This window comes from Ceratotherium simum, chromosome 35 (assembly GCF_057802395.1).
Source record: "Ceratotherium simum simum isolate JZ-2026a chromosome 35, ASM5780239v1, whole genome shotgun sequence".
NCBI lineage: Eukaryota > Metazoa > Chordata > Mammalia > Perissodactyla > Rhinocerotidae > Ceratotherium > Ceratotherium simum.
This window is the reverse complement of record NC_141934.1, coordinates 20555604-20842168: the sequence shown is the minus strand read 5'-3', so window position 1 is coordinate 20842168 and position 286565 is coordinate 20555604. Positions and strand designations below refer to the sequence as shown.

General features: G+C 53.1%; 1 protein-coding gene across 4 annotated transcripts; it reads right to left on the bottom strand.

The window, feature by feature from the left end:
• Positions 1 to 96186: 96186 nt before the first annotated feature.
• Positions 96187 to 243406, bottom strand: RBM19 (RNA binding motif protein 19). 4 transcript variants are annotated; one of them, XM_087424165.1, is made up of 25 exons: positions 243274 to 243406; positions 239866 to 240048; positions 238160 to 238285; positions 237923 to 237961; positions 237400 to 237592; positions 235918 to 236189; positions 234184 to 234264; positions 229249 to 229327; positions 227250 to 227321; positions 225997 to 226200; positions 224469 to 224599; positions 223523 to 223644; positions 222976 to 223072; positions 221239 to 221349; positions 218928 to 219128; positions 217458 to 217587; positions 209208 to 209383; positions 206328 to 206388; positions 202208 to 202287; positions 199482 to 199537; positions 196367 to 196483; positions 145085 to 145190; positions 132661 to 132781; positions 114525 to 114636; positions 96187 to 96571 (listed from the first exon to the last, which is right to left on the bottom strand). In XM_087424165.1, exons 1-24 carry the CDS (start codon positions 243307 to 243309, stop codon positions 114539 to 114541), a joined length of 2892 nt encoding a protein of 963 aa, XP_087280291.1. In that variant the 5' UTR covers positions 243310 to 243406; the 3' UTR covers positions 96187 to 96571; positions 114525 to 114538. The 4 variants fall into 4 exon arrangements, with proteins under 4 accessions (XP_087280291.1, XP_087280293.1, XP_014642572.2 ...); XM_014787086.2 differs by lacking the exon at positions 96187 to 96571 and adding an exon at positions 113665 to 113808; XM_087424166.1 differs by lacking the exon at positions 96187 to 96571 and adding an exon at positions 113829 to 113912.
• Between the last annotated feature and the right edge of the window lie 43159 nt (positions 243407 to 286565).

Below are 286565 nucleotides of genomic sequence, written 5' to 3'. Positions count from 1 at the left end.
TCCTATCTGCACAGACACACACACACACACACCATCTTCATCCTATCTGTACAAACACACACACTCACACAGTCTACCCTGCCCCACAATCCCTCCCCAGTCAATGAAACCTCTGGTTTGGGTGACCCCTTTTGACAATGCCTCCGGGCCTCTCTCACGACCCCCGCAGGGTCTCCCCTCCTCCCTGTGGCCCTCTGCCCTGTCCCCACCCTGGCATTCTCCCCGCGGGTCCTAGTCCTGGAGGGCTTCTTCGGTCAGCCAGCCCCCCCTGCTGTCTCTAAGCTTCCCTGCACCTCCGTGGGCCCTCCTGCCTCCCCGGAGCTGGAGGCCTCCCCCAGACCCCGCTCCCTGACCCCGGGTGAAGTCCCCACCCCACAGGGAGCCCAGGACTGCAGAGATGGGGCCTCCTATCCTCATCCCCGACTTCCTCAGGGTCTCTGCACGGGGCCACGTCGTCCTCTCCCCACCACCAAACTCAGGACCAGGAAGGTTCGTGTGCCAAGGAAGGGGAGAGAAGAGAGAGCGGCAGGATTCTGGGGGGAGAACTGGAGAGAAAAGGGAAGATGGCTGAAGAAATAAAAATACCACTGGAAAAAGCTTCCAGGAGGTTCAGAGAGGCCCGACAGAGAGGGGAGAGGGAAGGAAGAGAGGATGGGAGGGCTCGGGTGGCCTCTTGGGTGTTTGGGGTTGGCCCTTCGCCGTAGACGAGACTCGCCGTCATCCGCGCAGGCGAGGCCATGTGGCTTCCTGGGGCTGGAGTGCGGCTGGCCAGTGGCTCCACAGCCCCTTGCGTTCACCAGAGCACCACTGACCTCATCTGAGAAACGGGCCAAAGACGGGACCTACCTCGGGGGGGTTGCCGTGAGGATGGAGTGAGCGATTAACCAGGGCGAGCGGCTGGTTCAGTGGCGCACTCTGTGAACCGGGAGGCAGGGCTGGCGGATTTGGAACAGAGTACGTGCTCAGAGAAGTCATCCTGACTACAGTGCCTGGCGTCCAGCAGATGCTGAAAAACGGAAGGCACACAGAAAACATGGCGGCTCCTCAAAAAATTAAAAACAGAACCACCATATGATCCCACGATTCCACTTCTGGGTATTTATCCAAAGGAAACAAAATCACTATGTCACAGAGATCTCTGCACCCCTGTGTTCCCTGCAGCATTATTCACAATAGCCAAGACATGGAAAAACCTAGGTGTCCATCAACAGATGAATGGGTAAAGAAGATGTTATATATATACACAATGGAATACTATTCAGCCATAAAAAAGAGGGAAATCCTGTCCATTTGTGACAACTTGGGTGAACCTTGAGGGCATTATGCTAAGTGAAATAATTCAGACAGGGAAAGACAAACACTGTATGATCTCACTTATATGTGGAATCTACCCCCACTCCCCACCCCACCAAAAAACCCAAACCAGAACCAAACTCACAGAAGAAGAGATCAGATTTGTGTTTACCAGAGGCAGGGGGTGGAGGGAGGGAAAAGTGGAGGAAGGTAGTCAAAAGGTACAAACTTCCAGTTATCAGACAAATAAGTCCTGGGGATGTAAAGAACAGCATGGTGAAAATAACTAACGCCGCTGTGTGGTACATTTGAAAGTTACTAAGAGAGTTGTTCCTAAAAGTTCTCATCACAGGAAAAACCATTTTCTTGTATCTATACGAGATGATGGATGTTAACTAAAGTTATTGTGGTAACCATTTCGCAATATATGTAAGTCAAGTCATGATGCTGTAAACCTTAACCTTAAACAGTGCTGCGTGTCAATTATAGCTCCATAAAACTGAAAGAAAAAATTGGGGGTGATTACTATTGTGGCTGTTAATGTCATAATCACTAATACTTCTACAACTATTACTATTTCTGCTACATTACAATGCCTGGAATATACTAGGTCCTTAATAAATGGTATTTAACATCAGACCATTAATCAAATAATCCAGGAAAATGGCCCCAGCACAGGGGGCCCCTAACACAGGGAGAAATGACTCCAAAGGAGGCAGTTTGGCCAGGAAAGCTTCCCAGGGGTGGGCACATATCAGTTGGGCTCTGCAGGATGAGTAGGAGCTGGCCGGCAGAGGGAGGCAGGGAGCCTCACTGATGTATGTTCTCACTCTTATCCAGGAGGACAGGAAAGGGTGAGGCCAGAGGGAGGGTGGGAGGAGCGTCCACTGTGGCTGGACAGGGAAGACTCAGCCCCAGCACCCTAGGGAAGCCCCCAGGCAAAGAGGGCCCCAGCTCTTTGCAGTGGCCGAGAGTTTGGGCTCTGAAGTCAGATGCCTGGTAAGTGACTTTATGTCCCTGAGCCTCTGTTTGCTCACCTGAAGAACGGGGATGATAATGGAAAGAGATTGATGAAGGTGGTGTGGAAAGAATGACGCACAGTCTCTGGAACCAGTAAGTGTGCAAAGAACGGCGGGAATCATAACTTAGATATTGACCAACTACCCCCCACCCCCCAAGAATATCCCATGTGAGCATGTCTGTGCTGACTCAATCATGAAGAGCTGGAACCTCCCTCTCCTCGGCAGGCCTGTTGTCAAGCTGATTTGCAAACCTCGACCACAGCAGAGACCCCATCTCCTTCCGCTCCCCGCCTGGCACCCTCAGCTCCATCCCGTCGCCTCCCCCAGCCTTTGCACATGCTGGTGCCTCTGCCTGGGACACCATCCCCTCTTCTCTCTCTGGTTTGCCCTGTCTCATCCTCTGGGTCCCGGCTTAGATGCCAGCTCCCCTCGGAGGCCTTCTGGGCTCTGCAAGCTAAGAGGGTCCCAGGCCCTCTTGGGAGCCCCTGCAGTTCCCTACACTTTCCATCAGGCACTTGTCACCCTGTGTCATTGCTGTTCCCCTGCTTGACTGTGAGCAATATGTGGCCAGGGAGCACATAGCAGGGGTCGGGCACACAGTAGGTGCTCAATAAAAAAATGTCTGGATGCACAACTGATCCCTGGGGAACAGTTCAAGTTTTCTGGGCCACCTCCTGCAGAGCCCCCATGATGAGCCCAGATTAATGGCCAGAGTGTCTTGGCTCCCTCTTCCCTGAGTCCCGTCCAGCTAAATAAGGTGCTCCAGAGTCCCTGCCTGACTTAGGCATCATCTCCAGGGGGCCCCATTCAGCCCCTCCTCCTCCTCCTCCTCCAGGAAGCCTTCCCTGATACCCCCAGTGGTGTGTGCTTGAGTTCTCCTCTGATCTGCCAGAGCCCCTTGGGATGGCCATTCCGTTTGGGTGGTGCTAACTCTTCACACCCTAATTAGGGGCCTCCCCCTGCTGCGAATTCAGAACGGGCTCTCAGGCAAGGCGATTTTGTGTCTCTCCATTTCTGGAGTCAGAGTGCCAGGGCACAGTCATGGATGGCCTATTTATAGACTTCGGGACATTCCACCAGTTGCTTTACCTCCCGGTGCCTCAGTATTCTCATCTGTAGAATGGGTATAATGACACCTCCCTCTGAGGGTTGCTGGAGGATTCACTGAGCTCATGCAGCTAGCAGTGAGCAGAGCTCTTAACAAAGCCAGCTGCTCTATAAAGCCACCCTTTTGTAGCTCTTACAGCACTTAAGACAAAGCCCGGCATAAGTAGGTGCTCAGTTAACGCCCAAAGAATGCAAAGCAATAATGTATTATTTTGCTAGCTGGATAATCTCAGGCAAGGTTCTGAGCCTCAATTTCTGCATCTGGAAAATGAGAATAATAATTGTACTCACCTTGCCTGGGCTTCTTGTTGAGGTATATGGCATTAAGTAAATAAAATATCGAGCCTCAAGTAGGACCAGAATGAACAGAAATATCTAACACTCGCAAGATACTTCCTAAGTGCCAGGCCCTTTCCTTAGGCATCGAATCCTCCCGGCAATCGCACGAGGGAGGAACTGTCATTATCACAGATGAGGAAACTCAGGCACAGAGAGGTGAAGCTACTTAAACGAAGTCACACAGCTATGCCTCTGCTGTGTTGCGTGACCTTGGGCAAATGACTTCCCATCTCTGAGCCTCAGTTTCACGTTCGTAGAATGGGGTAGAGTAGCCCCTCCCCATAGAGCTGGAGTGTGGAATACATAAGCGAGAGCCATGAGGATCTTTGCATGTCTGAAGAGCAGCAGCCCACGCCCTTCGGCTGGAGAGAGGCCAGGGTCACCTCCTCCGGGCCCGGGCCTGCGCTGGAGGGGCAGGGCGGAGATTCCGAGAGTGGCCCGTTGGGCTTTCCGGCTGGCGCCCGCGCGGTGTCAGGCGGTGGGTGATGGATCGGCTCGGACACACTCCACAATAGCTCGCAGACACTCTATTACCCGGTGATTGTCTGCCCGGCGGCCCCGCTCGGGCCGCGCTGCCACAGATAATGGCCCAGAACAAAGATGGCAGCTGCTTTGTAGGGGAACAGATTTGTGGCAAGTTGAGATAAAATAAAGAGGAAGGAGAAAGGGGAGAGGAGACGGCGGGCGGGGGGCAGAAAACATAAAGGAAAACGGAGGGAGTTGGGGGGAGAGGACGGAGGGACCCAAGCCAAGATGTCGCGGGCAGAGAAGGGTGGTGGGGCTCAGGCTGGTGAAAGGAAACCGGAGGGCTGGCTTTGTCCAATAATAATGACGATAATGATGGCGATAATAATAATGGGGATAATGTGCTGCAAGCTCTTGGGGCTGTCCAGGGAAGGGGCCCCAGTAGCTTCCGCCGAGCTGATCATTTTCATCCCTGTCCTTACTCACAAATAGTGGTGGCTCTGGCCAATGGGGGTCCGGGCCATGAGGTTCCACCCAACTTCGGAGGTCCAGTTTCCAGCCTCCCATCTTTATTCTAGGCTCAAAGAAGGTGGGAGGATGGAGAAGGTAGAGGGGTGCCCACCTGGCTGAGGTAGCTCCTTTTGAAGAGCTCCTAAGACCCCCTCTCAGTGACTTTGGTTGACATGTCATTGCCCAGCCTCGCTGCAAGGAGAGCTGGAAAAGGCGTTCTTTTTGGGCCAAAGCTGCCTGGAATAAAACCCAGATTCTTTAGCAAAGAAGGTGGCGAAAAGGACGCTGGGTAGGCAGTTAGCTCTCCCCACCACGGGTGCTTCACACGAGCCTGTATTGAGTATGGATTATGTACCACAGTAGCCCACGTAACGCCTCACCTGGAAAAGAGGCAGCGTGATGATCCATTTTGCAGACAGGGCAACTGAGGCTCAGAGACTTGGAGTGACTGCCCAGGGCCACACAGCAGAGGCAGCACTCGAACCCAGGACCGTCCAATGCCCAAGTCCATTCCCGTGAACACAACGTGGTCTAGATTTCTGCTGGGTTTCTCCTCCTTCACCCAAAGAGGATCCGAATAAGGTCGTCATCTTAATATTCGGGGCTGGGGTGGGCGGGGCAAGAAAATAGACTTTATGATTTAAGGAGGGAGAGGGGTACGAGCCAGGCTGGAGGAAGCGTGGACTGAGGGCAGAGACAGGGTGACGACGATGACAACAGTGACAATAATGTCCGCCAATGACCTTCACTTTTCAAAGCACTTCCTGGCTGGTATCTCAGGAGAAGTCCCCAGTTGCCTGTCCCTCGGGGCAGCTATCTGCAGCTCCGTTGAACAGGCGGGGAACCAGACACGACACTCTAAAGCTGAAGGGACGGGTCAAGCCCAGACTTGCGTCAGCTCATTGTTTCCTCTGTCTAGAAGGTGCTGCTGTGCAGCACTCTCCTCCTCCTTCAAGGCCTGGTGGGATGTCCCTTCCTCCAGAAAGCCCTCCCAGCTCCCTCTGCTTCCTCCTGGGTTTGTCCCCCCCGGGACAGCGCTGGCCCAGGAGCAGGGCTGTGAGCGCCTGCACGGCAGGAACTGTGTCTCATTTTCCCCTGTGTCCCCAGTGCCCGGCTCAGCCCACACGGCCCTGAGGTGGCAGGGAGTGGAATGGTGCACCTGCACTATTGTGATTTAGGGACATGGGTCCCACTAGCGGGGCGACCACAGGCCAATCACTTCACCTCTCCAGGCCTCGGTTTCCTCATCTGTCAGCTGGGGGTAACCATCGTGCCTACCTTGATGGTGAGGGTGAGCTGAGAGAATGCGTGCATCACGGAGCTGACGTACAGTAAGTGCTCAATAAACGTTACCTCTCGAGCCTTCCTTGTCTCTGCTGCAGCATACAGACAACACCCACCCTACCTCTCGGGGCAGTTGTGTGGCTAAACGATGGAGGCCACCTGAGTAACGTGCTCAGAGCGCAGCCTGGAAACGGAAAGTACTCCTGGCAGTCTGGTCCTCTTAATACATCATCTGTCTAATCCCTGCCCCTCTGACCTTACCCATAAGCCCTCCTCTCTTGTACTGCTGCCTGAGACCTTCCCACCCCGGACCAAGTGACATCCCTGGTGAGGTTGGAGCAGAAGAGAGGCAGTGGCAGGGAGTGGGTGGGGCGGGGAGGGGGAGCATACACTCTCCCTGGTGTTTGAGCTGCAGAATCTGGCTAAGTTCCCCCGGCCACACAGTGAACTGTTCTTCTGAAAGGCCCGGGAGCCTCACCCTGTCTCTTTGGAGCTCTGAAGCCTGGGCTGCTCAAGGATGTGGGTCTGCATTGAAGAGCCACAGAGGAATGTCGCCTCTAGATCCCGGCCTCACCGCATTGGCCTTGCGCTAACAACCTTTGTGCCAAGCCGGCATTAACAGCTGGAACCATTTCCACTGTTTGCCGGACTTGTATCGAAACAGGTGCGTGCATGGGGGTCTAAGCGCCTACCGTGTGCAGGACCCAGGGTCTAAAGCAGCGCCCACCCGATGGAAATAGATCGGGGTCACATACATCACTCCAAATGTCCTTGGATCCTCATCTTAGAAAGTAAAAGGAAACGGGTGAAATTAATTTTAATGATAGGCTTGATTTAACCCCACATATCCAAATATTTTCATCTCAATCTGTAATCAATATAGAAATATCTTTAATGTGCTATTTTACATACCTTTCTTTTTTCTACTAAATCTTCAAAATCCAGTGTGTATTTTGGGAAATGTCCAGCGCTCCAGAGCCACAGCTGGTCAGTGGTTACCATATTAGGCAGTGTGGTTCTAGAAAGAAGTGGGGTTTGCAACGGACCTTAAACCAAATAGTTTTTGGTTTATTTTATTTTATTTTATTTAAAGAAAGCAAGCGTTGCTCCATTCTGTAGCCACTCTCTCTTTTTTCTTTTTCTTCTCTCTCTCTCTATATCTATACCTATATATTTTAAGTTGCTGAAGTAGAACATTCTTTGAACTAACCCTGAATTATTGGGCAATCTCCTTGTCCAGGGGACCGGGCCCTGGGCCACATTCAAGAGAAACTGGGGTGTCCTTGTCACCCTAGAGCCGGAGCGCAGAGCTTGCCTCCTCTCTGGAGAAAAAGATATATAACGCCGAATGCTGTGAAATTTGCCGCTGTGAGAACAGCTAATTTTTCACACCCAGACGAACTGGCTGGGTTTGTTAAAGCCCAAGATAATCAAATAATCATTATAACTCATCTTCGCCCCTCCTGTCTTTCGCTCTTTGTACCATTAATGTCCCAGTGGGGAGCAGCTCTGGAGAGTTCAGACCGAGTCTATTTAGATAACCTTCCGGTTGGTCTTCTGAGAGCAAAATCTCCCTCCTGGAGTATCTTACAACAAATGAACCAATCCTCTCTAATCTTCTTATCGTTGTAGCCTCTGCTCCAGGCCTGGTTATCTCGCAGGCTGGCAAAAGAGAGAAAGAGACAGATTTATACGTATATATTTATGTTTTATAGAAATTTATATAAATATATGTATATGCACGAAATAATAAAGAGGAGACACCAGGCAGGAAGCTGGGCTCTTTTCTCTCTCTCCCTTTTCTCTCTCTCCCTTGTGAGGCAGCCCTGCCACAGCTGGCCCGCCCTCTGCCAGGCCAGGGAGCACGGAGAAGGTTCTAGTGGCTGGCTTGTGCTCTTTTCCCTCCACCGGGTGGTGGGGCTGGCCGGGCTGGGGAGGGGGCTGGACGGGGAGGGTGAGTGAGCGCCTCCCAGACGGGACCTGGGAGGGGTCTGCCCTGGTCAGTGGGGCAGGGGGCGCACCCGAGTGGCCATCTACCCCGGGACCCTGCTCCATCTGGCGTCGAGGTTTCCCACATTTGTCCCACAGTTGGGTCTTTCTCATCTCTATTTTCCCTTATTCACTGCTGTCTGTTTTTCTTCTCATCTTTCTTTCTTTTTTTTGTGTTTTGTTTTTAAAGCTCTCTTTCCTCCAACTTCTCTCCCAAGTTCTCCCTCTGTGTTCTCCTCTCTCCTCTCTCTGTCTCTGTCTGTCTTTGTCTCTCGCCCTCCTGTATTTCTTTCCCTGTGTCTCTGTCAGCCTCCCTCTCTCTGCCTCTGTCTCAGTGTCTCTCTGTTCTCTCTCTTCTCTTTCTCTCTCTCTCTCTTTCTTCCTCTATCTCAGCACCTCTCCCTCTCTCTCATTTGTTCTCTCCCCACTCCTCTCTGCCAGCCCCTCCCTGCAGCTCCCTCCCGGAGTGCTCTCTCTCCCCCCCTTCCCCTCCGTCAGCCCCCACCCTGCCCCTCCCTTCCCCAGCATGGTGGGCCCTCCAGCCTCCCTCGACCACCTGCCCCTCCTCATGCCCGTTCTCTCCCTCGCCTCCTTCCCGCATCCCTTTCTCTCACTCTCCCCCACCAGTCTCACCTCCCTCGGCCTTAATTTCTGATTAATATGTTCTTAACCAAGGAATGAAAAAAAAAAAAAAAAGAGCGAGAGAGAGCGTGAGAGAGAGAGAGGAATCTTCTAAATAAATCATTTCGTCATGTGAAGAGCTAATCTACAAATGACGGTCGCTATTTATCGAGTTTTTAGCGGTGCATGTTAAATAGTGATAGGGATGGAGGCTGCGTTGACAAAACCCCATCGGAGCTGGGGAGGGATTTTTAACTTCATTGCCCAGAAAGAAAAATGGTGAAGGGGAAGATAAGACGCTGCGAAGCTTTGGCTCTGAACGTTCGCGGAGCAATTAAGAGGCGGGAGCCCCTCGCCCTCCACTCCCCAGCCAAATGTCACCCCCACCCCCCACCTGACCCACTCCCTTCCCACCAGCCACGTCTGTCTCATGGCCGAGCCAGAAAGCCCTGGTCTAGAGTCGGACCCGTGGGGTTTGAACACAGCGGCTACCACGAAGTGTGTCTCATTGGCAAGAAATTCCGCCTCCTTGTGCCTCAGTTTCCCCATCCAATTCCTCCATCTGGAGTGCTTAACACCGGAAGGAAAAAAAATATTAGCTCTGCTATCTGAAGAGGAAATTTCAGAATCAAAATTGATAATCATATCCAAAGCCAAATTACAAAATTTCTTCCAAATTATTCTTCACAGAAAATTGTCCTTAGTGTGGGATGTGGGTGCCTATTAATGTGTTGGGTGTGCTGTGGGGTTGGGGGGGGCTTCCCATTCTGAGCGTGCTTAGGGCCCCCAGAGTTCTTAAAATAGCTGCAACCTGCTGCTATTGATACTACTAATAAAAATAATAATGATCATTATATCTGCTTCTGTTTTTCGGCATATGTGCCATGTGCTGAGACTGTGTTCTGTACTTTCCACCTGCTACGTTATGTGATTTCTGCTTATTTCCTCCCTTGTCTCTTCACCCTCCCCCGAGAGGTTAGGTTGAATTTTCATGCCTCACAGGACAGACGAGGACTAAGGCGTGGAATTCACAAGGGAAGAGACCTCAGCGCACAATGACCCCATCTGCGAAGGCCAGCCCGTGCTGGGCTCTGAGGACTCTAAGCTGAGTGGGACCCAGCCACGAAGGTTGGGACCCTCACATGGGAGTCGTGAGAACCCGCTAGAGCCGCCCAGCAGGGGACCAGCATGCTTTGCAAGGTGGGGAGCCTCCCGTCAACTGGAGGCAATCAAGCTCAGATGTTCTAAAAGGAATTCCTACATTGCCGTGAAGGAGGATTCGATTCTGGGGTCACACTGACCAGGATTTGAATCCTGGCTCTGCCACTTGCTTGGGGAAGACGCTTGTACTGCTATGTCAGTCTCCTTGGCTGTAAGATGGGTGACAACTTACAGGGTGGCGGATGCAAGGGCTGGAGGGAGTTTATGCAAATGGCCCTGGCAAATCGTAGTTGCTCAATAAATGGCAGTGGTTATTATTTTCCGGTCTCTTCTGCTTGCTGGCCTCCAAGGGGCTACTGGGGACAGTGGCTGAGACTCTCAGGAAGGCAGCTGACTTGGGTCTCTAACCCCAGCTTCTGGCTCCCACTTGCCCTCTGATCATGCCCCTACTGGGTCTCAACTTCCTCACCTGCAAAATGGGATGATTAGCGTAGATGTTGAGATTGTACTCACGTGACGGGAGGGTCATTGGCAAAAATATTAACAGCTACCACTAAGGGTGCACGAGCCAGGCATTTGCAGATGGGGGTTAAGGATGCGGCCCTGGGTTCAAGTCCCAGCACCGCCACCTACTAGCTGTGCGACCTTGGATATGTCACTTCACCTCTCTGTGCCTCTGTGCAGCTCATCTGTGAAATGTGCCTGACCCGTTGGGCTGTTCTAGGTGTTTCAGTCTGGGCTCCTTAGCTAGAGTTCTGCTCCAGGAGGGCAGGGCTGAGATCTGGGGCTTTTCTGCATCCCTCAGGGCTCAGGACTGAACACACGGTCAGGGTTGGTAAATAGAGTGTTTGTTGACTGACTGTTTTGTAAATATGCGAATAGTAACTACAGCAAGGAGCGGCAGCTGATGCTGTCAGTTGCCACCTCTCACTGGGCCCACCCTGGGCGGTTCAGAGGCCAGTTCTCAAACGCGCTGGCGGCGTTCCACCTCCAGCCCCTGCCTCTCTCTGCCTGAGCGAGGCTTCCCAGGTGTGGGCTGGGTCCCCACGCAGGGTAGGTCAGAAGTGCCAGGAACTTATGGCTCCCGGGAGCAACCCTCCAGCTATGACTGACGGCAGTTGGGGGACAAATGTCCCGGCTTCCTTGCCCCTCAGAGGCGTGATCAGCCCCGTCTCCCAGGCATCCCTGGAGGGACTGAGCCCCGTTGCCCACAGCAGTCACCTGCTCATTCATGCGTCCCCTTCCTTGTCTTGCTGTCTCTCTCCCTCCCTTATGCTTCTGGGGCTCACCTCCTAAAGAAATGACTCACTCCCAATCCCTGTCTCAGGATCTGCTTTGCGGGGAACCCAGCCCAGGACAGTTGTTTACATTTGCATTCCACTGAGGTTCCGAAATTCACCTGTTCACAAAGAATATTTTCTCACATTTTCACATTTACAACTCCGATCGGCACTGTGAATAGATCCAAGGGGTGCTGAGAACGTCTAAAAAGTAGGTCTGTCTTAGTGTCAGGGTGGAGGTGGCTCCCCAAGGAGGAGATGTTGGGAGAGATCTGAAGGAAGAGCAGGAGTTTACTGGTGGGTGAAGGGCGTCCCAGGCAGGAGGAACAGCCTGTGCAAAGGCCCTGTGGTGGAAGGCACGTGGTATATTTTTGTCAGAGAGTGAGAGGGACACGTGTCCCCAACTTACTGTGTCACCTCCAGGAAATCACATCACATCCCTGAACCTCAATTACCCCATCTGTCAAATGGTCCAGAGCCACCTGCTCCCTCCCATCACTTCCACAGAACAGGATGTAGGAACTTAGAGGTTTGAAATGATAAAAGTCACCCAGGAATATGACTTAATAATAACAATTCATGTATTCTTTCAGTGGCTGCTGGTTCACTACCTACCATTGAAGCATTGTAAGGCCCTGTTTTGTGCTCTGCCTCTTCTCCAAAGCCTTTGTCCCCATGAAGAGACATTCCAGTGGAAGAGAGTGTCAAAGAAAACAAATACACAAATAGCTACAAAATATTACATCTGTGGTGTTGAATTCTATGAAGAAAAATAAAGCAGAATATGCAGACAGTGTGGAAGAGGGTACATATTTTAGATATGACACTCGGAGGAGGATCCCACCATGCAAATATTGGGTGGGGGGGGGAGAGCAAGCCAAGGAGAGCGAACAGCAGGTGCAAAGGTCCTGAGGCCATGTGACGTGTTGGAGGTTTAGCCAGGAGGCCGGAGTCGCTGGGACACAGTAAGCAAGGTGGGGTAGGGGGTGATAGGAGTGGAGATCAGAGAGGTTGTGGGGGTTCAGGTCTCGTGGAGCACTGTGTGCTGAAGTGAGGAGTTTTGGCTTTGAACCTGAGTGAACCAGGATCTGGGAGGTGGATGGCATCATCAGATTTATATTTAAGGATCATCCTGGCTGCTGTACGGAGAATGGCGCATCAGGGAGCAAAGATGGAGGCAGGAGGGCAATTGATAAGCCCCTTCCCTCGCCCACTCCCCAGCCTGTCGCAAGGGACCCTGCCTCCCACACACGCGTCCCTCTGATGCCCAATCCCCAGGCCGCGCCGGCCGGGGAGTGATGGGCTGCGAATGAGCGGGCAGGCGAGCGCCTCTAATTTCCACAAGTGCCGTGGGTAAAGGCTGTGGCGGTGTGCAATTAAGCTCTGAGCTTTAAAAACACGGTCATAAGAGGACACGGGCCGAGGAGGCAGCCTGGTAATTTAAATGATATCCAGCTAGAATATGGAGTGTCTAAATGTTCTGTTCCAGAGATTTATATCAGCATAGACCTGCCTCATTCATTTATTTAGTTAACTAGCTGCCTATTGGCACGTCCTCCCAGCCGCTCTCAGGTAGAAGAGACAGAGGCCTTGGTGGCCACTGGGGGTGTCTCCATGCAGGGCTGGCCAGGGGGGAGTAATGACCACAGTGACCCTTGGCCTGTGCTGAAGGCCTACTGTGTGCCTTGTATGAAAAGGATCTGTTGTGAGAATTGGAAATGATGCTCTGTGAGTCTGCGTGATGAACCTGCTTGTGCACACGGGGAAACCGAGGCACAGGGAGGCGAAATGACTTGTTCAAAGTCACGCAGCTAGTGAACGGGGTAGAACGCAGGTCTGTGTACCACAGTGGGGCTTCGCCTGTGACCTAACACTGAACGTCAGGTCTTTGCTTTTGGTCCTGGCACACGTGGCTGTTTTCCATCTACTGGTTGTGCAGCCATCAGAATTTATCTGAGGGTTCTGTACACAAACTCATCACCTCATTCAGACTCTCCGAGCTGGGTGGGACTTTATATATTGTATAGGCTGGGGTTCTCAAACTCAGATGCCTCTGGGGGCTAGTAAGGTGATTGGAGGAATTGAAGATGGCCGTGTGCAAGGAAAATCAGTGGGCCTCTTGGCCTGGCTTTTTTTTTGTTTTTTACTTTTGTTAGAGACACAGATATGAGAAATATGTCACTTTCACTTCACATAAGAAAAACGGTAGTGAAACTGCCCCAGTAAGTGGGACTAATACTCTCCCTCAGTGATGGAGAGGCAATAGGGAGTGGTGGGGACTGCGGCATCTTGGAGGGCATATGGGAACAGCTGCAACTCAGCTCTGGCCAATTGTTGCCCCCTGCAATGTGGACCCACTGCTGCCAGAACTTCAACTTGTTGAAAGATGCTGGGATCATCAAAAATCCCTCTTCTTAATAGTGAGACCAACTTAGAAGATCCTTCAACGAAAATACATCTGCAGTCTAGCTTCAGCTCAGGGAACCCTGTTTGCAGAATCTGGTCCTGCCCAATATCTGCATCTTACAGACGGGATGGCTGAGGGCCAGACGCGGGGTGTGATGTTCCCAAGGTCACACAGGACTTGAGAGGTGGAGCCTGAAAGTAGGACGCAGGGACCTTGCCCCGCATCAAGACCGCCCACTGCCCCTGTACCACTCCCACCAAGGAGCCTTTCCTCCACTGTCCTCTGTATCCCTGGTCCTCACCCATCTCCAGGTCCAGCCTCCGTCCCTCCTCTGCCAGGAGGCCTGCCTGACCACCATGGCTAGTGCCCCCTCCAAGCTCCTACATCAGTGCTCCCAAACCTCATTCATTTGGGTGTCTCCTTCATGAATTTTGCTCTGTCCAAACACTAGTTGTACTATTAATTACTGAAAACTTTCTTTAAACTAATTCCTGTTTTCAAAAACCCAAACACATTATATCAAAAGAAAACCTAGGAACAGTCCTGTACATGGAATGTCACCTCGCCATGAAGAGAAGGTAACAGACGAACCAAATACAGTGAAAACAAACCGATGTTATTATGTTCCAACAAGATACAGTTTGGCCAAGGCTCCAAACCTGAGACCTGCTCTCTCTTTGTTGAAAAAGGAGCTAAGTAAACGTATACCTACCCAATGTCCAGCAATTCCACACTTGGATATACTCAGCTGAAATAAGGTCACCAAATATATGCTCAAGAATATTCATGGAAGCCTTTTTTTTTTTTTTTGTGAGGAAGACCAGCTCTGAGCTAACATCTATTGCCAATCCTCCTCCATTTTTTCCCCCAAAGCCCCAGTAGATAGTTGCATGTCACAGTTGCACATCCTTCTAGTTGCTGTATGTGGGATGCCACCTCAGCATGGTCAGAGAAGCGGTGCATCGGTGCACGCCCGGGATCCAAACCTGGGCCGCCAGTACCAGAGCGCACACGCTTAACTGCTAAGCCACCATGGAAGCTTTATTCATAATTTAGAAACTGGAAACTATCCAAATGCCCAGCAACAGGACAATGGGTAATAAACGGTGCTGTGTTCACTTGATGGAATATTACACAGCAATGAAAAAGAACGAACTGCAAACACACTACAGCATGGATGAATTTCATGGACATACTATTGAGTGAAAGAAGCAGATCCAAGAGAGTGCATACCTGGTCATCCACTGATGAATGATGGGTAAGTGAAATGTGGTCTGTCCATACACTGGAATATTATTCAGCCATAAAAAGGATTGAAGTACTGAGACATACTACAACATGGATGAACTTTGGAAAGATTATGCTTAGCGGAAGAAGCCAGACACTAAAGGTCACGTATTGCATGATTCCATTTATATGAAATGTCCAGAATAGGCAAATCCATTGAGACAGAAAGCAGATTAGTAGTTGCCAGGGCCTGGGTGGAATGGGGGATATTGGGGGTGAAGGCTGAGGGATATGGAGTTTCTTTTTGAGGTGATAATATATTCTAAAATTGATTGTGGTGATGATTTTATAACATTATGAATACAGCCATGCATCGCTTAATGGAGGGGATACATTTTGAGATATGCGTCATTAGGTGATTTCGTCGTTGTGCGAACATCACGGAGTGTACTCACACAAACCTAGATGGTACAGCCTACTACACACCTAGGCTGTATGGTACTAATCTTATGGGACCAGCGTCGTATATGCAGTCCATCGTTGACTGAAACGTCATTATGCGACACATGACTGCATAGTAAACACCATTGAATGGTACACTTTAAATGGGTGAATTGGATGGCATATGAATTATATCTCAAGAAAGCTGTTTTTAAGGGTACATACTATAGGATTCCATTTGACTGAAGTTCAAGAAGGGGCAAAGCTAAACTTTGGGGCATAGAAGTCAAAATAGTGGGTGTGTTTGGGGAGAGGACTGACTGGGATGGCACGTGGGGGCCCTCTGGGGGCTGGCAACATTCTGTAACTTGACCTGGTGGTGGATATGTAGAAAGCTGTTGAGCTATATATTTAAGATTTGTGCACTTTACTGAATTTAAGTTATGCCTCAATTAACAAAAAAGAAAGACGATGAAAACTAGAAGATGTTAAGGGTGGGGGCAGCACCAAACCGAGCCTTTGTCTCTGGCAGCCTCGGAAGACTCAGAGATCTGAAGAGGAATGCACACCTTCCTCACGCTGTTGCTCAGTATTAGTTAAGGCCCCTTCTCTGGACTACTCGAAGTGACCGTGGATACTGGTTCCAGCCCCACACTTTAGAAACAGTCCTGCAGGAGTAACCCTGGGCTCCGGGCTGAGTGTTCTCCACGCTTCGCCTCATTTAATTGGGAACACACACCTTCCAGGCAATTATTGTTATTATCCCCATTTTACAGAAGAGGAAATGGAGGCTCAGAGAGATTGAGGAACTTGCCAAGGTCTCCCGGCCACTGAGTGGCAGAGCTGGGATTTGACCTGCCTGGAGCCCTGAATGCGTTTTTCCCTCCTCCTCCTCTGAAGCTTGGACACCCCACGAGAACCCTGCTGGGGTGTCATCCAGGCTTTGCATACCTCCAGGAGAAGGGAGCTCGCTACCATGCCAGGTGTTCTGTTCCACAGCTGGACACTGAGGATCCCTCGCCCTGGTGCCCTGTGTGGCCGCTCTTGATGATGTGTCAGCCTGGTGGCCTCTGGAGGTCAGCAATCCTTCCAGATGGGCGGAGGGAGATTCCTCCCTCCCCAAACAGACCCCAATGGCCACGCCCCAACCGCCTGCACCCAGGGACTCTCTCCTGCACCCAGGATGCTGCTGTCCCGGGGTCTGGAGTCCTCAGCCTGAGCAAGATCTTATGCTGTGCTGAAACCGATATCTCTGCGGCCTCCGCCCAAGGTCTTTGATCTCCGGGACACCCAGAGGAAGCAGAGCCTCGCCTCCACAGGGCGAGGCTTTACGTGTTCAGACGAGCCTCTGGTTTGCACGTGTCACTGCCCCTTTCCAAGCCTCAGTGCCCTTAACTGGCAAATGAGATTATGGTGGCAGCTTTCTTGGCTGATGGTTAGGGTCAAACGAGAGCTGTGTGGTGAGGCATCATAAACCGTGAAGTCCTACCCAGGTGTGCGCTCTAGCGGTGATGCTGACTTGGCTGTACCAGGAGAAAGTGAGGGTGACTTTAACACCCGGAGATTTGGAGTAAGACAGACCTGGCTCCGCACCCAGGACGGTATCTGGTGTGTAGCTGGTGCTCAGAGAGGATGCGCTGGAGAAAGGCACGGGTCAGGGCTCTGTCTCTCACTAGCTGTGTGACCTTGGGCCAGTTACTCACCTAGCTAAGCCTCAATCCCTCTTCTGTCAAATGAAGACAATAATGGTACCTCCCCATCACCTTGCGTGTGGCTTCAATAGGATAATGCCTTAAAGCCCCACTTCTCAAACTTCAACCACTACGTGAGTCAACTGGAGATTTTTTTTTAAATGCAACCTTTGATTCAATAGATCTGGGGTGGACCCGAGACTGTGCATCTCTAACCAGCTCCCAGGTGACGCTGAGGCTGCAGGTCTGTGGACCACACTTGCAGCAGCAAGGCATCAAAGCGCTTAGTACGTTGCAAGTGCTCCGTAAATGCAAGTGATGTTCAGCAGATAAAGACTGGGCATCTCCACAGCTTTAAACTGTTGTCTTTCCAGAGTCTCATCCAGTCCCGCCCCCCCTCGCCCCACTGCTCCCTAATCTCCTCCTCCCTGAAGGGCAGCTGATCCCCTTCTCTCCCAGTCCCTCAGGCTCGTCCTGCAGAGCCTGTTTTACCCGTCCAGCCACCGGGGCGGGTTCCTCCTGCCTGGAGATGTCTTGGGTAGGTTTTTAGGAACAGCTGCCAGCAGCTGAGCTATAATGACTGCCTGGAGAGTCGTTAGGAGATAATTGATATTTGCAGCACAGAGCTGTGACTGCTAAGCTGCTCCTGCCCACAGAGCTGGGGCCTCCAGCCCTTCTCGGGCCGAGGACCCCAGGCCCTCAGGGCAGCAGCATCCTGGGGGCAGGGGGAGGACCCTGGATGCAGGCACCGGGGCATGGCCAGTGGGGTCTATTTTGGGGGGCTCTCCGTCCACCCAGCTGTTAGGGCTGGTGACTTCCAGAGGCCGCCAGGCTGGGCACATCATCAAGAGTGGTCAGAGGGCACCAGGGCCGGGGCTCAAGGTGGCCACGGCCCCTCCTCACACCTGAGGCCAGCCGGCCTTTGCCGGTTGCCATGGCGATGGTCGTCTCCAGCAGTTGGGCAAGGACGTCGCAGAGCAGCAGCAGCAGCTGTGTGTGAGTGTGCGAGAGAAAGTCTGCATCGGCTCCCCTCCGGCTTTCCATCTGTGAGGGGCAGACATCTCCGCCACCCGAAGCCACCACCCTCAATGCTCGTCTGGAGACAGCCCCAGCCGGAGGTCACAGGGCATTTGGTTTGCACTGTGACTCCACCAGAGCCTGACTGCTCTCCAGCTCAGATGCGTAGCAACTTTGAGCCCCTGGCAGACCATTGAAGTTCTGGAGCCTCAGTTTTCAGGTCTATAAAATGGGGTTAATCACGCTCAGAGGACTGCAGTTAGGATTAAATGAGATAATGGAAGCAAAATGCTTACTTCTCTTTGGGAACAGAACCTCATTCCTCCCAGATGGTGGATCCCAGAGGTTTAAAAGAGAAAAGACTTCTCTTTCTACAGTGAGGACTCACACCACTTATTAAGTGCCTACTGTATACCAGCACTGTGCTCCATTGGTGACATACATTCCATCACCCACTGATTCCTTCTGGAACACCAGGTGTCTCATCTCATTTAATTCTCACACTCTTCATGCAGATTTAGCCGTATCAGCCCCACTATACAGACGAGGAAACTGAGGCTCAGAAGGTCACGCCACTTAGATCCCCAAGGTCATACAATGACAAGATTGCAGAGCTGGAGTTCAGACACCCAGACCCACAGTTTCCCCTCCACTTCGCATTCTAACTGGCCTCCTGTTTCCCAGCAGACCCGCATTCAAAGCTGGGCTCAACCACGTCCTTGCTGTGTGACCTTGACCAAAACACCTTTCAGAGACTGGGTTTCTTCTCCGTAGAATGGGGACCGTAGCGGAACCTGTGTCATAGGGCTCCTGCATGGATTAAATTAGATGTGTGTTCACGTGTGGTATACAGTAAGTGTCCACTAGTGGCAGCTGTGATTTTCATTGTTGTGGTCATTCTCATTTCCCCACCCATGGGGGACTGGCCCCCATCACCACGTGGGGACGGCGTGCCCCTGGTCTCCAACATTCGAGTTCTGTCTGGGTCACACGGCTGGGAGAGGATCCCCTTTGGGGAAGGTGGTGGCCGGAGGGGCTCGTTTCTGGATGCTCTCAGCCTGCTTTCTAATCATCTGCCTGTTCCCGCCACGCAGCATTAGGCCGGGTGTGCGAGCGTGGAGGGGGGCCGGGGAGGAGGGGGCGCCTTTCCCTGGGAGGCTGCCTTCTGTCGCTAGACAAACAAACGCACGCACCCACGCTCGCTTGGAAATGGAGCGAGGCGTTAAATACAAGCGAACAGCGGAGGCCGAGGCGGAAGGCCGGCTTCCTCGGGCATCCTCGGGCCTGGCTGGCCACAGCTGCTGGCTCAGCTCCTCGGGAGGCCACTCGGGTTCCCTGGTGCCTGCTGCCCGCAGCCTGGCCGACCCAGAACCGCCCCAGACGGCACGTGGAGGTTCTTGCGATGTTTGCCTGGCATCCGCCACTGCCCCACCGGCGGGCAGTGAGGGACCACTGAAGGTCATCGTGGGGCTCCCTACTTCCGAGCAGTATTTCCAGGCTGAGGGGTATCTGCTGTGTGCCTCAGGCTGCGTAGCCTCTGGTATGGCTATAGCCCCTCCACTACTTGGCGCACATCATGGGTACAGCCTTGGGAGAAACCCTAGCTGGGGAGACAGACAGGCCTGGGACTACACCCTAGCTCTGCCACTCAGATGCTGTGTGACCCTGGACAAGTCACCTCACCTCTCTGAGCCTCCCAAGGCTTCCTCTTTGTAAAATGGCAGGTGTAACAGTATCTACACATTGGGTAGTTATGGGGATTAAAAGACGAGTATATGGAGTTCCTGACACATACATGGGCTTGATCAGTGATGTGTAAGCATGAGCATTATTTTACTATGTTATTTTGCCTAAGTCCCAAACCTCACTTTCCAAACGTGTCCCATGAGGATAATTACCTACCTACCCCAGAGGAAACGATGAGGCCATGTTACTGAATACATTTTCATTTGATTCCTTCCTTCTCCTTGAAAAAGTAACAGGGTAATAATAATAATAATAAATAACCACAGCTAAGATTTTGGAGCACTTATGTTGATTTAAACCTGTGCTTTCCAATAGGTAGCCATTGTGGCTACTTAAATTAAAATGAAATAAAATGAGCCAGCCCTGATGGCCTAGCAGTTAAAGTTCAGCACTCTCTGCTTTGGCGGCCCAGGTTCGGTTCCCAGGCTTGGAACCACACCACTCGTCTGTCAGTAGCCGTGCTGTGGCAACGGCTCACATAGAAGAACCAGAAGGACTTGCAACTAGAATATACAACTATGTACTGGGGCTTTGGGGAGGGAAAAAAAAGAGGAAGATCGGCAACAGATGTCAGCTCAGGGCGAATCTCACCCAGCAAAAAAAAAAATAAATAAAATGAAAAATTCAGTTCCCCCTTGAACAGCCACATTTCAAGTCCTCAGTAGCCACATGCGGCTGGTGGCTACCACAGTGGACAGCGCAGCTATAGAACATCTCCATCACTGCAGAAAGTTCTTTTGGGCAGTGCTGGTTTAGACCAGCAAGTCTCCAATTTAACATGCACAGAAGTCACCTGGGACCAATAGAGTTAAATGCAGACTCACTTGGGGAGGTCTGTGGTGGGGCCTGAGACTCTGCATTTCTATCTCCCAAAGTCTGCGGACCACACTTTGAGGAACGAGGGTCTAGAACTGGGCTGCCCAGTATGGCCACTAGGCACACGTGGCTATGGAGCACTTGACACATGGTGTGGTCAAATTGAGATGTCCAGTAAGTGTAAAATACACACTGGGTTTCAAAGACTTAGTGCCAAAAAAAAAAAAAAAGTAAAATATCTCATTAATACTTTTTAAAATTGATTATATGTTGAAATAATATCTTAGATATACTGGCTTGAATAAAATATATTTTAAAAATTCATTTCATTTTACTTTTTCTTTCTAACATGGCCAGTAGAAAATCTAGAATTACATATGTGGCGCCCATCTTTCTATTGGACAGCGCTGATCTCAGCCCATCTGAGTGCTATTTATGAACGATCTCATTTCAGATGTATAGTTTTAACCAGTACATCGCCACCTTTGCCCATCTTGGGTTTTTTTTCCCCTGCTGTTGAATTGTTTCCTGGGCATTTTTCACTCCAACCACAGGGTAAAATCCTTGACAGGAGAGGCTGTGTCGGTCTGCCCCTTCTACCCACCACAGCACAGAATGTCACCTCCACTTGTTTCAATATGTCCAGCGACACTGCCTCCTGTTAAAGCAACAGTTTGTTTACCGACCCTTTTGAAACTCTCCCCTCCCCTATGCTCAGGCCACATGGTTTAAATGGAGTTCCTCTCCTGGGGTCTAGGATTGGTCACGTGACCCAGGTGTGCCCAATCAGAGCTTTCCACTCCCCAGATCATTGATTGGTTCAGGGACAACCACATGACCCGAGTCCGGCCAATGAGACGCAGTCCTTGAACTTTGTTGGAATTGCCAGGAGATTTTGAGTGGACCTAAAGGATATAAGAGATATGAACCAGGAAGTCCTGGGCCACCCTGTTGAGTGAGCCTGTCTGAGAAAGAAGTCTACTGAGAAGAGAGCTGAGGCCCTCTGCATGCTAACTGTAACTAGGTATTTGCTGTTTTACTGTGTCTTTTCTAAGAAGGGGGAAGTCTCCCTTGCATGACTTTTGTTTTCACACCTGCTATGCACAATATTTCTTATATTTTAGCTTATTCCATCAGGTTCCTTCACATTTGAGCCACCGGCTGACCCTGTGAGTTGGTGAGGGGTGGGGTTAATCGTCTCCATTTAGCAGATGAGAAAATAGAGGCTCAGAGAACTACAGAGCCTCCCTCAGGGGGATTCAGCTGGGAGGGCTGATGGTGGGTCCAGAAGTCAGATCTCTCCAGCCTCCATCAGGGCTCTGCCCACTGAACCTCATGAACGGGTCTAGAGGGGACAGTGGAGGGCAGGAAATTCTTTTTTTTTTATTGAGGTGAAGTTCACACGAAAGTGAACAATTCAGTGGCAGTCAGTACATTCACAATGTTGTGCTACCACCGCCTCTATTTAGTTCCAAAATATCTTCATCACCCCCAAAAGAGAACTATACCCATTAGCAATCACTCCCCATTCCTCCTTCCTCCCAGCCCCTGGCAACCACTCATCTGCTTTCTGTCTCCATGGCTTTACCTACTCTGGACATTTCATGTAAGTGGACTCACACAATATGCGACCATTTGTGTCTGGCTTCTTTCACTCAGCATCATGTTTTTGAGGTTCACTCGTGTTGTAGCAGGTGTCAGTGCTTTATTCCTTTTTATGGCTGAATAGTATTCCATTGTGTGGATGGACCACATTTTATTTACCTGTCCGTCCACTGATGGACATTTGGGTTGTGTCCACCTTGCAGCTGTTGTGAATAGTGCTGCTGTGAACATGTGCGTACAAGTACTTGAGAACCTGTTTCAGTTCTTTGGGGTATATACCTGAGAGCGGAATTGCTGCCTCCTAAAGTATCTCTATGGTTAACTTTTTGAGGAGCCTCCAAACTGTTTTCTACGAGGCAGGAATCCTCGACCAGCTCCATGAGCACAGCCAGCCCTTGAGCTAAGTTGCTCTGAGTCATGGATCTGTTTGGTCAAAGGGGGAAGAGGAGAAAGGGAGACAGTGTCACGCTCATATCCTCTGACTTCGTTCATTCATTTGACAGATATTTACTGAACTTTATTCAACAGTAGATGCCCAAGACTAAGACAGAGAGTTTGCCGCCCTCGTTGAAATGATGTTCTAGTTGCGGGGAGAGAAAGACAATTTCGGAGTCATAGGCGCCACCAAGAGAATAAAGCAGAATTCCACGAGAGCTGCTGTTTCAGGTGTTGTTACGGGAGGACTCTCTTGGAAGAGGTGACATTTAAACCAAGACCCGAAGGGTAAGATGGAGCTAACTGTGAAGACCTGAGGAAAGAACCTTCTAGACAGAGAGGATGGAGCGAGAGCAAAGGCCATGAGGCTGAGGGTCCTTGACTTTCCTTGGAAGGTTCAAGTTCTGGGTCCATTACTAATTCCCCTTATGAGAGCCTCAGTTTCCTCATCTAGAAAATGGACACAATACCCACAACCTACTTTGGACGGGAATGCTTGTGGTTGACCCAGTCATACCAGGCCTGGGAGGGGCAGGTCGGCTGAGACTGTGGGGGTGGGGGTGGGAGGGGGGGGTGCTCCACTGTTGCTATGGCAACAGCCTCTGGGATGCTCTGCAGTGCGAAGGAAGACATGAGGACTCGTACTGTTCTGTGGGCAGAGGAGGTTGTGAGGCTTGCCAAAGGGCAAGCTCGGGGTGGAACTGAGTTCTCTTGGTTTTAAACAATAACGCCAGCTTAGAGTTACCTGGTTCTTACGAGGCACTTGGTGCTGTTCTGAGCATCTTCTGCATATTTTATCAGGTTGGTTCTAACCGCACGGGAGAGGTACCACAGGTGTCCTCATTTCCCAGAGGAGATGCCTGAGGCTCATGTCCTCCCAGCCCCCACCTCCCCTGACACATTGAACTGGCCCCTTTAGTTGCGGGCTCAGGGCAGGGACCCTCCTGGTTTTCGTCCTCCCGCACGCCTGCACCTGTTTTTCCCGACACAGGCTAAGCCTTAACGCGAGTCAGCAGCTGTTGTTAACAACGTGCACGTATTTGCGTCCTGTGTAGCATTTGTCCGTCTCCCCTGCAAGACTGCCAGCTCCGTGCGGGCAGGGATCTCTGTTTTGTTCATTCCTGTATCCCCAGTGCCTAGCGTGGTGCCGGGCGCATAGAAGATGCTCAGTCAGTACTTACCGAATGAGAGACTGTGTGCCTTTGGTTGAGGCCCGGGGTGAGATCCTTTGGCCTGTCCCTTTAAGAGCCTGTCTTCCCTTCCCCCCTCTTGTCCCCAAAGTTAATTAAGTGCCCTGCCTCTGCAGGGTTAATCCTATTATCAACTGCCTGACATGTGTTTACCTGTTTATGGTCTGGATCCCTCCACCCCTATTAAACTCAGGGACCTGTCCGCCTTATGCCTTACTGTATCCCACAGAGCCCGGCACACAGTAGGCGCTCAATTCATTTGTATCGAATAAATGAGGTGACATGTCCCTTATTACACAGCCATGTGAGGAGGAGAACCGATTCCCTGAAGTCTCCAGACTCGGAAAGAGCATGATGGAAGGAAATGATCTGCCGGTTCAGCGAGCAAGCCGGGGTTGGAGACTTTGTCTGGGGGCCGAGGGGGCGGGGGGCGCGAATGTGAGCAGCGCCCGCTCCCTGACGCCATGTTTGGGGACACAGACCTATTGAGAGGCAGGCACGCACAGGATGTTCTTCAAGTCCAGCACATCTGTGTTCGGGAGATGAGCCCACGCAGGAGAGCCTTTCTCTCTGGATGTGACCTTTAAAGCCGGCAGCCCCGATGGCGTCTGGAGCGTTCTTCATCGCTTGCAGCCGTCCTTGGCTCAGCTGGGCCATCTCAGTGGCAGCTGCTCCGAGCGGGGAGGAGGACAGGTCTCCATGTCCCCTGTTACTGCTGGAATGCCGAGTGCCGCTGGAGTGGAGGGCGAAGCTGGCCCTGTCTGGCTGGCTCGCTTGGCCTCCTGAGACCCGGGCCCGTCAGGAGTGAGGGTGGCGCTGCTCTCCTCTGCCTCCCTGCCCGATGGAACAGTAGCCTTCTCCAGTCCCCCTCTCCCCTTGCCTCGCCCCCTCCAGCTGTCTCTTGTTTCCTGCTTGCCCAGAGGCCTCATCCCAAAGGGCAGGTGGTGTGTCCTCGCTGGAGAAGGGCTTTGTGACCTTGGCTCCCTCCGGCCCCGGGCCTCCCACGTGTCCGCCCGCTCCCCGCGGGGTTCAGCTGCAATGGGCCTCCGCCCAGACCAGCCACGCCAGGGTATGTCCCTGAGACAGACCTGGGCCAAGTCCTGCTGGGTCACGTGTGCCGTGTCTGCCTCTGGGCAAGTGAGCTCCCTTCTAATCTGTCACAGTCGGTACTGTGACAGGGCCGTGGGGTTGTTTTGAAGATCATCCTGGGTTGGGGCCCCTAGAAGGTGAGCATGCACCAGAGATGTGTGGGAAGGGGGACGCAGCAAAGAACAAGGAAGAAGCTGAGCCGGGGCATGGCCCCCGTCCTTGGCCTGACCCCACGGGGACTCTGGGGCATAAACTGCAAGATAAAGTTGTCCCTCCTTGAGGAAGGCGGCCAGGCTTCCATACACCAGGGTCAGACGGCCATCAGATGCCCCTAAGTAGGGCAGGGGCATAACCATCAGCAGTCAGCTCCCGCCAGCTGAGGGCAATTCTCTGAGAAGGGAGGCAGCCCTGGTGGCAGCGGGGGACCGGGTGCACCAACAGCGTGTCTGTTACCAGGAAAAAATGGGACAGTTCTGCAGTGCTGGAAAGCACCCTCGCCACCCCGGGGCACATGGTGGGCGTCATCACTCTGATAACAGTGTACGCTCACAAAGAGGGTTTTGCCTTCTGCCCAGAAAGACACCAGAGCCCCCCGGGGGACTCCTTGCCTCCAACCCCCACCATGTCCTTCACCAGTCCCCTAAGATGTCCAGGTGATCTGAGGTGTCTAGGAGCTCAGCAGATGGCCCCGTCCCCTCAGAGTCATGTTCTGGGGTGGTTGGGCATTCTAGCCAATAGGATGGGGTGGAGGCACCCCATGTCCCTCCACACCCCCCGAGTTCCTCTGTAATGGCCCCTTTGTCTTGCGTGGTGCTCATCACAGCCCCGCTGATAGAGCGTCGCTCTCCCCATGGCCACCTGGACCCTTCAGCTCCCGACTGAGACCGGTGTCTGAGATATAGCTGCCTTTATCTGGTCGTCAATCAAGTGGCAAGTCTGTGGGAAGTTTCCATGGATCGAGAGGTGAGGACTTGGCTGTGAGTTAAGGGATTGAGGCCAATGGGATCACGTGGGAAAATAAAATCCCTGGATTCTTCTATCTCTTTTTCTGGTCTTCCTCACCCCTTCAGGTGGGGCTGCAGGTGTATGGGCACATCGGGTCCTCTTCTCCTAAAGACAAGTCCTGGGGCCTCAGTTTCCTCATCCGTGAAATGGGTACCCTGGCTGCAGCTGAAGAGGGGTTGTGATGACCGTTGGTTTTTCCAAGCACCCTGGTGCACCTGGAGACAAGAAATGTTCAAAACTGAAGAGAACTTGGGGAGAATCTAGTCTGCCCCCTTGACTTCTAGCAGGGGAAACTGAGGCCAGAAGAGACAGGCTTGGCCCAGGGCCACCCGGGAGGGAGGGGCCCCACCTGCTCTAAGGGAAGAACCTGGAAGCGGGAAGTGCCAATCTTAGCTCTGACACAGGCTCTGGGGCATCGGGGATGTTACTTGACTTCTCTGAACTTCAGTTTACTTGTCTGCGAAATGGCCCAAAATGGCGGAGGTGGACTGAGGTCACTGCGGTCTCTACCAGCCTTGAAGGTCTGATTATTTCACGGTCGCATTTACACCCCCTCAAAGTCCTGCAGAAACAGGCACGAGAGCTGTCAGCCCCACTCTGCGGATGAGAAACTGAGGTTCAGAGGCGTCGTGGAGTTTTCCCAAGGTCTGATGGTTATTACTGAGCGCTGGGCTAGGATCCAAGGAATCCTGGGTTTGAATCCTTGCTCTGCCCTTGGCAAATAATTATGAAGTGTTCAACAGGAATCAGGCACCGGCCAAACACATGATTCCCCACAACAGCCCTCTGAGATGGGGATTATCTTCATTTCTCATGAAGCAATTGAAACTCAGAGAGGCAGAGTGACTTTCCCAACATCACACAGCTAGTGCCCACACAGCTAGTGACATCTGAGGGCAATTAGACTTTCCCAACATCACACAGCTAGGACGACTGGATCCGCCTTCCCAGAAGTGCCTTGGAATTACATCTGCCTCCCCAGACACCCCGGGGTGGCCCATAGCCAACGACTGACTCGTTTGGGGGTACAAAAGCCCCGTTCCCTTGCCTCAAGGTGGGACAGACTTGGCGATGCAGTTTATGCTCCGGGGCTCCCGGGGGATCAGGCAGGGACTGGACTTCACAGGCAAACACATCTTAGCTTGACCTCTCCCCCTGCCCTGTCTTTCCTCCCTCCGTCCCTTGTAGGTTTCACCTGAGAGCCTTCTCCATCAGCCACGGGCATGAGAAGCCCCATCACAGGTCTCCTTCTAGGGATGTTGCCTAAGTGTCCCTAAGACAGGGACTCCAGACAGACTCTTGGAAACTAACTGTTTAACCATAAATTGGATCTAATTGCCCTGTTTTTGGCCAAGCCAAAGCAGCTTCTTTCTTCTCAAGAAGCCCCGACAATGGCTTGGAGATCCAGAAGCAGCAGTCAGATGTTACTGACAATTGCTGTTGGGTCTTGGACAGGACCTGGCAAATAGTGGGGTGTTTAATAAATATTGGCTAGCGAAAGACCTGAATGAGTAAACATTTCTAGTGCTGGGAGCTGGGGGTTTCTGGAAGGACAGAGAGTGTGCCTCAGCCTTCCCGGGGCAGATCTCCGCGAGGCACACGGGCTCCGGGACAGGAGGGCCTATTGAGATGCGAGGTCAGGGCTCAGATATTCATAGCTGCAGCAGAGGCTTAGCCCGAGAAGCCACAAGTCCCCAGAGGAGAGCCCGACCGGCAAGGGAGCCATGATCACAGCAAAGATTACAAGAGCTTGTTAAACAGAAATGCCTCCTGGCAGATGGTCGCTGGCTCCCAGGGCCCAGACGTGGGAAGGAAAGCCCTTTCCCACTGGGACTCCCAGAAGCCTTGAAACCAGTGGAGCAAATGGTACCTTCATGAGTTAACAACAACAATAATAATAATGACAAACCATTTATTTGGCAGTTACCATATCGAGGCACTCTGCATGCACGATGTTGCTTAAGCCTCATAATAACCCCGGCAAGGGACACACTGTCATTCCCATTTCACAGATGAGGAAAGTAAGGCTCAGTGAGTGGAAATGATGTGCCCAAGGTCACACAGCCTGCAGGCAGAGGGGCAGGAACTTGAACCCAATGGGACGACATCACAGCCTCTGCACTATTGGCAGGTGCCAAGTTTAAAAGGAGAGTAAGGAGTGGGTTGGGAACCACTGAGGTGTAAAAATTATAAAAATGTTGTAAAATCATAGACTATCTCTGGATGGATAGAGAAGAGACTGAAAACAGTGGTGGCCACGAGTTGGAAGCAGAAGGGAGATTTTACTGCTCCCCTCTTATCTTGTTGAATGCTGAACTATGGTAGGTCCCCCCATTCACAGCGTCCGTCATGTGATTTTGTGGTCCTCAGCCCCTCTGACTCTGGGCTCAGTCACGTGACTTGCTTTGACTAGTGGGACGTTAGTCAATATGACACAAGCAGAGGCCTGAAAATGGCTGGCACGATGGGGCTTACTCTGAGCTTGCCCATTTGCGTAGCCGCGAGGACACGCCCGGGCTAACCTGCTGGGGGTGGGAGCCCCGTGGAGCAGAGCTGAGGCCCCCGTCTCCCCGTCGAGGCTGTCCCGGCTCTACTGACAGCCAGCCAACACCTCAACGAGCCCAGTCAAGGTCAGCAGAGCCGCCTGGCCACTGAGTGCCACCGCGCTTGTGTGGTTGTTACGCAGCGTTACTGTGGCCATTGGTAGCTGATACATGCGGGGATGGTTGCCTCTTCCAAAAGATACACCTGAAAGTTTAAATTTATAAGACAGTTTCAGCTCTATAGGAGACCCCGAAATATAAGGGTTCTCCCCTCCAGTGTGTCTTTTCCCTTCTGACCTTGATGCTTCTCTTGAAGCCATTTCTTCAAAATCAAACTCACTCGATTGTTCTTCCAAATTGTACGTTCTCCAAGAATCCCTCGTTACCTCCTTACCTCCATGGCTGCCAGGCTGATTTTTCTAGAACATAATGTTATTACAGAGAGCAGCCACTCTATGGTTAGCGCTGGCCATGGCCAGGTGCTGCGCTAAGCACTCTACAAATCCCGTCTCACTGGATCTTCATTACACTCTGTAAAGGAGGGGCGCAGATCATTATCCCCAAGCCACAGATTGGAGACTGAGGCCCAGAGAGAGCAAGTCACTTGCTCAAGGTCACACAGCAAACAAATTCCAGAACTAAGACTCAACCACACGGCTGCGTGGCTGTGTTCCTCACACCACCCTCTTGGCTTTCTCATCTCCCAGCCGGAGGAAACCGTCCTTCTTTTATTACAGCTGCTTTGATGGGGGAGCCTGATGCTCTCACTGGATCAGCCTGGGCAGGAATAGCGCCTTTTCCCATCTCATCCTCCGAACAGCCCCAGGAGGCAGGGACAGGGGGAAAACTGAGGACCACGTTTAACAAATGAACTGACTTGTCCAAGGTCACCTGGCTAGTCAGGCACAGAGTGGGGACGAGAGCTTGGAGTCTCTCTCTGGGCCCAGGACGCAGCAATCACACACCCCACAGTGTGGAGCTCCTAACGCGCGTCCACACTTCTGACCTCTGTGCCGGGCTCGGCATCTCCCCTCCTCCCAGTGTGCCCTTTCCTCCAGGGCGGACAAGCAGACAGCTGAGGACAAGCATTCTGGGGGGCCCTGGGGTACGTGCTCTTCCTCCCTCCCTCCCTCCCTCCCTCCCTTCTTCCCTCCCTCCCTCTCTCCCTCCCTCCCTCCCTTCCTTCCTCCCTCCCTTCCTTCCTTCCTCCCTTCCTTCCTTCCTCTCTTCCTTCCTTCCTTCCTCTCTCCACCCTTCCCTCTCTCCCTCCTTCCAAAATGTATTCCACAAACATGCATCATGCACCCACCCTATGCGACTCTACTTGACTCTGGGGACACAATGGGAGTGAAACTTGGCCTTGATCTCGAGAAGCAATGGTGAAGACAGGGACTTAACGAACTGTACAAATAATTAAGTCATCGCAGTTGGGGAACAGGCTAGCGACAGTCAGGAAACGTGGCAGACCCGAGTGGAATCTGAGCTTCGCCCCTTAACCAGCTGGGTTGCCCGGGTCGGTTAGCTGACCCCTCTGTGTCCTGGTTGCCTCGTCTGGGGATTGTGAGAGTTAGAAGAGGATGTTGACAGAAGCGTCTGGTACAGAGCCCGGCACCCGGTGGGCGCTCACGGCAGCCGGTGTCTTCATTACTGTTACTGTCATCGTGATTGTTGCCGCTGGCCCCCGACTGCCCGCTGACCTGCGAGCTCCCGCCTGCGTGGCCATCGTGTCGGGGAGGAGGGCTGGCTTCCCGCGCCCTTCTCTGCCCCTCGGAGTGATAATCCATCTTTAATGCCGCCGGAGGAAGGAGCTTGGAACAGGAACCGGCTCCAGCCGCCCCTGCCGCCCCCCGGCCAATCCTAGCCTTTCACAGGCGCGACAAGGCCACCAAATCCGCCCCAGGGACCTAATGCGATTGTCTCGCTCCTGCACCTCTGCTGGGAAGCCTGAGCCGGGGGCTTCCGGCTGGACTTCAGAGGCCCCCAGGGCCGAGGAGGCACAAGGGGGTGCTTACGGGGGACCAGCAGGCCAGGGATGGAGCCTGGAAGGAGCAGAGCCGGGGGTGGAGGGCAGGAACCAAGCACCTACTGTGTGCTTAGCCAGATTCCACCCACGAAGAGACCCTTCCTTGGTGGTTAATGGGATCATGTAGACATAGTTGCCTGTGATGACGAGAACACGGGGCAGGGAGTCCCAATACTTGAGTTCAATCCTACAGAGTTAGGGCCCTTAGAAATAACACATACTAGGTCTCAGTCTTTCCCATCTCTAAATTGCATATCTCTTTTATAAGAGAGCATAGTTCAGTGTTTAAATGCTGAAACTCTGGATCCAGATTGCCTGGCTTCTGATTTGTTTAATGTCTGTGTGACGTTGGGCCAGTTGCTTAACCTCTCTGTGCCTCAGGCTCCAAGGGGATAAAACATGGATGATAATGATACCTGGCTCTGTTGCCTGCCACCTGGATGACCTCAAGCAAGTTGCTTGACCTCTCCGAGCCTCAGTGTCCTCATTGGTGAATCAGGATGAATGAGAATGCCCACCCCGTAGGGTTGTCGCCGGCACGGACTGAGATGATCCTTGCTGAGTGCTCGAAACTAACTTGGCAGGGAATAATCACCACAGCGTGGGTGAGCACCTGCCATTATCTTTTCCTCCTTTCTTCCCCATTTCTCTCCCTCCCGCCCCCTTCCCTCCCTCCACAGTCATATACCCGACACACGCCATGAGTCAGACATTTTTTTAGGTATTGCCCACCTCCAGAATTATTTTAAGCATCAAATGTACTGAATGGGAAAGAGCCTTGGCAACATCAAGGCTGGTCTGTCACGGGGAAGAAGAGGTGATAAATTCACACTGGGTCTTGTGGTGCCTTCTTTTCCCGCTCGCTCTCATCTAGGGTCATTAATTTAGAGCCTCGACTAGGATTTCTATCTTCTGTGGCTGTAGTGACATTAATTTGATATTCACCGACCTCAGTTACTGGTGGATCGCCATCGCAATTATTATTATTTGCCATGGCCGCATAAAGCTAGGCTTTATTTAAAATTTTGTTTTGAATTACTCATTTTTTAAAAAATTTAAATTTAACCTTAACCTGAACCCAAAAGTTTGATGGACTGGCACACATTAAACTAAACAGCTAGCTATTAAGTGAAATAAAAAAATCTCCCCCCTCCCAAAAAAAAGCATCCTCATTGGTGCCGCACCCTGACAGCGAGCTGCTAGACCGGGCGTTACCCTCTCCCCATTCAGCTAACTGGAAGACCCTTTGATTCATTGCCTCGTATTTATGAAGCGCTCTCTCCTTTTTCCAAGCCCAGGGTTGCTGTCATCTGCGGCTGTAGTGACGTAATTTGGTGGTGCTAACTTCAGTTATTTGAGTATCACCATCATAATAATCATGATTCTTCTTTTTCACTGTAGCCACTTGCCAAATACAGTGATTACTCAACACTTTGTTTTGGGTCGCTCTTTTTTTTAAAAAAAAACTTAAATTTAGCCTCAAGGTAAGCCACGATATCTATGAAATCGTGAGTTCAGTGGGCTGGTTATATATTTCTTTCTAGCATACATTAAAGTGAACACTTAGCTATTAAGTAAAATAAAATATTTGCCCATTGGCCACTCAAAAGCATCTCCTTGTGTGTCATAGTCTAACATATTCTAATAGTGGGCAGCTGTCACAAGCGTTATCCTATTACCTTCAGCTGGTTAGGGAACTCTTGGATTTATGACTCCATACTCACTGAGTGTTACCCCCTTTTCTCAAGTCTTGAGGTCCATAAAGGCATAGAGAGGGCAAAGCTCTTATGTGACACGGGAAACCCAGAACCCGGGATTCCTGGTCGCTGGAGTCTTCCCTGAGGCCACGGGACGCTCAGCCTCCTTCTGACCTGTTTTCTGGCTCATTAAAAGCACCGTAGAGCCCCTCTGCTTTTCCAACCTTCTCTCTCTCCTCCCTGGCACTCGAAGACACACCAAGGGTTAACATCCATCTCCCACTCTTCTTGACACATCCCATCCTGGGTTCCCGTGGATAATCACTAGCTTCCCTTGAGCGATGACCTTGCCCCCCACCATGGGGGCTACCAAGAGACAGATATAAACACCTCAAAGTTCCTAGCGACTTCCCTTAATTGGCACCTTTCTGTTCTGCTTTAAATTAATCAAAGCCAGTCCGATATTAATACTGTAGGGGGAATTAAAATCATGCAACGCATTAAAGATGTAATTTAAAATTAATAACTCATAATTATTTATCATGGCGTATCAGTGGAGCTATGAATTTTCCCTTCTGACCCAGCGCACATTCTCCTGCCTTTGCCTTTAATAGCATCTGGACCATTACTGAGCCCAGCCCCAGTTCCCGCAGACACCCAACCTAAGAGACGTAATTCATTTAATTTAATTTTGGGGGGCTTAATTGTGGTAAATCACTACTTAAGAAAAGACATCTATTTGAAAGGACAAATTGGGATAATTTAATAAAAGCTGGAGTGAAGAAGCCCAAGGATTTAATGATGCGCTGTGGGTTTTGATCAGAGAAGCCCCCTACTCTTCAACTCATTTATCAAGAGATGCGAGGATCAGTTTCAAAGTCTTTAAAACAATGACAGCATCCAAAAGCTTAAACGAACAATGGAAACAACCTGCATGTCCATCAATATGGGATCGAGCACATGAACTATGGTCTATGCACCTAGTGGAATACTATACAGTCATATAAAAGAATGAGGACCAATTTTGTGTATCGATATGGAAGAATTGCCAGGATATATTAAGTTAAAAAAAATGTTAGAACAGTGTATAGCATGCTATTATGACAAAAAGAAAAATATATACATAACTACGTATATAGTATGGAATATTGCTGAAAAAAAATATAAGAAACTGGTACCATTGGTTGCCTCTGGGGACAAGATTGGGTAGCTGGGGGACAGAGAAAAGTGGGAAAGTTTTCATTTTTTATCCACTCATGGAGCTTTTGAATTTTGTGCCACATGCAAGCATTACCAACTCAAACAGATAAAAATTAAAATAGTAATAGTAGGAAAGATTTGCCAGCTCAAGTCTTGAACACCTCGCATACCCCCAACTCTCCTTTCCCGATGCCTCCCCGTGCTCCGTGCACTGTCTCTACTTCTCGTAAGAATTGTTACCATGTCAGTATCCTCTCTGGGCTGGTCACCAGGCAGACTTCATACCGCCTGGGCCTTGCATCAGCCTTGTGAGGGAGGTCTTGTTAACGCCGTTGTCTCCAATATTTCATCACAAAATGTTTCAAACAGGAAGGTGAAAGATTGTTTCAGTGAGCATCCATATATTCGCCACCTAAATTCTACCATTAACATTTTGCTACACTTGCTTTATCACAGACTGCTTTTTTTAATCCATCCCTTTCTCCTTCTCTCAGTCCATCTCGTTTTTTATGCAATTCAAGGAAAATTGCAGACATCCATCCATTTCCCCCTGAATACTTCAGCATGTCTGTAATTCATTAGAATGCAATATTTGGTTAGAGTAGCTTTTTGTGTGTGTGTGTGTGAGGAAGATTGACCCTGAGCTGACATCTGTGCCCATCCTCCTCTATTTTATATGTGGGACGCCACCGCAGCACGGCTTGATGAGTGGTGTATAGGTCCATGCCCGGCATCCGAACCTGCAAACCCCGGGCCACTGAAGTGGAGCATGTGAACTTAACCATTATGCCACCGGGATGGCCCCTGGGGTAGTTTTTTTAAAAATAAAATTTACAAACAATGAAGAACACTAATCTTAAGTATACCATTTTCTGATTTTGACAAATACCTACACTTGAGTAGCCCAAGCCCCTATCATGATATTGAACATTTCCATCTCCCCAGAAAATGCCCTCAATCCCCTTCGCAATTAATCCTTAGCTTCTAGATGCAGCAAATGTTCCATTTTTTCCTACCATAGATGAGTTTGGCTATGGCAAAACTTCATATAAATGGAATGGGACAGTGCGTACCCTTGTGTAGGGCTTCTTTCATTCAGCATAAATGTTGGAGATTCATCCACATTGTTGTGGATATCTATAATTTGTTCCTTTTCACGGCTGCATAGTATTCCATTGTATGGATACATCACAATTTATTTATTTGTTCACCTCTTGATGGACATTTGGGCTATTTCCAGTTTGGGGCTATTACAGATAAAGCTGCTATGAACATTTTATACAAATCTCTTTGTGGACATGTGTTTTTATTTATCTTGCCTTAATACCTAAGAATGGAATTGTTGAATCATATAATAAGAGTAGGTTTAGTTTTGTAAGAAGCTGCCACACATATTTCCCAAGTGGTTGTATCATTTTACATTTCCACCAGCCTTGATGGGTAACTGAGGAGTTACAAATCAGTGCGTCAAATAGTCCACTCACTAAATGGTGACTCGTTTAGGTTGCTCCACATTCTTGCCAACACTTAATACTGTCAGTCTTTAATTTTAGTCATTCTAGTGGGCTCATAATGGGATCTCATGCTAGTTTAATTTGCATTTTCCCTGATGCCTAGTGATATTTTCTAACTCCATTGTAAAGATAAAGAAAATAGAGGCTCAGAGAGATTAAGTAATTTGCTCAAGGCTGTGCAGATTGAGGAGTCAGGGTTCAAACCCACTTCTCTTGACTTTAAAACTACAGCTCCCAACTATGAAGCTGTGCGGGATTAATTTTTCAGCGAAATCCCCACTGAATCTCTAATCACAGGGCACCTTTCCAGTGCCCTTCTCTCTTATTTATGCTTACAGATTTGACTCACTTTCCCACCCTTTCAAAGAAGAGTTTAAGGACATTTCCATCATGATAATAAGGATAATAAAATTAAACAGAATCAGAACCAAGGTGAAAAGACCACACAGGCATCCAGACCCACGGGGTAACTTGCCTGAGTATAAACTTTAGGCTCTGAGCTCCCTGGCAGCCAGAACACCAACCTGCAAAAGACACGTGTTATTGAAAAAAGGAAAGACGCCTGCAAGCCGCAGAAAGCTTGCATTTGATGAAGCCACTGATTATGGCGTTTTTACAGCAGATGTAGAAGGGGGTTCCTCGGTGAAATCTGGGTCAGTGAGGACAACTCCACCTGATGTTTCTGAACCACATGCACCAGGATTGATTCGTGTGATTTGGGGATTGTCTTCAGCCCCGCTTGGAGGCAGGCGGATGGGTCCAATGACCTCTCGAACCCCTCTTGGCAGGGCAGATGCTGTTGGCTTAGCAGGATTCAGAGCATCCTTCCTGCTAAGCATCCCCTCGCTGTTGTTTTTATGTCATTTCCGTGGGTTCAGACCTGGCAGTGCCAGGATGGCCTTGGGGCTGGTGGCTGAGCACGGACGTTGGAAAGCTTTATGTTTATGGTCCCACTTCGTTTGCAAACAACCCCAACTGTGCCGCCCGAGCGTTCCCACCCTGGGCTGTCTTTTGTGAGCTTGTGGGTTTTGACTCAGAAAAATCAGTAATTGCAAAAGCTAAGTGGGGTAATTCAGGCTGTCCTGCAGCCCTCCTCTGGTCAGAGGGGCCTGGAGCCCACCGCTCCCTCTTCTCGCATGGTTCCCTGCCCATCTTCCTTCCTCCCACCTCCTCTCTCAGCTCCCATGGCTCAGTCCTGGCTGCCCCTCTACCCTCAGTTCCAGGGGTGGGCATGAGAACAGTCCCAGCCAATCAGAGCACTTCATACCTCTGCCTGTAATGACTGGTTAAAGCATACGCACGTAACGCAACTGGGCCAAGGAGATTCCATTCTGGTGCTTTTGCTGGTAAAGAGGTGTTCTCTTTACCTTAGGTTGCTAAACTGGAGGGATGACAGCTTGAGGCTTTTGTGGCTTTTCTTGCCACCACGTGAAGAGAGCCTGCCTGAGAATAAGGCCAACACTGAGGGAAGCACAGCTAAAGGATGGAAAGAGACAGATTCCAAATGACAGCAATTGAGCTCCTGGATCCAGCTGTGCCTGAAGCCTGACCTTTTCAATTTTGTCATCCAATCAACTCTTTTCTGTGCTTAAACCAGTCTAATGGGGGTTCCTGTCACTTGCAACTAAAAATATGTTCTGACCTCTCAATCTAGGTGGTGGAAGAGTGGGGGTGGGGAGGAAGGATAAGAAAGTCAGAAAACCTAAGCTCTATCTTTAAAATCTCAGGGTAGGGAGGGAACCTGGAGGTTACATGAGGGTCATCTGGTTCCACAACTTGTCCACTCACAGAGTGTCCTCTACTTCATCCCTGACAGGGCATCAGGCTCTGCTTTTATGCTTCCAGTGGTGGGAACTCTGTCTCTCCCCCGGCAGCCCATTTCATGGCAGGACAAATTCGATGGCTAGAAAGTAGGGCTGAATATCAACCAATAGGGGAGCGGAATAAACAAAATACAGCCTGGCCTCTTCCCCTTCCTTCCTTCAGTCTATTCTCCACACGGCAGCCGGGACACTCCTGTTATAGTTCAAGTCAGATCTTGTTGCTTCCTGCTCAGAAAACTCCGACGGATCCCATCTCATCGAGAGTGAAAGCCGGAGTCCTGACCAGGGCAGGGAAGGCCCTGCGGGATTCCACCGTCCCCTCCCCAGCCTCATCCCCTGCTTCATCCCCCTCTGCTCGCTCCACCCCAGGCACGCTGGCCGCCTGCTCTCCCAGGACTCCGGAACCCAGAGCTGTTGCTCCCGCCACTCCCCCGCGTGGACTGTCTTCTCCAGATCGCCAATGCCCGGCTCCCTCGCCTCCTCCCAGTCTTTGCTCAAATGTCGTCTGTGCTTCAGCTGTGACCCTGACGCTCCACCTCAACGCTCACTGCCTCCCTTACCCACATTATTATTTTCCGTAGCATTTATCACCATCAGATTTATTACATGGTTTTCTTATTTTTCCCTTGTTTCCCACTCTGCAAGGTAGGGGATTTTCATCTCCATTGCCCACAGCTGTATCCCAGTCCCCAGAACAGGGCCTGGCACACAGTAGGTGCTCAATAAATATTAATTGAAGGACTCGCCCAGTGATGGAACCCTAGGAACGGGACCGGGCATACACGAGGCGCCCAGACAATGCTGAGGTATCAATGACGGACCCCGCCTGCCCCCGAGTGGGTGCTGGTTTGTGTCTCTCTGGAGCCCCAGGAGGGCCCATGCCCGACAGCCGGGGTCCCCGCAGTCAGATGTGGCAGCCAGAGGCAGACCCGGCCCCTCCGAGACGGGGGCTCTTAAGCAAAACCGACACACTCAGCCTCTCTGGCCCGCTGGCTGCAGCTGGAGGTGGAGGAATCGATATAAAGATTGGATTTGGAGGAGAGAAAACGAAGAAAAGGCCCTCTCGGCCTCATCGAGGAGGCAGCCGCAGAAAGGGTGGCGGCGGGGCTGACCGCAGCGGCGCGGGCAGTGCACACAGATCTCGGCCTCCCTGCTCCTTGGTCTGCGTCCTGAGCCGTGGGTTAGAGTCCCACTCCCAGGCCTCATTCACAGAGAGGCTCAGGTCTCAATGCCCCGAAAGTTCCTCCCAGACCACGTTTTCTCTGCTCACAAAGGAAAGTGGCATGTCACTCAACAGGTCCGCCAGTGTCTGATGCTGGGGACTAGTGGTGAACAAGATAGACAAAATCCCTGCCTTCGAGGGAGGGAGACAGATAACGGCCAAGATAAATAAGTAAAATGTGTAGTGTGTGTGATGGTTGTAAACGCCAAGGAGAAAAACAACCCAGGGACAGGTTGGAGATGTTGCGTGTGGCATCGCAATATTCTACACTGACATTCGGTGAGGGAGCAGGCCCTGTGGTTATCTGCAGAAGGAGTGCGCAGGAAGACGGCACAGCCAGTGCAAAGGCCCTGCGGTAGGGACAGACTTGGAGAATGTGAAGAACAGCGAGAGGGCCAGCATTGTTGGAGGCAGTGAGCGAGGGGAAATTCTTGGAGACGAGGTCAGAGGGGTAACGGGGGTGTGTGTGGAGGAACCATTATGATTGTTGACACTTCTGACTGAGAGGGGAAGTCACCAGGAGACCCTGAGCAGAGGAATTACACGGTGGCTTCCATGCGGTTGGGTGGAGAGAGTGGCAAGAGCAGACGCCGGGGGCACGTTAGCGAGGAGGCCGTCATGTTGGTGGCCTGGACCGGGGTCGCAGCGGTAGAGGGTGTGGACACTCATTCACTCGCTCATCCGAAACCTCTTTCAGAAATCCTTCAGTTTGCTTAAAACACCTTCTAAAAAGAAAAAAATAGGTTTGTGGCTGGAAGATCCCAGGAGGGCAGACCGCCCGTCCCCCTTTCCCCGCGTCTTCCTTAGAGCTCCCGCTGTGCACGCGGGCCTCCCGCACAGCCCACCACGTCCGCCCCCGAGCGTCCATTCTCTCCTGCTCCTTCACTGCTTCTCAGACTTGCGTCCCACCCTCTAACGCCCGGTGATTCCGCCGAGCGCCTGCAGGCCCCAGCCCTGCTGTGGGGGCATCAGGTTGCCGGATGGGATGGGAGCCTTTCTTGCCGCAGGAAGGCTGCATGTTGTGGTGGCCGAGGGCACAGGTTCAAGTCCCCGCCCCCCTCTGCCAGGCTGTGTGTCCTTGGGCAAGTGAGGAACCTTCTCTGGGCCTTCCCTTAAGCTTCAGAAGCGTCACGGTGAGTCCCCCCGCCCTCCTCTCTCACGTCACCGCCGTAACCCACATTCTGAGGAGTGAACAAGGTGATGGCGTCAATTCTTGGGGCTGTGCTGGGCACATCATTCTCAAGAATTAGGGGAAAATGTTGAGGATGAGAAAATAACCATAGTAGCACTGAGGCCTGCCAGCGTGGGGTCTGCATAACTGTCTGAGCGGCAGACTTCTCACTGCAGACCCTCGGGCTCTGGGTTCAAATCCCGACCCCCCACCAGCACATGCTGGAGGACACAGAGAACTCGCTTGCCCTCTCTGGCCTCTTCTCTTGTTCCGTCTGCAGGGGCAGAACCAGCACAGCAGAGACCCCGGGCCGTCCCCTCCAGCCTCCCCCGTGCCCACTCTAGCCCCTCAGAGGGAGGAGGAGGGGCCGTGTGAGGGCTGAGCTTCAACCCGAGGGGAGGGGCGGGGAGGAGGGAGAGGAGCCTGAGGATCCCTCCCACGGGCCTGGCTGCCGTCTGCCTTCCCCGGGTTGGTGGGAGGACGTGGATTAAGGGCCTGCTGGGAAAAGTTTGTCCGGGTTCACGCGTGCCACTCAGAGGGCCAGGGTCCTCACATGCATGCTGCCGTGTGGGGAGCTGTTGGGGACAGGGATTGGGTCAGGTCGGGGGTGGCGGGAGGAGGAAGGAGCTAGAGGATGGGGGGTGAGAGAGGAGGAAGGGAAGAGGAGGAGGGGAGGAGGAGAGGAGAGGGAGGAGGGGACGAGGGGGATGAGATGGAGGAGGAGGAGGGAGGAGGAGGGGTGGGGAGGAGGAGGGGAGGGGAGGAGGGGAGGGGAGGAGGGGGATGAGATGGAAGAGGGGGTCGGGGAGAGGGGAGGAGGGAGAGGAGAAGGGAGGGGAGGGGGAGGAGGCATCTCCGCGGGTGGAGAACTCTGTCGGCGGCGAATGTTGACCTCAGAGCGCCCCGCGCCCGGGAAGGACGGCCCTGCGCGGTGTGCACACGCAGAGACGATCGTGTTAACATCAAGTAGCATGATTCTCGAGGCCCCCACCCACCGCGTGGTGCAGCGACAGGGAGTCAGAGCCCGGGGACATAAGCCACGACTCCATCTCACGGATGCGGACTGAGGGCAGGCCCAGGAAGTGTTGATGTCCACTTTTCTATGACACAATTCTTGCTCTGGGTCATTGAGCGCTTACTGTATACCAGGCCCTGAGCTCTGCACTGTGTTTCCAAAAGGAACGTGTGTTTATTGACAGCCTTCTGTTTACTCAGGTATCATCCTATCCATCCGTTTGTTCACAGGCCCTCGTGTGTCTCACATCGCTGTCCCAAGGACGTGGGCCTGTCCCTTGATCAGCGGGGAAGCATGTCGGGGGGAGGAGCCCCCAGCCCCTCACACGTATGGCCTCATTTAATCCCCACGACAAACCCACTGTAATAATCCCGTCTGACGTCCATTTCACTCCCGCTGCCAGCTGTCACGTGACTTCATGGAATCCTGGCTAATTCCACGCTGGAGCGGGGGGTTTTGTTGTTCCCATTCTGCAGATGAGAAAACTGAGGTTCAAGGGTGACCTGACCTGCCCGAGGCCACTCAGCCAGCAAGCGGCAAAGCTGGGCTGGAACCCAGTCTGTCTAGTACGATCTCGACTGTCAGTGTCGTGTCCAGATGTGGGGGGACTGTTGTGTAGGTCCCCGTGAGAAGAAGAGGCGGGCTGCAACTGCAGCAAGTGGAGTGGAGGTCAGCTTCAGGAAGGACTTCCCGACAATCTCATGGGCCCCGAGGAGAGTTTCAGAGGTGCCCCTGGAGGCACCAGGCTGTCCTCTCTGGCCCTGCTCGGAGGCAGGGGGATGGCCCCCACGCCCTCCTGAGGTCGCTTCCAGCCTGGACTGAACTTCACAGGCTCACGTTTCTCCCTCTGCCTCTCGGAGCTTCTGTTAGTTTGCCGGGACGCCGTGACCAGGTGCCCCCGACCGGGGGCCTGGAACAGGAGAAAGTACTGTGTCACGGTTCCGGAGGCTGGAAGACCGAGGTCAAGGCGTCGGCAGGGCCGCGCCCTCTGAGGGCTGAGGGCGCATCTGTCCTTGTCTCCCTCCTGGCTTCCGGGGGTGGCTGGCGACCTGGGGCGCTCCCTGGCTTATGGCAGCGTCTCTCTGATCTCCGCTTCACGCTCATGTGGCGTTCTCCCCGTGTGCGTGTCTGTCCCAACTGCCCTTCTTATAGGACGCCAGCCATAGTGGACACACGACCTCATCTTGACTGTTACACCTGCAGCCAGCCCATTTCCAAATCAGGTCACGTGCTGAGGTTCTGGGGGTGAGGACTCCAACACGTGAATGTTGGGGGACACAGATCAGCCCATAAGAGAGCTCCTCGAGGTCCTGCCCCACTGCAGGTTCCAGGCTGGCCTCTCCCCTCGGTACCCTCCCCCGAGGCCACACCTCTCTGTGCCCATCCAGGCTGGCACAGGTCGCTTTCCATCCCCGTCCCCTCTCTCCCTCCTCTCCCAGGACACTGTCCACCCCCACTACCGCCCAGAGCACTCCTGATGCCCAGGCCCACACCAGCTAAGAGAAGGTGCCCAAGAAAAACATTTTTACAGAAACGAATGAAATCGGCTTTGGACGGTCCCTTAGATATTCATTCATTCATTTATTCAACACATCAATATTTACTGAGCACCTACTGTGTGTCAGACACTGATCTGGGGGCTGGGATAGGACAGTGAACACACCAGATGAAATCCCTGCCCCCACGGAGCTCACATTCTCATGGGGGGAAGGTAGAGAGCAAAAGAAAACAATACGCAAATTATGTAGTATATTAGAAAGTAGTGCTTTGGGTCGGGGGTGGAGAGAGCAGCATAAGGGCGCAGGAGAGCCAGAAGGTTGGGGTGCACTTTTGTGTCAGGTGGTCAGGGTGGCCTCAGAGAGAGAAGAGGATTTCAGCAAAGACTTGAAAAAGGGGAGAGAGTTTGCTCTGAGGATATCCAAGGAAAGAATGTTCCAGGCAGAGGGGAACAGCCAGTGCAAAGGCCCTGAGGTAGGATCCAGAAGCAGAAGCATCCAGTGGCTGGAGGGGAGGGAGGGAGGAGGGAGTAGTGGGTAGTAGGGGATAGGGGCAGGCAGAGGGGCTAGTGGCAGATCCACGTCCTTTTGTGGGCCACGGGAGGACTTTGGCTGTTTTTCTGAGTGAGAGGAGAGCAGTGGGAGGGTTTTGAGCAGAGGAGGGGCGTGATCTGACTTATTGGTTTAGCAGGATCCCTCTGGTGGCCATGGGGAGAATGGACTGTAGGGAGGCAGCGTGGAAACAGGGAGACCAGAGAGGAGGCTACTGCACCAGTCCAAGCACGAGATGATGGTAGCTTGGACCAAGGGGTGGCAGTGGAGGGCAGTGGGAAGGATTGGATCTGTTCTGGACGTTTCACTCACACACACATTCATTCATTCGCTCATTCTATTATCCACCCTACCAATCAACATTTATTGAGAATTTCCTCTGTGCCAGGTACCAAGCATGAAGCAAACAGAGCTAGACTCCTGCCCAAACAGAGTGCAAGTGTAGTGGAGAGCCATGTGTCAATCCAGTGAGCATAAAACAAACATATCGTGACCCGCTGCAAGAAGGGGCAGGAAGGAGAGGGGCAGGGGCCACGAGAGAGGCTGTCCTGGCTGCATGTTCCAGCCCAGGCACCTTCTTGTTCAAGCTCCTCGTCACACACGTGGAGAAACTGAGGCACACAGAGGGGCATGACTGGTTCTAGGTCACACAGCAAGTCCCCCGCAGAGCTAGGAAAATAACTCAGCCGGGGCCTCCCCCTCCCCGGGTCCCCCAGAAGGTGGCTGTCAGCCCCCGGCCCCGCAGCCCCCAGCCCGGGCCTCCCTGGCTGCAGCCACCCGTGGTTTATGACCCCCAGAAGCCCCTCCAGAGTGTCTCGTCAGCGAGGCCCTGGGCCACAGGAGATGGGCTCGTCCCCGCTCGGGCCCAGGCAGCGGCAGATCGATTGTGCGTGTGCCGCCCTGATACTCCATCTCATTAGGGCTCTGTTTTCATCTCCCGGCTTCCTGGCAGCCTGCAAATTATCCCATAAAATTTATTTACTATTTCATGAATACATAAGCAGCAGGCAGGCACAAGCTTTTTATATATTTACACTGTATATATTTCACGGGAGACTTATAGCTGTCTCTAAGGCAGAGAGGGGGAGAGGGAGAGCGAGCGAGCAGACGGAGCCGGCAGCTGGTGGCAGAGGGAGGGAGGCGGGAGGGAGGCATGCGGAGGGCGGGCAGAGATGAGGGTCCCACGGTGCCCACGGCCACGCCAGGCCACGCTGGGCTGACCCGAGGCTGCTGGGCAAGGGAGGGAGGGGAAGCTCCACTTTGGGGCACTCATCCTGGGGAAGTGGAGGCAGGGCAGGGATCCTGGGGTCTGATTGTTGGGGCTGAGACTGATGCTCAGGTCAGTAGTTCTGGGGTGTGAGGCTCCAGCCTTGGAACAGTCTGGTAAGTGGTTCCAAGGGTGGGACTTGGAACCACTTACTTACTGATGGGCCACAGGGGAATTCTGACCCTGGTCAAGTGCTGGACCCTGATCCAGGCCCCAGAATAAGCCCTAACTCTTGCTCCAGACTGAGCCTGACCCGGTTGTAGACTAAGCACTGATCCCAGTTATAGACTGAGCCCTGATCACAGCCACAGACTGAGCCCTGATCCTAGTTATAGACTGAGCCCTGATCCCAGTTATAGACTGAGCCCTGATCACAGTCACAGACTGAGACTTGACCTTAATCCCAGACTAAACCCCACCTCTTGTCCCAGACTGAGCCCTGACACTGGTCGCAGACTGAACCCTGATCCCAGCTAGAGGCTGAGACCCAACCCCAGCCTCATGTGACACCTCACTCTGGTTTGCCATCTCACAGTTTCTCTCATGTACACAATCAGCAAATGAAGAGGTCATGCCCCAGCCACAGGCCCCACCTCCTCCCTGTGGGTCCGTGGGTGATCATGGGCTTCACTGAAATCCTGATTCTCTTCCTTGGCTCACACAGTATGACTGCACCCCTCAGACCCTGACGTTAGGCATGGCCACGTGACTTGTCTGGCCAATGACGTGGGAGCAAGAGTGAAGTGTGTCTCTGCCAGGGGCAAGTCTTGAAACACCAGCGGGTGATTCTTTACCTTCCCATCACCCTGCTGGTGACCGGTGACATTCCCTGCGGTTGAGCCTCCATCAGCCGGGGACTCCAAGTAAGGAGGATGTGGAGTACAGCCCTCACCAACCCCCACTGGACGTGCGATGTGAGCGAGACATGAGCCTCTGTTGGGTTGTTTGAAGGCGCTGAGATTTGGGGGCTGCTTGTTCTGGGAGCAGAACCTGACTGATACAGCCAGAAACCTCATTTCCTCCAGAGGCAGCCACTCTGGATTCTGTCCTTTCCTGATCACCAGGATTTTGCCCTACAGAAGGGCCCCAGGGTCCAGAAGCCAGAGGGAAGGTGAACAGAACGTCGGTCAGCATATCAGAACATCCCTCACACAGGGCTAGGCACACAGTAGGCACTCAATAAATGCTCATTAAACTGAAAGATACGGGTTTTTTCCACCACTTCTGCCTCAGTCCTCTAGAAAAGTCTCAGTGTCCCGATATAGTCAGACACCAGTTTAGGACCCTGAAGGACAGAGGCTTTGCCCCGGGGGCTGTCCTGGAATTCAATCCCGTCTCCAGGATCAGCAGTGTGACCTTAGGAGCGTCTCTCCACTCTCGAGCCGCAGATGACCCCATCTGTGGGATGGGAGACAAACCCAGGCCTGTGGGTGTCTCACCTCCTGGCCTCTGGAGAGACCCGGGTCACCCACTGGTCCTCCAAAGGTCACCCACTGGTCCCATTCGCTGTCATTCACGTGCTCGTCCATTTAGCCAGTGTGCCTTCATCCTCGTCACTGTCATCGTCACTGCTCACGTTTCTCGAGCACTTCCTGTGTACAGGCTAGTGCCTGTGCTCATTCTACTCGTCATGTTAACTCCCTGAGGTCCCTCCTCACTCTTTCTTCTCTCCGTGAGTTCATGATGGACTCCTTATCCCCGTCCTGAGCTCACTTAGTCCTCCTCCCTCCCTCCCTCCCTTCTTCCTCCCTCCCTTCCTTCCTTCTTCCCTTCCTTCCCCCTTTCCTCCATTCCTCCCTCCTTCCCTCCCACTCTCTCTCCCTCCCTCCCTCCCTCCCTCCTTCCTTCATTCAAGAGACAGTTCAGTGCAGTGGTTGGGAGCGTGGGCTCTGGACCCAGACAGGCAGGGTTCAAATTCTGGCTCCATCTCTTACCAACTGAACGACACTGGGCAACTTAATTAATCTCTCGGACCTGGTTTCTGCATCTGTAAAATGGAAATAATCATAGTCTTTCCCTTCATGAATTGGTGCAGAGATGATTAATAGATGCATAGAGATGCTTAGACTGGTGCTGGGCAGGAGTGAGCAGTCAGTGAAGGCTGGCTGTGATTCCTCATGGAGCCATTGATTTAACTCACGCACCAAACCCCTTCTCTGTGCCGGACACCAGGCTTCCAGTGTTGAATGAGACACAGGAAAGTAAACAATAACAATGAACATTGGAATGGTTGCTGTGAGCAAGGCACTTACTTACACTCATCATTTTAATCCTCTGAAAAGCCCCATGAGATGGGCACTATTGTTATCACCATTCTACAAATGAGTGAACTGAGACCCAGAGAGGTTAAGTAACTTGTCTGAGAACACACAGCTCACAGGTGATGAAGCCTAGATCGGAACCCAAGTGATCTGGCTGTTGAGCCTGTGTGCCTAACCATTGGCCAACACCACCACCTCGCCATCACATGCATTCAAGGTGAGCAGTGCTCTCCAAGAGGGTGTGCAGAGCACTATGGATGGAGGACTGAGCAATGAGCTCTGCCCAGGCCAGGGTGAGAGTGAGGTCCGCTGAGCTGGACCATCTGACAGAATCTTCTGGAGTTGCCTCATAACCAACCAAGACCCAGGGATCTCTCCTGACCTCTATCCAACCCCAGAAATACCCACTTTCCCTGTGGGTCCCCGACTCTCTTCCACTGTCCCAGGGAAGCTGTGAAGAGGCAGGCCCTGGGGGCAGAGACTGTGAGAACAGCCCCGTCCCAGCCCCCTCTGTGCAGAGATGCACTCTGTAATTGCACACAGCTGAAAGCAAAGGAACGTTCGGCCAGCTCACGACACACGCCAGGCCTGGGCTCCGAGGCAGGCCCACCTCACCACAGCTTCTTTGTCCAGACTGCGTAGCATTTATTATTAATGGTAATAATAATTATAATTGCTTATTGATCTCCCCCAATGCACCCGGCACTCTCCCCGGCACCGAATGCGGGTCACTGCCCAGCAGAATCACAAATCTCTGCCCCATGCAATGCATCGCACGGCGCTGGTGCTCAATAGATATTCAATAATGTGCAGGAGTCCCCGGGTACCGTCCCTGCCGGCCCCGTCCAGGCGCACACACAGATCTGGTGGTGGCTGACCAGAGAGCCGCCACATCAGCCACGCGGAATCAGGCTCCGACCAACAGGCATTTATTACTTGCTTTATTTGTTTTAGCATTTGCAATGGACCAAGAAAGTGCTCTCGTGGAATATAAGACACAAAAGGAAGATTCTTGGAGTCCAGTGTGCGGTCACGTATTAGCTGTGTGACCTTGGCCAAGTGACTTTGCCTCGCTGGGCCTCAGTTGCCTTGTCTTTAAAAAACGTGGATGATGTTACCTATCGCATATACTCCTCGTGATGGTTTTAATGAGATAATGGATGTGAAAACACCACGCATATGAGGCATATTTAATGCTTTTCCTTCCTTCCTTCCTTCCTTCCTTCCTTCCTTCCTTCCTTCCTTCCTTCCTTCCATGCATCCCTCCCTACAGTTTTGTTCAGCACACGTAACCTAAAGCCATCAAAATGGTCCACATCATTGCTGCTCTTTAGAGGGAAGATGGTGAATGTGGGGGTGGGTGGAGGAGACGCGTGGGCTGGAGGCAGTTTTGAAGGACGGGTCCGGTGTGCATTGGCAGGAGGCGTGACCAGGAGGACATCATTAGAGAGAGTGGCAGAGGCAGAGGATGCCCGCACCCCCTTGCTGGCCTCAGAGTCCACCCGCAGCTGCCGTGGACACTCCGTGAGCTGCCAGCCGCCACCGCCCCACCAAGCACCCACAACTCCCTACTTTCCTGCCCGAGGGCTCCCTCCAAGGTGCACAGGGCAGTGGGGAGGTGCGGAGGATCTAATATCTCCAGGGGCAGCCGTGCACCCATGGAGGACGGGAGCTGGTGGAGAAATCTACCAGCTTTGGGGTCCCTCAGTGGGACTCTGAGGCGGGCTCTATGTGGCTCCTCAGAGGGTTCCCCACGGGACCCTCAGTTGCTCACGGTAGCAACCTGCTTTTTTTTTTTTTTTTGTGAGGAGGACCAGCCCTGAGCTGACATCCAATGCCAGTCCTCCCCTTTTTTCTTGAGGAAGACTGGCCCTGGGCTAACATCCGTGCCCGTCTTCCTCCACTTTATATGGGACGCCGCCACAGCATGGCTTAGCAAGCAGTGTGTCGGTGCGCGCCCGGGATCCGAACCTGCGAACCCCGGGCCGCCGCAGTGGAGCGCGCGCACTTAACCGCTGTGCCACCGGGCCAGCCCCGCAACCTGCTTTTTAACACAAACACCATTGTTTTTTCTCCCTTCTCTCTCCCATTTCCCCACTTCCTCCTCCTCCCAAATAGATCACCTGCACCCAAGCCTTTGTCTCAGGTCTGCTTTGGGGGCCCCCAAACTAAGGCAGGTAGCATCCTTCCAGAGGGCAGGGTGCAGAGAGCATCCCCGGGCTTCTCTGGGCCTCGGCTTGGTTTCCTTGGGGCTTAAGAACATGGGGGCTCCCATCTTCTCTCTCTCTGTTGCACACGCCCTCACGTGCTCCTCTGTGCCTTCCCTTTCTGGCGTCAGTTTGGGTTTACAGCTCCTCCACTCGCCTCGCTTCGTCCTCAGAAGGACTGCTGTTGCTGGTATTGCCGCAAAGGCAAGACGGGGATGAGTCTTTCTCCCATTTCACAGACAGGGACACTGAGGCCTGTAGAGGTCTTGCCCATTTAGGAGCCCGTTCAACCAGCATATGCTGGGTGCCTGTTATGTGCCAGAGACTGTGTTAGGAACACCGTGGACAGGGGCTCAGGGGCTCAGGGGCTCACCCAGTGTTTCTTAGCCATCACGGAGCATCGGGATCCCTCAGGGAGCTTGTTAAAATGCAGACTCCTGGGCCCTGCTCGCAGAGATGGTGATTCACCGGGTGTGGTCCAGGGAACCACCAGGACTCCACATATCAGAACACCCTGCAGGGGATTCTGGGAGTAGGGGCCCTCCCTGGAAAGACTTTGAGAAACAGCACTTCAGAGGGAAAGGAAGATTTGGGCCAGGACAGAAGGATGCACAGGATCCAGGGCGGAGGCCAAGGTGCCCCCCAGTGTGAGGGCTGGAGCTCTCCAGCCTATGCTTTCTCCCAAGGGGGCCGGGGACCTTTCCCTGCCCTTCCAAGTGTCTGGTCTCCCACCGCCCAGATCTCCACTTCTCTGCACCCCGCAGGCCTCAGAGCCATCCACGGCACCCCGACGGGAGACTTTTCAGGTGACTCGGGTCAGGCAGGGACGGGGGCTGACAGGTGTTAATTTCACAATGTACTTTTCCATTTGTAATGCACTCTACAGTTTATAAAGCGCTTGCCCACATTTTGAATCACTTCCCAGTTTGTAAAGGCCTCTACAGAGCGCTCTTGCCCTCAGGGCCTTTCTTCCTCACGGCTGTTCTTTAAGGAGACGCCTCATCACCGTTTGGCAGTTGAGGAGATTGAGTCTGAAGAAACCAGCCAAGGGCCCCTGTGAGTTTGCTGAGACTAAACCCACAGAACTCTGAGCTCTTCAGACCAGGGGACTGTGGAGGACAAGACGTTGCTCAAAGGCACTTTCAACCTCAGATGACCACGCCTGCCGCCCGCTGATGGGAGAATGCCCAGCCCCAGGTGGGCCTGTCTACATATCTCGCCTTACCCCCTCACCCCGCGCACCCCCCCCCCCACATTCTCTGGCTCCCGGCACTTGTGGCAACACGTCCTTGCTACCAGGTGAGGCCAACTCTTTGCACCCCCCACTAGCCCTTCCCTCCACTTTTCCAAAAACTCCCATCAGAATAGCAGCCGGGCCCTTTACATCTAATCCTCACAGCCCTGCAACGTGGGCATCTTTATACCTGTTTCACAGAAGAAGAAACAGAGGTTCCAGGAGGTCAAGTCGCTGGCCTGAACTTGCATCTACTAAGCGAACATGGCAGATCTGAATCCAGTTCTTTCTGATTCCTATGTTTTTCCTCCTCACTGCTGGGTTGCAGTCTCTGCCCTGTCCTGCAAGGCCTGTGCTGGCCACAGTCCTCAGAACCACCCTCAGGCGGGCCGGGACGCCGGCCGGCCCTCCATCCACACCTGTCCTCAGAGCAGAGGGAAGGGGGCTGCATCTCATCATTCAGACTGCCCCCTGGTGGAGCCCACGTCACTGGGAGTTTGGGGGCGTTATTGCTGAAGAATATAGCAATTAATTGCAGAGGAGAACAGGGGAGAGAGGAGGGAAGAGAGAGGAGGGAGGCAAAGAGAGAACTGTGAGGGCTGAGAGAGCCCGTTGCAAGGTTCCCGTGTTGGCAGTGTGGGGGGCTAAGAACAGACTGCCCCCAGTCTGCTGGGCTTCTGCTCCGGAAATGACCGCAGGATAACCTAAGGGGGTCAGGTCGGGACTCATGAGATGTGGCAAGGCCAGCAGCAGCTCAGAGCCTCTGGGACTTAAACAAATCCGTCCTGGGGGTCAGACAAGGTCACCGTGTAGAGCTGGGCAGATTGGTCCCTGCACAAAGGTTCCAGGGCAAGGAGATGCCTGGGGGTTCGCTCACCAAATCATTTCCCATGGCCCAGGGCCACGTCCCCCTGGAAGAAGAGGAGCCTTTCTCTAGTTTTCACAAGGTTGTGATATGGGCTAGTGATGGTCGTGGTTCAGAGAGAGTGAGAATCTGGTGACTGACAGCCAGGACCTGCCCCAAAGCTATCAAGTCTAGAAGGAGAAGGCTCGAGTTCAGCCCCACTATTATAGGGGAGAGAAACAAAGCAATAAAAAGGTGGGGGGATGATTATCATTTTGTTTTGACTTTCTGAATATCCTCATCTGCTTGAGGATGAGAGCCATTGTTGCCAGGTAAATGCTTCTTTTTTAAAAAAATTTTTCTTCTTTTACAATGAAACACCTTCTTTCAGTTCTGGTGGGAATGATGTCTTAAAGTGGTTTTCACTGGAGACTTTCCTTTGGTGGTTCAAAGTGTAGAATAGGAAAGTGAATGCTTCCCAAACCCTCTGGCTGTCTAAAACCCATCTATCCATCCACCCACCCATCCATCCATCCATCCACCCACCCACCCATCCATCCATCCATCCACCCACCCACCCATCCATTCATCCACCATCCATCCATCCACCCACCCTCCATCCACCCCCCATCCACTCATCCATCCATCCATCCACCTACCCATCCATCCATTCATCCACCCACCCATCCATTCATCCACCATCCATCCATCCACCCACCCTCCATCCACCCCCATCCACTCATCCATCCATCCATCCATCCACCCACCCATCCATCCATCCAACCATCCACCCACCCACCCATCCATCCACCCACCCACCCATCCATTCATCCACCATCCGTCCATCCACCCACCCTCCATCCACCCCCCACCCACTCATCCATCCATCCATCCACCCACCCATCCATTCATCCACCATCTGTCCATCCACCCACCCTCCATCCACCCCCCATCCACTCATCCATCCATCCATCTACCCACCCATCCATTTATCCACCGTCCATCCATCCATCCATCCTTCCATCCACCCACCCTCTATCTGCCCATCTATTCATCCATCCATTGCATCCATTCATCCATCTATCCATCCACCCACCCTCCATCCACTCACCCATCCACCCATCCACCCATCCATCCATCCACCCATCCATCCATCCATCCATCCACCTACCCATCCGTTCATCCATCCATCCCATCCATCCATCCGTCCATCCATCCATCTATCCATCCATCCATCCATCCATCCATCCATCTACCCACCCATCCATTCATCCACCATCCATCCTTCCATCCACCCACCCTCCATCCGCCCATCTATTCATCCATCCATTACATCCATTCATCCATCTATCCATCCACCCACCCATCCACCCCCACCCATCCATCCATCCACCCATCCATCCATCTATCCACCCACTCACCCATCTAACAAAGGCATGCATCCATCCATCCATCTATTCATCTACCCACTCATCTATCCATCCACCCACCCACCCATCCATCCACCCACCCATCTGTCTAACAAATGCATCCATCCATCCACGCCCCATCCATCCTCCACCCACTCATCTAACAAATGCATCCATTCATCCATCCTTGCACCCATCTATCCATCCATTCATTCATTGACTTAACAAATATCTATTGAGCACCTACCATGAGTCAGGCCCTCTCTAGGCAATGGGGATCCAGTGGTGAACTATGTGGGTGGGGCCCTTATGGGGCTGCTATTCCAGCAGGGAAAAGACAGATTATAAACAAGTAAACAAATAAGCGAGATCATTTCAACCAATGACAAGCGCCACACTTAGAATTAAGACACATCAATGTGCCAGAAAGGGGTGGAGGCCTAACTAAGACCACATGGTCAGGGACGGCCTCTCTGAGGGGGTGACATATCTGTGAGACCTGGGGGGCAAGCAGAAAGCTCTTCCATGGAGATAATCACCCAACATTTGATCATTACAATATAGCACATCAACATCCTCAACATTGCATCCTGCAGAACTTTTTTTAAACCTGGAAATTTTCACAGCCGGGCCCATGGGTTGACAAGGTCAGTCTCTCAAAGTGACGGGAAAAACACACCTTATCTTTGGTGACCATCTTGAGTTGACATCAAAAACCAAGTATTGGGTATCACTGAAGACAATGACATCCTCCATTTCAGGGGTGGAGTAGAGTGCAGTGAGGTGGGAAGATCACGGGGCTGGATCCCCCCATCTCTTCCTCTGATGCTGTCACTTCCAATCCTTTTGTTTCCAGCTGCTGAGAGCATGGCCCTTAGAGATCTGAGCCATGGTTCTGGCTTTGTCATCTACAAGCTGTGTGACCTTGGACAAGTAATTTTGCCTCTCTGAGCCTCAGTTTCCTCATCTGAAATGAAAACCTCCCTGTGTCCTTGATTCTAAAACATGTCTTTTCCCCCATAGTTTAATAATTCTGAAATCAAGATAGGTTTTGTAATGCACACACATCGTTAAAGTGCAGCTTCTGATCCAGTAGGTCTGGGGTAGGGTTGAGATGGGCATTTCTACCAAGTTCTCAGGTGACAGTGATGCTGCTAGCCCGTGGACCACCTTCTGAGCAGCCAGGAAGCCATCGACTTATACTTTTAATATGGTTGTCATTAAATCGAGGGGGCAAAGCTACAGTCGATGGAATTCTCGATTTCAGGAAAGGCATTAACCCCGTGCTTCATTTTATCCCCCCAGTCACCCCATCAACATGTTTGTGAAGTACCCAGCACCCAGCCCGGCACGTCGAAAGCGTTAATAGATGTCAGCTCATTGCTTTGAAAACCTCGAGCGCTGGTGCGGGACGTGAAGGCGGACACTGGACTTGGAGGTCCCTCTATAATTGGATGCAATCCCCACGGGGCTCAAACGCAAGAGGCGGCGGGACGCCGGCCGGTTCTGCGGAGAGAAAAATGTTAATTCCCCTCGCCATCCCCACACCCCCCAGCTCGGGACGTGTTTGATCAGGCCTGCATCAAACGACACATTTGCCACAAGACGGAACCGCGCTCAGGGGACTGGAGCCTGTTTGAAGCGGTCCCACTCACCCCCTAGCCACCCCGCAGCCCGCCCGCCTTCAGACAGACTTGTTTCAAGCCACAGAAACTGACAAGCACCTGGGTGATTCCGCCTGCTATTAGGAACTCAGACAGGAGGGGCGGGGAGAAGTGGGGAGGGAGAGCTGGGTTTCATTTAGGGACCAGGAACTTAGAAGCCAAGCAGTAAAGAGGAAGAGGGTGAGCTGGGGAGGAGTGGGGAAGTGGTGCTGTTTTATAATCCCCTTGCCGCTCACCATAGGAACGATGCCACCTTGCAAAAGCATATTCAAGTTTGCAGCTTCCAGTCCATTCTCTCTCCTGATACGGGCAACGGCAGTAGGAGGAGGCCGTGAAGGACTTGATTACCTTTTATTTCTCAGCTGAGGAAACTGGGACTTGGAGAGTTGGGTGAAATTACCCACGAGCGAGTGGCGACCTGGATTCAGTGGACGCAGGAGGTCTGAGGTGGGGCCTGTGACCCTACATTTCTAACAAGCCCTCGGGTGATGCAAACGGGGCTGGTCCGTGGACCACACTTGGAGTATCTAAGATGTATTGACTTATGCATTTAAGAGACACAGACCAGGAAATTGATCTGCCGCCGCCCCAGAACCGTGTCATTTATTCATTCTGCCCGTATGCATTGGGCGTTCTCATCTCCCGGGCATTGCGTTGAGACACAATGGAGGACAATTCAGGACTGCTCCCTGGCCTGGTGGAATTTCGACCAAAAACAAATAAATTAAGATCTTACAAATTGTAAAAAATACGGTTGTGCTTACAGCACACAGAGGTATGTTATATTTAGGAGAAGAATGTAATGTGCAAAGAAGCCACTGCAAAGAGATCCTCATCAGTGTATCAGAGCCAGGACATTTGCAGTCCGGCTCAGGTACCAGACTCCACTCCTCCTGGGTGTCCTGAGCGTGTGGTGCCTTGAGGCACCCATAAAAGTGGTGAGAAAATCAACCCAACCCGCAGTATGGACAGTGAAGCCCCAGCCCTTGATTTATCGTGAGAGGTAGATCTTCAGATTTTTCCAGTTGGAAAGAATGTCATCTACCTTAGTGCTTCCCTATCTCGCTGGTTGTCAGAATCCTCTGGGCATATGGCTGCCAGATTTAGCAAATAAAATCACAAGACGACAAGTTAAACTGGAATTTCAGATAGACAACAAATGATTTTTCTTTTTTGGTATAAGTATGTCCCATGCTAAATTTGGGACACAGTTATACTAAAAAAATTATTTGCTGTCTATCTGAAATTCAAACTTAACTGGGTGTCCTGTATTTTATCTGCCACTTCTATCTTGGCAGCTTTAGAAAATACCAGTTCCTAGGCCCCACCCCCAGAGATTCAGGTTCAACTGGCATTAGCAGGTTTCAAAGATCCCAGGTGGTTTTAATTAGCAGCTAAGAGTTGAGATCCACTGATTTGAAGGAACAGAAGACTCTAAGCTGGTGGGAACAGCCGATTCCATGTTGTGATCATCACCAGACCTTACCGCTGTGACCCTGGAAGAGTCTGGAATCTCCTGGGTGCAATTTTAAAAGTGGGCCCTCGCTTCACCTGCTGAGTCATCCTTCCTTTTTTATGAAGGCTAGCACGTGTTTTCAACTGAGTAGTTCCATCAGCCTATTTCCTGCCTGTAGAATTTTGAGGGTCTGACAACCTTATTTCGTTTTGTCCTCTCTGTCCTTCTCAGTCCAAGCTGGCAGTGTTTCTGCTGATATAACATTCTCAAAAACCTTGTGGGTTTCCCATGTATGTCACAGGACTCACTCCATTAGACCAGAAGCTCTTCCGTAGATCTTTCCTGGATAATCTCATCTCTATTATTGGCTTCTGCTGAGATGGCTGAAGGGATCAACAAATCACACGCCTGATCCCTTCAAAGGACTGACTTCTGTGACCTTTTGTTCCTTCTAAGGAACTAGCAAAATGTTGTCCAGATGCACTCTTGGTTTTCTCTCCAGAGCATGCTTTCCTGACACTAAATCTTCTAATTTTAGCATTGTTTGCAATCTGGATAGGCTAAGAATTTCCCAAATTCATCAAGTCTTGGTTCCTTTTTGCTTAACAGTTCTTCCCTAAATTGATCTCTTTCCTCTCAGTTTTTACTATAAGCAGCAAAAGGAAATCATGTTGCATTTTCGACACTTTGCTTAGAAGTCTTCTCAGCTTAATATCCAGGTTCATCACTTACAAGTCTGCTTTCCATATAACTGTAGGACACAATTCAGCTAGGTTTTCTCCACTACACAACAAGGATCCCCTTTCCCCTAGTTTCCCAAAACATGTTCCTCATTTCCTTCTGAGCTCTCACCAGCAGCACCTTTAATGCATATTTCTACCAACAGTCTGCCAATGCAACATGCTTGAATTGCAGAATTCCTACACATAGGCATCCTGGATCTAGATGCAAACAAGGCCCCTCGGAGAGAGTGACCAGAATCCACAGGGGATCTCTGTCTCCCAGGGCCGTGTGAGGATGGGGCAATGTAATGTACGCAGATCCAGCTATAGATTAGAACAGTGTGCTGAATATAACACATACTTAATAAATGCCAGCTAATAGTGGACACCTATATAGGGAGAGAGAGAGAGGAAGGGGAGGGGGAAGAGGAGGGAAGGGAAGAGAGAGACAGAATTAAGTAGAAACAGAGAGTAGAGACAGAGAAAAGAGGCAGAGGGATAAGGAGGCAGAAATGGAGACGAGGAGAGACAGAGAGAGTGAGAAGGAGACTGCGTGTGCCCAGGGGTCTCTGGTCCTCGCCCCCATCGGTGTCCAAGCTGTCCCACTGAGGCTTTGTCCACCTTCCCCAACCCTTCTCCAAGAACCTCCACCTTCCACCGTCTACCCAGGCTGCCAGTCCCCTACCAACAGGCCCGGCCCCTCGGTGGTGGGGGCTGTCTGTGTGGGGTCCTCTGTCTTGGACCCTTCTAGATCCTATCGGCCATAAGTACCATCAACTACACAGACGTGTCTCCTGCCCCCACCTGCCTCCTCCCTGGCTCACTATCGGCCCATCAGAACCATAAATGTGCTGCTGTCACTCTCTGTCTGTCCACCTCCCCTCCAGCTTGGGTCCAGGACATCAGGGGCCACAGGAGGGGCCTTAAACAATCAGGCCCTATCCCTAAGCAAGAGCCATCCACCAGCCATCTGCCAAGGGGGTCATTAGGGGCAGGGGTCCTGCTGGAGCACCGTGAGGGGCCCCACCATGGCCTCGCCCCAGGGCGGCAGCACTGATGGACGAGCAGTCCCGCTGCACTCGCGCCTTCTGCCTCACTCCGCTCGATACTCCTCAGAGTGGATCCATTTATAGCGGGTGATATATGGGTCCATCAAGGTGGCACTGGAGTGGATCCTGCCGCCGCCTCCTCCTCCTCACTGGCTCCTCAGGAGGGAGGATGGGAGGGCATAAATTCAGCCAAATAGCTTCACTAGCCTTCTGCCCTCTGGCGCCTGGGGCCTGGGGCGGTGAACTTGGCTGCAGCAGTCGCGAGAGGAGGGCGTCTTCCAGGACTCGGGCTCCTCTGGGCCACTGGGACATGCCAGATGCAGGAGGGCATGTCGGCGATGGGCAGCTCAGGAAATGTGTGCCTACCATGTTCCAGGTACTGTGCTACGTATGGGAAACCCAAGGATCAAGTAGACACGTTCCACGCCCTCTGGGAGGCTAGTGGAGAAGAGAGGGGACGTGTGCAAAAACGACTCAGGGCTCAAGGCAGCACAAAGTACCCGTCCTTGTGCATGCTGCTATCACTTTCTTATCGAAATATTCAGTAGGAAACACTCATGACCGTTTCTGCACTCGCCCCTGGATGGGTGGGGGGATTAAACACGTGGACGGCCCAGCACACTGTTGGCACATCGCGGGCCTTCAGTAAACGAGAAGCAGTTCAGCTGGAGTGGTGCCGCCCGGTGCAAACTCCAGCTCTGCCTCGAGCAAGCGCCGAACGTCTTCCTGCTTCCGTTTCCTCGTCTGTGAAATGGGGAGAATCACAGGGAGTCCCTCATCGGGGTACCGTCAGGTGAAATGAGTTGGCACATATGCTCTTAGACCGCTATGGGGCTCATCTGAGTGTGGTGGAAGCACGAGTTGTTTTAATTACATGGGAGCTATTGGTTTTATTTTCTGTGATGCAGCAATTCCTTGGGAGCTTGAGTTTTAACGTGCAAAATGTGGATAATATTAGTACCTACTCAGAGGTGAGGATTAAAAGGGAGAACGTGTATAAATTGCTTAGCCAGGCTTGGTGCTTAGCGGGCACGCAATATACTACAGCCGTGTACCACATAACAATGTTTCAGTCAGTAATGGACTGTATGTATGATGGTGGTCCCATAAGATTAGTACCACATAGCTGAGGTGTATAGTAGGCTCCACCATCTAGGTTTGTGTAAGTACACTCTATGATGTTCGCATGATGATGAAATCATCTAACGACGCATTTCTCAGAATGAATCCCAGTCATTAAGTGACGTATGGCTATATTAGTAACTAACATAGGTTTCACTCGTTTCTGGCAACCTAAAGCTTGCATTGGAATAATAAAGGTATCTGACTTCTCTGTCCTCCAGTTCACAGTCTAGTATTGTGACACATTAGGAAACAAATACGTGTCACAGGTGCTGTAACCATATAAAACAAAAGCATGTGGTCTGGGCAGCTCTGAGGGACACCTCCAGCCTCGTCTAAGGCAGGCGTCCTGGAGCCTCCAAGACTTTGTCCTGGCTGGTCCCCTGCCCGGCACGCCTCTCCTCCCGGTGTTAGTCTCTTGGGGCTGCCACAGTGAATCACAACAAACTGGGTGGCTTAAAACAACAGAAATCTATCCTCTCACAGCTCTGGAGGCCAGAAATCTACAATCAAGGTGTCAGCAGGGCTGCTTCCTTCTTGAGGCTCTGAGGGAGATCTGTTCCATGCCCTTTGCTAGCTTCCAGCGGCCGCTGGCAGTCCTCGGCGTTCCTTGGTTTGTAGACCCATCACCCCAATCTCTGCCTCTGTCTTCACGTGGCACTCCCTCTGTGTGTCTGTCTCACCCTAAATCCAGGGTGATCTCATCTAGAGATCCTTAACGAGTCACATCAGCAAAGGCCCTTTCCCAGGTAAGGTCACATTCTGAGGTTCCGGGTGGATGTGTCTTCTGGGGGCACAATTCCACCCACTACGTTTCTTTCTCCTCTTGGCAAACTCTCTGCCTCTCTTTCTTTTTCTTTTTCTCTCTCCTCCTTCTCGCTTCCCCTTTTCTTCCTCCTCCCCTCTCCCGCTCCTCTCCCAGCCCTTGCCCCTCCCGGGATGTCTCTGCCCCTTGACTAGCCTGGAGCTCCTCGGAGGCACTGGGTCCTGCTCGCTGCCGGAGCTCCTCCAACGCCCAGGCGGGTCTGGCTCAGAAGAGGGCAGCCGGCCGCTCACATTCGCGGGCCCAGCGTCAAGAAGGATGGAGGCCCAATACCATATGTCTAAATATTCAAAAGTTATAAATCAAGAGAACAAACTCTTTTTTTTTTTTGATTCTTTCTAAATCATGTTTATTTATTTATTTATTTTTATTGTAATTTTTGTTTATTGCAGTAAACAAACACACAGAGACAGAGAACAAACTCTTAAAGAAAATACGTTCCATCCTCCTGCCTGGACAAATACGCCATCATAACAAGCTGGAAGGCCAGCCTTGAGTTTTGCATTCTTAGACTGTAGAGAGTTCTGTGCCCACCCGCGGCGGCCCACGGAGAGCCAGCTCCCGGCCCACAGCCTAGTCCCAGACGGGTCAGGATCACGGTGAGGCAAGTTCATGGTCTTTATTTAAAATTCTGTTATTTTCTGTGTCATGGGTTCTTTTGCATTACTTTTATTTTTTGACATATTGCATTAAAATCCTTATTTTGATGACCGATTTTTTTTTTTTGCAGCCTCTAATTTTGCACCTGAGGTGAATGTCTTACTCTCCTCACCCTAGTTCTGGCCCTGGCCGGTCCCTCCCTTCTCTTGCTCCCCCAGCTTCCTTCTGCACCCCAAGAGGCCCTGTCTGCACTTGCGTGGGCTCCCCGCCCACACATCCAAGCTTTGTGCACGCTGCAGGGTCATGTGGCTGAGCCGTGGGAGCGGTTGGGGATCACAAAGTCTCCATCTGCTTTGCTCGGGGAGCTGATGGGCGGCCCCTCCGGTCCCAGCTCGGTCTCCCTGGAGGGGCACTTGCTGCATATGGTCCTGTGTCTCAGCATCCTGGGCTCACTTGCCTTCTCTGCTGGTGGAGGAGGAGCGAGTGGGAGAAGAAGCTGGAGGTGACAGGCTTTGTGGCTTGGACCAGTCCCTTATCTTAAGCTTCTTTTCATCTCCTAAGTGAGCCAGGCCAGGCTTTCCCCTGCTGGGGACCTCCAGTGGCTTCCCATCTAGGTCAGAGTAACAGCCAATGTTCTCACTGAAGACCCTCATCTCCCACCCGCTCCGCCTGCTCCAGCCACACCGACCCCGGGGGAGGCCCCCCCACCACGCCCAGCTACTTCCCCTCCCACTTTAGGTCTTTGCATTTTCTGTCCCCTCTGCCTGGAATGCTTTTCCCCCAGCTCCTCCAATGGCTGACTTCTCATCCCTGAGGTCTCAGGTTAAATGTCGGTGTCCCCCATCACCCTAGTACTGCCCCCCTGTGCTCACCCCTGTTCCTGGCACTATCTCATCACCCATTTGCTATCTTCCTAGAACTCACCCCATCTGAAATCATTTATTCATTGTCTATTATCCATGCCCATCTCCCTCTTCTAGAATGTACACTCTGGTCACTTGTCTTGCCTTCCTTGTCTTCTTCCCAGCTCTGTCCCCAGTCCCGAGAACAGTGGCTGGCACAGCAAGCACTCAATGTTTGTCAGTGACTGACCACTTCATTTGGCAGATGGGGAAACTGAGGCTCAGTGAGGGTACGTGATCTGCTCAGAGTCCGCAGCAAACTAGATCCACCAGCTCCAAACATCTTGTTCTCTCTGTAGGCTACACCTTTTCCCTCGTCTGTAGAGTAGAGACAGCGGTGGCTCCTGGCTCTTTCAAATGAAGAAGTTACGGGACCTGGAGATGCCTTTCACGCTACGTGGGGACCCGATTGGGAACTACAGGAGCCAGAGGTCCTTTTCCCTCTTCAAGTGGGAGCCTTTAAACCCGCTGTCCGCAGTGCCCAGGGAAGGAGATGGTACAGCCCGTGACAGCACGGTCTACTGCACCCGTTCAGACATGCCCTAGCCAAATCTGTTTTCTCCCAAATCATAAGACCTAGGATGTCAGAGCTGCTAGGAGATGGGAGGTGGGTTAGCCCGGAGTGTCCCAGCCCTGGCTGAGCAACGGACTGACTTGGGGAACAAGGTCAAAACTAGGGTTTTGGGGTCCACCCTGACCACCTGTGCTGGCTGGGTCTCCCTGGAAGGAGAGGCCAAGAGAGTCAGGAGTGCACAAGGCTTATTGGAGAGGAGCACCCAGGAAAGGGAAGGGGGAAAGCAGGACTGGGCAGGGGGTGGTGTCAGATCACCAAGTCCCAGTTTGGGCAGTAATGACTGTTCCCCAGTACTGCTTCCTTGCTCACTGGTCAGGGCGCCCCTGAGAAGAACACTCCTTCAGCTCCCACGGCCTCGCTCAGCCACTGCCGGGGGTGGCCTGAGAAGGGCCCGACCCTGGAGGAAGCGGACGGCTGGAGGTCTCCACTAGCCACAGCCCTTGCAGCCTGGCAACGAGGCTTTGATCGAAGGGACACAGCACATCACCGTGCCCATTGCTCTGCCCGATTTGGTGCCCCCTGGAGGGAACCGGGACTCTATTTTAGTAAGTTCTCTGAGTGCGTCAGCAAGACAGCCAAGACTCTGCCTGACTCCCCTTCCCAGCTCTTTTCCTCCAGACCAGCATGCACAGGTGAGCATCCACCCAGTGTTGGGGGCCACATTCAGCAGGGACAGGAAGAGGCAGGTGGCCCAGGCTGCACTGTCATGTGGTATCAAGAGATGGTTTAGGGCCTCGGTTCTCAACCGAGGGCAATTATGCCCCCAGGAGACATTTGGCAACAGGCAGAGACATTTTGGTCGTGACACCTGGGGCAGGAGATGCTACTGGCATCAAGTGGGTGGAGGCCAGGGACGCTGCCATACCCCCTCCAATGCACGGGACAACCCCCACCACAAAGAATGATCTGGCCCAAAACATCACTAGGGCCACAGTTGAGAAACCCTGGTTCACGACTCTCCTGCAACTGGGGATGAAATTTGGTGGGTATGTGCATTTTTCTGATTATGGGTGCATCAGCCCAACTTGGGTTGTGACCCAGGCTGGGTTCAGACCCCCTCTTCTCTGGGCTCTGCTGCCCAAACATGCCACTCTCCTCTTCCCTTGGGGCCTCTGCACTTGCTGTCCCCCCTGTCCAGAATGCTTTTCCCTACCCATTCCCATCCTTCCCCATCACCTTCTGCCTTTATTCATTGCTTCCTCTGTGCCAGCACTGTGCATGGAGAGCTCCCGGTTTTTCTCATCTCATCCTCATCCGCACCACCCCTGAAGGAGGTGCGATTACGGTCCCCAACTTAGAGATGAGGGAACAGAGGCACAGAAGGGCTGAGTAACTTGCCCAAGGTCACACAGCTAGGGAGCCACTGCACCACCCTGCCTCTTCAACAGCTGTCCTGTGATGGTCGGTTTGCTGGTCTGGGCTTTACTGGGGCGGGGGCTCCTGCCTCACACGGCTCCTGGCACAGAGGTGGTGCTCTGGAACTATCCAGTGAGTGGATAAATCCCTGGCATTCTGGCCTCAATTCTCGAAGCTCTGTTGCTGTGATCACTTCGGTGTCAGAAGGCAAAGAGCCAGGCTAGTGACACTGCCATCAAGTTACAACTGAGCATTTGGGCTCCAGCTCCTCATTGGAGGGTGATGAGAGATGTGCCATCTGAGGAAGCCTTCTCCAGGTTCTCTGGAAGCCACAGATGCCCATGTACATTATGTGATTCAATGATCTTTCCATGAATGGTCTCGGGACAGGGCGCAGCCAAGGAGAGAGCTTGCTTTTAGGGACAGCACATCTGCAGGGCTTTTCTCCTTCAAGTCTGGAGAAACCGTTTTGAGAGATGATTCAAGAGACAGAGTAGATCCTGTTTAAGAGTGGGCAGCCCAGTGGGAGAATAAACATCTAGGAGATGGGGGGAGGGGAAGTGGTGTAGACGCAGACTGGCTCTGCAGAGCTGGAAGCCCTATGTGGAATCCAGATAAGACCCACTTGATCCACGTGGACCCTCAGTCCTCAACCCCATCAGGCCTCTCTACTCACAACCCCCCCAGAGAGAGGGAGGGTCCAGAGGCTACTGCCATTCATTCACCCATTTGCTCACTCATTCATTTATTCATTCACCAAAATGAAGCGTATTTATTGAGGAGCTACTATGAGCCAATGCCAGGCGCTGTCCTAGGTGCTGAAAACTCAGCAGCAAATGAGCGGGACGACGACTTCCTGCCCTGGTGGAGCTGATGTCCTGTTGGAGGCAGCAGACAGCAAATAGAGAAATAGGCTGACACACAGTAGAATGTCAGCTAGTGTGAGGTGCTTGGAGGAAATGTCAGATGGATTAAGGGGCGAGATTGATAAGAGGTGCTCTTCTAAACCTAGTGGCCAAAGAAAGGCCTCCTTGCAGAGGGACGTTTGAGAAACAACCAGAGTGGACAGAAGGGGTGAGCCCTGTGGACATCTGGAGGTGGGATGTTCCAGGCGGGAGACAGGAGGGACAAAGGCCCTGAGTGGAGGGTAGCTTAGGGTGATCAGGGCACAGTGGGGAGGCCAGTGTGGTGGGAGGGGGAGTGTGAGGGTGGGAGGTCAGGGAGGTCGCAGGGCAGGACCTGGTAGGGACTTTGGCTTTAAGCCAGAGAGGGGACCCGTGGATGGAGTGATGGGTTCTGACTTGGATCCTGGCTGCTGTGTGGGAAATGGACTGCAGGGGCAGGGGGACCACTGAGGAGGCTGCTGCACCATCCAGGCCAGAGCAATGGGGCTTGGACCGGGGGGTGGCAGGGGCCATGGGGAGAAGGGGTCAGACTCTCAAAGGAGGGAAGCGACAGACTTGGGCACCTCCACCCCACAGCTCTCCCTCCTCCCTTTTACTCTGAGGTGGGAAAGCAGAGGTAAGCGATGGGCCCATTTCCCAGATTCCTGGAGGGGTGAGGAAAGGGCTCTTGATCCCTCACAGAAGATGCCCTGCCAGGAACCCACTCAGCTCCGGGGAGACGGGCCCTGGGGGCCGGGTCAGGGTTAGCAGCAGAGATGGTGAGTTCAGGGTTTGGGCAACGGTATTGACCGAGACCAAGGCTGTGGAGGCCAGTCCCCCTGTGTGCAAGCATATGTTCCTCTGGACAGGAGCCTCGGCCATCATATCTAGTGCTGCCCAGCCATCTGGCAATGCATGGCCTGTGCTAGAAGTGTCTGCATGAACCCAGGGGTGTAGGTGGCTCATGACATAGGAGCTGAGTCCCAGCTCTTCCACTCACAAGCTGTGTGACCTTGGGCAAGTGACTATACCTCTCTGAGCTTCAGTATTTTCATCTCTAAGTTTGGGACACAAATGGTCCTTTTCTCAAAGGGTTATTACATGAGGATGAAATGAGATGAGGTCTTTGAGGACCTAGCACAGTGCCTGGAACACAGCAGGTTTCAATAAATGTGGGCTCACCCACTGGCCCTGTGGTGGACTAGAGAAATGGCCACAATATTTAGCAGCTCCGCCCATCAAGAGGTGGAGTGTATTTCCCCCCACACCTGAAGCTGGCCTGGCCGTGGCTTGCTTTGTCTCATAGAATGCAGAGGAAGCAATGTGGTATCAGTTCTGAGCCTGTGCCCTCAGCGGCCTGGCAACTTCTGCTGTTAGAAGGCTGATGCCTGCAAGCGAAGACACCTGAGCCAGCCTGTTGGATGATGAGAGACCCACAGCCCTGCCGTCCGATAGCCCCGCCGAGAGACAGCCAACCACCAGACCCGTGAACAAGGCTGTCCAGCCACCATCCGACTCCCTAGCTGCCTGCAGACACGTGAGCAAGCCCAGTCGGGATCAGCAGAGCCGGCCCAAACCGCGAGACTTGCCCAGCCAGCTCACAGAGTCACGGACAAAATCAATGGTGGTTGTTTTGAGCCTTAAATTTTGGGGTGGTTTGTTGTGCAGTAAAAGCTAACTGTCCCCCACCCACTAGGCTGTGCATCTTCCTGTTGTCCAGGCTTAGCATATGTGGGAGGCTTAATAACAGCCCCCCCAATTGTCCACATCCTAATCCCCGCAGCTTGTGAATATGTGACCTTAAATGGCAAAAGGGACTTTGCAGCTATGACTCAGTTGAGGATCTTGAGATGGGGACACTGTCCTGGATTATCCCGGTGGTGGGCCCAATGTCATCACCAGGGTCCCTGTAAGACGGAGGCTGGAGGGTCAGCATCATAGAGAAGGAGATGCGACGATGGAAGCAGAGAGAGCGATTAGAAGATGCTACACGGCTGGCCTTGAGGATGGAGGAAGGGACCACGAGCCAAGGAATGCAGGTGGCCTCTAGAAGCTGGAGAAGGCAGGGAAATACCTTCTCCTCTAGAGCCTCCAGAGGAATGTAGCCCTGCCAACACCTTATTTTAGGACTTCTGACCTCCAGAGCTGTACAAGAACAAATGTGTTATTTTAAGTCCCCAAGTTTGTGGTAATTTGTTACAGTAGCAAGAGTTTGTGGTAATTTGCTACAGTAGCAAGAGGAAGCGAATGCAGCATACCAGCCTCCGTGCCTGCTGCCTTTCCCACCCGCTGGTTAAAAACAAGCTAGGAATCCGTGTTCCTTGTGACAGAGGACCGTGACAGTTGACAAGTAATAATAGCACTCCTAAAATAATAGCTCATATTTCTTCAGTCCTTATAAGGTGTCAATCACATCAAGCTCATGGCTTCATATATATCGTTTCGTTTACTATTCACAAAAGGCATAGAAGGAGGTACTATTGTTATCATCCCATTTCGAAAATGGGAAAACTGAGGCTCAGAGAGGTTAGAAAATATGCCCAAGGCCACCGCACTGGGACGTGGCAGGGCTGGGATTCACATCCAGGTCTGTGTGATCCCCAATAAGCAGTGACACTCAGACTTTCCCTGCCTCCACTTTGCAGAAAGAACCCCTCCTCCCCACCACCCTTGTTTGCCCCTGCCCCCTCTTTGTTCTCCCCAGGTCTCCACAAAAGGTGCTTTCTCTCTTCAGACGCCATTTCACACGGCACAGACAGACTGGCCTTTCTGAAAGGAACCGTATTTCCTTTTGGCTTTCCCTCGGCTTTGTAGTGAAGAAAATAGAAATTGCAAAAATATAGACACGTTCTCAGACTGCAGATTTCTGATCCTGAGAATTCCCTCCAGCCAGGACGGGTTGGCACTGCTAGCTGGCACCACGCCTGGCCTCCCTTCCTCCAGGGTCCAGGCTTCCCCTGGCTGGGCAGCATCTTGTCCCCCGTCCTTGGCAGAGGTTTACCTAAAATTAACAGTTTGTGATGATTTTACTTGTAGAGGACCTCTGTGCTTTTCCCTTTACCCCTTCTATGTTTAAAGCACCTCAATTTCCTTATGGGGACCCCAGCTTACTCCCTCTCGGGCCAGGTGGCCTTGATGGGGCTGAACTACCCCCCCAGGTCCTGGGATAGACAAGTGACCCCAGGCAGGCCACTCAGAGTACCACATCCCCTCTCCCCATAGTGATTGGTTCAAGCACAGGCACATGACCCAAGATGAGCCAATCAGAGCCAAGGAACAAGGATACCTGATGTTTGCTGGTGCTTTTGGGTAAAAGCTGCTCTCACTTTTGCTGTGGTTGATGCCTAGACGTGGTTTGCCAATGTGTAGGAGAGGCTGCCTGGAGATGAAGCCAACATAGAGGACAGCACAACTTTCAAACTGAACGAGACAAATTCTTGCTGACATTGTTTGGGGAGCTAGATCCAGCTGTGCCTGAAGTCCTACATATAACTATAAACTTTTAAGTCAATGAGAAAATAGCGTTTTTGCTTAAGCCGCTTGGAACTGGGTGTTTATTATATCCTGCTCCAACAAGACAACAGCTAGCATTTGTTGAGCACTGTCTTAGTTTGAGTTCCCCTGAAAGCAGAGCTTGAGATGAGTACTCGGTGCAAACCGTTTATTTGGCAGGTGATCTCCGGAAGCAGGAGTGAGGGACAAGGTAAGGATTCAGGGAAGGAGGACAGTCAACATAAAGGTGCATTACTGAGGTTGCTACTGCATACAACAGGGATCCAATTTCTCCAGGGCCTCCTGAGGAGTGTAGAGAATGCCTTCCAGAATTATCTACTGAAGACTGGGAAGCTGCAACGTTGTCCACTGGCTGCTGTCCTCCACTGCTGGAAGGGCTGACCCTGGGGGCGATGTGGTAGGCAGAATAATAGCCCCCGTATAGCTGTCCATGTCCTAATCCCCAGAATCTGTGAAACGCTGGATAACACAGCAAGGGGAATGAAGGCTGCAGGGGGAATTAAGGTTGCTAACAAGCTGACCTTCAACAGGGGGATTAGCCTGGATTATCCAGGTGGGTCCAATGTAATCACAAGAGTCTTTGTAAGAGGAAGAGGGAGACAATAGAGAAACAACCAGAGAGATGGCAGTGGGAAGACTTGGCCCAATGTTACTGACTCTACAGATGGAGGAAGGGGCCACGAGCCAAGGAATGCAGGCAGCTTCTAGAAGATGTAAAAGACAAAGAAGTGATTTTCCCCTAGAGCCTCCAGAGTGGAATGTGGCCCTTGATTTTAGCTCAGGAAGACCCAGGCTGGACTTCTGGCATCCAGAACTGTCAGAAAATAAGCATCTATTGTTTCAAGCCACTAACTTTGTGGCATTTGATACAGCAGCCACGGGAAAGGAAGGCAAGCCGTAACCCTAAATGTCCAGGCTGCACGTGCACAGTCGAGTGGTTCCCACAGCATCGACAGGGCCTGGGACAGAAGGAGGAAAGACGCACGGGTTATGCTGGAGGCAGGATGCTGTCAGCACAGACGTGACCCAGCTTGCTTGCCCAGAACGTGCACTTAATCGGAAGTGGCCAAGGGGACGTGAGACGAGGAACCAGAGGCAGCACCACAAGCAGTCCCCACGTGCCAGGTAAGTGTGCCACATGCAACATCCTATTCATGCCTCTGTTCAAGTCAAAAGGGCTTCTCTCCTTTCCTTACACAAATCCCTGACCCCCAGGGCCTCTCTCCTGATGGGGGTTCCAGTCCGAGGGACCCCTCTGTGTGCAGCTCATTGGCACTGCAATGTTGAATGACCTTCGATTCACACAAATGACCAAAGGGCCCCTCCTCGCCTCCAGGCTGTCAGCTCTGCCTGCCTCCATGGTGCTTCCAGGGTCACCCTTCAGGTGCCCCACGTCCAGCCACAGTCTAACCTCCCAGGAATAAAAATATCCAGTAACAGTAACACACGGAAACGGGAGAGGATCACTCTTTCCTCTGAACCTGGAAACATCCCACCCCGGACAGCAAATGAGTGAATGCGCCCCTGCCTGTGGCAGACATCACTAATCGATCACCGCACTCTTGCTCACTAAGTCCAGACGTGCTTGTAGCATCTTTCTCAACACAGCGCTCTAGACGGCACCACCAACATAATGGGAGTTGGAGGGGTGGAGAGGTTCCACGGCCACTATTGGTTACTTCTCACATATGAATCCTCCATCCCCTCCAACAACAAAGCTTCAAACTCCTCCTAAAACTGAGGGGGAAAATGCTTTTGGACAAGCAACTTTGTCTTAAGAGAAATGTTGCTTAAGGGATTCCAAATTATTTCCTATCTCCCCATCACCCCAAGATTTGCTTCTTCCCTTGGGTCTTCTTATGGCTAATAGTATCCACAACAGAAAGAATTGCTTCCGTTTATTGAGTACCTTCCATGTGCCAGGCATGGGTGTGGAATGTTTCTGAACATTCCATGACGAAAGTATTAGCCTTACCTCGTAGGAGAAGAAATCGACGCTCAGAGACATGAAGTGCCTCTTACTTGCCCAGGGTCACAGATCGTTGCCACCTTTTTATAAAACAAGACCAAACCAAGACCAAACTCCCTCCATTTATGAGGACTGAGCTCATGCAGCCTCAAGATACCCAGAGCAAAATGGGAGAGGCAAGGAGCATGTGAAGAGGGGGCTCATTCCCTAATTTATTTGAGAATTTTCTGAGCACCTACTACGTGTGAGTGCTGGGACTACTCCACTCATGGTACCAGATGTGGTCTCTGTCCTCACAGAATCCGCAGTCTTCTGGGGGAGGAGAGACCAAACACATATACAAATAAACAAACAACAGACTGACCTGCTGCAGTCAGTGCCCTGAGGGGCATGAGGAAGGGGCTGAGCAGAGAACTGCAGTGGCGCCTTGACTCAAATACCTGCTTCAGGCTTCACAAATCTCCCCCCATCCAACCCCTGGGATTATCCTCAATGCCCAGTGGTGCTAGGTCCATTTTCTCAAATAGCTAGCTGTGTCTACCACCCCATTATCATACCCAATTCAATCTCCCTAATCATTAGCTGCATTTCAGCTCTTCTCCTGTCTTGATTAAACATCTATTGAGCACCCACTGTGTGTTATGAGGATGGCTGTGGACATTGCTCTAATCCTGGGGTTGCCCATGAGCTCTGTTATCCTGGGTTCCCAAAAGTTGGGTGACTGAGGGATGGGGTCTACAAACCATATGTTAGTACACCCCTAGAGCCATAAGGATCCTCGAGGTTATTTGCAGAATTTGAAAGTTCAAATGCCCACAGTGGTCAGGCAGGAGCCACGAACGAGTGAAATGTGGCTGAGCATAAGACAAAAGGGAGTGGTGGGGACTGTGGCAAACTGGAGACTCACACTGTGCCTAAAAGGGGCGATCGCTACTCACCTCCAGCAGGTGGCTGCCAGGCAGAAGCGCAGCCCCAGCGTGGATAGATTTTCCTATTTTTTTAAGAACCCAGAAATCCCAGTGTTTATATGACGTCTTACAATTTTTAAATGTTGGCAATAAACACAACTAAAAATAAAAACTGAGTGGGGCAGAAAGAACTCATTGTCCACGTGCTGATCTGACTCAGACTTCTCATTTGATAGATGGGGGGACTGAGGCTCGGAGTGGGGAGGTAGTTTGCCTGAAATTTCTCAGGGAGGGTCAGCTTGGCCCATTTTCCTTAGACCCAGAAACACGTGGTGCATCTTCTGCGGGTCGCTAACCCTGCCCAGGAATTCCAGGTCCAGGGAATTTCGTGGGGGGAAACCAGAGCGGGAGGTGAAGGCTGATCTCTTTCTGAGCGTGGGACTCATCCGGGCCCCCCACTGCTGAGGCGTTTTCAGAGACTGGAAAGTGATTCTGAGTGTGTGGATCCCGGACGTGCTCTTTCTCACTGTGGTCTCTGTCTCTCTGTCTCTCAGCGTTTCTTCTGTCTCTCTGTCTGTCTTAGCAACAAATGCTCTGGCTCTGACTCCTTCTGTCTCGCTCTGTGTGTCTTTTTCTCCATCTCTTGGTCTCTCTGTCTCTCTTTGTTTCCCTTCTCACAATCTCTTTTCCTCTCCCTCTGTCCCTTCTCTCTGCGTCTCTCAGTGTATTTCTCAGTCTCTATTCTTTCTGTCTCGCGTAATCTCTGCCCCTCTGTGTCTCTCTCCCTCTGCCTCTTCCTGCCTCTCTCCCCATCCATCTCTCTGTTCTCTTTCAGGATCTCTCTCTGTCTCTCTCATCTCTGCCGCTCTCACTCCCTCACACACCCCTGTCCCCCGGGCCTCTCCCCTCCTGCCCTCCGAGTCCCTCTGGCCACCATGGAAAGGTTACTGTAAACGGGAATGAAGCCGAGGGCAAAAGTAATCAACCCCCTGGCTGACCTCCGATCCCGCTCCCCACGCCCAGGCTGGCGGCGCCCCAGCCCGCGGTCCCTGGCTGCGCCCCCTCCCCCGCCACCACCCCCGGCCCCCTCCCTCCCCATCCCCAGGTCCCCTTGCTGACAAAAGGCCTATCTTCTCTCTGCCTAAATGATTTAAATTCTAATCAAACATCATTTATAGTACATCTCGGAGCCGTCTCCTGGGAGCTGCTCCCACATGAGACGTTACCATGGCAACCGGGGGGTCTTGTTTCAGAAATGTCAGATTGTATTATTGTCTTCACACTTCTTTGATAACCTAGTGTCTCTCTCTCTCTCCCGCTCCCTGACTCACACCACCAGCCCAGGATTTTATTCCTTCTTTCTCTCTCCCTCTCTCTCTCTTCCGTTCAACCCCCCAGGCTCTTCCCAGGACCCCAGCCTTCCTCCCCCCCAGGAGAAAATGGCCTGATCGATTTCTCACCAGGCCCCACGCCCCCTCCCGTGTTTCCGGCCCCGGGGCCTCCCCACTTTGGGAAAGGTGTCTCCCCCCCACCCCCTTCTGCAGCAGACACGCTTCCTCCTCTAGGGGTTTGCTGGAGTGTTCTGGTGTCATTTTATTTTGCTAGATATGAAAATGAGACATAGATTTTTCCCGGCGATGCGTGTGTGAAGTTCTAATCTGGCTTTTCAGAATTTTTTTTCTTTGGGGGGAGGGGGCCGTGGTGGAAGAAACCAAGCTCCTAACAGGATCCAGCCGGAGGGGTAGAACAGGGGCAAAAGGTGTGGCGTGTGTGCATGCGTGATGCATGTGCCTGCGTGTGTGGAGACAGGCGTGTGCTCATGTGCACTCTGTGTGTGCAGGGGTGCCCGTGTGCGTGCAGGAGCGCGTGTTTGCATGCGTGTGTTTGTGATGTAGAAGATGCCTTCCCCAGCCTGGCTTTGGTACCTAACAGACAGCTCCGAGGGCCTGGGCACCTGCCTCTGTCCCCACACGGTCCTTCTGGAACATAATGGGCACATTTTGCCAAGATTCCCACATTCAGGTCAGATGCTTCACCCTGTCTGCTGCCAAGATGCATTAGCCCTGCCAATGGCCCAGAGAGATTTTCTAAACCCACAATCCCCTCATTCCACAGATGGGTAAACTGAGGCCCAGTAGGAGCGGTGGTGTGCTCAAGGACTGAGGTCACCGCAGAGCCAGGGGTGGCACTGGAGCCCAGGTCTCCCCTGCCAGGCCGTCGGGAGACTGGAGGTCCACCCACCTCGGAGAGACGGCACTTTGGAGGGGCCACGGCTGGCGACATGTGCGGCGGCCCCACCGGGTCCTGCAGGGCTGGCAAGGATGCTCGCTCTCTGGTGCCAGGCACTGCGAAGTCCTTTACAAGAACTATGTCATTTAATGCTTGCAAAAGCTGTGAGGAGAGTCTATCATTATGCCCATTTTGCAGATGGGGAAACAGGCTCAGAGAGGTGATGTGAGGCAGCCCGTGTGCGGAGCCAGTAAATGGCAGAGGCGGGATTGGAACCCAGGACTCTGTGGCCCTAATGTGCACTTTTCCATTCACATGCTGCTTCCCGTGGGGGCGGCAGAGAAAGCTCTGCTCCCTCGAGCACTGAACAGATGGGATGGGGCCATCTGGCTTTGCCCGTGTCGTCCAGAGGGTCAGGGGCAGAATGGGAGCTGGTGAGACAGGGGCCACCGTGGAGCCTGAGGCACCAGGTGGACGCGCGGGCCCAGGCAGAGCTCAGAAGAGGTGGAGGGAGGGCAGTGAGTTCTTGGTCACAGCTGAGCGTGTCTGCCAGCTTCAGTGGCCAGGGGCAGCAGTGTGGGGTGGAGGACCCAGGGGAAGGGGGAGGCCACCGAAAACTAGATTCAAAATGGCCCCGAGAATCTTCCTCCCCCATTTCCCAGATGGGGCAACTGAGGCCCAGGAACTTGCGTGAGGTCACGCAGCTTGTAAAGGGCAGAGTGGCCCCTCAGCCCCATCTCCGTGACTGGCGATTTCTACCGCTTGGCTAGGAGCCAGAGGACCCTGTCAAATCCCAGCCCTGTGCCTCCATAGCTGTGGGACCCTGGGCTCGGTACCTAGCCTTCCAGAGCCTTGGCTTCCCCATCTGTAAAATGGATCACAATGGCGCCTACCGTGTAGGACGGAAGAGAGGATCACAGGAGTCAATACTCGGACAGCACTTAGAAGCCTGGGGAAGGTTCTGCTGTGTGATTATAATTCCGCAGGCGCGAGCACCCTGCTCAGATCCAGACGTCTTCCTTACCCGAAGTTTCCTTTCTTTTTAACAGCTGCGTTTGGCCAGGGACCATCACCCCTAAAGAGTTCCAGAAACTAGGACCCCCTGCCCCCAAGCTTTTGGGGATCAAACACTTAGGAGATGCCAGCCTTTCTCCTTTTCGCCAGTCTCCCTCGTGAGTGGGGTCTTCCCCACACCCCATGCCTGGCACCTCTGCCATCCTGGACCCAGCACCACGTCGAGAGAGAGATGTTGACAGAGACCAGGGCCATCTTGAAATTCTTAATTTCTGAACAAGGGGACCCACATTTTTATTTTTCTTTGGGCCCCACAAAGTATGTACCTGGTCCTGACCGAGACACAGCCAGACATGGAAAAAGACAATACATTGTCTCACTGGGTCTCTCACTGTCTCTGTGTCTCGATATCTCTGTCTCTCTGGGTCTCTCACTGTCTCTCTGGGTGTCTCTCTGGGTCTCTCACTATCTCTTTGGGTCTCTGTCTCTCTGGGTCTCTTTCTCTCCGGGTCTCTCTGGGTCTCTCGCTGTCTCCCTGTCTCTCTGACTGTCTCTCTGTCTCTGTCTCTGGGCAGAGACAGCACGTGGACGTGAGAGACAGAGAGCGGGGAGACGGAGGCGGGAGCGGGAGGCTGCGGCCGTGTTTGTCCAGGGCGGGGTCATCGATCCTCGCCCGCCGCCATCGGATAACTCCGGCCGCGGTAATGAACCTCCCCGCACGGCGCTCTCAAAGCACACAGCAGCCCTGGCCCCAGCGGTTAATATTTAACTGAATCAGGGCCATAAATATGGAAAATGGGACTTTTAATTAAATAAGCAGCTTTTAAAAGGGCCCTTGGGCGGGAGCGGCTTTTGTTTAAATATGATTGATTTGACATGTCCTTTCGCTCCGCACTCTCCCGCTCTCTCCCCACGTTAACTCCTGGCCCAGCCCGGGGAGCAGGTCGGCCGAGGCCAGACCCCGTCCTGCTGGAGGGGGGCTCCCAGCCGGAGGAAACCGAGTCCAGGGGGAAGGACGTGCCCGCAGGGGCTGCGATTAGAACTCCGGCTGCTGCGGCCTCCCACATCGGAGGCTGCCTGCCTCTGGGGAATGTGTAGTTCTTTTTCCAGAAGGAATGGGCTAGAAGGGTGCCTCCAGATCCTGGGGTCGGGGGTCCCAGAGACCTGGGTTTAAGCCACCACCCAGCTGTGTGCCCTTTGGTGGTCCAGCTGGTGGTCAGTCCCTCTGTGCCTCAGTTTCCTCATCTGTAACATGGGGTAACAATATTACCTATTTCACAAGGCCGTGTTCAGATTAAGTGCGTTCCAGCCCACGGTGGGCCCACAAAATGTTAGTTTCCTTTCCTAGCCTGTGTCAGGATTCTAGCTGGAGGCTGGGCGACCACTGAGAGCCCAAAGAGGCAGCTTGGGGGGCATGTTCCTGTGCCCAGGGCCGGCCTCACGGGTGTGCAGCCTGTGCAGTGGCACAGAGCCCCGTGCTTAGAAGGGTCCAGTGCTTGGTTTAATGCTCTGTTGTCACCATCTTGAAATTCTTCATCATTTTTGAACAAAGGACCCGCATTTTCATTTTGCACAGGCCTGCAAAGCGTGTAGCCGGTTCTGCCTCGACCCATCGATAGGTCCACAATCTTAGTGGCTTGAGAGGTAGTAACTCATCTGAGGAGCTTGGAATTCTGCCGTTCCAGGGCTGGAAGGAGACCCCAACAGTCAGGGAGGTCTGTCTCCTGCCTCCAAGCTGGTGGCCTTCAACTGTCAAAACTTTTCCAAAAAAGAATCTATATCCTATTTATTCTGAACTTAATATTAATGAAGCACTTTCTACAGGCCAGACTCCGTGCACACCTGACCTCAGGGCCCTGTTGGTCTCCCCACTTCCTGGGTGAGGGACCCGACGCTCAGAGAGCCACGTAAGCAGGCTGGGGTTGCCCAGCGAAGGAGCAAGCAGAGCCAGGATTTGAACCCAGGGCTCCTGTCTCCGGTGCCCGTATCTTAAGTCGCACACACTCTCAGGGTGCAGGGCCGTGTCCTGGGACTCGTGTCTGGTTTGGTCCTGACTCCTCTGAGCTAACGAGGAAGTCAGCTCCCTGGATAATTCTACCATCTTCCATTGCCTAAGGGGGGAGGAGAGCAAAGCGGGTGGGGGGGTGGTCTCCTGGTTTCCTAATTTATCAAGACCTCCCTCCCCCTAACAGCTCCCAAACCGTTTCTTCCTCTTCCTAAATCAGATAAGTCCTTGCTTCTTCCCACTCACGGTCCACTTCTTCCAGGAAGCCTTCCCAGACGTGCTTTCTTGTGTTGGTGCATCTGTTCCCTAAATCTTCCTGTGTCGGGGGTGCGTAGTATTTGACTGTACTCCTTTGTGTTGTTTCTGCAGCCATCCATCCATTCACTCATTCTTTCATTCATTCACATAGTCAATTACCACTTATGGATGACCTATTATTTTATTTCCTCAGTTTTAAGATTCTTTTCTTTTTTTCTTTTTAACATTTTGAAACTGGGATATATGACATATGTAATGCCCAAGTCTATTTTCTGGAAAGGCTATAATTAAAAGGATGGTGTCTCTTACATTGAAGGCATCGTCAGACTCTGGAGATAGGAGTTTGTCCCCAGCCCTGTGCTGGGTGTTGGGGAGATTGGTGCAAATCAGACAGACCTGCTGCCTGCCTCCTGGAAGCGTACAGTCTCATGCAGATTATATTTAAAAAGCACCCTTCTTTCTAATTCCTGAAACACCCAATTCTGACTTGTTCACTCTTTTATAATTTTACTTAACCCTCTGAATGTTCGTGGCTCTGTGGCCAGAAATGTCTTCCCCTCTTCCCGGGAATGAGTGGTTCCAGTGATGGGCAGAGTGAGGAGAACTAGCGCTCACGCCGTGCCAGGCTCTGTTCTAAGAATCTCATGTATTATCTCATTTAATCCTTGCCGCGATCCAATAAAGTGAGTGCTGGTGTGATCACTCTCAGTTTGCAGACAAGAAAACGAGGCCCAGAGACGTTAAGTAACTGGCCCAACGTCACACGACTAGTGGTGACAGAGCCAGAGTCAAACCCAGGCAGTCTGGCTCCAGAGGCCACACCCTTAACCTTAATTCTTTTGAGCCTTCCTCCATCCTCCCCACCCCCATCTGTAGGCACCAGGCCATCACAGAAAGGAGCTTCAGCCTGGGGTCAATCCAGGGCTGGGGGTCTCATCTCCCATCAGCACAGGAGAGGGGAGCCCCAAAGAGAACATGGAAGCAGACTTTTCCAGAAGGGATGGTAATCAAAGGCATCATGGAAAGAGCTGGAAGGAGCCAGAGAGCTCCATCAGGAGGCTGGCCTGGTGCTCTGCATCCCTTCCGTCAGTAGTCACGTCCATGGGCAAATCTCTCCTCTGGTGAGAAGTCCAGAGCCAACCCCACCGCTCCAAGGATGGTTGATGGTTCACGCACACTTTCTACGGGGGCAGCCGGTGGGCTGGGCCTGGGTCAGCAAAACTCCCATCTTGCCGTGCCAGCACACCTGTTGCCATGGCAACTCCTCGGGCGTCCCCAGGTTCTGGATCTGTTTCCCGGGCTCAGCGTTGGGGGCAGGCGGGGCTGGGCCTGGTGACGGTTTTGGGTGGAGACAGCGGGGCAGAGGCACAAGGCCACTTCTTTTTTTTTTTTAATTTTATTTATTTATTTTTTTCCTCCAAAGCCCCAGTAGATAGTTGTATGTCATAGCTGCACATCCTTCTAGTTGCTGTATGTGGGACGCGGCCTCAGCATGGCCGGAGAAGCGGTGCATCGGTGCACGCCTGGGATCCGAACCCGGGCCACCAGCAGCAGGGCGCGCGCACTTAACTGCTAAGCCACGGGGCCGGCCCCACAAGGCCACTTCTAATGCAGATGACCAAGTTGCGGTCACCAAGGCAGGGACAAGGGCAATGGAGGAGGCCCCTGGACGCCCCCTTGTGAGCCCAGAGCAACATGGGACAAAACCCTGTGTGTGGGAAGGGACCACCCTGCTCGAGAAACCTCTCCCTATAGCCCTCAGATCCCTTTCCTAGTTTCTCCCCTGTGCGTGCTCCATTTCCCCCACCCACATTCAGACGCCATCAGCACCCCCTCCTGGGCGACTGCAAAGGGGTCCCCTGCTGGAAATCTGCCCCCACCCATTCGTGTTCTGCCCAGAAGCCAGGTGCGCTTTCTTGAGCCGAAGGTTCTCTGTTCTCCAAGCGGCACACACCAGCCCGTGCAGGACCCTCCACCAGTCCCGGCCGCGTCTGTGCTCTGGGCAGTGGGACTCCCATCCGGCCGGTGAACCGGGAGTCAGCTAGCCCGGAGCAAAGGTCGGGGTGAGGCCAACTCCTTCTGGTGTCAAAGCAGATTAGGAGGGCTGCTCTCAGAGTTGAGGCCGGGGCCCAAATCAGCCTGTGATCCCAAGTGAGATGAGGTCGGAGGTCACCAGCTGGCTCCTTTGTGTGTCAATATTAACACGAGAGTCACCTAATTGGGGCGGGTCAGCCAGTGGACACAGCCAGGACGCACATCAGGAGAAGGGAGAAGGCCCGATAGTCCCCCAGGCACTGTGTTGGGTGTTTGACACAAGCCGGCTTGTTCATTATATTAATATTCCTCCTAATAATCCTAACATAGGGGTAACAGGAAAATAGCAGTAGCCACATATATTGAGTGCCTATTAAATTCCGGCTTGGTTCCTGGCACTTAATTAATTAAACTATCTCATCCTTTTCACCTCCTCATGAATTAGGTTCCATGTCTACCTCATCCTACAGCCAAGGAAACTGAGGCACAAAATGTCAGAGGTCCAGGGTCAAACAGTTTGAGTGGAAGACGGGGGCTTGGATCCAGCCAGTCTGCTCCTCCCAGCACCAGGAGGCAGGATGACCATCTCCGTTATACTGACGGGGAAAGTGAGGCTCAGAGAGGGATCAAGTTTGTCTGAAGGTTACGAACCCTCTAGAGGCACGTCTGCTCCGGAGCCCACAGTAGCACGGCATCTCCTTATTTTTAAGGTCAAACCTCCGCAGATTCTTTCAAGGCCCCTTCTCCTGATGGCCCCTGTTCCTATTCCTAAGGGAACAGTGGACTTGAACCAGCCAATGGACGCAGATCTGCCATCCATGTGGCTCAGACTGACCACACAGAGACCAACATGCATCTCCCTTGGTTTCAGGTCAAACGAACCCACATGGACACTCGCTGGAATCATGGCCTCCGGTTCCTGTCTGACACTCACCTTGTGTAGGCAGAGTTCACAGAAATACCACCTGCCTCGAATGTTCTGACTGGAAACTGGGTTCACCAGCAATTAACACAGCCAACATTTCTCTAGGGGCTGAGACGTGCCAGGCCTGGGCACGTGGTGGGGGGCACGTTATCCCACACTTCCCTGCCCTCCTGCAACTCACATCCTCGTGGGGAGGTGGACATTAGTCACATAATCGTGCCTGTAATGACACATTGTGACAGGAGCTATGGAGGGTAGGACAATTTCATGGAGCAACCGGCCTCGGCCTGTGAGGTTAGGGGAGGAAGTCCTGACGAAAAGACCCCTGAGCTGAGAATCTGAAAGACGAGTAGATGCTAAGTTGGCGAGGAGGGCAAGGACAACCATTCTGGGTGAAAGGAACAGCATACGCAAAGGTTTCACACACATTTTCCCTTTGAATCTGAATTGTGAGGGGTGTGTTAATACCCCCATTTTATAGATGAGGCAACTGAGGCTCAGAATAATGGGAGCCTTGCCTAAGTGCAGGGCCCTGATCTTAATCCAGGTGTGTCTGATGCCAAATGTGATGCTCTCTCTGCCCTTCCATACTGTTGCTTAGAGATGACATATGTGATGGTGGGAGGAAAGCTTCCCCTGGGAAAAATAATGCAAATGGGCCTGATGTTTGCATGAGACAGGGCTTTTTAGGTTGCTGTGGAAACCTAACTGAAAGTGCCTTAGGCAAAAAAGAAAGTTTATTGTCTCATATGGCAAAAATCCAGGAATAGATGGCTTCAGGCTCAGCTGGATCCAGAGGCTCAAACAATGTCATCAGGGCTTGGTGTGTGTCTCTCTCCTTCCCTGATCCGGCTTCCTGGGTGTTGTTTTCATTCTCAGGCTCCACCTGATAGCTCCTGGAGGCCCCTGCTCTCCCCTTCCTCTGTTAGCAGTCCTGCAACAATGAGAGACTCCTCTTTCCCAGCCATTCCAGAAAAACATCCCTGGATTAGCTCCAATTGGACCAGCTTGGTCATGCGCCCATCTCTGAACTGATGAGTGTAGCTAGGGGACTGAAATGTTCTGATTGGTCAAATCTGGGTCACATGCCCATCCTGGACCAATCAGTGAGGCAGGGGGATGAAATACTCTGGCCAGTCCTGAGTCACGTGATCACCCCTGGATCTGGGGGTGGATCAGCCTCACCAAGCTCCACGGACCCAGAGTTGAGGAAAATGGTGATGCATTTACAGAAGAAGAGAGAGTGCCTGAAAGGCAAAAAAAATCCATGGCTGGAGCTCCCCAACACCAAAATGGAAAAGGCCTTAATCACCCCCTAAAAGCAAGCTGGGTTTTACTTTACACAGGGGACACTCAGAAAGATCATTTAATTTGCCCCTCGTGACGGCTCTGTGCGGCCAGCATCATGTCATCTCCCAGGCTTTTGGGGTCTAATCTTCCATCCTTCCCTGCACCCCAGGTTCATCCCAGCTTCTGCTGGAGTTGAAGACGCCCACCACCTCTGGAAGCTGCATTCTCCCCCTGGACGGCTCATCCATCTCATCTGGAAACTGGAGATCATTAGAATACCAACTTTATAGACTTTGGAGGTCACGTAAATAAATTCCTTTAGCCTGGTGCATGGGCCTGGTCGCTTTCTGTCACTGTCAGCTAATATTAGGAGCTTTCTCATGCCCATTTTACAGACACATAAACTGAGGCTGAGAAAGGAGACACAGCTTGCTTTAGGCGACACGGCGAGAGGTGGAACCAGACACGGCCAGATGTGGGTCTTCAAAGCCTGTGCTTTGTCCTATCACCTCTGGAGGGTGACTCTATGTCACTTGTTGGGATCTTCCTTTTAGCTGCTTGGGCCGATCATAGGACGGGGCGCTTATGCACACCCCATTTCCTCATAATTTTGGTCAAAAGATCCCTTAGGCACGATTCAGCCGCCAGTTGGTAAGCAGAGGTAATGTATACATCTTCAAAAAGTAATAACTTTTTTTACTACGCAGGACATGAGATCAGAATCAACAGGTGTAACAGATATCTGAGATGGGACCACGGAGCCGAGGTGGGGAGGTGACATCCACCTTCCGGCACCTTCAGGAAACTGCTCTAAGTGCTTTCAAGTCCATCCCAATGGCTACTCTTTCTTGAGGTCGTACTACGTGCAAAGTCCACTAGCATAACCGCATGAGATCCTCCAACAGCCCTAGAAGGCAGGTATCATCATGTGCGTTTCAGAGATGAGGAAACTGAGGCTCAGAGAGACCACGTGACTAGCCCAAAGTCACAGCTGTGATGTGGCAGAGCCGGGATTTGAACTGAGGTCTAGCTCCGTCTGACTCAAGAATCACTGTCATAACCAGAACCTTCCACCCCTCTCAGGACGTCCCACGAGTTACAGGGCTGGTTCTTGACTGATCCGTGTCTATTTGGTCTCCAGTGTTTCAGCAGCCCCGGGCATTAGCACGACTCTAAGAGTGAGTGCTTCCTTCGGTTTTACACCCTGGGCACCTCACTTCCTCGCCCCAGCCCCAGTTGTTCAGATAACAGACGATAAATGGACTCAACGAGGCTTTACTGGCCACCTGTGATCTTAAGTGACTCCCTTTCTGGGCAGAGCTGGGACGGGGATTCACGGGAAGTGTTTTACTGAAGGAGCGTTTGCAGGAGGCCCCTGTGAGAGGGGAGGGCGCAGAGGAACGGCCATTATTGCCGTGATGGAGCAGAGGAAGACGCTGGGCAGAGGCGTGGTTTTAACCGGAGCCTCGTCTTGGCCTGAGCCCATGCGGAGCTCCGGGGTGCAGAGGACACCGCAGAGCCGCCCCCACTCCTGAAGCCCGGGGCTGACCCCTGTGCCCCGTATCAACTGAGCATTGGCTGCGGGCTGCCCCGGGGGCTGGGGGGCAAGCCCCCTACTCAGTGGCAGCTCCCGGTGGCAGAGGGCACGTCTCTGGAGAGGGCAGGAGACGAGAGCCTTCAGCAGCCAGCCCATGGGGGGGACGGGTGCAGTGGGTAAAAGGATGGGGGCAGGGTACCGGCAGCATCGTCTCCACCTCCTGTGTGTTGGGCACTATCTGCCCTTCTGGTCCTTTCCTACTTCCCAGAGTGGCTATAATGTGCCGAACATTCTAGATCCGTGACGGTATCCAATTCTGCATATGACCCCATGAGGCAGATACAACCCATTTAACAGATGAGGAAGATGAGGCTCCAGGAGGTGTTGGTACGAGAGCCGAGCAATGCGAAGTCGGGTCCCCAGGCCTGGGCAGCTCCCTGCTGTGCTGGCCGCAGCCTTCGAGAAGGTCAGCGGCGAGGTGGCGCCCCGCCCGCGGCGGCGGGAGGTGGCAGACAGGCCGGCGTTAATGGCCCCGCATTGTCTGGCATTTGGTTTTACTCTCTGTGGGAAGTGCGCTAATTACTCCCGGTCACTCAGAAGTCCGACTTAACTGCCACTTGGATTTTATGGAGTTCTTTGGGGTTGCTGTTTCTGCGTGACTTCTGGAGGCCACGGTGGCAGAAGGCTGTCGCGCCCCGTCCCCATCTCCGGCCGGCGACTCCCGTGGACTCAGGCCCGCTCGGCAGCCACGTGCTGGGGGAGCTCGCTCCTCTGCTCTCTCTGTGCCAGACACACACAGCTCTGCCGGCCCCCAACCACCCAGAGAGGTCGGTACAATGACTCATGCCCATTTTGCAGGTGAGAAAACAGAGGTTCCAAGTGGGTAAATGGCTGCCCCTGGTCCCCCAGCCGGGAAGTCTGATGTCAGGGCCCGAGCCTGACCATCTTTCATCACGGCTCAGCCCCCCAAGAGCCCTCGGTGCCCACAGGAAGGACTCTGGAGCCCCACACTCCTCTGAACCCCTTGTTAGGTCTGCAGGGAAAGTACTGAGAGACCCACCTGATAGGCAGGGAAACTGAGGCAAGAAGCCACACAGCAAGGGGTTAAAAGCACAGGCCATTCTGGACTCTCTGGGCTGGTAGGCCAGCTCCCCAGGAACCAGCTGTGTGCCTTTGGGCACCTCTCTGGGCCTCCGTTTCCTCATCTGTAAGATGGGGGTACAATAGTGCCTGCCTCCTGGGCTTGTCAGGAGGGTGAAATTTAATCCTTAGGATGCACATGGCCAGCGGGAAGCTCTGGGCACCAGCTGGTGGTTGTTATGATGATGACTCCGGGGACAGGGTGGGGCACCCGTGTGTGTCCTCACCTCCAGCCTCCACTTGCTCCTCCCCACCCACAGCCCGGGGACTTTGCTTCTCTCTCCTAAACAGCAACGGCTCTTAAGAACCTCTCTCACCTCAGCCGGGGTCCTAAGTCCTCATTCTGGGGGCTGCCAGGATTTCTGCCTTGGCGGGGGGTATCAGGCATCAGAGAAAGGAATCACTTTCAGGGAAAAGTGGGAGAGGGGTTCTCAGTCTCCCCCAAACCACCGCATGTGAGAGCAAAAAGAACTGTCTTGTCCAGCGGCCCTGCCCCACCCCGTGCCCCGTTGTATAGACGGGGAAACTGAAATGTTTGCTGCTGAATGAATGAATGAATGAATGAGTCACGTGTGCAAGCTGAGGCAACACCTGCCGAGCCCTGGGCTGGGGGCTGGGATTCGGCGATGAGCAGAGCCGCCTGGTGAGGTCACTTGGCTGGGCTCTGCACAACTTCAGGGGGCGCTGGTCACAGGCCACGAGGTGAGAGGGGCCCTGGAGCGTGCGGGGTGGTGGCCCTACATCTAAGACAGTCTTTACTCCCAAGGAGTCCGTGGATGGGTTGTACAGATGAGGCAATGGAGGCTCAGAGAGGTGAAGTAACCTGCCCAGAGCCACACAGGAAATGGTTGACACAGAATCCGTATCCCAGCTCCTCTGGTCCAGACGGCGTGTGTGTTTGGGATGAGAGAGTGTCCACCTCTTCAGAAGAGGAGGGAGTGTGAGGGTGGAGGGGTCCTCTCTGGAATGTGGCCCCGGGATGGGCAGTGGCCAAGCAAAGCCCATCAAGCCAGAAGCTTCTCAGCAGACCCCTCCCCATCCTCACCTCCGCCCGGGACGAGATTGACACCGAGCATAGCCCTTTTGTGTGCCATCTGGAAAGTGGATGTCCTGCCCTGTGGGGGCTCTGCTTCCGCTCCACCCCCTGCCTGTCCCCTAATTCCAGGGGCTTTCAGGGCCCCACCAGTCCCTCAGATGGCTGCTGTCTCATACCTCCCCTGCGGCCAGCTCTGAGCAGTGACAACAGGATTAGCCCCGTGGGGGCAGATCACTTAATTAAACTCTGGGAGGAGGAATGCTGTCCTCTCTTCTTGTTGCAGCTCCTGGGAGGGACGCAGGGGCTCCTGACCGGCCAGGCTGAGGGATTTTACCCCAGTCATCCATTCTGGCTCAGCCAAAGGCCAAGAACATCCATCCATCGTCCCTCCACATGTCCGTCCCCCAAATACGAACTGAGACCCTCACCTGAGCCCGGCACTGTGATTGTGGGGACAGACAAAGGGTGGACCAAACTGGCCTCCGAACTCGGTGTGGCCGTCGGACGCTGCAGAAGTTACGCTGTGCCCCCTCTGAGCCTGGGCCTCAAGAGACCTCGCAGCCTCCGCTCTCTCTCCTGGAGCCCTGTCTCCACCTCGAGAACGAGCCTGGGCTCGCCTGCTGGAGGAGGGACCACGTGGAAGGAGCCACGTCCTCTCAATGGAGGCCATTCCAGACCAGCTGCCGGCCAGCTGACCCTCAAACAGGTGAGAGAGGCCGGCCTCGACCAGCAGAGCCATGCGCCTGACCCACGGCTGACCAAGATGCACGAGACAGCCCAGACAATGACCCACAGACCCACGACGCCTACTTAATGCTCACTGTTTTAAGACACTGAGTGTTGGGGTGGTTTGTTTCACAGCATTATTGTGCTCCTAGCTGACAGCTACAGCCTCCCCGGCCCTTTGTGTTACATCCAATCTCCCTGCACCTCGTCCCTTCCCACCTTCCCCTCCCTCCCTCACTCTGCTCCACCCACGTTTGCCTTCCTGCTTATTTCCTGGTAAGAATCTTGCTTTTTCCTGCTCCCTGGTCCTCCCGACCATTCAGTCTGGCACATGGTGGGTCCTCGGTCAATATCTGCAGAGTGAATCAAGGAATCAATGAGCGGACGCGGACCCTCCTTGTTCACACTGGGCTTCCATCCAGTGGAGGAGGGGACGTCACCCAGTCCCAAACTCTCCGTGCTGTGAGGGAGAATATCAGGGTGTCAGGCTGTCAGGACAGACTTCCCTGAGGAGGTGACGTCTGAGCTGAGATCTGAAGGATGAGTAGGCTTTGACTAGTGAAGAGGGCATGGAAGGGCATTTCAGGCAGAGGGAACGGCAGGTGCCAAGACTCCGAGACAGGAGGGAGCACAATTAGCTTGACGAAACGAAAAGAAGGCAGAGCAGAGGATTTTGATTTTTCTTTTTAAACCAAAAGAAGGCCTTTGAAGCACCATGGGAGGGTCACTCCTTCATCCTTCTGTGTAGACCCTCACTCTTCCTCCTTGGACAGCTAGGGGACCTGAATTTTGGGCAGAAAGAAGATCCTAGCTTTTAGCTAAACATCCCCAAACCTTCTCCCAGGATTTGCAAGACCCAACCTCTTCCATCTGGGCTCACGTCTTCCACACGAGGCCACCAGAGGCCCAAGTTGGAGCTGGTAACCACAGGAGCTCCCATTTATGGGCTCTTTGTAAGGGCCTGGCACCATGCTGAGAGCTTTACAAACACTTTCATCTCAGGCCTCAGGACTTCCCAGCCTGTAAAAGAAACTAGCACTAAACACCTATTCTTCTCATAGGGCCTGGATGGCAATTAGCTTTTATCTCAAAAGCAGTTCTATTTGACTTAATGGCTGCCTAAGGCAGGAAAAAGTCTCTTGATTGATTAGTAATGTCTGCCCTGGTCTAGGAAGGGAACTTGCATAATGCGTGCTACACATTCGCCATCTTGCTTCAGAGAGAGCTGCGGCAGTTCTTCAAAGATCCCAACTCAATATTTGAGCCGACTCTTGAAGGTCAAGTCCAAACTGACCAGCCAGAGGAAGAGTAACAGCATTCCTACCAGGGAAAACTTTGAAGAACAAAGTTCTGGAGGGAGAGGGGGCCAGCAAGGAGGTGGGGTGTTGGGGGAGCAGGGAGTCATAGCAGTTGGAGCTTGGAGGAGCAGGTCCAGGACAGGTCATGGAGGTCACCCAGTGCTGGCCTGAGGGATGGGCGGGGAACCAATGCAGCTTTAGGACGGCCCCTCGCCCAGTCCTGATGCTCGAACACATAACTGGGTCTTTCCAGCTCGACAGAGCGCTGATCTGGGGGGGCATCTCATGCTGTGATTTTTTTCCATTAGACCTGGACGGTGGAACAAACTGCAGACACACTGGCCCGTGGGCCAGATCTGGCCTGCAGCCTGTTTTTGTAAATAAGTCTTATTGGGAGCCAGTGACACCAGTGTTTTTTACATATGATTTACATATGGCATCCAAAACTGAAAATATTCACCACGTTGCCCTTTCTAGAAAGAGTCGTCCTGCCCCGGATTAGACACGCGGAGGAATGTGACGCACCTTCCAGGCGGGAACAAGGCACAGTGTTAGCAAGTGGAGAGACTCACGCCCAGCTGTCCAGAGAGGAGGCTGGCCCTTCCCACCATCTTCCTCCCGCGCTGTGGCTCAGGAGGCAGAGAATGCAGATGGGGAGTGGCTGTGAGGAGGAGGGTGGGGAGGAGGAGGAGGAGGAAGAAAAGACATCACGGAGAGCTAGCACGTCCACACAGTATTTCTGATCCTCCCAGAAACCCTGTGAGGTCGCACAGCCCGCTCTTTGCACATGGGGAAACTGAGGCCCGTGGCAGGAAAGTGACTTGCCCAGGGTGACACAGTGGGTGGCAGAGCTGGGACTCAAACCAGTTTGTCAGACGATAGAGTCTGTGTTTCTCTACAAGCTGCCTCTTTACCAGCTTCTGAGATGTTTATTTACGCGTGAGAATTTGAGACTCGAGGCATCGCCCACTGTTCCTATGGGGGACTGTCAGCAGTTCCCTCGTAATTTTCTCGTTTCTATTATTATTACAATTCAGTGATTCCAATGTGCCGGACACATTCTATATGCTTCTCACTTGTCCTGACAATAATCCTAGGAGATAGGTGGTGTCGTTATCCCCAGTTTACAGATGGGGAAACTGAGGCCCAGACAGGGGTTGTGATTTGCCTCAGCCCTTCTAGGGATGGCCCCCCCAGCCTGCAGGCTTCATCTGCCTTTGGTGAACATCAATGCTGTCACCTCCCACACCTTGTGCTGTCATGGTCCAGATTCTCCAGAATGCTCCCATCTGTTATCTCCTGTGTGGGGAGGGGTGCAGGTGGCGAGTGGAGGAGGAGGAGTTATTATTCCTGTTTTCTCAAGGGGGAAACTGAGGCCCGAGGGGGGCAGAGGGCGTGTCCAGCTGGGACAACGGGGTTGCCCTCCCTCCGGCCGTCTGCCGCTCTCCCCGTTTTTCTGGCCCCTTGATTGGAGCCCAAGGCCCCGTCCCTCCCTCCCGTGTTCCCCCCGGATCCCTCCCCCAGGGAGAGCCAGGAAGACAGTGATGGATTTGGGCCGGCCTTCATTTTCAGTCTCCAGTCTCGCATCCAGGTCGCCCCCTCCCTCTCCACTTCTCCTCCCGCAGACGGATGACAAGTGAGAACGCCTGTGACCCAGAGAAATTATCTTCCCTTCTCTTTCACCGCATAATTTTCTGCCCTCTCGTCTGGACAAGCCTGGGTGATTTTTAGCTACAAAAATAAGGAGGAAATTATCATTCAGAAAAAAAAAGTAGAAGGAGGCTCCTAGCTCTCCAACAGACAGGCTGTCTCCCGGGTGAAAATGAGACTGTCCCGTCTTGTGGACGCTGGGGACGTCGTGGGGTTGGGGGGCGGCATTCACACTCGCAGGAGGACCGCAGGCACCTGGAGGGCGAGGCCCCCGGCCCCACACGTTCCAGTGGCTTGAGGCCCTGCGGAGTTTAGTGGGGGCAGCCCACTGCCCACCCACCTTGAGGACTTTGGGGGAGACAGCACGGTCGGGGGTCACCTGTGCGCACTCCAGCATCACCCAGACATCCAGCCCCACGGTGCCACCTGGGCAACTTTCCCCCCAGCTTGTGGCTTTCTGGAAGTTTCTCTCCCAGCCCCAGCATGCGCACACAGCCACATACTCAGGGCCCGCTCCCCAGGTCAGAAAGGAAAGTATTATTGACTTTCTTTTTAAAAATCTCTATTTTATTTTTCTGATTTAAAACTCCAAATATTACATGTAAAGGTCCATCTGTTTTCTCAGTCCTGTAAGTAACCACTGCTAATGGTTTGATGTCCATTTTTCTGGACTTTTCCATGCAAACACCATCATTATAAAAACGTACACACACACATACACACACACACACACACACACACAGAGGACTCCCTGAGTTTCTCACCCGGCACAGCCACTTATTACCCGTGTGGCCTTAGGCAAGTTACCTCACCTCTCTGTTTCCTCATCTGTAAAATGGGTACAGTCATGGATTGTACGTTGTAGGGAAAACTAAACGAATTAATAAATGTAATACGCTGACAACAGTGCATGCACACAGGAAGTGTTTAACAAACATTAGCTCTTATTTTAGAGTTTCAAATTATGTGCTGCAGAGCCCTGTGATGCTCTCGGGGTGTCTCAGGCGGAGGAGGTTGGAATACACACTCCCCCACCCCAGCACTTTAATCAGACTCGTCTCCCTCTTGTTTGACATATTGTGTGTGTGTTTGGGAAAATAATTCTCCTGCTTAAAACAAAATACACACACACCCCCCTCAGTTGTAGAGCCACTGCTTTGGGGTCTGAATAAGGGTGTTACTGCCACATCGAGCGGGTCTAACCCTGGCTCTGCTGTGTGACCTGGGTGAGTGACTTTGCCTCTCTGGGTTCCATTCTCACCATCTATAAAATGGAGATAATACCAGCATCGAGGGGTCTTGTGAGGAGTAACTTAACATGTCTGGTGTGACACACAGACTCCCCCAGAGAGCAGCTGCTGGTGGTGTGTTATTACCATCTCTGGATGTGACCCTCACTGAATGGATTGGGCGGCCATGTTCTTGCTCGGGGCCTAGAAGCAACCATGGGATGTTTCGGCACAGCAGCTGTCCTGTGCCCTCGCCTCTTGCAGACCTCCCGTGCCCCCAGCACGTGGCTATTACTAGCGGTCAGAGGTGGGCCTCGTGGGGTTGGCGAAGCCCTGAAGTTATGCACACGCACACCCCTTTTGCATCCACTGAAAATGGCTTTCTTCCCTGGCAAAGGTCCCGAGCTTTCGTCAGACACTCAAAGTGGGCTTTAACCCAAGAGCGTTGCGAACTTCTGAGCTTAGCACGAGCTCTCTGCTTCCTGCACAGACCTGCTCCTCTCCTAGGGGGGCCAGGGTCTGAACCCTCGAAGGTGGTGTTCTGAGGACTCTGGGGGTCCCAGAGACACTTTCGGGGGTCCGAGCATCCTCCCTTTTCCACCCCGTCTCTTTGTGTGACCACATTTTCTTCATATACCTCAACAAAAACAACAGGTCGCATCAGACTGAGGGCAGAAGTTTGAGAGTCTGGGTGTTTTTGATTAAGCCAGGCCTTACAGAGACTTGCAAAACTGTAAAACATTGCCCCTCTTCTCACGAAATTCATTATGTGTTTTGGAAAATGAGCTTTCCATAAAATATGTTAATATGTAATTGAGTTTATTACTATTTGTAAATGAATTAGATATTTTTAAGTCTCTCAGTTTTAAACTAAACAGTCAATGTCAATAATGATCACCCTCATAAATGACAGCTTGTTGAGGTCCTCACTATTTTAAGAGGGTCAAGGGGTCCTGATATTCAAAAGTTGAGAACTGCTGCCCTACGGAAACTTCCCTGGTGGTGACAGGAAGGGCTGACAAGCATCGACTCCACCCCAGGGAATGGTGGGCACTTTGGCTATGGAGCATCCTGGGAGACGAGGCAGGAGCAAGGGCTGAATTAAGGATCTGGGCAGCTGGGTAGCAGCTGGGGACAGTCACCCCTAAGGGTCATAACATCAGCAATGGACGTGTAATAACACAGAGAAAATAGTGTTTTCTAGAACTCCTCTTGGGGGAGCCTTGTATGGGTCTGGACACTGATAAGGCACGTGCAGTAGGAAGTGAGACCCCTTAGGGAGTTTTCTCAAGTAACAGAGCTGTTCGCTGAACTGCCCTCTGAGGACTGTGTCTCTAGTAACTACCCCCACGGCCACTGCCTCGCTGAGGAGGACATGCACATCTGGGGCCGGAGCGGAATTGCTGCGGTTCATGGAGAGGCTGAGTTTTCCCACCAGGGGTCGCTGCTTCTTACCATCTCCCCAAGAAGCTCTCTGCTCTCCCTAAACCAACGCTGAGCAGACACTTCTAGCAGGTTTTGGTTTGAAGGGGCACCAAATTATCAGCTACACTGGGCAGAAAACCAGGACTGACTGCAAAGAGAGGACCAACGGAGAAGCAGGTAGGGTCAGGAAAGAGGCAAATAATGACTCCCGGGCAGAAAACAACTCCCTTGCCCACCAGGCAGAGCTTGGGGCATTGCAAGATCAGGTCCAGAGAGACAACACTGGGTTTCCCCTTAGGAAGAGGCCACGGGGAAGGTGAAAACCCAGGTTGGCCCTTGGAGGAAGATGGTGGCAGGAAAGGAAGTTTCCTGGCCGACCAGCCTGGATCATTTGATACACGAAATCTTTTTCCTAAAGGAAGAAATTCAAAGGATTCGAGGTTGACTCGCGGGAGACACTGCTGGAGGCTGTAGGCTGGAGGTTGACAATCAGGGCATCCGTCTGCCTTGCAAAGAAGCTAAAATTCCTCCTCTTCCCCTCTCTTCCTAGTTTCCTCTGAGAGGAGGGAGCACCTGCCCCACTGAGGAAATGCTGAACGCGCTTGGAAAATGAGGTTGCGACACAGCTGGGAGGCCTGAGCTGTTTCCTTCACTTATAAGCTCCAGGTTCTGGGGAAGTTAGCCATGAGAGGGACAAGCCAGGCCAGGCTCTAAGGGGAAAAGGTGGAGGTTTGGGGATGAGGGGGATCTGTAGGTGACACTCAACTCTCAGACCTTGCTTCCAGAACATTCCAGAACATTCTTGGCGTGTGGTTTGGGCTCAGTCACTGAATCTCCATCAGTCAGGGTGCTGGCAGGAAAGAAATGGTAATTGAGGCGGCTTCAAAAGGACACAGGTGTGAGTGAGATTAAGAAATATGAGAAAGGAGGGAGAAGCGCCTTGGGACCAGCAAGAGTGGGGAGCCCTCACAGCTTCTGCTGGAGAAGGCGAGGTACCCAGACAGCTCATGCATTCTCAGGGGGTCGAGATCACCCACAAAAGGGCAAAAATTGGTTCTTGGGAGGTAAAACAAATCTTAACTCTTTTTACGTATGAAGCACAAATATACATAAACAGATGTCCAGTATATCTGTGATGTTATGATTTCATGGGGGAGGGAGTGATTAGGAAAAAAAATGTCTAGAAAGTCTCCTTAGGGGGATGATAATGAAAAAAAGGTTGAGACACACAGCCGTAGCCCATGAAGAGCACAGCTGGCTGGGAGCTGTGACCCCTGGTAGGGAAACGGCCAGTCTGTGGTCACTCCACAGCGGGGGTCTGACGAGTTAATACCCTGGCCTCTTTCTCCTCCCGCCTCGCATCTTCTGCCAGGGCCCCCCATGGGCCAACTGGGAGCTGAAGGGAGCCCACTGACGCGGTCCACCTGGGCCGGCTGGGCACGGAGCCGGGCGGAGGACAGCAGAGGGCAGATCTGGGGGGCACACGGGCAATGCCCAGCACCTGAGCCTGAGTTAATTTCCACCAGTTATGAGTGACTTTGGGTAAGATCTACTTGACACCATTTTCAGCCTGACCTCCCAGCCCTCCATTGGAAACTACACCCTTCTCTCCCTCTCTATCTGAGAAACCGGGTTAGAAGTTGGTGGTTCAAAAGTGAATATGTCAATCACGGCATCTGGGGAGCTTATGGTTTGTTAGGGAGACAGACGTGCAATAGGGGCAATTACCCTGCAGGGAGGTAAGTTGAGGAACGTGTAAAGGTCATGTGAGGTGAGGGGGCAGTGGAGAGTCCAGGGAGGGGACTCCAGGGGGGCTGGACCCAGAGAGAGAGGTAGTGCACTTCACACAGGCTCTGCCTCTGTGCCTCCATTCACGCCATTCCACCCTGGAAGGCTTATCCTTCCCCTCCCCACCCGCTTAGGTGTGACCCATCCAACTTGAGATCCATCTTCTCCACAAAGCCTTTTCCTCCCTGACACGAGGTCTATGCCAACTTCTCTCCTGAGATTTCTTGGAACTGGAGACAATGCCAACTTTTAATTATTCCTTCTCTCTTGTCTTCCTGAATAGACAGCAAACACTCGGAGGGACGGGGAAGGGCTGCTCTTGAGACGGAAGTCCCGGGGCCAGGTAGGAAGCTCTGGGGGAGACTTGTATGGGTCAGAGCAGCAGTTCTCACCCCTGACGACCACTGAAATTCCCTGGGGAGCTTTGAAACATCACCAATGGCCCAGATGAGTTATTCCAGAATCCCTGGGGGTGGGGTCCAGGCATGTGTCTTAAGAAACTCCCCAGGTAACCCTAGTGTGCAGCCAGCTGCAGGATGAACCACGGAACAGGCTTCATAAGCGGATTACGATACATGGGGATATCCACAGTCTTCCTATTTTTATTGAGGGGTAACTTAAAGGGGACATTTCAGTGAATTTTTACCTACGTAAACACCCACATAACCACCCCCCAGGTCAAGCTATGGGGCATCTCCAGCCCGTCAGTGGGCTCCCTCAAGTCCCTCCGTCACGGTCCCGCTCCCCGGGGTAACCACTGTTCTGAAGTCCACCATCAGCCATTGGTGCTGCCTCTTCTGGAACTCTGGACCAATGGAATCACAGCACGATTCCGCGTCCGGCTCCTTCCACTTGCTGAACGCTACCTATGAGGTTTACTCACGCTGTTGCGTATTTCACCGCTGACCAGTATTGCGCTGTGTGGACCCCCTACAGTGCATCTCCCCAATCCACCACGGCTGGACATCTGGGTTGACGCCAGTCTCCAGCTCTTGCAAGTGAAGCTGCTATGAACATCCTTATACAGGTCTGGTGGTGTCTAGCCTTATTTTAATTATATGTTATTCCTTTCACCTGACACCCCAAATCCAATTTTTATGGTAAACGTGTCAATACACACACTACACTTGGAAAAGGAAGTCAGAATACTCCGGGGCTGCAGCCTAGCAACCGGAGACAGGCCCGACCTGCTTAGACCAGGGCCGAAAACAGAACCGAGTCCAAGTTACGTGGGGTTTCCGCCCGTCTCCGAGCTTCTCCCCTGCAGGCCCCTGTATTTTCAATAACACCAAGGCCTGGGGGCCTCTGTCCTGGAGTGTTCCAGACGACGCTGACACTGGCAGTAGACTGATCTTGAGCAGTTATGCTCCGTCTGGAGTTCTCCAGGCAGAGAAGGATCACGTCCCCGCTAGAGGCGGCTGACGGCACACTTCCTCGCGGAGAACGGGGCAGTTAGGATGTCCTCGATTCTTACTTCTGGCAGCTCTCTCGACATCCGTCTTTTATGCTGACAATCCTGTGGTCTTAGATGATTCCAGCACCCAGGATGGTATGTACATAGTAGGTCTTCAACACGTTTGTTGATTGAACATCCATATGCCCGCAAACTTAGGCAGAGAGCTGGGAATTCAGCATCTAAGCTACAGCCCTGGCCCCTCCCCCTGGGGCGCGATGGTTTCTCTCGGCCCAACTGGACCTCGACCTCAGCTGGGACTAGATTAAAGGGCAGGATTGGGCCTGGAACCAGGGCCCGCACGTTCGTCCCACATCATTTGTGCTCACATTTCTGAGGCCTCCACTCCAGGAAATCTGGATTTGTGGCCATCGTGTGATTTCTATTTCAATGCATACCTTCGCTTAACAGGAATTTATGTGGGCCTCTTGAGAGAACACAGAACACCAAATAAGTGTTCTTTTTTCCTTCTGCTAACATTGTGTAAAGAGTTTGCACATTCTCATAATTTTTCTTTCCCATTGCACAAACAATTTATTGTCACCATGTGTCTCAAACCCTAGAAACCCAGGGGAGAGCAAGAGGGCCTCTTCAGGGCTTGTGCAGAAAAACTCTCTCCTTCGCTCTCGTTTACTCCCCATCACCTGTCGCCCTTTCCCCATGAAGGTTCAATGAACACGTGAATTCAACCTCAGAAAGCAATGTTCCTCAAAAGGTGACGTCTGACCACCAACTTGCTTTTGTGTGAAATAAGGATCCATGTCTGTCTTCATTTCCCCTTAGCCCTTCCCAATAAATACGGAACTTGAAGTAGAGATATTTGACTAAACAGCAGGTTCATTTCACTGTCAAAGACGGCCCTTCCATACTTGGTGCTCCATTTTAGCATCTCAAGGCTGCTGCTTTTGAACTCAGACTCACCCATATTGTTATTCAACTCTCCCCAGCCCCAATTCCATAATCCATGTACCAGCCCAGGAATGGTTTGACAACAAATAATTGAAAACCCGACTAACTGTATCTTAAACAAACGGGGGCCATTCTTCTCATATAATGAAAAGTCTGGAGGAGGTGGGTGGTGTGGATTAAATGGCTCATCTGTGTTTGTGACTCTCTTGGCCTTTCCTTCAAGGTTGCAAAATGGCTGCTGCAGCTCCAGGCATCACATCCTAGTAAAAGCCAAAAAAGAAAGGAGGAAGGGAAAGGGACTGCAGTTGTGCTGTCTTTTTATCAGGAAAACAAAAACTTTCCTGGAAAGTTTCTGGCAGATTTCTTCTGAGGTTTGATTGGTGAGAACTGTGTCTCAGAGACCTGTAGCTGCTGGAAGGCAGCATAGACTAGGGGGATTGGAAACAACCAGTTACCCCACAGCGTCTGCCACATTCTGTTTTCCCCCCACCTCCCACACCTCACTGTTGCACCATTTGTCTTTCCTGTCTGAATGAACACGAGCCGTCTACAGCCGCCTCTAAATATCTGTCAAGTCCATTCTTTTTTTTTTTTTTTTTGTGAGGAAGATCAGCCCTGAGCTAACATTTGTGCTAATCCTCCTCTTTTTGCTGAGAAAGACTGGCCCTGAGCTAACATCTATTGCCAATCCTCCTCCTTTTTTTCCCCAAAGCCCCAGTAGATAGTTGTATGTCATAGCTGCACATCCTTCTAGTTGCTGTATGTGGGACGCGGCCTCAGCATGGCCTGATAAGCGGTGCGTCGGTGCGCGCCCGGGATCCGAACCCGGGCCACCAGCAGCGGAGCGCGCGCACTTAACCGCTAAGCCACAGGGCCGGCCCCTGTCAAGTCCATTCTTTACGTCACGGCTGTGTCCCAGGAACCCGGGCCAACTTTAAGTCCCCACACAACGAGCCCCTGCTCCTGGACCTTGAACCTGCTCCTCTCTCTGCCTGACACACTGCTCACCCCGCCTCCATTTCCGGCCTGCATGGGCAGCTTCTTTCAGTCTTCAAATCTTGGCTTAAATGTCACTTCCTCCGAGTGGACTTCCCGGACCACCCCACCAGTCGGCCCTTTCTCTAGGCTTCCTCCCTACCTGAAATTATATGTTTATTTGTTCCCGGTTTAGCGTGTTTTCCCAGGAGACCTAAGGAGGTAAGAACTTTCTGTCCTAACAGTATGTCCAATGCAAAGTGCAGCGCCAGGCCCTCAAGAAATATTTGTTGAATGAATAAGTGAAAGAGAGGAGGAAAAAGGGTCAACAGTCTCAGACCGTTGGCAGATACTGTCCAGTGGGGACCACGGCTCAGATACAACCAGATCTTAAATAACAGCACTCGTTAGGAGCAAAATGTGTGCGCGCACACACACACTCCAGCATAAAACAGAACAAGAGGAGGGCCGGCTCCGTGGCTTGGCGGTTGGGTGTGCGCGCTCTGATGCTGGCGGCCCGGGTTCAGATCCCGGGAGCGCCCCGAGGCACCACTTCTCCGTCCAGCGCGAGGCCGGGTCCCACATGCAGCAACTAGAAGGATGTGAACCTATGACATACAGCTATCTACTGGGGCTTTGGGGGGAAAAAACTGAATAAATAAAATCTAAAAAAAAAAAAAAAAAAAAAAAAAAAAAAAACAGAACAAGAGGAAACAACCAGAGGAAATTGGAGGCATAATAAAAACAAAGACTCGCGTATTTCCCACCGGCCTTCCTGCCTCACTCCGTCTGGAGGACCCCGAGGTGCAGACAGCAGCCGCAGAGGACAGCTCACAGGAGGAACCACTGGAGCGGCTCTCTGATTGTCAGGCCCCGATGCGTTTCTTTCCACGGGGCCCGCGTTGCTGGCCTGCGCTCATCGGCCGCGGCCGGGAGGGCCCGGGCTGTAGTTCACACATAATGCACACGTATCTCTTTGTCTGGACAAGACTTGCCTGAAGACCACCCAGCCCCGGGGTCTCAGCCCACGAAGGCGGCTGTGGCTGCCCCGTCTTCACCCAGACAACCTCCCCCCTTGATGCCCTCTTCTCAGAGGTCATCTCCACACAAAGGTCATTGCTGCTCAACGTTAACCCTCCAAGGCCAGGGGTCATGCCTCTCGTCTGTGCCACCCCGGTGCCCTGCCCCCAGTGGGTGCTTTTACAATGCTCGGGGCATCCTGTCTGAGCCCCACCTTCTTCCGACCTTCCAGAAGACTCTGGCCTCCCGTGTGATGCTCACTCAATCCGCTCCTGTCTCGTTAACCCCACCCCCTCTGAAGCACTCCTGAGCGCAGGGTCTGCCGCGCGGCCCCTCGGTGCCCAGCCCCACCCCCGGCCCATCACGGGGCTCAGCAGGACTGGACGCTGCAGGCGCTGCTTTCAGAATGTGGGTGCAAAGGCCCCGCTCCCGGGAGATCAGGGCGAGGGGAGCTGTCGCTTTCTGTAAAGGAGGTTAGAAAGAAGGTGGGGACGTCTCCCTCGGCCCTGCTTTTGCCTCTGGAAGATTCTGGATTTGAGCACATCAGTTACAGGTGAGGGAGACATGAGAGAAGCGAGCGGGTGGAGAGGGAGGCAGGAGTCAGTGTCTTCAGAGGCACTGTCGGATGGCTCCCAGGCCCTCTGGGTAGACCCCCAGAACTTCCTCGTCTCCTCCCTTCCTGGACAGCCTCAAGCAGCCGCGACGTCCTCCTCTCTGTGCCCTCCTCCGTCTGCTGGCTTCTATCCACCCAGCCAAGTTGGCTTCTTCGGGACCTCCCTCCACCCAAATTCTGCTCCAGCCCCAACTTCCAAGGGCATCCGGGGAGGATGGGCTCACGCACCGAGCGTCCAGCCGGGCCACCTCCGCGTGGCCCTGTGCGCCTGCTGTGCAGAGCGCAGACACTGCCTACCTTCGGGGGGCAGAGCCGACTCTGCGTGCCTGGGTGGCCCCGGGTGAAGGACACGGGGGGTGGGTGTTGCTAGGCAGCAAACAGTGGGCACCTTGGTAGCATCTTGCGTCTCAAGGACGGGAGGGCCACCATCTGGGCCTCAACCAGAGCCCACAGAGGAGGCCCAGGCCTCTTGTCTGCGGCGACGCCGCTATCAGAACCAGAAGGGGGAATGGGAACAGAGGAGCCAGAGAGAGAGAGCCGCCCCCACCGCCGTTTCCAGGCGACGCGCGGGCTGTCGCGGTCGCTGTCATACAAACCCTTTCCCCGTAAGACGGCGGGTCCCACGGGGAGAAGGGGTGAAGTGGAATATTTTATCAGCCGTGTACATATGTAACCGGGAATGGGGCTGAAAAGCGAAATCTCGTTTCCCTGAATAGGGGGAAGGAGGTGGGTGGAGAGGGCTGGCGGAGGGCGCTGGAAGGGACTTATCTCTGCCAGGTCAACATGAGAACACGGTGGGGACTGCAGTTTCCACCCTTGTGTTGTCACCAAGGAAAATGTCCGTACAGACGGCTGTTCTGGGGACAAAGTTTCAAAGGCATCTTGTTTTTGTATTTAGGAATAAAAATCTGATATACATATAAATGGTGAAAAAAAAAAAGAATAAGAAGTATTTAAAAACCACCCAGGAACGGGAGCCAGGTTTCTCGTGCACAGGCGACTTGTGGTGTGAAGATGGTTTTGCTCCCGGGGGGCACGAGCCCTAAGCCTCCTGTGAAGCTCCAGGTTCATTCTGCAGCACGGGCGGGGAGTGTGGTACGTGGACAGAGAAAGCCTGGCTTCACCTCGGGGTCTGCAGAGGCGGGAGGTTGTCCAGGTACACAGAGTGGAAGGTACAGTCTCTCCTCCTCTCCACAAATGGCAGCCGTCTCTCCCGTCTCTCTCACCGTGCCCTGGTGAGCACCATCATCCAAAGATCTAAGGAACGAGGTAAAAAAAAAAAAAAAAAAAAAGAACTAGGGTGAAACACCTGCTTTGCTCAAGATTTAGCATGAAAGTAACCAACCTTGCAAACAGTCACCAGCCCACTTGCCAGGGGAAAGCGAGGCATGTCATGAAGGAGGCTGGTTGATTTGTGTCGCTTAGTTTATTTGGGGAAGTCTGGGGGGAAGAGGCAGACCCAACGCTGCCCGGGAGGCAGGAGCGAGGCGATTCTCCTGGCGCCTGGTCTGTACGCCCATTTCCAAAGAACAGAGCACACAGACCATCAGGTGCGAAGACAGCACATCCTCCATCAGCTCCGCCCGGACTCTCCGAGTGCCGCTCCTGCCACGAGCTCATCCAAAAGTTTGTGAGATGATTAAAGTTCAGCAGAGAGCGATGGAGAGGGAAAGAGAGAGAAGAGGGGAGAGAGAGAGAGAGAGAGGTGAGAAACCAAGAACCCATCTGGGCCATGCAGCACATTGAAATTGCCCCGCATTAAAAATTCACCAGCCAGTGAATTTTCAAGGGATTTGTAGTAATTAGATGACAAAATGCTGGCAAATCTCAGGCTTGCCAAAGATGTTACTCAGGGGTCAAAGACTCGACACTTTCGGCTGGGTAATTTGTAAGTGTCAATCACCGGCAGCCATCAGAGAGAAGGGCGCTCTAACAGCTGCATTCTAACTAAGTCGGGGCGCGAGCCGGCGGCGGCCGTCTGCCAGCAAACCCCAGGACCCCGCGCCGCGCGCTCGGGCGCAGACGGCACCCGGCCCGCCGGGTGGGAGCCACGCAGGCCAACCCGGCTTCCCGACTTGTCTGCGTCTGTCCCCCTTTATTCTCTGCGGAAAGCAGCGGCCGGCCAAGGGTCGCACGTCCCTCCTGCGTGGAGGAGAAAGTTTCCTGCGGCCGGCCACCACTGCAGGGCGAAAGGGGGCTCTCTGTGTCTGTGACACCAGCCCTGGGGCCTCAGTCTTCCCCTCTGTGGAGTCGGCGTAAGAAGACTCACCTCACAGGACTGATCTGACTGAAGAGGGAGAACGCAGCTCTCTCCCTGCCTAACGGGTTCACTCCCTCAGCAGCTACGAGGCCCCCCGGGGCGCTGTTCTGGGCTCTGAGGACTCAGCAGGGACCAAGACAACACACCCACCCTCATGGGACATTCTACTTGGGGGGGAGGAGGAACAGATAATAAATAAATAAATGGGAGGTATGCCAGAGGGTGGTAAGTGCTGGGAAGATAATGAAACAGAGTCGGGGGACAGAGCACGTCGGGGACACTACTCTGTACATGGCGGAAGGGAAGACCTCTCGGAGGAGGTCACATCTGAGCAGAGGCCTGGAGAAGACAAGGGGCAGAGAATGCTCAACAGAGGGACCCGGGAGGCCAAGTGCCGAGGCCCAGGGGCTGGCTCGGACAATTCTAACTGCTGTGAGTTATGAGGCTGGAGACTGCTGGACAGAGGCAGGCAGGGATACGGGGGCGCTCGGCCTTTGACGCTTTGAGACCCCGTGAAGTTGAACTTGGTGCAGCCCAGCCCGGACAGCCCCTGGTCAAATCGGATCCCGGGTCCTCACGGGGAGAGAGCGCACCTGGAGATGCCCGTACGTGGCGTCTGGCCCTGCCTGTGGGCCTGGGTGACACCGCGAGAGGACCTCACTCCAGCTGCTCGCACTGATTGAAAGGAGCCGCAAAGGGGACCAGTGAGCCGGAAGGTAAAATGACGCCGTCAGGACTGCGGCAGGCCTGGGACGCCTGGAGCCCAGACGGAGATGGTTTTCAAGATGATGGGCATAGAGGAGCCTTTCTCTCCCTCCCTGCTCCCACTCATCTGGCTATTTTCTGGAAAGAGCACTGGCTTTTCACACCCAGGGTCTGAAGCCTGACTCTGCTATTTCTGAGCTGTATGGCCCTGGGCAAGCCGCTACACCTCTCTGAGCCTCAGTTTCTGCATCTGAAAAACGGGCACAAGATCCCCACTCACACAGTTATGGACAGGCATTATCAATAAGAGTCTGGCTCAGGGCGGTTCTCAACAGGAGCACTTCCCGCTCTAGCACAGCCCCAGTAAACGAAAGACGACCGGACTCCGCCGGCCACTTCAGTGATCCCAGTGAGCAAGAGATTTCTGCGGCTGAACCACACTGTAGGGAGACGAACCAGGGGCAAACCTCTGCTGTAAAAGATAAGGATCTGGAACAGGCTCTCTTCGTACAGTTCGCTGCCCCGGAAACCCAGTGTCCAAAGTGCCTTCCACGTGCTGTGCTATTTGTGGTTGTGGCAAAGGCTTGCACTGGGTCCAGGGAGGACCTTCCCGGTTATCTCACATTTGAGGCTGGTGCGGGCAGAGCACACCACGGGCGCATTTATCCCCTCACCCGCCTCCTTCCCCGGGCCTGGGGCTCCATCCCAGCGAGCCTTCGCCGCAGGTCTAACTGGGCTGTGAAACTGCTCAAGGGGAAAATGAGAAACTACCCAGTGTTTCCCGGAGCCAGCGGGCTGGGGGCCCCCGCCCCGATGGCCACCCTCACACCCCGCGGGTGCAGAGTCCTGGAAGCCCCCGGCACCCACGGAACCCTCGCTGTGCTCTCCTACAGCTTGGAGGCCCGCGGCGACTTGAGATGCAAATAAAAATTAGCAGCCATGGCAGGCTGGCTCATCCACTCCGCACGGCCCCTCGAGAAGATCGCCGTCTCCGCAGTTTCCACCGGGGAACCTGGAGCTGACCCGCATCTGGTGAGAACCGATGGGACCAAGAAGAGCAATGCAAATAACGATGGTCACCATCACGGGGGCTCCCTTGACGGGGCACGTTCTGCGTGCCAGGCCCTGTGCTGAGGCCCCTGGCATGCTTCATCTCAGTTCGTCCTCACAAGAACGCAGGGACATCGGTGGCATGACTGTCACCCTGTCAGCAGCTGTCCCCGAGCCCGTGTCCTCACCTTGCAGTCACGTCCAGCCCTTCTGTCTGCCTGACATCACATTACGTCACAGTCGGACACAGGCTGGTCTGTGACGAAGGCGGACGACCTCCTCACCTCCCTGGTCACAGAGGCTGAGGCTTTTAAACCATCTGTTTGCTGTTCCGAATCAGAAAACAAGCCCGTGTGGTGGGGAGGGTGCCCGGAGGGCAGTGAATATGCGCCCTGGCTGGTGTCGGGACCAGCAGAGGTGGCAGCTCGTGCCGGGCACACAGCCTCCTGAGGGCTAGGGCTAAGCTCCGGATGACCACACAGCCTGTGTCCACGGCGTCCCTGTCTCCCTGCACACACGACCACACAGACACACACTCAGGCCCCACCAGGGCTGGAGCCTCCTGTGTGCTCCCGGGGTGTACCCCCATGTCAGCATTCTCCGTCGGCCATAATCGCCTGACTCATCTGCTCCTGCCCACCTGTGGGCTCCGAGGGGCAGGGGCTGTGTCTGCCCCCTTCCCTACGGACCCCAGGGCCTGGCCGGGAGAAGGTGCTGGAACTGTTCTGCTGAATGAACAAACGCACCTTCTCTCTCAGGCCTCTGGTCCCGGGCTTGGGGTTGAAAGTCAGAAGGAGGCTGGCAGGAACACCAGCCTCTTCCAAGCCCGAGGACTCTGGGGAAGGCTCAGCCAAGCCCTGAGCCTCAGTTTCCTCACCTGCAGAACGGGGGGACGCAGCAGTGCCCGTGGGTCACAGGGCTGTGGGGAGGACTCAGTCACTGGTCATTCACCTTCATCTCATCCTTGAATCCCCAGGGTCTAGAACTTAGCTCTCGACGAAAGATGCTGAGTCGTTAGGACTCAGACCCCAGCCTGAGAATCTGCCAGATTTGTGCCTGGAGGGCTTCGGGGTCTTTAATTGAGCCCCGATTTCTCAAGTCCCTGCTCTAGGCTGACCACTGTCCCCGAGGGAACTGACTTTTCCTTTGGAGTCAGAATATCTGTCCTCGGTGCTTGGGTGCTGATGCTGGTCCCACGCCCACCGTGAGGATGGGGTGCGAGGGCGGATGCTGCCTATGGGAACGGATCTCGTCCTAAGAATCAGGGAAAGTCAAGGATGAGGCAGGATGTGTTCGCTGCAGATCCCCCACAACTCCTGTTAAAGACCCAGACGCTCCACCTGGTGCGGGAGAAGGGACGGTCTCTGGGGGCCTGGAGGGAAGTTTCCAGCTCACGGGAATGGGCATGAAGGAGGGCCCCGAGCCTGGCCGTCGCTTTCTCCACGGGGCCCAGCTGCATTTCCACATTTGACAGACAACAGGCGGAGGCAGACCGGCAGGCCGAGGGGTGCAGCCCAGTGAAGAGCACAGGCCTGAGCCTGCCGCCTGGTTCCAACCATGGCTCGACCCTGGAGCTGTGTGGTCTTGGGCAAGGCACCTAACCTCTCTGGGTTTCTGCATCCTCACTGGAGATGGGGACGGCAAAATGGCGCCCGTTTTGTGGAGTGGTGAAGGATTACATGAGTTAATCCGTGTTAGGGCAGCGACGGCGATGGTCACTTATCAGGATGGTGGATGAACCAAGACTAGAAGGAGGGAGGCTGAGGGAGGGAGGGGACTGACTCTCACCCCACGCCCACTGTGTGCCAGGGGCTTTGCATGTCTTCCAGCCTACGACCCACCCTACAGACGGGGCCCCGGGCAGGGAGGCGCAGCGCCTAGCCCGAATCACACGGCTGGGCGACCGCCCACCCCGGCCTGCTCAGTGAATCCCGAGGTGGGTGCTCCCGTCTTCCCACTTTACAGAAGAGGAGACAGATGCACAGAAAGGCTGGGCAGGTCAGTCCCGAGGTCACGGAGCTCGTAAGCAGTAGAGCTGGGACATCACCCTAGTGGCCTGGCCTATTCCCAGCCCCAGATGTTCATAATTCAGATTCCCTGACCTCAGGCTGTGGGCGGATGAGTGAGCTCCTCACCCACAGGGAGTGCTCAGCACAGGCCTGGGCTCCACCCTCGACTCTCGGGGCGCCCTCTCTCCAGGACCACATCATCCTCACTTGCTGATGGGGGTTGTGGTCCTTCCGGAACGGTCTGTCCCCACAGCCGTAGTCAGGGGATCCCAGAGCGGGAAGTCACTCAGCTCTCAGCCAGGATGGAGAGGCACTGCAGGGGTCCTGCACCCTCAACGCCAGCCAGACGCCAGGGTGGGCAGTAGCATCCTTGCAAGGCCATATTCTCTGTCCCCAGGCCTCTCTACCCCTCCTCACGCTGCAGACTGGGCCCAGAGTCCACCCCCAGGTCCCCAAGGGCGCTGGCTGCTGCCTGTGACGGACTTCCTCTCCCCAAGCTATCTGGCGGCCCCCCAGAAGAGCGAGCGGCCGCGGGCCACCTGCCCGTCTGCGGGCCTGCTGTCAGGTTTTCCAATTCTGGTCACATCGTGCCCACACCTGCCCGCCGCCACATGCTGCTGCCACTCTCCTTCTCCAGACCCAGTTTGGGGTGAAAGCCTTGCTTATTAGTCAATCTGGATCCCACTTACTGTGCATTACCAGGCCTGATTGATATTCATGAGTGGATACATCTGAAACCTCAGTCAGCGCCACGTGACTCTCTGCCCTGGGGAGGAGGCTGTTCTGAGGACTCGCAGTGCCGGCCCCCAGCTGGGGACAGCACAGCGTCCCGGGAGCGGCCCCTGGCTGCCAGCGGTCCATCCCCAGTGGTGGCCGGGACCTGGAGGTGCCAGCACGGTTTCCAGTCTGGACGGTGACAGAAGGGGCGCCGGGGGCTGGGGGGAGGGGGGCCGGCAGCCAACCAGCAGTTCCCACCACCCCACCTTTGCACAGAGTGTTCCTCCCGCCTGAACCTCCTCGTCCCCCCTGCTCAGCTGCGTCCTGCAGCTGGGACCTCACTTCTTACAGACGCCTTCCCAGCAGTCCCATCGGAGTCAGCCCCCACAGTCATCCTCTCCCGGTGCCCTGTCTGTCCCTGCACACACCACAAAGGCAGCACAGTCTGCATCTTGTTCCTGGGGTTGGGAGCTGAGCTCCAGGGGCCTTGCACCCTCGGCTCACCATCCGGCGCCCGGCACGGGGCGGCGGTCAGTAAAACTTGGTGGGATGAAGGGGAAACTGCTTCCTGCAGGCCAGGCCCTGGGCTGTGGCTCGGAACACATCTCTGGGGGCCTGTAACCCCTGGAGGGAAGGTCCATCCTCCCTGTTTTCAGAGGAAACAGATGCTGAGATTCGGGACCCCGGCAGCGGCATTCAGGCTGCGGTGACACTCAAGCCTGTGCTTCTGGGCTAAAAGGAGGGTGTAACCTTGCACCCCCAAGGGCTCGGGTTTCTGGGAAAGCTGCTCGTCCCGAGGGCCCTGTGGCTTTCGCTCTAGAAGCTGAGAACCCCAGGCAAGATGCAGAAGAGTAAATCCGTGACGGTGAACTCAGGGCAAATACAATCGCTCACGGCACCCCCTCCCCGGTCCCCACCCAATTCATCCCCAAAACTGCTTTGCCGCGTGTGTGTGTGGGGGGGCCGGAAGGAGAGACGTGTAAGTCGATCCCCCACCTGGCTGAACAGAGCAGATGCAGGAAGTGGGACTGCTTCTCAGACACTGGGGAGTTCAAGCCTGGGCTTCTCCGAGCAGGAGCTGGAGGAGCTGCCTCCCGCGTCCCCCTGGAACGAGGCCACACCATTGGGGTGGCACGGCACGGTGGTGCCCGTCCCTGATCCAGGGCTCCAAAGCCGGGCAAGGAGGCGGAGGGCTCGGAGAGGAGCCAATGTGCAGAGAAATGAGGCTAAAACCCAGATGTCTAAATGCAAACGTTTCCCAGGGAAAACGGGGTTTGGACAGACTGGGTCTTGGGAGCCGGAATGCACTGGATCTGGCTACTGAAGAACCCGGGGCACCTTGTGAATGGGGCATGAGGACCATTTCTAGTCCTCAGCCGACCTGAGCAGGCTGGGCCAGGACGCGGCAGGAGTGCTAGGGCACTCGGGGAGGGGCCGGCTGCCTTCCTCGAGGAGGACTGGGGCTGAGGCAGCCCAGCTAGAGGGAGTCTGCCAGTGACCCCAGGGCAGTGATGATCAAGCGGAACAGACCAGCGTTTGGAGGGAAGACAAAGAGCACAGAACCTTCCGGCAGGAGGGAATTAACCCGACAGTCCACGCACACCCGGGGGCTTGATGAGCGCCATCTGGGTCCCTTGGCAGCGTGAAGGCTCCTGGAGCGAGAAGACAAGGCATTGGGGAGGCTGGACTCACCCGCCTGGCTAGAATTTTCCTGGTGCTGGCAACGACGAGCCTCTGAATGTCCTGTTTCTCAAGGGGTCAGATGGGGGCAACCTGGGTTCCAGAAAATACTTAGTGGGTGCCTCCCACTTGTAGACACGATTGTGAACAACACCCGGTCCCTGCCCTCAAAGGGCTTCCAGGTGGGTGACAGAACAGGGAAGTGAGGGAAGGACCGTGGCAGTGACAGACCCAGGGGCACAGCACCGGAGTCCTAGGTGGCCAGCAGGGACTGCTCAGAGGCAGCGGTGTCTACACCTGAAGGTGAGCAGGGGTAGCAGGGGGAAGGGTGGGGGAAGGGCAAGGGAGGTGCCGCAATAATCGAGGCTAAGACGGATCCGAGGAGCGGATGGACGCGAGGTCTGCTGAAGAGCGTGGGACAGTGGCTGCATTCAGGGCCCCAATTTTTCACCCCCTCCCACCCCCACACCCACGCCTTTTGGTGTCCCTCCCTCGCCGACCTGGGCTCTGCCAAGCGACTTGCTTTGGGCGATGGGGCAGTAGCCAACACGTCTTCAGTGTGAGCAAGACCTGCACGTTTCTTGGGGGCTTTTCACCGACAACTCGTGCTTGGGTCTAAGACAGTGGACCTCAAACATCTCCTGGGTTAAGAATCCATGGAAGCGTCATATTTTTGGACCTTCGAAAGGTGCTCATGTGGGGTTAAGTTCGAAAGTCAGCTCAAAAGGTGGAAATCAGGGACAGTCAAATTAATCCTTGAAAATGCCCCAGGAAGACCCCAGCACAGCCGGACTCCATCCGCGGCGAGGATGCTCGCTGTTCCCACTCTCCCTCGCCTGCTTCCTGCAGCACGAGGAGCTCCATGTTTTAGGGGGGCAGACGGGCTCCCAGGAGAAAGACTCTACTTCCCAGCATCTCTCGAAACTGGGTTCGACCATGTGACTCTGTTCTGGCCAGACGGATGCGGGCGGAAGCAAAATGAGATCATCCAGGCTGTGTCTTTGAAGGTTGGGTAGGCGCTCTCCTTGTCCTTCCCGCTCCTGCCGGCAGGGTCCTGGCACAGTGGGGAGCTGTCCTGGGACGTATGATGAGATGACCGTGAAGGGGTGACGGAGCAACAGTCCAGAGGGAGCTGGGTCCCTGCCACTGTGTAGCCTATGAGATGGGGCCTGCTCACCTTCTGACTGTCACGTGACAGAAGTCAGCCTCCACCTTATTTCAACCACTGATACCTGGGTCTGTCACAGCAGAGGAAACATACTGAACCAATACACCGTCTCTCTGGAAGGCCAACACAGCCAGCTGTCCCCTAGCTTTAGGGCAGACTGATGTTCTTCGGCTGAGCACCAGATGAAGCAGCTGGTTTGCATTTCAGGTCCACAAAATATCTTGCTTATAATATGAGGGCAGGGCAACCGAACCCAAAAAACACTGGAAGGATGGTTAAGGGCTCTGGACCCACCCTGCTCAGCCCCACATTCCAGCTCCCCTGGAGAATGCAGTTGGAGAACCATTAACGGACCAGTGTTTCCAGCTATGTTGTACATGGCCCGACACTTATCAAGCTCCCTTCCTTCTTCCACAAAGCCAAGGGGGAAGGAGAAGACGCCGTGGCCAGTATGGATGCCTGAGAGAAAGATGTCTGTGTGCTTCCGGCACCTTCCTGGACCATTAGCCACGGGCGGCTCATTCCCCTCCTCGGGCCTCAGTTTCCTCACCTGGGCAACGGGAGTGACAGTCTCTGCCTTGTGACTCAGCCAAGACTCAACTGAGCTCGTGACTGTGAGAGAGCTTTGTGAACCACAGGGTGACAGGCAGATATCCGAGGCGGCAGTGATATTATCGCCTGCAATCTTTTGGGGACCAGGAGAAGGGAGGGCTCCTGACAGCGCCCAGGGAAGGAAGGAGCAGCTGCCGTCCGGAAATCTGCACGACCACAGGAAAATGTCTGCTGTTGGCCTGAGCCCAAGGATGGGCCATGGTGGCCCCAGTGGATCGTTTTCATGAAAGCCGCAATTAAGGGGAAGTGGGGTTTACTAAGGAAGCTGGAGGGGACGCGGCCCTGGCTTCTGGCGATGCTCTAATGAGATTGCAGGGCCCCTGTTATTTTGCCACTGAGCCAGCAGGTCCCGGGCTCGGGGCTCGTGCTGGAGCACTCCCGGCCTCCTGGGTGGCGGGTGATGACGAGGGCCTGCAGGGGCGCGGGTTCCTCCCTCACGCTGGGGGACGGGGTCACAACAGCCGTCACTCATACAGTGCTCAGCGCGAGGCGGGCAGCATCCTCAGCCCTGGGCCTGTCTGCACTCATCTGATCCTTACAGCCCCGGTGGGTCGGCACTGCTGTGTTCTCAGTTCACAGACGAGGACACCGAGGCACGGGGAGGTCGAGAGCCGGCTCAAGGTCAAGCGGCGGGGCGAGCGGGGTTTCAAGCCCAGGAGCCTGGTCTGCCCAGAGGCCGCGCGGCAGATGGGGACGAGCACAGAACGGGAGTTCTGCCCCGCTGGGACCTCTCCGGCCCTCTCTGGCTCTGGCTTTCTGGGGCTTGCTTTAAATCAGAACTTGGCAAAGGACGTGAAGGGCCAGACGGTAAATTTTAGGCTTTGCAGGCCATACAGCCTCTGCTGCAACCACTCAACTCTGCTGCTGCAGCAGGTGCCGCCGTGGACATTGTGTAAACCAGTGGTTGTGCTGTGTGCCAACAAAACTTTGTTAACACTAACAGGCAGCACCTGGATCCGGCTCAGGGCAGTCTGCTAACCTCGGGTTTAGTTCATGTCCCTTCTTTACCACTTCTGTTTTATCACGTTCACCTTCTTAATAAATTTTTTTTTTTTTTTTTTTGCTGAGGAAGACCGGCTCTGAGCCAACATCTATTGCCAATCCTCCTCCTTCCCCCCCACCCCCAAAGCCCCAGTAGATAGTTGTATGTCACAGTTGCACATCCTTCTAGTTGCTGTATGTGGGACGCAGCCTCAGCATGGCCGGAGAAGCGGTGCGTCGGTGCGCGCCCAGGATCCGAACCCGGGCCGCCGGTAGCAGAGCGCGCGCACTTAACCGCTAAGCCACGGGGCCGGCCCTTAATAAATTTCTTTATGCCACCAACTGACTACTATTTTTCACCTTCTCCTTAGAGCTTGGTGAAATCACAGGTTTGATGAACTAGCTATATATTTATATTGGTGGCATACACATGAAAATAAACTCATAGATTAAAAATTAAAAGAAAAGTTTGTCTGTGGGCCGCCTAAAATCATCTCGTGTACCATGGAAGCCTGCGTTCCATGCTTCTCGAGACATGTTTAGATCAGCGGTTTTTAAACCACTTAGGTGCTGAGGGGAGGATGAATATGTGGGGGCCAGGCCTTGCACCCCAACTTTGAACAGAGCACATCTGTTTTATCTGTTTTCTGTTAGGTTCTGCATAAGACTTTTATTTGGAAAAAGAGGTCCTGTGGCCAATATAGTTTGGAACCATCTAGAAGTGGCTTCAAAATGAACTTGACACTTGTGAGCTGTGAGTTAGGATCCCGCAGGCTCTGCCTGCACGGGGCTGTCAGTTCCCCACGTTGCTTCTTAGGTTTCTTAAGGAAAAACAGACCATTTCCCCTTATGCCTTTGGTCCAGCCCTCTCTCCTGAACTTGAGACACATCCACCAGAAGCTCTTCATCTCCACCTGACAGCTAATGGTCACCTCCAACTTAACGCGTTTATAACCCAACTCCTGGTTTCCCTCCTAGCCAGCGTGTCCTGTGGTGGGCCTGTCTCAGTGCACGCTAACTTCTTTCTTCCTGTGGCTTAGGCCCCACACCTTGGCATCAACCCTGGCCTTGCACGTCCCACCGCCAAACCTTTAGTACATCCCACAGGTCTCACCTTCAATAGGTCTAGGACTGGCCGCCTGTCACCTCCTCTGCTGGCCTAAGTCACCACCATCTCCCTGCATTACTGCAAGGGCCTCCTCACTCGAGTCCTGGCCCTCTGCAGTCGATTCCCAACACAGCAGTGGCAGGAGCCCACCCTGCTCCCCTCCCCAGGCCCCCAGCCCCACGGCCAAGTTGAGGCTGCGCCGTGTGCCCCACTCACTCTTCCCTGAGCACACGGAATGCACTCCCACCCCAGGGGCCTCACACATTAGGGGTTCATGGCAAGTAGGTGCTGAACAGGAGAAGCCTCACCAGGTAAAAAAACCAGGACACCTTTCATTCAAGTCGCCTGGAGTTACAGTTGGAGTCCGGCATACTCCGGGCCTTTCCTCCTGAGCCTCAAGCTCCTCATCTGTAAAATGGGGCCAGCAGAACAGCCCACCGCGCAAGGGCGAGGAGAGGAGGGCATGCATTAAGGGCCCCTCTCAGGGCCAGGCTCTCCTGCACACTGAGCTGGGCCAAGTCCCGGTGCCAGCCCTCTGCGCGGTGTCATCCGGGCAATGTCGCCTGCCTCTCTGCGGCTCCATTTCTATACATCCCACACACCCACCTCCCACAGCTGCTGGGAGGGGAAGAGGGGGAGCGTTCATTCCTCCATCAAGTATTTACCAAGCCTTCCTACGCACCAGGCACAGGGGACGCACTGTGTACAACGCAGGCAGGGACCCCGCCCTCCCAGGGCTTACACTCCAGAGAGCGGGGACAGACATGAAACCGCAACACAGACAGCCACGCACAGCTGTGATGGGACCAAGCTCAGGCGTTCCCAGGGCATCTGACGGGGGCCTGGGCTGGTCCAGCACAGGGCTTGGAAAAGGCATCCACGGGAGGGTGCCCATTTCAATGGCGGGGGCAATATGGGAGGATGGGTTATTATTAAGCAAGTATTCCATTAATTTTTTATTCATACTGCAGAAAAAAAATTATGAGACATTATTAGTGAAGCTCAGCAAAAGAGACGCGGGGGAAGAAAGACCCCAAGAGGTTTTTTCACAGGACGGGAGAACGTGTTCCATTTCTGCGAGGGGCACCAAAGGGTTAAAGTCATTTTCATTAAAATTTAAATTTCAGCAGGCGCTCACTCTCCCCGCGCCGTTCAGTCCTTTGAACGTTTGACTGGCAACCATTTCATATTTCAATCTCAGCAGAACAAATTGAATTAGATGTTGAAACCAAACTCAGCTCTGTTCACCAAAGCCTGCCTGCCCAGCTCGCGCTAATCCCTTCCTAGACGCCGCGGAGCACAGACGGGCGTGGGAGGCCGGCCGGCCGCAAGACAAAAAAGCCGGAGGAGGCAGCAAAAGGGGGAAGACAGGCGGGCAGAGGCCGCTGGAAATTGTCTTCCGCCTGGGGCGAGGGTCTCCAAGGCTGGGGACAGACCCTCGTGTGGACGCAGTGTGTCCGTCCTGAGGTCCCTGGTGCCCAGCACAGCGCCTTGCACACAGGGCACCTTCTGAGTGTTTGATGAATGAATGAAGGGGGTGAGGATGAGTGGCTGGCTTGAGGACTCGGTCTGCCAGCCTCTGCCTCTGGCCTGTGCCCCCTCCTCCTCCCCTTTCTGAGAAGCCACAAGCTGCCTCGTGCCCTCCCAGAGTTGAGACGCTTCCGCTGGAACCTGGGCTCCCCTGGTCTCACGATCCTCCACGCCAGCCCCTGCCCAGCGTGCAAACCGGCCGGAGGGTGCCAGCTCGTTTCCCAGAGGGAGGCAGCCCTCCAGGCCTGGCCCGGGCCTCCACTACACACCCAGGGATCACCCCACGGCGAGGGCCTTTCTCTAAACTGCTCAAGTCTGTGGCCTGACCGAGAAGTGCTGACCCAGGGGCCCGAGTCTGGCTCTCAGAAAAAATTCTACGGTGGCAATGGCGTCCCTGCCCACGGGTGACACCCAGGATGGCAAGGGCTAGGAACAAAGAGCAACGCCAGGGCATCGCTCCAGCAGAAGGGGCTCGCCTGTTTCCCAACTGCACCTCGGCCACCATTGCTCCTGGGCCTGGCTTTGTGCAACAATAACTGGGTAAATGACGTGCCTGCTCTGGGCAGGCCCCCCCAGGCCACCTTCCTGGATACAGGGACTCCTTTCTGCCAGACCCACCTCCTGGTGACTCCCAGTCTTGCCTGTGCCTCCAGCAGGCCTGTCACACACACGTGGGGGTCTGACTTCCTTGGGCATTCGCTGGGTTTAGCCCCATAACCTTTCTTCTTTGTTACATAATAGTAATAACAATGAAGATGACTACCATCTATATTCGGCGTCACTAGGCACGAAACAGCCTGCCAAGTGCTTTCCATCCATGACCTTCTATTTAATCTTCAGAAAAACCCTATGAGGCGGGAAGTCTCCTGCCCATTTTAAAGATGGAAATCAAGGCAGAGATGCTGAGACCCTTGTGGGAGGTCACAGAGGCGGTGGGCACTGTCTGTGGGTGCAATCGGGCCTGTGCGTTCTGCCTTCCCCCTGCGGCGCCCTCACTGTCACTCAGCTCTGCCCCTCCTGTCTGACCGCGTCCCCTCCCGCAGGCTGACTGTGCGTCCTCCTCACCCGTCCACGGGGCTCTGCACAGCACTCTCCTCACCTGGCCCAGGGGCCTCGGCTGCCTCTCCTCCTCAGGCCGGGCCCCACATTCGGAACACTCCGTCCTACCCTTCAGGGCTCTGCGGGGGCCTCACGCCCTCGGCTCACCCCCCCGACCACCAAGCTTCTGCAGTTCCTGGGTCCCCATCTGCTCGGCCTTCTGGAGCCCCATGCGCACAAATGGCCAAACTCTCGCCCTCCCAGCTCTGCTTCTCGGCCCCTGCACCCGGCCAGCACCGCCTCCTTCCTGCCATCCCCAGAAGATGCCCCGTATCCTCGCCGTGCCTGTCCCGCAGTTCCACAGAGCGACTTCAGGAGGAGAACTAGTTACAAGGGAGCTGGAAGACCTGAGAGCCGGAGGCCCGTGGGTGACCACACCCCCGAGGAGGAGGCCCTCAGGGAGGCGGTGGTGTTAGCAGGGCCCAGGGCTGGAGCCTCGCCCAGGACGGAGGGAGGAGGGGAAGGCCCGGGCACCTCTCCTCCACCAGCACCCAGGCGCCCGCTGGTGCCCACCTCTGCAACTGGAAGCCTGTCGGCAGGGGAGCCTGGAAAAGTCGACCCGTGGGGGTCAGGGCAGGCGGGCACACAGCGGGGTCCAGCCCCGACTCTGCAACAGCCTGGCCCGGTCTCCCCCGCCACCCGAGCCCCGCTCCTGAACACCCCGGGCCCCCAGGCCTCATCCAGGGGCAGGGTCCCGCTGACCCCTGTGGTCCCCGGGCCTCTCCGCATCACCTCTCCCGTCCCGGGCACCTGCTCTAGTCCACCTGCCACCACGTTCCCTTCCCAGCTGTCTCCCGGCCATCTGGGGGCCACAGGCCCTGAGGAATGGAGGAGCCTGTATCCTGCCCCAACCAGTCCACACGCGGACCCCGGGGGGCTCTCCTGCCTCAGCCACCACCTCCGTAGTTTATTCTGGAATTGCTCTCCTAGATCTTCCGGTGGTTTGGACCGCTGATGTCCCGACATCACTTCAGACTCCACCGAAGCCCCCACCCCACCCCGTGGGGCCGACAGTGACTACCTGTCTCCCCGCGGCCCCGGCTCAAGGCCGGAGCCCCCCCAATTCACCCCGAACACCGGGTGGACGGATTTCTCCTAGATGCGGCGGCCCCGCCCTGAAAGGGGACAGATGGGGCCTCTGCTCCGGGCCAGGCTAGTACTCTCCCTAGCTTTACCTGGTTATGACCTCCCTACGCTTTACTTCCTTCCAGAATAACGATGGTGACGATGATGACGACAGTAATAAAAACTACGACAGCTTCAGAAGCTCGTGACTGTCTAAAGCAGCTGTTATTTTCAAAGGGGAAGGGACAGGGATGTCTGAGACAGGGCCGTGGGGCGGGTCTGGGCGTGCGAGGGGAGCTGAGTCTGGCTACTTCCGATGAAGGGGTCAGGGACTGTCCCTCTGAGGAGGGGAATTTAAACTCAGATCTCAAAGGGGAATAAAAAAGGAGATAGTCAGGAAACATGTGGGGAAGAGTGCCCCAGACAGAGGCAAGGGCAAGTGCAAAGGCCCTGAGGTCGGAGGGAGCTGGAGAGGCCCGAGTGTGTAAGTGAGGGGTGAGGGGCAGGGTCAGACGAGGCAGGCCTTCCTGTCGGGTGAGAAGTGGACTTGATTGTGTGTGTGGAGGGCCCTGAGGATTTAAACCACAACTGTCAGGATCCAGTTCATGGACTCAGCTGGATCCCTCCGGCTGCGTGTGCAGAAGGCAGTGTGTGCAGAAGGCAGTGCTCCTGGGGGAGGAGGGAGGGAGGAGACGAGGGTGGCGTCTACAGTGGGCGTCCACGAAAGCCAGGTGTGGCATGAAGGTGGGGTGATGGGGCACCCCGAGATCTCTACGGGAGTCGAATCGACTACTCCTATTTGCTTATGGCTCCCCCTCCCCCGTGTCTACACAGGGAGCCCCCGGGGTGGGGGCACAGAGGCCAGGCGGGGGCAGGAAGAAGGGAAGGGGACGTGGTCTCCCGGCTTCCTTTGTCCCCAGGCCTGGTCCCCAGGAGTGGCTGGTAGCCCCCTCCTCAGCCATCAGCTTGATGGGCAGGCCATCAACTCCGTCACCCCTGCTGTTGCTGAGCCTCCTCTGAGAAGGCAGGAGAGCACGAAGGGTAAAGACCAGAGTCTCTGGGGTCAGATCCACGTCCTGCAGGCGCCCGAAGCTCTCCGGGCCTCACAACGCCCTGGGACGATGGACACACTATTAGCATCTGCCCATTTTAAAGACAGGAGACTGAGGATTCGGAAGGTTAGGCCCCTGGCCCAGGCTCACGAGGCTGGTGCGTGGTGGACCACTATCTGGAACCCAGGCTGGTCTGAACGCAGAGCCCGAGCTCGGCACGCCGACACCAGGAGGTGGCGAATCCCGCTCTGGGCATGTTCTGGTACTGTCATCTGGTCAGGGAAGTTGGTGCCAACGATGCCTCCTTCTGTGCCAGGCCCATGGGTCTGACGATCCCGTATTTGGTGACCAGGGACCATCCTCCAGCTCCAGTGGTGTAGAAATGTGAGCACGAACTGTGTGTTCATGCAGAAGGACCCACGTGCCCCTAAACAGGACGAGCAGTGGAGAGGAACGGGGTGGACCCAGCGCTGTTATGCCTGAGACCCATGGCAACGTGGGAGCCTGCTCACCGGAGGGTCTGCCCTGGGTGAGATTTAACATCGACCCCACCATCCAGCCCCTGCCAGAGGCTGCGGTCACCTGAGGCCGTGGGTCACCCCTCTGTTACTTCTCAGGGACGAGCCAGGAGGGACTAGGATGCAACGCCCCACAGGAATTGGGGGTTCACTTAGCCTCTCAGGGCTGCCAGAGCCGAGGAGCCTTGCTTGGGGTCCAGGGCACTCCGAAAACTGGATGGAGACTGGAACCGCCTTCCAGAAACCCCTGGCACAGACCAAGCCTTACTCACATAGTCAAAGCTTCCTGGATTTGCACCTGGAGCCCCACCCAGCCTCCCAAATGGTGGAGGAAACCACAGGGCCGATGGCGTTTCCTCTGGGCTTTACTTGGATTGGCTGACTCAGTCCAAGCACCGTCTCTGAGGAGGCACAACCTCACCCCCATCTTACAGAAAGAGAAGCTGAGGGTCAGAGGGAACCTCACTGGTCCAAGGACACAGCTGGGAAGGCTAGGCCAGGATTCAGATCCAGGGCAGACGGCTGTAGCTCCTTCCTCTCCACCATCCTGCCTCCCGGCGTCTGCTGGGCACAGGCCCTCCCCATGGGGGAGACTCATCTCCAGGCTGGAGGAGGTGCGCGCACGCAGGTGCCCCAAGACTGGGAGAAGCCTTGGGACATCGTTTGCCAGGGCTGGGGACCTCGATGCATTTCACAGGGCCCCCAGCCTGTGAGCAGAGCGCGTCCACCATTAGCGACACAGCTGAGCTCAACGCATGTCTGGGCTCAGAGCTCAGGGTGTCATGAGCAGCCCTGTGGCCGGCGGGGACGGAGGAGGATGCCCTGGTGACTAGACCAGGGCTCACAGTCCCAAGTGACGAGGATGGGGCAGCAGAGAGGCCAAGGCCCCAGCTGTGAGCAGTCCTCAGTCAGATGCAGGTGTGAACTCCAGCTCAGCAGCCCTGGAGGGGAGAGCAGGAAGGGAAGCTTCTGGAGCCTGTCTTGCACTCTCAGCACCGTGCCCAGTGGTTTTCATGGGTTACACATTTTCCTTCTCACTAAAGCCCTACGAGGTGGGAACCAGTTAGAGAGGAGGAGATGGGCCCAGGGAGGTCAGGTGACTGGGCCGGGGTCCCCAGCCTGCTCCGGGTGGAGTGGGGCTGCGAGCCCAGACAGCCTAACTCCAGGGGGCTGCTGTCTCCCCTGGTGCTATCGTGCTCCTGGGATGCGGGCCATGGGGTGCGAGGGTCCTCGCCCCCATGCAACTGCGCACCCTGGAGTGGGTCCTGGAGTCCCTCTGTACCCCGACACTCCCACCAGCAGGATGGGGCCCAGTCTGCTGGGAGGAGGAGGATGGGGGAACTTATGGGGGAGCAGCAATCGGCCGGCCGGGCGTGAGGTGGGGTGGTTTGTTCTTGCTGCTTCCAGGTCCTCGAGCTGCATGAGGGACATCCTGACATGGTGGCTGTGCCCTGCCCTGGCCCTCACCGCCGGGCACAGAGCGAGGCATCCGAGGCCCAGGATGCCGGGCGTGGGGCAGTGGACGGAGGCCATCGTCCCCTCCGACCTTGGACCCTAGGAGGGTGGGGCCCCGCGCAGTGGCTCTGTCCCCCCAGCCCACACGGTAGGGAGCGCGGGAGCCAGAGCGGCTGTCCCGTGGGGCCTTGGAGCCACGTACCGCTGGGCGCCAGCTCACAGCTGAAGGGCCTGCTCCTCGCCGCCGTCCTCGCCGTCCTCCAGCTGCTCCAGGATCTCGTCCAACACCGCAGACCGCTTTTTCTTCGGGGGCTCTGCGGGGGCCCAGATGGCAGGAGAGGAGGGAAGAACAGCGGGGGGAGGGGGTGGGCAGGAAGAGAGAGACGGGGAGAGGGAGGGAGGGAGGGATGAGCGACATGGAGCGGGGAGACGGGAGGGAGGGAAGTGGTGGGAGAGGAGAGGAGAGACAGAGGAACCAGAAAAGGTGAGAAATGGAGGAGAGACTCAGAGGAGGGGCGGGAGGAGGCAGGGGAGGAGGAGAGAGAGGAGAAACACCGCCCGTCAGTCTCCAGCCTCGCTGGGGGCTGCCTCTCCCGTCCAGACACTCTGCTGCTCTGCTCGGTGGCCGCCCCTCCCATCTTCACCCAGAGGGAAGGATTCCGCTCCACAAGGGAGGGAGGAAGCCCCTCCCAGCAGCTCAGAGGGAAAGGAATCTCTGCCCGGCTGGGGCAGCTGAAAACCTTCAGAGGAGCTGAGTCAAGCGAGGGCAGCGGGCAGCGGGTGAGGGAACAAGCAGAAGTTGTTCTGGTTGTCTTGGAGGTCACAGACTCCTAATGGTATAGTGGGTGGCTGGCATACAGTAGGTGCTCACTAAATGTTGGGTGAATAGAAGCTCAAGGATTCCAGGGGAGGCATGAGAGAGTAACAATTAGAGGCACCTTTAGAGAGGAGGGGCTATTTGACTCAGGCTTTGAAGAATGCAGAGGAGTTCTCTGTGAGGAGAGGGGGAAGGGGATGCAGACGCACAGCATGGCTGTATGAAAGGGCATGGTGGGCTCACCAAAATACATGCCTTCTGGGGCCCAAACAGTACTGACTGAGTACCCACTATGCTACGCCTCTACTCCTCTCAGCTCTCCCACAGGTAGGTGGTGTTATCACCTCCCACAGGTGCGGGAACTGAGCCACAGACAGCGAGTCTAAGGTCGTGCAGCTAGGAAGTGGCGAAGCCAGATGGGAACCCAAGCCACACCACGGCCCACAGTCTTCCCACTTTGCACGGAAGTCTCGGGTGCTGATCAGACACTGCCAGGGAGACAAAGGAGGCAGCAGAGGGTGCGCTGGTCCCCTCCAGGAAGGGAATAGGGTGGGGGAGCCTGGGATCGGGGTGGGCCTGCCCTGTCAGTCCCTCTGCTAGTCTAACCACTCATCAAAGGTCAGCCTCACTGGCAGATAACGCGTGATCTGTACAGAGGCAGCTGTAGAGAGACTGTCCTCATTCCCTCTCCTTGCTGGCTCAAATGACGCCTCCTCTGTGAAGCCCTCCAGGTGGAACAGATGGCCTGAGACCCTTTGCCTCCATCTCCCCACTGGGCTGGGAGCTCCCCGGGGGCAGCGGGCACGTCTTTCTCACTTGGGTGTCCCCAGAGCCCAGCCCAGTGCCTGGCCCAGAGACGAAGAATTTCGGGTCTCTTCTAGGTGGTCTTGGGCAAGTGACCTGGCCTCTTTGAGCTGATTTCTCCATCTCCTGCCTCCAAAACCGACCGGACACTGACCCCTTCTCATCTTCCCCGTGGCTACCCACCCCATCCAGGCACTTCTCACAGACTCCCCACTCCTGCCCTCACCCTCAGGGCCCAGGGCTACACAGCAGCCTGAGGGATCCTTCTAGAACAGGTACTACTGCTCAGGGATCTCCACGGCTTTGCGACACATGGACTCCGCATCCCTTGGGCTGGCCCTCCCTCCAGGCCCGTGAAGCACGTGCCCACCCGAGACCTCAGCACCCGCAGGGCCCCGACCCCTCATCCAAGCCCCAGCTCCCGCGTCCCCTCGTCGGAGAGGACTCGCCTGACCCCCGTCCCCACAGTACCCCAGCCTCCAACCCCTGTGCTTCGCTACCCTTCTCCCATGGCCACCACAGCAGGTGTGTCTTTATTTGGGACGCTGCCCCGTTCTCTCTGTCCCCCACCCAGCGCACTGCCTGGGGTGCTCACTGATATCTGCCCAACGAGGGGAGGGGCGGAGGGAGTGGTCCGGGGTGGGGACCAGGAAGGTGTGGGAGGCTGTCCCGCCCGCCCGGGGAGCCTGGCAGCTGTACCCGTCATTGTTAACCACGGAAAGGGAGAGGGGACAGGAGGGCTGGGGGTGGGGTGGCTGCCTCCCCTCCCGTCCCCTCTCCCCTCCCGTCCGCTCTCCTCCCCCCTTGCAGCTCTCGGCTTCCTTACAGCCGCCAGGTCCAGAGCTACAATGGGCTCTGGAAAGTGACTTCGTGCGCAGGTAACAGGAGCCGGGACACAGAAGGGTGGCAAAGCAGGGCGTGCGCGCCGTCACTGGCGGCCCCTCCCCGCTCCTGGGACGGCGCGGGGCTGCTCTCCCGGGCCAGGGCTGGCCCGGGGTCCGAGGGGCGGCCGGTGGCGGCAACTGTTAAGTTCTCACTTTTGCAGCATCTCCTCTGAGCACAGCTCTGAGACTGGCGGGGGGGCGGGGGCGGGCGGGGGGGTGTTACGCTTCCATTACGTGGCTCAACCTCAGAGACCGTTCTGGACCCCGAGCCCTTCTCCCCTCCTCCGCCAGGGCCCCCTCTGCTCAAGTCGCCGTCATCTCTGGCCTGTAGGACGGCCACAGCCTCCTCTGCCCTCCCTCCCAGGGTCTGGTCTCGAATGGCAGCCAGAGGAATCCTATTAAAACCCTCATGAGAGCCTGTCGCTCCTTTGCCTAGACCCTCCACTGGCGCCATCTCACTGGGGAAGAGCTAAAGCTGTGAGGCCGGCCACCAGGGCCACACGAGCCAGCTCCATCCCCTCTCTGAACTTTCAGTTACCACCCTCCCCTCACTTACTCTGCTGCAGCCACCCTGAGCCACTGCCTGGTTCCTGGCACCCACTTCTCCCACCGCAGGGCCTTTGCACCTGCTGTTCCCTCTGTCTGGAATGCTCTTCCCCAGGAAGCCACTCAGGACCCTCACCTTTTCGGTGAGGTCTCTGTGACCTCCTCCCTCCAATGCCCCCTTCCCTGTTCGTTTCCCTCCACAGCACTGGTCCCTCTGCGAGTACGTTCGCTTCCGTGGTTCACTGTCTGTCTCCCTCCTAGGACGTCAGCTCCAGCGGGGGGTGGGGGGGTGTTGTCCACTTCGCTCACTGCTCTATCCCCAGGGCCTAGAACAGAGCCTGGCACAGAGCAGACGCTCAATAAATATTTGCTGAGTGACTGACTGAATGAACGACAGGGAAAGACGAGGCTGCTAAAGAACACACAGAAGCAGAGACGAGGCCAGAGCAGCCTTCAACAACCTTCGTGCACATTTCCTTTACTTTATCTGATGGAGACGGTGGACCGCCTGCTCTGGGCTGCGCAGGATAGTGAAGGAGGCGGGCCTGGCCCCATCTAGGGTATTCCTGGGCCAGCGTGGGGGGATGGAGAAGGAACCAGACACCTGCAACTCAGGGCAGAATTAGCACCGTGATGGGGGGAGGCTAGGCTCCTGCTCCAGTGTTGGGCCACCAGGGCGGCTTCCTGGAGGAGGTGACAACGTAAACATGGCCGGAACCCAGCTGCCTCCCAGCTCAGGCCCTCTCCACACCTCCTTGCTGGTCTAACCACTGGCAGGCGGCTATGCAGATGGCCTCATGGCATCGACCATCCTCTGAGACAGTGGGCACCTCCAGACCTCAGGCCCGGCCCCACAGGCACCAACCATGCTTGTCTCTGCCCGAGAGCTGGGCCTCGCTGCTTTAGAGACTGGTGAGCCAGCTCTTCTCCTGTGCTCGCCTGGAATGCCAGCCCTCTTCTCTGTCACCTTCCTCTGAGTCACCCCAGCTCCAAAGACTCTCTCCTCCCCTTTGGTCACTTAACAACCATTTAAAGAGCCAACACCTCGTGAGGCAGTGTGGGGGCTACAAGCTCCTGCCCGCGGGAAGCTCATGCTCTGAGCACCTGCACAGGCGCCCTAGTAGAGTGAAAAGATCCCGCACCACCCAGAGCCGGGTTCCCATCCCGGCCCTCCCCTCCCCCGGTGGGACCTCGGGTGGTGACTTCACCTCTGGAGCCTCTGCCCCGTCTTCTGGGACAGGCGGCTCTGCCAATCCCGCAGGAGGCCCAGGAGAGACGGACACGAGACGGGTGACCGCTGTCCTCTGCGCCTCGCGCTCAGCTGGCACTAACCGCATTTGGGATTACTTGTGTACGTGTCCCTTTTACATTCTCATTTTTTTTTTTCTTTATGGTGAGGAAGATTGTCCCTGAGCTAACGTCCATGCCCATCTTCCTCCATTTTGTACGTAGGACGCTGCCACCGCATGGCTTGATGAGCGGTGTGTAGGTCCACGCCTGGGATCCGAACCTGCGAACCCCGGGCCGCCCAAGTGGAACGTGCAAACTTATCCACTATGTCACCAGGCCAGCCCCTACATTCTCATTTTTCAGTAGGTGGTGCGGGCACAGGGATGTTCCAGAGGAACGAGGGTATATCGTGAAAGGCAGACCTGCCCTCCGCGGCTGCGCCAGGCCCATGGTGATTCCTACGGCAGCAGCCAGCCCAGGAGCGCCTGCAGGTGCTAACCGTGGCTCACCCTCCAGTGCCCCCAGTATCCAGCACGGGGCACCCGGGCAGCTGCTATCCGCAGAGCCTTCTAGAGAAGTGCAGCCCAGGATAACTCAGGCCCTGCTTGGCTCCTTGAGAGCCCCTTTGCCATCTGAACGCCCCGGGGACTGCACTGGCCTGGCCCCATCAGACTCCGAGCTCCGTGAGGGGGCTGGGTCTGTCTGTCTGTCTGCTGTGTCCCAGGGCCCAGCGCACAGTAGGTGCCCTGTAATCATCTGTTGAATGAACGAATGAATGAATGAATGAGGCCTAGGGCATCAAGGTGGGTAACTTCTAAAAAAATAAAACTGCTGTTGTCGGGATAGCAATAAAACAAATAGCGTGGCAGAGCTGGGAGGCACCTGCGACATCATCTGGCTGGGGAAACTGAGGCCCAGAGGCAGGGGGAGGCCGCCAGAAGAGGAAGCACGCAGGACGCGCACTTCACAAGCAGCGTCTCATCTGAGCCCCACAGCGCCTGCAGAAGGCGGGCGGCACCGCCCCATGGCGCGGGCGGGAAGGGGGAGGCGCAGAGAGGCGCACCCGGGGCCCCACAGCCAACCCGCGGCAGCCCATGACTCTGCCTCGGTGGGTCCAAGTTGCAGCCCACGCAGGCTCTGTGTTGTGCCCCGTGGTGCTGCTGGGGGGCCCTGCCTGGGGCGGGGGGCACGGCCAAGGTCACACAGGAGCCTGCGACACGGCATGCGGCTACAAGTCTGGCTTTAGGATCGGACACACTCGGCTCTGGTTCCCAAGCTGTGTGAGCCTGGGCAGGGCATGTACCCCGTGTGAGATTTGATCCCTCGCGTATAAGATGGGGGACAGGCTGTTCCTCCACCCCTTCCCCTCTCTGTGCTGCCTTCTCTGACCCCGGGCCCAAATGTAAAGGAAGCCTTCCCTGACTGTCCGGAGCAGGTGAGGGGTCTCCCTTCCGGCAAAAGCCTATCGGAACACCCCCATTTCTCAGCACGGATCATGACTGCACTCAGGCACGTGAGCACTGACTGCACAGCCCAGCGCTGACTAGCTATGTGGCGGAGGCAGATTAGCTCCTCTGTGGCTCAGTTTCCTGATCTGTACAATGGGGACACGATGACCCTCACGGGGTGGTGGTGGGGACTGGAGTGAAGAGAGCAGCGCCCGGCTCCTGGTGAGGGCTCCATCAGGGTGCTGAGAGCAACACCTCTGTCACTATTGCTCACAGCAGAGGGGTTGGTTTAACACGTCTCTCTTTGCCACTAGGCCAGTGAGCGCCAGCAGGGCGGGGCTGTCAGAGGAAGGCCAGTACACAGTCGGCGATGTATAAATGGCTGTTAGGTAAATGAAGGAAATGATCCGGTTTGTCCAGGCCAAAGGAGGCATGATCCCCCACCCCCCAGGTTGGGAGACGGAAGCCCAGGGGTATCCACTGACCGCTGTGGGGCGAGGGGCGTGGAAGGCAGGTTAGCGACCGGCCACCTCCACGGCCTTGGAAGTCAGACAGTGGAGGTCCCAGCTCTGCCACTTAACGGCTCCGTGACCTTGGGCAAGTCACTTCAGCTCTCTGGGCCTCGTGTGAACACTGGGGATGAAAACAGGGCCATCTCGCAGGGCAGCCGCGAAGATTAGCGGGTTTGCGCATGGAGCCTGGCCCCCTGAGGGCTCGGAACCCATGAGCCAATGCTGCTCTGGGGGGGCTGGCGGGTCAGGCTCAGGTTGGGCCCCCAATTGCCCCCCGCCGAGGACGCGTCAGGCCCCGAGTTCCCACCCGACGACACCCGGCACCCCCCATGGGCCCTGCCCGCACGCGGAGCACCCAGTTTGCAGGAACAGCTGCTGAAATCCCACTTTCCCGACATCAAAAGCCTCAGTGCGTTTTCACCAAACAAACATAATGCAGAACCGGAGGAAGGTGTAAAATAAATAAACGAAACAAGCTGTGCATTTTCTTTCAGTCTTACAGCTGCACCCGAAGATAAACAGCGAGTGAATGTCACCCAACATCAATACCCGGGAAATTAACTTGACAAAAAGCTGAGCTGGCCCCCAACAACCCCCCAGACCTGCCCCCGCCCCCGGCCCCCTCCAACCACCACTTTGCATTTCTGGAGTTCCCATCTAATGATTTTATTTTTCAATTAATTTCTTGACAGAATGCCAGCCCGCGCCTCTCTCCCGTCCCTGGCTGGCGCTGTCGCCCCGCGTGGAAGGCACAGGCGGGCGGGGGGAAAGGCGCCGTGGGCGGGCGGGGGGCTGTCGGGGGGACAACAGCAAGCGCTGCAGGGGGTCTGGTTCTGGAGGCAGCACCTTGAGGAAAGGCGAGTGGGGAGAGGGCATCCTGAGAACAGGCAGGGGGACCAGCCAGGGAGGCTGGGTTCCGAGTGCCAGGTGGCTGCGCCTGGCTGGGCGACCTGGGGCAAGGGCCTGGCCTCTCTGTGCTCAGTCTCTGCGGTTACTGAATAGAACCCAGCTTCTTAAGAGCGTTAGAGGAGTACACAGACTTAAGGCCTTTACCACAGCGCCCTGCACACAGCAAGCACTCAATAAAAGGTTGGCATTCTCACTGTCATCAATGGAAGCTGTCACTGAGAGGCTGTGGGCAGGTCACTTCCCTCTCTACAAAATAAGGACAGCAAACCAGCTCTGGACACATGCAGCGGCCACCCTGGGTGCTCCACCCTGGCGGTCACCCACAGCACGGGCAGCCCTGGGACACGTTAATGGCTCCCCCGCCGCCCCGGGGGCCAAGCCTCAGGAGCACGTGTGGCCCTGGCACGGGGCAGGCTGGAAGTGTCGGGGATTGAGCCCCTGGAGAAACTCTCCACCAACAGGGAGTTGGCGGACACATGTCCCAGGCCCCTCAGCTCCCGGGGGACAGTTCTAAGGTGTGGGCTGCTCATGGCGGCCCCTGGACTGGCCCCGCCTCCCATTGCCGCGTGCCTTCCTGGGCTCACCTCTGAGGTGACGTGCTTGGTGCCCGAATCCACGTCTCGGGGTCTGCTCCGGAGGATCCACACCAAGACCCTGGTGTCTACAGGTGACCCATGGGACGAAGCGGAGCCACACCCCACAGGCCCACCAAAGAGCGTCTGAACTTGCTGACATCGCTCAACTAAAACAACAAGTTACTAATGTGTGAAAGCGGGGAGCTGCTGCACGACAACCTCCGATTCTACTTTCTCTTGAGACTGGCTGACCTGGCCCGTGTCCCCACCTGAGGGGACCGACGGGCTGACTGCTGGCTGGCCCTGGAGACGGGAGGCTCACCACCCTGTGCCTTTGGCCTGTTCCTGGAGGCCCCGGGTTTGCTGCTCCCGGAGACAGAGGACAGGCGAGGCCTTGCCAACTGTGAAGTGCAGGCCCGCGTGGCAGGTTTACACCCCCAGGCGGGGCAGGGGGCCGGTGCAGCTCTGTCTCCACCTTTCCCTCCAGGGGAGGAAGGAGGCTGGGGTGGAGTGCGGAGGGCGGGACCCCAGGATGGAACAGGGCACCCACAACCCTCAGACTCAGTGGCCTGCTGTCCTGGGCCCTTGGGGGGACACACGAACCAGCGATGCCCACCCTGTGGAGCAGCAGGGCACCTGGGACGCACGGTGGGGGTACTGCGGGGGCTGGCCCCCGAGGGCTGGCCTGCTGTGTGAGGCTGCCCGCCCCCAAGGGCTGGCTGAGCCAGACCCCACCTCAGCTGCTGGCGCCCGGGGGGCCCCTGCCTCCTGGCTCCGGATCTTGCAGCCCCCACGGGCGGAGCCCTCGGAGAGCCAGATGTGCCTGCATCCCACGGCCCTGTTAACAGCAGGCACACACTAATTGCTCACAGAATAAAGGGCACCCCTCAGGGAGAGGACCAGCCTGGCTCACAAGACCAAGTTAGTGGCTCTTGATCGGTGCAAGGAGGCTGTTTTAAGGAGGTGCCTCTTCAAGGCTGGTCCTGCTAAGAAGCAGGCGTGATCTGAGGGAGCCCTGCTCAGAGCTGGCGGGCAAAAGACTGGGCCTCAGCCCTCCTCTCCACCGCAGGGACTTACAGGAGTTGCTGAACTCCATACCTCAGTGTTCCTGTCTGTGAAATGGGGAGGGGGCCTGCCCTCCTGACCTCAGGTCTGACAGGCGCCGGCCTTCAGTCATCACAGCAAGTATGCACTGAGTGTATGCTATGTGCCAGGCCTGCTGCGAGGACACAGCCACAAAGGAAACCTACAGGATGTCCTGGACCACCAGCCACAGAGGCCACGCTGGGGCCCCAGGGCGGGGTCTCAGCTCTGCCACTCACTGGTCCCTGGCCTCTGAATGACTCGAGAGAGTTACCCTCTGTAGAGCGGGAACAGAAGAGCGCCCACTGCAGAGGAGCCAATGAGATAAGGCGGGGAAGCACTCAGCCCAGGGCCGGGCACACAGAGGTGTCAGGTCAACGTGAAAAGGGACAACGAGGTGTCGTCTGAGGACACGCAGAGGGCAGCACGGCCCCGTCAACCGAGAACCCAGCAGGCTGAGTCAGTGCTGAGGGCTAAAGAGGAGGAGCTGATGGTCAGGCAGGGACCCCTGCATCCCTGGGCCTCGAGTCCGAGCTCTTCAGGGCAGAAGCAGGGGTGACTCCCTAGGCACCTTCTGGTCCTGGGCCGCAGGCTGGGAGTGGACTTCCGGAAACCCCAGGAGCTGGGTGGTATCACTGTCCCATTTTTCAGATGCAGAAGCAGTCACTCTAGAGCTTTGGGGAGCTCACATGCCCACAGACTCCCCAAACGGGGCCTTGAGCTCAGACGGGGCCGGTTCCAGGGCCTTCCTGTCACCCCGGTGACGCCTATGGTCCCGCGGCTCAGTGGCCCACCCTGCAGTGGGGACAGCGGCCCCGCCCTCCTCAGAAGCAGCTCCTCCACAGGAAGGGGTGGAACAGCACCCACTGCCTGCAGAAGTTCTCTCAAGAGGCTAGTGTTCTCAACCAACTGCAGATAGAACCATCTAGAAAACCACTGCTGCCTGGACCCTGCCTCCAGAGGTTCACTGCCAATGGCCTGGGGTGGGCACTGGCTATTGAGACTGCTGTGACCACTGCTGTGATTAATCGGGATGCTGAGGACCCCGGCTCCCTGTGAAGCAGGGGACCGCAGTGCAGCCGGCGGGTCGGCCTCGCCCGGGGCTCTGGGTGTCCCCAGCACGCACGAGTTTCAAGGCAGCTAGACTGGTGGCTCCCCTCCCCAGGGATTGGGGAAGGCGCTCTGGCCTGGATTATGGTGGCTTTAGCCCACGGTAGAGCTTGCGCTGGGCTAAGCCTGTGGCTTTCGGGCTCGCTCCTGCATGTGTCTGCATTAGTTACAGACACTGGAGAAGCCTGTGCAGGCTGGGGAGGAAGGGGCGTGTCTGACGGAAGGTGACTCCCTGCAGAGGAAAGAAGAAAAAGGAAGCAGAAAAGGTTGGAAGGCACCCCCAGGCCCCTGCCTTGGGCCTGGAGGGATCTTTCAACTCCTAGGGGCTTGGTCGACGTTAGCTGCCTGCCCCCTTCCTCTTGGCACAGGCCCTGGGTTGGGAGTACTTGCTAAAAAGGCGGAATCAGTAACATCGCCTCAGGGTGCCAAGGAGGAATGAGGTCTGCCCCAGGATCTGTAAGTGCAAAGGCCTGGAGGGGCCAGGCGGGAATGTGAAGGAGTCAAATGGTCTGGGTGGGTGACTGCACGGAGGGCTGTGGACTGTGGCAAACGGAAAACCCATGCACTCAGCCCCAGCTGGCCTCTGGGAGTGCAGGACCTGGGTGGGCAGACTGGGTTTCTCAAGAGAGAACGGAAACTCGATTTTCAGGTCATATCTTCTGGTAGCAAAATACTGGTGATGAATTAAAAAAAAAAACTTTTTTCATCTCTTGTAGGCAAAATAAAGATGTGTGGCTGATCTCAGCTGATGGCTCACCAGTGTGGCCTCTGATTTATTAAACCCCACTAGTTTCACTTGTGGTCGCGCAGCAGTAATAAAAACCTCCTCATCTGTGTGCTTTCCTTGGGTTTCTCCGGCCTGGGCCAGCCTGCAGCTCAGAAACAAAACCGGCCACCCCCTGCCACCAGCCACAACCCTGGAGGGAAGTCCACCCTCCTCCTGCCCCTATTTCCAAGACTCTGTCCCCAGGTCCCCGAACCCTCATCCAATCCGGGCCCAGCCCCTTCCCCTCCCAAGTCGCTCTGAAATTCTCCTTCTGTCAGTTTAATTCCGTGATCGATGAGGAAGAGCAGGAAAAATGGCCCGGCACAGCTGGTTTCCCCGTTAGCCCTAGCAGGGATTCCCGGCCTCGCTGGCGACGGCTGAGTGAAATGTTTGCAGAACGCAGAGAACACAAGTCAATAACAATTTAGCTGGATTGGGAGCAAGTACCTTCCCCGCACGGACAGCCACTCCCGGGGGAAGGGGAAGACAGTGTGCAGGATATTGCTGAAGCGCCTGGAAATATTTCCAAAACACCACTCAGAGGCAGGGGCGTGGGGGGTGGGAACAACGAAGGGGTGGGGTGACCCGGAGGACAGCTGCTCCAGCTTGCTCCCGGCCCCTCCAGCCCCCCCAGCACCTCGGCAGCGGGAAACATTCGGCTCTGTGAACGTGGCTCCCACCCCACGGCCAGCCATTTGCATTCCTGCGAGCAGCTGCCACCCAGGAGCCTCCTCGACCAAAACAGTCCTGCTGCTTGATCTTTCTTCTCTCAACTCTGCCTCCACCAGCGGGGGTGGCTGGGGGCGTGTGAGGAAGAGGGGTCTCCCGGGCCAATTTCAACCGCTCTCCCGGCGCCACCCACCAAGGCGCTGAGAGCAGGTGAAAGAACAAAACACAGCACCCTGGGCAGGGAAGGCAATCCATCCCCAAGAGGGCAGCGACAAGACACCTCCTGCATCCCGCCGGACCCCACGGTGGCCTTTCTGCCATCAGGACCCTTTGTGGCAATCTGGGATAGTCCCCCGTCACCTGCCTCCTGCTGGGGACTTCGACACCTCTGGAGGAAGGGCTGCCACAGCGAAGTCTTAAGGAAGGAGTGAGAGGCACCCAAATTGAGGAATAAAATCGAGGCGGGGGAGCTTACAGGAACCTTCTGTCTCCAGAGAGCTGGGAAGATGCACGGCAGAGGATGTTTTAAATAATAAATTCTGTGACTTCACATACTTGCGTGAACTTTCCTGTGGTTTTTAAAGCCTGATGATTATGTTTTCATGGCCAAGATCAAGGAGGCGTATTTCCCAGGGCCAGTGTGGGGATAACGGGCTCTCCTGGTCCCGATCTTTTGAAAATGTGCCGTCCTGTGAATGATTAAGTTATGGTGGTGGTGGTGGGGGGTGAACTGTGGCAGGCTTTAAATATCATCTGTATGCTGATGACTTCCAAATTTATACCCCAGCCCAGACTTTGCCCCTGAGCTCCGAACTCATAGATCTATCCGCCTGACAGCCCCCAGGGAGTCCTAATAGGTGTCTCACATGGAACTTGTCCCCATCACCCCCCACCTGCGCTTCCTGGCTTCCCCGGCCTCGTTCATCACAAGGCACCACCGTCCTCTGAGCGACTCCAGCAAAACCTCCGCACCGGCCTTGATTTCTCCTGTCCTCCAGAAGCAAGTCCAGCTGGCTCTACATAAGCTCAATCCACTTGCTTCTCTCACTCCTCGTTTCTGCCCCGCCTGGGCCTCTGAGGTCCCTTGCTGGGACGACTACAAGGAGACGCTGACCTCCATTCCTGACCCTCTACAGTGCATGCCCCAGAGAGCAGAGGGTGAGGTCTGGTAGTATAACTGAGGCCACGGCACCTCCCTCTTTAAATCTTCCAGGGACTTCCCACTGCATCTTGAGTAAAAGTCAGCCTCCCTGCCATGCCCCACAAGGCCCCACAGGGAGCCCTGCTGGCCTCTCCAGCTCTGCTTCCCACCACTCTCCCCCCTGCACTGTTCTCTAGCCACAGGGACCTGCTATGAACATGCTTCTGCCCCAGGGCCTTTGCACCTGCGATTCCCTCTGCCTGAATGCTTTCCCCCAGATCTTTGGCTGGCTGGCTCCTCCACATCTCACAGAAATGCTGACTCCTCAGAAAGACTCTCTCCAACCCCCAGATGGAAATCTCTCCGCACCTCCCCACCCTTGAGGAGTATGTTATGTTTTCTCATTTCCCCCGTAGGGCTTGCTATCGTCAGGACATCGATGTTATTAAATTTCTCTTTTGCATTATCTGTCTTTCCCACTCAATCATCAGCTCCACGAGGCCGAGGACCCTCTCTCTTCTTCACTACTGTCCTCTGTGCTGAGGAAGGCTGGATAACCAGCTGATCAGTGACGAATGGAAGTGGACCAGAGTGAGAAGCAAAGCAACGGGCCTCCTTTGCAGGGAAAGCTGGAGTCCTTGAGCAGAGGACTCTAGCGGCGGGGGGCGGGGGTGGGGTCCTGATGCCTCTAGAATTGTAAACTCTCTGAGAAAAGGGGGCCATGGTGGGAGGCTTTTGGATAAGATGAGGGCAGCCGTTTCACAAGGCCTGGGGGCTGCAAGCTTTTCCTGTAAATGGTGAGACCGTAAATATTAGGCTTTGCGGGCCACAGGGTCTCTGTCCCAACTACTCAACCCTGCCCTTGCAGCGCGAGACAGAGCCACAGACACACGTGAACAAATGGGCATGGCTGTGTGCCAAGAAAACCTGATTTATAAAAACGGGCTGCAGGCTGGATTTGGTTGTGGGCTGTAGTTTGCAACCAGTGCCCTACCTGGATTGGGAGCCCAGATCCAATAAAGGGGGACAATCCGGGATTTAGGAACTGCTGGGGCTATAGGGAGTGGTGAAATAGGGTTGTCTGTTCTGCAGTGTGCAGAGCTGTGTGCCCTCAGGCAAGCCACCAGACCTCTCTGGGTCTCAGTTTGCACCTCAGGAAAATGGGAACAGCACCTCTCTCCAGGGAGTTGTGAGGCTAAAATGAAACCCCTGGGCATTGCTCTCTGCACACAGTAGGTCCTCAAGAAAGCTCTCTCCTTATCTTTCTTTCTCTTTCATCTGACTCAACCTTCAGTAAGAAGTCACATGACTGCCTCTTTTCAGACCAGTGGTGTTCCGGCTCAGGGTTGGGAATATCTGGCTTCAGAGCAACAGGGCTCCAGTGCCGGCTGCCCGCCTAACTAACCGTGGGCCTGGGGCCCGGGTTCCCTCCTTGCGGGTGACAGTGAGGAGGAACTGACACGCACACAGTGCCCAGCACATGCTAGGTGCTCCGTCAGAGTGGGCCACGTGACGGTTAGGGTCTCAGCTATGTCTCTGTAACCACCCTGCACACAGTGTGCACCCACCCTGTGCTAGATGCAGGGCCTGGGCAGGGGATGTGGAGAGGGCCTTGTCCCCTGGAGGGTACAGCCTCGCAGGGAGAAGAGAAATTCACCCATCGCCTACGTGACACAGACTGGCAGGAAGACGGGGCGTGGGGACCACAGGTGAGGGAGCTGGGGACAAGGGGGGCGGGGACAGTTGACCTCTGAGACTGTGGCTGAGACCCGGAGGCAAAGGGCTGGGGATCCGGCTGATGGGACGCAGGCCCGGCCCTGGCCCCTGCCCGGCCGGAGGGCGGCTGTGTGCTGGAGGCCAGCGAGGACGGGACAGGCGCCCGTCTGTGCTGGAGAGAGATCTCCCGTCCCGGCCGGCCTGGCTCGGGTGGGGACGGCGCGGCTGCGTCACTTGCCATGCCAGTCATGTCTGCGCTCCCAGCTCCGGAGGTGAGAGGTGCAGCCGCTAACCACAGCCCATCAGTCCTCGCAGCTGGAATAAGACAACGCCGGGAAGCGGAGCCGCGCTCCCGGCCAAATAAAAGCCTGTTTGCCCGGGCCTCCCCGGCTGTGCGCACTCGAAAACAGAGGCTTCTGCGGCCAGAGTGCTGCCGGCCCATTATATTCTCGCGCAGGAACCACAGCCTGCAGAGCCCTGAAAGCTTCTCGGTGCCGCGACCCCGCTGCTGTGTAACACGCTCGGGAAGAAAGGGACACAGCCAGAGGCCGCCGTTCCTCCCTCTCCCCTCCTTGCTCTCTCCACCCTCCCACAAGCCAGGCACTGAAGAATAGCCCTTCTCGTACCAGGGGCCCGGAGCTGGAGATGAGAACGGATTGTGGGCGGGCGGGGCGGCAGGAAGACGGGAGGGGAGGGCGGCTCTGCGGAGACGGCCCGCCGGCCTGCATTCCTTTTCGAAAGCACCTCCGCCTGGTGTCAAGGTCTCTGTCTACTCGGCAACTTTTCAAATGACTTTCAAAGACCTGCTCTATGCTGTTCAATTTGATGGGTATTTCATAAGCATCAACTGGTAAGGGAAAATATAATACCCTGCCATCGCACAGGGGCAGGGGATGAGACGCTTCCACTGGGGCGGGGAGGGCTGGGGGGTTAAAACAGGCTTCTTTTGGCTCCAGGAAGGGAGCCTGGATAAGCAGCGAGCACCAGACCGGCTCTGAGCACGTTCAGTCCCCACAACTGTGTCGGAGGCAGGACGACGTTACCCATGCAGTCTCACCAGTGAGGAGTCCTCCTCCTCCTCCCTCTCCTCCTCCCCATCGCCACTGCGTACTAACAAGCAACCACCACGTGCCAGGCACGGGCACACACTCGAGACACGCGAGATCAGGTGGTGTCTAAAGTCAGATGCAAACACACTATCTTGAGTACTGCCCATGTGTTGGGCATATTCATTCTCATTCTCTCTCCCTCTCCCTTTCCCTCTCTCTCACACACACACACACACACTCGTTACTGTCCAGGCTTATAAAAACCAGGGCTCTTCCTTACGTCTCATTCCTCTGCCCCGAGAGCATCCTCCCTTCACCTGGCTTGACTGGAATGTAAGGAAAACAGGGAGCGTTCTTGGCAGCCCAGAGAAAGAAGAATTCGAGCCCCGACGGGAAGGGGGGATAAAGAATCATATCTGCTGCATGCTCACTATCCCCCAGAAGTGTTACAGGCACCATCTCCTTTAAGCCCCACGTTCCCCTCACGAGGCAGGCACCCCAGTCCACTGCACACATGACAAGGCTGCAGCTGAGCGACTTGCCCAAGGTCACAGAATGGGCATGGGGACACACAGTGGCGCACACCGGCCCATATGAAGGCCCGGGGCAGCAGGATGCTAAAAGCCTAGGTCTGACTCCTGACTCGCCCCCGCGTGGCTGGGTGCCGTTGCGCAAGTTATCTGCCCTCTCTGTGCCCGTTTTCTCATCTGTGAAACCGAGGATAACGACAGTATTGACCTCCTAGGATTCTGCAGGACTAATACCTGTGAAAGCCCATTGACAGTACCTGGCACGGAGTAAGGCTTAGCAGATGAAGGTTGTTACAGTAATAATAATCGTAATTAGTATTATCTTGCCTGAACTGCACATCGAGCTGTCCCCCTTGACCTAGGCTCGTCAGGGACCCTCGGGCGGGGAGAGAGGCTGGTCACAGGGGCTGGTCACTCTCGGCCCACCAGCATCCTGTCTTCGCGGTCGCCTGCAGCCTAGCGGCTGGTCTGCTGGAGGAGCTGAGCCCCAGGGCAGGGGCACACTCGGGGGGACTGCTGCTGATTGCAGCGCTCACAGCGAGGGCTCTGGTTGGGGCCACAGCTCTGCTCTATCTGCTCCGGCCACCTCCCACTGTCCCCAAGGGCAGCTCAGAGGCCACGGCGTCACCAGCAAGCTTCCTGCTGGGCCCTGCCGAATGGCTGGGAAGCCTGCCTTTCATTCCGAGGCCCACGTTCCACAGGGAGCCCTGTGTCGTGGCCTTGGCGCTCAGACAAATGGGGCTCGGGGCCCCCACCTGAGATCTGAGTGCCTTCCTGGCAGAGATCAGGGCAGGGCGAGGGGACTGGGCACGGATCCCACCTGCCCTCGGAGTCTGCCAGGGCCCTGGAAGCTCTGAACAATGCGGATTTCAACACAAATGAGCTGGGTATTTTTCGCCACAGGGAAGGGGCAGAGCAGGGCAAAGGGTCCAGCCAGGAGAGCCGGAGGCCAGCAGCCCTGTGCTGAACATTTGAGGCCACCGTGGGCACCTCCTGCTCCCGAAGAGATCAACCAGACAATGGGGTGGGGGGAGAGGAGGACTTGCATTTCCAGAGCAGCCGTTCTGTGCTGACTCGTCCATCCCCTCCCTCACCTCTGCGCCTCAGTCTCCTCATCTGTGAATGGGAACAACAGAACATGCACGCCACAGGGCCTTCTATGAGGACATGCTGCATCAACTCTAAAGGGCCATGTGGTATTTTTCGCTATGACTTATTATCCACTCCCTCCATTTCTGGAAGGGACCTCGTGGATTCTAGGTTCAGGGTCTAGAGGAGTCAGGACGAAGGAAGCCTTGCAGTAAACACTCACACACACACCCCAGATCTAATGGAGCCCCAGACTTTGTCACAACGGCCTTTGCTCGTTTAACCCAGTCAGTGCACGGGGGTGGGGGGAGGCTGTCGAGTCTCAGCTCGGCCCCTTTCGAAAGCTGAGTGACCCTGGGCACACACACCGCTTAACCTCTCCAGGCCTCAGTTTCTTTGTCTGTAAGATGGGGGCAGCAGTGCCCACAGCTGCTGGGCTGCCGTGAGGATCAACGAGACATGCGTGTCCCATCCTGAGGACAGCCCTGGCACACAGGAAGTCGTGAAGAAACAGCAGTTGTCACGGGGCACCTCAGTGCCTGGTTGGTCTCAATTCTCTCACCTGCAATATGGGGCTAATCCTGCCCACCTCACAGGGCCGTGGGGGAATTAATGGGAAGACATACGCAAATAACCCATTCACTACTGGCTTATTTATCTACCAAATAACCCATTTACTATTATTATTCTACCGGCCCCTGGCTGGGCCTCGGCCTGCAGCTGATGGCGGAGACAGCCGGTCCCACAGAAATGCTCTGGCTGAGCCTTCGCTGGAGTGGGGCAATACTTCTGTCTCTGGAACTCAATTTATTGAAGGGCTTCTCTCCCTCGCAGACAGAACTGCCGAGCCGGCATCCTCCGCTGGCCCCGGGGGGGTGGGGGTCCGGGAGAGGCCCTTACATAAACATTTGCCGACAGGTGCATCTGGGCCTGTCAATGGCTGTCGATAAGGACAGGTTCTCTTTCTGCACGTCAGGATTTGGCGACTTACTGAGTTGTGAGCTTGTGACTGTGTACTGGGCCCTGGTTTCTCCGATTTCTCACTCGCCTCGGCTCGTCTATTCCCCAGCCTTGGACTGAGGGCCCGGCCTGTGCCAGACACGGGGGCCCAGGGATGAACTGACCAGTGACAGAGATGAGCACAATGACACAGTCTCCATGCTGGGAGAGCCACCAGGGAGGGAGGCGGGGGCTAAACACCCCGACCCCACTCTCCTCCTCCCCGACTTCCTGCCAGGTCTCCCAATGACCTGCCTTGACCGGAGGCCGAGAGGGCATGGAAGCCACCGATGCCGTCCATGCAGGTCAGCCTCCCAGCACGGAGCAGGGGGAGCAGGATGGAGAGTAGATCTGGAGGGGCAGACTGGGGGCGCTCAGCACAGGCAGGGAGGGGGGCCTAGTGCCCTGGGCCCCTGCGGCCCGTCTAGGCAGGACAGTTCTGGAAGCCCCAGCACTCTTACCGTGGAAGTGCTCTGCCGTCTTCCGCCGCAGGGCCTGCAGGCTCACCTCCGAGTCGGCCCACTCCAGGACCAGCCTCCGGCCGTACAAGTGGGTGCTGTGACACAGGGCGTTGAAGGCTCTCTGGGGAGAGGGCACAGGAGACGAAATAGCGCATTAGCCAGGACCTCACCGCAGACTCTCCCTTCTGCCCTCCCCCTGCCTGCCGGCCTCGCAAAGCTGGAGGCCAGGTCGTGGCCCTGGTGACACCCGATCTCTGGCGAGGGCGTGGGAGCCGTTGGGCACATCTATTCAATTAGTGGGTTACGTTCCCAGGGACAGAGCTGCAAGTGACGGTGCGGTCAATATATCCGCCGTCGGGGCCAGTAATTGGGGCCTGGGCCAGGCGGCCGTCTTCTGGCCCACATTCCATCCTGTCTGCGGGGGGCGACCCCATTAGCCAGCTCGCCTCCCACCCGGCTGTCAGGGGCAGCGCCACGTCAGAAGGCCGAGCCCTGTCTAGCCACTCGATGACACCCACGCAGGCCCCTCATTCTCACTTGGTGGCACTGTCCTTCGCTGGCCCTGGGGATCTGTCCTCCACCTCTCCCTGCCGCCCTCGGCCAGATCACCCTCTGCCTCCTCACCAGCCCCTGCCCTTTCGGCCACCGGCTTCCACCCCGGCCCAGCGGCCTGGGTCCTGCCATGTGCTCTCCCCTCTGGCTCTTCGCTGTCCCCGACCTCGGCACTCTGCCTACTTCCCTCTTTTTGATTTTTGCTCTCCAACAGCTCGATTGAGATACAATTCACGTACCATACACGCCATCTATACGATGCGCACAATCCAGTGGGTTTTAGGATATTCAGACTGGTGTAACCATCACCATATCAATTTTAGAACATTTTCACCATCACCACCCCAAAAGAAACTCTGTTCTCATTAGCAGTCACTCCCTACCCCCCAGCCCCCAGCCAGCACTGATCTGCCTCCTGTCTCTGTGGATGTGCCTGTTCTGGACGCTTCGTATAACTGGAATCCTGCTGTATGGGCGAGCTCCCTCTTCAACATCGCTAGGTCTCAAGCTAGACAGCACTGCGCGGGGGCCCCTCCTGCAACACTCTGTGCCGCAGAGGCCACGGCCAGGAGCTGGACTGCGGACTCACCCTGCCTGGGCAGGGCGGGCTCTGAACTTCCCAGCTCCAAGACCTTGGGCCAGCGAAACGCATCTCCCCGGCCTCAGTTTCCTCACCTATCAAACAGGAATGTTATTGGTACTCCAATCCAATGGTTCTCGAGAAGATGAGAAAGAGTTAACAGGGAAAGGGCCTAGAACAGTGTAGGGGCACACAGTGGGCACTCAGTAGATGCGGGTTCTCGTTGTTGCTGTTGTTGTGTTGGTACCACGGACTTATCACATTTCAATTCCTTTCTCTCAGCAGGGAGGCCTCATGTCAGCACTACGTGTGAGGAGGGCTGGCTCCCGATGCCCGTCAGCACCAGAGAGCTTCTGGGCTCTGGCACGAGAAGGGGAGCTTTGGGGTTTGTTCCTCCTGATTCTTTGATGCCCCAAGGAGGCAGCGGATAACCAGGAGGGTTTCGGACTGCAAGCAACCCAACCCTGGCCCTCAACTGCAGGTGAGTGTCAGAGGTTGGACTGTGTCCCCCAAAAGAAGACATGCTGAGATCCTAACCCCTGGTACCTCAGGACGTGGCCTTATTTGGAAACAGCGTCTTTGCAGATGTGCTCAGTTAAATTCAGGCGAGGACACACTGGAGGGGAGTGGGCCCTAATCCAGTGTGGCTGTGTCCTTACGAGAGATGGCCACGTGAAGACACAGAGACAAGGCGAATGCCGCGTGAGGATGGAGGCAGAGACTGTAGTGACGTCTACAAGCCAAGGAATGCCTAGGAATGCCTGCTGTCACCAGAGGCGAGGAGGAGGCAGGGAACAGATTTTCCCTCAGAAGGAACCAACACTGCTGACACCTTGATCTTGAACTTCCGTGGGTAAGCCACCTGCCCCACTATGAGCCTCGGTTTCCTCATCTGTAAAATGGGGCTAATTGTGGGACTTACACGTGAGCCCCGTGGGTGGCCCAAAGTAGATATTCCATAAACAACTGCATCTGAAGAACACCGATGGGAGGTGGGCGGGACACGCATCTTTTAAGAACTAGACAGGTGGCCAAATTAAAGAAACGCTTTGCTCTCTTCTGTGCTTTTCTGAGAAGGGCCAGGTGCAGGAAACTTTTTCTCTCCCTTTTTTTTAACTTTAATTTAAAAAACTCTTTCTGACTGCCAGCAGAGCCTCTGCATTTTTTTCCGTGTGGATATAAAAATGCATCTGGACTCAGAGCTGAAATGGCCCATTCAGAGCTTTAAAACACACGCGTTCTCAGCTGGTGAGGCAGAGAAACAGCCTGACTGGGGGAGCCGGGGTTTGAAGATGGGGGAGAGGAACTGGTGGGGAGTCTGGTGTGGCGGGTTTCCATCCTGGTGCCAGGGTCCCCGAGGAGCTGCGGTCCCGGGGGGGCGGCCAAGGGGCTGCACGTGGTGGAAGCTAAGCCGACGTCAGAAGAGGGGCTAACAGAGCCCGGGAGGGGGCCAGGCGAGACGCCCCAACCCCAGCCTTGCTCTCCGACTCCAGCTGTCAGATCTGTTTCTTTCTTACCCCTGGAAACCCGTCCTTCATTCCTGTGCCACCCAAGCCTGACTAGGTCTCCATTCATCGCAGGAGTCGCTGAAAATTCCCTCTCTTGGCCTCCCTCTGACATCGACCCTTGCAAATTCTCATCTCCTCCTCTTTGGAAGGGCTCTTTACGTCATGAGGAGAGGTGGCACAGCAGTTAAGACCGGGTGCTCTGGACCTGAGCTACTTTGGTTCAAATCCCTGCTCCACCACTTACAAGCTGTGTGATCTTGGGCAAGCTGCTTAACCTCTCTGAGCCTCAGTTTCCTCATGTGTAAAAGAGAGGCGGCAGCAGAGAATGGATGGGAGGATTCAATGAACTATTAAGTCTAACACTCACCACGCTGCCTGGCACATAAGAAGTCTCACTCAATGCTGGCTGTTAGTATGTGTGCCCGCGACTCCCCATTATCACGCTAAAGAGTAGGAACAATGGTAGGCAGGATACAAGAGCTCGTTTGTATGTGCAGTGAGAGCACAGTATGTGGTTCTCCAAAAATAGTTCTAACCCCGAAGGTTAATAAGCAATCAGGGTGCGTTCCAGAGCGCCCACTGCCCGGTGGTTGGGATGTGGTGGCCTCAAACTGTCGCAGGTGTGAGGACAGAGATTCGAGGCTAAACCTGGCCCTGGATAAGCCGGAGGAACTGCATTTCATGAACAGGGCCTAACGAGATCCTGCCACACTGAGGCATCCCAGGAGGTGGGGGTGGGTGAGGAGGAGGACAGAGCCCGGGCCTCGAGGGGCTCTAGGACTGGTGTAGGGGAAGACGCTGAGGTGCGTGGAAGGTTCCAGGCACAGCAGAGGGGAACCTGCAGCCCTGGCCCCTCTGGCCTGCGGTTCGCCAGCAGCATCTCCCTGGTCTCGGAGCTACACTTGACTCCACTGAAGCCTGCGCCACCTCCTCCCCAGAGAAGCATCCTCTGCCCAAGAGCCCTTGGGCCCTGTTCATCTCGGGTGCTGGGGCTCAGCGCAGGGCTGGTGTCTTGACTGAGGGAGTGGACAGTTAGACGTTCCTGGCCCTCAGCTTCTCTCCAAGTCCCGCTTCTGCTGCCTGTTTGCCCCCTGGAATCAAAGGCCTTCTCCTTCACGGATTATGGGTTGCCTGGATCCCACAGGACCCCAAGCACGCGACCTCTCCCTAACTCATGAGAACAGACACTATTCTCCCGGTTCAACCAAGGGAAAACTGAGGCACTGGCCAAGGTTTGTGGGCAGGCCGCCTCCTTTTCCTTGCAGGCTCTATACGTCCCATCTCTGGGCCTTCATAACACATGCCCCAGCTGGGAAGGGCTCCCTCGTCACAGCCGCCTTGCTGGTGTCCAGGACAGGCCGTGCCCTCCTCGCACGGGCTGCAGCCAGGGGGCTGCCCTGTGCCCGGTATACTGGCCCCCATCCCAGCACCTGCCCCTAATGCCTGCCTGAGTGCCGGCCTCCCCGGCTCGACCTTTACCCTCGGAGGGAAGGCCGCTGTCCCTGCTACTGTTAGCACAGTGCTCGGGCCAGTGTGCTCAGTGAATATTCTAGAGCAAACTGCAGAGTCTCCTTCACTGGGTCTCGAAAACACATCTCCAGCCTGGGAGGGACAGTTCGGCTGGTCCTGGCTGGAGATGGACAGCTGGCTTAGATGTCCTGCTACGGTTCCCTCACACCCTGCCAGTCAGACCACGGAGACAGTGGGGCGAGGAGCACGTCTCGTCCTCGACTGTGCACATGAGTGGGATGCTCTGCCTTTGGGCAGGACAAGACACGATACACACAGCCTTGGGTCTAGCTGACGGAGAGAGAGGAGAGACCCTGCTCCCAACATGTGTGACTCTGGGACCCTCGCAGGATGGGAATGGGCACCCGTGCCACCAGGACCCGGTAGGCCACCCAGTCGCCTAGTCGTGTCGCTGCAGAAGCCTGAAGATCCAGAATAGACGGCCAAGGGTGCATTTGTTTGGCCAAGAGGGGAATGCGCAGAGGAGACCCCTGCTCTCTGGCGCCACTTCCCGCCATGGCCTGATGGGCGGGGCTGGTTACTCCTGCTCCTCTCCCTGCCCCATTCTCTGTGCTGCCCGCCATGGCCCAGATAATGGAGGCGCCCTCGCCCTCCTTACTATTTAGGTTAAGCAAATGGGGGGCGCCCGGTGGGGTCTGGAGGGGAGGTGGTTTCTTCCCCTGCTCCCTCCCCCCAGGACCACAGCTTCTGCCAGCAGCCCCTCCTGGACAGCACGACTCTCACCTTTCCCTCCAAGTGTCCCTTTCGCCTAAGGGTGGGAAGAGCTCCCACTGTCCCTGGTCTCTGGGGGCTTCACCATCCCTGGCGAGTCCCTGAGCCCTACCTACCCCTCCATAGATATCTCCTCATTTGAACCATCTGGGGGTGGATTCTGTTTCCTGACCCAGATGGCTGCCTGATGTCCCCGTGCCTTGACCCGGGACAGATGGACTTCCCGCTTCAGAGAGCAGGTCTCAGGCCCTGGCTCTGCTCAGAGAACGTGAGGCCCGACCAGAACTACTCTGAGTCCAGCTACCCCCCACGATCTGGTGCTCTGGCTCCGCTGTCCTGGAATCCCACCTCTTTGATCTCCTCTGACCTCAGCCACCGACCGCGGGCACCGAGGGCCCTGGCCCCCAGCAGCCTCTGAGCACTCCCCTGGAAGGAACTCTGTGAAGGCAGAGGGGGAATGACGGTCGCGGGCCAGGCCTGGTGGCCATCTTTCTGGAGCAGGGAAGCATTGGAAGGCAGCCAGCACGGCGCTGGGCCTGACCTGTCCGCGGCTCTCCCTGGAGACAGACTTCCTCCTCTCGGCAACAAAAGCCCACTCGGTGCCCTTGGCAGGACTCCCGGCCCCAGGGCCAGGCTCCGGGAGAGACGAGGACGGGGCTCCTGCCTTCGGAAGTCCAGGCCACTCTCTAGCTCCTTCTGCTCTGTGTCTTGCAGAGGGGGAGGGCTGCATCTCTCAACAGACGCCCAATCCACCTGAGCACGGACAATGCCAACCTGTCCCAAGCCATCTGCGCCCCCCACGCCTGGAGTAAGCGTGACCCAAGCCGGCCAAGAGTGACCACGTGTGCCCAGGAGCACAGCGACTGAGCCAAGGGAACAGGAGCACGGGCCCCTGCTGGGACCCGTGGGGGCTTGGGTCCTCTCCGCTGAGGTGGCAGAGAAACGGGCCGGTCACTTCCAGGAGGAGGGCCTGCCGCCTGGGGATGTTTTGCATCATCTCCCCACGGGCACCGTCCTGCGCTCTGAGGGGCAGAGCCTTTTCGTCCCTGTCCCAACGCTCCCAGCGTCCTGTAGGCAAGCTCTGGGCAAACCTGCCAGCTGCTCACGGCCTCCACAGGGGAGCAGTGGGGCAGCAGCTGGTCCCTGGAATTAGTGGGTCTCTTTGCACAATACCAGGTGACTCCGACCACGGGCCTCACTCAGCACCTGGGTCCATTCCAAGGTACGATACCAGGGAGCTGAGGGTGAGTTTCTAAGAGAAATGCCCAGGGCCCCATTTTCAGGCTGTCGTGTCTAAAATCTTTCAGACAAATAGATGCCTCTTCCATTCATTCATTCATCCATTCATTCATTTGTTCACTCAGCTCAATCCAATTCAACTCAACGGCCCTGGAGGACCTACTCTAAGCCAAACACTAAATTACGGGACACGAAGGTGACACACCACCTCTGACCTCTGGAGAGATAAGAGACACCAGCAAAAGAGGGCCGACTCCAGGTGGCCACGGGTCAGAATGAAGAGGGAACAGGCAGCGTGGCCTGGTAATGCTCTCGGGCTCCAGAGCGGGCAGGAGCTGTGGCCCTGCTGCCTTCTGGCTTTGTGACCCAGTGAGAAACTTCTGAGTCTTCACTTTCTCAGCTGCAAAGTGGGGGCACTTCCACCTCCCGGGGCTGCTGGGAAGAACAAATGAGACAGCAACCACAGTCACGCGTCGCTTAACGATGGGGATACGTGCTGAGAAATGGGTCGTTAGGCGATTTCGCCATTGTGTGAACACCACAGAGTGCACTTCCACAAACCTAGACGGGACAGCCTGCTACACACCAGGCTCTATGGTACTGACCTCATAGGACCACCGTCACATATGCGGTCCATGCTGCGCCCACGGATTCCTCATTTCCAGGGGCCACACCCCCTCCAGACCCCAGCTGCACTCCCACAGGGCCCCCGCGGAGACCGCCCTCTACTCCCTCCTTGCACTCAACGAAGCAAAGGTGCTGAACGCGCATCATTGATAACCTGACGGCGATCACTGTTTGCTGTACATACAACCCGGCCCAGCACTGCACTGGGGCCCCGGGCACCAGCAAGGAGGTGGCTGTCCCTGCCTGGAGAAGCTTGCCTGGCTTGCCCACCTCCCCTCTTTCCCCCACAGGTCCTGTTTTGGCGGACTCTGCAAGGTGAAGGCCAGGGGTGTGGAGAGGCCTAGTGGGAGCCACTATAAAACACCCAGCATCACCCCAACTGGGCGGGCCTGGGCCATGTGTCCTCACCACCTCTGCCCCTTCCCCCCACATCGCACAAAAGTGAGAAACGAGAGAGGAGACGGTAACTGGTGCGACCCCCGCAATTAGAGCTGCGGCTGTTTACCACAGCGAGAACGGCTCTGCCTGCCAACCCAGCCGCCATCGTGTCTCCCTACTGCCGGCTCCCCCCAAGTGTTTATTTAAGCCAACACATTGCTCTGCTAATTGGATAACATTCCATGTGAAAATAGACCTTTTAAAACAACAGCAGCGGCGGCAAATAAAAACAGCTGCACTGCAAAAGTACAAAGGCGCGGCAGGCGCGGGGAGAAGGATGCTAGGCGTGTGCACGAGAGAAATTAATATTCTGGTTTCCAGCTGCAAGTCTCTTCTCTGCATTCTTTCCCTTCCGTGTCGTCCTTCCTTCCTTCTTCCATGACCACCTGGGTCTGGGTGAAGAGAGAGGACGTGGGGCGGCTTCTAAACAGAATCCCAATGGCCGCTGGTGGCCTCTTGGCCCATGGGGATGGGCACACCTGACTGGGAATCCAGTTCACCTGTCCAGGTAGACTCTGCTGCCTCTGAGGGAGGCTGCCCCTTGGGCTTGGGAGGGTTGGAAAGAGAGCCGGTGTGTGCCGGTGGGGGCCCCTAAAGCAACGCCCACTCCTCCTCTGGGGTCTGCAAGGAGCTGAGTTCATCCTGGGCTTGTTCCCAAGACATGTTTTAAGGGCCAACCTCTTAGCCTTCCTCCAAAATGTCTCTACTTGGCAAGTCCTTCTTTGGTGAGGTGTTGGGCTGGGTGAGAGGTGATGGGTATGGCGGAAAGAGAAGGGGGCTGGCACAGAGCTTGGCACGGAGCTGGCACTCAATTTAAGTGACTAAATGAATGAAGGGAGGGAGGAAGTCCTGAATATGTGGGTTTTGGAATCAGATTGACATGTGCAGTTTTGCAGCTCTGCCCAGTACTGGCTGTCTGACCCTGGGCAAGTGACTTCACCCCTTTGAGCCTCAGTTTCCCCATCTGTCAAATGGCCCCCTACCACCTATCTCCTCGAGTCCCAGGAAGATTAAAAATTACATATGCAAATGCCCAGCACCGTCCCTGCTGAAGACGGGCTTGTAGAGGTTGATGGTTTTTATCAAAAGCCAAGTTGCTGCCCTTCCAGAAACATCATCAGGGCCCAGAGAATCATGTGGCGCCCGAGACACTACAGACAGCTGTGCACATAAGCGCAGACCCAGGCCCCCCGGGGAAGACCCGTGCATATGGGACGCATTCGCATCCTTGCCTTCTCGGCTGTCCTCATCAACCTTTGTCCCCTGCTTTCCTCCGCCACGTTGGAGGAAGGCTCTTTGAGAAACGCTGGATCGTCACACCTGGAGGTTTAGATGACACGGGCACTTTCAGTGGGACTGACATTCACTGCCAGGGACATCGGGGGATGATACAACATCCCAGGCCGGGAGAACACGCCAGCTCATGGAGCCTGTGACGAGGGCAGAGGCCAGGTCCCACCTCTGGTTCAGCATCTCAGCAGCAGAGCCGGGTCTTGGCACCATTGCCTCCCAGGGCTCTGTAGCGGCTGCACGGCCAGAGCTCAGCAAATGGTCGGGGAGACTGAGGAGGGAGTTATGCAAATCTCCCGCCATTCCCGGGCAGCTGCAGGTTGGGACGAGACAATGTGCGTGCGGTGTACATGTCACACACAAAGCCGGCGCTGCGGCCGTGGGAGCCTCTGGCTGTTGTCATCAGTTGCCTGGTTACTCTGAGCTCTGCCACATCAGCCTTTGCGGAGCCTCACGCTAGGATTCTTTCCAGTTTGGGGTGCGTGCTTGACCCAGGGGGCTTGAGGGACAACAGAGTGCCTGGTGATGTGCGGGGTGGAACATGGTGTCATGGAGAAAGGTTGGAAGCCTCGGAATCCCTGGGCGCAGGGAGGCACGTGCTTGGGGCCCAGGCAAAGACAATGGTGCTGAGGGGATGGCTCTAGGAATAACTGGGGCCCAATTCTTCTCTCTTCCACCAGCTGGCGAAGCAGACTGGTTGATGCCAGGGAAGGAGCACTGTACAGGGAGTCCTTTTCATATTTTCCTCCCTGTCTCCTCTTCTCCCATTGGAGGACTGCTCGGGGCCCCCACAGGAGGCTCACATCTCCAGGTCCCAGCTGTTGCTGATGCCGAAAGAGCGACCGACTATTTACCTGGACGGAGGGCATCACGACAGGAAATGGGAGCAAAGCCCTTGGAGAGGGGTTCCAGTGGGTCAGGGCTCAGGCAAGGCCTGGGAAGGGTTCTAAAGGAGGTCTCCTTCCCCAGAGCGCTTCAGAAGGAGGAGAACTGCGCCGGGGGAGCTGGCCCCAAGAAACTGGGGATCATGGAGGCTCCCCTGCCAGCCCTGGGATTCCCATGAATTCCTTCTACTGAGTAAAAAAAGATCCGCGGGATTTTTCACTCAGTATCTCCTTGCAGCATCGTGCTCCTCTTCAAACTCACGCCCACCCTTGAGCTAACTAGGTATTTACAATATTCAGAATTCTATTCACCGATATGCAGTGCACACGGCTCTGTGGGTCAGTGGAGAGCGCTAAATGCTCCACTCGGAAGACAATCAGGTTCTTCAGACAGACAGGGAGGAGAGGGAGAAGCAACGGCAGCTTCTCCGGGAAGTGAAAAGAGCAAAGGGATCTTTGCAGGAGAGATGTGCTCGGGGTGGGTTCACACTTGGTGGCAGACCAGCTTCGAGGTAGCAGCACAAAGGGCCCTCGTGCGCCGCGTCACCTGAGGCGGTGAGAGGGAACAGCGGGGCCAGAAACAGCTCCGGAGCCAGGCCGCCGCCTGCCGGAGGCAAGGGGCAGTGATAGCCAGTCCTGGAGGGGCTGTGGGCTGAGTCTTCACTGTCCTCGGCTGCCCTTTCTCCTCCAGGAGCCCGGAATGGAAGGCAGGGAAGGGAGGGGCCCCCTCCGTGAGTCACCAGACGGCTGTGCTGGGCTTTGGAATTAACATCTGCAGCCTGGTGTCCGGTGCCGAGCCCTGGCTAATTGGGCACTAGCACTGTCCACCTGAGAAGCCCCCTTCTGCTCTAACGATCCCAGAGAACAGAACTGCACTGACTGCGTCCTGGCAATGGGGTGTGGGGAATCTCAAGGCTGAGAGCCTGTGCCTGGTCTAACCCTCTAGGCCCCGAGAGCCGTGTCAGTTCTGACATCAACCTCTGCTCTGGAGAGAGGCCGCCGTGTGGAAGGGTGGCTTCCAGCTGAGGCGGCTCTGATGTCTCTCCTCTGCTCCTTCCTCATCGCTTCCTTGTACATCATCGCCACCATCACCACCATCACCATCCTCCTCCTCGTTGCAGCTGACAGACAGGGCGCACAGGGGCCAGGCCCTGTTCTCGGAACATCTTCTCACCAAACCTCACAACAACCCCATGAGGAAAATCCCATTACCGTTTTATAAGGGGGGAAACTGAGGCATACAGTCAGGAAGTCATCTGCCCATGGCCACACAGCAGGTATGGGGCAGTGCTAGGATTCAAACTCAGGCTGTCAGGCTTCACTGTTTGGGCTCTCACCGCTGGCCCTTACCCTGCCCTTCAAGAGAGACACTGCTTAGGCGCATGGGGTGACCCCCCATCTCTCTCCCCCACTCACAATCTCGTGCAGGAACCCTGACATGAAACAGATGGCAGTGGTTCTACAGGCGCCTGCCCAATCCCCCAGGAGGCCCAGAACTTGATGGAACATGGTGGAACAAACACCACCTGTACTCCCCTTCTCTCTCCGAAGATGAAGGGCCGGCCGGCTCTGAAGGGACCTGGGCTCGTGGAAACAGCTCACTTGTCTTAAGCACTCTGTGCCAGGACCAGAGTCAGGGTTTCATGTGCGCCATCTGCCTTCACCCTGAGGTGGGATCTGTTGTTATTCCTGTTTTACAGATGAGGAGACTGAGGCACGGGGCAGGGTAAGGAAGCCCAGCCACCAGCAGTAAGAGCCTGTGCTCTGGATGGCTGCCCTCCACGGCTTCCCTCCGAGCCAATGTGGGGATCCCAAAGGCGCCTGCCCTGCTGATGGGAACAAGGGCGGGGGCCTGCTGAGTGCAGGGGGCGCTGCCCCTGCTGTCACGACGGGAGACGAGGGAAAGGCTGCCAGCCAAGAAGAAAGAGGAGCAGATGTCCAGACAAATGTGGCCACGTGTCAACAAAACAGGCACTTGAGCTCAAGACACCGAGACAAAGGTGGCTGGCAAGGCTCCTCGGGGTCCTGGGGGTGCCCTCGCTGCCTGTGCGTGTTCCCAGGGCCCACAAAGGCCGCAGCTGTGTCCCTGCGATGTCACCTCTGGCTCCACCCATGGGCTCTGCAACGCCAAGTTGCTGAGGGCCAGTGGGTGTGATTCCAACAACACCCCTGCTTTCCCACAGGACGCCTCGGCAGTGGTGGGGGGGATGCCAGCCGCGGTGAGACTGCCCACTGCTTCATCGTACCCTCAGGGAAAGAGGAGGCCGAGAGGGGAACGGCCTCCCGCAGGGACCGAGTTCACAGAGGGAGCCCATAATGACAGCGTGCTGTCACCTCCTTTGGGGATTCTGACCTGGTGCTACGAGGGCAGCGACTGTGGACACAGCCGGAACCCAATCACACAAGCTCTGCCCACATCTGCCGCTGGGCCGGGTGAGGACCCAGTCCCCACGGCAAGGACGAAGCCCTGCCGTGCTGCATGGAGCCCAAACCCGGAGAGGCTGCCTGGTTTCAAAAGTAAAAGGTATTCTACGTCTCCAAGGCGCCTGCAGGAATTCTGTACACGGGTGTATACACAGCAGCACCCGTCTGGGCCGACCTCACCTGTAACCAGCACACAACAGAAGTCCTGGCCACCAGTGGGAAGGGCAAGGGGAAGGAGGTGTCCCCTGGGCTCCCACTTGGGTGCCTTGTGGCCTCCCTTCCCAGCACTGTCTCCTGGATCCCCTGTACTCTGCACAGCCTCTCCCACCTCTGGGGGCTCAGACGGAGGGGCTTTGTCTGACCTGGAGAGGCCTGGGAAATCACGTGCTTCCCCACTTTGCATCCCAGGTTCCTGCACATGTGACGTGGGGGAGGGAGAGGGGCACAGAACTGCCCCTTCCTTCAAACACAAAGCCCAGGGTCTTTTCTTCCAAGGATGCTGTGTAAATGAGCGGGGTCAGGGGAGAAAAGAGAAAAACCATATGGGGCGGCCACACACCCATGTTTGCTAAGAGGCCTTGCTGCTTCTCCTGCAAAGAGTCCAGAAAGGACAGGTCAGGCTGGAGGGGCCGTTGTCTCACCTTCGCGTCCTGCTTAGTGAGGAAGTCGACAAAGCCGAACCCTCTGTGCGAGCCTGTCCCGGTCATCTTCTTTGGCAGGCGGACGGTCTTCAGCTCCCCGAAGGTGCTGGAACAAAATGCAAAATGGGAGGTTCAGAACGGAGGCCTTCAAAGGGGGAGCGGGGCAGGACCCATTCCCACATGCTGATCCCTTCCAGTCAGAGAAGGGAAGTGCTTGCAGGTGTACATATACACACCCATACACGCACACGCACATACATACACATGCACACACACACGCACACACATGCGTCAGCTCCCACTGCTAGCATAAGCTCCGGGGCGTGAGTGGCTTTCTCCTTCTAGACTCCGGTCACCACGCTGGGCAGGGAGGGAATGATGAGGTTGGAGACGCTGACGGAGAATGTTCGGTCTCTCTCTGACAAGCTGGCACACTCGTCCTCCCCTTGCCTGCGCAGGTGAACATTCGGCAGGGGGATCCAGCCTTGTACACGCATGGCCAGGCTGGGGAGGCACCAGCCAGGGCCAGGGGCTGCTCGTGTGTGTGAGCTGAGGCCCTGGCCTCAGGGTCAGCGGGGTCTCCTGACCTGAATCCGCCTCCACGGCTGAGCTGGGCGCACGGCGAGCCTGCACTGAGCAAACAGGACGAGCCCCTTCGCCCAGCCGGGGACCTGGGATGCTCCTTCAGCGCTCGGCGCTCCAATGACAGGCAGCTACTCCCTCTAAAGCCCACTTCCCCTGCCTCTGGGCTTCCGTTTTGATATCTGCTAAGCCAAAGTCAGGCAAAGCTCTGGAGAAGAAGATGGCTTGGCTCCCCCCGACAGGGATCAAATAGGTAAACACGGCCTCGGACCATCCCCCGGGCCCCCCTCCTTTCCTCTCAGATAAACCTTTGAGAGATTCCCGGACAAAAGGATTGGGTCTCCCTGCTTTCCCATCTCACTCCCCCACGCCGACCCCACCCTAATGTCCATTTATCAAATATATACGCACAAATTGCTGCCGATAAATATTTAATGTGAAGCATCTGAAGAGACGTATTATTTTATTTGAAAACCTACATACACTTGCGGTGTCTGGGAGCACAGACATCCACACGCCGGTCTAGGAGGCTTCAGGGCCAGAGACCGATTGGGTAAGAAACACAGTAAAGGCTGTAAGCTCTCATGAAATGATATAAGCTAAATCCAAGGTGTTAACCCACAGCCCCGCCAGCATGACCAGGCATCTGCCAGCCCAATTTCTGCAGGCAGGACGGTGTGTAAATGCAGCATTATGAAGCCTCAAAATGAATCTGCACGTCTCCTCGGAGCTCTCCCCGGCAGCCCGCTCCCCCCTCCTGCTGCCTCTCGGAGCAGGAGACAGAAACTGGGCTGCTGGCGACAAGGCCAGCCTCCCGGGGAAGGGGAGGGCTGGAGAGACGGCAGTGGAGGCCTGTCAGTCTTCCTGGCTGCCGGCTGAGGCTCGGATTTGGAGGGGGGCCTTTTGGGGCTCAGAGGCCGGGCAGGTGGGGACAAGCAAGAAGGTGAGGTGGGAGAGCTGAGGGGAGCCAAGCCTGCAAACCCTGCTTTCTTCTGCCACCTACAGGCCGACGCGTCCCATGACACACAGGCTGCCTCTCCTCCACAGAGGCCCCGTGCCTCCGCCAGGGCTGGGAGGGCAGAGGAGGGACGAGTTCTCTTGCAGCCTCCTTCAGATAAAAGGTCCTTTGGCTCTAAGTTCTTCAGAGAGCCATGGGGACCACAGGATCTGACGGCCATGAGGACCGGGTCTGAGCGCATTCAGAGCCGGTGTGGGAAGGCTGACGGGCACAGGGCGGCCTCCGCGAGCGCCTCCTACGTTCCCCAGCCACGCTCACAGACAGCCCACGGGTGTGCTGGTCTCTCCGCCCGCTCTCCACCCCTACCCCAGCCTCTTTCAGGCCTCGGTTTCACTGCTGCTTGCTCCAGCAGCCTGTGCCGATCTCCCCTAGGCCAGGTGGACGCCCCGCCAGCAGTCAGGGTTCACTGTGCTCCTCGACAAGCGCACGGTGGTGTGGACGCCTGAGCAGCTCTCTGCCGTCCCCTGGCGCTGAAACTCAGCTCCAAGAGCAGAAACCACAACTGTCTTGCTCATCACGGGATCTGCAGCAAGGAGCCCAGTGCTTGGCTCAGTGGATGCTGGAAGTTATTTCTGGAGTGAACACACGGGCAAATGGTAGCCCTGGAAGGTGGATGTGACCCCTGGCAGGTACAAGACACCTACAGAGAGGGGTGTGTAGGATTACATGAAATGGGCCATGGAGTACATACGAACAGCACAAATGCTAATTATTAGTCTTACCGCCCCCCATTTCACAGATGCAGAAACTGAGGCCCAGGGAGGCGGCAGCTCTTGCTAGGAAGGGGCAGGGCTAGACTGAATTCAGGTGAGTCTGACGTTAGCTGGAGCTCTCTCTTTCCACTGTACCATGTTCCACCCCCTCCAATTATCTGGAGGGAACTGGCTCCTTTCAGGAGCTGGGTTTCCTTCTTTCTGAGGCGTGGCCCCGTCTGGCATGAAGCAGGAAGGCTGCGTGTGGGGGCGGCTATGAATGCCCTATGTGGACTCTGAGGGGTCCAGTGACTTGCCCAAGACCCCAGGGCAAGGGAGGCCGACTGAGTCCAGTGCCTTCCACCCACATCATGTGCAAACCTCCTGTCCTTGCCCACGGGGGCTCTAACCCTGTCCCTTGATGGTCTCAATGGCCTCTGCCCAAATTTCTTCTTAGCCATGTCTAATTTCTGGTGAGCCAGCCTATGGGTGTGTGTGCATGTGAAAGACAGACAGACAGAGAGAGAGAGAGAGAGAGAAAGAGAGAGAGAGAGAGACTGTTGAGGTTAATGCCTCCCTCTCTGCAGCACACTGCAAGCTGTGGATGCTCTGTGCATGGTAAGCAGCTAAGGGTCTGGAGAAAGGTGAGGAAAATAATTAAAAGGTGGAGAAAAAAGCTGATGAGGAGAGGCTGAAGGAGCCGGGTTTACATGGCCTGGAGAAGTGACATCTGAGGGCTCGGCAGGGGGAGCTGTGACAGAGGGGTACCCTGGATCCATGAAGGATCTTGGGCAGGGATCAGGGAGCTGGGATCCCGTCCCAGGCAGCTGGGGGCGGTGAGGAGGTCACAGCCCTGTCTGGTGTTTCCAGACAGACATCTGCACAGCAAATGAGAAGCTGTGTCCAAAGACCCTAGTAGCTTAAAAAACCCCATTATTCTTCAGGGGCTCAGGGAAATGGCTCTGGTGAGCATGTTTCCCTTCCCTTCTGAGAACAGGACAAGACAGAGCTGGGCCTTATGGAGCAGCTGGAAGATTATAGTTAGATCTTAGAAGGAACTTATGATGTCTACAAAGCCTGGAAATGAACAGCTGAGGTTTCAAGACACCATCATTGCTGACAAACGTCCCAGTGCCTGCGATGTGCTAGGCCTTTTAAAAATATGCTTTCCAGGTGCAGGAACTGGGAGCCAATAGCGTTACTGCCTCCATTTTTACAGATCAGAGAACCAAGGGCCACAGAGGCAAATTGACCTGCCCACGTCCCAAAGCACAGGACTCAACACCCAGGCGAGCTCTTCCCCATGCCACCTCTCCCAGCTCAAGAACAACGCTGGGAAATGGACAGCTTTGGTTGTGGGTATAACTGAGTAGGATAATATAAGGCCGATGCTAATGATCTCAAACAGATATTGAAAGAGAATTAAAAAGAAAAAAAAAGGTTGGGGGGAAAAAATCGATGAAGTACCTTTAGCTCCTTGGAGATAAGCGATATATATAAATACCAGCCATTATTAAGGCTCTTATCTGACAGCAAAGTCCAGGGAGCCATTGTTAAGAGTGGCTTCAGAAGGAAGTTCTGCGTGGACCCTGTCTCCTGGGGGCAGAGGCCGCCGCCTGGGCAAGGCTGGGCAGGGCCCCCAGGGACCAGAGACGGAGCAAAATCACGGGGCGCCCAGCAACGCCCACCCAGCCCAGACTCCGCGCTCGGGGAAGGAGAGGAGTATGCTCCCCACTGTGTAGATAATAGAAACCACAAAATAGCAATTACTGTATCAGAAACTGTGAATAAAGAGGACACACCGGGCTTTAAACACGGCCCTCCTTCCCTCCCCCACCTCGCTCACACTTCAGTAACAAACTCACACCTCACTTTTCCAATTATTTCATTCACCTCGGGTTCACCAATTACTCCCCACGCCGCAGCCCCACCCCCTCCCACGCCAGGAGCGCACGACTGGGGGCGGATTGGTGGGTCTTCCACCACTGGCATCTGCTGTCACGTTTCTCATTTCTTTGGAGGGTGTGGGGGTGGGGTGGAGGTGGGAGGGGGCGCCGAGGTGTTGAGCGAGGCAAGCCAATTATGCCCGGCCCTCATAAACAAGTCTGGGCATGCAAATCGTGTTTGCACACAGGCCCGAGAGCAGACGCAGTGTGTGTGCGCCCCGAGTGCGATCAGGGATTTCCACCCCCGAGCACACGGTGCGCCCCCTGACCCGACCTGCCACAGCCCTGGCCAGCGACTGCTCGGGGGTTTTGGCTCCGCTATGGAAAAGGGATGAATCATCCAATCTCTCCTCCTTGACTGAAGTGACGGGATCAGGGGGAAGGAGTGAGAGGCAAGGTGAGGGGGAGACAAGAGAACCCTCCAGAGATGCTGAACTTGACAATTTTGCAGCTGCTCTGGTGCCTGGGTTGTGGGGCTTAATGGGTAGGCTAGGAGGCTGGTCTAACCCTCAAGCCTGCATGCTGACACCAAGTGGGGGTCCAAGACACCCTAGGCTCCTCTGCTCCCACGACACAAGTCCTTATCACTCTCCTATTTGGATCTGCAGAAGGAACCAGAACCCCAGCAGAAGAGGCAAGTCACATGGGGAAGTTTGTTGGCATGTCTACTCCCCACCTGCGCTCAAGGTATCGCTGAGCAAGAAAAAAATCTGCTGCCACCCCCAGAGTCAGAACAACAGTGCATCTCAACAAGATGAAGGGGTGGTTTTGTGATGGGAGCAGACCACAGGCTTCTTTCTGTGCCTTCCAGAGGTTAGCAAAAGGGCTAAATCTAAAAGGCATTAAAAAGCCTTTCAGATATACCACCAATTTCCCAACACACAGTGTAGCCAGCCATTCCCCGGGGTACCTCTTCAGTGCTACGTGTCCGTGGCGTGCTCAGCATCTGCTGTACATGATCTCACAAGAGCCTTATGAGCAGGGCACTGCCATCCCCATTTTACAGATGGAGAAACCGAGGCTCAAAGAAGTCACGTGATTGCTCCAAGGTCACTCGGTGAGTCATCACCTACCCCAGGGGTGAAGTGATGGCCCACGGTCCCCTAGCTGGGCTCCACGCGGGAGGTCTGTCCCTGAGCCTGCACTCTTGCTCACTGGAGCTTACATGGACCGTCCTGTCTGGCAGCTGTCGACCGGGGCCTCCTGTGTGCGAGGTGCCGGGAGGGAGTCAACGGTGGGCCAGACATCCACCTGGTTCTCAGGGGACCCTCGCCTGGTAGGGAAGAGCCGGCAGGCAGGCAGTGAGCCCCACTCTGTCCCACAGACACAAGAGGACTGGGGGATAAAACCCCTTATCTCAGCTGCCTAGGGGCTACGGCTCAGGGCTTCGGATCTTCTCACTGCTCTCCCCTCGGTGCCCACCGTCCTGAAGAAGGGTCTGCCTGGGAAGTCAGAGCCCAGGGAGCAGCTCCTGCCGGGTGAAGGAACGTGCCAGGCTGGCAGCTGCTCTGCCCGGTGTCCCATCTCATGTTCCCCCTTTGCTTACAGTTGCCGTGTGGCTACGGGCCCCAGATGAGGCAGGGTGGAGAGACAGACAGGCCGACCCCTCCACCCACGACAGGTGATGCCGGCAGCAGAGGGAGGCTCGGGAACAGGACGCAGCATCCACACCTCCCACCTCTGCGATGAGTACAAACCAAAGCCTTTGTAAGGCACCCTTGTCCAACCCTCCAACCCCACAAATGGGAAACGGAGGCCAACCCAACACTGGCTTTCCTCCTGTTCTGGAAGCCACCAAACTACGCCTGCCCCAGGACCTTTGACCTTGCTCTTCCCATAACCTGGAACTCCCCTTCCCTAGATATTCCCACAATCCACTCCCTGTCACTCAATCTCAGGTCACATGCCACCTTCTCAAAGAGGCCTCTGCGGCCACCCTGTTTAACGACGCTTCTCCACCCCACCAGCCACTCTCTGTCACGTCTGAGCACTGTCTGAAATGGCTTGTTTATTTGTCTTTCCCTCCCTGTTCTAGAAACAGAAAGAACATTCCAAGACGGCAGGGTTCTTCGTCTCTGTCGTGTCTGCAGAACCGAGGACTGTGCTGAGAACACTGTAAACGTGCATTCAGTCATGAATTCAACATTATCCGAGTCTGCCCTCAGAGCCAGGCCCCTACCCTTCCCAGGAATCGTCTCATACAGTGCATATGCTCTTGTGGCGGCAGTCAAGTTTAGGGGCAGAACACTTGGTCCTTCCATCCTTAGGATGCTCTTGCAAAGACTACAACCACAAGTTATTACAAGGAGGGTTTGGGCCCCAGGGGTCAATGCTCCTTCCAAAGGACCCCATCTACTCCTTCAATTGCCGTGAATAAATAACAGCAAAGAAAAATGGGCCGACTGGGCTATTTATGAAGTGACTAGTGCCAAGACAAGAAGGTTCAGAATGGTGCCCGCTGGGTAGGAGAGAAAAGACACTGTTCCCTCCCCAGATAGCCCTGGCCGAGGGGCAGATGCGCAGGGAGTCTCGGCGTGGTGGGACCTGCAGTGGGCTGTTCCACCCCCAGAAGGCTATGCTGGGGAGCGGGTATCAACTCCGGAGTGGGGCAGTACTGGGGGGGCCGTATAAGGGAGGCCTATTTAGGCCGGAGTTCCCTCCTCTTCTGTTTTCTCCTTTTAAAGACTGCCTTTTAGACTGAACTTCTCCAATCACTCACCCCTCACCGTGGTGAGAGCCGGATGGAGAAAGGCCACCTCATCACCGTCAGCGCAATACTCCCTTTCATTTTTGCCTCTTGGAGGCTGAGAAATGGCCTGGTTTCCAAGAAAGAGAGAAAGGGGGTGTGGAGGACAGCGTTGAGCTTTCCTCAACAGGGGTCCTTTCCAGGCCAGCGTGACCCTCTCTCCTCTAGATGAGGAACTGCGGGAAACAGCAATTCAACGGCATCTCTGAACCAGAGGCGGGGCCCGCGTTCCAGGTGGAACCCACAGACCCTGACAGGCTCTGGCAGAGGGGACCTGGCCTTGGAAGACGGAGGCTCCCGGCCCGGCTCAGCCGGGTGACCCTGGCGGAGTCGTTTCCAGGCTGGAGTGATAAGAGAGAGAAAGCAAGGTGTATGAAGGCGTCTTGAGACGTGCTGGAGGCGGGTCAATGGAATGGACAGGATGCTGACCCCCAAGTCAAAGACCTCCGGGGGCCAGACAGATGGCAGTAGGGAGCCAAGAGAGGTGGGGCAAACGGTCCAGCTCCGTGTCGTCCCTGGACCAGCAGCATCAGTGTCATCCGGGAGCTCATCAGAAATCAAAAGTCCCACCCCTGTCTCTGGATCACAAGCTCTGGGTGGACCTGGCAATCCAGGCTGTAACAAGCCCTCCAGAGAAGTGTGAGTCTGCTCCAGGTTGAGCACCACTGCTCCACCAGAGAGGGCAGGGACCACTCAGTCCCAGTCTTCTCTGCCGCAGACCTTGTCAGAGCCTTTAAGATATTAGGTACATGGAGGATCTATCTGGAAGAGCGAGAGAGAAGACACAGTGTTTCTCAGACTCATTTGGCCACTGGACCCCTCTTCTCCCTAAAGAAGAAAATCTGTTAGCATCTCCCAGGACACTGGTGTTCCACGGCACACAGTTGGGAAATACAATTTGGGAGATGAAAAAGAAGTATGGCAGTCACCACGAGGGCCTGGGCAAACACATGAAGGAGAAGGCCTTTGCCTGTAACACTCAGGTGATGCCTCTCATTCTCCGGACCAGTCACAGTGGGGAGCTACTGCAGAAGGAGCCTAGCTCTGACAGCGAGGGGTCAGGTCATAGCATCACTGAAGTGTGGAGTCAGACGTGGGTTCTGATCCAGCCCTGCACCCGATGTCACCCTTCTGAGGCTCAGGTTTGTCACCTGTAAAATGGGAACAATCACCCAACTGTACAAGGCTGTTGAATCCACGGCTCCTGCCACGGCTCAGGAAGGAAGGAATGGAAGCTGTTGTCAGTAACGACCTTGTCCCTCAGAAGGATCTGTACTGGTGTCCAGCAAGTGACACCTCCCACGCCCTTACGGGGTTTCAGACTGAAGCTGAGAAGAGGAGGCTGGCCACGCCAGGCCCTTCCTGGGGGGTCCCAAGGGTTTCTAGGAAACAGTGGAGATAAAAGGGCCAGATGTGATTTTGTGATTCTTGGAGCCCTGAAAAAATTAGTTCTCTATCTTACCGGCATGTCTTACTAGTTTTACAAGATAATTGGAAGAAACTGTCCCCAAGGAGGCTGTCCCCAAGGAGGCATCCCTCAGCCAGACGCAGGCACCTGTCTGTCCTCCTTTGGGCGGAGCAAGCCCAAGAAACAGCTTGTGCTCCCTCCCCCTTTAGGAAGGGGAGGATCAAGACGTGCCCTCCGGCCTGGGGGGCACATTCTGGTCAGTTGCGCGCCTCTGCCGGAGTGAGTTAATGAAATACGCAGCGGACGCTCTCCCCCACCTTCTCCCCCTCTGGTCTTCAGCCGCCTCAAGTACAGCTAATCCCATTACCAGAAAATAAAGTGGATAATTCAGGCTAATGAAATCGTTACAAGAATGTGGCCAGCCAGAGGTGGACATTCAGAACCAATTTAACACCCGTTGGTGTCGTTACCTCAGTACAGGAAATGTTTGAGAGGAGGAAGGAAAAAAAAGAAAAAGAAGACAAAACTCAGCCTCTTTGTTAGCTTAAATCTGGTTCAAGAATTAATCTGCCCCATCTCTTGCTTATTGCTGTTACCTCCGTCATGTCCGGCATCTCCACGGTAACTCCAGAAATAAGAAAAGAGGCGGAGAAGTCCAGGAAGTCACCAGCCGTGCTTCAACTCGTGCATCACTCGATACCTTTTGCTCTGCCCACCTCTGCCGCCATTCTGAGAAGGGCCACTAAGAGGTGAACTCCCGGGCCCCCGTCACCACCAAACTCAGAAACCTCTGAAACTGGGTTGAACTGTCTGTCCCTCGGGTCTCTATGGGGCAGGGGAAGGTGGGGTGAGCTCCCGTACAAAACAAAGCACGCAGCCGGAGCCCTCGTCTCCCGGTGGGCCTGGGGTGTTGAGCAGGGGACACTCCTTGCCGCTGACCCACACGCCCTCATGCTGCCTGCTGCCAGGTCACAGCCAGGCCTCCTGAGACGGCTGAATGGTGGCCACTCAACGTCTCAGCACCTGCCACCTCCACTCAGGGCCCAGTCCCTCCCCTGCCACATCTCCTCCACGCACAGAAAGGGCCCTGTCAATTTCAGTTCTCTGGATCCATTTCAGCCCTCAGAACCTTAATGAGGACTGCCTACCCCGAATCCAGGTTCTCTCGAGTTGATTCGCATCAGCTGTACACTGCTCTCCCAAACGAGGCACGGCCTGTTCTAACTCCTCAGGTTAAGGGCACGAATCTTGCACGATCTGGGTCCTCCTGACTGGGAAACGTGCAGGGCAGGTGGACGAGAATGAGGAGGACAGAAGGGAAAAGAAGAGAGGCAAGATCTTACAGGGAGAACTTCAGCTGAGCTTGTAGGGTTTTGTAGGGACGTAAGGTGCACACGTGCGTAGGCAGTAAGTTCCAGTCACTGGGGGATTAGAAAGCTCTCCATTGATGGTCCCCCCAGTAAGAGTGCCAAGCAGGAGCCCACGACCACCAACACCGCCTTCCACTTACTGATCAAGTGGAATGCATCCTGGGAGATTCCAGTGACAACATACAGCTTGTGGCCGTTAGGGTGCGCCAACACGCACGTCCGTATCACGGCCGCTGGGCCCCATCTCTTCTGACCCCTCTGGAGAAGCACAAGGTGGCACCTCAACACCCCGACAGGTCTATGGGGTGTCCCAACAGCATCTCTAGAAGGGGTGAGATGGTGGCAGGAACCCCCTGCAGGGCTTCAGTGAACCACAGCCCTCTTGGGAGCACGAATGGGATGTGAGCCAATGCTACCACATAGGGGCCGAGGACAGAGACTCAGGCCACAAGGGGCTCAGGGCAAAGCAAGCCACACACTGTCGACACCACACGGCTCCTGCGGCCTGCACAGGATGTTGCTGCTCACTCATCTAGAATCCAGAGAATCCAGAAGGTAGAAGAGTCCCCTGGTGACCAGAATGATGCCATGAAGCCCTGCACTGAGCTTCTGCCTGTCACCTATGGGCAAACCCTTGACCCTGTCCCCTGCCCTCTGAAAGCCTATTCACTTTCACACTTCACACACTTGTTTATCTAATTTCTCGTTCCAGAGCAGAAGGGCAAAGGGTCCTGAAAGGCCTCAAGAAGTGTTAACTGACAGCCTCGGATCAGACCAGGGGCATGCACACTGTTCCTGTAAAGGGTCAGACAGTAAATATTTTTGGCTTTGTGACTACTCAACTCTGTCCTTCCAGTCTGAAAGCAGCCACAGACAATATGTAAATGAACGGGCGTGGCTATGTGCCAATAAAACTTTATTTACAAAAGCAGGGAGCCGCCGTGGGAGCCTTAGTTTGCCAACCGCTAGATTAGACCCAAAAACCAAAACATGGTATTTCAGTAACTGGAACAGCACAGCAGCCGGGGGCTACCAGGTTCAGGGCAGACGGCAGACACCAGGATGGCTCTGATCGGTGCCCCCGTAGTACAGCCTGGCCTCAGCGCCCTGTGCCCAGGTAGGAGGAGGCATTGTGTATCTTAGAAAGTCTTCCACTGCATGGTCAACATTTTCAGAAAGGACTGATGCTTCAAGGCATTGGGTGGCAAAGCCGCTTCCCAGGAAACCCCTCGTTCCCCAGGGTGGGAGAGATGAGGGCACGGTGTGGCTGACAGGCTGAGTTATGGCCTGTTTGCACCGAGTGGTGAGTGCCGGGCTCCACAGAGCCAAAAGCCATACATCTCACCACCAGCCTAGAGACCTAAGCAGCATGGAGGCAAATGTACGGACCCATAAACCCAGTTGTCACCCTACTAGATGGCGAGAGAGGAAAAGAATGCCAGGGCGGAGGATGCCACCTCGAAGGCCTTGCTGCCCAGCCTGCCGACCCACAAAGGCCTTGCATCCACTGTCGCCTGCCTCATTCCTCTTCCTCGATGTCGTCCGACTTTACACCCAATTGTGCGTTTTGTTCTCTATTTGTTTAGGGTCCGTCTCCCCTGCTGGACTACTGAGTGGCCAGTGCCCAGGGCAGGGTCAAGGGTGCCTGGTATGCAGCAGTGCTCAGAACAAACTGTCTGCTGACCGCTGACTGACCGAGTTATGAATGGACGCTTGCCTCTTCCTGGCTTCTCTCTTTCTGGTCCCTCTCACGACTCACGTCCTCCACACCAGAAACAAGAAACAGTGGGAAGGGGACTGGTGTCTGCTGAGCACCCGCCACGTGTCGATGCTGCCCCGGATGCTCTATGTTCATGGCGCAGAGCAGCTCCCGGGGTGGCAGCGCTCCCAGGGTGCCTGTGACACCGAGGGGAGGGCTATCTAGGCTCACAGGGCTGGCATCGAGGGCTGTCTGACTGTGGAGGGCGCCGACTTCCTGCCTTGCCTTGTTGTGCCCCACTCTGGGCAGAGTACCTACTTCTGCCCTTGAACCCACTCCTCAGGTTCTAGCTGGAGCCCACCAGCCACTGGGAAGCCGTTAGGCAAATGATGGAGGAAGTGGAAAAAGACGCTGAGGAGATGATGATAGATATGGAAGGCAGCCTCTGAAGCACTTGGCATTCTAGAAGCTTCTGACACTTGTCATTAAGAGGAACACTCCAGACCCACCACAAGCATTAGAAAGCCCCACATGGATCCTCTCCACCCCCTTGTCGAGAGTCCCAAGCACCCATCTGAGGTGGGAAAAGGCAGAGAGCATGGTCACTGTGTCTCCCCAGGAGGCCCCAGGATTATAAGTCACAGCTGGGAGGTGACCGCTTTTCCAATCCAATGGGGTTCAGATAACTAATTAGCCTCAAAACCTGAGCTTCCAAAGAAAGCCAGGCCTGTCCTCACCAGGGGCTGACAGCCGAGACATTTCCCCAGAAGACTCGAGAGGCAAATCCACAGTGTGGGCCATTGCATGGAAGGCCCAGGAGGCCCTCCCAGGGGCCTGGCAGGATACAGGGAGCAGAGGACAGGTGACCCATGCTGCTGAGCCCGCCAGCGCACACGGGGTGGGGAGACCCTCGCCCCACTGGGACAAATACTATTTTTAAAAGTCTGGGAAAAATGGGGCCGGCCCCGTGGCTTAGCAGTTAAGTGTGCGCGCCCCGCTGCTGGCGGCCTGGGTTCGGATCCCGGGGGCGCACCGACGCACCGCTTCTCCGGCCATGCTGAGGCCACGTCCCACATACAGCAACTAGAAGGATGTGCAGCTATGACATACAACTATCTACTGGGGCTTTGCGGGAGGAAATAAATAAATAAATAAAATTATTGAAAGTCTGGGAAAGAAAACAGCAATAAAATAACGAGCTCAGGATGGCTGGCGAGTTTTAAGAGGCAGGGAGAGGTGGAAATGGATTGTGAGGGGGACCATTCGTTTGGGGCCAAATAAACCAACGGAGAACTCGATTCAATTACAGAAGGGAAGAGGATTTAGAATCAGATGGTCCATCAGAAACCAAGACCCAAAAGGGTCTAACTCGGGCCGTGCGTGGTCTGGAGCCCGGGCCGGAGAGAAATGGGCTCCGGGGGCGGGGTTTCAGCTACAGGAAACGGGGAGGGAGGGAGTCTGAGGTGCGTGAATGTAAGAGCTAGGGTGGGTCCCGCCTTGGGGTGTCTTGGTGAGCATAGGTGGGGAGGGCTCTTTCTGTGATAAGAACCCCAATTAGGGTCAGAGAGGATTTGGGGTGTGGGAAAACCAAGGAGCCCCAGGCAGAGGTGAAGAGAAAAGGAGAGAAATCAGCAGTCAGAAGGGAAGGAGGCTCCCTCTGCAGCAACCACTGTTTATCTCACCAGCGAGTTAAAGAGCATCATTTGCAAAGTTCGCGAGGAGGGAAAAGTAAATTATCGTGTCTCTGGCGATGCACAAAGCCGCGGACGTGCTTTATCTCCCCGCTCCCTCCTGGTGCACAGGAGAGGGGCTGTCTGTGTGAATCTCGGCACCTCCCCGTCCTCCCCGCCTCCCCTCCGTTCCATTTGGAAGATGAAGAAGTGTGGCCACAGCTCTTTCTGAGGCAGCAGGCCTGTGGAGATGCGCGCCTTGGGGTGGGCGTGGGGGTGGGGTGGGGTGGGGAATTATCATCAGAGAAAAATAATCAGAGGTTTCACATCCTTGTGGGGCAGGGTGGGAGATGATTAAAACCACGCTTGGTTTCTCCGGTTGGATTCAAGCCCCAGTGAAATAGATGTGGTGCTTCCCAGCCCCAGTGGAGAACGGCTCCACCAACAGCAGGGATGAGGTCACACCCCATGTTCGGCATGGCCCCCACTCAAACGGGGAGAGACAGGAAGTCTGGAGGCATAGACGGTGGCAGGGTTACGAGCACAAGCTTGGGGGTCAAGCTGCCTCCTCTCCGCCTCAGCTTGCTCATCTGTAAAATGGGGTAACGGTCCCGCACCCCACAAAGCTGTGGTAAGGATTAAATGAGATCGTATGTCTGAAGCCTCTCACATAGGGCTGGGCCCACAGTGAGGATTGCTAAGAAGCAAAAATGAACAGGTGAGGGAGTGGATGACAGAATGAATGGGGGAGATCATGCGAGGCAGGTCAGGACAACCTCTCTGCTCAGTGCTCTGCCATCTGGGCTCTCTCCTGCCCTCAGAGCCTGAGTGAGGGGTCCCGCGCGGGGACGGGGTCCCGGGTGGGGACGGCATCCCACTTTATAGATGAGGAAAGGGGAAGGCGCCTGCCCCCGCCTGCCTTCAAAATGCCAAGTGGCAGACGAGGGACTGGACGCCCGCAGACAGAGGCCCCACTCCCCCAGGGGCTGGCCCTCTGGCCACAGGATGCTCGGTCTGTCTCACCCTCTAACTCAAAACAGGGAAGCTCCGCTTGGGGGTGTTCGTATGCTGGGGTTCTGGGGGGCGATGTCACCTGAAACAAGGCTTCCTGTGGGGAGAAACCCCTCTGCTACCCCAGTGACCACTGGTGTGTTCCAGGAGCATCTGTTGGAGGTGTGCTGGGGTGGGGTTGGTCACTGTGGCAGAGCCACCACCTGCTCCCTAAAGGTACGACTCCCACATCTCCCGGTGCCCGTGGGCAGGCGGAGTTAGGAGCCGTGAGACCAGGTCTGGCCTATGAGTGTGAGCAGAAGCCCGAGCACGGCTGTCCGGCTCTCTCCTCCCCTGCCAAGGGGAGACCTGAAATTATGTGCTGAGAAGGTAGAGACTCCCTCCGCCTGGGGCCCTGAGAGAGTCTGTGGAGCAGAGCCCCCGCCGACCCCCGCTGGACGTGCACACGAGCTGTGGCTCTGTTAGGCTACTGAGCTTCTGGGGCTATGTTGTTACTGCGGCACGTCAAGCAGATCCTGACTAATACAGGGACTAAAGAGGCAGGGGTTGGGGAGGACGGAGATGGCTACGAGCGGGCAGCACGGAAGCACTGAAATGCACAAGGACGGAAGCGTGAGGACAGTAGCCCTGGGACGAGAGCTCATGGAGACTGGCCTTCAGCATCCAAGTTTGGTCTGGTTCTCCCTGCGGCCATGCGGCACCTCCCGTGTGCCAGGCACGCTGCCAGGCGTCTGGAAGGCACAGCCGAGTGAGGCCTCGCGCCTGCCTGTTCTCTCGTGTCATGTGCTTTGGCACCAGGGTGGCTATTCTCATTTTAGATGATAATGAAGACAAAGGGACTGGTTCTCTTAGACCAGGGGTGGGCAAGCCACAAACCACGGCCAGATCTGGCCTACTACCTGCTTGGGTAAATTAAGTTTTACTGGAAGGTATCTTGTCTATGGCTGCTTTTGAGCCATAGCAGCAGAGTTGAGTATCTGTGACAGAGACCATACAGCCCACAAAGCTGAAAATATTGACTCTCTGGCCCTGTATTAGGGTTCTCCAGAGAAACAGCCAATAGGATATATACACACGTACAGAAAGAGATTTCCTGTGAAGGACTGGCTCACAGGATCACGGAGGCTGAGAAGTTCCCCAGTCTGCCGTCTGCAAGCTGCAGCCCAGGAAAGCTAGAGGTGTAGTTCAGTCCCAGGCCAAGGGCCTGAGAACCAGAGGAGCCAGAGGTGTGAGGCCCAGGCCGAAGGCCCAGGAGCCGGGGTCTATGGTATGAGTCCTGGTCTGAGTCCGAAGGCCGGAGAACTAGTAGCACCGATGTCCGAAGGCAGAGGATGGATGCCCCGGCTCAAGCAGAGAGCAAATTCATCCTTCCTCCAACTACTTGTTCTATTCAGACCCTCAACTTATCGATGATGCCCACCCACACTGGGGAGGGCCAATAGCTGACTCAGTCCACCAATTCAAATGCTAATCTCCTCCAGAAACGCCCTCACACACACACCCAGAAATGTTTTACCAGCTCTCTGGGCACTCAGTGGCCCTGTCAAGTTGACACGTAAAAGTAACCATCACAGGCTCTTTACAGAAGTTTGACAACCCAGGTTCTAGGCCAATCTCACCCTCGGCCCAAGCCCACTCCACTCTGAGGCATCACGCCACCACCGTCCCCCAGCTCAGGGTCTGCTCTCTGCACTGCAACGTCCTGATCATGTCACCCTGAAAACCAGGTGGCCTACCTCCTCGCTCCTGCGTTGTCTGTTTTCCATAATCAGGTACTTATTAGATCCGGGGCACTTACTCGAGGCTGTGAGAAATCCGAGTCGACTGTAATGAGGGAGTTTGCAGCAGGCGTCATTAAGGCCTCCCCACCTCGCCCTCCCAATGTGTCATCCACCTGAGGGGCCCTAATGAGGGACTGTCTCTGGGAGCCTGCCACCGCAGATGGCTGTACCAGGCGTCACCGCTTCTCTCTGCAGTGACCAGGAGAAGGAAAACCCACCTGATAACTCCGCCACAGGAGTGATGAGGCACGCTGTCCCCTTCTCCCCACCCCACACACCCCCTCACCCAGCAAACACACCATGGCTCAGGGATGGAGGAAGGCAGTCCAAGGTTGCCTACGGGGGAGGGGCAACGTTAGGAAACTGCCCCCAAACTACATCCTCACCAAGATGTGTAACTAAGCAGAAAGATAAAAAAAGCCAGAAGCCAAAGAGTTAAAAAAACAATCTGGTGGGGAGGATATGTACATAGGCATGTGCGTGTGCAAGGAGTATTATTTCTGGAGGGAAACACAAGAAACTGGCTGCAGAATGAGGAGCCAGGCCTTGTGTCCCCCCGCCCGGCCTATGGCAGCTGCAGCCATGGAGGCCAGTCTTCGTGAGAGCTCAGACTCCCTCCCCCAGCCAGCGCCCCACCCCTGGTGGCCACCCGCCCTGCCCCAGGAGCTTGCTCAGTCCAATGGAGGGCAGCCGCAGCCTGGGGGGCAGTCCTCAGCAGCAGGACATGGGAGCTCAGGTGGACAATTCTAGAAGGAATTCTGTACATTTCTCAGGAGTCTCCGTGGGATCAGGCCCTGCTGCTCGTAGCTGTGGCCACAGGAGCACACCTGTGCATGACTTCTCCTTCCCTGTCCTGCCCAACCTGCTCCCTCCCTGCTCACCATGTCACCTGCCAACACATCGTCTGTACCTAGTCCTCCTCTTAGCTTCTGGTTTGGGGAGAACCAAATTAAGATACATACTTGCCATTTATTCTATACCTTTTTATAGTTTCTATACTATGTGCATGTTTTCTATAAAAATAATCATACATATGTACAAATATAACATATAAATATGTTTATATATATTATATACATATATACAATATATGTGTATATATACTTATTTTAAGGAGAGAAAGAAGACCCATTGACACCTCAAGTACTGGCTCCTTCCACCACTGTTGGGCTGCTAGTTTATTCCTTCCTCCTAAGAGCTAAGAAAATAATGTTCTTTTGATCCATGTATCCATGGTGCCCAGTGGAACCACCTGTTTCCTTTATTCCCTAGGCTGCCAGGGAGCTCAGGCTACATCCAGTATTCCATCACACTACTTCCTCTGCCCCTCTCCCAGATCTATTTCTCCAGATTCCCTACGGAGGGCATCACCCTGACTCACTGGTAGGCAGGTTTGAGGCTTCGCAGAGATAGGGGTTGGTGTATTTCTTCCCAATGTCCTCTTACATTGGAGCCCCCTCTCTGGCAGCAGTTCCGCCCTCTACAACGACAGCTCCCCTAGGCAGCCCCTCATCCATGCTCAATGGCAGTCTAGCTCCCCACCTGTCACTCTGCCCCAGGGGTAGCACTGAGGGCTGCCAGATAAAACACAGGATGCCCTGTCAAACAAGAATTTCAGATAAAGAACGAATAATTGTTTAGGATAAGTATGTTCTGAATACTGCACAGGACATACTTATACTAAAAAAAAAAAAACAACAACCTGGGGCCTGCCCGGTGGCACAAGCGGTTAAGTGCGTGCGCTCCGCTGCAGCGGCCCAGGGTTCGCCAGTTCGGATCCCAGGCGTGCACTGACGCACCGCTTGTCAGGCCATGCTGTGGTGGCATCCCATATAAAGTAGAGGGAGATGGGCACGGATGTTAGCCCAGGGCCAGTCTTCCTCAGCAAAAAGAGGAGGATTGGCATGGATGTTAGCTCAGGGCCGATCTTCCTCACACACAAAAAAAAAACAAACAAAAAAACCCCTACTGAAAAAAAATTTTTAATTGAAATTCACATTACACTGGCCATCCTGTCTTTTTATTTGCTGGATCTGACACCCCTTTGGTGACGGATTTCTGCTGCTGTCGGTCTCTGGCTGCCTCCTCCCCTACCCGACCAGTTCCTTGTAGGTACCATAATCCTGCCCACATCTAGAACCCATCCACTCAGGTATTTAAAGCAGCTTCACGATCTCTGTTTCCAGCTGGGCCCCCGACAGACACGAAGGTTCTTGTTCTGTCGGCCTTGTCCCGAGCATTTTGCTGCATGAGGGTCATCTTTCAAGTGGCTTTAAATTCTTTGGGCAAGCAGGACGACACGGCTGCCACGTGTTTGGACTCTGGCTGGGAGCCACACGGACTCAGGGCTGGGGACCTGGTGCTCCCCCTGCCTTGGTCTCTGCAGGGTGAGGTCTTCTCATCATTTGGTCTCAGGTCACAGTCACCTCTTCAAGGAAGCCGTCCCCGAGCACCTGAGCTACACTTCCAGGTGCCACAGAGCCCGTCACCCCCTAACAAGCCAGCAGGACGCGTAACTCTGACGTCACCTGTTACTGTCCATTTCCCCACCTGCACGTCGGCGCCCCCAGGGCAGGGACCTCAGCGGTCTTGGCCGCCAGGGTACCCTCATGCCCTACCATGCACTCAGTAATTCAAGAGGCGAATGAATGAGGGTAAACATCAGGACTGCAGAAAGAAAGGGGCCCTCTCTGTCCCCCTTCCTGAAGACACTGCTGTCATCAAATTTCACTTAGTCTGCAAACGCCCTTGAGTCTTGGCCTGTCAACAGAAGCACCCACCTCACATACTGGACATCCCCGTCCCCCCAGTTTGCTTCGTTACATGCACAAGGCTTGCCCCAACCGGGGTGCTGCTCTGTTGGGTTTGTGGAGACAGGAGGGAGCTCCAGAACACTTAATGTCTTGGATTCCCCACCCGGCCCCGATAATGACTTTTCTCCACCAAGTTTCTCGGCGGCTGTGGCTGCAGAAGAAAGTGACAGAAGCAGAGATGGGTACAGTTGCCATGATACGGCCGTTGCGGTAATTTGCCCTCAGAGCTCCGGCTCCCTTGGAATAATGTAACGATCTGTCATGGGAAGGGAAGAGGGACGACGAGTGCCGTAGGGCCTGAAGTCCCACCTCCAAAAATAATCTAAGTTCCCACAGCCAGAGGACGCCCCGGCTGGAGAGACGGAAGAGTGAGAACCTTTCACCAGGACCCAGAAGGGGATGCCTTACCCATCCACCTTTGTGGGACGGAGGCAAGTGAATCAGAAAAACCGCAGGGACGTCTGCTCCAAACCGTGTCTTCCTCTGGCTGCCAGTTACGTTTCTTTTAGAGCCAGAGCCTGGAGTGTCTTTCTTTAAAGCAACCACTTGTCAAAGCGGTGGACTGGCTTCCTCCCTCCTTCAGTGTGGACGGTGGGTGTGGACAAGGAACAGAGCCACAGTTCTGGCCCTCTGCCCCCCAGCCCCCCATCTCCCGGACTCGAGGGGAGGCTGCTTTACAGGCGGGAGAAAACCCTTCGCTCTACAAACCACGTGTTGCTTCCCTGCACCGCCGACTCCTGAAATAACTGGGACGGGGAACGTCTCTTTAGGAGGCCTGATTACTCTGCGGGATGGAAGGAAGCAAACCCTGCACACACAGGTGGTGGGCGTACACCCTCTGCCCCTTGGGGTTGCGTCCACGGACTGCATGTTACCAACCGAGCACCTGGCCCGGGCTGCCGAAGCCGGACCCTCTCGTGCCAGAATTTCCATTCCGGAACCTTCCAGGCCCCCACCAGCAGAGCAGAGTCCTGGTGGCCCCTGTTCTCCGGGACGTACGGCTCGGATTTGTCTGCAGACATGCTCTCCCTCTCAGGGGAGAAAGTGCTCTGGAAGCTGGGGTGATGAGCCAGTGCGTGGCAAGTACATAGGGGGAGACAGTGCTGGGGCCTCCTGGCTCAGGGTGAAAAGAAGAAAACCACATTCCTCTTGGATTGGACAGATTAACAGGCTGCCCGTGGCGTGGTTCTCTGTTTTAACCAGTTGTTTAGAGATGTTGGAAACCTGGCCCATGGGGCCCTGTGACCTCGACTAAGTCCCCGACCCCATGAGTGAACTGGCTGGAACAGCCTGGTCACCTGCTCAGGGGTTCACAGAAGGGCTCTGCAAACTCTAAGGCATTACCCCAATTCGCCATAATTCTGTGTTCTGGCAACACTCTTCCTCCTCGGAGGTAAAGAACCAGCATATTTTATTTTAAAGGACCTCTATCTGAAGTCTTACTAAAGAGTCACAGGCAAAGGACTGGTGTAGCCTGCTTCGTACCAGGAGGAGAGGAGGCCCTGGAGCTGGGGTGAACGGTACGTGAGAGCTCGAGGCAGAGGGAGAGGCGAGGACTCAGAGAGTCACGGGAGGGGAGCTGGAGCAAGGCCAGGCATGGCCCTGAGGAGCGTCGTGGGGCTCCTTAGCCCCCAGGTCTTCCATCAGGCCCCGAGCCACCCCCACAATCTTAGTAAAGCACGTGCTTCGTTACTGTGCGCATGCAGACCTCCCCCCGCCCCTTCCCCACCTCCAACCTTCCCACGCTGAAATTCTAGAGCCCGCACTAAGATTCCAGAGACCTGGGGTCAGGACTCAGCTCCTACTCTGGGCCTGCATCCTTGAGTGTCACGGGGTGATACTAAAGCCGCCCTCTTCTTCCTGGGAGAGGGAGTTCGGGGCAATGAGAAGTCCTTGGGATGCCTTGAAAAAAACGATAAGCCTACACATTTTTTTGGAAAAGGCAAAAGAAAAGAAGAGAGAGACAGAGACAGAGCAATATGATTTTGAGGAACAGGAAATGCAAAAGGTGGGCCATCGGCCCTAAGAATACTCTTGCCCAGAGTTTCCAAGAAGGTGCCAGTGGCCACCAAAGTGACCGTGAGAGCTGCAGACTGGTGACCAGAGTGCAGCTGGAGCTCCGGACGGTGCAGGCCTAGCTGGGGGTGGCCGGTCCTGGCAGGAAATCAGGAGAGCGGTCAGCGTCCTGTGCAGACTCAGCCCCCTTTGATGGTGAGCCGGGCACAGGTGGGCGTCCTGGGATTAACCAGCTGAGCCATCAGTAGAAGCGAGGGAAATAAAAAAGGAGCTTATCAAACACTGAGAAAGCAACAGTCCCTCTCGTAGTTCATCTTCTCTTCTCCTCTGGAAAGTTCCAATGGAACACTGCACACTAATGGGCCAGGGTGACTGATGGGCCCACACAGCCGGCCAAAGACAGAGAGAGACAAGGCCTGAGGCCACAAAAAGGAAAACTGAGTTCCCCGCCTGGTCTTTCCCAAGGAAGCTCTAGGACTGAGGGGTTAACGTATCCACAGGTTTGCATGACCATTTATGAGCTGTCCGGCCCTGGGCAAGTTATACGACGGTGCTGAGCCCATGTCCCCATCTGTAACACGGGGATGTGGACAGAACCTCCCCGGAGGGACGGAGGAAACAGTTCATGGAGACGACAGGTCAACAGGGCCCCGCGCGGGCCGTGAGCTCCGTCATCGCACTCTTCTTGAGGGCTGACCACGCGCTTAGCTCTGCTCAAAGCCATAGCTGGGTTTTACCATTCAACTTTCACAGCAACCACGCCAGGTAGCTACTATTGATTATCACCCCCGTTTTACAACTGAGGAAACTGAGGCACCAAGAGGTTGAGTAACGTGCTCAGGGGCAAAACTCTGGACAGCGGCAGAGCTGGCGTTCAACAGACTCTCTGATCCTGACTCCAAATCCTCAATCACAGAGATGTCTATTATCTTAAATAACCGGTGATTTCTTAATGCTGCTCAGAGATATTATTTTCCCATTTTACAGATGAGGAAACAAGGCACGTCCACTTAGATTACTTGGCCAAAGTCACACGACCGATAAGCGTGGAACTGGGGTTTGCCCAGGTCTGTCTGTGTGCAGAGCCCCGCCCTTCCCATCACACTGTCCTGCTGAGTACAGGTCAGACGTGGGAACCTGCCCGCCTGCTGGCCCTGGGTGGGTACGGTGAAGGCTGCATCAGAACACGCTGGGCCAGAGCTCACTGGAGAGCTGCTTCTACAGAACCTGCTCGTCCCCTTCCACCAGGGAAAATAAACCGAAGTCGAGCCTGCGTCCTAAACGCTGCCTTCTGGAGAGTTTCTCCTTTTTTGAAGACAAAATGTTATGCAGCTATTAAAATGAGGTTTATGAAGTTGTTAATGACATGCACAAGTGTCTCTGATATGATGTGAAATGAGTAAAAAGCAATTGTAACTGCAGTGTGAACACAACTAAAGTTGGGAAAGAACTTCCAAAAACGACCGAGGAGCTAATGCTATATTAACTATGGATGCCTCTGGGTGTGACTGTTTTCTGGTTCTGTCATTTACTCCCTGACTCATTTGTCACCGAGCACTTGCTATGTCCCAGGCCTGATGTTGGGTACCAGAGGATATGACGGGGAAAAAGACAGAGGCATTGCTGCTTTCAGGGGGACCTAGGGCCTAGTTTCTTTATATGTTTTAATACTTCAGAAGTATATGTTTTTCACAAGGAATACACGTAGTAAGGAAAAAAATTTCAAATGAAAGGAAAAATAGATAAAAATGAGCTTTAAAAGTTTACCACCAATGGGCCAGCAGTTCTGAAACTGCGATGTGACTGCCAGGCTTGAGCCAATAAGTAAACGTGGGATGGATAATGGGAGCAGGCAGCTCGCTGCCTGAGAAGGGAGCTACAACTACGACAGGTATGGAGGGGAAGGAGAGAACGGACCCTGTCATGCAACCCTGCACTGCAACTGGAGGGCTCGGTGAGCACTCATGGTTTTTACATAGATACAGATATAGAGTGTGTATGCTCACGTGTGTGTGTATACGTGTGTGTGTTTATTTCCCTAGTATTGTCTGCTAAGAGGCTTAGTTCTCAGGGGACAGGGCAGTTTTGCCCCTGTCCCCACTTCCATCTCCCCAAGACATCTGGCGATGTCTGGAGACATTTTGCTTGTCACAGCTGGGAAGATGCTTCTGGCATCTAGTGAGCAGTGGCCAGGGATGCTGCTAAATATCCTACAACGCAAAGCACACCCTCCCCCGCCCAGCGCAAAGTATCATCCAGCCTGAAATGTGCTAAAGGCACACGGCCTAGAGGCAATGAGACCCGTGCAGCACTGAGCACTCCTGGCACCCAGATCGTGGTTTCTAAATACCATCACCCACCGAAAAGAACTCCTTGGAGAAATGGCTGTTTCCAGGGTTGGAGCTGAGAAAGCACAAGATGAGCTTGGAATATCTTGTTAGCCGGAAAATAACACAGTGCTCAAAAAAATGATGGGGGCTTATCAAAAGGACACGACCCAGCTTGAAGGGGTTCCCACTGGCCAAACTGGGGACAATTTCAACAACAAAATAAATAATGGTATTCATGGTTTATAACTCATTGAATAAAATAACCCGAGTCCACACTGATAAAAATAAGAAAATAAATGAATAGATATGGGAGAGGAGGAGAAAATCCCTTCCCAGGAGGAGAATACCAACCAATACACGTGAAGAATGATTGAATTACAAAATCACCATTTGGTGACGGGGTCAGTAATGAATAATTCAGGCAATAACCATCAGTGGATGCTAAAAACGGTACAGTGAGCTCAAACACAGGATATTTTCAGAGTCTCAAAGTATCACCCAAGGTATTTATTAATTACAAAGGGAACAATAATAACTTAGTGGAGAAACCTGGCAGAAACTACTTTAACTAAGTGATCCAAGACAGCATCACCAGCAACAGGACAAATCACACGTGCCTCCTGATACCACGTACTGTGGAGGACGTCACTTCCACGGTATTGCCACTAAAGAGTCATAACCCACTCTAATCATGGGAAAGCAACCCACAAACTGAACTGGGGGACATCCACAAAACAACTGACCAGCACTCTTCAAAACTGTCAGGTCACGAAAGACAAAGAAATGCTAGGTAGTGTTCCCAAAATTAAAGGAAACTAAAGAAACATGAAAACTAATTGCAGCATGTGATCCTGGATTGGATCTTGAATCAGATTGTTTTTTCTATAAAAGACATTATTAGGACAACTGGCCAAATTTGAATGAGGTCTGTAGATTAGATAAGAATAAGGTATCTATGTTACTTTTCTGATTGTGATAATTGTACTGCAGTTATAAAAAGAATATTGTCTTTGAGGAAATACACTCTTAAATATTTAGGCATAAAGAAGCATCAGGTATGTAACCTATTCTCAAATGGGTCAGAAAAAACTAATGTGTGTGTGTGTGTGTGTGTGTGTGTAGGAACATATAGAGAATAATAATAAACATGAATTTGGGGGACTCTGACTAAAGGGTGTATGGAATTCATTACAATATTCTTGCAACTTTTCTATATGTCTGAATTTACGTTTTTTTAAAGTTAAAAAAAAAAAGTTTACCATCACAATTCATGCTCATATCCTCTCTCCTAGCTTTCCCATTTTAACCAGTGACAAATCCAGGTATTAGATAGGGACAGATTCCTTAAAGGTTTTTTTGAATAAAGAATCAAATAAAGTGACCCATTAGTGGCTGCGATCGAGTCTGTCTCTTGTTCCAGATAAAACACGACAGGCTCTGTATCAGCCCACATGGGCTTCTGCCACGGTGGCCTTTCTTAGTACTGCGACACTAACAGGCACTTTTCGCGATGTTTTTGCTGAAGATCTGCCCTGTGTTCTGTCCAGAGCAAACAGCCACTTTCTTCTGATGGGGATCCTGAGGGCGCACCTCTAAGAGCTCCGTTAGTCCCAACTGTGACACGAGCTCCTCCAACAGTAAAGATAAACAGCTGAGCCATAGAGGGAACCCCAGTGTGTTCATCTGTTTCCTCATTGATTTACTTGTTCATTCACTGAGCAAATCGCTCCCGAGCGCCTACCATGTGCCCAGCACTGTTCCAGGCTCTGAGGGACCCATGGTGGGAGACAAGCTCCTCATCTCGAGGAGCCCGCATTCTACTGGGGGGACAGAGGCGGGACACACAGCTAGGCCAGCAGGTATTTCACACAGGATCGGTTGCAGGTAATTGCACTGAGGACTTCAGGCAGAGGGAGGGGGTGACAGTGCTGTTTTCTGTGGGGTGGCCACAGAAGGCTTCTCTCAGGAGGTGACATATGAGTAGATCGGGAATGCCATGAAGGAGCAGGGCATGTGCTTCTCTGAGACAGACGGTTCCAGACGCAGGAAAGAGCCAATTCAAAGGCACTGAGGGTGCCAGGAGGTCAGTGTGGCTGGGAGTGACGTTAACGATACAGGCAGGGAGGGCCTGCCATCATGCAGGGCCACACAGCCCAACGACAGACGTGTCTGGCCAGGAGAACGCATGGGATTGAGAGAAGAAAGCCTGTTTTCTCAGAGAATTCTAGAAAGTCTGCCCTGGAAGAGAACTCAGTGTTCCTCTAGACCATGGGTTGGGAAACTATAGCCAAACCCAGTCTATCGCCTGTTTTGGTACAGCCCATGAGCTAAGAATGATTTTTACATTTTTAAATGGTTGGGAAGAAAAATATCAAAAGAATAATATTTTGTTACACAACAAAATTATGTGAAATTCCAACTTCAGTGTCATAATAAAGATGTATTGGTCCAGCCACGCCCACTTATTTACTTATTGTCACAGCTGCTTCCCAACTACAAGGGCAGAGGGGAGAAGCGAGATTGAGACCATCTGACCCAGAAGCTGAAAATACTTACTATCTGGCCCTTTCCAGGAAAAGTGTGCCAGCCTCCGATGTAGAGGAGTCACTGTCACTCCTGGCTGCAGATCTGAATCACTGGGCGGGGAGGAGGGTGTGTGTTTAAAAAAATGCCAGCACCCAGAGGTTCTGGTTTAATTGGTCTGGAGTGGGGCTCAGGCTTCTCTACTTTTGAAAAGCCCCCAAGGCAACCTGGACGTGTAGCCAGATTTGCAGTGGGTCCCATGGACTTGCTGCCCACCTGTCATCCATCCAGGCCGGGGAAACGGATGGGCACAGAACGGGGCTCTGCTGAGATTCTGAGTCGGGGCTTTGCTGCTACGCCAGTGCTGTTTCTTGTAAAATTCAATGCTTTAAAAACATGCCCTCTGAAATGCCATTATACAACCAATTACGTTAAATGACATAATGCATACCAATCCTGAAGACGCCAACATCACCTCTCTCCGAGGGTATTTGACACTGTTTTGCAACCACTTTGTACCTTTCAGCCCAAACCTCATCTGGCTTTAAATCTGAGATTCAAAATCCACATTCCATCGGTCACTGAGTCAGCTGATGGCTCTGGTTCATGGAGAACGTGTCTCACCATTCACATGGTTTTGGATTCTTGGCAGGTACAATAATTGCTGCAATCTCCTTACATTTGTACTCTGTATTTTTTTCAAAGCCCCTTTACGTGCATTCTCTCTTAAGACTCTCAAGAAAAACATACGAGGTGGGAGGATGGGTATCATTTCTCCCCATTTAACAGATGAGGAAACTGAGGGTCTGAGAGGATCAGTGATGAGCAGAGTGATTAAGACTCTGGCCTCTGAGGTCTGGGTTTTAATCCTGTCTTCCCTGCTTCTGGGCTGCAGGCAAGGGACGTCACCTCTCTAAGCTTCATTTCCCTTCCTTACCTCTAAAATGGCGGTAAAAACAAAGACCTCTTGGGACTGTTGTGAACACTAAATAGAAAAAGGGATGGGCGAGAACTTAGCTTGGCATTGAGCACATGGTCATCACTAAAAACACAATTAAAGGCAGTGGTTCTTAAGGGGAACTGCCCCCCAGAGGGCCTCTGGGAATCTGCGGGGGCTGTTTTTGGTTGTCACAGCAATGGAGAGTGCTACTGGCATTTACTGGGTGGTAGCCACACATGTGAAACCCCCCAGAGACGTGGGACAGCCCCCATGCCAAAAGCTCCTCTATCTAGAAACACTGGGGCATCCACAGCTCCTCTGCTGTTTCTTCTACAAATAAGGTCTCTTTCCCTATGGTGCAGGCTCCCTCAACCTCCGCACTACCGACATCTCGGGTGGGGAAGTTCTTGTTGTGGGGCCGTCCTGTGCAGTCGAGGATGTTTAGCAGCATCCCTGCTCCTACCGACTAGATGCCAGGAGTACCCTCCACGTTGTGACAACCAAGAATGACTCCAGACATCGCCAAATGTCCCCGATGGGCAGAAGTGCCCCCGGTTGAACACGACTGCTAGAGACAAACAGATGCATCCTGGGAATGTAGCTCCTTCTGGCTCCCTGGTACCAGCAGGCAAGGAGAACCAGCAGGAATGCAGTGGGTGCATGTCTGTAACACCCAAGTCATCGTGGCCCCAGGTCTTATGGCAGCAGCTGAAACCCTAAGTGCTCTAGAGACCCCGGTATGGAAGTCTGAGTTGATCTGGGAATTTTTTGGGCAGGAAACAAGAATGACACACGGTCTCCCCTCTCTGGAACACAAAGATTATATTCTCCTGCAGTCGCTAAGCATTTGAGACTACCCCCACGGGTCCTCAATTTAAGGCAGAGTGTGCTCGCTTCCCGATCACGAAACATCTGCTTTCTGGTGTCGCTGACATTTTTTTTTATACTAAAAAAAAAAAAAGGGAAGTAAAGAGAAGAATGAATTTTCAACTGCTTAGGTAAAAGGCAGTGAATACAAAGCCTTATTTATCCCCCTGCCTGGATGCGCAGGGCTTGGAAAGAAGCACGTGGGACGATTTATATTATGGGGAGAGAAGACTCTTCAAGGAACAAGGGAGAACACGCATTCCTCTGCACTTCAGTCTAGCAGAGGGAAAAAGAGAAACTGTCATTGATCAGAGCAGCTCCTTCTGATGGGCGCCGCCCTCCCCGCCAGGAGGCTGCATCCACCCTGGCTCTGTGGGCTGGCAGCTGGGAGCTCGGGACTGGTTACCTCGCTAATTCAATAAATGAACTCTGACAAGCCTAAATGGTTGTTTGGAAGGATCCTCTCTCATTCCCCCTCCCTCGCTACCCAAAACCTCAAATAAAATAAATTAAATAAAACACGAGATGCAATCTGAGTCTTTTCTGGCCGCCTTCTCGAGCAGGAGTGGGAAAAATGCTAATGATGCCGGCAGCTGCGGGGCTGAGTCAGGCTGGCTCTGGGCCTGGAGTGGCCGGGCCGTCCTCCCTTCCTCTGCTCTTCTGTTCCCTTTCCCTCCCTCGGCTCCCTGGTCCTCCCTGGTCCCCCTTCTGGTGGGGGGCGGGGTGGGCTTGAATATTATTCAGCACACTGCCATAGGTGTCTTCAGCCAATCGGAGGCGATGGCAGCCACTTGCACCTTGCTGACAGCTGCTGTCAAAATACTCTCACAACTGGCGGCTCGATAATAACTCGAAAATGAGATACAAATGAGTGACTCTTTGTGAGTGGGAACGTGCTGCCATTCCCTCCCACCCCGCCGGCTTCTGAGCGTGGCAGGGAACGCTCGGGGATGCTGAAGATGAGCTCTGGCCACCGTGGAGAGATGGGTTAAAAAAATAAACCAAACCCGTGAGAAATGGAAGATGTGCCCACTCCATTCCTCTTAAAGGGGTCCCATAGGACTTCAGAGCAGGTCCAAAATCCCCCCCGAAGGGATGCTACACACTCTGAGACGCAACTGGATGTGCTGACAGAATCTTTGAGAGGCAACAGCCCACGGGGGTATTCTCTGTCCACAATCCACAGAGGCTGCTTCAGGAACCCCAGAGACAGAGCGAACCGTGGGCTCCTTCCCAGGAAACATCACACGGATCCCCTGCCCCTCCCGTCGTCCACAGCCGGGCTGCTGGGCTGTGTTTTTATTCATCGAGCCAACTCTTCTCCTAAAACTTGGGCTGTTTCTCCCATGGGGAAGTCAAGATTAGCACAACTAGTTTTAGAAAAGCAGAGGTAAGCCCCAGGGAACACAAAGTGTGTTGTCAGCACTCCGTGTTTCCCAGGACGGAGGGGCTCAGAGCAGCAGAGAGGCAGGCCGACCAGACACTTCCTTCTCATTCGCCAGGGCCGGCCCTTGCCTGGGATCTCTCTCTGCTTGGCCAGGCAGGGGCTGAGAACACCGGGCAGGGCGGGGCCGGGATCCTCCGGGTGGAACATTCATTTACCTGAGGACACAGAATGCCTCTGAAAATTCCAGAGCACGTACCACGCTCACCCAGGAGGATTAGAGGCCCTTAAAAACCCACTGGATTTTTTCTTTTTTAACTGTTTCGGGTTGGGCTCTGCTATATTAAGAGAAGCCGAGGTGAGGGCTCAGGCTGGGGTGAGAAAGAGCTTTTGCGAACAAGCCGTTCAAGGGATTTTATTTAAATTCGAGGTGGGCAGAGTATTAATTGTCCCAGGGAAGTGCAATCACGCTGTCTGGATTAAAACCTCTCCCACATGACTCTCTTTCTTTCCACTCATTTCCCTGCAGAAAGCCTTTATTCCTGCATCCATGTGTCGGGAAAACATTTAGCTTATTCCTCTTGCGAGTGACAATGCGCATGCTGAATAACCCATCTGTGTCACCCAGGCCTACTTTAAATAGTAAACTCCTGTACAGAAAGGATCAGCCGGTGTAACTTACTCTTCGAGCTGAGCTATTATAGAAGGCTTTTAAGCACTACACTGGGAAGGACAAGAGGCTCTCAGCATCCTCAATAGGCGAGACGCCTATTTGGAGGTTCCGTCAAACCCCACCTACAGAGCCAGGAAAGGACGCGGACTAGAACTCAGGCTTGGGCCTCGGTTCTGCCACTTAACCAGCTCCAAGACCTCAGGCGAGGCACTTAACCTCTCTGACCCGCTGTCTCGTCGTCTGTGAAACGGTGACATTAATACCTGCCCCGCTGGGCCGGCCCCGTGGCTTAGCGGTTAAATGTGCGCGCTCCACTGCTGGCGGCCTGGGTTCGGATCCCGGGTGCGCATCGACACACCGCTTCTCCAGCCATGCTGAGGCCGTGTCCCATATACAGCAACTGGAAGGATGTGCAGCTATGATATACATACAACTATCTACTGGGGCTTTGGGGGAAAAATAAATAAATAAATAAAATTATAAAAAAAAAAAAAAACCTGCCCCGCTGACAGAGGCATAGGAAAAGAGGATACGGAAGGCGCGCGTAAAAGGGAGGGCCGTATCTCGCAGTGGGACACGGGTGGTTTGATTTTGCTCAATTTCCCAGTATCTCTGGAATGAGGTTACTCTTCTAACCTGAAGAAAGAATTTTAAAAGAGTAAAACTATGACTTGCCAATAACAGAGAAGGATTGAAAAGAGTTTTGTATATGAAAGAGTTTTGAAATTATATAAAGTGCTGGGCACAAACCCACTGAAGCAATATTGTCCCGGCTTCTGTTAAATGCAGTAGATTTTTAAAAGGGTTGCCTTTGCAGTTAAGAGAGCAATACGGAACAGAGGCGGGGACAACGGAATGCAAAGAGCCGCTCAGAAGGTTTAGTACAAGAGAACTGGGTCTTAAGTCGGAACCAGATTATTTCACAAACCCCTGCACGCCCTCCCGGGAACTCGGATGGAGCAATGGAGAACTGTCTTATGTTGAAGAACTGTTTTTCCTTCTGAATCTTAAGCTATCTCCACACTCAATGTAGGCAGTCTGCCAGATGCACAGGCATACAGAGAAGGAAATAAAAAGTGCCTATAAACTCACCAACAATGACTGTTATTTTGGTGCATTTCCTTCCAGTCTTTTTCCTATGTGTGTCTGTTGGGAGATCACACTCTGTCCTATTTTGATTCTTGCTTCCTTCACTTAATTGCTGGATCAAAAGCATTTCCCCTCTCAGCAACGTTCTTTGTAAAGACTGTTGATGTCTTTCTGGCATTTCATCCATAATTTATCCAAACCATCCTCTCTCACTGTTGAATATTAACAGTGTTTCAATTTTTCACTGTCATAAACAACCTTTCGTGGAAGATCCCCACATACAAAATATCTGTCAAAATTTCCAATTATTTCTTTAGGATAAAACTCTAAAAACAGAACTACATAGATCAAAAGGTACGAGCATTTTCATACTGTGCTGTCCAATATGGCAGCCATGGCCACATGTGACTATTTAAAATTAAAAGGAAAAACGTTTGTTTTGCTATTTAAGGTTAAATTAAATAAAATTGGAATTTGGTTCCTCAGTTGCACAAGCCACGTTTCAAGAGCCCAATGGCCACGTGGGGTTGATGGCCAATACACTGGACATATTTCCATTGTCGCAGAAAGTTCCAGGGGCCGGCCCGGTGGCACAAGCGGTTAGGTGCTCGCGCTCCACTGCGGCGGCCCGGGGTTCACCAGCTCGGATCCTGGGCGCACACCGACGCACCGCCTGTCAGGCCATGCTGTGACGGCATCCCATATAAAGTAGAGGAAGATGGGCACGGATGTTAGCCCAGGGCCAGTCTTCCTCAGCAAAAAGAGGAGGATTGGCAGATGTTAGCTCAGGGCCGATCTTCCTCAGAAAAAAAATAAATAAATAAAGTCTCTGAAAATTGCCAAAGGACATACAGCAAATAAATAAATATTTATTTAAAAAAAGAAAGAAAGAAAGAAAGTTCCGTAGGACGGCGCTGCTCTCGGCACACACTACAAACTCCCAGTGTGGGCCAGCACGGTAGGAAAAGCTTGGCACCGACGACTGGCACTGGGCCGTCTACCTTCTCCCGACCTGGCACCATCTTCTTTCCCCCATCCCCTGTGACTTAAGTCAAGACTTCTCAAAACTTCCCAGCAGTGCACCATATCCCAAATGGCAGATGAGAATAAATACCCACTTCCAAAGACTCAGGGAGTGTAACAAAGTTGTCTAGTGCTTATTTTAACATTTCACGTAAACTTCTCATTTTATTCCACAACTGGGCCGTATTTGTGCAAAAACAAAAAAATATATAATTTTTGTCTATATTACTGAGTAAAACATGCTGCAGGACGATGACCTCTGTTAATCTTGTGGTTTTAGGTGCTAGAAAGCAGACAGACTACGCTCTCTCTAGCTTGAGAACTGCAGGTTTAACTCAGCCTGCCAGGTCCCTGGGAACCCTCCACGGGAGCAGTATCTCTGTAGAGGGATGGGTGGCAGATTAAGAATTAGCAGGCACTGGTGCTTTTCCCCCTTCTTGCTTTGGTTGCTAGGGAGCTCAGACTTAAGTTGAATGCCCCTTTACTAAGGTACTCCTCAGTCTGGGAGTTGTAATACCATTTTCTTCCAACTGACATTTTTCCTAAATTTTGGCACTAATTGAATTGAGGTCTTTATCCTCCTGGAAGTATGTGAGGAAACTACTTGCAAATAAAGAAAGAAATACAGAGAACCCTTACAGGTTCCTAGGCAAGCTGCTGGCACCTTTAAGTTCCTTCAGCTCTCAGAGCTTCATTTTCCTGGAAAGGGAAGAAATACCTACTCCTTCCACGAGGGCAGGTCTGGGCCAGGACACGGAGCCAGTGCTGTCAGACTGCAACGCAGGCTCGGGCGGGCCACACCTGGTGGGACGAGGTTAAAGCCGCAGCTGGGACAGCCACCCCCACAGATGTCCCCGAGCTTTCCGCTACTGGACAAGGGCTGTCCCTTCTCCAAGCCTGCTCTTCTGGCCAGAGGACCAGGCCCTCAGCAGGGCACGAGGCACATGGTGAGAGCTGCTTAGGCCAGCAGCCAGCAAGGCCATTAACAAGGCCCCCACCCAGCACGCAGTGAGAACTAACACTCATATGGTGACCCGGGCCCTGCAGGCCCTGAATCGGCTTCCGGATCGTCCAAGGTTCCCTTACACTCCACTCGAGTTCCAGTGTTAAGTATGTTGTATTCCATTCTAATTCCTTGGAAACTGGTCGTCCATGGTATCGATGGTACCTGTCCGTTAACCCGAATGGCGGGTCTGCCAGGGAGCTCCAGCCTCGACTTGGCTGGGTTCGAGGGAGTTCTACACCAGTCTGTGAAGGACGACGGGCAGGCTGCTGGAGCCTCGGGAACGGGAAGGCCGGCTGCGGGGAGAAAACTCAGCCTGGATGGGAGTCAGAAGCAGCTCTGCCAGCTCCCAGCTGTGACTGTCCCCACCCTGAACTCCATCTTCCTCATCTGCAAAATGGGCCAAGACTCCCTCAGAGTGAAGAGATATCGTAGGGCATTAAGAAGAGCCAGGTAGAGCTATACGGACTAAAGCAGAAAGATCCCCAAGACACATTTCAGAGGAGGGCAAAAAGCCTGATAATACATAAAACACGGCACCTGTTTGTCTAAATGGACCCAAGACAATCACATATGTTGCCTACAGGTTTACAAACGCACAAAATGCACAGTGAAAACATCTAGAAGGAAAGTTACCAAATGGACACCATGAGTTTCTCTGAGGAGGAGGGTGGCACCGACTCGGGGTGGCCATCGACGAAACGGGATTTTGGACTTCAAGCTTTCCTTCCACAAGGAAAACATATTCTTGTTTGAGTTGTGCGATTAATTTTTTTTAAAAAGAGGAAGAAACAGATATACATATATACATAGAGAGAGAGAGCACAAGAGCCCTGGAGAGCACGCGTGCGCGAGCTCTGGTTGGACGGGAGAGGGGTGCAATAAAGGGTGAACAATTACTACTCGGGTGAACTGAGTGAAAGCGCTGTTTTTGCCAGTCAAAGATGACCACGTATCGGCATTCTTACCTAGTTTAATCTACCACGTGCAGGCTAACGAGTACCCCATCCACCAGATGGCCAGAGTGGCTGGAAGGAGGAGGGAAATCAAAACAAACCGAATCAAAGCAAACTGAGAACCCCTGGGCCCTGCTGCGCACATCTTCCCTGGAACATGCTCTGTTTGCTTGCCCCAGTGCAGGGAGCAGGGAGAACCCGGCGCCTCCTCCCGGTGCAGCAGCCCCATCACATATGATGCTCCCAAGAGCCCGGAGGGACCTCTTGGCTGGGGGCCGCGTACACTTCCAAGGCTTAGGGCGGACAAGGCCATCCTCGGCAGAAATCAGGCCGAGCCACCAGCGTCTGCCCCTTGACGTGGAGAAGCCAGAGCCCCGACACCGGGTCCAGACCGCGGGCGCTGGCCCTTGCCAGGAACACTGCGAGGCATGGACAGTCAAGTGAATTAATTTTCTTCTAGGACTTTTATGTTTTGGAAGCTTGGTGACACCCCTATGAGATGTCTGCAGGTGGCCTGGGGGTTTTCCAAAATCTGAGCCGTGAAATCCATCTCTGAAATGTATTTTACAAGTGAACAGAGGTGAAGCCAGGGAGGCAGGAGGAACAGCGTGGTAACCCTGATCCCAACCCCAGGCCCCAGAGTGAAATGTATGCAGAGTGGAAACAAATGGGACCTTGAGGCTGGCACAGCCTTCCCGGTTATTTTATTATAAAACAACCTCTACTATTTATCGAGCGCTGATCTGCACCAAACACCAGGCCACAGCTTCCAGACTTTGCTGGTTCATGCATGGTGCCCTTGGTGTCTCTGTAGTTTTATCATGGCATTTCTAGGCCAAAAGAAATACCTAACCGTTCGGCTATAACAACTTAATAGACTAAGCTGTTAATAGGTGTAAACAACAATGGTAGTTGGCACCATCTCTGATAGACATTGCTGTGTTCTGCTTTTTTTTTTTTTTTTTTGCTGAGGAAGATTGGCCCTGAGCTAACATCTGTGCCCGTCTTCCTCTGTTTTGTATGTGGGACGTCTGCCACAGCATGGCTTGATGAGCGGTGCACATGTCCATGTCTGGGATCCGAACCTGTGAACCCCGGGCCGCCGAGGCAGAGTGCGTGAACTTAACCACTATGCCACTGAGCCAGCCCCTGTGTTTTCCTTGAAAATCTAAAATATCCACGGTGCACCTGTGGGTTCACTGAGGCACCCCAAGATGCCTCAGTGTACAATTTGGGAACCACGGCACTGGGCTAACCACTTTACTTTCACTATCTCATTGAATCCTTCCAATAACCCTGACCAATATGCACCATGGTCCCCACTGTACAGATGTAGAAACTGAGATCCAGGGCATTTAAACGACCTGTCCATGTCTGATAGATGGCAATGGAGGAGCAACATTTGAACACTGATCTGATGGACTCCCAGGGCTGCCTAGTTCAGTTGTACAGGTTGAACACTGCACAATTCTAGAGGGTGCCACTTCTGCGGACTACAACGCTGACGCTTTGAATCGTTAAGCTAACAGTTGGTGCCATATTCAGCACAAGGCCTCTAGCTGTAACAGCCCCTTCACTGAGCAGCCTCTTGCTTTGACTTCTATGATCACCTTAATGGGGCCTCTGCCCACATCCTCTCCCCAGCAAATTCAGACTGGCAGGACATGCTAAAGAGCTTCAAAAGCTTCATTTAACCTTGGTGACCAACTGGCAAAATGATCGACTCCAATAGTGTAAACTGCATAAAAACTGGCGGCATTTCAACCACAAGTGGGCTTGGCAGGGAAAAAGATCTATCGGTCCAAGCAGACCCAACAAGTATCTCAGACCTGAAATTTGTACTTTGGTAAGAGCCTACTTAATAGGACCGAGTTTCTCAAAATAAGGTCTGCTGCCTCCCAGACAGATCTGGGTATATGTGTGTGCGCATGTATGTGAGGGCAGGGCAGAGAGAGGTGTGGAGAGTATTAGCTATCTTTGTAGGATAATTTTAAACAATGAAACACTTTTCTGTTCTCAGTTCTAAAACTAACTGGTTATCCATTGAATGATAATTTCAGTAATACGAGGACGCTAACTTTTACTTTTAAGTGATCAAGATGGCTTTGCAGATCCACTAAGCGATGCTGCATTGAAAGGGGCATTTGATGACGGGCTGAGGTGCAGACAGGCAAGAGGTCTGATCATGCTGAACCGGTGAACGAAGGCTTCGAGTCGGTACTCCCCTCTGCACGCACTCACTCGCTTATGCAAACAGGCCTCTGCGTTAGCAATGCTGATGTCGAAGGACTGAAACTGATTACAGATCTGGACCCCAGGCTACATCTCTCTAGTATTAGAACCCACATTCTGAATTTAGCTTCTGCAAAACAACACCATCCGTCACACTAAAATAATGTTGTTAATTTGAATTTTATTGATTTTAAATTTTGTTTGTATTTAATTTGAAAATGTGTTTTGGTTTTATAGTCCTGAGAGAATCATAAGCATAAGTTGTCAGCTTATTCTGAGTTTTACATTTGTACATAGTTAAGCAACACAATAATAAAAATATTTACATCCTCACGGTGGGGGAAGGGCCAGGAGATGTTTCTTCTTCTTTAAAAGGGTTCTTTATACATTACTCAAGTTTGAGAGACACTGTCATGGCCATGATTTTATGACACGTTCCTTTAGAATATAAAACCCTTTTGGGGGCTGGCCCGGTGGCGCAAGCAGTTAAGTGCGCGCACTTTGCTTTGGCGGCCCGGGGTTCGCAGGTTCAGATCCCGGGCGCGCACCGACGCACCGTTCATCAAGCCCTGCTGTGGCGGCGTCCCATATAAAGTAGAGGAAGATGGGCAGGATGTTAGCTCAGGGCCAATCTTCCTTAGCAAAAAAGAGGAGGAGGATTGGCATCAGATGTTAGCTCAGGGCTGATCTTCCTGACAAAAAAAAAACCCTTTTGGAGGCCATCATGTAGCTGGGCTCCTGAACTTTAGAGCATCCTGGCGGAGGACCCGAAGGATAAGGCAGGTCTCCTAAGAGCAGGCAGCTGGATAGTAGTGGGCTGGAATTAAGAGCCCATCAGCTGGCTCTCAGCGCTGTCCTGTGTATTCTAGGAGCTCCAGACACAACGGCCACCCCGGGGCCAGAGAAAAGTCCAGCGCTTACCAATATCGTCGACCTTGTCCTTACAAGCAACCCAGACACAGCTGTTCCCCCTGCCATTCTACAGAGACGGACGCTGAGTCCTAGAGAAGCTGTCACTGACCAACCACATGTAAGACCTGGCCTCAACCGTAAGGGTTTTAATGGAGTGAACTCCGTATCCACTTCCCCCGGAACCGAGACAGTCCCTTCCCTTCCTGGAGTTCACGTTTGTTTCCGTAACCCAGCCCCTGGCACAGTCCCCGCCTCATGAGAGATGCTTGGTAAATATTTGCTAAACCAACGAGCTATTTCTTAACTAAAAAGCAGCGTGTGGAGACCTCCCTTTTCCATGGAAGGCTCCGAGACCCGTGAGGAGACAGAGCTGCTCCTGCCCAGAAGCCCCCCGAGACGTCCTGGGCTCCCCGCCGCCTTTCAGCACCCAGGACGCCGGAGACAGAGCACGATTATCAGCTGTGACAATGAGCCGACCGGCGCCCTCCCGACAGGCCCAGACAAAGCGCAGGGACCCTGTAACTGAAGGGCCCTGAATGGGGAGAGAGGAGGTGTGGAGGCAAGGTGAGCACGGCTTCCGTCTGTAGGGGGGGAATCAGGGCGCACGATGCCACCCTACCCCCGGGGACCTGCACGTTCTCCCCAGGCGACCCGTCCTACTGTCTCGGCCTCTGTCACCCTCTCTGGAATCAGTCCAGGAACGGAGCGAAAGAAAACGTCGGCTGCAATGCAAGACCAAACCTACAGAATCACAAAGGAAGCAAGCACCAACAAAAAACCCTCCTCGACTCGCAGAGTTGTTTATCACTTCTTTAAAAAGGAAAACTGAGTGGGTTTCCACGTGGGCCCTGCTTTGAGCCTTCTTTACCAGTCAGTCTGGCAGATGGAAACGGAAAAGCTCAGACGATACGGGATAAACACCATGCTCTTAGGCGAATGCCGGCAGCTGCTCCTTCCCGCACATGCTGCCCCCACAACCGTGGCAGACATCACTAATCAATTACTACACCATTGCCCCGGGAGCCCAGGCAGCCTCACGGTCCTCCAACACAGGATTCCAGGCAGCATGACCAACCGGTTTGTGTTGGCTTCCAAGCAGGAAGCTATCCGCCCAGGCCTCGCCCAACCCTGTCACTGATTCATTTAACACACGGAGGCTGGGAGAGGGCACGCGTCTGCCCAAGGTCACAGAAAGGGTGCAAGGCAGGGCTGGGCCAGGATTCAGGGCTCCTGACTCCCTGGCTGGTGTTCTTCTCACTCGGAAAATCACACTGGCTTCCTTCCAGGCTGCCGGCCAACTCCTGACGACAGAGGAACAAGGACAGCAGGAGGAAGGAGAACTCGGGTAGCCCGAGGATCTCACCTGAGCAAGCACGGCCTCGTCCGGGTTTGAGCGGCAGTAACTTACACAGCCTCTGACCTTCCCCTGGTGGACGTGTTTGTAGGCAGAGAGCAGGATGATTAAAAGGGTCCGGAACAGACTTTCTGCAAAGCGGGCCTCTCGAATGAGGAAAGCGTCACGTGTGCACGTCCCCACCCAAGCCCTCGGGGCTGTGTCCCCGGGACCTTCCACGGGGAAAGGCACGCTCTGAGAAGCGTGGCTCCGGGCCCGGCCTGCAGGACTGAGCGTCTGGGGGGACACGAGTCGACAAGAGGCCGAGGAAGTTCCTAGCTCTCTGAAAAGGGTGTGGGGACACTGAACCACGGTCTCCTCACAAGGCGCAGAACTGAAGCTTAGTATTTCTCTACAGCACCAGGTTCATGCAGGAGCCCACTAAATAAAAACAGACCCTAGGAGATAAAATATACTTTCTAGGCCAGTCTTTTCACTTCCCTGGGTTTAATTAGCCTAGATTTAAGTAACAAAGAGTATACACTCTTTACATAGCTTATAGAAGTCGGGATAATTTCTCTCCCACCCCACCCCTGCTATTAATGTGTGGCTACTGAGTGTTCACTTCCTTCTGACCACAGAATCGGACCACCTGCGGCTGACCCCAAAGCCCAGAAGATTCTTTCTTGGACGCCACAGACTCTACTGCTGACACACCTCTGGGTGGCAGAGTCTTGAGGGGAGTGAGCCTGGCCTCTGACTCCATCAGAAGCCCCTCTTACAGCATCCTCAACAAACAGTCACCTTGGCCTTCACTTGCTTACCCCCATAATGGGCAACTCACCACCGCAGGGAGAGGCCCTATCTAATCCTTTATGGATTGGGATGGTCCTTTTTTTTTTTGTGAGGAAGATCAGCCCTGAGCTAACATATGATGCCAATCCTCCTCTTATTTGCTGAGGAAGACTGGCCCTGGGCTAACATCCGTGCCCACTTTCCTCTACTTTATATGGGACGCCGCCACAGCATGGCTTGATAAGCGGTGTGTTGGTGCGCACCCGGGATCCGAACCTGCAAACCCTCAGGCCGCCGCAGCAGAGCCCACGCACTTAACTGCTGCGCCACCGGGCTGGCGCTGGGATATTCCTTTTTAAAAAACTTTTTATTTTGAGATAATTTTGAGACTCACATGCAGTTGTAAATAATAATCAGAGAAATCCCATATACCCTTCACCCAGTTGCCCCATGGTAACATCTTGCAAAACTACAGTACACTATCACAACCAGGAAATGGACATTGATACAACCACTCCCCTTATTCAGATTTCACCCGTTTTCCATGCACTCGTTTGTACAACTGTGTGTGTTTAGTCCTATGCGATTTTATCACGTGTAGATTTGTGTGACCACCACAGTCAACCACTGACGGAACAGAAGGGCTACATCACAAGGATCCCCCAGGGCTAAGCTTTTCGTTTTGCTGAGGAAGACTGGCCCTGGGCTAACATCCATGCCCATCTTCCTCTATTTTGAATGTGGGACGTCGCCACAGCATGGCGGCACCGTGCATAGGTCCGCTCCAGGGATCCGAATCTGTCAACCCAGGGCCGCCGAAATGGAGCATGCGAACTTAACCACTTATGCCACTGGGCTGGCCCCCAGGCTACTCTTATAGCCACACCTCCCTCCCTCCTCGCCTCCCTGATCCCCAGCAACCACTCCTCTGCTCTCCATCTCTATAACTGTGTCATTTTAAGAATGTTATACAAATGGACTCACGCGGTAGGTAACCTTTTAGGATTAGCTTTTTCCACTCAGCATAATTCTCTAAAGATTCACCCAGGTTGTTGTCTGTATCAATAGTTCATTCCTTTCTATTGCCGAGGAGTATTCCGTGGTATGGATGTACCAGGGTTCATTTAACCATTCGCCCACTAAAGGTCACCAGAGTTGTTTCCAGTCCTTGGCTATTAAGAATAAAGCTGCTGTGAACGTCTGTGTACAGGTTTCCTTCTTTCCCTTTCTTTCTTTCTTTCTTTGGTAACAGCTTTAGTGACTGTAATTCGCATACTATATAATTCACTTATTTAAAGTGTACAAGTCAGGGGCCGGCACAGTGGCGCAAGCGGTTAAGTGCGCACGTTCTGCTGCGGGGGCCCGGGGTTCGCCGGTTCGGATCCCGGGCGCGCACCGACGCACCGCTTGTCAAGCCATGCTGTGGCGGCGTCCCATATAAAGTGGAGGAAGATGGGCATGGGTGTTAGCCCAGGGCCAGTCTTCCTCAGCAAAAAGAGGAGGATTGGCAGATGTTAGCTCAGGGCCGATCTGCCTCACACACACAAAAAATAAATAAATAAATAAAGTGTACAAGTCAATGGTTTTTAGTGTATTCACCGAGTTGTGTAACCAACACCACAGTCAATTTTAGAAACTTTTCATCAGCTTAAAAAGTAACACTGCATCCTTCAGCTATCACCTCCAACCCCCTTCCCCAGCCCTAGGCAACTACTAATCTACTTTCATTCTCCCTACATTTGCCTATTCTGGACATTTCATACAAATGAAATCACATAGCATGTGGCCTTGTGTGACTGTCTTCTTCCACTCAGCATCATGTTTCCGAGGGTCATCCACGGCGTAGCGTGTGTCAGTGCTTCATTCCTGTCTATGGCAGAATAACATCCCATTGTAGGATGGACCACATCTTGCTTATCCACTCATTAGCTGACGGCAGTGTGTACAGGTTGTCGTATGAACATAAGTTTCCGTTTCTCTGGTGTAGAAGCCCAAGATGCAGTGCTGGCTCATACGGTAAGTGCATGTTTCGTATGTAAGAAACTGCCCATACTCTTTTCCAGAGTGGCTGTACCGTTTCACACTCCTACCAGCAATGTGTGAGTGATCCAGTTTCTCTGCATCCTCACCAGCATTGTGTTACTCCTACTTTTTTTATTTTAGCCATTCTGACAGGTGTGTGTCTTCACTTGTTTTCACTCAGAGCAGAAATCTGATTCTCGGTAACACCTGCTATGAGTCTTAGCCTTGCAGTCCGCCTTGGGCATTCCTCTTATAGGCTGGCAGCCCTCGGCCCTCTCATCTGATAGATCTGGTCAGTTTGTGGCTCTCCCTCCTCACCAAGGGGCCTCAAACTAAAAGCTGGATTCAAGATGCGGTCATGCCATAGAGGGGGTGGGACATCTGGGATATGGATCATGCAAGTCTGCTGAGCTGCATTCCAGAGCTGGCTAATGGGAACCCTGGAGTCCATTCAGAACCCCAGATCTTTTTTCCAAATAAAAAGATGTGAGGCAAGGACTCCTACCTTCTGTCTTTGGGGCATTCCCTTAATGGAAGAATTGATTCCTTAGCATTTTTTAGTTACGGCCTTGTAAGTGTAATCATCTTTCCAGGTGGGCCCATCTTTTCCTTAGAGTGCAGCGATCCCGGGGGCAGGAGTGGGCTCTCTGTCACTGGCACAGTGTTTAGCTCACAGTGAGCACGTGTTACGTATTTGTAGACTGTCCTTGATAAACACTGCGGACACGTAAAATCTCCAAGGGGATTATTGCTGAAGACGGGCATATCCTAAGGGCTTAACAGATACATGCAGGACGGATACACAGAAGGGTTAAAAAGGCATGAATCTACCCCTGAATTTGTACTGAGAGAGGTAGCACAGAAAGAGAGTGACTGAGTGCATGATTCTGACTTTGCCACTTACTCAAGGTTTTATGGCTGGGTGGCCATCTGCCTCATGAGCTTCAGTTCCCCGGGCTCGTCAAGGAGGAAAGGGTGAAATCACGAGCACGGAAGCTCTCTGGGCCCCGGCAGGGCCCTCTGGTAAGGGCTGTGCGACATCCAGAGGTCAGGTGCACAGTGCCTCCATCCCCCGGCGGAGAATGCACCAACAAGGAATATCGATGCAGCAATGCTGATGCTATAGAGGACACCGCGGAGCTAACGGGCGGCCCTGAACCAGAGCTGCTCCCGACAGGAACGCTCACCGGAACCCCCAACACACGCACGCGTACAGACAGATCAATTGAGAAGCGCAACTCTGGCACTGCCGCTGTGGCCCGTGGTTACGTGTGATGCATCACGGGCGAGGAAAGGCCGGGCGTGTGGAGTGGGACGGACGCCTCCCTCGGGCTGCCCCACCCCCACATGTGGCACATCACCCAGCTGGCTGCTGGGACCTAAATACAGGAGTCGTCCTGGGTTCCTATCTGCATCCCAGTCCTCACTGAAGCCACCAGCAGGACTCCGCAAGTGCATCCCCACACCGACCGGGCACCCCACTTCCACCACTGACACTTGGTCCAGGCCACAGTCACCGCTGGCCTGGGGACTCCTCGCCTCCCGCTGACCCCTCTCCTCACAAGATCCTTTACAAATCAGTCAAAGCCCACCACTCCCTCTGCTCAGAACCTCCAGCGGCCGTAGAGTGAAACCTGAAGACCTGAAGTGCAGAGGGCCGAGAACAGCCCAGGCAATCCTGAAAAACAGACTCCAGACATCAAGCGATTACGAAGCGCTGTAATTAAGACAGTGCCTATTGGCACGGGTAGACGAATAGACCTGCTGAACAGATTAAAGTCCAGAAGCGGACCCTCACACCCAGTCCCCTGATTTATGATAAAATCAATATTGCAGAGCAGAGGGGAAAGAACGGTCTTTGCAATAAATGATGTGGGACCAACTGAACACCCAAGTGGAGAAAAATGTCCCTTAATCTCTACCTCACACCACACATAAAAATCAATCCCAGATGGACTCCATCCCTAAATGTGAAAGGTCAAGGCTTTTAAAGGAAAACAGGAGACCAGCTTCATGAGCTCGGAGGAGGCAAAGATCTCCTAAACAGGACACAAAAAGTTCTAACCATGAAGGAAAAAAATGACAAATGAACAATATTAAAATTAAGAGCCTCTGTTCATCAAAAGACACCAGTAAGCTACTCACAAAATAGGAGAGGGAGGGACTGCAATCAAATATCCACCAAAGGACTTAAACCCAGAATATATAAAACTATACACAAAGTAAAGGCACAAGACTTGAATAGGCATTCCACAAGAGTATATCCAAACGCTCATAAACATATGAAAAAATCATTTGGTTTCCTTAGCCATCAGGGAAGCACAAATTAAAGCCACAATGTGACGATGCCGTTATATACCCACCAGAATGGCTAAAGAGAAAGACAGACAATACCAAGTGTTGGCAAGGATGAGGGGCACCCAGAACACTCAAACTGATGGTGGAAGTGCCAATGGGTACGGCTACTCTGGAAGCCTGTTTGGCAATATTTACCAAAGCTGAAACAGGCACCCCCATGACCCAGCAATTCTACCCCCACAGGTACACCCTACAGAAACGCACGCACACGGGCACCAAGACATGCACAAGAACCTTCACAGGAGCGTTCATTATTCGAAACAGCCAAAGAGCTGCCAACTACCCAAACGCTCATCAGTAAAATGGTTAAGCGTATCGCCACATAGTTACACGATGGAACACCAGATGGCAATGAGAATGAACAAGTTATAATTACAACATAACAATACAGATGAATCTCACAAAAAAATTACTGAGCAAACAGGCCAGACACCCAAGGTATATACGTTAATTCCATTTACATAACGTACAAAAACAGGCAGCGCAAACACATGCTTTGGGGAGTCAGGAGACTGGTGGGCAGGGAGTGGGGGCAGTGACTAAGGGGCGCTGGGCAGGAGCAGTGCTGCTGCTCGAGCCGGGCGCTGGTTACACAGGCCTGCCGGATTCCTGACCACTTGAGCTCTACACTTAAGATCTGTGTGCTTTTCTGTAATTAACTTACACGTCAACAAAAGGTTTAAACAACATCCAAAGCCCTCATCACGGCCCACAAGATCGGGTCCCTGTCCACCCGTCTCATCTGAGCACCATCCCTCTGTGCCCGCCCCCCTGCCCCAGCCACACTGCCCGTTCCCCTGCAGGCCAAGCTCATTTCCACCTGGGGCCTGGCACCTGCCGTCCCCAGATCCGCAAGCGGCTCACTCCTTCACCCCCTCAGGGCCCCACTCGGACGTCCCTTCCTCAGGGGAGCCTTCCCTGACCTGTACTGAGACCCCTGTACTGGGCAAACAGTGTCCCCAAATTCATGTCTGCCGGAACCTACATCTTACTTGGAAATAGGGTCTTTGCAGATGTGATCAAGGAAAGGTGAGGTCATACGGCACCAGGGTGGGCCCTACATACAAGGACTGGTGCTCAAGCTGTGTATAATGAATGAATGAATGAATGAACGCATTCATTCCATCCCTTAAAACCTCAGCAAAGGGGAAGGGAGGGATGTGGGGCAGCACAGACGATCTTCAGGGCAGTGAATATACTCTGTATTTCACTGCAATGATGGACACATGTCATCACACACTCGTCCAAACCCACAGAAGGTCCAACGCCAAGAGTGAACCTGATGTCAGCTCTGGACTCTGGTGATAACGGCGTGTCCGTGGAGGCTCATCGATTGTAGCACATGTCCCCTCTGGTGCAGGACGCTGATAGGGAGGAATCCGTGCGTGTGTAGGGGCAGGGGGTTGTGGGAAATCTCTGCACTTCCTCTCAATTTTGTTGTCAACCTAAAACTGCTCTCAAAAAATTGTCTCAAAACAAACAAAAAAACCTCAGAAAAGTTGAAGCAGCAGAGATACCCCTGACGAGAAAACGGGTCAGAGTGGGGAAGTGGCTGCAGAGTGAACATAACTCTCTGCGCTGGGGCCTCGCATGTTGTCCTCAACGGGGTCAAGGAGGCAGAGCGTTACCTGTAACATTTGCATGCTTTATCAGGGGGAAGAAAAATGCCTCAGCTGTGTAATTAAAGCTAGAAGACAACACCAAACACCCTTTGGGTGCGTCTCATCTGCACGTAGGCCCTGTGTTCAGTTCAGTCCAGGGTGGGCTAACCTTCCCCATTTAGGGCCAGAGTCAACATTTTACACGTGCTGGCATGAGAGCAGCACAGACGACACGAAGATGAATGAGCGTGACGGGATGCGGACGAGATGCCCTCCACCCGGGGTCTCCCTGTCGGGGTGCGAGCAGCCCCTGAGCACAGCCTCGCCCTCCTCACCCCAGCCCTTGCAGCACGCGGCTGCAGGTGCTTGCTCCCCACACACCCCTTCTCCAATGGTCCCGGCTGGCTCTCGGGAGCTGCCCAAGGCTGTTTTTCGCAGAGCTTCTTCCCCAAGAAGCCTGGGGAACACAAAGTGGCCCCGTCGGCCTGCGCCTCTGCGACAGATTACAGGGCTCGCAGCTTTTGGAAAAGTACTGCTGACAACGGGGTTAATCGGGCAGTGACCCCACACCCGGGCGAGGGGGACGAGAGGAACTCGGCAGGCAAGCTGTCCTCAGCCCTCCCTCCACGGTCACGGTCACGGTCACCGCGAGAGGAAATGGGGAGAGGAGGCCAGGGGTGGACGGACGCTGTCCACGAGGCGGGCACAACAGGTGCGCCGGGGACAGGAGACGCAAGCTGTGTAATTAAGGCCTCCAGACCCCTGTGGGGAGCTCACCCATTCACACTCCAGCAGGCGGTTCACACCTCTGAGGAAAAACTAACAGAAGAAAGAAAGAAGCTCAGACGAAAGGAGAACAGCTCTCCATCTGCAGCGTGCAGCCTCTGGTCCAGCCTGCCTAAGGCTGCGCTTCTGCCAGCAGCTCTCAACTGACACCCTGACCCTCGGGGACAGTTCCAGGGGGGCGGGGCTCTAGAGTGAGAGAGACCTGGCTGTGCCGCTGCAGAGCTGTGCGACCCTGGGCAAACTCCCTAACCTCTCTGTGCCTCACATGGCCCGTCTTTATCAGGATTCCACGCAGGAAGGCTTTGCACAGTGGATCTACGTGCTTAGCAAACATTTACCGAGCACCCACTCTGGACCAGGGGCCTGTGGACACAGCGAACCAGACGGAGTGTCCCAGACCGTAGTCTGGGGGTGGGGGTGAGGTGCTCTAAACAACCACACAGACGGTCCTCCAAGGTGGCTGTGAGGCGGGCTGGGTGGGACAGTAACGAGGCTGTGGGCGCACAGGACACGCTAAGCTGCCCCAGATGGGGTTGAGAGTGAGCTGAGGCCTCACTTTACACAGCAGTAATTCAGGCTCTCGAGGAAGCCGACCACCTAAAGGTACGCTCGCTGGGCCTCCGTGGGCTGGGCACCGTGCTGGGGGTCTCACACACACTGACTCCTCGTCATCGCCCAGCTGTGAGGCAGGTTCTTATTATCCCCATTTTACAGATGAGGAAAACCGAGGCTCAGAGAAGTGAAGCGACACAGCCGAGGAAAGAAGGGAACCGTCTGGAACCCATGCAGTCCACTGCCAGCGCCCACTCTTCACCATCCCTCTGCCTCGCCCAGACTCGAGGACTGTCTGAGGCTGTGACATCGTCCTCAGAGGGGCGGGTATGTCTGAAATGTCCTCCTCGGCAATGACCCACAGAGGTCCTCAGGGATGAGCATGGTGACAACAGACAGGCTTCTGTAGAACGCGCCCCCTCCCGTCGGTATGTGCATCCGTTCTGGTACTGAGCCTCTCCCTGCCGCAGGTGAGGGAACCGAGGCTGGCCGACTGCCAGGTTACACTCTGGCTCCAAGCCGCCATTGCTCTGCAGGCAGGACCGGCTATGTAATTTGCAAGGCCTGGTATAAGATGAAAAATTTTTAGAGCCCCTTGTTCAAAAAGTAAGAATTTTAATGTGGTGACAGGAGAGCATTGACCCAAGCACGGGGCCTCGTGTCACTTCACAGACACACGCTCACGAGGCCAGCCCTGTGCGCAAAACCCCTTCCAGGAAGATCACTGCCTTCCAGAAGCCAGGCAGCTCAGACCAAGGCTGCCCACCGAGCACAAGAGACACGGGCGAGCTGCGGGTCCTCCTACAATCAGCCCCTTTGCCTCTCTGCGCCCCGGTTTCCTCATCCAGAAAATGGGCACTCAGCAGTTCCACCAGGCTGGGCGGCTGTGAAGACGCACCCATACCACGATCGCTGGGGGTGTGGTCAGCCCAGTGCCGGACACTGCCTAAGTGCCCGGGAGCATTAGCTATCTCGTTCCCAAGGGTTCTTGGCTATCTCAGGGCCATCACTTGAAATGCAGGTGGGAACGAGACCCGTCCATCAAATGCTTTGGCTCTGCACACACGTGCTTGTGCATCAGGATGGGAGGCCCTGAATGCAGAAGCTTCAGTGGAGGGTACAGATGGAGGCCCTCTCGAGGGATCTGTGGGGCTGTTCTCTGAACCACCCCCTGCGCTGGGGACTTTCAAATCCAGGTTTTCTGATGGAGGGGGGGAAAGAATAAAAAAATCATAGCAAAACATGCACACACGTGCACACACACCTACCGCAGAGCAAACCCAGACGGGAGGGGGACGCCTGGTCTTCGCCTTTCTTCCTCTGGAGTGGATGCTGACTTAAGACCGTGGTCCCCGCTGGGCGAGCCGAGGGCCGCTTCCACCCTTGCTCTGGTTGTGGGGTGAGGCGTGTGCTCCTTGCACGCATGCACACACGTGCACGGTCTGTCCCCCCCGTTTGCCCTCCATGTTTCCTTTCAGGGGTGGGGGGGGCCAGCTCAGCCTGTGTCTCCCATTCCTTATGACTCTCTGCCCCAGAACCTATCTGGAGGGGAGAGGGTTACAGTGCGGGAGGGCGGGGAGGGAGGGAGATACTTCGGGAAAGGAGGAAAAAAAATAAGAAAATGCCGCAGAGAACTTGCAAGACTCAGCACTGCTGTTAAAGACAGAGGCTCTGTCTAGAGTCAGGCCTGCCCTGGGTTCAAAGCCTGACGCACTGGTTTTGTGCTGATTAATAATAACCACAGCTCACCTTTATTAACTACCTACTCGATACAGGCCTTGTACTAAGGACTTCACAGGCAGAATCTCATTTAATCCTTTTAACAGCCCTGGAAGCAGCCACGGGTAAGGGAGCTGGGTGCCAGCCCCAGCCCTCTGAGGACCTGGTGGGAGGAATGTGGGCTCCGGAGCTGGTGTGTTCACTGGAAAATGGAGACGATGGTAACTCCTCCACAGGGGTGTTTCGATAAACAGATCTCTAATAACGAAAAGCCCTTCAGCTACAGTGCCCGGCACAGAGGTTGGGCTTGAAAACTATACTTAACTGTAAACGGTAACATTCATTACTACATCACCATCTAGATCACAGCATATGTATCGTTAGAATGACTCTGTTACTTTATGCGAGGGGAAACTGAGGCCCAGAAGCGGGTGCAGAGAGGAGAAGCGCTGGCTCCTAACCCACGGCTGTGTCTACTCTCTGACTTTCCCAAAGGATGAGCCCCAGATTGTCCCAGGTGACGATCCTGCAGAAAGGTGCAGGCTGGGATGGAGGGGCTGGAGTGTGGTGCAGTGAGGCCCTACTGGAAGGCTGGTGGCCTCCAGGGGAGACCCAGGAGATGCTGCCTTGGCTGGGATGCTGCTGCCCCAGTTCACACGCAGGGCCCCCCGGGGGCTGGAGAGGGTGGGCAGGCTGCTGCCCCCCAGCAGGCAGTCTTGAGAACCTGGCAGTGCTCTCCCACAGCCCTGCACTCACACCTGCACAGGCTGGGCGTGTCACTGTGCGACTGTCACTGTCGCTTTCCTCCCTGGCCCTCCACCCACAGTGAACTCCTCGAGAGAGGAGCCTGTGTCTCTCCTGGAACGGCTACACGCCTGGCGCCCAGCACAGAGTCTGGAAGCAACGACACACTCCATGCTCTCATGGGACAGCGGTTCCACTGAAACGATCTGGGGCACGACAGCTCCTTCTAGACCCTGGAGAAGGACAGCAGGCTGCAGAGAGGAGTGGTTCCCAGCCCATGGCTCCGTCAGACCACTGAAGCCCCAATCCTGGCTCAGCTGTGTGGTCCTGGGCAGGATGCTTCATCTCCCCAGGTCTCCAGTTTCCCTCCGGGTGCTAAAAGGGACAACAGCATCTCTCCTCCGCGGGGCTGCTGTGTGGCTTAAAGGGGAAGATGCCGCCTGGGGAGGTGTGCAGTGCCGAGCCCCATAAGAGGGAGCTGTGGTTCTGATTACACCTGGTAGGACAAGCCTGCAAAACCTGCCTGGCAAAATGGACCAGACTGTTTCCCCTAAACCCTGAAATCTTCCCCTGGCTCTGACTTTTGCCGGCCACTGGCTTTGTCTGAAATCGGGTCTCCGCTTTCCCGGACAAGCGCCGTCTCCCTGAGAAGGCTCACAGCGACCCCTGCTGCCCGCCTCTCGGAACTGCCTCGACCCCCAGCCGAGGAGCACAAAGCCAGGTGAGCCCAAGGAGAAGGCTTTCCGTCCCCAGGGGTGATGAGAACGCCCATCAGAACAACAACAGGGAGAAGAGACACCGCACGTAACTATGTTCAGGGGACACTAATTCCCCGTCTTCTCGAAAGAAATATAAAACGCAGATCAAACGACGCGCTTTCCCCTTCCTGCTGAGGTCTTTTGTTTCCCTGGCTGTCACCCTACACAGACTGCGGAAGCAAGTGAAACTGTCGTCCGGCGGGATGCTATTTCCTGATCAACACGCTGTTTGCAGCAATCCCGTTTTGATCTGGCAGTTCCTAAATTGGACTCTTTTTAAAAAGCAGAAGCATGTTAAAACCAGCAGACGGGCGAGGCTAAGGATCCATACCTTCTTGTAAGGACAACCTCACTCATGCACTCCTCTTGACTGTCTCCCGGGGGAAGGGGAATGGAAAACATCCCGCCAGGATGCTCCTGCCACGCAGGGGACCAGGGATCATAGTTAAGACCCCTGTACTCAGAAACCGACAGGGTCTGCGTCTTTGCATCAGCAGCCGGCTAACCACATCCGTTAATGAACTGCGGCACTGTATGATTAGGACAGAGGGGAGACGGACAGCGACTTCTGAAGCAAATTCCCCAGATGGCTCTCCATTCTTGAAACCACCGAGTGAGTGCAAAGAGGGTAGATTTCACACAAAGATACATTTCTCCAGTCTCCAAAATAGAGGACATATATTTTGCATCCACAGTTGACCTTGCAAGATGCTAGTTGGTAATTCTAATCGGGACTTAGCTCTCCCGATCTTCAGACCAGAAGCGGACAAACACAGGTTGAATGAACGAGGCCTAGTCTGTAGAATCCTGAATGTTTACCCATGTGCAGGCCAGGAAGCTGGAGGTTCCCAGGGCACTCTTAGATCGCAGCCAAGCCCCCACGATCCGCGTGGTTGGGGCTAATGTCACCTTCTGTTACATTCTGAGGGCTAGACGGCCTTTCTCTGCCCGACCCAGCACACCCTGGGGAGTGGTCAGCATCAACCATCTTCCCTGTACGCCCTCTCATAAGGACGTTCCTTCCAGGGCCTGGTGCTGGGAGATACCTAATTAACCCGAGAAACCAAACTCCACGCACTGGTGGCCCTTGGGCCATCTTTGGCTCACAGGCAGACTTTGTCCCATACAGTGTTTTTATTCAGAAAGTGAATTAGTTGCTAACTTACTCCCTCTAAGAGTCCAGACTGCCAGTGTCTCTTTCAAAACGTGGGAGAACTGGTCCTCTTACACCTGCGTTCCTGCAGTGTCACGGTGGGCCCTCCAGCTCAGCAGGCCCCACCCAGCCCACTCTTCCAGGCCCCATTACCTGCCTGGCCCGAGACATCTCTGAGTTTTTGACCCCTGTGCTAGCAGCTGCTGATGGACTGCATTATTTGATTCACCCTCATTTCAAAAAGGGCTCTCCAGAGACAGCAATGTAGACAGTGGTCCCCAAACCTGGCTGGACATAAGACTCCCCTGGGGAGCTCTGATCAAAATACCAATGTCTGGGCCCCACCTCTGACCAACAGAATCCAATTCTTGGGGGGCGGAGCCTGAGCAAAGGTATGTTTATCAAAGTCGTCAGGTGATTCGAATGCGTGGCCAAGGTAGAGAATCACTGACTTAAACCAAAGGAGTGACTTGAGGGGTAGAAATTTCAGACAGATCATGGGTAGAGTGGGCTTCAGCCACCTGGGCTACTGCCCTCCCACAGGTTACCGATGGGGACAGAGAAGACTGACTGCCCTTTCTTGTCCTGCCTCCGGAGGAAGAGGCCTGGCTGTTCCAACTTGTTTGTGCACAGCGCTCTGGAGAGCAGTGTCTGAGATTAGGGGAGATAAATCAAAGGCAGCAACGATGACCCTTGGAAGACCACCGTGCTGGCCTTCCCCAAGGCTCCGGCAGGCTCCCCAGCCACAGTCCCTTGGACTGAACCGGCGCTTCTTACCTGAAGAGCTCTCGGATCTCCCGGCTGTCAGCCTGGAAGGGGATGTTCCGCACCAGAATCTTGGAGGTTGTCTGCTTCCTGGGAACTTGTTTCTTCCGGGCGGAGGTCAGGGCTGGCCTGGAGGGTTGGGGAAAGGGTTTGGGTTATTTGGGGCATCAGCAGCTGCTGCCCTACACTGACTGCACTCTCCCCCAGAACCGGTGCTCGTCTTCTGTTCGGGGGACGGACTCCAGGAGTCTGCGTGGAGGAGGCTGAGATGAAAGGGGAGGAAGGCAGGCTCCCCTGGGTGGTGTGGAGCATAACTACCACCTCCCCGAAACAGCTCTGGACGGCCGGTTGACACAGCTGCCCTTGGGTGCCTGTTGTCTTCAACTGAGAGACTCAGGGACTTAAGAAAGGAACTCTGATGAGAGTGGGGCCGGTTTCTCCCCAAAGCTGATCTCCTCCGTCTCCCCTGGCTGGTCCAGAGGTCTTGTTTGAGATATTTCATCACTAACCCAAGGAGCATCATCCAGGGGCCTGGAGTGGATTCTGACCATGGAGACGGACCAGGGGTGAGACAGGAAACTCTCAGCCTGAGGTTTAAGGCCGTCCTGATGATGCCCTACCTTACCTGTCCTCTTGCTCTCTCAGGAACCCCCCTCTCCATCGAAGCAGGAGAGGGGCCACGAGCACAGCTGTGAGTTAACAACCTGGGTGGGAAAGCCAAGTCGGCCACTTAGCATCTGTGTGATCCCAGGCAAGTAACTTGGCCTCTCTGGGCCTCAGTTTCCTCAACTGCAGAACAGGCCTAATAATCGGGACAACCTCATTGGACTGTTTGAGGATTTAATGAGAGAGGATGACATCAAACACTCTGCATGGTGCCCACCTCGTGGGGAACGTTCAGTAAGTGGCAGCTGTTATTATAATGACTATTGAGATGACTCACTTCCTTTAAGTCTGCCCCATGTCACCTCCTCACAGCCCTCCCCTGACTCTCTCCACTGAAACAGCAACTCACCCCCACCCCCTGGCTTTATTCTTCTTCCTGGCACTCAGTGCCAGCGTGTTACGTGTTCAGTCATGTTTCTCTTTATTGCCTGTGCTCTAGGGCTGTGCTGTCCAATACAGTAGCCACTAGCCACATGTGGCTAGTTAAATCTAAACAAAACCGAACCAAAATTCAAAATTAAGTTCCTCAGTTGTTGGAGTAGTCAGCCCCCAAGATGGGCCCCAGTGAGCCCTGCCTCTTGGTATTCATGCCCTTTTATCAGGACATGCTGTATCAGGACAGGCCTGTGTGACCAACAGAAGACAGCAGAAGTGATGGTGTGTGACTTCTGAGACTAGGTCACAAAAGACATTATTGCCTGCTCCTTGGTCTCTCTTGGACCACTTGCTCTGGAGGGAACCAGCCGCCACGTGGTAAGGACACGCAAGCAGTCCCAGGGAGAGGCTGACGTGGTGAGGAACTAGGCCTCCTGCCAACAGCCATGCAAGTGCACCATCTTGGAAGTGGATCCATCAGCCCCAGCTGAGCCTTCAGATGAGCCCTGGGCAGCATTCTGATTGCAGCCTCACAAGAGACCCCTAGACAGAACGACCCAGCTAGGCTGTTCCTGAGTTCCTGACCCACAGAAACTGGGAGAGAATCAACGCTTGCTGTTGGAACCTGTTAAGTTTTGAGATACCTCGTTACGCAGCGATTGATAACTAACACAGTCAGACTCGCCACATTTCAAGTGCTCAAAAGCCAAGTGTAGCAAGTGGCTACCAGATTAGCACAGATGTATAACCTTACAGAACATTTCCATCACTGCAGAAAGTTCTCTCAAATAGCACTGCCCTAGAATGTAAACTCCACCAGGAAAATCCATCCCCAGCACCTGGGAAGAGTGCCTGGTGCACAGCAGGCTTTCTATACTTTTTTGTTGAATAAAAGAATGACTACACGAACACTGGCTAGGAATTGAGAGCTTGCAAGGTGACTTCAGCCTGACTCCCTGGAGATAGGGGACTAAAAAGAAAGATCGCCACCACTGGCTGAGTGCTCTGTGCATGGCACGTGCTAGACACTTCACACACAACCTCCAGTTATCACAATTTACTATACAGGCAAAGTCCCTGCCCAAGGTCCCACGGCTCCTGGATTAGAACCCAAAGCTGTGGGCTCAAAGCCTGGACTCCCACCTTTACACCACAGCTCAGGAACCCACGTTAGACTTCCAAGGGCTCCCGTAGCAACCCTTCTTGCAAAGGATGCTCAGCCTGGCACAGCCCGGGATGGGTGAACAACACTCGAGGTGGCCTAGGCCGGATTCACAAGTACCATGAGAAAACAGAGAAGGAAAAAGGCAGCAGCTCCAGGTCAGCTCACGGGCAGCTCATTTGCTCAACGACCACAACAAATGACCAATTTGCTGAAAAGTAGCAAATAAATATCATAAACCAGCCCAAGGACTGTTAGAAGCAGTCATTTCATCACCTGCGGCAGGCAGATGATAATGACAATGACAACAATAATAATGGCTTACACTGGACACGTGTTATGTGCCGGGCACTGTTCGAAGCACCTCAGGTGTATTAGTTCATTTAGACACACAAGCAGGTAGAGATGTAGGAGCAAAACTAAACCCCTAAAAAAAAAACCCCTACTTCAGGAAACCGGTCATCGGGCCGACTGGTCCATCTCCATCTCTAACACCTAGCGAATCTCTTTCCAGTTAACTGGAGGCCGTCTCTGGGCACTGTTGGCCAGCTCCAAGAAACAAACCTCCATAAAGAGACACACCTAGGTTTTATCTCTTCTTCGTTCATCCAAAGCACCAGCAACCTGCGACTCTCCCTTGGTTTGACTGCTAAGAGGAGTAGAATTTGCTGGTTTCTCCTGCACGCGTTCCTTTTATTAAATAAATGCGTGTTAAGCATTTACTCTAAGGACAGGTCCAGTCCCAGTGCATCAGGAAAATGGTGTTGGAGCTGGCAAATGTGACACCACCTTAATCAGGATGAGTCCCAAATGGGGCGGGTGGAAAGGACACACAATGGCCGTGAAACACCCCCCGAGGCGCCAGCAGCAGAGCGGGGAGGACCGACTCAGACCAAAGGAGAGAGGGGGGCACTGCAGACTCACTTGGTGGCTCGTTCCGAGATCCTCACTTCCAGCTTGTGGCCGTCCACAACACGACCCTACGACATAAGACAACACAGCTCGTCCCTGCGTCCTTTTAGAAATACTCACCTGTAGTTCTGCCCGTCACCGGAGTGGGCTTCAGCTGAGTGAAGAACAGGAACCTTGGGTGGGGGGACTGACTGCACCCAGGCAGAGGGGCCGGCTGGAACCCAAAACAGAGACGGCTTCCCCCAGAAATGGCTCATGCCGAGCCCAGGCAGCCGCTGGTGGTCACAGAGACCCAGCCCTTCAACGTCCTCTGGAGCTGTGAGTGGACCGTGACCTTTACGCCACTTGAGGGGCACAGAATTTTCCACTGTTTCTAAGCATTATCAGCCAAAGTAAGCCCCTTCAGTGGCTTGTGGAGACAGTTTGGTTTAGACTGTGTGGTCTTTAAAAAAAATTCTAAATCAGTGGAGTTGCACGGAAAGCTAGGCTCGAACATGGGTCTCTTAAGGCAAAACTGGCATATTAGCAAAATTACCCTTGAAAATCCCTTAGATGTCCCATAAAATACAGCACACATAGCTTTGTATAAACAACTCTTTGTGGCAATATGCACGTATGTATGCACACATCAAGGTACAGAACATAACACTACACATGTGCGAGGTGGGATTTTACAGGATCTTGAATTACACAGAAGAGAAAGCTGGGGCCTGAATGTGCAGAGCTGAATTCCAGCTAAAAGAGGACACGCTATCTAACGACAAAGCTGGATTTCCAGTGTCTCTAGAAAACAACCAAGAAACCAAAAAAACAGAGAAGATCTGGTATCGCTGGGCCCACCTTCCCACGAGGCAAAAACTGGCTGAAGCCGAGAAGTGGCTGCCCCTTTGGACAGGGCACGAGTGTCCAGGTTTTGTTCTGGGTAACGCTGCCCCTTCACTCATTTACACTGCCTCCTGGCCCCTGTGGGCATCTGAGTCGGTGAGGCCTCGTGGAGAGCAGAGAGACTTTCAAAGTGACAGCAGATGCCCCAGAGGCTGTCACCTCCCCATCATCCTACCAAACCCACTCAGCCCTTGGTGAAGTTGCCTTGAGCCACAGGGAAGGTCATCAAAATTCCATAAAAACAACTGTATTGGCCAACTGCCCAGTCAGGAAATGTAACATTTCCTATAACCCCCATGGCCTTTGCCTTGACTAGGAAACTCTACGGGGACAGAGTCAGTCGCCTGGAAGGTCCCTACAAGTAAGCGAAGCTCCCCAGGGTGGTGGCCCTGTATGGGCGCCCTTTCCCCTCTGTGTCCAGCCCAGCTGTCCTGGCCCGAGTGCACCTCTCAGAGAGAGAACGAAGGCCGGGGATGGTGTGCAGCCTGCTATGCCCTGGCTTGTGAACTTGGCCCGATTCAGCACCACTTTACCTTTACGCTGCCTGGCCTCATGCTGGGCAGGCCCAGGTCCTCCTCTGAATGACGCACCCAGACACAGGATGTTCTGACTACAGTTTAAAGGATCCCTGGACCCCCTAGGCCCTTCCACAGACCCTGGGTTTAGAAGCCTGTTCTAGGGGCTTCTACAATCAGGAGCACCCCACCTGTCCACTGTGGCTCCCCTCCTGCAGGATGAGGGACAGGCAAGCGACAGCAGGGAGCAAGTCGGTCTGCAGAAAGAGGCGTGTGGGAAGGCACTGTTCCTTGTCCCCAGTGACCGAAGGGGACGTGGGGCGTCAGGTAAGGGTGCTGAGGACACCTTCTCAACCCGAGGCCTGGCTCCCTGTGGGATGGTGCAAATCCTTGCCTGTCCTGCTCCCTGCGGCCCCAGCTCCTCTGCTATCGAGGGCCCCGATCTGACCCCGCACTTCGGGCCTCGCAGGTGGGCACTGCTCCTCTGTCTGTCTGTAGAGGACACCTCTGAGTTCACCCCTCCTGCCACCTGCACTGCCTCCACCCTGGCCAGGCCACCACCTCTCCTGCCTGATGATAATGGTCTCCCACCTGCCCCACTACGATCCACTCCCCACACAGCAGCTGGAGAGACTGTTCTGAAGCAGCAACCAGTTCCTTCCCCAACGTGCTCCAAGCCTCTGGTGGCATCTCACTGCCTTTATGCTGAATTGCACAGTCCTTAACACGGCCTTCAGGATCCACGCACCTCCCACCCCACGCCCTGCCCCTGCCACACTGGCCTCTATCTGCTTCTCAAACATACTAAGCTCACTCCTGCCTTAGGGTCCCTGACTCAGACCCTTTGCACATGCTGTTCCCTCCTCCTAGACCACTTTCCCCCAGATCTTTGCATAGCTGATTCCTTCCTGTAAATTAGGTGTCAGCTCCGCTGTCACCTCCTCAGAGAGGCCTCCCCTGACCACACAATCTAAAGCAGCTCCCTTCATCACGGTGCCGGCTTTATTTCCATCCAAGCACCTCCATGACCTGGTCTGTGTATTTATTCAGAGGTCTGCCTTGCCAGTCTCCCCCAGGCCTAGCACGGCGCCTGGCGCAAACCAGACCCTCGATATAAAGAGCTGTGGATTGAGGGAATGCACTACAGTGACTACGCAGTGCTGAGGAAGATTCCCCATTTTTCCTGGGTCCCAGGCCCCTAGAGAACTGGAGGAAGAGACGGGCCTCGGAAAATGTGGACCTACCCACTTGCCCGCTCACTTCCAGAGGGTTGACGGGACCCCCCACCCCACCGCCTGCCAAGTGCCTCCGTGGACCTCGGCTGAACTCCCACTTTACCTGGAGCTGCCTGAGCGCTTTCTGGGCCTGTTCTGGCTTCCTGTATTCCACGAACCCAAAGCCCATGGAGAGCAGTGCGCCTGAAGGAGAGAGAGGTGACATCACTCCAGTGTGGTGGGTGGGGAGGAAAGGAGCAATGAGCCCGAGACCAAGGGCAAGGGCTCCACTGGGCCCCCGGACGTCTGCTTTATGTGCTCATTTCTTCACACCCTCTTCATTCCCAAAAAGGTTTCAGCTCCTGGCTCGCCATTTATTACTAGTCATCTTGAAGAATCGGCCAACGAGGCTATATAGCCGCCACCTGAGGCCCGGCTGACTATTAATTAACAGATGATTGACATGATAATTAACTTCATAATGGAATTCCGCCTTTGGGAGGGAGAAGGAACTAACAGGGATGACCATCGCTGTGACAAGCGGCAAATCCTCTACCTGGGCAGGCCCCTGCTCCCGCACACAACGCATAAAGTGAATGTGTGTGTGCAAGTCAGACGCACCCAGGGCTTACTCTTCACAGGTATTTCCAACCATACAATTATAATTGGTTCCTGGGTGTCAGATACGAAGGGATGGGGTAAGCTGGGGGCAGGGAGGGCGACTGTATTATTTGAACCTATCTGGTTCCCCACTTCTAGGTGGTGAACAGCAAGAGTTCAGATAGCAATATCTCAAAAGTTTATGGGAAGTTTTTGCTTCCCGACTTCAGATATATACGTTATGTATGTATATACACATAAGTGGGGGGAGGAGTTTTTACAGGGCTCAAATATATAAGATACCTTAGACACAAAACGTGATGCATGCCTTCTCCCCCCAGCATTTCATACAGATACATTATATTTTATTCTTTAGTTTTTTCTTTTTTTTTTGTGAGGAAGATCAGCCCTGTGCTAACATCTGCCAATTCTCCTCTTTTTTTGCTGAGGAAGACTGGCCCTGGGCTAACATCCATGCATATCTTCCTTCACTTTATATGGGACACTGCCACAGCATGGCTTGCCAAGCAGCACGTCGGTGTGTGCCCGGGATCTGAACCGGCGAACCCTGGGCCGCCGCAGCAGAGCGCGCGCACTTAACCGCTTGAGCCACTGGGCTGGCCCTAGTTTTTTCTTTTTAACACAGTAATTTTTTTTTTTTTTTTTTGATGAAGATCAGCCCTAAGGTAACATCCAATGCCAATCCTCCTCTTCTCTTTGTTGAGGAAGGCTGGCCCTGAGCTAACATCCATGCCCATCTTCCTCTACTTTATATGGGACACCGCCACAGCATGGCCTGACAAGCAGTGCTTCGGTGGGCGCCCGGAATCTGAACCCACGAACCCCGGGCCACTGAAGCAGAGCGCACTCACTCAACCGCAGCACCGCCGGGCAGACCCCTATTCTTTAGTTTTTTCACAGCTGAACTCAAAGAGAATTGGCTCCACTCTGATGGGTCTGAACGAGGCTCAAGATTTGCCACCTACGACTCCCTGAGTGGTCCCCATCTTGACATCTACTGTACTGCGAGACCTCTGCACCCCCCATGGGGACCTGCCTGCTTGCATTTTCGTTTGCAACCACGTGTTATAAAACGAGGGCCCAGTGCAGTAAGGAATTCCATGAATTGCCCAAACATGGCTCTGTGGGCGCGAGAAGGAAGGCTCAGACAGAACTGTGGCTGACAGGCAGTGCCACCCCGTGGTGACTTTAAATAGTTGTTCTTCAGCGTTCTCTCTCCTTGGGAGACTCAAGGCTGTGGGTGATGGGTTGGTGGTGTCTGTGTGTGAAGGATATTTAAAAAGTGCATTAAGACTGTGTGAAGGCACCTACAGGAAGTCAAGTTCATCGCCCAGTCACGGACGCTGTGCAGATCCACTCTCTGCCCTTTTCCCGCCCTGGAGGCTGCCTGGGCTTCCCGACCTGGTTTCCTGTTGGGTTTGGCCAATTTTGAGCCTCCCTGATCTGAGACTGGCGGGTGGAGGAGAGAGTTGGGCCCCTGGTTCCTTCCACACGCCCCACCAGCTCCCCGCTGTGGTGTGGTTCTGGCAGTGCCAGTGTCCAAGCCACACCCTCAGCTCCCGCTGGTGGCCCTTCTTCTGTGGCTCTGGTCACACCATTCCCTCCCCATGGCCCTATGGGCTCAGCAGGGGAAGCGTGTTCTCCTGCATGACCCTCTGCCTGGACATCTCCTGAGGGTCCCCTCAGCCCAGCCCCCACCTCGGCACTTGGCTCCTTTATCACAAACGTCTCTTCAACCAGCTCCACTGAGCATGCTTTCCATTTCCTGCTGCGACCCTCACGGATGCATACACTGTGCCCCCAAACTGTGACGGACGAGCCCCAGAGAGCAGGGCTCTCAAACAGAGGCTCTTGAACAACACAGTGCATTTCAAGAGCTGCTCACGACACTGAGAGAGCAGATAACTACTTCTAAGGATGCAGAGGAGTGCCCGGAGGGTGAAGGGCAGGCTCCACGGAGCGTCTGATTGCAGAGACAGGCACGGTGACCCTAAGACCTGCAGGGACAGCCCGGGATGGGGGTGGTGACACCTCTGCCAGCCTGATCCATCCTCCGGACTTTGGGGGTCACCTCCTTTCCTGAAGCCCCTGCAATGATCCTTCACACCATTAACTTGGTACCTAGCTGCTTTTCCTTGTTTCCCAACTAGATCTGAAGTTCCTGTAGAACAGGGATGTTACGGCTTGAACTGTGTCCCCCCCTCCTAAATTTATATGTTGAAGTCCTAACCCCCAGGACCTCAGAATGCAAACTTATTTGGAGACAGGGTCTTTACAGAGGTAACCAAGTTAAAATGAGGTCATTAGGGTGGGCCCTAATCCAATATGACAGGTGTCCTTATAGAAGTGGGGGAGAGACTTGAACACAGGACAGGCGCATACAAGAAGAACACAGGTGAACATGAAGACGGTCAGCTACAAGCCAAGGAGAGAGGCCTGGAACAGATCCTTCCCTCACAGCCTCAGAAGGAACCAACCTGCCAACACCTTGATCTTGGACTTCTGCCTTCCAGACTTGGGGATAATAAATTTCTATTGTTGAAGCCACCTAGTGTGTGATGCTTTGTTACAGCAGCCCTAGCAAATGAATATAAGGAACTCCCTAACTTCTATGCCGTGTATCTGCTTAAAACCTTCAGAGGCTCCCCAGTACCTGTGGGAAAAAGCCCACACTCCTCCATATGGCACAAAAGCCACTCTGTGATTTAGCGTGGCCCACCTTTCTAGGTGCATCTCCTACCTCCTCAACACACTCCCAATCAGCGCTCAGCTGCTGCAGCACCCCCATTCCTCCGCACACCCCATTCCCGCCAGCTGCCTGCTCTGCCTCCCCACCCTCCAAGCCTCGGTTTGACGTGGGGACCCCTGTGCTGGGCTCCTGCCCCAGCAGGGCCCCCTCGACCACGTCCCTCACTGCAGGGTGCTGTGCCCACCAGCTCATCTGTCTCTCAGGACACAGCTATGGGCTGACTCATGTGGCATCCCTACAAATCCTGCCAAACTGAGAGATGGGGACCGTGTGGCTGAGAAAAAGCAAGGACTTATGGCCTGTCCATCATCTGTAGCAGGCCAGGGCTGGAGAAGAGACAAAGCAGAGGTCAGGGGACTCGTGACAACACCCGAGGCCAAATGGAGAGATGAGGGTGCTGTCTGCATGGCCAAGGCACCCACGGGCCAGGGAGGTGTGTGGTAAATGGCTCAGTGGAATGTTCCAGATGTTCTACGCCTGGGTTATTTCTCCTGGAAGGGAAGAGTCTGGAAAGGCCAAGGCTGGTCATTTCCTGCTATTCTCTAGGAAACTGACACAGCACTGAGGTGCTGGGAGGAGGAGAGGCTCCCGCCACTGGACAGTGTCAGTGCTGCCAGCCCACTAGGTGCACCGCCCGCACATCTCTGACAGTCTCAGGAGGCAACGGGTCTGGACTCAGAAGAACCTGACGTGCACGGCTGCTTCCAATAAAAGGCAGGGCCTCCAGGGACACTGACAGGACCATTCCAGACAAGCCAAACGAGAGTCTGAGGGCGACAACGCTTCAGAACACAAGAGGACCTTCAGAACAAGCACGTGGAGCGCCACCACCCCTGCCCAAAGCTACAGTGTCCTGAGATTTCACACGGAATACCTGCTTTGTTCTTCTTCTTGGAAATAGAGCAGCTCTTCACCATTCCCACTTTGGAAAACACCTGGAAAAGAACGTCAACACGTATCGTCAGTATTTCCAGGCTAATCCTGCAGGCACGTCTTCAAAGACGGGGCTATATATGACCAGAGGCACCGGGGGGCCAGAAGAAAAGCCGAGCGCCCACCCGGCAGTGCTGACCGCGGCCGGGCCCCGTCCCGAGTCCTGCGCTGCCTAAACTCATCCAGTCCTTGCAGAGACCTTAGGAGGTAGGTGTTGTTATTACCCCCATTTTTCAGACAACAAAGCCAAGGCTCAGAAGGGTTAGAGAAGGCCCATCTGTGACCCAGGGTCACAGAGCTGGGAAACGCTGGAGCTCAGATTTGGACCCCAGCATCCGGGCTCCAGGGCCCGGGCTGCAAACCACTAAGCAGGTGGGGGCCCTGGGCAGACACTAGGCTCCCCAAATTTGCCACAACACCATCTCAGGGCACCAAAAACACTTCCAGGCACTGCATCACGGCCTACTTGAAGTAACATGTACACGCCCCCGGAGCTCCCCACAAGGGCGGCGGGGCTGTTCTGGCTCCAGGCATCCAGGAAAGGCCTGGGCCACAGACAGTCCAGAGTCTCCGAGGGTCAGGCGATGGGGAAGCCGGGCCTAAGTCTGGAAGCACAGAGTCTACTGACCCCAGTCCTGACACATTTCACCGCCCCTGCACCTACTGCCAATTAATTTTTTGTTTTTTTGCAGACGAAGACTGGCCCTGAGCTAAGTAACATCTGTGCCAATCCTCCTCTATTTTGTATGTGGGCTGCTGCCGCAGCACGGCTCACAATGAACGGCGCAGGTCTGTGCCCGGGAACTGAACCCGGGCCGCCGAAGTGGAGCGTGCTGGACTTAACCACTAGGCCGTGGGGCTGGCTCCTGCCAATTAATTTTTAAAAATTAAAAGAATCACTTTCTACTCTACTTTTCCCTTTCCTTTTCCTGTCTCCCTTGCTAGAATTTGAACCCGACCAGGGCAAATTCCTGTCCTTCTGGTTCACTGCTGGGTCTTCAACACCACACATGGGGCCCAGGGAAAGGCGGGTACAGTAACTGTGCACTGACTGAGTGAAGGGGAGCAGAGAGGAGGGGAGAATCCTGACCCTCAAACAAACACTGCAGGCGGAGCCCCTGCTGCCTCTCTCATTCCACGTGTCAAACGCTTTCCCTGGATCCTCTCATTCGTCTTAATCAGATCTTCAAAACAGCTCCATGAGAAGATTCTATCAACATCCCCATTTTACAGATGGGGAAACCGAGGCACAGAGAAGATAAAGGACTTGCCCAGGGTCGCACCATTAGCAAGGAGAGAGGCTGGGACCCGAGTCCAGGCAGTCTGACCCTCGGCACGGCTCTACATCAGACACGGCGCCAAGACGGGAGCCCTGCGAGCGGGGCGCTGCTCCCCCAGCACCTCTAATGGGCTGTGTGACCTCAGGTCAGTGAACTGACCTCTCTGAACCTCAGTCTCCACATCTGTGATATGAAGGAACTGGACTAGATCATCTTGGCTGCACCTTCTAGCTCCAAAATTCTTTCATTCTGAGGATGCTCTTAGGGTGAAGCTTGGGCACATCTTCCAGGAAAGAATGATTCTGGATCATGGCATTCCCATCCCAGGCCCAGGAGAGCGGGCACTCCAGAAATAACAACAAACTACAAGCCGGTTTGACCTCTTCAAAGCTATTCACCCTTTGGAGCCCAGGAGCGTGTGCCTGTTTATAAAAGCAAGCCCACACCAAACCAAAACTGACTCAGGAAGTCGCCAAGGAAAAGTGCAAGGGAGGGTTTCCCACTGGTCAGTAGCGTGAGCCTTGGCTAGAACGCTGCCGCGGGGGGCAGGGTGTCTCCGCTGCTGGGGCAGCTCTTCTAAATGGCAAGTGGACAGTCACAGCACAGGGACTCAGCCAGACCGTCTCAGAGTGGAGGCTCTGACCTCGTCTCCCCGGCCCCAGTCCTTCCTGCAGACGCAGGCTGGCCTCCTCCACCCGCCCACCACTCCTGCCTCTGGGACCCAGGGGATACCGGCTCCCCTCTGGAGTCCGTCTATGGAATTTCAGAACTCAGAAGAGTTTTTAGAAACAATCAGTTCAATCCTTATGGCCATCTTCCTTTCCAGAACCAGCTCACAGCTGTCAGCCTGCCCATCACTGATTCATTCATTGAAAAAAAAACATCGAGTGTTTACTCTGTGCCAAGCCCAGTTTTCAGAAACGAAGAGGCTCCCCATAGGCAGTTCTCAGGCCAGGGTGGGGAGCTGACAGACCCCAGTCCTTTGGTGCCGGAGGCCCTATTTCCTGCCCTCTGGCCTGATTCCTTCTAGAAGCCCCGCAATCCCGCAGTACAGGACTCACGTGGCATTTCCCAAACCCCTACTTGGAGTTCCCATCCCTTTACCCTCTGCTCCCTTCCCATGAATGCAAAACCCTCCCCCCATCAGGGACTCCAGGCAGGGAGGCCTCTCCCGCAGGGTCACACCAGGCTGGGAGTGTGTGCTGACATTTGTTTTTGGGTAATTTACATCACAGGAACAATGTGGGGGGCTTTGTTTTCTGAATATACAATGCTAACACTGACTACAGCTTCTCATTACATACGCCTCCCGAGACACCCTGACGTGTCCCCTCATGTGTATGTGGGTGCCCCTGCCAGCCCCCAGGCTCAAGTGTCCAGGTGAGCTGTCCATTGGACAGCCCAGCAGAGACGTCAAGAGGGCGGCTGTTAAACTACTTAGCAACACGGTCACATTTACAGGCAGAATAACACCGTGACTCCACCAGCAGACCGGGGTTCCCATCCCACGCCCCCTCCTCCCGTTCTGAGAAATCACTTACTGCCTTCAGCGTCTCCTCAGTGGTGTCGAAGTTGAGATTTTTAATAAACAGAGTACACCCAGGAAGGCTCTCTTCCTCCTCCTCCTCTTCCTCCTCCTCTTCTCCCACCTTGGCTGAAGAGTCATCAGCTCCTCCCTCTGTTGGCTTCACACCTTCTGGGGTCTTGCTGTCTGGCACTGGGCCCCCCAAAAAACAAATCCATTAAATGGTGTCTAGTCTGCCCAAGTCTCAGGGTCTAAAATACAGAACCGGCTGGATCAAGGGGGTTCTGCCTGTGCAGGCAGCGGCAGGAAGGGACACTGATTCCTGGCTTGTGCCAGATTTTGGGTCTTAGCCACTCTTGAGAGAGGGGAAGGGGAGAAGGAGGGCGGGGGGACAGACACAGACACAGCCTCTGTTTTAAAGAGAAAGGAATATGAGACACAGACCAAAAACCATGAGCCCTCAAGTGGACTACTCCACACTAATCTGAACCTCAAAATAAATTAGTGGGTGAACTGTTTTATTGAACCACAAACCTAAGTAACATGTTCTTTTCCCTCAAAAAACAGCACTTAGTGAACCCTCAAACTAAAAGGCAACTTAACACTTTTCATGGAACAGATACACAGAAGTGTGATTTTTATCCATACATGACATCTTAAATTCAGTTATGCATAATAGTGAACAAATGAAAAAAAGCTATATATTCACAAACAAGAGATAAGGAAAGTTACAGGGCCACCAAAGGCTGGAATAATACGTAGTCAGTAAAAATGATGCTTCCGAAGAATGTTTAACAACATGGAATGATGCTCATAATATAAAAATTAAGAGAAAAATTAGGATATAAGACAATATACAATGTAACCCCAATCACATTCTGTACAGTTTCTGAGAAACACACAAGAAGGGAAAACCGGATGGCAACACGTAACGTGCTCCCAGTTAGTTCTGGAGAACAGGATCACAGAGGGTTGTTCCATCCTGCCACCTCCACCCCTCTGTTCCACTCCCACTGTGAAGGAACAGCATTTCAGGGAAGAAGGAAGAGCAAAGGTACAGATACAAGTTAGCAGGTGTGTGTGAGTGTGTGTGAGTGTGTGTGTTGCGGGGAACTAGGGGAGCCGTCAGCCGTGGTGATGAGTGCAGATTTCACCCAAGGGTGATGGAAGCCTCACAAGGTTGGTAACAGTATCACAACCTCTTGAGAAGTTCTGCTGCCAGGAAATGTGTTTGGTTTGGTTCAACCTCCCCCATTTTTCCCCAAGTCACAAGATTGGGAACAGGGGACAAACTCCCCCTCCACATAGAAGCTTTTGAACTCAATGCCATCTCAGCAAGTCCTCAAGGCCATCATCAGACTGTGCCCTCACACCCCTCGCCCTCACGGTTCTGAGCAGGGGGCCCCTCCCTCCCCAAAGATCTAAATCCTGCACAGCCTGGCTGGCACGGGCCCAGCGAGGCGGCTCCATGTGCCGGCCCAGAGCTGATGGAGACAACCCTCCTCTCCCGCACACACCTGCACTCAAATAGTTCAAAGTTCTGCGTGACCCAAGGGGGCTTCTTGGGGTTCAAATCCATCCCCCACACTCTCAGGCCAAGCACCAAAGGCCCTCCGTCTCCCCTGCCCTTTCTGCCGCAAGCCTAATGCTTGCAAGTCCTAATTAAGCTTCAAGCGCTTTGTCATGAAACAACACTTTCAAGCTCTAATGGAACCGGCCACAGTGATAATGCTGTCTCTTTAACATCAGGCAGCCTTCGCCCCTCACGCTCCCTTGGAGGTGAACCCAGAACCCAGACTCTCCCTCCAGGACAAAAAGAAGACATCTACATAAAGGCTCCTCCCCCACCCAGGAAACTAACACAATTTACCCAACAGGGGACTCCATGGTGTTGCCATTTGTACTCAAAACTCAACTTTCAAAGCAAAGCAGGAGGAACAAGTATTACTAATGATGGGGAAGCAATGCTATGCAAAGTAGCTAAGAGGAGGTTCTGAAGGAGAACTTCAATGGAAAGGAAAAGCATGCCCTTCAGCTGGAATGACACTCCCCCGCTGGCTCTCCTTGCATGGGCATCTGGGGGATGAAAGGAGGAAGGACGGACGCTGATTAGATCCCACTGTGTGCCAGGCACCTGGCTAGACGCTGTCAGTGTGCTGTCTCACCAATGACCACAGGAGACACATCACAAGGGTGGGGCCCAGGGAACATTCTGGAGGCTGCTGCATCCGAACCCTAAGATGTCTCAGGCATCTTCATGTTGGTGGAAGAGGCTCATGGAAGACTAAAAAAATATTTTTATAGAGAAAAGAATGGTGGGGATGATGGTGACTGGGGGGGCTCATGGCCAGGTTAAGGGGGAGTCCCTTCGTGGCACCGGCCAATTGCTGCCACGTGGGAAGGTCAACCCCGTGCAGTCAGACGTTCAGATCTTTCACATGAAGCTGAAAATCCAGCTATTTATGGGAAAACTCATGGTGTTTACATCTTGGCCACTAACTCAAGGGCATGTGGCTTCTGTACTCGACAGTGGTCAACAGATAAACCAGCTCACTGGGCCTCTGTGGTCTGCTCCCCACACCCGGCCTGCACACAGACCACGGACAAAGATGGAAGACCCTTCCCTCTGCCTCTCCCAAGGGCCTGTTCCCAGCGTGGCATTCCAGGGGTGTGAAACCTCACGAGGACAACAGCTCGGGGGAGCCCAGCGGCTGAGCATGGCCCGAGTCCACTCCGTCCTGCCTCCCTGCCCCACAAGCAGTGGCTGGTCTGCTTCAAAGTGCTTGTTTAAAGAGCACAGGCCCCTGCCTAGGAAGGTGTGCTGTTTGGGTTTAGTGACAGAGCTGGGCTGAGCTGACAGCCAGGGCTGGCAGCCCAGGAACAGATGGATCCTTCCCGGCAGGTGAGCTACTCTCAGCCCCAGCCCACTTAGAGGGAGGCCGGGACCTATCACCTACCTGGGTGTGTGGATGGCCTGGCTTACCTGGCTCCTCCCCCTTCTAATAAGTCAACCAACAGCCCTGACTGCCAGCATCCAGGACGAACACCTAGCTTGAAATACAGATGCCTTAAATGTGGCCTGGCCTTCCCCAGCAGCACAGAGCTGTCCGCTGTTTCCCTAAACCTTTGTGTCTGCAGCAATGACCTCCATGCACCTGTAACCCCGCCCAGGGCGCTGGAAGAACCAACAAGACTAACTAACGAGGGCATCCCAGTCTTGAGCTCTGCTGAACAAAGGGGGCCTGGAAAACATGCGCACAGAGCCTGAGGCTGAGTCAGGAGGCAGCGCAGAGCTGGGAGGAGCACACGGCCTTCGAGACGAGAGTGATCCCAGTCAGAGTGGTGGCGACGCCACCGGCTAGCTGTGGGGCCCTGGGCAAAGGGCTCAACCACCCCGCCGCAGCGTCCCATCTAGAAGACGCAGTTCAACACACACGTGTGCACGCACACCTGCACTCTGCTGGGCGGTTGGGAAACATGTGTTCATCCACACGCCAGGTCCCCGGTCCAAGGCCTCTCGTGTGGATGACTGAGGAGCCTCCTCTCCGCTCTGCCCTCAGCACCCGTCCCCGGCCTGCCAGCTTCTCCCACTTGCCCCCTCTCCCTCCATTCCAGCTGCACTGGTCTCTGCTCTGCTCGCCAAGCCTGCCACCCGTCCCTACCACAGGGCCTGTGCACTCACTGTCCCCCCGCCCGCTCCCCTCATCTCCCGTCTCCCCAGGCCTGGCTTCTTCTCGCCAGGTCTCAGCTTAAAGGTCCTCCCTGCAGAGCCCTTCCTGCCCACTCCTGCTCCAGGGGTCCCCACACGAGGCCCAGCCCCGGCCACCACATTCTGCTGGGTGCTCTCTTCAAGGCCCTTGTTGTTCTGAAATCACCGTATCGGTTCACTTCTCTGTCTGTGTCCCCAACGAGAAGGGGGGCTCCTTGAGGACAGGACCACTTCTGCCTCAGACACCACTGCATCCCTAGCTCGGGGCCCAGGGCACGTGCTCCAAAAACATATGTGGACAATGCTATGTCCAGCTCTCGGTATGTGCCTGGACCACAGTCAGCGCTCGGCAAATGGCACTTAGTGGGACTGAGAGGAGCTGTGGGGTCACGGCTAAGAGCACAGACCTGGGAGCTGGTGGCTTTGGGTCACACACCCACTCTCTCCAGAGGTGTGACCTTGCATAAGTCACTCAACCTCTGTGTGCTTCCTTCCTTCTATCTAGAAAGGGAACGACAGTAACAGTGCCCACTTGCAGGACGATTATGAGAATTAATGCACAGAAGCCCGTTAGAACAGTGCCCGGGCCTGTAGCCATCAATAATAGTCTCATCAGTCTTAACATCACCTACGGGTGCCCACACTGCCCAGCCAGGCCTTGACGAGAAATCCAGGGGAAAACATCATAAATCCCTAACCCTGCAGGCCCAAAGCCATGAGGGTAGGACAGCGACTACAGGGAGCCCACGGCTCTCCTGCCTCCCTGCCTGCAGGGTGGGCTGCCTGCTCTGAGAAGCACAGCCAGCAACACACCTGAGTCCGGAGACCAGGTCCCTGCTGTCCACATGCCCTGGAGAAGCTTCTGTTCCCCGAGTGGCCAGGCCTGGCCCTGCTGGGGCCCATGCCCGCGTCCAGAGAGGCGCGGAGACAGCCAAGAACCATGGCGACAAAGCCAAAGGTCATTTTTAAAAGCACTTCTGCTCCTGCCCCCAGTAGGGAGACAAAAGACTAAAAAGAAAAAATGAGGTATTGTGAAACTCAAACACATGTTTGCCAACAAAATCACCAGGAACTAGAAAAAGAGGGAAGAAGAAAGAGAGCAGGGCCGGTGGGTGTGTGGGGAGGAAGGATTTAAAGCAAGGTGGGCTGGCGGGGCCGGGAGAGGCAGGAAGAATGTGCCTCCATCTGTAGTTAGCACAATAAAATCCAGTCACGCGGCGTCACATGGGGCTTTATTATAATCAGGCCGCAGAATTCGCCGAGGCTCCCTCCCCTTTCCAGCTCTCGGCGAGGAAGGCTGACAGCACAGACTGTTATCAGTTGTGAGCAGCTTTTCAGGACTTCCCCCCACTCGGAGCCCTTTATCTGGAGGTGAGGGTCTTGGTTGTGGGGAGATAAAACACACCATCCCCCTCCCTCTAGACTGGTACAGAGAATGGAAGGCTTTGGAGAAGGGAAGCGGGGGGAACCTCTGTCCACTCCTCTCCTGCTCGCCTGCCTCGGAGCCTCTAAATCCAGGGCTGGGGGCTGGCTGAGTCCCTGAGCAATGGGGATGGGGTCCGGGGAAGCTTCAGGAACAATGTGGATAGGGCGGGCGTGGGGGAGGAGCGGGTGGAAAGGGACAGCACAGGGGACAGGGAGGGACTGTCTATGTGGTACGTGTAAAAAAGGAACAGAAGGGGCAGACAGAGGCTGGGAGAGCAGCTCTGGGGGCGTCCACCCACCAGCGTGTGACTCAGTGAGGCTTGAAATCAGCTCAGACGGACAATTTCCTTGTCCACGATCAGCTGGGCCCTGGCTCCCGCCCCAGGGCCTCCTCTGTGAGTCAGGGTCAGACCCTGGAAACCTACACCGAGAGGAGAGGTAGGGCCTATGGGACAGCCTGTCTGGGATGCTCTCAACCCTGGAGCCAGGCTCGGAAACCAGGGAACCCCAGGGGCAGGTGGGGCGGGACTCTAACTTCAGAGCCGGTACACTATCTCTGTGAAGCCTCCCTCATGGTCTAGAACATTTCTGTACCCAGGGCCACTTCTCTTCCTAGTGTGACATCTCAGCTGTCCCCACCAGCCTAGAGGTTCTGGGGAAGAAGGGCTGTGTGGCGCCCATCTTGTCACTCCAGCTCCACGGCTGACAGCTGAGGGCTGGGCTCACAGATGAACTAAAGGCCGTCCACTCCGGCTCACGCTGCTGTATTGACAACAGGGGCGGAGTAGTGACCTCACTACACTCTCACTGAAGTGTTGAGAGGTCGGTCCAGTGATCACGCTCATTTTACAGACGCAGATGCTGAGCCCAGAGAAGGACAACGGCTTGCCCAGTCACAGGGCTGGGAGAGGACACGGAAGACAGTGATCCCCTGGGGGCTGTAAGCCTCACATTCTGAGGAACTAAAGGGCTTCGCGCAGGGCCCAGCAGGGAGGACATGCTGCCTGTGCCCCGGGGTTCACTCAGCACACACTTGCTGCTCTCCTACCAGGCACTGGGTCCTCTCTCGGGTGCCAGGGTACAGCGGGGAGCACGCAGACAAGGTACCCGCCTTGTGGAACCGACATTCCAGTGGGAAATTCACAGACAAACACCAAGGAAATGAACCCGCCCCAGTGCAGTTCCGGGAAGTGAAAAGCGTTTGAAACAAAGTAAAGCCTAAGTTGAGGGGGGGTATAAACAGGTACCCACAACGGGAGCCGTGACTGTCACTGTGATTGCGATGTCACCATCCCCATTCCCGCTCTGATGCTGGGGTAACTTCCCACATGGCCAAGCTCCTCCCGTGTGCAGAGGCCTGGGACACGAGGAAAAGTGTGGCCCACGCCTCCCCTCACGGGCACAGAGAGAGGCACAGGACATTCACCCCCTCATCACAGCATCATCGAGCTACTCCTGCCTGGGGCCTCCCGGGGCGCCAGGCACCCAGCAGCGGGTGAGACGGCCGCTCTGCCCTCACGGCTCGCCGTCTGGTGGAGACGGATATAAACAAGTAAAACGAACGCGTAAATAGAATAAACACACCTTGTGACAAGAGTTCCAGAAGAACAGAAGAGAGGGAAGGGAGGGCAGCACCAGGACACGCGGCAGCCGTCCACTGGGGTGGCGCCATGCTCAGCGGTCCTGCCGAAGCAGGCAGGACAGGCCTCTGCCGGACTCGATTCCAGGGCCCGCACTTCCGCACAGCTTTGTGCTTTAAAGGAGGACTTGCTTTTGGCCACAAAATATGAGTCAGGTTCAAGTTGAGTAAGTGAAGTGAAGGCCAAGGTAGCTGATGATTTTGGGGTGACGGCTAGTTAGGAACAATCCATGACAACACAGAGAGAACTCTTTGGTGGAAGCAAAGCAGGTTGGGAAGGGACTCTAATCAAATCTGTGGACGAACTAACTCATCCCCAGGGGCTAGTGAGGGGCTCTAAGAGGTTCACACCCCAAGGACCGGGATGCTTTCAGAGCCTCCAAGAGCAGAGACGGAAGCATTCTCCTTCCTGCCTGGAACAAGGCTTCCAGACCAGTGGTTCCCAAATGCCTTGTACCGACTGGCCCAGTCCTGAGGAAGGTTTTACCCACACACAATGAGACGAGACATGCAGACGCCTGGGGAGGTTTACGGACAGTGAGGTCTATTTGATTAAAGGATTGTTCTTCAATCTGAGAATTCTGCTCCCCCCACATTTCTTTTTCCTGTAAAATACACCCATTCTTTTATGAGCACAATGGAGATGATACATGGGAGACTTACTTTTTTAATCCTTATTTTAATAAACCGGTAACCCCATGGTGGGGTGGGAGTGGGGGATATTAGTGATGGGCAACATCTTAATATCTGGGTAAAGGACTGCCAGGGTCCTTTTCAGAACTTCTCTGAAGATCTTTGATTCTAAGATGCGGTCATGGTCCCCAGGAGTGGTTCTCAACTGGGGGCTACACCGCCCTCTAGAGGGCATCTGGGAATGGGGGGATGTTTCCGGTTGTCACAACCACTGGGGGCGCTCCTGACATTCAGCGGGCGGGGTCGAGGGATGCAGAATGTCTTACAATTTGCAAAACAGTCCCGATAGGGAAGAATCGTGCTGCCCTAAGTACCAGTGGTACCCCCTCCCCTCCAAGTGTGAAGCATTAGCTCCGGGCTGGGGCCACTGTCCCTTCCCCTTCCTGCCCTTGCAGGTGCTGGACACCAGAGGGCGCCATACAATTCCAAGGACCCTGAAGAATAAACATCGTCACCAGCCATCCCCACCGGCAAGGCATCCCAGTGGATGCAGGAAATGAGAAGGTTGTTTTCACTTGCTCTGTTCTGAATCCCCATTGACAGAGTCTAGTTTTTTTAAAACCTTTAATCGACAAGCTAAAAAGTCGACTACCTTATGTTGCACCCATATTGTTTATGCTCTATTTTTTTAAGAACACTTTACGTGCCTATAAAATCCAAGAGTGTGAGATGCACAGTTCTCCAGGATGAATAAAGAACTTTAAACCGAATACCTGATAAACAATCAGTGCTGTCCCTCGCCCTCCTTCCTCCCCTCGCCCACCGTCTCAGGACACCCTGACCTCAGACTCCACTCTTACCCGTCTCTGGCTCCATCCTGTCCTTTTCCGCGGGATCCGCTGGTGCGTCTTGGGGTTCTTTCTTCTGCGGGGCTGAGCTGGAGAAGACGCCCACTGGAGCCCACTCCAGATACAGGGGGACGTGGTGAAACTACAGAGACAGAGGAGGGGGTAGGGCCTCAGTCCCTCACGCAGAGGAAGAGCCCGGGGCTCAGAGTGTAGGGGTGAGTCACCGGGAAAGGGGAGCCGGGAGGAGGAGCACAGCCTAGAACTTTGTGCTGCCTGATCCCTGAGAACACCACGGGGGCCCTGCTGCAGCTCGGGTAGAGGCCTGACCACGTGTTGTCACCGGACACACTTGTGTCCCGTGTTTCCTCTCACCAGAGCATGACTGGGGAGCGGGAGGGACGGCGGAGCAGAACCACCATCAACAGGCAGCATTCCTGGAGGAAGAACATGCCTTCTCTCCCACCACATACACACACTCATGGGCAGGGCACGTGCACATGTGTGCTGGCAGAAATAAATTTTCTTCCAAAAAACGATAAACAAGACACTGACAAATAGTCTGCAGAGCGTTAAAGTGCCTGATAAACAGAAGCTACCTTTAGTGGGTTGAATGGTGGCCCCCCAAAAGATGTGTCCACGTCCTAACCCCCAGAATCTGCTAATGTGACCATGTTTAAAAAAACGGGTCTTTGCTAACGTCATTAAGTGAAGGATCTTGAGATGAGATCATCCTGGATTATTTGGGTGGGCCCTAAATCCGAGGACAAGTGTCTTTATCGGAGAAAGGCAGAGGGAGATTTGAGATGGAGGAAAGGAGAGGCCACGTGAGATGGAGGCAGAGACTGGAGTAATGCGGCCACAAGCCAGGGGACACCTGGCGCCACCAGAAGCTGGAAGAGGCAGGAAGGACTCTCCCCTGGAGCCTTCAGAGGGACCACGGCCCTGCCGACACCTGGATTTCAGACTTCCGACCTCCAGAACCATGAAGGATTAAATTTCTGTTGTTTTAAGCCACTAAGTTTGTGGTAACTTGTTACAGCACCCACAAGAAACTAATATACTAATAATATTAACACGTGTGTGTGTGTGTGTGTATACATATATATATATATATATATATATATATTTTTTTTTTTTTTTCTTTTTACTAAGGCATAGGAGACAGCCTACCCACAGAATTGACTTTTAACTTACCACAGGTCCAAGATAACAAAAGAACCAAGAATGACAGTTCAAATCACGTGGGAATAGAAAGTCGGGGAAAGCCAGAGTTGGGCGAGGAGCCGAGGCGGGCTTTCCGGAGGGTGGTTAGCGCATCCCCCTCACCTGCTCCCATGCTGTGGAGTCCTCAGGGGCGGGATGACATTTACAACCAGGAGAGAGACAAGAAGTCTTCAGCTGAGCCCCCACGTGCGGGGTCTCTGCTGAGACTGGACACTGAACCCCCGCTCCTCCCCCTGAAGCAGGTCTCGGGGCCCTTACCTTGGAATAGGCCAGATGTCTGAAGGCCTGGCGGGCCTCCAGCGGTTCCAGGAACTCCACGATGGCGGTGATGCCGCCCTCGGGCAGCAGCACGCGGCCCAGGCTGCCGAATCGGCCGAAGGTCTCCTGCAGCTCGGCCGCCAGGGTGCCCGCCGGGAGGTTCTTCACCAGGATCACGGTCTTGCTTCGCTCCGCTGCGGCCTGCAGGGAGATGAACACACGTGGGCCCACAGGAGGGCAGGTCCCGGGCCCCTGACACAGCACTGATGTGTGGTCGACTCCAGACCAGGCGCCCCTTGGGAACAGTTAGTGGGCACCTAGGAAGCGGGCCCAGGAGACCCACCCTCTCGGGCACGGCGCTCCGTGGGTGAGAGGCAGCCCACGGAGTGGATGAGGGTGAGGGCTCCAAAGCTTGACCCCGCGTCAAATCCCGGCCCCTCCACTCCTGAGCCACAGTGGATTTTGACAGTGCCCAACCACAGCCCTCGCTGGACCTTCCAGAGCATTCCCGCCCCGAATGCCAATGGCAGGATCTGCATCTCCGTGCCGAGCGCCCTTCTCGGGAACTGCACGTGCCAGGCGGGAAGTGCCGAGGAGCTCACACCCCTGGGAGCAGCCCTGGCTCTGAGGACTCGGTGCAGCCCTTGTCCTCCGGGCGGGACAGTTCTGAGACAGGAGTTCCGCAGTGTCCCCCCGATAAAGCTCCAGCCCGCCGCTACACCAGCGGTGCGTAATAAGCGCGCCCTGTACTGTCTCCTTTCCCCTCTTGGCCTTTCTCACCAGTGTTTTCGGCCCTGCCCAGTAAACCACTTGCACTTGAGTCTTTGTCTCAAAGTCTGCTCTTGGAAGAACCCAAACTAAGATGCTCGATATAGGACCCTGAGCAACGTACCTAACTGTGCCTCAGCCCCTCCCCTCACACAAGGACACAGCACCTGTTTCACAGGGTCACTCCAGGAAAGGATTTCATCAAATGGCTTAATACGAGCAAAGTGCATATAGTATAAGCACTCTGTAAACATCAGCAAGTATTTTATTAAAAAACAATGTTGGAAGGGTATAAAAGAGCCAAAAAAAATATCACGGAAAAACTCCAGGCACATGGAGTATCTGGGTACGAGCTCAGCTCAGCTACTAATCTAACCCGAAACCTTGAGTCAACTGCTTTCCCCGTGAGCCTTGCTTTCTCATCCGCAAAATGGGCTAATGCTAACACCCATTCTGTCGGCCTCGCGGGGTTGTTGTGACAAGCAATTGAGATGAGGGGGTGGAAGCCGTCTGCAGGTGGGGAGGGCCGGGGACCAGTGGGCTTGTTAGGCGCAACCCAGGCTGCGGGGTGTAATGGTTAGGGGCACGGACTCTGGGGCTCGCGTGCAAACCCAGCTCCACCAGTGACCAGCTGTGTGACCAGAGCCAGTGACTCCACCTCTGTGACCGTGGTCCCTCTGTACAATGGGAGCACACAAGTGCTGCTTCCCCAGGGTTATTATGAGAGCTAGATGAGGTAATAAAACACATGAACTTATAAAGAGTGCTTCGGTAAGTCCTAATAAATGTTACCTATGCGTACATGTATTTAATTTATCCATCCATCCATCATCCATCCACCCATCCACCCCACTTTCCATCCGCCCATCCACCCACCCTTCCATCTACTTGCTTACCTCCCCCCCACCCTCCCAGCCCTCCCTCCCGCCCATCAGGTTAAGGTAACACTGAGGCCTGGTCAGGCTGAGGAAAGAGCTGTTTGGGGTCAGAAGCCCTGAGACTTAGTCCAGGCTCCTGCCACAGACTCACTGTTTGACCTCTAAGCCACCTCTGCCCTCTGTGGGCCTCAGTTTCCCAGTGTGTAACACGAAGGGGAGGATGCCAGGTGGCCTCACGGTCCCCTCTAAACTTAATCATTCGAAACCTAAGAGTCCCTTCCTGGTGGAGAACAAGCACACAGAGGCGCTGAACTCTCTCCTACGGGGTTCCAGAAGGGTCTAAAGCCCTATACAGGCGCTCCTAGGAGGGGAACAGGATGTTTGGCGCCCCTCTGATCTGTGTGGAGAAACCGTGGGTTTCAAGGTGGCCCTCTTGTATACGGCCCCCCAGAGACACCATCAGGGTCAGATGGGCCCCTTGTCTGAGCCCATATGATGCTTCTTACTTTCTTTAGGGACAATTTAAAAGTTAATGATAATCATCCTTGAAAGGCCAGATCCTCAAACCCATCAGCATCTCACTGATCTGGAGCTCCACTCCCAGCTCTCCACGGCTGGTGGCTGAGCACCCGGTCGGCTCGCTAAGCCTGGGAGTGAGTACCCACCTGGCTGAAGGAATCCAGACTGACTCCGTTGTCGATGAGGAAGCGTCGCACTTCTTGGACGAGCTGGGTCTCCCCCAGGGCCACGCGCACGGCCACGCTGCCCTTGGTCTCCTGTGGGAGCAAGGAGAGGAAGAGGCCCTGTCGGCTGTCGGGCAGGTGACAGCCCTCCCACCTCCCAACAGCCCGAGAAGGAGGGTCGGATGGAGATGGGCCAGCCAATGCCCCTCGCCTACCCACTGACTCGACGGCTCCGGCCTCTGCGTCTCTCACAGTAAATCAAGGACCCCACGCCCGCCTCTCCAGCCTCTCCCTCCCTCCACTGCAGTTGTTCGGGTCTCTTTGCTGCTCCTCCCACACTCCAGGCTCACCCCCACCCTAGGAGCAAGCCTGCCTGCCTGCACGGCTCTCAGCCCACACTCCTCATCCCATTCAACTTCTCCTCCAATGTCACTCCGCTGACCAGCCCCTCCTCTCACACCCTAGACCCCTACTCAGCTTAACTGTTCTCCGTAGCCATCACCCCAACATGCTGCACTTTGTTGACTTCTTAGTGTCTTCCTCCACTAGGAGGCATCAGAAGAGCAGGACCGTTTCTCTTTAGTGCTCTGTGGCACTCCCGGTGCTGAGAGAGTGCTGTGGGATCTGAGCTGGCTGCAGCCCTCCCAACTGGCTGAGGTCTAGAGCTCTGCTGCCCCATATATGGCCACGAGCCCTTGAAACGTGGCACATCCGAACTGAGAAGTGTGTGAGGGTAAAACACACACTGGATTCTGAACACTTAATGAGAAAAAGGAACGCAAAATATCTTGTCATTTTTTACACTGCATATATGTTGGAATGATAATATCTTGGCTATACTAAATTAAATAAAACAGATTAAATTTAATTGTGCCTGTTTCTTTTTGCCTTTTAAAATGTGGCCACTAGGACGTTTACAATTACATCCAGAGCTCACATTTTATTTCTAATGGATAGCGCTGACCTGGAGCGTCAGGCAGAAGGAGTAAACGAGAGAGGGTTGACGAGTTTATGGGCCAAATCCCTGGATATCCTTTGCTGATTGGCTGAAAAACCAGTTTCGCCTAAGATGCACCTAGCCGTGGTCTAACTGAAGACATACGGGTTTAAAGGACAGAATGTGATCTGGAGGAGCCAGAGAGGTGGACCTGGAAAAATCAGGAGGAATAAGGTTAGACCCGGGAGAGGAGGAGGGACAGAGACCAACTACTCCCCTCTCTTAGTCTCAAAGACCCGGGCCGGCCAGGCTGAGGAAGTGGGGGGACAACCCTTGGAGAGGTGTGCGCTGCAGCTCAGAGCGAGGGCGCCCGAGTCAGGCAGACCTGATATGATCCCACCTCCTCCTCTCTCCAGGTATGTGACCCTGGGCATGTTACTTTGCGTGCCTGGGCCTCGGTTTGGTCCTCTGGAAAGTGAGGTTGGTAGGGGCACCCAGCCCCTGGGGCTGTGGTAAGAAGTAGCCCACAGCCAAGCGCTCCAGGAGGCGGCCTGAAGACCTCATCATCAGCCACACTCTCTGGCCTGCCCTATACAAGCCCACGAGGAGCCGGGGCTGGAGGGTGGACGGGCTGTTTCCAGAGGGGCGGCACCAGAGGATGCCCATGACGTCAGCCTCCGAGGCCCAAGCTCACAGATGCCTGAGCACGACGCCCCTGCCCTGCCCTTCTCCTCTTGTGTGTGGCCCCGAGCCGGGATGCATCGGATGGGCCCCTCACGCACGTGGTCAAACACTTGGCTCTTGGTGGCGCTGTACTTCTGTGCGATGGCGTCGGCCACTGCGTTGGGGCCCATGAACAGTGTGTTCCAGTTGTGAGAGCTGAAAGGAGAGGCAGAACAGGGAGGTCAGATCTCGGATGAAGGAGTGGAACACTGTTTCAGTGCAAAACCTCTAAGAAATGAGCCCGTCGGCCTGCCTCTCTAAGCCCCTAAGCCTCCTCCTTCCCCCAGTTACCCAGTGTGGGCCCAGCACCCGGAGCCTGAAGACAAGGAGAGTGACGAAGACACCAACAGTCCCTCTCACTTGTCAAGCGCTTACTCTCTGCCAGGGTCTGAGCACTTTGAACTCACTGAATCCTCACAACACCACAAAAGTAAGGCACCACTGTGACTCTCCCCATTCAGCAGATGAGGAAACTGAGGCTCAGCAAGGTTATGGACGAGAGGCTGAACCCATCGCAAGGAGCCAGGGCACCCAGGGGCTGGGAGAGGGCAGGGCGAGGGCAGCAGTGCCGGGGTCGGGGCCCCGAGGCTGGGAGCGGGTAAGGACCTGGAGCTGCTGGCTTTGTCTTTAGACTCCTTCTTCTTCTTGTAAGACAACGATCCCAGGGCGTTGGCCTCCTCGCTGGCTTCCTTCTTGATGGTAGATGGTAACAGGTGGAGCATCCTGCCCTGGAGGGGGCCAGGGGAAGGGGGTAAGAGAGGAAGGGGGAGGCGCTTCCACACCCTGCCACAGGATGTCGGCCACCCCGCGAGCAGGCTGGACCCAGGGCTGAAACCCTGATGGGAAGATGGGGCCTCGGGCAGAACGACCACACGGCCCTGTGACAACAGGGACCTGACAGTGTGATGGGGCCATCTGACACAGCCTCACAGGGAAATGGACCAGTTCATAAGGGACACCTGCAGCACCCCCCTCCAAGCCGGGCCATCTTTCCCTGCACCCGGAAGTCCCCGCATGCGAGCTCCACGCGGGCAGGAGCCAGGCCTGGCGTGGTGACCACAAGATCAATAAATCATGAACGAACGCATGAGGAAAAGGGAAAGGGAGGCGAGGCAGCCTGGGGCTTGAGCACGTGCACTAAGCACGTTACGTGGCGACACTGGGAAAAAAGAGAAGAGTTTCTGACATTCTACTGTGGCCATTTAATATGACCGTGTCAGAACTCCTTCCTTCCTTACCCCTTTTCCACGTACTTCTGGAGATGGAGAGCATACTTATTTACGTCACAAACACTTTCTGAGAGCCTACTATGTGCCAGGGGCTAGGTGCTAATGACAGATCAGTGAACAGAACAGACCAGGGCCCTGCCCCAGGGCACCACCCTCTAGGAGCTCGTGTGAGGAGGTGGTTGGTGTGTCTTCGGGTGTGTTTTCTTAGGCCCAAAATGTGGGTACACGTGCCTACACTTGCACACGCATGCACACACACCTCCCCCCCCAGCCTCTCTCAATCCCCTGAGCCCAGCAGCCCCCCGCCAGCCACGTGCAGTCACCTGGAACACCTGCCCATCCACCTCCGCGTAGGCCTTCACGGCGTGCTCGGGGAACATGAAGGTGACGAAGGCGAAGCCCTTGGGTTTCTTGGTCAGGCCATCGATGGGGTAATGGAGCTCAGACAGGGGACCTGAGAACAGGAGAGGTGTCAGTGTCCTGCACGCTGGGCCCGAGTGCTGGGGGAGAAAAGTGCTGGGCACTCGTCAGGCGATGGGTTTTAACTGGTGAGAGCATCAGGCTGCCACTCTGGGTCGGCTGCAGCCACTCACTCGGCCCAAGGAAGACGTGGCAAGGGGCTGCCGTGAGACCGCCTCAGAGGTCAAGCGTGTCCTTTCACAATCCTTTATGTGTCTATTCTAAAAAGCAGAGGTGCCTGGACTGGATCCTGCCTCCCCCACCTACTACCTGTGTGGCCTTGGGTGAGCCACTAGCCCCCACGTGCCTCAGCCTTCTCATCTGTAAAATGGCCTAACAGAGGACCTAGCTCACAGGGCAGCTGGAGGGTAACTGCATTGATACCTGCTACAACGTTAGTGCCATCTAAGTATTTGCTCTGAGATGATTACTACACTCAAAGGACACCCTTTCTGAATCGGTTTCCGCTCTCAACACCAGGGTGTGTGCCCCCCTCGGTCTTTGTCTTCCCAAATCGGTACTTGCAGTCTATTGTTGATCCCCTCTCCTGTGCGGCCCAGCCCGTTATGTAAACCAGGGCACCGGCATGGGTGGAAGGATCCAGAGAGCAGTGGACACAGGCTGGGAGGTTACAGCAATTTGCCTGATGGCAGAGTCCTACTTGGGGCCTCCGTGTCCCCACAACAGGCACTCAACCAAGCTCTGATCCTCCATGACCCAGAGCTGGCCTCCAAAGAGAAGTGGGGAGACGCTCCAGGGATAAAAGCATCAGTATCTCACCCCCATTCTGAACCCAACTTCCTTCCCTTCAACAACCATGACCTTACAAACAAATACAGCGCTGTGTGCCAAGTTGAACTATGGGCCTTCAAGTTCACGTCCTGCGAAATTATAGCAACAATGACAACAGTAAAAATAACCTGCGCTATCAAATCTATGTGGATGCTCGGTCTGCACGGCAAGGCTATTTAGACAGCAGAGGCTCAGACGGAGGAGCATTATTACACTCACACCTCTACAGTCACTGGACTTCCAATACTGAGTAGCAAGAGTTCGGACTGCAAGGGGTATCTCAGAAAAGTGGATCCAGATCTCGTCAGTTCCGAGTTCAGAGAGCAAGAGCTAAGAGGTTCGGGTTCAGACAGCACGAGACGCCTGTACTGTGGCCTTTTACTACGAGCTCTGCGGTACACACCCTGTTTGAATCCTTGAGCAGCTCAGGGATCGTTAGCCCCATTTTACTGATGAGAAAACTGAGACAAGGGGGTGAGGTCATTAGCCCGAGGTCAAGAGCTGATGGGAGGCAGACGGGACTTGAACGCAGGCTGCCTGCTCTCCCCCACTGCTCTGTGGTGTGTGCCCCGAGCCAGGGGCCGCGCCCCCACCCCCTACCGTATCTGGAGAAGAGCTTCTCCAGGTCCTCCTCGGAGCTGGTGTAGGGCAGGTTTCGCACGAAGAGCCTCCCGGAGTCAGCCAGGCCCTCCTCCTCTTCGTTCTCCCCGAGTGTGCGGCCTTGCCAGGGCTTGGCGCTATTCTTCAGGGGCTCCTTGGCCGTGGGGACGTTCTTTTCCCTGAACACCTCGATGTAGCGTCCACCTGCAGGAGAGCAGTCAGGGCTCTGAAGGGAGGCCTGGAACCTGCCCGGGACTCCCGGCTGGCAATTCCAAACTCTTCTTTGCTGCCTTCCAGAGGCCACGGCAAAGGCAGCTGATTACAGCCCCCGACACCAGGCTCTAACTGAGCTGACAGCCTGAGCCAATGCCGGAACCGGAAGACCCTTTCACTGAATCCCACTCTTCTGCAAGTTCAGTTCAACCCTGAGAGGAGCCTGCCTGGGCCATCCCAATCCACAGTGCTGCCTCCTCTAAATCCCAGGGCACGTTCCTTGGCACTGCTCACTGCTGGGCTCTAGGAAAGGCATCATGTGACGACCCAACACTGCAGAGTCACCTTGTACCGTCAACGAACTGTTTACATGCACTGCCAGGTGTGTCTACTAGAACATGACTATCACTGTCTCCACACGCACACAGTAGGTGCTCAATAAATACCTACTGCCTGACATGCTAACAGTAGGTGCTCAATAAATACCTACGGCCTGACTTGCTAACAAGACTCCTTAGGTTTCCCACCTTCCCTGACAGAACTCGTGTCTTCACTAGGTATCAGTGGCTGGATCTGAATCACTTGTCCACGCCAGGGAAAGATCAAAGATCGCCCCCTCAGATGTCGTTCAGGCGGCCTCCTGACTCCAGGAACTCGTACTTGCTGTTCCCTGGACTGGAACAGCCTGCCCCACAAAGCCTGAGCTTGCTCCCTCTACTCTTCGGGTTTCGCTCCAATGTCACCTTCTCAGTGAGGCCCAAGTGGACACAATCCTGTTCAGAAGCACACCTCCTCCAGCCCCGGCCCTCTCTGCTCTGCATTTTCCCACAGCGCGGCTCATTCGATCACAGCCCATCTCTCCTGCTCTGTGTTGGCTCCAGGACAGCAGGGATCTTGGGCTCTTCTGCTCACTGCTGTATCCCCAGTGCCTAGAATGGTGCCCCGCACATAGCAGACCCTCAAGAACTATCTGTGGAGTCAGTGAAGGCATGCACGAAGCCCTCCACCACGCAGAGACGGCACTGGCCCGGCGTCCTCACCCATGTATTCTCTGTTGCATTTCAGGGCTTTCTTCACTTCCGCCTCGCTGCTGAAATCCACAAAGACGTACCCTGAGAGAAGACAACGACAGGTGAAATCTGCAGGCCCTGCAGACACTCGTGGTGGTCACCAAGGAATACCCACACTGTGCTGGCTGTTTCGGGGGATTTGAGCAAAAATAAGGAAAAACCTCTATTTTTGCCAAATCTCTAAAAGACAAACACACTCCCTCCCACAACCCTGGCCAAATTTCCCTTCGCGGGGAGCGTTTAGACCCGGTAGCGTGGTTGTATGAAGATGCTGGACTACAGGAGTCAGAGACACAGGGGGCCTTCACCTCCCAGCCTCACTCCACCCTGACCAGGGCCTGCTCCGTGGCCTTCTCTGGAGGAGACGTGCCCGTGGTGGCCGTGTTGTGACCCAGCTCAGCACGAGGGGGGCCATCTCCACAGCAACTCTGCCTAGGAGGGCCTGAGGGCCTGAGGGCCTGGCTTACTTAGAAACAAACATGGGGGGTCTTTCCCAGGGCACAGCAGGCCTCACATCCTCGACCTCACCAGGCCTCAACCCCGTGAGGCAGTAGAGCAGGCATCATGGCTGTAACCTGGTCCAAAGCCCACAGGGTTTTGGCCTCTATTACAAGGCTATTTAGATTCTGCCCCGGGATCTGTCCCTCAGCAGCCAGGGGACAGCTCTGAATCACATCACGCCTCCCCTTGCTCTAAGCGCCCAGTGGGCCCCTGCACCCAGGCTGAAGGCCAGTTATTACTGAGCCCCCAGGCCAGGGGGCCGGGCCCTGCCTCCTCTCCAGCTCTTCTGTGGGGACATCCTGCTGCTCCTCAAAAGCGTCATGCTCAGACACCAGCACTCTCCAGCTCCAGGGCCTCCAACACGGTTTTCTCTCAGCCCCGAGAGCTCCAACACGCTCCTTCCTGGTCCCCCTGGCCAACCCCTGCTCACCCTTCTGGTCTCTGAAGTGCCGTGAAGGCAGGGGTGCCACCACCGCCACCACCAATATGAACAACAGTCTCACAGCATGTGCAATAGGTGTTTAGCATTGTTCTGATGCCACACATGTAGTAACTCATGGAATCCTCACAACTTAAGGAGATGGACTGCCCTATTGCACAGATGAAGAAACGAGGCTAGGTCCCTGGTCCAAGGTCACAGGGCTCATAAGTGGCCAAGTGGGGATCTGAACCCAGGCAGGGGCTCTTTGCTCCTCCCTATACTGCACTCGCAGAGGTTTGCAAGGAATGAGATGGTTGGCTGAATGGATCTGCCTGGTCAGCAGGGTTTTAGTGCTCGGAGGAGAGTACAGACCCTCGAAGGTGACGACACCACCCTAACACAGGGACATTTCCTACCTAGACTCTATCCCCGGCAGATCCCAACTGCTCTGCCCATGCCAGCGTCTTCCTGCCAAGGAAGCCTGCACGCCCAGTACTGCCAGGCCGCCCCGTGGCCAGAGGGCCTTCGTGTGGTTCTCTGAAGAGCGCCAACCCAGCCTGGCCAGCAAGTAGGCACAGGCAGGCTCCCACCTCTCCAAGCTCACACTCCTCCTTCCAGAATGTTCCCCACCTCAGGGCAGCCAGAACCTAGGGTTCCGAAGCCCAGGGAGTGGGCTGGCTGCCTAGAGGGGAAACCAAGGAGAGGGTGGCATGGGGACAACACCACACACCCTCAGCAACTCAGAGCACTGCCCGTCAGCAGAGCTGTGTGTGGACTTTGCACAGCAAACCCCAGCCCCGGGTACAACTGTGTAAATGGAACAAGTGTAGACTGAGGCAGGGGAGGGGAGAGAAGAGAAATGTGAAAACTACACACCAGGCTGCCAGAGGCAGGGGACAAGAGGCAGACCCTTGTCCTGAGCAGTTTAACCACATCCACAGAACTGGGGACCACAAATAGGAAAAAGAACAGCCGCCCTTAAAGCCTCTCCCCAGTCCAGCTGCCCCCACCTTCCACCTTTACCACCTGCCACATCCCAGACCTCACCTGTCTTGTTCCCGTGAGCATTTCTCACTATTCGAATGGCCACTGGCTTCAGGGGGGCCAGGAATTCCACAACGTTTTTCTGTAAGCAGAACAAAAGTTTTCTTGCCCATTATCAGTCCAATAATAAAAGTGTAACCCAAGAGAGAAACATGGGCTGAATTTCTGAATTCAGAAGGTCACCAAAGTGTTTCCTCCTTCCTGTAATTATACACAACTTTTCTCCATCATAAGATAAAATTACACTGGAAAAAAACTTTTAAAAATTGGAGAAGAAATGAAGAATATAAATATAAAGTAGTAATGTTACCATCAGCATTTTAAGGCATTGTTTCTGATCTTTTTCTCCTAAGTACCTTTTTATATAATTGGGGTTAAATCTGGCTTTGTTCCACTGTTCATGAAAGCATGAATATGTGTCCATGTTACTTCATGGTGATGACACACATCAACTCAAAGAGATGCTGACGATGGTCCCCGATTTTCTTAATTATTTCTCTATTTTGTACATAAGGCTGATTTAAACACATTTTAAAAAATGTACAAACACACAGAGTATGAAACTCTAGCAAATAGCAAAAAGCACAAACAAGAAAACAAAAATGGCCCATAATTCCAAGGCCCAGATCACCCGTGTTGGCTTTCTATAAAAAAATAAAAGCAGTGAAACTATCTTCATTCGTGTACTGGGTTAAACCCTTTAGAGAATTAGCCGTGAGAAGCTTGCAATGTCCAGGCAACTGTACAAATCAAAGCACTACAAGATAAATGAAAAGGCCACCAAAGTTGTGAATTTTTCTATTACTTCAATTTTTTAAAGAAATGTCAAATTACCAAATTTCTCCAAAAAAACCTTTTTTTCCTCATTTTTAGGTGCCTATTGGGAAGTCCAGCATACTACATAACATGTGTGGGTATGTATGTGTGTCTCCTGGAAAAAAAAAAAACAAAAAACAATCTATCCACACTGTTCCATGCTTTGCACTTTTCACTGGTAAGACATCTTGGGAATCTTCCCTATCAGTATCTCCTTTTTAGTGACACATCATATTCTACCGTTTTGATGTGCCACAGTTTAGTTAACCTCAAGTTAAGTAAACCTCAAGTTTTTCAACCTCGGCACTACTGAAATTTTGGACCTGATAATTCTTTCTTGTGTGAGGCTTTATTGTGTGTAGGATGTTTGGCAACATCTCTGGTCTCTACCCACCAGATGCCAGTAGCAACCACCCCAGTGGCAACAAGAAAAAAAAAAATCTCCAGATATTGCCAAGTGTCCCCTGGGGGGTCAAATGGTCCCCAACTGAGACTCATTAAATTAACCAATTCTCTAGTGATAGAACTTAAAGCTTGTTTCCGGTTTTTATAAATAAAATGATACAAATTAATACATTAAGTTATAAATAAAATTGTAATAAAAGAATGCTGCAATGAATCTTTCTGCTCTAAAATCTGGGTGTACTTGGGTGATCTGCCTGTAGTGCAAATTTCTAGCAAGGCTATTGCTAGGTCAAAAGCACGCATATTCTTAATTTTGACTGACATTTCCAAGTTGCTCTCCGAAAGACTGCACCACACACTTCCACCAACAGTGCATGAAAGTTATTTATGACTGAACTTTCAAAATTTTTGCAAAATGTAATCTTCCAGTTTTGATTTGTATCTCTTTAATTATGAGTGAACTCAAGCATCTTTACTGGCCATTTGCATTCTTTTTCTTCAAAGACCTCCTCTCCTTTGTCCATTTTTCTATGAGTCATAGGTCCCAATATCTATTTATCTCTCTGTTAATTAAAGAAACTAGATTTTGTCTGTTGTTTGTGTTACAAATGTCTGTTGTCTTTTGACTTTATAACATTTCTTGCCTTACAGAAGTTTTAATTGTTATGCAGCCAATTAATCCATCTTTTTCTTTATAGCTACCAAGTTTTGCAAATTGCTTACAAAGGCATACTTCATTCCAAGATTATAAGTAAATTCATCAATGCTTTCTCCTACAACTTTTATTGTCTTTCTTGGTTTTTTTTTTTTTTGAGAAAGATTAGCCCTGAGCTAACATCTGTCGCCAATCCTCCTCTTTTTGCTGAGGAAGACTGGCCCTGGGCTAACATCTGTGCCCAACTTCCTCCACTTTATACGGAGGGGACGCCGCCACAGTGGCTTGATGAGCAGTGTGTCGGTGCGCACCCGGGATCCGAACCCCGGGCTGGCGCAGGAGTGCGCGCACTTAACCGCTACACCACTGGGCCGGCCCCTTGTCCCTTTTTTTTAAGCTTGAATCCTTGATGCATCTGAAATTTATCTTGACATAAGGAGTAAGGCAGGGTCCATCTCTTTTTTCTTCAAAAAAGTTAACTGGTTGTCTAATTACTATTTAAAGAAAAATCTCTCTTCTCTTCATTGATATGAAACACTCTATCCTAAACTAAATGCTTATATATGTATATATATACATACATAAGTCTATTTCTGAATTCTATTCTATTCCATTAACCTGTCAACAGCTTTCCCTGAACCAAACTGTTTTAATTACTGTAGCTTCAAAACATGTTTCAATATCTTGTAGGGGGTCTATTCTCACAGGAGGCTCCTGGCTGTTCTTTGACATTCGACCCCCTCCCCAATCCTACGAAACTATAATTGTGATCTCACTGAATTTATTCCTTTATTCACTAATTAGAAAAGAACTGGCATTTTTACATTCTAAGAATTAATGGCTTTCCGTTTACGTAAGTATTCCTTTAAATGCCTCAGTAGAATTTAACATTTTCTTTATATAGAACCTATAAAACTTTCATTAGAATATCTGTAAATCCTCCCTCCACACACACTCATAATATTCGTTACAATATCTAGAGGTGGCTTTCTTTTTAGTTGATATATAAAAAGAACCTTTTCTTCTGTTATGTTTTCTGTTATTGTTTGTGGAAAGGAAAAGAAGTGACTATCTTCTGTGTATTAATTTTGCAAAAATCCAGGTAGTGTTTCCTTACTGTTTTAGCTAACGCATGTGATTTTCTGCATGGTTGATATTGAAAGAATTCTGACTCTAAATTACCAGACAACTCAGATAGTCTAGTACAACCCAAATGCTTGTTATTTAGAAGAAGTCTGATAAGTTTTATTTTTCAAAACTTAGTAAATATACAGACTATCAAAAAAGATGAACACTTCAAGAGAAAAAAAAGGCAAAAGATACAATCAGGCATTTTGCAAAAGAGGATATACATGTGATTTACAAATGTGAAAGAATTACTGATCTCACTAATAATTTAAAATATAAATTAAGATGAGATGCCATTGTTGCCTGTCATGTTGATAAAGATTATTACCCAGGGTGCACAGAAATGGGCACGCTCACACTCTGCTGCAGGGAGTATAAATTAGCGACGCTTCCAGAGGGCAACTGACATGCCATGTCAAAGCCTGAAAAACGTACACGCACGTGTCTGTACAAGACATTCACCTGGAGTGAGGGTTGGCAAACTACGGCCCACGGGCCAAACACCACCCACGGCCGACTTTTGTACGCCCTGCAAGCAGGGCATGGTTTTTACAGTTTTGAAGGGCTATTAAAAAAAAAAGAACGTGCAACAGAGACCCTATGGCCCATAAAGCATAAAACAGGTACTATCTGACCTTCACAGAAAAAATTCTGCTGACCTCTGATCTCAAGGAATGCGGACTGCATTATTATTTATACCAGCAAGATTGGAAATGACCCTCACGTCCCAATTTAGGGGACTGGGTGAGTACATCACAGCAGGTCCAGAGTAAGGATGTGTTCCCTCTGCAACGTGAAAAATGGTGTTGCAGCAGAGTATTCAATATTCAAAGATATTTATGACATACTGTGATGAGGGGGAAAAAGAAGTTCCCAAATAGTTCCTAACGTAGGACTGCTTTTAACAATAAAAGACAGAAGTCAATGTTTACACACAAAGAAAAAAATGTCTAAGAAGATATACTCTCAATTTATTGGTGGTTGTCCCTGAGTGTGATGTAGGTGTGTGGTGGGGGAGGTTGCCCCAGTTTGCCCGGGACAATCAGTAATTCCATCCACAGTAATTAAACCTGTGGGTAATTAGACCTCCATCCTGGCCCCCGACCTGGTTAGCACTCCTCTCACACTCTCAACTCAGTCTGGACGACTATATAGTCATCCTAGTGATGAGTGACTTTTACTTTCTTTTCACTTAGCTGCATTTAAAAAATTTCCATTACTTTCATAAGGAGGGAAGTTAAAAAAAAGTTCTCTGCTGTGGAAACCCACAGTCAGCAAACTACAGTATACAGGCCAAACGTGGCCCGCTGTCTGTTTGCGTAAATAAAGTTTTATTGGCACACAGCCATGCCTATTCATTACCTATCGTGTCGGGCTACCTCTGCTACAACAGGCCAGCTGAGGAGCTGCAACAGAGACCATATTGATCACAAAACCTTAAATATTTACCAGCTCGTCCCTTTCCTTACTTTTTTTTTTTGCTGAGGAAGATTCACCCTGAGCTAACATCTGTGCCACTCTTGCTCTCTTTTGTTATGTAGGTTGCTGCCACAGCATGGCCACTGACAAGTGGTGTAGGTCAGCGCCTGGGAACTGAATCCAGGCCACGGAAGCAGAGTGAGCCGAACTTAACCACTAGGCCACCAGGGTTGGCCCCCTTTCTTTACTTTTTAACAGAAGAAGTTTGCCCACCCCTAGTGTAGGTGATCAGTGAGTGAAACCAGTCTCTCTCCACAGTGGTATAGCCGTCCCTGTTTCCTGACCCTGTCAATGCCCGAGGTCTAATTCATCAGCCTTTTTGGCCCCCAATTCCTCCCAGCTCAAGTCCTCAACTGACCCGAAAGCCCCCATGCAGCAGAGGCTGCTGGCATCCCACCGTTGCCTCCTGCTCCCCCAGGGGCTCCTTACCCTTGTCCCCGGTCATTGGCACGTACCTCTGTGACGCTGAACGGGGCTCCGCGCAGCTTCACAGTGTGGGGGGTGGTGGGTTCCTTCTGGTTTGCTGGTTTCTCTGTCTGGGTGATGGCAAAGAACAGAAACGGGCAGTGAGTCCCCTGGCACAGCTGCAGGAGGAGGCAGACTGGACATCTCACTGAGGGCTCAAAGAGGCACCTGCTGCCAGGGCGAGCCGGAGAATGCCGGAAAGAAGGGTGCCTGCCGTGGATGTGGAGTCTGGCCAGAGCCTGGGGTGGGAGGTGCCAAGCCTCCATGTGCACCCCTGAGATGAGGGCTGGAATCAGAGCCCGGCATGCTGTGGGTGTGCTAACAGGGGCCCCGGGCTCCCAGGAGGGGTGGAGGACACCAGGAGGAGCCCGAGGTATGGTGGTATTTGCGACCGCTGATTTAGGGCCTACTCTGTGCCAGACACCGTGCAAAGCACTTCGCAGACACCACATCCTACTGAATCTTTAAAAGAATCTTACAGGGGTTATAGGTTCAGGACGTTTTCTATAAATTTGGAATTGAAATAGCTCTGAAAAACCTCAATTTTTTGTAACCCCTTAGGCAACAAAACCTGCCCTGACTTGAACTCATTGGCCAGCAAAGCCTGCTCTGAGCTGACGTGAGGCAATTTAGGGTTTACGTTTATCCCACATAGCATGAGTCGTCATTTCTGTGTCAGTGCAGAAATAGTCATGTGCTCAATTATGGGGCACCAGCCCAGACCCCACTGGGGGTGCTACACTGCATAAGGTATAGGGGTGTCTTCCCGAGATCAGAAACTTTCCAGCACACACTTAGGCACGGGGGCTGTGGACAGCAGACAGAGAGACCAGTGCTCCCTGAGCATCACCCGAGGTGAGGACCAGAGGCCCGCGGAGGAGAAGCGCCTCACCCCAGGTCCCACAGCTGGTCCATGTCAGACGAGGGATTGCACCCACAGCTCTGACGTCACCACACGCGACACTCTCTATGGAACATACATTTTTAGGAGAAAAGGACAGGGTGTGGCAATTAGAGGGGCAGAAAATGAAGGGAGGGAGGGGGACGGGGAAAGAAAAGAAAGGAGGAGGATGAAGCTGGAGCTGACAAGAAAGGGGTGGACAGGGCAAGAGCTGATGCTTCACCGGGGTCTCGGGGAGATGAGGGGAGGGGACCAAAACACCGTGACAAACCGCCTGTCCCTAAGTGGAGAGGACTCCGAGGGGAGACGAGGTGGCTGCCCCAAGGGAAGCACCCAGGTTTATGGTCCAGACTCCAAGGCCCAGCCCACCACTTCCCAGCCGTGACCTTGGGCAAGTCACCTCCCTCCTCTGGGCCTCAGTTTCCTCGTCTGTAAAATGGGACAAGATTGTCATGAGTCCCAACGACGAATGACACAGCAGGTATTGTACCTAACATGTAGTGAATGCTCAATTAACGTTATCTATTATCACGTCAACTGTAGGCTGCCACGTGTCTACACTGCCACCAAATGCCAAGTATAATAGGCTCACGTCCATCAGCAGCTCATTTACGCCCCACAACTCCGGGAGGCAGGCAACCTCTCCGTGTCAAAACAGGAGATAAACTCAGAGAGGAGAAGTGATTGCCAAGGTTACAGCAAGCAAGCAGCAGGGCCAAGATCTGAAGCCAGGCCTTGGCCTGCAGGGACCGTGGGTGAGAGCGAGGGTAGACGTCCTCCCTCTGCTGCCCAGGCTCCCGGGCACACCCCAATCCACACACACCTCAGCTCTGGCCTCCTGTGGTTTCCTGTTCCCAGGTGGGGTCCCTCGCTCTTGGCCGGCCCCCGTTCTCTCTCCGTCCTGCTGGGTGCGGGCGGCGCAGGAATCCTCTTGCTTGGCCTTGCTGCCTTCCTCACAGCTCACGGCTTCACCTTCACTCTCCTCCTCCTCCGAGGACGACGACGACTCGGCCTCCACCATCTTGGACTTGAGGTAATCCATGTCCGACAGCTCCTTCTGCACAGCTGCCTTCGGTTCAAGGCCGTCATCCTTGTCTGGAAAACCAGGGAGGCTGGGAGTCAGGGCAGCCGTGAGCAAACAGAGGCCGGACGGCAGACGGCATGGCGGTGTCACTGCTGAGTGGCACGAGGCGCCGAGCCGACGGCGACCAGGGGCCCTGTGCCAAGCAGCCCCGCTAAGTCCTCTGATAAATAACGTCACATGGGGTGACACTGTTGGCGTTTTGATACTTTATGTGCCACATGTCAAGAGTTACGTGGCTCCCTGCACCAGCCTTGCCCTCGCCAATCCATTCTCTCAACTGCGGCCAGCTTCATTTTTCAAGAGCATGTATAGGATTATCGCTCCTTGATTGAAACCCTCCAGTGGTTTCCAGGAGCTCTCAGGATGAAATCCAAACTTCTGGTCCAGCCTGCAGGAGCTGACTGGCCTCTCCCCAGCCCCATCTCCTCCTGCTCCAGCCATCCTGAACCCCGCAGAGCCCCCTCAAGCTCCTGCACTTCCCTTTCCTCTGTGCCTCTGCCATGCTGTTCCCTCAGCCTGTAGCCCCCTTCCCGTGCCCTCCCCTACTGTGTCCCACCAACTCCCAGTGAGTCCTTGGGACGGCAGCTTTGCAGGGAAACTTTACCAGGCACAAAATTCACGTTACACTCATTCTCTCGCTTCAAACCGAAATCGATTCCCCACCCTCAACCACAGCACTGACCGTTCTGGACTGCAATTGCTCACGTCCCCTCTGCCCCCCACTACACCGGGCGCCCTTCTGAGGACAGAGGCTCACTCCCTCACCTCCTCAGGCCTTCGTTCCAGGGTCACCCTTTGAGGCCTCCCTGTGGACTCTCCCATCACCTCTCTGGCTTTCTCTTTGTGGACTCGTCTTCACATAATACACTAACAGCGGACTTATTTCTTCATTGTTCCTCTCCCCACACTGGAATGACAGCTCCATGGGGGCAGGGTCCTCCTGTCTTTTGCTCACTGCCATATCTCCAACACCTAAAGCAGCACCCGACATACAGAAGGTGCCCCATGAATACCTGAGGGACTGATTGACTAACTGAGTGACCAGGATCGGTCCAGTCTAAGTACCCGCGGGTGGGAGAGTCACCCCACCAGAGGGCAGTCCAGCTGGCCATCTCCTGCGGCGGGCACCGAGAGGCCCCACGTCACGCACGCACAGGCCTGGATGCACACAGGGGCACACACTGCAGCATGGAGCTCTCACATGCACAGGGACACCCTTACCTTCCGGGTCCTCCCCGGCTCCCTCCTCCTCACTCTCCTGCCCCTCATCGGAGTCGAAGTTCAGGTAGTCACTGGCTGGCTTGCTTTTCCCTTTCAAGGGCTCCGTGTCGATGGCATCGTTGGCCCAAGTGGCTGTCTGCGTGCGCTTCTGGTGAACCGACAGGAACTCCTGGAACTCGGTGTCTTCCCTCAGCTGGTGGCACCAGGGCAGGGCAGTGGGAAGAAGAGAAAACAGGCAGAGAAGGCTCAGGGAGGGCTCAGCCTTCCTGACTCGGGAAACGAGCATCCTCCGAGCTCATTCGCCCCGGTCTCTAGAGGAGCCCTGGGGTCAGCTGGGTCAGTCCTGGGGAGGGCAGAGTGGACTCTTCACCAGAGAAGCAGACTATGAAGCCACAGAGACATGGCGAGGGGACATGAGAGGATGGCTCTGCTTGTGGGGCCTGCCTGCACCCTCTCCCGGCTTGCCACAGCCCTCCCAGGACCGCCTCAGTGCCCTCCCTCGTGGTCACCAGGACACACTCACCTTCTCCAGTTCACCTGCTACCTTCTTCTTCTTGTGATCCTGAGAACAGAAGGCACAGACGGTCAGGGTCACAGAGGAAGGGCGGGGAGATGGAGCCCCATTACCCCGGGGTTCCCGCCTTCAGGAACCATCCGAGAGGAAGGATTCTCCAGTCCTTCCTGCTCCCACTGCCCTGCCCTCCCAGGCTGACCACGCTGCTGACACCGGGCATGCAGGTGGGAGTGACCTTCTACGTACTTTCTTAGCTTCTGGGGGGACGGAGCCTTTGTCTTTTGAAGGCTGCTTGGACTGGCCTGGTCTCTGGGCATGTCTGCTCCAGGCTCGGGGCTTTGCTGGGTCCCCAAATGACTTGCACAACTCCACCTGCATGGGAGAGAGGGTGACGGTGACACCTGCCACTGCGCCCAGCACAGTGCCGCCCTTCAGCACCTGGGAGCTCGGGCTTTTTAAAAGGCAGCTGCCACTTACTGGCTGAGTTGGTTGAAGCAAATGACTCATCGTCTCCTAGCTTTGGCTGTCACCTCCTTAAAGTCATAATAGTTATTAACATTTACCCAAGAATTCCACACGCCAGGCACCATCTGAAGCGCTTTGCAAGTATGAATGCACGGAGCCTCCCCAGAGGGGGAGGAGGAGCCATTCCTCTCCCCACTTCTCAGACCAGGAAACCGAAGCACAGAGAAGTTCAGTAACTTGCCCCGGGTCACCCAGCTAGAAAGTGAGAGAGCAGAGGCTAGAACGCAGGGGCCTGGCCCTGGAGCCCGAGTTCTTAGCCATCTACTCCACGGGGCGGCTGTGAGAATGAAATGAGACGACACGGGGGCTGGCGCACGGCAATGCTGAGCTAACGGCTGCCAGTTACTGTGGAGCGAGCTCGTGTGGCCCCAGAGAACACGAGAAAAGCGGGTGGCCACTCTGGAGCACGCACTAGTGCTGAGAAGCCTGAGCTGACAAATCTGTCTAGCTCTAACACCTCCGCACACTGCCCTGGGTGACTTCTGTGAGAGCTGGCTCTGCCGGGAGCCGCGGTGGGCACGTCCTGCCACAGTCAAGGGGGATGCTGGTCGGCCACCACTGCCCTCAGGGAAGGGGCTGCTATCTCCTCACACCCCTCTTGTGTGGACTTTCAGAACAGTTCTGCTGTTTCTGTAATAATGACATGTGCTTACTGTATAAAATTCAAACAATAGAGGAAAGTGGAAAAAAACTTTTTTTACCCCAATTCCTATCAACCAGAGAGAAGAACTGATATTTTAGTAACGATCTTTCCACGTACCTCTCTCTGCACACATCACACACATCGGGATTTAGGGATATGACTGTATAACTGGGATCACATGATATATACTTGTCCAACACCTGCTTCAAGTTGTTAAATGCTTATGAGCGACCTCCTCCTCCAGGAAGCTTCTGTGACCCCCTCCCTGGCAAGAGAAGAGGTCTCCTCTGTTCTCCAACAGTCCCTAGGGTTTCCCCCATCACAGCACTGACGACCCTAATTGAAAGCAGCCTGTTTATCTGTTGCCCCCTGCCTGCCCGTGGGCTGCTGGCTCCGTGAGGACAGGTGGCAGGGTTACCACATTCTCTAAATTCTCAGCATCAAGTGGGTGCTTACTGAGTGCTTGCTAAATGGGTGAGTGAATGAATGATGCTGATCAGTGGTCCTCAAAGCGTGAGTTTATGACCAGCAGCATTGTATCACCGGCGCACTTGTTAGACATGCAAATTCTTGAGCCCCCCCACCTACTGAATCAGAAACTCTGGGGACAGGGGCCCAGGAAACCCTCCAGGGGATTTGTATGCATGAAAGTTTGAGAACCAGTAAGGAAGACCAAAGATGGCACAGTCTGAAAGGGGACAGGCTTTGGACTCTGGTGTGGAGGGAAAGATTAAGTGGCATCACTTGCGATGGGCAGGCAGGGGCGAGATTTGCACTGACTCACTGTGATCCGTGATGTGTCGATAAAACTCTTGTTGAAATGGTTCAGTGCCGTCTCGGCCTCTTCCTCGGACTTGAAGCCGATGAAGCCAAACTTGCGGAACTTGCCATCCTTGGTGAACTTCAGGCTGCAGTCCGTCAGCGTGCCGAAGGCGGAGAACAGCTGCCTGAAACGCTCCTCCTTCATCTAGGACAGAACAGGCGCAATGAGGGAGGAGCTGGGGAGGCCTCGGAGCCTAGGGGACAAGATGAGCTGGAAACCTGCGGCCACGGGATTCCCCAGGGGTGACCTCAGACGAGGGGGTGGCAGAGTGTGCTTTGTCCGGCTGGAAGACCCACTAGCTGTGTGGCCTAGAGCAAGTCGCTTATTCATTTCATCAATGAGGAAATCCAGACTCGGAGTGGCTGCAATGAAATCTTCCTACCCTCTGGGCTGTTAGGAGGATAAGGGGACCACTGATAAAATGAGCCCAGCAGTGTGGCTGCCACACAGAATAAATGAGTGAATGGACGAACACAGTAAATTATATAAGTGTTTGCTAATTGTGGCAGACAGAATAACGGAGCCCCCAAAAGATGTCCGCATCCTAATCCCTGGGACCTGTGAATATGTGACCCTACTCGGCCAAAGGGATTTTGTAGATGTGATTATATCCACACTAATCTTGAGATGGGGATTAGCCTGGATTATTCGGGTGGGCCCAATGTAATCACAAGATCCTTAAAAGAGAGACACAGGAGGATCAGAATTGGAAAAGCTATCGTGATGATGGAAGCAGAAAGAGATTGGAAGATGCTATGCTACTGGCTCTGAAGATTCAGGATGTGACTAAGAGCCAAGGCATGCAGGTGGTCTCTACAAACTGAAAAAGGCAAGAAAACAGACTCTTCCCTAGAGTCTCCAAAAGGACCACAGCCCTGCCAACACTGTGATTTCAGGATTTCTGACCTTCAACATGGTAAGATAACAAATTAGTACTGTTTAAGCCGTGAAGCTTGTGGTAATTTGTGTGCTGTGTGAGCACAGAGGGGTTGGGTACCTGACCCACCTGAGGAATCTAGGAGAGGCTTCCTGGGGGAGTTGAGGATTGAACCGAGAATGAGGAGCAGTTAGCCAGGGCCTGTCTGGGTGAGTTCACCCAGAGGAGATAACAGTAGCAAAACCTCAGAGGTGGGAAGCAGAGAAGAGTGTGAGGAATTTGTCCAGAGATTCTGCTGACGAGGTGGGTCGGGCCCACATCATGGAGAATCGCATGTTTTACCTTAGGTGCTTGTTCTTGAGCCTTTGGTGTTAGAAAGTCACCAAAAGGTTTTTGAGAGAGGACTGATGGGGTCAGACTCGAGTGCTCTCTCCCAGTAACAGGGAAGATGAATTCACTGCCTTTTCTATACCTGAGCTGAGTCACAAACCTTGATTCTGTAGACCTTGGGCAGATCATTTATCCTCTATGAGTTCCATTTTCTCCTCTATAAAATGCAGATAATAATTCCTAACTCATAGTGATTGTGAGATTTTAGTGAGATCAGAGTTATTAAGAACCTGCCTCAGAAAATGTCTACCTCCTCTACTAGACTGCAACCGCCATGAAAGTGGGGACTGAGTCTTATCCACCACTATCTACATCTGCAACATAACAAGTCCTTGCTACTAGAAGTCTGTTGGGAAAGAGCTAAGAAAAGGGCGTGCAATCACGCTAAGAGAGACAGTATGGTATTGGGGTCAGGAACAGAAATTCTAGACCACATTGCTCTGTTCAGTCCCTGCTCTATGAATCACCAGCTGTGTGTGACCTCAGGCAAATCACTTTACCTTGCTGTACCTCAGTTTCTTCATCTTTAAAATGGGCATAATAACAGAACCTATCTCCTAGGGTCATGGTGAGGATGAAGTGAGTTACTTTACCGAAAGCACCTGGAACAGTGCCTGGCACATAGTAAGCTTTCAAAGTGTTAGCTACTGTTGTTTTTATTAATTTTAATATTAACCAATTAATTGCTATTTATTAACTTAATATTGTTTTTACTAATTCTTTCATTCATCAGACAAGACAAGCAATGGTAAGAGAACCAGCCACGCTGAGAAGCACAACGAGACGGAAGCTGGGAGGGGATGAAGGAAGGGCAGCCACGCTAAAACGATGGATGAGGACCCATCCAAGTGAGGCATCAAGAGATCCTGCCTAAAGGAGATGGGTGGATCAATAACGTATATTTTAAAAGTATACTGTTTAGGGTAAATGATGGAAGAATTAAAAACAATAATATAACCGAGACTGGAAGGGAGGAATAGAGGATCTAGGTTCCTCATCTTTCATAGTGGGGGGTCAGCAGATAATCACTGAGGTATATAGACCAAGAAATGGAGAGAGCACACTATTTGGATGTAGACATGACTATAAGGAATCCTAAAATCCAACTATGGAAGATGGTTACTCCTGGAGAGAGATGGAGGGTAGCACGGAGCAAAAGACTTGGCTTCTCATTTTAGACACACTGTAGTGTCTGAACGTGTAAAATCGTGTTATAGGTCCCCCACAACCCGCTGGGGGAAAAAAAGGAAAGTTAAAAAAACACAAGAAAGCATAAATGGCTTTGCCTTGCCACTTCTAAGGAGGGAGGCTCCCGGGCAGCAGAGTCAAGAGTCCAGAAGATCTCTCATGGTACCCAAACCGCACATTTTGTATTTTGGGAATGAGCTTACTGGCCACCCCAGTGGTGTGGGAGCTCTCCATCCAAGAAAAGTTACAGTGAAATAAGTAAGGATGGACCACTCGGGCACACTGCATTCAGTCATCTGATACCACACATTCATCTGTGTCTTCATTCATTTACTAGGCAGACATGTTTTTGTTTAATATCCACCACGTGTCAGGCTCTGTGCTGGGATCCCCAGGAACAGGGACAAGTATGACCGAGTCACCTCTCCCCACTTACCGGACAAACGGTTTAAACCCCTCACACCCACTCGGTTTTCTTAAACTATTCCTCCCTGCCCTAAAGGCAGGAGCGGGAATTGGAACGCAGGTCCTCAGCCTAACGCTCCCCATTTGCCTCCCCCACAAATACAGTGTCTGATCCAGTTATGAGTCAACCAAAAAAACGCGATCGGACGAGAGGGGTCGTGGGAGAGAGCATTTAGCACAGGAGGGGGTTAGCATCTCCCTGGGAAAAGAGTTGTCCGGTTGGGAGTCAGATAACCACGGGCCGGCTGTGAAACCTTGAGCAGTCACTATCCCTCTCTCCCGACTGTCAAACGGGGATTTGCCGAGGATCCTGCCCCTTTTGGGTTCCGAATCTGCTAGAGTCGTGGCCCACAGCGAAAGCCCCTCAAATCTCCCCAGCCACCTCCGTCCCACCCCCAGCTCCCGGCTGGTCCCAATTTCAGATTCCCCAGTCCAGGCCCTGCACTCACCCCATTCGGGAGGTTCTTCACGATGAGTCGCGACATGGCGCACGGTCCCCGCTCTTTTGATGCCCGCACAAATGGACAGCCTCTTCCACCACCAACTTTCACGCGACCGCTCTGGGCGCCGCCATCTTTGGCGAGCCGGAACTAAGTCACGTGCTCCAGACGTAGGCCTGCCCCCTCCGGAAGTAGGCGTGGCCAAACCAGAGCGACCCAAGGAAATCACACCCCCGAAGGGGCGGGCCTGAGCGCTTGCATTCTGCGCAGGCGCAGGCTGTTGGGCCGCGCCGGGAGAGACCAATGCAGTGGGTAAGTCGGCGGGGATTGCGCGTGGCCGACGCTGAGCGCTTTGCAGACAAGGCTGTCGTTTTAGCCTCCTTTGCTATTTTATTTTATTTTTGAGTCCTAAAACGGCCCTGAGGATGGGGGCAAGATGAGGGATTCTTGCCTCCCTTTTAGAGATGGGGAAACTGAGGCTCAGAGAGGCTGCCAGGCACCGTGAATCAATTACTGAGCATCACCTGTGCATATTAGACTGTGTACATGGGAAATAAACCTCTCCACTTTGCGGGCGAGTAAACTGGGAACGAGCCGCCTAAAGCAGCTTGCTCAAAGTCCTATCGCTATTATTAAGTAGTATGAAGTATTAAACAGTTTTAAGTGATAGGATTATGGGGTGTATTGGTTTCCTAGGACGACTGTAACTAATTACCAGATATTTAGTGGCTTGAAACAACCAATGTATTTTCTCCCAGTTCTGGAGACCAGAAATCCAAAATGAAAGTGTCAGCAGGGCTGTGTTCCCCCAGAAGTCTCTAGGGGAGGATCCTTCCTTACCTCTCACGACTTCTGGTGGCTCCAGGCGTGCCTTGGCTTATGGCAGCATCACTCCAGTCTCTGCCTCTGTCCTCATAAGCCCTTCTCCCCTCTGCTGTCTGAGTCAAATCTATCTCCCTCTCCTTTCTCTAATTAGGACACATGCTACTGGGTTCAGAACCCATCTGAAATCCAGAATGATCTCATCTTGAGATCCTTAACTTACTTATATATGCAAATAAGGTCACTTTCATAGGTTTCAGGGATAAGACATGGGCATATCTTTTTAGGGGGACACTATTCAACTCACTACATGAGCATTTACTGCTTTGAAGATCAGATTTCACCCTCTCCATGTCTGATGTAGGCTTCAATGAAAATACACATACACATGTAAACATGTACCCTCAAGCCTAGAGTAGATGACTTAAGGGGTCACTGTGTTTCAAAGTTATTCACTTATTCCACAGATATTTATTGATGTGTATGAAAGCACTCTTTAATTAAGTGACAATTAGAGGGTTGTTTTCTGCCCACGGTGACCCTGGTCAGGACAGGCTGGAGCAGGCTTTACAAGGCAGCTCAGAGATATTAGCCTTTTATGAGAGGGCGAGTGTGGGCTGCCCAGCCTGTCCTGGTTTCATATACTTTTATTTCATTATTTTCATGTACTGCCTTTATTAAAATGTGCTACTTAACGTAGCCTCCCCTAAAGAAATTCACAAATCAGAAGGTCTTTCAAAGGTATTAAAAGAAAATGGAATGTTCTTTGCCAATCCACCTGTCCCAGCTCGGGGCCAGGAAAGTATGGTCGCCACATGTCAGGAGAAGGAGGGACAGACCCGGGCTGCATATCCCTGTGGGTTTAATAAACAGCCACGTTGTAACATTGTTATTAGTCTTCCTGCTCTCCTGCTTCCCGGTTTTGTCTCCAGTCTCCTTTTCTCTCCCGGCAAATATAATCTGGGCAACCTGGACCCCACCAGACTGGCCTGCCTGATTACACCCGAGGATTAAAAGACAGGAGGCAGGTCTAAGCCACCTCCACTCACGGCTGCCTTCACGAGTGTATGGGGGGCTGTGGGGGTTGTGTCTGGACCTCAGGGAATTAACTGGGAAAGGCCAGCGGTGGGGGGAGATCTTGGAATGGGTTGGAAGAGGCAGGATGGAGAGAGGAGGGGAAATGGAACTCAGGATTAGCTCCACAGGAGGAATCTAATTATGAGAAAACATCAGACAGACTCCGATAGAGAGACATCCTACAAAATCCCTGACCGGAACTCTTCAAAGCTGTCCAGGTCACCAAAAGCAAGGGAAGTCTGAGAAACTCTCACAGCCAAGAGGAGCCTAAGGGGATATGACCCCTAATGCCATGTGGTGTCCTGGACGGGATCCTGGGCCAGAGAAAGGACATCAGGGAAAAACTGAGGAAATCCACACAAAGCATGGACTTTAGTTAATAATAATGTATCAACATTGGTTCCTGAATTGTGACAGATGTGCCAGAGCAATGCTAACAATAGGGAAAGCAGGGTGCAGGGTACACGGGAACTCAAATATTCTCATGACTTTTCTGTGAATCTAAAATGATTCTAAAATAAAAAGTTTATAAAATATTTTTTACAAGATATTTTGAAAATTAAAAGAAAAGGATTTGGGAGGTCAGTATGTATAGATGCGGAATAATCGCCCAGATACGTGATCAAGGGCAAAAGTGTGGGGCAGAAGTCGGCTACCTTTGGTGCAGAAAGAAAAAAGGCTGTCTTTGTACACTTGTTTCCCTATGCAGCGAGCAAACTATGCCCTGGGCCAAATTTGGCCCGCCGCCCGATGATTTTGTACGGCCTCACAGCAAAGAATGGTTTTCACATTTTTAAATAGTTGAAAAAAAAATCAAAAGAACAGTAACGTTTTGTGACTCATAAAAATGATATAAAATTCAAATTTCCGTGTCCGTCAATAAAATTTTATTGGCACACAGCCACGCCCATTCATTTATGTCTTGTCTGTGGCTGCTTTGGTGTTGCAACAGCAGAACTGAGTAATTTTGACAAAGACCCTATGCTGGCAACGCTGAAGACGTTTACTGCCTGGCCCTCTATAGCAAGTGTTTGCGGATCCCCCTGCTTGGCTATCTCTGGGGGAATAGGTGAGAAATGGGTAACAGTGGTTTCCTCTAGGAAGGAGAACAGGAGGGCTCGGGGAAGAGAGGTGATTGCTGCTGGGTGCCTGTCTATTTTTTAAAATCTAAATTTTATTTACCAAAAGAAATATTGCCAAGGAAGCTGGGCTTCTCAGGGCCCATGGGACGGGGACTTGAGACATTTTAAGTGGAAAGGATAATGCCCAAAGGCATTTTAGGCATCAATTATTTTACTATTTAGAAGCACTTTCCAAAGGTAGGTCTAATCATGGTGGGTCAGAGTGCTATCAGGGAAGGCTTCCTGGAGGCAGCAAGCCTTGAAAGCTGGAAATTGACACATATGGAGGGTTACATGGAGAAGGGGGTTAAGGCAATGGTGTGGTCAAGTTGGGGAGGAAGAACTGGGACCCCACATCTTGCTGTCACGTGGTCACTGATTCCTGTCACAACAATGTTGTAAGCTAGGTGTTAATTTTTGTTAAGGGAAGTACAAAGGTCACAGAGCTCAGAAGTTACACAGCCACAATTCCAACCCAGCTGTGCTAGATCGAGTGTAAAAATGTCCCCTCCCTTTATCCACGTCCTCGGCTCGAGACTTTGCGGCTCTTCTCATCAGGAGACAGAGCCTGTTTCCCCACCTCTGGTACTGGGACTGGCTGTGTGGCTTGTCTTGAGCAACAGAATGAGGCAGAGGCAGCAATACCATTTCCAAGCCTTGGCCACGAGGAGCCTGCACACCCCATCCTCAGGCCCAGGTTAGTTGTCTGGGTGAGGAGAGACACCTGGCCTGGTCCCTCCATTGCCCACGGTGGCAGCGGGCCAACCACTGAACGTCTGAGTGAGGCCATCCCAGACCAGCCAGCCCCCTCCTCATCTGCTGACTGACCACAGACATCGCAGGAGCCCAGCCCAGATCAGCTGAACCCAGCCCAAACGAGCAGAACCAACCAGCTGACTGTGATGGTGAATTTTATGAGTCAACTTGACAGGGCCAGGGGTGCCCGGATGTTTGGTTAAACATTATGCTGGGTGTGTCTGTGAGGGCGTTTCTGGAAGAGATTAGCATTGGAATTGGTAAACTGAGTAAAGCAGATGGCCCTCCCCATGTGAGTGGGCCTCAGCTCTTCCGTTGAAGGCCTGAGTAGGACAAAAGGCAAAATGAGGGAGTATTCTTTTTCTCTGCTTGTCTTTGAGCTGGGACATCGGTCGTCTCCTGCCTTTAGACTCAGCCTGGAACTCACCCATCACCTCTCCTGGATCTGCAGATTGTCCACTGCAGATTATGGGACCTCTCAGCCTCTGTAACTGCGTGAGCCAGCTCCTTACAATAAATCCCTCTGTCTCTCTCCCTCTCTCTCCTCTATATCTCCTATTGGTTCTGTTTCTCTGAAGAATCCAGACTAATTCACTGACCCGTAGACTCATGAGTAATAATAGATACTAGTTGTTGTAAACCACTGGGTCTTGGGCTGGTTTGTTACACAGCAATAGCTGACCGATACACTGTATCTGCCTATCTGTAACGCCTCTGATCTTGGAGCTCTCCCATCGCCATCGATTCTCTGTTGACCTAATTCTCATAGGACAGGTTTCTTTACACAGCAGCTCTTCTAGGGCTCCTGACATCTTTTAATTTAATCCAATCCAACAAATATTGGAGTGAGTCTGGTGCCAGGTACTGAGGCTATCGCAGTAAATATTACAGGCACTGTGTCTGTGCTCTTGGAACTTTCTGCTCATGGGGCAGTGGATATTACACAAATAATTGCAAATGCATGAGCATTAAGGGAAGTGGGGTACAGGCCCTACAGGACCTGGTTTAGGCTGGAGAGTCCAAGAAGGCCTCCTAGAGGAGGTGACTTGAAAGGTATGCTTTCAGGCAAAGGGCGGGGGTGGGGAGGAGAGGGTCCTTTCCAGCAGAGGGAACAGCTGTGTGAAAAGCCTGACGACCAGAAACAGCATGGCAGGGGGTGGAGGGAAGGTTTGTGAAACCTCAAGCCTCAGCCAGAGGATGGCCCTGGCTCAGATCCTGGCTCACCACACGCAGGCTGAGGGATCCTGCCAAGCTGCTCATCTCCAAGCTTGTTTTCTTTTCTGTAAAATTGAGTAACACTAGTACCCAGTTCCTAGGCATGTGGTAAAAATAAAATACGATAATATGCATAAACAACAGCATTCAGGATTACCTGCAAGTATATTTTCACTATAATTTTAAAAACATTTTATTGAAAAACAGCTCAATCAACACCTATGTATCCTCACCCAGGTTCACTGAATCTTAACATTCACCTCATTTGATTGACCTCTCTCTTTATATATGATTACAAAACCATTTGTGGTACATGGCAGACACCAGGGCCCTTCACCCAGAAACACTTCAGTGTTTATCAGTGTCTCAGTGTGTATCTGATGTGTAACCACAGTGCAATCATCAAATTCGGGAGATTTGATATTGACACAATCCTTACCTCACAATGCATATTCGAATTACAACAAATGCCCCAATCATCATTTTTTTCCCTGATCCATGATTCAATTGGACACATTGCAATCTCTTGTCGCGTCTCTTTAGACTCCTTTAATCTGCAGTATTTTATTTGCAAAATTTCCTCAGGCTTCCTTCATGCTCCTCATGCTTCTGAAGGCTCCAGGCCAGCTGTGTCACAGAATGTCTCTCCTGTGGGTTACACTGATGTCTCCTTATGACTGGATTCGGGTTGTGGTGTTGATTTGTCCCAAAGTGGGTGACTGATGGATGGAAACTTGGATCACTGGGTTAAGGGGCTGTCTGCCAGCTTCCTCCTCTAGCGTTTTTCTCTGTCACTCATAAGTCATCTGTGGGTTTTTAGCAATTTTGCCAGTGTGTAGGAAGGCTCAGAGATAGACAATTTTAGTTTTTCTAGGGATACACAGGACCTGTCTTCCCATCCACTGACACACAGGGAAACTGAGGCCCAGAAGAAGGAGACACTTGCTCAAGATCACACAGTAGAGACCGAGGTCAGGTTTGAGTGGGCGTCTCTGGCTCCTTCCTCCCTGTGGTCAGGGGTCAGGAAGTGGCGCGCTGGAGACCGTTGCCCTGGGCGTCGCCGCCTGACACCTTCAGTGCGGCCCCAGTGGTTCACTGGCCATCACCCAGAAGCTCCTGGGAAGAGCAGCCCCCTATCCCCAGGCACCTGCAGAGGGGGGATGCAGGTGGCCGGAGTAACTGGAGACAGGAGCCCAGGTGTGCGCCAGCCTCAGCCGCACCTGACGGACACCAGGCAGCTCACGGTGACAGGTGGCGGCTGAGCCTGGCCCCACCCCATCGGCCCTGCTGGGGGCGCTACACTGGAGCTGGGCCATAAATTTTCACCTGGAAACACAGCAGAACTCATCCATCGAGCAGACTGTGGCTGGAAAAGCTGACCGCATTCTAAGAAGACGAGCGGATGGGGTCTTCTCCCGGGCCCTGCGGGCTCCAAATTCCAGTGTCCGTTAATCGGGGCGGGCTGCGATGCTGGCCTGGGGGCCGAGGCGGGTGATCCGGGGGCAGGTGGGGGTAAAACCAGAACCGCCCTTCCTTTTCTTCCTTTTCAGCTGTGCTGCAGGCAGATCCTCCTTCGCACGTACAGAGGATCACCGAGGCCTGGTTTGAAAAGTGCGTTCATTTCCTGACTTTGGCCTCAAGGTCCTGGGGAGGCGGACTTCCGACCCTCCGCTCCCCACTCACTCAGCTGTGGCCACTTTCTTCTTCTCCAACGTGCAGCCCTTGTTCTCACCTGCTGTGGGTTGAACTGTGTCCCCTAACAGTCCCTGGAACCTGTGACTGTAATCTTAATTGGAAATAGGGTCTTTGCAGATGTAATTCAGGTAAAGATCTTGAGATGGGATCATCCTAGATTTAGGGTGGACCCTAATTCCAATGGCCTGTGTCCTCATAAGAAGGCCACATAGAGACACAGACACACAGGGAGAACTCAATGAGATGATGGAGGCAGAGATGGGGTGATGCGGTCACAAGCTGTGAATTGCCAGCAATCACCAGAAGCTGGAAGAGACAAGGAAGGACCCCCCCCCCAGAGCCTCCAGAGGGAGCACAGCCCTGTGACACCTTGATTTCAGGCTTCTAGGCCCCAGAACTGTGAGAGGATGAATTTCCGTTGTTCTAAGCCACCCAGGTTGTGGTGATTTGTTACAGCAGCCCGAGGAGGCTAACACATCACCTCAGGGCCTTTGCACATCCTGAGCTGTTCCTTCAACTCTTCACCTGACCAAGTCCAGCTCATCCCTTGGGCCTCAGCTTCAACACCTCATCCTCAGAGAGGACACCCCGATCTACATTAGGTCCATGCTGAACACACGCCCAACTTTCCCCAGCCATCTGTAATTACACAGGTATTTGCTTGTCCACATATTTGATGACCGTTGCCCCACTAGGAGGTAAGCTTCACTGCCGGGGGCTGTGTCTGCTTTTGCTCTATGGTGGATGATGGGAAGTGCGCCCAGCTCCCCCTCCAGGGAGGACTGTTTGCAGAGCCTCTCCACAGCTCAGAGAGCTGCCTCACCCCAGGTCATGCCCCGTCCTGCGTGGCTGCAATCCAATGACTGCTGGACGTGGGGGGTCATAAAGGCCCAGCCTCCTTGCCCTAATTAGGTGCAACGCTGAAGTCTCAGCCCATCTTCAGAACTTCCCATGAGGTCAGCCAAGGCCACTTTTGACACCACAGCTCAGCTTAGCTTCTCCTCTGCCCACCCCTGCCGCCTTCCCTTCCCTTCCTTGGATGCCCCTGGATCTCAAGAGCACCCCCCAAATAAATCTCCTTCGTGGGAAAGTCTGCCTAGCTTGGTTTGTTCTGCAAGGATCTTCTAAATCAACAGTCAGCAAACTTTTTCTGTAAAGGGCCAAAAGGTGAATATTTTAGGCTTTGCCAGCCGTGCAGTCCCTGTTACGACTAGTCAATGCTGCCATTTTGAGCAGCCACAGACAATATGTACGTGAATGAGCATGGCTGTGTGCCAACAAAACTTTATTGACAAAATCAGGCAGTGGGCCAGATTGCTAAGCTTATCGAGGGATAAGCCCTCGACATATCCTAATGGTTCTAAGGCATTGTCATTCTGTTCTCCCTGCTGAGGTTGTCATCCCAAAGGGCCAGGGAAAAAGGTGAAGCCTCATTCTGATCCAACTTCAGAGCCCTGCTCTCGCAGTGGGCTTAGAAAAACACTTCCAAAATTGTGCTTTGTGGACCGGCATCCAGCGAGATGTCTCTAAGTCTTCCATGGAGGGAGGGAGAGGAGGAGAATGGCGGCTAAATAGGTTGAGAAAATGCTGTGTATCCTAACTCACTTCTACAAACTCTCAATGCACCTTATGACATTAAAGTCTCGGAAAAGTCCTTCAGTCAAGATCCCTCTTTTTCACAGCGTGTCCCAAATTTGAGCCCCAAGTCCTTATATCATGGAACATCTATTAGTGGGAAATACAGCCCCAAGTCAGTCACTAAATTTGGTCGTGGTTCAACTAGACAGGGAGCTCTGCTGGACAGAAGCAAACGTGTTCATTCATTCATTCATGTGTTTAATGTGCATCTGCTCTGTGCCAGGCGCTATTCCAGCACTGAGGCTCCAGCGGTGATCAAGACAGCCATGCTTCCTGCTCTCATGGGGCTTCCAGCCTAGGGAGAGAGGGTGACAATAAAAGGCATGCCGCGTCATCGTCATCATCGTCACTGTCGTCCCATGAATGACACATTCATTGTGGGACAAGCCTTTTACCATCATAGGTGCCATCTTGGAGGGGAAGGGTGCTGTATTTCTCCAGGTCAAAGGTCTATGTCTGATATCTGTGCTTCTGGATGAGCAGAGTCCCAAGCCAAACCAAATGCTCTGCTCGCCTGCCCCCACTGGCTTTCCTTTTGGAGGAAACAGTGCCACCATCTACCCAGCTGTCTTCCTCCCTTCCACCGCTGAGGTGAGCCCTTGAAAATCACAGCGTGAACTCACCCACCCTGAGATGATGATATGGAGCTCTGGAAAAAGCCTGGACATAGGAGATGGAGAGACCCAGGTTCTAATTCCATCTCTGACACTTTTTGCTGTGTGACCTTGGGTAAGTCAATCACCCTCTCTGAAGCTCATCCTTCATTTGTAAGACAGGACCACTAATGTGCACTTCCAGAGCGGTCATGAAGATTTGAGAGAACAGTAAAAGGCATGTAAAAAGCATATTCATGCTGCCTAGCATGGTGCCAACAACAATAACAGCAAAATCACGTTTCGGTGTGCCACGCACTGGTGACAAGCTTCAGATGGACCAGTTCATTTAAACCTCACAATAATCCAGTGATGCAGGTACGGTTATTAACCCCATTTTCAGATGAGGATACCAAAGCCCAGAGAGGTAAAGCGAGTCAGCGGAGCTCACCCAGCCAGCAAGGAGCAGGCCAAGAGCCAGAGCCTACATTCTATCTGCTATGCCATGCAGGTAGAAGCCGCCCCTTGAATGGTCAGGGTCAGCTTGACGCCTCTTTGCTGGTTCTGGATTTTTGTCTCCGAGGGCTCCTGTTAAACGCCCGGCGGCTGCCACCACCCACCCTGCATCTCTCCCTTTTCCTTCCTGGATGAGCCGAGCTTGTACTGAGCCGATGATCTTTGCGCCGCCAGGTTAGAACGGCTCCCTGCGGTTCCGGAGTCCTGCCAGAAGAGGGCGCCAGAGGCTCACGTATAAACCGCGCAGCGCCGCGGGAACCGGCGAAATCTTCGCGGGCTGGAAGTTTCCAGGACGCTCGCTGCCCGCAGCCCTGCACGACCGCCAGAGCTGTGTGCCCACCCTGGGCAGGGGACAGTGGATGGGGCTTATTCCTGACTCTGCCCCTTAGGGAGATAGAACCCTGCTCCACAGAGCGCCTGGCTATGGTTGGTTTGCACATATTTCTGGATAAATAAAGGGATTTGAACTCAGAGGAAGTGAAGGAAAGCCAGAGGCCTAAATGCAGACGGCCGGAAGCAGAGTGCTGTCTGCGAGGGACGCAAGGACGCTGCGCTGGGAACGGTACCAGGCAGCCAACAGGCCGCTGAGATTTCGAAAATGCGTTGCTGGAGGGGCATCTGCAGAGACATGGCCAGGAAAGGACCCTAGGGCACCAGGACCTGTGCGGGTGGAAGCCCCCTGTAGCATGAGAAACGGCCCCTCCAGATATCCCTGCAACTGACAATATTGCCTTGGTGGTGGTGGGGGCGGGGGAAGTGTCTTTGCGGATGTGATTAAGTTAAGGATTTCGAGATGAGGCGATTATCCCGGATTATCCGAGTGGACCTTACAGGCAATGACACGTGTCCTCACAAGAGGGAGGCAGAGGGAGATCTGGCATCCACAGAGGAGAAGGCCGCGTGAAATGGAGCAGAGAGATTTCTAGACGCTGGTCTTGAAGGTGGGAGGCACCTGGCCACAAACCAAGGAAGGCCAGCAGCCACGGGCAGCTGGACGGGAGAAGGACGGGATTCTCCCCAGAGCCTCGGGAGGGAGCGGGGCCCTACTGACGCCTCAGTGGTGGCCCAGTAAAACTGGTTTCAAACTTCTGGCCTCCAGAACAGTGAGAGAGTAACTTTGTGTTGTTTTAAATCATCAAGTTTGTGGTGATTTGTTACAACAGCCACAGGAAACGAATACAGTGTTATTGCTCCCCCAGGCCTAGAGAGGCAGCAGGAGGGAGGGAGGTTAACAAGGTTAAGTAGAGAGGAGCGGTGGGCGTGGAGACACAGCCACGGTCTCCTGACATGGTCTACAGCTGGGTGTGGGGGGAGTTCTGCCTCTTCTCCTGCCCCCCATTGCCTGATGGTGCCTCCCGACGGCTGAACCCCACTGGCAGGTGAAGGATACAGCCCTGGGGGGGTGGCGTCCACATGGGTCAGCCTCCTGGACACACAGCTGGGTGGGGTTTGCGAGAACAGGGGACCGGAACCAGCACACCCCTCTGTGCCCGGCATGGGCGTGTCGCCAGCCGAGATCTCCCACTTTCCAGCACAGCCACATACTTTGGTGGATTTTCCTCTTTTCCAAAAGGACAATTTATGCCCATCACACGGTGCTTTTGGAGCACTTTCCTGAAGATATCTTTTCGGATTAGGTTATGGTTTCTCACTTTGCAAAAGTAAAAAGAAAATAATCGGTATTGGTGACGGTGTTGGGAAATGTGCATTCTGTAATATTCTGGAAAAGTTGTGCAAAATGATACAGTTTTCTGGAAACATAATTTGGAAACCATGTCAGGAGACTTTTTTACAGCCATTGCATTTCTTCGGGTTTATTTTAAGGAAATAATCGAACACATGTATGAAACCTTCGCATATGTGTTGTTTATAATAGTGAGAAATCAAAGCTATAGAAATGTCCAACAATCAAGAACTGTTTAAAACTTAAAAAAATTTTTTTTAAAAACCATGGCTTATCCACACAATGGAATTCACTGAACTCATAAAAATTATGCCATGAAAAAGATGTTCAATATACATAAATTAGGGGAAGAGTGTGTTCAAAACATTATGTAGAGTATGATTCCATTTTGCTTTAAAAACTGTTCTGTACATTTTTATTTTTATTATAACAGTGTATCTCGATGGCTCCATAAATGTATACATTTTTAATAGTAGGCTACCAGTTGTGTAAAAATATATGAAATACACATATGCTTATATATGCTTAGATTACTTTCGGGAAGATACCTAAGAATCCGGCAAAGATGATGTTTATAACAGAGGTGTTGACGCCTGCCCGCATTCCCTTAACACTTACACCCGCAGCCTCCTTGCAGCCCTGCATCTGCCTTCCCGAGGGGAGGGCTTCTGATGCTGTAGGCCCGTGCACGCCCTCCAGCAGGCAGGCTCTCAGCATCATCCTCACCCGATGAAGTTGATGGTTACATATCCCAGATTCCTCATCCCTTGATGAGAGGTGAGATCTACACAGTCTCCCAGATGCTTCCAGCTGGACTGCACCCCAGCTGCCCACAGCAGTCATGGCCACGCCAGGACTCACGAGCCCTCGGGCCCTAGACACGTTTGTCTCCAAGGACTTCTTCCTCCATCAAAGATAAAATTGTGTGTGTGTGTGTGTGTGTGTGTGTGTGTGTGTAAACACACATATAATACGTCCTGTGCATAAAGTATAAATATATTTTACATATATATATATATCACTATATGGTATACATATATTATGTCTATATGTAAATGTAGCCACACATACATATATATATATAATTACATTTGTGTATATATACATAATACATGTATGGTCATACGTCGCTTTATGATGGGGACACGTTCTGGGAAATGCGTCATTAGGTGATTTCATCGTTGTATGAACATCGTAGAATGTACTTACACAAACCTAGATGGTATAGCCCACTACACACCTAGTCTGTATGGTACTAATCTTATGGGACCATCATCGTGTGTGTGGTCCATCATTGACAGAAGCATCATTATGTAGCACATCACTATATACCATATAGTTATACATGGTATCCATTTATTGTATAATATACATTTATTTATATATATACATAAATAATATACATATACCATATTGTTATACATATATTATGTATAACAGTATACATAGTCATATAACTATCATAATAGTCGTATACCTCTTTTATGACTGTGTTGGTATAAAGATGAATATAATCCAGACTGGATTCACTACTTCATATTCATTATTATTATTATGTTAATTTTTTTCTCCTGATTTTGAAAGAAATCAAAACTAAAACATTTTTGTGAGCCCCTAAAACTATCACGGGCACCAGGCACTGTACCTCCTGTGCCACATGGCGAGGTCATTCCTGGCAGTGACCAGCTCGTTCCATCTGGGTACCGTCTTCCCTCTCTTCCCTGTCTCACTGCCCCCTCCTCAAGCAGTGCTTCCAGAGATCAGCTACCAAATAAACGACTTGCACTCAAATCTTTGTCTCAGAGTCTGTGTCTAGGAGATCAATCCAAGATTCTCTCTCTAGGGAGGGAACTGAGGTGGGGAGAGATGTCGTTTTTTATTGATCTTTTGGGGACCTTAAAATTTCATGATTTTTGCAAATACGACTTATTCAAGTATAAACACATAATTTTCTAAAGCGTGTGTGTGTGTGTATGTGATATTAAAAGCTGTGGCTTTAGATATTTCTAGCATATGAAATTGGTCAGCATCTCCCCTTCCTACACATACTCATTGATGCTAATTTGCACGAGGGCTAAGGGAGTTTCGCAGGTGAGATGGATCGTGATGGGGGCAACCATTGCTGAGCTCCTGAGGGTGTTGGTGTGTGGAAATGCAGGCCCAATATTGAGAGATCTGATTTTTTTAAGAGAAGCCAGAAATTTAGATTTTCTTTACATGATCTGTCCTAGTTTTTCAGCGTTGGAACCCAATAAAAAAGTTAAAAAAATTCCGTGGACCAAATCAATCAATCAATCAATCAATCAATCAATCAAGTCCTTGGGTCAGGTTTGGCTTGTAGGCTGCCTGTTTGTTGTCTTGATCTGCAAGTCAATCATTCTCAACATACATGGGAAATGAAGATGCTATGAGCTTCAATGGTCAATGATTCTAAGGCCCAAAGAGGTGAAATGACTTGTCCCAAGGCCATATAGTCAGTTGATGGAGAGGCAGGATTTGAACTCAGTTCTGAGTCGCGGCCCAGAGCCCTTTCTGTATAGTCCCCACTGGGATGGCTTCACTTCCTCAGCCCCACGTGGAAAGACTGTCATTTCCGAGGAGCGTTTTCATACAATAGTAAAAATCACGATGATGATCAGGATGATGATGGTGATGGTGATAATGATGATGCTGGCGATGGTAATGATGATGGTGATGACGGTGATGGTGATACTAATGATAGTGATGATTGAGATGTGATGATGGTGATGGTAATGGTGATGATGATGTTGGCAATGGTAATGATTATGGTGATGATGATGATGACAATGATGATGAGGAGGAGGTGGTGAGAGCTTGGCTCTCTTCATGGGACATCAGGAAGGCGACAAAATAAGACTGTGGAGCAACTCCCAAAGGGGATTTTGAATGATGTCTTGGGATCAGAATGCAGGGCGAGGCCAAGGTGCTGAGACTAAGGTAGAGGTGGGGTGAGGGCTGGGTAGTTCGTCAAAGGGTACTTGGCTTCCTCTTTGGTGGTATGGCAGAGTAACCCTAAGCTCAGTAATGGGTACACGCCTCCTTAACCAGAGACTACATTTCCCAGGCTCCCTGCAACTAGGTATGGCCATGTGACTGAGTCCTGGCCAATGGGATGTGAACATAAGTCAGGCTTGCACCTTCTAGGTTTTATCTTAAAGAGAAAGGAAGTGCTCTCTCCTTCCCCATGCATCTGGTTGGAATGGAGATGTGAAGGTGGGATCTGGGGGAGCCATTATGGACCATAAGGTGGAGGTGATGCTTATTGACAACGGAAGAGTAGTATTAGAGAAGTTGCTGTCAGCTGTCAGACCCACATCCACACAGGAAGGAGGAAAAAGAGGCGAGCACAAGTCCTTGCCAGCAGAGGTGGATACCTTTAAAGGTCTTCCCAGAACTCCCTCCCAAGAGCTCCCGTCTACTACCATTAGCCAGAACTCAGGTACATGGCTCTCTCTAGCTGCAAATGATGCTGGGAAATGGAATCTTTCAGGTGTGAAAGATTCCTGACAAACTCAGTGTCTTATGAATGAAGGAGACAAGAGTGTGTGTCGGGTCCTTTCTGTGCAAGGAGAACGTGGAGGAGGCTGCCGCAGTTGTCCAGTGAGAGGTGATGGTGGCTTGATTGGGACGGTGGCAGTGGGGATGGGGAGGAGCATGATGGAGTCTTCCTTGTGTCAGTCTCTGGGCCTCCAGGACGACCTCCCCAGCTTGCTGCCCCTGATGCTGAAGGAAGAGGGGCAGGAAAGAAATCCAAGCCCTGCCCTCCTGCCATCCCACACAGTCATGATGAAGTTTCTCAGCCAGGCTGGAAAAAGGATGTGGCTTTTTCCACCTGCCACATAGCAGGCCACACCTATGCCGTGTCTGAATTATGGGGTGGGGGAAAGCGTCCTATGTTGCAGGTTGAGGACACTGAGGAAAAGTGAAGCTGAATGACCCCATGACTCATCACACCATCTGTCCTCGTGGGGTCACCATAATGTGATCTCCCCCATGTGGTCTCACTTAGCGCCCTCCCCAACTCTGGGAGATCTTCTAATTATCATAACGATGATGATTATCCTTTTCTGATAGGGACCTGCTCAGAGAGGTGGGGGCAATGCCAGTGGCCACGCAGCATCACGTGACACTACTGCTGCCCATCATGATGATGACGATGGTCATATTTATCGAGTGGGTACAATATGCTGAGTACATTCTAATCACTTTAAAGTACTGCCTTAGTTAATTTCCATATTAACGTCTATGATTTCCATTTTATAGATGAGGAGGCTGAGGCTCAGAAAGGGGAAGTGACTTGCCCAAGGTCACACAGCTGGTCAGTAGTGGTGCCATCTGGGACCTGACCCTGTGCTTTTAATTACAATGTCGTGCTGCCTTTCTTTCAAGCAGAGCCAAAATATTTGTTCAAACATTTGTTAATTTCCTACCTTATCCCAAACGCCTTTGTGCATGATCTTATTTATTCCCACGCAAACTACTCGCTTCAAGAACTATTATTATGCCCATTTAACAGATGAGGAAAGTGATGCCCAGAGAGGTTGAATGACTTGCCCAAGATCACACAGCTGGGAAGTGTTAGAGCTGAGTTTGAACCCAGGACTCTTTGACTTTGGAGCTTGGCCTTTGCTCTTGATTCCACCTCCCTGTGCGGCATGCTGGGATGGGGCTTGGGGGTGAAGTGCCAAGCCCAGAGGGCATGAGAGAGACAAGCCCAGCCCGCCTCCTTTCCAGGCTCTCTCTGCCCCTGGGACTCTGCCTCACTCACACATACACAGCTGCCACGGATCAAAGTTCTCTCCAAGATGTATTTGCTGTGAGTTCTAAACAAACGGGTGTTAGCATGTAGCTAAGAGAAACATTGGGAGGACACAGCGTATGAAAGCCGACTGGCCTTTAAAGTCCCGATGATTGATCAGCCTCCTCTCTGGTCTCATGCTCTTAGGGGGTCAGGGCGGAGGGGCGGGGAAGCTCCAGCTCTGAGGGCATCGAGGCAGAGCCATGGGCTACCGAGCTAGTACCTCCAGACTGCCCAATTCATCTCTCCTTCCATCCTGCAGGGAACTCCTCTTTCAGCCAACAAGCCCATAAAACCAACACACACAAAATAGTTAACAAACAACTATCATTTATGGAATGATCATGCTAATTATGCTAAGCTCTTTATATGCATTGTCCCTTTTAAGGGAAAGCACAAGGCATGTATTTTTATTGACCCATTTTACAGATGAGGCTAAGAGCATGGAGCTAGTAACCAGTGAAGCTGGATCCCATTTGGCGCTCAGCAAATATTGATTGATCAAGATAGTGGGACACAGTTCCTACCTCCAGTGTTCACATTCTTAAGGGGAGACAGATAGAGATGCAGCGTGATGAGGAGGGCTAAGGCAGGACTAAAAAGAGATGATGCTCAGCCATTGCACGGCAGTATGGGTAGACCAGTTGTTTCCTAGAAATAATTCCCTCTGATTGAGTCAAAGTCAATTTTGATGGGTTATTACCCCAGCCTTACTGGTTGTTGGATATTTTGAATATCACTCACTCTTGGCAGTTTATAGGAGAGCCTGAAGGCCACAGAGGAGGCTCTCACCTCTCCGTGTTGGTCAGGGAACATAATTGGAGAGGAACTAGAAAGGGGACACCAGAGTTGGGGCTGGAAGGAGGAGAAGGAGGCAGCTGAGGAGGGGAGCGAGAAGATGGTTCTAGGAGGAAGAACAACCTGTGTGTGCAGGGCAGAGGCGGGAGGACTTGCATTCGAGGGCCTGAGAAGCTTGGTGTGCTGAGCTCACAAAGGATGGCAGAGGGAACCGAGAGAAATTGCATTGGAGACACAAACCTGGGTCCAACCATCTCGAACCTTGACCTAGATGAGGAGTTTGGGCATTCACCAAAGGCTTTGGGTTGCCGCATCAAGATTTTGGGCAGGGAACGGATGTGTAGATCTAAATTCAAACCCCTTGACTGTGCACAGTTCCCAGGACCGTGAGAAGGCAGCCGCTGGCCCCAGGATGTGACTTTTCTATGGCTGCTCTGATGTCCTAGGAAACAGCATATTTGGGGACTGGGGACAGATACTGCACCTGGTGAGAGAATAACAATGAGGGTGTATGCTTCAGGTTGCCCTTCTGTTCCCAAGGCTAGTGACTCATGGAATGTTTGGGCCTTGACTGGGCAAAATAGAAAAATAAAGTGAATGGCTGTTCCTAAGCATCTTTGAATGCCCGAACATCTGTTGTGGGGAAGATATGAGATCGTTCCCTTAGAGGGCTCTGCACACACTCTGGTATACAGTAAGTGCTCAATAAAGGGAGATGTGATTCTCATCAACATTGTGTAGTTCTCAGCTATGTGCCCAGTGAAGGCACTCTCCATCCCCCAGACAGGGCTAGAGTGTTTAAACAAGCTACAAGCTTGTTTAAAGCTTGTAGCATCAACAGAACAGGATTCAGTTCGTGTACTTTTCATTTCAAATAGAATGACTCATCTCTGCTGACATGAAACTTGCATTTCTTCATGTACCTGGAAGACTTGATCCTTGGTGGCTCTGAGGCCAGGCTTAGATGACAGTGTGGAACTTTGACTGGGGCTGGGGTGACTGCAATGCAGTGTAGATGTTGAGAGCACAGGTTCTGTTCTTATATACTTCAAATCCTGCCTCTACCACTGACTACAGTGTGTGCTGGTAAATGTTTAACACTCTCTGGACAAAACAAAATCCTGATAAGTAGCATTTGCCAATTTCCATGGTGTAAATACTCCCACCGTGGCTGATTTCTGTAAATGCGATGTCACTGAATGTGGAGCTGGGAAGAGACACACAGCAGCACTCTAGCATATAATATTTCCACCAGCCAGAAGTAACCTCAAGAGCAAAGATAATAGCAAAATGTAGTAAGACCATTAGGAAGTGATAGTTTCAAGTATTTCCTTTGTTTTTAATATAATTTATTTAACTGTAAGTTTATGTCATTTAATTTTTAATAATGGCTGTATTTAACGACTGATCCACAAAATTCCTGAAAATTTAACAATCAGCTCTCAAGAGCTGGTATGGCCAGCTCCAGCTCACCTGTCTCTGGTCCTTCTGTGGCTCAGTTCTGCAGCGAGTAAAACCAGGATGATGAAACCATTTGCTAAACAGTTGCTGTGAAGGTTGGAAATAATGTATCCAAAGCGCTCAGCACAGGGCACACACTCAAAAAAGGGAGTTGCCATTTAGAGTTTGTGGTCAGTCAGAGTCTGGGAGTTAGGGTTTCTGAGGGTGGAAACATGAACCCTTCTAACACACCATACACTTCTAATTCTCCCATGGGAAATGGAGACCGGGACAAGGGAGGGAGATGGGGTTTTCCACCTGCCAGTCAGGCTGCCGGTGCTGGGGGCTCCTTGTGTATTTCTGCTCACTCTTTTTCAGCCTTCTAGCTTGTTTGTCTGTTTATCTATCTCTCTGTCATTTACGTAGTTATATCATGTCTTTTAGAAAAGTGATATCCAAGTGCATACACCATTTTATATTTTGCTGAAATTTTAAAATTCTTATTACAAAAAGAGCATATATTAACTGTGCAAATTAGAGATTAGCCAGTTTCCGGAATCCAGAAAATATTTAATAAATGTTAGGTACTATTATTTGAGAATATGCTTGTAAATTTTGTTGAATTAATGAATGAAGACAAAAAGTAAAAGGAAATTCTTTCTCCCAGCCTAGATACGACCACTGTACATTTTCTGGTGTATGCCTTTCCAGTTTTTTCTTCCTGTTCCTATTTTGTTGTTAGTGCCAGTCGAGTGGTCATTTTGCACCATCCTCTCAGCTTCTGGCACTGTATCAGACAATGCTCCGCTGCTATTCACAGGGTTTTCATGGCCAGTTTTTTTTGGAAGTGGGTGGCCAGGTCCTTCTTCCTAGTCTGTCTAGTCTGGAAGCTCTGCTGAAACTTGTCCACCGTGGGTCACCCTGCTGGTATGTGAAATCCCAGTGGCATAGCTTTCAGCATCACAGCAACACGCAGCCACCACAGTATGACAACCAACAGTCGGGTGGTGTGGTTCCCTGACAGGGAAACGAACCTGGGCGGAGGCATTGAGAGTGCCGAATCTCAACCACTAGAGCACCAGGGCTGGCTCTCTGTTCCTATAACAGGATTAAAAAATCAAAACTCACAAGATTATCTTGTGCAGGCTGTTTCACGCTCTGTTCTTTATTAAATTAATTGTAAACATAAAATTCAGCTCTCGACGGTCTCCAAGAAAAGATGGAGTCAATGGGGCGAGACATGTCGCTGCAGGGAATTACTGTCGTTATGAAAGCTACTGGCAGCCTCCACATAAATCTCCGAGAGTTTGCTTCCTATCTCGTTTTGGGGCTGGGACCCTGTATCTAGCTCCAGCATTTTCAAAGTTAAGCCCATCCCATATCTGTCCCTGGCATGAGCTTCTCTCCCCAGAGCTGGTGGGCCCTGGTCCTTCTGAGACCCAGAGCGACAGGGCGAGGGCGCGCCAGGCTGGCCCTCCTTCCTCCCAGCCAAGCCCCGCCCCGCTGGCTGAGCAACTCCGTCGTCACGTGTCTATCTCTGCCACCCTCCCGCCTCTCTCTGTAATCTTGCGCTCTGGGGAGGGTCCCGCAACAGCTGCCTTTGATCAGCCCAACATCTGGGCGACTCGGCACTTCAAGAACGCTGCCTGGTGATCAAAGGTGGGAACGCTGTGACAGCCGAGACTTGGCAAGGACCCAGCCCAGCTAAATGCACGGGCGGGGGAGGGGAAGGACAGGGAGATGTGGGGGGTGTGGAGCAGGGGAGCAACCCACCCAACTGCAGGGGCCTGGCACACAGGGCAGCTGGTAGGAGCACGAGCTTTGCTGCCGTGACCTTGTCTCTCTGTGCCTCTGTTTCCTCCTCCGCAAAATGGGGATCATAACGTGAGGACAGAATGAGCTACGAAGTGAAAAGCGCTTAGACCAGTGCCTGGTTCCCAGGGAGAGCTCATAAACGCCAGCCGTTGTTGCTGGGCTGTATGGCCATTCTTATACCTAGAGCCAGGTCTGGGGGCGAATGACAGAGTCTGCACCTTTCCAAAAGCTTTAGTGCCTACTAATTTGTCATGAACCGTTTTGGGCCTCAGTTTCCCCACCAGTTAAATGGAGAACCATAACAAGACTTTGGAATTGGGCAAGGATTATTTCTTTCCATTCGACCCATGAGAAACTGAGGTCTCAAGATGGGAAGTCATGCACGTATCAGCACACTGAACTGTCACAAACCGAACACACTCACGGAACCAGCAGCCAGATGGAGACGCAGAACATTCCTGGCTCCCTGGAAACTCCTTCGTGCTCCCTTCCAGTCACTACCCACTCCGTGGAAACTGCCTAACTTTGTTTTTATTTATTGCATGCTCACCAGGAACCAGGCAAGGCAGGGAACTGCCTTGCAAGTGTTGGCCTCGCATAAACCTTGCAACAATACTATGAGGCCAGCACGGTTATGATCCCCATTTTACACACGAGAAAACTGAGGTGCATAGAGTCTAAGTAACTTGCCCAACGTCACATGCTGGTTGGTGAGCCTGCAAAGCTTCAAGCCCCGGCCGCAGGACCGTGAGCTCCTGCTGTTATAGGGAGGGTGCTCTTGGGAGTGGGTTGGTAGGGAGAGTATTTTTTATTGATGTCTTAATAGCTTATAACATTGTGAAATTTTGGGTGGTACATTTTTGTTTGTCCATCACCATATACATGTCTCCCTTCACCCCTTATGCCCACCCCCTACCCCTGTTGCCCCTGGTAACCACAATACAGTTTTCTCTGTCCATGTGTTGGGTTATATTCCAAGTATGACTGAGATCATACGGTGTTTGTCTTTCTCTTTCTGGCTTATTTCGCTTAACATAATATCCTCCAGATCTATCCATGTTGTTGCAAATGGGACGATTTTGTCTTTTTTTATGGCTGAGTAGTATTCCATCGTATACATATACCACATCTTCTTGATCCAATCGTCAGTCGAAGGACACTTAGGTTGCTTCCACTTCTTGGCTATAGTGAATAATGCTGTAATGAACATAGGGGTGCATAGCCTCTTTGGATTGATTTCAGGTTTGTTGGATAGATTCCCAGTAGTGGGATAGCTGGATCATAGGGTATTTCTATTTTTAATTTTTTGAGGAATCTCCATACCATTTTCCATAGAGGCTGCACCAGTTTGCATTCTCACCAGCTGTGTATGAGGGTTCCTGTTTCTCCACATCCTCTCCAACATTTGTTGTTTTTAGTCTTGATGATTATAGCCATTCTAACGGGCGTGAGGTGATATCTTAGTGGTGTTTTGATTTGACTTTCTCTGATGGTTAGTGATGTTGAACATCTTTTCATGTGCCTATTGGCCATCTGTTTATCTCTTTTGGAGATGTGTCTGTTCATTTCCTCTGCCCATTTTTTGATCGGTTTGTTTGTGTTTTTGTTATTCAGTTGTGTGAGTTCTTTATATATTATGGAGATTAACGCCTTGTCAGATATATGTTTTGCAAATATTTTCTTAGGGAGGGTGTTTTTAATTTGTGGAGCGGTGGGGGTGTTAGAGAAGCAAGCCCACAAATAATAGTCGTGTAACGCCTTGGGGCTTTTAGGAATAGAGCTGTTCAGTGGCCCAGGGGGCTTCTACTGATGCCCATGAGCTCCTGATAGGCAGTGGCCCAGGGCTTGCCCTCAGGGCCTGGGTACCACAGCCCCTGCACCTGCCTGCACCTCTCTCCTCTCACCATCCCAGTTCTCTCCCTCCAAGAGCTCCATCCGTCCATCCGGGGGACGTGCTGATGGCACCAGGGAGAAGCCCACTCCCCTTTCCTTGTAGTCTTAGCCTGCAGAATATCTTAGCCTGGGTCCAAAAGCAGAGCTTGAGGCAAGGGTTCATGTGCAGGAGGTTGATGTGGGAAGTGATGCCAGGGAGCAGGAATGAGGGACGGGGAAGGAGGGAGAGCCAAGGTGGGCAGGTGTTACTGACTTGGCTGCTGATGTGCATTCTGCAGGACCTGGGAAGCCTCATGAAATGTGCTTCAGAGGCGTCTGCCCAGGGGAGGAAGGAGAGAAGCATTTCTCCATCGGCTCCCATCCCCCATTGGTGAAGGTGTCCCATGGCTGTTAACTCCCACCCACTTCTAGGTTGTACATTGGTGAGGGTCTCACATCGCCCAGGACATCCACAATCCCTAGGACAGAGGCACCACAGAGTGGCCTGTGGAGTGTCAAGTTATTACCTGCACCAAGCTGGTCACAGCTGGCCTGGAACTGGTCACAGCATCAGTGGTAGCGGTAAGAGGTGGGATTGAGAAGATAGAACATGTGCACAAAAGGGTCTGAGACACGACGCCACTAGGAAGGCTTTTCAGAGCCCGTGGGCTGGGGCTGGCTCATTCTCCCCACAGCTAATGGGCCACCCCCACCCCCATTATTCCTTCCCCCCTCCCTGCAGAACACTCTCCTTCCATCTTTTGCTCTGACAACGCAAGATGGTGCCTGCCCTACTTTAAGACATCCTTAAATTGTGTTTCCCAAATATTCATATAATGAAGGCCTAACCCCTCGGAATGTGACCTTATTTGGAAATAGGGTCATTGCAGATGTAATTAGTTAAGATGAGGTCCTGCTGGAATAGGGTGGGCCCCTAATCCGATATGACTGGTGTCCTTATGAGAAGGGGAAATTTGGACACAGACACACACAGGGCAAACAGCACGTGAAGATGAAGGCAGAGATCGAGGTGATGCGTCTACAAGTCAAGGAAGGCCAAAGATTGCCAGTAAACCACCAGAAGCTAGGGGAGAGGAGCATGGAACAGCTTCTCCCTCACAGTCCTGAGAAGGAACCGCCCCTGCGGACACCTTGGTCTCAGACGTCTAGCCTCCAGAACTGTGAGAACGAATCTCTGTTGTATAAGCCACCCAGTTTGTGGTACATTGTTATGGCAGCCTTAGCAAACTAACAAACACCCTAAAATAGAAAATTCAGTGCTGGAACTCCTCTTGTTGGATGTGTTTTGGGTCATGGGCCACTTGGATAATGAAACGAAGCAAGAGACCCTATCTACAACAAAGCTCAGATCCACATCGAACTTTGGAAACAACTTTCAGAAGTTCTCAGATATCCCCAAATCCATCCACAGTTTAAGAGACATCCTGGGATGGTTAATGCCTCAAACAGGGGAGCATTTTCATAGGCAAGTGGAGAAGCATCTCTGAGCTGATTAAGTCAAGTGGATTTGATATACAGATATCCTTTTTATGAGCAACCCCTTGTACAAACATAAATCACGAGAAGGGAGAGAAGACTGTAAACTTTATGACGGAGGGGCATGAGAGGCAAAAACCGTGAGCAAGGATTTGGTACCAGTCATACCCACTGAGTCGTGTCACAGCTTCCGGCTCACGGGAGGGGCTCACCAATGCCTGTCCCTTTCTGCTGGCACCTGGGAAAGAGAGACGTATCAACAGGATCCAGCACGTGCAGACCAGAAAAAGTTACACGGGGCTGCTCATTTTAACCGATCGCCCAGGTTTTTGGCAGATTTTCTCTGTCAGTGCTCCATCCGGATTCCTTTTCTTTTGCGTACCTGTGCGAACATCCTCCGGCTTCTGTGAGCTTTCGCTTCTTGCACCTGCAGCTGTGGCTGCTTTGGAGGTCTGCTCCCAGGCTACCAGCTGTTCTGCCTGTAAGCCCAGAGGGCTGAGGTGCCAGGAGACAGAACGCGCCCCGGACGCCACCCTGGAGTGACCCTTAGCTGACCGCTAACTGGTCGCGGAGTGTGAAAGCTCACCTTCTTTGCCTCAAGTGAATTGGGCAGGCTCCGAGGTATAATTGACCTTCCCGAGCTCCCCACAGCATCAGGCTGCGCTGAGGCTTGCTGAAACCTCACCCTGGCTTGGCTCTTCCCTGTCCCCTCCAGCTTCCCCTCATCACCTGTTGGTTTCTCCCCAGCACTTCCTTAATAAATCACTTGTATAAGACTCTTGTGTTGGCTCCTGATTCTGCGGACCTGACATAAGCAGAACGGTTTAGTCTGTTCTGAGCATCCCAAATATATTCTCAAATTTCCTGGGATATCTACTGTGGTTCTGGTCCAACTTGTGCTTAAATGAGATGAGGAGAGGGAATGGCAGGGCATATTATAAGCGAGAATGACCAGGGACAACCTCCTTCAGTTTCTAAGGTGATCAGGGCAGGCGCTCTGACATTAGGCCAGAGCTTCTCCACCTTGGCACTGTTGACATTTTGTGCTGGATAATTCTTTGTTGTTGGGTGGCTGTCCTGGGCACTGTAGGATGTAGAGCAGAATCCTTGACCTCTATTCACTAGATGCTAGTAGCAGCCATCCAGCCGTGACAACCAAAAATGTTTCCAGACATTGGCAAATGCCTCCAGGTTAAGAATCAATGCATTAAACCAAGGCCTGAGCGATGAGTAAGACTTAGCCAAGGGAAGGCTGCATTCTGGGAGCGGCAACAGTACGTGCAAAGGCCCTGAGGTGGAAGAACTTGGATCATTGGACGAAGAGAAGGAAGGATAAAGTGGCTGAGTGCAGTGAGCACGAGGGAAATGGTATGAGATGATGCTGCGTGGGTGGGCAGGACGCAGTCACACAGGGCCCTGTGGGCCACAGTAAAGACTTTAGATTTTAACTTAAGAGCAACGGAAAGTCACAGAAGCTTTGATTTTTTTCCCCCTGCATTCTACATATATTATTTAAATGTCTACTCTGTGCCAGACATTGTGTGAGTGACAGAGAAGGGCTTTCAGAGGAAGAAGCGTAATGAGTGATGAGGGCCCCTCTACATTCGCCATCATAATTGCTAGGGCCAGTTCTGTGCATTTCTTCCCAGACCCACGTTCAGCTACATCATATTGATGTTTTGAAGTTGGCCACAGAAGTCAGTAAATGCTACAAATTAAGGCTTTACCCTCCACATGCCCCACGAGTTCATGGCATCTGCGAGTGGAGTCAGTTTTACATCTTTCTTTCTTTCTGATGGACTTTTCTTTCCTTTTCTTGCCTGATTCCCAGGCTGCACTCTCCAGTATGATGTGGAGTAGACGTGGCAAGAGTGGCTACCCTCATCCTGCTCCTGATCTTAGGGGGATGCTTGTCTCTCATCACAAAGTCTGATGCTTGCTGTGTGTTTCTTGTTATCAAGCTGAGGAAAGTTCCCTCGTATTCCTAATTTATCGAGTGTTTTTTTCTTTTTTCACGAAAGGGTATTCCCAGAAGGATTCACAGAGGACCTCCTTGAGCTGACTTTTACTTTTTTAAAAAATTATTTTATTGGGGTCATATTGGCTTATAACATTGTGTAAATTTCAGGTGTACATCACTATATTTCATTTTCTGTATAGACTGCATTATGTTCACCACGAATAGTCTAGTTTTTATCTGTCACGATACATATGTGCCCTTTTACCCCTTTCGCCCTCCTCCTACCCCCTTCCCCTCTGGTAACCAGTAATCTGTTCTCCTTATCCATGTGTTTGTTTATCTTCCATATATGAGTGAAATCATATGGTGTGTGTCTTTCTCTGTCTGACTTATTTCACGTAGCATAATACCCTTAAGGTCCATTCATGTTGTTGCATATGGCACAGTTTTGTCTTTTTATGGCTGAGTAGTATTCCATTGTATATATATACCACATCGTCTTTATTCATTCTTCAGTTGAAGGGTACTTGGGTTGCTTCCACATCTTGGCTATTGTGAATAATGCTGCAATGAACATAGGGGTGCATAATCTTTTTGAATGATTGATTTCATGTTCTTTGGATAAATACCCAGGAGTGGAATAGTTGGATCATGTGGTATTTCTATTTTTAATTTTTTGAGGACTCTCCATACTGTTTTCCATAGTGGCTGCACCAGTTTGCATTCCGACCAGCAGTGTATGAGGGTTCTCTTTTCTCCACATCCTCTCCAACACTTGTTATTTCTTGTTTTGTTATTTATAGCCATTCTGACAGGTGTGAGATGATATCTCATTGTAATTTTGATTTACGTTTCCCTAATAAATAGTGATGTTGAACATCTTTGCATGTGCCTGTTCACCATGTGTAACAAACAGTTACAAACATCAGACTCAAAAGCCTCTGCATGGCAAAGGAAACCATCAACAAAATGAAAAGACAGCCCACCAACTGGGAGAAAATATTAGCAAATCATGTATCTGACAAGGGGTTAATTTCCAGAATATGTAAAGGACTCCTACAAGTCAACAACAAAAAATTGAACAACCCGATCCAAAAATGGGCAGAGGATATGAACAGACTTTTTTCCCAAAGATGGTGTACTGACTTTTACTCTTCAAAGCCCTCTCTGGCTGTTTAGGGCAGAGTGGCCTGCAGCGGCAGGAGTGGAGGCAGGGGGACCCGGGAGGAGTCTGCGTGGTCATCCTGGTGAGGGGTGATGGTGGCTTCAACTCTGGTGGTGGCCACAGAAAGAGGGGCATAGCTTCTAAAGGTACCGTGGAGGGAAAGGAGACACCAAGGGGAGGGCACCCAACAATATGCATCACCCTAGGTTGGGGGCTCTAGAAGCAGAGTCTGAAGCAGAGATTCAGGAGCCTTGATTTATCGCGGAGACTGCTGGGGTTGGTGGAGGGAGTGGGGGAAGAAGGATTGGGCAGGGCTGGGCAGATCCAGGTGTGGTTTCAGGTGACGTCTGGCTTTAGCCTGGTCCTCGGGGACTCTGGAGCAGAACCGGCAGTGCAGAGTCACCCCCATATCAGTCAGCTGTTGGCTGCCCCCAGTGTGGGGTGGGGTAGCCTCCCAGGGCTTGGTTCAGTCAAGGTCCGTTCTCCAGGCAAGGTTCCAGTTCCTTGTCCTAGGAGCTAAGGGGCAGGTGTAGGGGATAAAGGGGATGTGGGCGGGTCATCAGCCATATGGCATTTGTGGAACATTTATGGGACATGGGGCTCAGCATGGTGCCTGGCAGGTCAGAAGGAATATGGGACCAATTTTTGCAATTCAATCACCAATATCCTTGAAAAGGTCAGGAATGGGCAAGGCGTGTGTGCGTGTGTGCGGGTGTGTGTGTGTGTGTGGTTGGGATGACTAACTAGCTGAATTGCTTTTCCCAGGACTGAGGGGTTTCCCCAGTGCTAAAACCAGGAGATTCCCAGGCAAAATGGGACACCCTATTAGTGGAAGGTGGCTGAAGCCACCTGAAGCATAAGGATCCAAATAAAATAAGCTTTACCTACAGATGCGGGTGACACACCCTTACAAAGTCTATTTCTAATATTTACGTGGTGATAAACTGACCAGCGGGAAGCATTTTCCAGACATGACCTAATTTTCCTGCTAATGGTATCGGAAGACATAGTTTGGAGGTATTTGATCCAAGCCCTGGTTTTCAAGATGGGGAGATTTTACCAGGTGCCTGGCTCTTCTGTGCCCAGGTCACATGGCCCATGAGCAGAAGGCCCCAGCCCCCTGGATCTGCTTTCTCACTGGTGCCTGGAAGTGAGAGGGACCCTGGCTTTCAGCTTTCCCATATCTCCCATCTTGTTACCCCATCATCTCTCTCTTTCTAAAAAGAGACTCACTGACTTGGATGCTGAAGGTTTCAAGTTTCCAATGAGCAATGGCTCCAGCTTCTGGGAGCCCGCCCTGAATCGGCTCTCTTCTCCTACAAGGATGGCTGATGTAGATGCCCTTCATGCGAAATGACTGTCTCCCAGACCCTCTTCTCTGACTTTTCCAAGGTACACAGTCTGCACCTATCGTCCCCAGCCCGGTGCCTAGCTGTCTCGGAGAGAATGAACCACTTGTGAGCCCTGCAGGGCAGCCCTGCCTGGTCACTGGCATCTCCGTGAGTGTGACCTCCTCTGCCCTGAGCTCAGCCAGCCCGGCCAGAGCTGGCCAGACTCTCCCAGGCTCCCGGCTGGCCCATGCCCAAGGAAAGCCACACCACCTCCCGCACTGGTCAGAGGTCTGAGTTTTTTTGGAAGCATCTAATGACAATTTTCAAAAACCTTATTTTACTTCTTTTTCAAAAACAACCCATAAAACAATCTTACAGCCAAAGGAAATGCATCTTGGTTGGGAACCGTCCATGCACGGGCAAGTGGATGAAGAGAGATTTTTTTTCCCTTCTATCTAGTGCTTTAAGAAATTTGACGGCAACTTTGTCTTCTGCTCACAACTTTTAGGTAAGAGTTTTTTTCAAATAAAATGTCACTTTAGTAATCTCCGGGTCTCTAGATCCTGGAAATATCCCAGTTTACTGCCTCTTCTCTGTAAGTGTCTCTGTAGGCTAATGGTCACTCTCTTTTGAATGGAATTTGAATAGGACTCTGTTGCACAAGATGTAACGTGGTAAGGATGGGGTGAGCTGGGAAGCATCCAGGCTGTGAGCCTGGCACTGGGTCCCGACGTCTCAAACCACAGGCGCTTTGCCTGTTTGAGGTGGGACGGGAGCCAGGGAGGAGGCAGCCTCCTGCTGCAGAGGGAGGTTGCAATCCAGAGCAGCTCAGGATGCAACCTGGGCAATCGTCCTCTCCTAATATTAGCTGCCACGGCCAAGGAAGCCCAGCCAAGCATATCACACACCTGAAAACAACCTCGGCCCCAAGGCAGGACGGATTCAATGCTCAAATCCCGAGGCCAGGAGCTGTCTTGGGCTGGATCCCCGCAGAAGCCGACCCTAGTCAAGGAATTGGGGGAAAGTAGTTTGTTTGGGAGGCGAGGCCAGGAAGCACTGGGCAGAGGGTGGGACATTGAGATGGAGGATGCAACTGGTCAGACATAGAATCAAGCCTGAGTCTCCAGGACCCTTGTCTTTCATTCTCCTTTCCCAGCGTGAAAAGCCTTGATTCAGTGACTAGGCAGCCCTTTGTTAACAAAACCAAGTTGTCAGAAATGCAGCATTTTATAAATATGTGTATGATATGGTATAGTTTGCTTGGACTGCCATGACAAATTACCTCAGCCTGGATGTAAACAGAAATTTATTTTCTCATAGTTCTGGAGGCTAGAAGTCCAAGATCAAGGTGTTGGCAGGGCTGGTTTCTTCTGAGGCCTGTCTCCTCAGCTTGTAGATGGCCATCTTCCTCCTGTGTCTTCACATCATCTTTCGTCTGTGTGTGTCTGTGTCTAAATTTCCTCTTCTTATAAGGACACCAGTCATATTGGATTAGGGCCCATCCTAATGACCTCATTTTAACTTAATTACCTCTTTAAAGACCCTATCTCCAGATACCAGCACATCCTGAGTTTCCGGGGGACGAGGAGTTTCACATCTAAATTTTAGGGAGACACAATTCTACCTGTAATAGCTATTAACCCTGGAAATTGTACTGCAAACCACAAGAACTCTTTTGCCTAATATTAGGATGGTTGAGTTTTTAGTTTGTCCCTGGAGATATATTCATTCTCTACAGTGCAACCATTTACTATATTTCATTAAGTGATTTTTTAAGAAGCTTCTGGACTGTCACATCCAGCATATGCTGTGGTGAGGTCATCCCCCTAGGAATAGTTACTAAATCCCCATTAGAATTAGGGATTTAGGTAAATAAGGAGGTACACGTGCCAGGTGGCTTCCATGAGCATCATACACAGGGATTGTGATGGTTATAAACCCGTGGTTCTCAAACTTGGGTGCATGTTAGGCCCCTCGGGGGAGCTCTGAAACATCCTGAGACCCAGGCCCCACCCTAGACCAATGACGTCAGCTTCCCTGGGGTGGGGCCTGGGCGTCAGGATGTTTTAAAGCTCCCCTGGTGATTCCAAGGTGCAGCCGAAGGTAAGAAACACCTTTTGAGGCTAATGTGTTTCCCAAATAATACTTTGTGGTTCAAAGGAAAATAATTGAGAAGCCTCCTATCATATAGAGACTTTGTAATTATTCAAATATTATGCAAATGACTCTTCTCTAAGGGATATGTGGGAAGGGGAGGGGGGCGTTCCTTGCCTTCTATTCAGGCACAGGAAGTCATTTGCTTTCTGTGTGAGTTGTGTCCCCTTTCCCCCTCCCTTCTTCTCTATGTGACTTGTTCTGTTTCCCCCACTCTCTACCCCTAGGTCTTCTCTCCATCCTTCTCCATCTTGCTCTGGGTCCTGCAAGGCTGACCTGTAAGGCCCGTCAATGGGCTCCCTGCCCATGGCTTCTGGCTGGTTCTGGCCAACATAGAGCCCTGCCAGGAGAAAAGAGAAAGGAGAATGGGGTCACAGTGTTGACTTGTGTGGCTCCCTCCCTGGGAGGTTGTCTTGGGATGACTGGGAAGATTCCTGCTTCTTAAGAGCAACGAAAATAATGTTATTTATGTTTAACCAGCTGCTCTTCTGCCAAAGTCTTTAGGCTTGTTTGTATGTTTAAATGGAGACAATGAATTGATCAAGAGGTGTTAACAACACACCAGTGCCAGGCTGAGACTTTCTCCTCCAGGTAACCTGAAATATTGAATGAGAATGAACAATGAGTGAGTTAGTGAGTGTGGAACTGACTTTCCCGGTGTTGTTTAATGCAGTGCCCATGCATTACGTCCCACTCTGGATCCTCAGTGGGAGACGATATACCCTATTGTTCAAAAATGTACCTGGGATTTGCTTTAATCAGGTGTAAGACAAGCAGACACAGAAATGACTTTCATGAAGGAAGAAGTTTGCACTCACAGATCCCTAGAAACAGGAGGGACAGCATGGCCCACCGTGCAGGTCCACATGGGGATGCACCAGGGTCAGTCAGGAGATGGAGGGAGTGCGCAGCGAATGAAAGCAGGAACGTTTATTGTGGCTTCTGCAGGAACGGCGAGGCAGGGTGAGCAGGCTTAGGGCTGGCTAGTTTGAGTAATTCCGGAGGGCTCTGGGGCATAGGGGCTGTCCCGAGCTGTCTGGTACCCAGCCCTGGGTGGATGGTGGCCTGAGTGTGAGATCCTGGTAAAGGAGGTGGTCAGGGTGTGGGTTCTGGATGGGTCGGTTTGCATGTGAAAGTAATTGTAGTCAAATCATTTACTTTCTCTAGGACTTGGCCAGCCCTGGGAGGGGCCGTCTCTCCAAGATCAGTAAGGCCCTTGATGTAAAGACATCGGAAAATACAGCAAATGGAAAGGGACAATTAATACCCCCACCTTGTGAAAACTTTGCAGAGACGAAGGGGAAGGCAGGGTGACCTCCCCCAGGCCAGGCGGAGGTCTGCTTAAATTCCACCTGTCTTAAAAGTGCTCATGAGGTGGCTAAGGTCCCTCAGGTCCCCCAGGAGGTGACACTCAGAGATCAGAACCAGCCAAGGGTCAGGAAAAGGTAAGAAAGGAAATTAAGAGGGAGGAGCTGGCGACAGGGCAGAGGTGAGGCAGAAAGGACCAAGGGGCACCGTGTCCAACAGGACAGATGGGTGGTGAAGACTAGGTAGCCAGGTGACAATCACCAGATGGGCAAACTCTGCCAGGACCCAACAGTCCCCAGGCTCCCAGTGTAGAGACCACCCAGATCAGACAAGCGTCCAGGGAAGAAGGAGAGATGGACGGGGGTGACAGAAGAGAACTGACCCTGGGGTGTCTGGCGGGAGAGCTGGGCTGTTCTGCAGTCTCATTGTTCAGATGGGAACTCTGGATCAGAGAGGGGAGGGGACTCACCCAAGGTCACACAGTGAGGGTGGGACAGAGCAGGGACTGGGATTCTGGTCTTCAGTGACAGAGGCATCACTGTTGGTCCCCCATAGCTCCTTTGGTAAACACAGCTGGACCCCTATTGTAGGTACTGCTTGGGTTTCCAGCTTCCCCTAGGGATGTGAGGTGAGAGGACACCATCAGCTCTGTGCTGATGTCCCCATCACCTCAGAGTCTGGGGCAGAGCCTTTTTCTGCTTTTGGCTCATTCTGGGCTCACACACAAACCCAGCCCCAGTCCTTCTGCTCTCTTAATATAATTAACATAAAGCGTTACACTAGTGTGAAGACATGGCCCTTGTTACATGCTGGGTACCCATACTTACTCCTCACTACAACCCTAGGACGTCGGTTTTATTATTATTTCCATTTTACAGATAAGGACACTGAGGTCCGTTTTGCAGACATTTCCAAAAGGGAGCATGAGTGGAGTAGAGATCCTTTCCCAGACAGCGGGGTTCAATGTGCATGTTCGAGTTGCTTCCATATTAGGAACTTCCTTTTATTAAACACTTACTGCTAGGCACTTTCCATACGTGATTTCATCTCATCCTTGCAACAAGCTTATGAAATTGGCGCCATCAACATCCCCATTTAACAGATGAGGAAGCTGAGGTGGAAAGAGGTGATGCGTCTTACTCAAGGTTACGTGGCCAGCCAGAGGCAAAGCTGGGATTTGAACCTAGGTCTTTATATAGTGTAGGTTAACCACTGACCTACCCTGTACAGAATGCCCTGTCTCTTTTCCTTTCCATCTCCCTTTCTGCTCCAGCATCCCGTTGCCATGGAAACAAGCTGCAAGGAGCCATAGCCAGACACAACCTCACCTCATCTGTAATTCACATCTTTTGGTTTCTGCTCTGGGCTTCTCTGCCCACAGCGAGAAATCCTTCTACCATTCGACCACCTCCACACACCTGGAAAAGTTCAGGGGTTAACATTCTCTGGGACAATACTTGACTCACAGAGTCAGGAGCTGGTGGATAAATACTCCCCACGCCCTTCTCCCATGTCTTGGGTGGGAACATTTGAGGCTTGGAGACAGAAGCAATCCCCAGATGTTTGGAAAGAGGAGTCCAGGAAGGCTCCACGGAGGTGGTGATGTTGGAGATAAATCTTGGAAGACAAGTGAAAAATACTCAGGTAAAAAGAAAAGAAGGGACAGCGCAGACACGGGGAATATCACGTGCAGAACTATGATTTTTCAAATCTCCCAGATGGCACAATGGAGAGGTCGAGAGAATGGGCTCCGGATCCAGACTTCCTGGAGTTTGCATCCCAGCTATAACACTTAGAACAGTCAAGTACATTTCTAGAAGTCTCATAGCTAGTAAGCGCCATTTTCCTCTCTGGAAAATGGGCACAATAGTATTATTTCCTTCATAGATTTATCATGAGCGGTGCGTGAAAGAATTCATGTAAAGTATATACAACATACTAAGGGTTCAGTAAATACTATTATAGCAGAAATAGTATTATATTCACCTCTCTAGTAGACCATGCAGGGTGACACACATATCTTAAGTTTTACAACTAAATGTCCATACTGGCAGAGACTCCCCCAGGCAGAGAAATGAATTAGGTGCCTCTCACTCTTCGTGGAATTTTGTCATCCTTTCAGCTCTTTGTTCTTCACTTACTAGTTATTCTGTGCTGCCTTGGACTTGATGTCACTAAGGAAACACAACCAATAAGTTCTTACTAAAGTATTAGTGACTGACATCATAAGGATCCCGCTCCTCTTTCTTCCAATTTTAAGTGAACTTTTATTTCTTTGTATTAAGAGATTGTCCTCTCAGTCTGATGCTAGAAATTTCCTATAAATTGCAAAGACATTTAGGGCCAAGAGGGCTTTCTTAGGATCTTGTAAGCCAGTTTGGGTAGGTAGCCCACGAGTCAAGACGCCCTCATCTCAGCTCTACCAGCCAACCTTGTCTATGACCTTGGCAATGGCACTTCCCCTCTTTAGGTCTCCATCCTAATTCATATCCCTCATTTTATAGATGAGAATAATATACAGTTTTCCCCAAAGTGTGGTATGCTTACCACTGGAGGCATCATGAAGCATAAGAAAAATACAACAAAGGAAAAAGGTTTTATTTTTACCTTCTGTTTGTGTCTAATAATCCCGGTTTTCCATTTCATGATATTGATAAAAAATTACCTATTCATTTACAAAATAAAATTAAAAAGGTAAGTCAATTTAAAGGAGGAAAATCTTAAGTAAATAATACGTTAGTATAGCAAAATTATCAAAGTGGTAGACACATGACAGTTTGTTTTATGGATGGCTGTGTAACAAGCTGCCCCCAAAATTTTATTTTGCTCATGGTTTTGAGGGCCAGGGATTCAGGAAGCTCTCAGCTGGGCAGTTCTCTTCGATTCACGCGGGGTCTGCTGGGGTGGCTGGGACAACAGGACGGCTCTTCAGGCACACACCTGGAGCCTCGGTGCTCCTTGGCCTGCCTCAGTCTCCACATGCTGTCTTATTCCCCATAGCCTCCCCATGTAGCTTGGACTTCCTCACAGCATGGTGGTGTCACAGCAGTAGGATTTCTTACGAGGCAGTGACTTGTAGCAAGTGTTCAGGAGACCCAGGCAGGAAGGTGCAAGGCCTCTTATGACTGAGCCTTGGCCGTTCTGGTCAGTTAGTCACTCAGGACAGCCCAGGTTCAAGGGGAGGAGAATTAGACTTCACCTCTTCCTGGGAGGAGCAGCCATGTCTACACCACCGCACACGTTTAATGCTCTCTGACATCCCTCTGAGCTCACGGCTGTGTTTCATGTCTCTGTACTCCACGAATCTTGCATCGTTTAAATTCAGCCTTACACACTGGTGTCTTGGGTGCGGTCCCATTTAGGTAGCAGACTCTTAGTGGGTGGAGTTTGCAGCCTGAACTTCTGGCCGGCTCAGGTTCGAGTGGTCTGGGCGCTCCTCCCTCTGCCCGTCTTTCTCCGCTGACGAGAATCTTCCGAGCCTTGGGGGAACGGAGCGGCAGCTGGGCTTGGTCTCCTGTTAGGAGCCGCCTCCTTTTCCTCTTGCCCTTTGTTGTGCCTTCTGAGTTATTCTCAGAAGTAAAAGCTTTCCACACCCTCCTGCTTGTCTCTCATGCAGCCAGGAGTGCAGATGTAGGAGTGCAATTTTCTGCTCAGGCAGAAACATGGCCCTGGAAGCAGGGAAGCAGAAACCTTCAGCTGCCAAGAAAGGACGGTGGAGACGAGGACTCAGACGCTGGAGGGGCAGAGGCCTGGGCTGGGCGGGGTCTGAGGAGGGGTTGGGGCTGTGGTCACCTCCAGTGGGGCTTCAAAGGCCTCAGGGAAGCTCTTTTCATGCCCCACCCCTCCAAATCTCTCCCGCATGCAGCCATCTCTGTGCTGATGTCCCTCCATTAGAAACTCTGTCACAAAGAATCATGGAATCCAGTGGGAAGAGCGTTATACTGGGATCAGAAGATTTGGGGTGGGGCCTGGGTCTGCCAGCATCACCATTGAGTGCTGGAGGATAATCGTGATGGTGATGAGGGACGGTAGGTGCTTATTTTGATGGATAAGTGCCTTCTAGGTGGTTTACCTGTACCAACTCCTCTAACTTTCACCACACGCCTATGAGGTAGGGAGTGTCAGCACCTCCGTGGTACCGTGGTACGATGGAAGAATCAGCAGCTAACATTATGTGTGTGTTGAGTGGGAGGGGGAGAGAGAGAGATGGATGGATGGATGGGGGAGGGAAGAAGGGGTGGGGAGAGGGAAGGAGAAAGGGAGGGAGTGAGAAAGAGAGAGAGAGGTGGGAGAGGGGAGGGACAGGGGGAGGGAAAGAGGATATGTATGTGTGTGTATATATATATAGAGAGAGACAGACAGACACTGACTGGGAAGAGCTTGTTGCTTTCTGGCTAAATGTGGGCAAAAGTGGTTCAATTTATCCCTCCTTCCAGACAGACCCGGGTTCAAGCCCTTACTCTGCCACTTAGTGGCTGTGTGACCTTGTGGGAATTACTGCCCCGCTCTGAGCCTCAGTTTCTTCCCAGGTAAGATGAGGGAAAAGGAAGTGCCCAAGGTCTCACAAATAGCAAGTATTAGGATTAGGACCAGGCTTCTCACACCCACACACAGCCTTTACCCACAGCTCCTACATGTCCTGTGAAATAACAATTGATCGATGGATTGATTTAAAATACTCCTACAGAAAGAGGTGGCAGGCTGGAGTAGCCAAAAGCTTACCTACCAACCTGGGAAGGCTGATCCTTCAGGAGGGAGGAAGATGCCAGGAGAGTCGGTGGGGCTTGCTGGCTAGAGCAATGGGCTGGCCCCTAGCCTGAGGATGGGGCTGGTGGTGGAGCAGGAGGAAGGGCTGGATTTCTGGAAACTCCAGCAGGGCACCTACAGAGTGTCAGGCAGTGGGTGTGACACATCCCACCAGGAGCGTTTCTCCTAGGTGCTTTCGAACTCCCCACCCCATCTCCAGATTTCGCCCTGACGTCATTCTCCACAGACCCACATCCCTCCTGAACCAAACAGGCTTAGGGGAAGGACCGGCCCCTGGTTGAGCCACATACAGCGTAATTCTTGCCAGTCCCCTCCACTTCACAGTAGGTAGGACTCAAGATGCTAGTTGTTGCCCCATTTAACAGAAAGCAACATTGAGGCACGCTGTGTCCATAAGATTGAAATCCTCGTCATGTTGGCAACACTGACCCAGATCAGAGAACTGTCCGAAATCCCCGGAAGGGTGTCCTCAGACCGCCCTGCCCTTCCATGTCCGACGGGGGCTGCAAAGTCCCCACCTTGAGGGATTTTAGCTGCAGCTTATACAGGGCCTTTGGGGGACCAGAAGCGCACATGGCCAGTGACTTGCCATCCCGCCTTCCTCGGGGGAAAGGGGCTGAGATGAGCTGTGGACGACACCGCCCTCCACTCCCACCAGAAGAGCTTTTTGGGTGTACCCCAACTTCCAGGACATTCCCAAACGTGAGCGCTGTGTCTAGTGATGGGACACAACTGACTCATTTGAAGGTCATCTAGTCCAATCTCATTTTATAGGTGTGTAGACCGCAGTCCCAAAGAGGGGCTTTCCTCTATAAGAGAATGATTAAAAGAATTTTTACTCTTTTTTATACGACAGTGTTTTTCTCCAGAAGAAAAATAAAGCATTTAAATTTACCAAATTTGAAAAATACAAATAAGAACAAAGAATATAAAAAATTGCCTTTAATTAATCTTATCATTCAGGTATAACCATGGGACGTGTCTTTAATACATGACTGAAAGGATGTAAAACGTAGATTATTGTTTTTTAAAGATAGATCAGTCGTACGTGATGGTTTCCAGACTGCTTTTTCACAAGCCTTTTGAACATTTTCTTTCCAAATCACTCAATGTTCTGTGACACCAGTGTTAACGGCCTCTTGGATTGCATTATATAAGCAGATGTGTGCGACTGTGTGTTGTTGCACATTTGTGTTATTTTTAATTTTCCACCTTCATACCAATGTTGAGATAATTCAGTTGCTTTCATGGGAATCTGCCCTTTTTCTCCCCACAGAGGGAAAAAATCCGTCCTGCCCATCTCCCCTCCCCTTCCCCATCCACCGTTCCCCTCCTGGGGGAATTGTTTAGCAGAATTTTGCCACAAGGGGTCCTCCGCACTCTTCAAACAGAAGCAGCCCTTTGCAGGAGGAGGAAGGGATTTAGAGCCTGAGAAACTCTGGTTTGCATCCCAGCTCTGCCCCTCGCTCTCCCTGAGGCTTTGGACAAGTGATTCGACCTCTCTGCTCCTCAGTTTACCCATCTGAGAGTTGGAGAGAGCAGTGCTGTGACCCCATTATCTAATCACCACAGCAACCTGGCTGGAAAAGTGCTTAGCGTGGTACCTGGTCCATGGTAGGAGCTCAGTAAGCGACAGCTCTTCATAAAGGTCTCAGTTCTGCTGCCCACTTCTTTCCTGAAAAATGCGGATTGAAATAGTCCACAGCCCATGGGGTCTGGGCAGGATTAAATGAGATGGCACACATAATGTTCCTAGCCAAGAGTTTCAGTTGATTGAATTTTAACTTTTTAACCATTAATAAATAGTTTTGTTGTTTTTGTTATTGTAAGGTCCGGGTCTGCTAATGTCCCCGTTTTACAGAAAACGGTAGGAGATAAATCAGGCTAACCCTCTGACGGGTCAAAAGGGGCAGTCAGCTTTCTTGAAGCCTAAGAGTTGATCCCCATCTGCTCCTCACCCTCAGCTCACTTCCCAATGTCATTGCTGAGAAGGTCCCGATGGGGCCGACCGTGTTGGCCACCCCCAGAGCAGTATTCACCTCGACACCTCGAATGCAATATAAATGGCGCCCCTTACGGTTGTACGGGGAAACAACCCAGCGCCTCGCTGCGGTACAGAAACCCCTTCAAGAGTCCTGCCTACGCCTGCTTCTCTTGTTGGAGAAGTTCATCCAAGTGGCCCCTGATTTTGCAGGGACACTTCCCATCTGACACCAGCTCTCTGAGGGGTGGCAGTAGGGGGACACTTTCCAAGCCTGCCCCTGGCCATGGTCTTGGGTGATGTAATTCTTATCTGCGGAGCTGGGATTTGACACTGGGTCCAGTCTGAGTTCAACACCAGAGCTTTTATCCACTATTCTCAAGACAAGTTACCGGAAAGAGTAGTGCTTAATAAATATTGGCTCTGTTCTAATCAATCAATCAGTGTATCTATCTATCTTAAATATATAAAATTAATATATATGCACATAAAGATACAACAGAGAATATATATGGAAAAGAGAATATATAAAAATAAAGATATATATGAGAATATAGACAAGGGGATAGATCAGAGAATATATGAATACATACATGCACACATATCTTACACACACACACACACACACACAATCATTTAATCCTCTCAACAACCGTTTGAGGAAGGTACTGTTATCATCATCTCCATTTCACAGATGAGCAAACTGAGCCCCAGAGCTGTTGGGTGCCTTGGTTCAGAGTCCGTGCTCTTAGCTGTGAGCTCTGCTGGTTGAGGCTGAGACACGGGAACGTGTTTAAAGGGCTCAGCACAGCGCCTGGCACATTGTAAGCACTCAGTACCTGGGGCTGTTTCCACGGAGGCTCTGAAGAGAGCCTAGATAGGCAGCCAGGGGTTTCCTCTGCATGGATGCTTTCTAACTGACCTTCTGCGGGGTGGGGGTGCGGAGCTGGGTTATCTCACGGTGGCCTTTCAACCTCTCGGAGAGCTGGGGTCAGGGCTGGGGCAGCAGGCCTGTGGAGAGCTGGTGGGCTGGGCAGCATGGGCCCTGTCAATGTGAGACTTAGCAGGAGGCTGAAGGGGAGGGCCCAGAAGGTGGCGGGGGGGGGGGAGGTGGGGGAGGGTGGGCGATGCTCTATAATCCACAATGGAGCCCGGGAGAACAGACCCAGGGCCGGGGCAAACGGGAGGCCAATGCTGCCCGCTCCCCACTCTCCTCCTTCAACCAGCAGCTCTTCAAGATTTTAGTTTTAATACTTAACTTTGAAGAGTGACAATATGTCTTTAAGGAAAAATAAGAAACGCAGAGGGATATAACATCCTGTCACCCTGAGCTAACCAACAGTAACCATTGGATGTGTGATCTTCCCCACCCTCTCCAAACTCCAGATAATAAATATATACACACATAGGATTTTTCTCCTTTTGCAAAAATTAGATAGCTCCATATTGTTATTCTGCAATGTGCATTTTTCACTGATATGTCTTGGACATTTTTTAAGTTAAAGTTCATGGGTCTATCTCCTTCTTTTTAAGAGTTGTGTAATATTCCACTCTGTGGATATATCATCATTACTTAGCCGTTTCTATACAGATGGGCATGCAGGTCACGCCAGCTTTTTTGATGTTATAAAATGTGCTACAATCAAAATCCTTGTCATGTTCTTGGAGTATTTACTGCTACTTATGTTTCACTAAGATAGAGTTCCAGAAGTGGGTCAAAAGACATGTGATTTTGGAATTTTAGTAGATTTTATCAGACTGCTTCCCAAAAAGGTTCTAGCATTCATTCTCTCTTCGATAGTCCACTGAAGTGCCCGTTTGCACACAGCCTGGGTGTCATCTGTGTGTATGTGTATGTGAGGGAGAGAGGGAGATTGAGAAAGAGAGAGAGAGACAGAGAATGATGCCATCGAGGATCAACGAATCTGGTAGGTGAAAACTGCCAGCTCTCCTTTTCTGTTTTATATGTAAGGCTTCTCTGTAATAGGAAGTTGGAAGAAAAGGTCCTTCTGCCGTGTTTTAAAGGGAGAAGGGAATACAAATCTTGGTTTTCTAGTCAAATTACCGCCTCGTTTCACAAAGGAGGAGACTGAGGTCCTACCGGGAAGCGCCTGGCCCTGGGGTGAGGACAGTGGGGGCCAGGAGAAGGGAAGCAGCCCGGGGGGCTCTGGTGCACGTGGCAGTCCCCTTGATGGTCCCAGGGCAGGATGAGGTGCCCAGGACGGGAGGAATGAGACTCGGCACGTGGAGCAGACGCCCCTGGCTCACGGCCCAGGTCGGGGGACCCCTTTACCCGCCCTGAGTCCCCATCCCTGGGCGTCCGTCCTGTTTGCTCCTAATGGCCTGGATCTCTTGGGGAGATCGCCCACGGGGCACTGGAGTTGCTCTGCCCCCATTGGCAGAGAGACAGAAGTATCTGGGACTCCTCTCCCGGGCGGCCCTTAGGCAGTGACTGATCGGGGGAGAGGGGTGTAGAAGCCCAGGACCCTTGCCTGAGTTGGGACAAATTCAGAGGCATAATTCATGTTCCAGGGTGCCCTGCAGGATCAGGCTGGGACTCTGCCTGACATCACGTCCTTGCTGGACCGCCTCTCCTTTCCTCTCCTGCGTCCCCTCTCCCTTATAGGTTTCTCCTGGGGACAACCCATTAATAAATGCCTTGCACCCAAGCCTTGTCGCAGGGTCTGCAGCCCTGAGACCCCACGATGATGGCATTACCAGCAAACACTCTGCTGGGAGCAATGTCTTCAATTAGCAGTCATACAACAGAGGGTCAAGGGGACCTCAGACCCCTACACGCTGCCGCAGAGACGGTGGAGTCAGCCTCCTAGGGCGAGTGTGACAGTGTGAATCAGGAAACTGAGAGGCTGTGTGCTTCTTGCTCTTGTCATCTGCATCTAGGAGGGCAGCCTGAATAAATAGCTGTCACCCACTCCCCCATTTACGAGCTGGGATATCTTGTACAATTTGCCCATTCTCTATAACCCTCAGTTTCCTCATCTGTAAAATGGAACAATAGTGCCTAGACCGTCAGCTGGTGAGAATTAAACAAGGTGAGGCATTTCAGTGCTCACCTCCCCGGGCCTGAGTAAAGAGTCAATGCTAAGTCAATGCTGTCCATACCCTGCTCACAGCATTGTGGGTGTGTGTCTCCCCAAAACTCGAGGATTAATAGCTTGTCACAGTCATGTGATGGTATATTAGTAAGTAAAATTTTTTTTTCCTGGAAGAATATAAAGGACTCTTTAAAAAAAATTATTTTATTGAGGTCATATTGGCTTATAACATTGTGTAAATTTCAGGTGTACATCATTATATTTCAGTTTCTGTGTGGACTGCATTGTGTTCACCACCAATAGTCTAGTTTTTATCCATCACCATACATAGGTGCCCCTTTACCCCTTTCACCCTCCCCCCACCCCCTGCCCCTCTGGTAACCACTAATCTGTTGTCTTTATCCACGTGTTTGTTTATCTTCCACATATGAGGGAAATCATACAGTGTTTGTCTTTCTCTGTCTGGCTTATTTCCCTTAACATCATACCCTCAAGGCCCATCCGTGTTGTTGCAAATGGAATGATTTTGTCTTTTTTATGGCTGAGTAGTATTCCCTTGTATATATATACCACATCTTCTTTATGCATTCATCAGTTGATGGGGACTTGGGTTGCTTCTATGTCTTGGCTATAGTGAATAATGCTGCACTGAACATAGCGGTGCATAGATCTCTTTATATTGTTGATTTCATGTTATAAAGGACTCTTAACCTTGGTTATCTTGGGGAAAGAGGATAGGTAGGTGGTGGTATTAGAGAGGGAGGACTTTTACTTTCTTTTTATGTTTTCTGATGCTCTTTGAATTTTAAGAATATCAGTACAATAGGGAAGGAAATTCAGAGTGTCAGCAGAGGTTACCCAGGCGATGGTGCAGGGCCTGGCCCGTGGTGATTGTTCTAAGGACTTTAGAAATAGTCATTCATTTCATCTTTGCAACCACTCTATGGGGTAGCTACTATCATGATCCCCGTCTTAGAGGGGGGAGAGGAGGCACAGAGAGGTTCGGGAAATTGCTCAATGTCACATAGCTGACAAGTGGTGGATCTGGGATTTGAACCCAAGCAGTCTGATTCTAGAGTCCATGCTCTTGATCACTAATGATGCTGATGGTTTAAAAACGGTTGTTTTGGGGGCACACACTACAGAAGGTACCGGTCCTCCAATCCATGAAACCTCACTTGTCCACATGAGGGACTGACACCTGAAATGAAAATTCCAGAGCTCAGGACCAAGGCTTTGGTTCTGAAGCTGATGAACTGTGTGATCCGAATCTCGGGGAAGTGACGATCTACCCCAGCCCATTGGAAGGGCCTTTTAGCTCTAGGTCCAAGGCTCCAAGTCCGCAGCCAAGAGAAGTTGCTGAATTAAACCCACAAGGGCCTCGGGGCTCAGGGCCATCACTTCACAGACTTTTCAGCCAACATACGAGACAGAGTGGTGGGCCCTGGGGGACGGGTTACTAGATTCAGCCCTCCTCCCCGAGACCTGGCCATTGGAGAATGGGAACAAGAATTTCACCTGAGATCCTCACAGCTGGCTTAACACCAAGCTCTCTTCGGTACCACTGTTTTCAGAAAGTGGGTTCTGGAACAGGTTATACTCTTTCTCGAGCCCTGGTGGGGAGCTCTGTTGGGCTGTGCAATAGAATTTAGCAGCCTCGTCACCTGGCCTCGAGCTGCTACAGTGTCAGAGGCTGGGCCCTGAACCACACCCTCAGCTGGGCTCCAGGAAACTTTTTACTGCATTTCTAATGAGTCTGCAAGATGCCGGAGCCAAAATTGGTCAGACAGGGCTCTATGTGGAGGCGTCTGGGTGAGGGATGTGCCTGGGGTAACCCTGAAACTACCTTGGGGCCTTCCTCAGCCATGATTTCGGTGGAGGTTCACGCTTGTCTCTATGGTGCTTGTTTCAGTAAAAAAAAAAAAAGTCCCTGTGACCTTCGAAAAATTCAACCTCCGAATTTCAATTTCCCCCTGTTCAAGTAGAGACAAGGACTTCTCTCATTAGGACTGTCAGGCGGATGAAGTGGAGGGTCACGCTCACGCTCTTGCACAGAGCAGGTGTCTAGCTGTGTCATAACTCACCCTCGGAGTCACCTGGGACGGAGGACAAGCTAGCGACACACCAGAGATTGGACCAGGAGGGAGAAACAATCAGTACAAAGGCTCATCAAGAACATTTTCATGCATTATTTGTGTAATTAAAGAGAAAGCAATACAAA

Coding starts and splice junctions, on each gene's coding strand:
- RBM19 (XM_087424165.1), bottom strand. CDS start 243,309: ATGTCGCGACTCATCGTGAAGAACCTCCCGAATGGG. Junction 202,288..206,327: donor CAAGAAGAAGAACAAAGCAG/GTATTCCGTGTG, acceptor TCTCTCCTTCAG/GCGCACTGCTCTCCATGGGC. Junction 114,637..132,660: donor GACGGCAGAGCACTTCCACG/GTAAGAGTGCTG, acceptor GGGCCCCCGCAG/AGCCCCCGAAGAAAAAGCGG.